Source organism: Monomorium pharaonis, chromosome 3 (genome assembly GCF_013373865.1).
Source record: "Monomorium pharaonis isolate MP-MQ-018 chromosome 3, ASM1337386v2, whole genome shotgun sequence".
Classification (NCBI taxonomy): domain Eukaryota; kingdom Metazoa; phylum Arthropoda; class Insecta; order Hymenoptera; family Formicidae; genus Monomorium; species Monomorium pharaonis.
The window spans coordinates 957318-1240041 of record NC_050469.1 but is presented as its reverse complement, the minus strand read 5'-3'; the positions used below and the strand labels follow the sequence as shown (position 1 = coordinate 1240041).

General features: G+C 31.7%; 14 protein-coding genes, 3 long non-coding RNA genes and 1 other non-coding gene across 46 annotated transcripts; 7 read left to right on the top strand and 11 right to left on the bottom strand.

Moving 5' to 3' along the window:
* The first annotated feature begins 6512 nt into the window (after window positions 1–6512).
* On the top strand, window positions 6513–24526 carry LOC105835463 (dnaJ homolog subfamily C member 5). Of its 4 annotated transcripts, none has more exons than XM_036283988.1 (8): window positions 6513–6720; window positions 8140–8278; window positions 8525–8677; window positions 9320–9451; window positions 11015–11122; window positions 14324–14377; window positions 16616–16796; window positions 22857–24526. In XM_036283988.1, the coding sequence occupies exons 1-8, from the start codon at window positions 6701–6703 to the stop codon at window positions 22922–22924; spliced, it is 855 nt and encodes a 284-aa protein (XP_036139881.1). In that variant the 5' UTR covers window positions 6513–6700; the 3' UTR covers window positions 22925–24526. The 4 variants fall into 4 exon arrangements, with proteins under 4 accessions (XP_036139881.1, XP_036139882.1, XP_012534261.1 ...); XM_036283989.1 differs by lacking the exon at window positions 22857–24526 and adding an exon at window positions 17227–17673; XM_012678807.3 differs by lacking the exon at window positions 11015–11122 and having other exon boundaries at window positions 6515–6720.
* A 1468-nt stretch (window positions 24527–25994) lies between these two features.
* LOC118644731 lies at window positions 25995–35259 on the bottom strand. 3 transcript variants are annotated; one of them, XM_036283987.1, is made up of 9 exons: window positions 34631–35259; window positions 34532–34566; window positions 33740–33863; window positions 33517–33643; window positions 33257–33345; window positions 32003–32210; window positions 29064–29199; window positions 27616–27765; window positions 25995–27321 (listed from the first exon to the last, which is right to left on the bottom strand). In XM_036283987.1, the coding sequence occupies exons 3-9, from the start codon at window positions 33794–33796 to the stop codon at window positions 27123–27125; spliced, it is 966 nt and encodes a 321-aa protein (XP_036139880.1). In that variant the 5' UTR covers window positions 33797–33863; window positions 34532–34566; window positions 34631–35259; the 3' UTR covers window positions 25995–27122. The 3 variants fall into 3 exon arrangements, with proteins under 3 accessions (XP_036139880.1, XP_036139879.1, XP_036139878.1); XM_036283986.1 differs by lacking the exon at window positions 34532–34566; XM_036283985.1 differs by lacking the exons at window positions 34532–34566; window positions 34631–35259 and adding an exon at window positions 34135–34222.
* A 4881-nt stretch (window positions 35260–40140) lies between these two features.
* Window positions 40141–44035, bottom strand: LOC105838743 (26S proteasome regulatory subunit 6B). Its single transcript, XM_012684511.3, has 6 exons — window positions 43870–44035; window positions 43654–43746; window positions 42115–42448; window positions 41134–41337; window positions 40775–41039; window positions 40141–40672 (listed from the first exon to the last, which is right to left on the bottom strand). The coding sequence occupies exons 1-6, from the start codon at window positions 43900–43902 to the stop codon at window positions 40354–40356; spliced, it is 1248 nt and encodes a 415-aa protein (XP_012539965.1). The 5' UTR covers window positions 43903–44035; the 3' UTR covers window positions 40141–40353.
* A 5475-nt stretch (window positions 44036–49510) lies between these two features.
* Window positions 49511–71577, bottom strand: LOC105830781 (pre-mRNA-splicing factor syf1 homolog). Of its 3 annotated transcripts, none has more exons than XM_012670331.3 (15): window positions 71438–71561; window positions 70116–70267; window positions 69709–70030; window positions 63184–63483; window positions 61063–61204; window positions 60840–60991; window positions 60539–60759; window positions 60253–60415; window positions 60030–60143; window positions 59791–59953; window positions 59599–59708; window positions 57672–57875; window positions 57198–57420; window positions 56975–57124; window positions 49511–49706 (listed from the first exon to the last, which is right to left on the bottom strand). In XM_012670331.3, exons 1-15 carry the CDS (start codon window positions 71477–71479, stop codon window positions 49630–49632), a joined length of 2535 nt encoding a protein of 844 aa, XP_012525785.1. In that variant the 5' UTR covers window positions 71480–71561; the 3' UTR covers window positions 49511–49629. The 3 variants fall into 3 exon arrangements, with proteins under 3 accessions (XP_012525785.1, XP_028046487.1, XP_028046486.1); XM_028190685.2 differs by having other exon boundaries at window positions 49630–49706; window positions 70116–70264; window positions 71438–71577; XM_028190686.2 differs by lacking the exons at window positions 69709–70030; window positions 70116–70267 and having other exon boundaries at window positions 71438–71572.
* LOC105840925 (putative helicase MOV-10) lies at window positions 70188–82311 on the top strand. 6 transcript variants are annotated; one of them, XM_036283705.1, is made up of 11 exons: window positions 70188–70248; window positions 74687–74772; window positions 75030–75509; window positions 75951–76115; window positions 76195–76351; window positions 76433–76569; window positions 76709–76831; window positions 77041–77252; window positions 77331–77607; window positions 77873–78167; window positions 81990–82311. In XM_036283705.1, the coding sequence occupies exons 1-11, from the start codon at window positions 70219–70221 to the stop codon at window positions 82182–82184; spliced, it is 2157 nt and encodes a 718-aa protein (XP_036139598.1). In that variant the 5' UTR covers window positions 70188–70218; the 3' UTR covers window positions 82185–82311. The 6 variants fall into 6 exon arrangements, with proteins under 6 accessions (XP_036139598.1, XP_036139601.1, XP_036139596.1 ...); XM_036283708.1 differs by having other exon boundaries at window positions 77041–77607; window positions 82185–82311; XM_036283703.1 differs by having other exon boundaries at window positions 77041–77607.
* Window positions 82312–83350: 1039 nt separating this feature from the next.
* LOC105840790 (phosphatidylinositol glycan anchor biosynthesis class U protein) lies at window positions 83351–86539 on the bottom strand. The gene is made up of 4 exons (XM_012687855.3): window positions 85904–86539; window positions 84974–85176; window positions 83800–84484; window positions 83351–83717 (listed from the first exon to the last, which is right to left on the bottom strand). Exons 1-4 carry the CDS (start codon window positions 86031–86033, stop codon window positions 83464–83466), a joined length of 1272 nt encoding a protein of 423 aa, XP_012543309.1. The 5' UTR covers window positions 86034–86539; the 3' UTR covers window positions 83351–83463.
* A 126-nt stretch (window positions 86540–86665) lies between these two features.
* Window positions 86666–87946, top strand: LOC105840792. Its single transcript, XR_001139410.3, has 4 exons — window positions 86666–87184; window positions 87356–87443; window positions 87524–87562; window positions 87729–87946. It is a non-coding gene; the product is annotated as an uncharacterized LOC105840792 (long non-coding RNA).
* On the bottom strand, window positions 86851–86957 carry LOC114255289. Its single transcript, XR_003626576.1, has one exon. It is a non-coding gene; the product is annotated as a U6 spliceosomal RNA (small nuclear RNA).
* LOC105840791 (WD repeat domain phosphoinositide-interacting protein 4) lies at window positions 87911–90295 on the bottom strand. 2 transcript variants are annotated; one of them, XM_012687857.3, is made up of 7 exons: window positions 89968–90293; window positions 89627–89894; window positions 89306–89546; window positions 88888–89036; window positions 88696–88797; window positions 88493–88611; window positions 87911–88423 (listed from the first exon to the last, which is right to left on the bottom strand). In XM_012687857.3, the coding sequence occupies exons 1-7, from the start codon at window positions 90011–90013 to the stop codon at window positions 88314–88316; spliced, it is 1035 nt and encodes a 344-aa protein (XP_012543311.1). In that variant the 5' UTR covers window positions 90014–90293; the 3' UTR covers window positions 87911–88313. The 2 variants fall into 2 exon arrangements, with proteins under 2 accessions (XP_012543311.1, XP_012543310.1); XM_012687856.3 differs by having other exon boundaries at window positions 87911–88611; window positions 89968–90295.
* Window positions 90296–95292: 4997 nt separating this feature from the next.
* Window positions 95293–96349, bottom strand: LOC118644821. The gene is made up of 2 exons (XR_004962598.1): window positions 95923–96349; window positions 95293–95452 (listed from the first exon to the last, which is right to left on the bottom strand). It is a non-coding gene; the product is annotated as an uncharacterized LOC118644821 (long non-coding RNA).
* A 2080-nt stretch (window positions 96350–98429) lies between these two features.
* LOC105840321 (splicing factor 3A subunit 2) lies at window positions 98430–100268 on the top strand. The gene is made up of 2 exons (XM_028194838.2): window positions 98430–99327; window positions 99741–100268. Exons 1-2 carry the CDS (start codon window positions 98782–98784, stop codon window positions 100017–100019), a joined length of 825 nt encoding a protein of 274 aa, XP_028050639.1. The 5' UTR covers window positions 98430–98781; the 3' UTR covers window positions 100020–100268.
* Window positions 100214–103199, bottom strand: LOC105840322 (60S ribosomal protein L27a). Its single transcript, XM_012687226.3, has 6 exons — window positions 103088–103199; window positions 102724–102787; window positions 101897–101994; window positions 101390–101539; window positions 100523–100655; window positions 100214–100345 (listed from the first exon to the last, which is right to left on the bottom strand). Exons 1-5 carry the CDS (start codon window positions 103088–103090, stop codon window positions 100527–100529), a joined length of 444 nt encoding a protein of 147 aa, XP_012542680.1. The 5' UTR covers window positions 103091–103199; the 3' UTR covers window positions 100214–100345; window positions 100523–100526.
* Window positions 103200–104895: 1696 nt separating this feature from the next.
* Window positions 104896–111913, bottom strand: LOC105833372 (liprin-beta-2). 4 transcript variants are annotated; one of them, XM_012675074.3, is made up of 12 exons: window positions 111779–111913; window positions 110913–111127; window positions 110220–110371; window positions 109769–110120; window positions 109426–109587; window positions 109226–109357; window positions 108967–109138; window positions 108157–108452; window positions 107909–108106; window positions 107429–107800; window positions 106860–107061; window positions 104896–106395 (listed from the first exon to the last, which is right to left on the bottom strand). In XM_012675074.3, the coding sequence occupies exons 1-11, from the start codon at window positions 111864–111866 to the stop codon at window positions 106903–106905; spliced, it is 2298 nt and encodes a 765-aa protein (XP_012530528.1). In that variant the 5' UTR covers window positions 111867–111913; the 3' UTR covers window positions 104896–106395; window positions 106860–106902. The 4 variants fall into 4 exon arrangements, with proteins under 4 accessions (XP_012530528.1, XP_012530529.1, XP_012530530.1 ...); XM_012675075.3 differs by having other exon boundaries at window positions 106965–107061; XM_012675076.3 differs by having other exon boundaries at window positions 107909–108085.
* On the bottom strand, window positions 111882–116028 carry LOC105833374. The gene is made up of 4 exons (XM_012675088.3): window positions 115890–116028; window positions 113663–113801; window positions 113175–113332; window positions 111882–112218 (listed from the first exon to the last, which is right to left on the bottom strand). Exons 2-4 carry the CDS (start codon window positions 113790–113792, stop codon window positions 112174–112176), a joined length of 333 nt encoding a protein of 110 aa, XP_012530542.2. The 5' UTR covers window positions 113793–113801; window positions 115890–116028; the 3' UTR covers window positions 111882–112173.
* Window positions 116029–116197: 169 nt separating this feature from the next.
* On the top strand, window positions 116198–123888 carry LOC105833373 (zinc finger protein ztf-16). Of its 8 annotated transcripts, none has more exons than XM_036283753.1 (7): window positions 116323–116413; window positions 116649–116958; window positions 118088–118303; window positions 118398–118629; window positions 118845–119113; window positions 119205–119540; window positions 119827–120310. In XM_036283753.1, exons 2-7 carry the CDS (start codon window positions 116837–116839, stop codon window positions 120308–120310), a joined length of 1659 nt encoding a protein of 552 aa, XP_036139646.1. In that variant the 5' UTR covers window positions 116323–116413; window positions 116649–116836. The 8 variants fall into 8 exon arrangements, with proteins under 8 accessions (XP_012530541.1, XP_036139646.1, XP_036139647.1 ...); XM_036283754.1 differs by lacking the exon at window positions 116323–116413 and adding an exon at window positions 117484–117738 and having other exon boundaries at window positions 116453–116954; XM_012675087.2 differs by lacking the exons at window positions 116323–116413; window positions 116649–116958 and adding an exon at window positions 116198–116284.
* Window positions 123889–124594: 706 nt separating this feature from the next.
* LOC105833376 (tumor necrosis factor receptor superfamily member wengen) lies at window positions 124595–161806 on the bottom strand. The gene is made up of 5 exons (XM_012675090.3): window positions 161250–161806; window positions 146765–147265; window positions 146046–146217; window positions 140072–140200; window positions 124595–126315 (listed from the first exon to the last, which is right to left on the bottom strand). Exons 2-5 carry the CDS (start codon window positions 147260–147262, stop codon window positions 126056–126058), a joined length of 1059 nt encoding a protein of 352 aa, XP_012530544.1. The 5' UTR covers window positions 147263–147265; window positions 161250–161806; the 3' UTR covers window positions 124595–126055.
* Window positions 161807–197594: 35788 nt separating this feature from the next.
* Window positions 197595–216069, top strand: LOC114254036. Of its 6 annotated transcripts, none has more exons than XR_004962562.1 (8): window positions 197595–198892; window positions 202574–202719; window positions 204356–204805; window positions 204916–205007; window positions 205105–205333; window positions 206154–206403; window positions 213287–213492; window positions 215172–216069. It is a non-coding gene; the product is annotated as an uncharacterized LOC114254036 (long non-coding RNA). The 6 variants fall into 6 exon arrangements; XR_004962563.1 differs by lacking the exon at window positions 215172–216069 and adding an exon at window positions 213631–214578; XR_004962565.1 differs by lacking the exons at window positions 206154–206403; window positions 213287–213492; window positions 215172–216069 and adding an exon at window positions 205469–205966 and having other exon boundaries at window positions 197602–198892.
* A 13065-nt stretch (window positions 216070–229134) lies between these two features.
* On the top strand, window positions 229135–232171 carry LOC105828981 (fork head domain transcription factor slp2). Its single transcript, XM_012667588.3, has one exon. It carries the CDS (start codon window positions 229786–229788, stop codon window positions 231088–231090), a length of 1305 nt encoding a protein of 434 aa, XP_012523042.1. The 5' UTR covers window positions 229135–229785; the 3' UTR covers window positions 231091–232171.
* The last annotated feature ends 50553 nt before the right edge of the window (window positions 232172–282724 follow it).

Here is a 282724-nt window from a genome sequence, read left to right as displayed (position 1 = left end):
TATAAACATATCATTACAACACCAAAATTTTACCTGAACTGTAAGACCGTATATCACAAGATTAGCCGACCTCTACATTAAATAAATCTGTATAATCATATACTTATCAATTGCAGTACTGCCATGGCAGAATATAATAAATAATGTCCAAAAATGTAAAAATTGTTTTTTAACCAACTAGTTTATCGCTATACAATAAATAATGTCGAACAATCACGTATTGCTCACAATCTTACCGCTATGCCTATATTTAATGCTGAATAAATAATTTGTTAATAATAAATGAATTGATAGTTGCTTTAATGAATTCACCCTCCTCATTTCTGATTAAGACTGCATCGGGTCCAATCCCGAGTTAAAGCAATTAAATTTGCTGACTCAAAATTAGGACCAACGGACGCACGGCTCAGAGATCGGGTTACAACGAGCCTACCGGCACACTGACCTTTCCTCGAGCGGGTGCCTTCGGGAGTAAGGTTTGTTACGCCCTTCCTCGTTTTCTTAAGATACCCAGGGAATCACCCGATCCTATTACATAGGGGGGACTTGAATTCCAATACGCCCTCGCCATGGCGCCTTGGCGGATGGACTGGGCGCCAGGGCGAGGGCGTATTTGAATTCAAGTCCCCCCTATTACATACCTTGAATTACATATGTAATAGGAGATACAGTAAGAAAACGCCGTATCTCGTAAACCGTCGACTTTACGACAAAGTTTCATAGAGGATGAAATATGCGGCTCGTCGAGGCAAACAACTTTTGTCCCAAACACTTTTCGCTATAACGCTTGGTTGCGGATAAAAAGTGGAAAAACCTTATCTCGTAAACTGTTGACTTTACAACAAATGCAAATGCACACGGTAAGTACACGTATACGCATAGATTTATTAGAATGGATTGCTCATGAAGGTAGTGGGGTTATCCGTCACTGAGAAATGGATGACTGTCTTTATTTTGAGTTGTTATTTTTTTCTAATGCAGAATAGTGGGGAAGCATAGCAACCAACGGTGTCAGAGTATGCACGCTACGCATACTATGTGACAACACGCTCACGCTCTGTGTTCGTTGCTCGCACGCACGCGGCAAGTGTGAAATTTGCCGGTGTTGGTGGGAATATCGCATGCGTCAGCGATGGGCAAGGAAAGCAGGCACTATTAAGTCACTACACGCTCTTCGATTGAAACATATATGTAATTCACTCTCACTTATAACTATTACAATAATTGCATTACAAAAGGCTCCGATTGTGTTGGAGCTGCGACTCTCGATTACGCACGACAAGACGAGACTAACTATCTTGAGATCGAACCGAAAAAGCATCCGTGATAGATCACGCGCTCGTTGACGGTTCACACGGAATCGCCTCGTGGACATTACCCGTGAGCGGACGCCATCCGGCACATGCGAGCGATCGCGAACACTCTGACACCATTATTGGTCATTATGTTTCCCTACTATTCTGCATTAAAAAGAAATAGCAACCCAAGTTAACGACAGTTATCCTTTTCTCAGTGAATGCCCCTACTACCGTTTTTTCACCTCATAAGCAGTTTATTCTAGTAAGTCTACGCATATATGCAACCCACGCGGCTGTACGATCCCAAAATGGCGGCGGGTGGCAAAATGGGGGGCTTCTCTGATTATAGGACTCTACTTTTTTAGTGCTCTAGTGGAAGAACATAAGGTATGCTTTTGCGCATAACCAATAAAAAATTGATACCAGTGGATCGATTCTGTATCTTTGAAGAAGTGAAAATGTAGAAGTAAAAATGTGCAAAGTGAACAACAGTGATTGGTGTATATCGTTAATTAAGTATACACCAATCAATGGAGACAGTGCTACTCACTTTTCACATTTTCACTTTCTTCAAAAATACAAAATCGATTCCCAGATACCGTCGTCTTCTCGCGGCAATTTAGCGTACGTATAATTGTTTTATTAGTTGTACTCTTGTGCTTCTATTGAGTTATTTTTATGCTTACAATAAACAATAATTTATATTTTTCAATAATAGTTAATTTTTTATTTATGTATGTTACACTATATCAAATAGACTATCTGTTGCAACAAAATAGACAGAACAGATGCGTTCTAGAAAAATGTAATATATAATTTTCATTGTGCATGAATAAGAGTACTTGATTATCAATTTTATTTTCACAATTAAACGAGAATGTATTCTATTGTATATACATACCGTTTTCCACATTCACATTTTCTTTTCTACAAGCTGCCACCCATTTCGATAATAATTCTTTATTCTTTGGGAATCAAAAAAATTTAATATTTTTGTTTTCTTCCGTCAGTCATTTTTATAAGATTTAGGGTGCTGTCTCATGGGCCTTAAAAAACGGAATCGGAAAGTCGGTATGAAGTGAATCAACCAATTGCAAGCTTTCCGTTCCGATTTTCAACCATGAGGCTTCCCATGGAGTAATTTTTGACGTAATCGGAAGGCTCTGGAATATTGAAATACGGAATTTAAATCTGAACTTACATGATTTTGCGTAATACAATTGATAAGGTGAGTGTTATAATATTATAACGTATTGTAATAAATATTGTTGTCGCATTATAATTTATAATTACAGATGATTACTATTCCCTTCTTTTGGCCAAAGTATATTAGGTTAGGTTAGGTTATAAAGTTAGCCATAGCCTTTCGATTCCGCCAAAAATTACTCCATAAAGAGCCCCATGGTTGAAAATCGGAACGGAAAGCTTGCAATTGGTTGATCTCCTTTATTCCGCCTTTTCAATTCTGTTTTTCGAGGCCCATGGGACAGCACCCATAATTAAGCACGTACTCATAATATTTATATTATTCATGAAATTACAAGTATAAATATACCCCTTGATTATTTATAACTTTTAAGGCCCCCGCACACACTTTTGCATAACGCATAACGTACGTATATAAGCAAATTGATTGGTCCATAAGCAAAATGTATATGAAATTTAACCAATCGAATTTCTTATGCATTTAAATATGGCCGCATCTGGCATTTGCGCAGAACTGTACAAAATTCGTTTCGAGAACGAGCACACCTTGGCAGCGATCATGAATCTTTGTCACTTTTCACTGGTAGGTAAATGAAAAGTAAAATGTGAAAAAGGGAAAAATGAAAAGTAGTATTTCTATTATACAAATTATTAATATAAAAATGTAACTCCAATATATAAAATGTAATGAATAATATATTAATAAGTATCAAACAACCAAAATTTATAGTTATAATGTAATATAATAATATATAATACAATTAAATATAACAAATGATTGTAAAGTTAGGTTAAATTTAGTTAACCGTCAGCATGAATTCTTCAAACGTAAAATATTTCATGTAAACTTTCAATTTGCTTAAAAATAGTGTCAATTTTCATGGAAATTATTAACCTTCACACGAGGTGGTTTAAAGTGAAAAATGTAAATACAATATATCTAGTAACTTTAATCTTACTACTAGTTATATGATAGATAAAAAAGTGATGTGTAGAACTAATTAATATAAAAAGATCTAGAGAAATAAGATTTTACTGATAAATGTTTATTGATATTTTATTATGTTGTACGACAGAGTAATTTTCACAGAATTATAAAGTGAGTATGAGAATATAACAAATTTGTTAAATTTTAATGTTTTTTCTTAATTTACATGCTTACCAAATTAATTACTCCATTACTATAATTTCTTATTTAACGTCATTGTCAGTATATATTATATTAATTCACCATGCTGAGTGAAAAATTATATTTATGCTATGTTGTATGATTAATTGCAATATACTGAGTAATATAAAAATATAAAATATTATATAAATAATTATTTATAACAAGATGGCAAACATACATAATAACAAAATGACAAACATACATTTGTTTTGACGAAAGATTAAGATTATTGTTTAATTTTTTTTAAATTAACATTTTAATTTATAATAAAAGTATTTCCCCTACAGCATGAAATATTGCTGCAACGTTGCAGAAATATTATTTTGCAAGATTGGAATATTGCAGAAAATATTGCTGCAATATTGCAGCAATATTCCTATGTCCGCTCCAAAACAATATTGTGCAATATGTCTGCAATATTTCTGCAATATTCCCCGTAAGATTTCTGTAATATTTTAGCAATATTGCTGCAATATTTCTTGTAAGATTGCTGTAATATTTCTGAAACGTTAATGCGCAATATGAAGGAAATGTTGCAGGTGGTTAAATTAATCAAATAATATGTAAGATGTGTATTATACGAAAAACGGAAAATGAATTTATTGTCATATCGTTACGGCACAATAATTTAAAAAATTATTAATTAAAAAAGTAATTAATTAAATTAACATACACCAACGGATATCGAATATCGTTCCATTCTAGATTTAAGTAAGCATTAAAATGAAGCAAGTCCAGAAAATGCCCATCCTGATCAATTTATACGCTAGAATTACACATGCATGTATGGTTCACACATGTTTAATTAATGTATTATATATATAAGTCAGAGTGAACATCTTCTGGACTTGCTTCACTCAATCTAGTATGGGACGCAACGCTGTCGTGATTACAGAATTTGTTGCACATCTATGTATCTTTTAGCTCTAATCTTACATAAAAATTTAAAATAAAAATATCCTGCTCTATTTTTTTATTTGTCCCTTAAAACTATGTAAAATATTACTTATTGTTAGTTCTAAATTAAGAAATACGGATTATACGGAAATAAATTTTGCACGGTTGCAATATAATATTGCCACAATATTGTGCAATATCTGTTAGGAAATATTACATTTGTAATATTGCTACAATATTGCACAACATTTGCTAAGAAATATTACATTTGTAATATTGCTGCAATATTGTGCAACATTTGCTAGGAAATATTATATTTGTAATATTGCTACAATATTTCTGCAATATTGATTATATTATGCACTATTGCAATATTTCTGCAACGTTGCAGCAATATTTCATGCTGTAGAGGTTATTACGTAAAACTAATAAGTTAACTTCAATTTACAAAGAAAGTCGGACTTTTTTTGTCCAAAAGTATGCAATAATACATAAATTCCTATTACTTAATTGTACATACATTAAATCATTTTTTTCAGAATATCAAACGAATTTTGTGCGTTACTATACGTTAATATCTTTCTTGTTACGCGGAAATTATTTTGATTATTATTTTGATTTTGATCGTTTTGATTTTAATATTTATTAAAGAATAAAAAAAACACAGTTGCCATGTTGAACAATACAAATTAATGTCGATCTTTTTATTTTTTACTGATTGAGATTCACTGTTTCACTTTTCACAAGTTCACGCTAGAAAAAAGATTCATGATTGACCCCCTTATGTTCTTTCACCATGGGTAGTCCAATTTATAACATATAGGTCGGTATTCATAGTCGGCTCTTATATTTAAGATTATCTTAAGTACTGTCTTAAGATGCCATCAGCCAATCACAAAGCCGTATTAGAGCCACCGCACAAGCTTTTTTGTAACACGTTACGTTACGTTAAGTGCTCCATAAACCTAAGTTCGTACTTAAAATTAAACTTACATCAACGCACAAAGAAACTTTTAACGTAAGTTCTTAAGTTCTTACGTTAAGGATTTCTTTGTGCGTTGATTTAAGTTACATTTTAAGTACAACTTAGGTTCGTATGGAGTACTTAACGTAACGTAACGCGTTATGGAAGAGTTTGTGCGGTGGCCCTTACTAGTCATAGGCCGGTATTCATAGTTAAATCTTATTTCAAGATCGTTCAAGCAATGTCTTAAAATACTAAGGCTGAAATCACATGGTGTGGAATAAAGCTGCGGAGTAAAACATGTGTCATTGAAGCAGCCAATCAGAACTTTGCCGCATCAACACATTCTAATGCGGCAAAGCTCTGATTGGCTGCTTCTATGACGCACGTTCTATTCCGCAGCTCTATTCCGCACCATGTGATTTCAGCCTTATACGGCTTTGTGATTGGCTGATGGCATCTTAAGACAGTACTTAAGATGATCTTAAATATAAAATCCGACTATGAATACCGGCCATAGGCCTTGTTTATACCGATCGTTTGATACGCGTATCAAGCAGTGAATTTAAGCTACCAATTAAGATCAGCCAATGATTAAACACATTTACTATTTTATACGCGTATCAAACAATCGCGATGTAAACAAGACCATAGCCCAATCTGGCCACCCTGAGGCTTGATTCTTGAATTCATTTGCAAGAAAACGTATGCGCAAATACCCGCTCTAACAGAAAAGTTGCAAGTTTATTGGTTAAAAGCTATACGATAGCCAATAAATTTTCAACTTTTCTGTAAGAACAGAATTTGCGAATACGTTTCTCTTGCAAATGAATTCAAGAATCGAGCCCTTGGTTTTGATAAACTAGGGTTATCCAAATTTTTTTCCGTGTAGGGACTGCAGTCGAACCAAACCAAAGTTGTCTAATTTCCTAGCACCACTTCAGCGCGCATATACGTCGACTAGCAGAACTAAAATATTGAATCGAGCTTTTTGTATGATGCTGATGGTGCTCTGAAACACTTCTGCTGAAGGAATGCGCGCATTTTCATACAATTCGTCGAAGACAATGTTCGTGTAATATCGTTCAGAAAAATCGATCAAGGACAAACCTTATCGTTTGATTAATTCGCGTAAGAAATTGACCGATCAGTGCTTCGTTCACCATGGACAGGAGAAAAATGTCGTAAGTAAAAAATATGTCGGGACGTTGCAGACGCCCCACGGTAACTGTGCGTTGTCAGCTACCTCTTTGGACACTATCGATTTCAACTGTCACAGTTGACCTGTTAATCATTGATACACTTTTCTCCTAACGAAATTACTAAGTCATAATAACATCGAAATGATCCTCATGACTTCTTTTTCTTTTATCTTTTCGCCGGTTATTATCCACTTATCTATCTATTTGCGCAAAATGTTCAGCTTTTATAGATATATGAAGATAACGTATAATATTGGTTAGATGTAATAGGATGATCACGCGAGCCTCGGAATGCGCATTGTTACAGCACGAAATATTTGAATGCATTTCGTAATTTCTGTCTAATAATTTGATAGGTTATCATAATTTTTGCTATATCGTACTACAATTGTACATCTTGACTTTTTTTCTTTTAAGTTATTTTCTTTCTGCACTTGATCTGTACCTTTTATATATATATATATTGCGCGCCCGCGCGCGCGTACGCACACACACACACACACACACACACTCCACATGCACACACACACACCACGGTTTGGTCTATAAGTTCCTAGATTAAGGATAAAAATGAAATAAACAACAGCAAGTTTCACTGGTTATTTACTCAAAATAGACACCTTCTGAAGCAATTTATTAGTGAGCATGTATTTTTAATCTCCCCAGGGCATTAGAAAAATCTTTTACAGGAATCTTTTTTAGCTAGTTGATCAATGCCTCGTGAATGTTTCAATTACATTTTTGAGCCAGAAACTGACAAATTATTGCTATCAAAGGCCAAGGTGTTGTCATGCAGAAGGAAAAAATTGCAACAACGGCAAAGGTCAGTACAAACTTGTTAAATGTGGACAAGCAGATGCTTCAATACATTCCAATGAAAAGAGAGCATTCAAAAGACAGTAATCGACAAATGAAGAAAATTCTCACAAACGACTTTTCTAGCGCTATGAAGAGGTTGAAAACATGTGCAATGTATTGCTTCAAAGGGAGTCTATTTTGAGTAAATAACCAGTAAAATTGTACCTGTTGTCGTTTATTTTTTATTGACTTGGTCTGGGAACTTTGAACCAAACGAGTGTCTGTGTGTATATAATAGTTACAAAATGACAAAATCTAAGTGATCCCCCTGCAAATAATCTAGTATCATACCCTGTCAGATTCTGCTTTTTTTCCGCAATCATTTTATCAACAAAATTTATAACAAATACTTTGAAAAATCATTTTATAAACAAATGTCTATCTATTTGAAAATTGTCAATTCAAAATACTTTTGCTTTCTGAAATTTAATATTAATAACATAGATTATTTTTGTAAAATTTTATCAGCAATTGGATCAATTTTATTAATCATGTTACATAAGATAATAAAGATTTCTTATTTTATGTCTATCTATTCTTTAGTACAGCAGGGGACTCCCTCTATCAGATTTTGGAAGTTCCAAAAACTGCTACTTCGGAAGATATTAAAAAGACTTATAGAAAACTAGCCCTGAAATATCATCCTGACAAAAATCCTAACAATCCAGAAGCAGCTGAAAAGGTTTTTTTTAAATTTATAATCTTTTAAGTAATATATATATATATACAATTTTTAATGATTAATTTTTAAAACTGAATATTACATAACTCTTCAAACTCTAGAGAACAAGATTTTTTAGGAATATAAATATATTATATAATATAATACATTTAGTATATTTGTCTTTTTTTCATATTCTTCTACACATTGTTTGAAACTTTAAAATGTTTTCCACAAAATTACTATATTTTAATTTAATATTTGCAGTTTAAAGAAATAAATAGAGCACATGCTATACTGACAGATTTAACGAAACGTAATATATATGATAACTATGGATCTCTTGGTCTATACGTCGCAGAGCAGTTTGGAGAAGAAAATGTTAACGCTTACTTTGTTGTCACCTCTGGATGGTGCAAGGTAAGAACTGAATTTGGTCGGTATTCCCTAATTCTGAAAATAACTTTTGTATTGTTTTTTACATACTTACTATGATTTAATATTAATCAAGAGGCACGCTAGTGTTTTGCGCCAAGTGTACGCGCGCGAGGCACTGCCGTTACTCTATTAGTAGCGAGACGCCGTTTGCGAGATTCTGTAGATTATCGGATCTCATAACGACTGAATCGATTGATTTCTAAATAGGTTTAATGGATAGTGTGCATCCGATTTATATAACAAAAGTGTTTTTATTTTTTTTTATATTTTATTTTTGATACATACATTTTTAATATATATAATTTCTATTTATATATAGTATATATACATTTTTTTAATATATAGAAAAAATGAATGCACCTGTGGGCCTTTAATATAAGGAGTCCACAATCAGTGTTATCACATTATTCTATTTTTATCGTTTATTAGGTGTAAAACAAGAATATAATAACGCAAGTTGCACTGATAACGCCTTAGGCATATAAAATAAAATATAAAATACGTGTTTAAAATAATATAAGTATATTTTTTATACATTATGTCAATCTGACTATAATATAGATATCAACAAATATTTAATAGTTATAACAATTATAATCTAAAAATATTTTTTATTTTTTGCAGGCTCTATTCATAATCTGTGGAATACTTACTGGTTGTTACTGTTGTTGCTGTTGTTTCTGCTGTTGCTATTTCTGTTGCGGTAAATGTAAACCAGCTCCTCCCGAGGATACCGGTGCATACCATAATTTACAGGTAAAAATGATTCTCATTTATTTTGTGTAATAGAGTTTTAACAAATACTAAAACTAAGCAGATACGAAAAAATTAAATATACATAAATATGGTGTGGATAAACAATAAAATAAAATTAATAAATGTGAAAAAGAAATGTAGAAACAAAAAAGTTTTATAAATCATCATACCAAGCCGACTAAGAAACTTTCTACTCATTTTTTATTTTTTTTTTTAATTTGTCATTAATCTTGAATAATTTTAATTATAATTTTATGTAGCATTAGCCAAAAAAATATGTTTTTTACCATCAAAAATATATTTTAAAGATACTGTTTTCTATGATACATTTTCTCTTTACAAATAAAAAACGTTTAATATAATTATTAAACGTTTAGTTTTATTATAGTACTATTATAGAATGCTAACTGAAAAAAATTATACTTCTTTTTTCTCATTTTTCTTATTTACAATTTAGTACCAGCTATCAACTCAAAACTTCGTTTTACACATCTTTGCCACTTTCGTTTTGTTTGGTTGCATACAAATTAGGCAAAGTTATATAATGACACATGTATCATTATATCTATTTTTGAACATAACTGAACTTGCACAAATCATGTGACTTTGTAATCAATTTATTGTTTATTTGTGGATAATCAATGTTGCATGAAAAAGAAAACATTTCTATATTATTAATTTACATGAAGAAGACGAAACTATTTTTATAGATTTAGGATTTTGTGTGATGCATAATCATTCCTGTAATTTTTTTTAAACTTTCCCTTTAGTGTTAATATAGATAGTTCCGTTTAATGATAATGTTTCAAATATCTTTTTTTGTGTTGACTCCAAGTATTTTTTGATGTATATTAAATTTGTCTTTTTTAGGAAAATATTAATTTTTAAATAAATTTAGAATGTAGTTTTTCCTTGATATTAATAGTTTCTAAAGAAATGATAAAAAGTTGGAGTATATTTAACTACAAGAATAAGTATTGATAATTTTTCATTACTTTAAAATAGCTTATTAATAGTCACTTTAAGACAAAAGTTATTAACATGTCGCCATTGAAATCACCGTCGTAGTATCTGTAATCTTATCTTTAGTCGACAGAAGTTACTATCTGTTTAGTGAGTTATCTTAAATTAGGTCTGTCCAAGTTTTTGTTTATTACAAAATATTTCCTTGTCTTGCTGAACAAAATGGAAAAAAAATAGAAAAGACAATAATAATATTAATATTATGTTATTATTATCAATAAGATAACACGGACGTGTTATATTTTACATTAAGATAAATTACTTGTATTGTCAGAAAAATTTGTGATATCACGAACAATTATAAAAGTTTTTCAAGAGATTTATTAAATAAACTTGGACAGATTAGGTTTATTATAAATCACATACTGTAGAACAACTGTACGTATCGAAATTCAGCAATACAATTAAATAATGTTGATGTTAATTCAACTACATACAAAACATGCATGTAGACACAAACATGCACGGCACAGTTGGAAGAGTATTATAATTCAAACTCTCTTTTATACTTATACTCGTATATCAATTTCTGGTACATAGTTGCAAAGCATGTCAGCGAGGAAAGAATATCTTAGTAGATATTTAATTGCAAAAACAAGCAGTTTAAGGAGTTCATGCAACTTATATATGATCGACGTATGCATAAAAGTTTGTATTAATCTAAAAATCGCAAGTATTTGATGTCTCTTTAAATGCACTATAATTATAGACGTTTTATATCAGCTTTGCACAATTTATTTTATATTAAAAACACACACACACACACACACACACACATACATCGCGTGCACACGCATGCACAAAAGGGTTTCTCAACCACAAGAAGTATTATTTATGAAAAAAAGGTAAAAAAAAATTTAGAATAATAATGTAAACATAGAAGTGTAAAGTTTTCTTATAAAAGAATTTTTCTTGTTGGGAAAACTTTAAAAGAAATTAATTTTAAAAAATAAATAACATTAACATTTTTATGTAAATAACTTTGCACCTAAACTCTATATACTACACTCTGTCCGACGAAAGAGCATAAACGGAGCAGACGACTTTTTATCCAGTTCGCGTAGATATAGCCCGTTCTTTTCCGTTGCATTGCTGCACTCATGCCACAAGTTAGAATAAGAAAAAATATATCTTGCTTTAACTTGTTGCACCAGGGCGGCTAAAAAAAACGGGCCAATAATCACACCGACTTACTGCTCGTGCTACTCGCCAGTGCCAGCGGCAGATATTCAGAAGTACTGTTATTTCCTTTGAAGAAAACGAATGAGATTAGGTAGTTAAGGGGATCCGGGAGTGACAGAGTTACCAACATTTTTTGGGGAACTTGGATTTTCAAATTGGAATAACAGAATGCAAAATTCTTTTACAGGATTAAAGTACGTACAAAAATGAAGGGGGCAACGTATGATTTGTTCTGATAAATAAAAAAAATTGTTATTTATTAGTCACCTAATTTGCTTTAGTCACAATATTTGCTTTATACAAAAAATCTACAGTTTATATGTATAAAATAATCACGTCGTCCCCTAGAAAAAACTCTCAGAAATAATATCATGCAATTAGAAGTAAGATTCGAAGCTTAGAAAAAAAGATTTGCATTCCGCAAATTGGAAAATGAAAAAACGAAAATTTAGATTATGTACACGTAAAAAGTCGATAAATAGAGCAATACAAGAAAAATTTTTTTTGTTCTCAATATAAAATTCAATTTATAGATTGATATTAATATGTGTGCTTTAATTCTGAAAAAGAATTTCTAAATCTATACAAGAGATACATATGAAATCTCATTAATGATATGTGCAAGAATGACTCTACATTGACCTCGATCAAATTTCAAAGGCACTCCAGGATCCCCTTAACAATAAATAAATATTGGCTGTTTTTCTTTTAGGAGACACAAATAATAGCGTTTTTTACTGGGAAAACTGGTGCAGCACCAACGCTGCGGTAGATTTCGATGAAAACTCTACTAGCGCAATAATAGTGCAGGTTTAATGTGGTTCAGTGGAACACATCATTAGACGGTTTAAAAATTAAACAATTTCATTGTTATAAAGTTTACTAAAATAATGTAATAACATATACTTTAATGTAATACCTTAAAGCACGAACATAACATCTATTTAATTTGCACTGGCACCTTCCACCATCTTGAAAGACGGTGGAGCAAAAGTTGCACTCGGTGCAATTTTTTTGCATCAATTTTGTCAGTAGAACATTAAACACTGAAAATATGTGAACTGATTTTTACAGTGGAACTATAAAATTGCACTCAGTGCGCACCAGTGTTGCACTAGTTTTCCCAGTAGAAAATGCTATAACACAGGTTATTATTCGAACACAATTTAGGCCTGTTCTTTTTCGCTCCACTGCTGCATTGATGCAAAGTTAAAATGAAAAAAATATATGTCTTACTCTAATCTGTTGCACCAGTGCAGCAGTGCAGCGAAAAAGAACAAGCCATTTGCCACAGTTAAATGGAATACAGGTTTCATTCCCTTTGGTGCTCACAGCGCTTATAAACAACGTTGCCAATTTTGAGAATCTACCACCGAGTCAAGACTATGGAGGGGAAGAAGAACTAAAGGCAAGAATCAATCATATTACAGACTCAGAGAGTACTCAGCGATTTCTCTAAGGAAACTTTTTAACAAGAGACACAAATCGACATAGCAGTAATTCGTTGTCTTTACCTCTCACTGAATATCAAAGACGAAAATACTGTTGTGTCAATTTATGTCACTGACTAAAAAGCTCTCTAATATGATTAGTTCTTGCCTCTCGTTTGTCAGTTCTTCTCTATAGCCATGACCCAATGGCAGATCCTCAAAATTGGCAGCGCTACTTGTAATCTTTATTTATTCTTGTTTAATATTTTATGAGCAACAAAAATGAAATGATGCTCACAGTGCCGTGAGCGGCAAAGAGAATACAGCCACGGTGTGTGTACGATAATAAATCTAATCTTGCAATGAGATGATAGTAGCCGGATCAGAGCGTGCTACATATGTACAATATCAACTAAGCCGTAAGCCTGGATCTACAATAAGTGTAGTAAGCCTTATGCCATAAAAAACTGACCAATTATAATTGAATGTGAGAAGAATAATCGAATATAATTGGTTAATTCCTTATGGCTTAAGGCTTACTGCACCTATTGCCAGTAGATCCGGCCTTACGCTTTTCTCACCTGCCTTATTTATGCACGCTCAATTTATTCAGATCTTTCGCTGGACAGAACATAGTGAATTGTCTCATTTTCAGCTATTAAAATATGTGTAACACGACATGACGTTCTTAAAGAAATGAGAGAGGTCTTATATGTATATAACTCCTCTTTTGTAAATTATTTTAAATAATTTTATTTAGTGTCTTTCTACATTTTGTATTTCACATTTTTTTGTGAACAATCATCCTTTTCCATTATATCATAACTTAATGATATATACATATACGTACAGACACATGCCCGGCTTTATACACTAGTAAATTTTTAATAATTTGTTTCTGTATTTGTATCAACACACAATGAAATAAGATATCATTTCTATACATAGAGATAGCGTTAAACGAAATTTCCTGCGCTTTTTAATTAAAATTTTTTTGCATACACACAATATATAGATATAATTTAAAAATTATTGCTAGTTTTTTTACTTTACCTCATCTTTGTAGAGAAAATTGTTTTTTCGCTCAACAATTCTTTCAAATCATTGTGTATACGTTACTTGTGTGAAACAACACAAACTGTGCATGAATCCTTGTCCCGCATGTTAAGCTATGTTTTGTTTTACAGAAAGTCTTACATAGTTTAGCGGTTTTGTTTATGTTATTATTGTATTATAGCGGAACCTGAATCCAGAGGCTGTTGTGACAAATCAACCGCGAGGTTTTGGCAAGGTAAGTTTTCATAATGCTTGAAATTTGGGTTATTTTTTTGCTATAATTAATCGTAAAAATTGCTTTCTATTTTGGTTCTTGTTTGAACAATATGTCGGAACGATTTTGCACAAATTTTGCGCAAGGCACAAAGTAGTAATTTCCTTAATCATTTTTGTCATAATATTATCACGCGCGCAAGTTTCCTCAAATAAACGTCCCAAAAATGAATTGTAGCGCCCATAGATTCCGCACAAATGCATGATGTATTTGTAGTTATTTAAAATGACAAATTCTTAAGTGTTTAACTTCACTTAAGAATTTATTAAATATTAAGATATGTAGAATTTATGTAGGGTAAATGATTAGTAAAATAATAATTCGTAATTTTAAACTTAAAGCTTTCACGGCCATTGACGTTGCTTCCAATAGAAAGGACTTCCGGATACATGCTGCGTCCTTGGGCGCAACGCTGTACCAGGATGTGGCATGTATTCGGAAGCCCTTTCTATTGAAAGCGATGATTCGTAATTGTTTGTATCACAGCAATTAACAAGTTTAAATTTTTATTTAATCTTTAAGAAGGATCTCTTGTAAAAAATCATAAAATATTTACTCTTTTAATGAAATGTATCCATATTTTTTTATTTTCGCATTCTTATTTTGGATGAAGAAATTATGTCACGTATTAATCAGGAAAAAATTAGGAAAGATATTTGTAAATAAATTTATTGGGATAGGCGTGCGCGCCTACACAAACACACAGAGAGAGAGAGAGAGAGAGAGAGAGAGAGAGAGAGAGAGAGAGAGAGAGAGAGAGAGAGAGAGAGGAAAAAGGAGGAAGGGAGGGAAAAAACATGCTTCTAAATAAAAAAATTTCAAACAGTTACATATTGCTTCTCTTGCATTTCTTTTATACTCTTTATTTAAGATGCTAAACTGCTCGTCACACTTGATCGAGGTCGATAATATAATTACTCGTTTATCGTTGTTCATAAAAATATTTGCTTTAAAATACAAATTATGTAACTTATACGTACAAATGAGTGATATCCTTTAGTTTAAAATATATTGAGGAATAAGACTATATTTGTCAAATTACGGTTAAAAGCCATAAAAAAAGTTATTTATGTGATCAAATTTTATTCATCTAAGCGCTGTCACTACAGATTTCTGAAAATTTAATCACAAATAACTTTTTATGGTTTTTAATCGTAATTTAACGAATATAGTCTTATTCCTCAATCTATTTTGAACTGAGGGATACCATTCATTTGTACGTATAAGCTACATAATTTGTATTTTGAAGCGAATATTTTTATAAACAACGATAAACGAATGACTCTACATTATCGACCTCGATCAAGTTTGACGGGCAGTTTAGGATGCTCTTAAATTCGAATAAGTTCTATTTATATATAATAAAAATCTTAAATTTACAATTTGGTAATCGATGACATCTTTATTTTATTATTTTTTGTAAAATGTCACTTTTATTATACACAATTTTTTTTTTTGCATTATCTTAAACACATTACTTGAACGAGTTGACTTGGTATGAATATAAAATTAAAGGTATGACTTGGTATAAATATAAAATTAATAAGTGTATTATTATTGAAATAATTATTTGAAGATTTAATAAAATATTAGGTAATATATACATATACATATAAGAATAAAATTTGAAAAAACTTAAATAATTTTATATATGAATTGTCAAATTTATATTTAATTCTATTAAGTTTACGACTTTTTATGTTAACCTCGATTTTATGTCCACAAAAATAATACATTGAATATTTTCTTTGTATTATATTACTCAAACTTTTTATATTACAATTAAAACTAATCTGAAATATATAATGATTCAAATATTTTTTTAAATTTAAAAAAGATTAAATATTTTTTCTTTAGCTTTGACATCTTGTATTTTTTAAACTAAACCATATTAGACATATGATTGTATATTTTGAATTAATATGAAAAATTACCATTTAAAGTCTTTTACTTAAGAACTTAAGAAATAATAATATTTAGAAATACTTAAGAACACCTTATATAATTCTTTATTTGATATTTTGCATTGCGGAAAAGGAAAAAAAAGAAAAGTGTGATTTTACTATATTAAATTAATAATATATTCTTATTATTTGTATAAGAAATATAAAATATATCTTACATAACTACTTCTCTGCAAATAAATGTCTAATGAAAGATATTGTAATTTCTAATGAATTCAGTATTGTACTTTCACAGGAAGACGAAAGCGATGATGACGCTGTGACATCTCAACCTCAAAGTGGTACATCGCAAAATGCGTCTAATGTGCAGCAACCAATATTTGCTATGCCTGCACCAGGATCAGCGGCACCAGCATCTACGGTCAACGAAAGCACGAATCTAAACAGTGGCGGTGAACGTGTGATTTATACTACTGGTATTACGAGTTCTTGAATGTAGAAAATGCATATTATTGTTTTATCTTTTGCATATTGCTATTAATTATCCAATCCACACGCCTCTCATCCAAATTCATTCATTCTATTTCTTCTTGCCTATTCTTTTTGTAAATATTTACATTTTTACCACTTTTTCACATTGATAATGATTTTGATACATTGAAAAGACATTAACAAAATGCTAAAATAATTTTTGTTATTTTAGCATTTTAATTTTAATCCCAATATTTCTTATATAGTGATGGTTACTTAAGAAATTTAAATTAAAAATAGAATTATTGCTAAAAAATGTATATAAAATTCTGCGATAATTGTATCTTCTGTACATTTAACGAAACATAATGTAGAGCTTTAGCAGACTTATCTTTAACATTTAGTTCCTTTTTCATGCATGATAAAATTTTTTAGGGATTTGCCACAATTAAAAATTGTTAAAACTGTATTGGAAAGGCAATGCGTGCTTCCATGGATCAAACAGATCTCTGTTCTTATTAATAGAAAAGTACTATCAGAATGAGGAACACGTCTTATTCTTCTGAAATATAATAAATTTTTTTAGAGAGCTTTGTATTTATCGTGATATAATTTTCATATAATTTGTGCAGTAAACAAATTAGTTACATACAAATGTATATTTTAATTAATTATTTTATCATAAATTCCGTATAATTGTATATATTTAAATATACATATCGAAGAAATAGGGATATAACATTGTTTAATAACATTGTTCGGCTTATTAAGATATTCGTAATCCCTAAACTGCAAAATTTATACAGAAAAGGAAATATGTATATTTGCTAAAAAAGCTGATTTGACTCTAAATTAACTTCAATAAAGATATTCCAAAATCACTAGAGATATCCTTTTAATGACAGACTTTTTCCTGACAAAAATACCAAGAGATTTCCTAATTTATTGCAGCTTTCCATTTTTCCCATTATTTATCTTTGTAACTGTGTCTCATATTGACTTTTAAAATAAACTATTTAAAATTAATAAAAAGATAATATAAAATGGACTCGAGTTGGAATGCAACAACTATAAAGAGGAAGAATAAAAAAACAAACTTAAAAGATGTCAAGAAAATTGTAATAAATGTCAATAAATGATAGTTTACATTTTTCTTTACATTTTTTTAGTTCGTTTTTTTTAATTTTTATATAATTGTTAATAAAACATATACTTTTATTGTTTATATATAGTCTAATTATTGATATTTCAATATTTTCAACTCGGAAAAAAGTCAATTTTAAATTAGCCACCAAAAATCTATCATTAAAGAATATCCGGTGATTTAAAAGACTGTGTATGTCTGTACGTGCGCACAGAATACAGATGTATAACTGTATCTATAAAGACAGGTAGATATATTCATTGAATGGACATTGAACAAACATTAGATGATTAATGTATATATAAATAATATATTTTTCATATTGTTATCTTTCTTTTTTTTTGCACTTTACAATATTTCAACTATTAGAATATTCAAATTTTGTAACAATAGTATAATTTTTCACGGTCATGCTCATATATTATAACTTTTATTTTAAAAAATTTTACTGAAATTATTTCAGTTTGCACTTTGTATAAATGTTTAAATGTTTGTATGAATCATATTATTTTTGTCATAGATAAATATACATTACGTAATTATACGGTTTGCTATAATGTTATTTCTCTAATTGTTATTTACAATGTGTCTATTTTTATTTTTATTTTAGTATTATTACAATAAAATTTCTATACATTTATTTTCTCTTGATATACTCTTTTAATATGCAATATCTTTTTAAGACAAAATATATAGATTTACGAATAACATTGTGCAACAGACCGAAGAGAGATGGAAAATATTAAAAAAAGAAAGCTTTTGTGTTCTCTGACATAATTCTAACGAGATTTTGTTAGATTAACACATTTGTGAGGTTCTTTTATTAGATACAAAATACAAAATTAGGTAATCAAAAAATGATACTGCGACAAATATAAACTTGTTTTAAAAGAATTTCTAAAAAAAGGAAAGAAAATTCTTGTGCTGTAAAAATCAGGGCAGCAATCATGTAACTTTTTCCTTAGTGCGGAAAAGTGAAAAGTTTTATGTAACTATCTCTTTCTATTAGTGTTGAATAGAAAAAGACAGTAACTTGAAATTTTTCACTTTTCACGTTTCCACTTTAGGGGAAAAATTACATGATCGATACCCTGTTTTCTAATGGAATTTCGCTAATTTAGCGCATTTAAGCTTCTTTCATTAGGTAAGATGAATTAATTCATTGGGTCATCGTTGTAGCCTGTTTATGAATTATAAAATGTTAAAAAAAAACTATATAGGCAATGTTGGAAGCAGTAGCTGCAGTACTGGCAGTAACTGCAGTAATAACAACGGGATACCAAAAAAAAAACTTAACCATATATTTGATAGATAATAAAGAGAAAATATATAAATAAATATCAAAAATAACTTCCTTGCCTTAAAAAACTTCGAGTATGAAGTTTTAGAACTTATTTTAATCACTTTTTTTAAATGTACTAAATTCTGCCTCTTGTACTTAATAAAAGAAGCTTAAAAATCGCCAATCTAGCAAAACATCATTAAAACATAGTGGGATAACGAATAATTTTTTTTTATTCTCTATCTCGTTAACCCTTCCGTAGCTCCGGTTTTCCCAGCAGAGATGCATTTTATATGGAGACGGTTCTATGGATTTTTAGAGGCGTTGCATGATTCTAAATAAACTACCAAATTAAAATTTAAAATGGCGCACTCAAAATGGCAGCCATGAAATGCTGAAATTAATATATATATTTATAATATAAACGCGGATCAGATTCTTTTTTGTTTACTAATTACAAACCAAAGGCAAAAAATAAGACTTTTATCGTTCTACCTAAGATATATTTATGCCCGATTTCTTCACTTCCCGATAAAGTTATCCGGAGGATAAATATCAAGTTTAACCAATCACGCTCATGGATCTTGTAGTTTATCTCCTGGATAATTTTAACCGCAAGATAATTGGACGTGAAGAAATCGAGCATTAGAATGATAAAGGTATTCTGAGAAACAAATTGTAAATTGCGTACACTTTGATTACACGTATAATCTTATAATATTTATCATAATAAAGTTTTAATCTTTTTGAATTTTTTTCACAATTAAATAAGAGAATTTTAAAGAACCTTAAGTATATTATATAAATAACATCAAATTGATAAATTTTGGACATAATATATGGTTATTCTTCAGTATTTAAAGTTGGACTTTTCGTAAAGTTTACATAGTTATATTTTATTAAAAACGTTTTAAAGCGTACGACGATTTGTACATGTAACTTTAACGTCGGAATTGGAAGTAACAAGTGTTTACAAGTGATTTTTATAAGTAGGACAAAAGTACGAAAGGGTAAAAAAAAAGATATTTTGCACAATGTAATTAAAACTATATAAAGGTGTGTGTGCGTGTGCGTGTGTGTGCATGCGTGAGTGCGTGCGTGCGTGTGTGTGTGTGTGTGTTTCCAATTTAACCCTTTGATTGCCGAATTTGGGTTTTTCAACAGATTTTCTTAAAACTTTGCATACCTACGTTTTTTGATCTCTGATTCCAAATATAAATTTAGATTTTGCAGATTCGATATGACGAATCTAATATGGCCGCCATTAACTGGTAAATTAGTGAAAATCTGCATATTTTTACAGTAAATCCATTTTTCTATTACAGATCTCAGATTGAATGATAAAGATATATAATATTAACATTTAAAATGGCAGATACAATATGGTTGAATACATGTGGTATTAGCAAGTTTCAATACTCGTGAATTTCTTTCACAAAAATGATACATCCAAGCGAAATATCACAAAAAACCATTTATATTATAAATTTTATGTAGAATGCGGCTATATTTTCTAAACTTAAAATTTTCAGTTTTTAATATTTCTATTCATTATGTTAGATCCATCATTTTTAATTTGTTAGTTTTAACCTTAAATTAGTAATCAACGACCTCTAAAAATTTCTTTATATCCGAAAATGGCCAAATTTAATATAAAATTTTAAGAGAAATCGATTTTTTCTGAAAAAATCGCTTTTTTACATTTAAATTGTTATAAACAATCACTAAGGGACAATTGGATACAAAAAGCTTTGGAAACATGTAAACTAAGTATTTCTGCATCGGAAAGTCAAACATCGTCATTATAATATTCCAAAACAACAATCTTTATAATATAAAAATAAAAGAAAAACAAGTGGCAAGTATACTTTCCACCGCCAATGAAAGGGTTAAATAACTTTATTTTCTATATCACTGCCTACATGCATGTTGTATTATAACTATACATATACGTTTATTATATTCCAATTTAATTTAAACATTACAAATGTATGTATATGAGATTTTTTTACAAAACTCTATACAGTATTATTAGTTATAAGAACAAGAAGTTATATGTATGCGTGCGTGCATGTGTATGTGTAAGATGTACAAATTAATTTCAATACTTCATATTAAGTATCTCAATTTTATTTTTAAATTAATATTTTCTTCTCTCTCTCTCTCTCTCTCTCTCTCTCTCTCTCTCTCTCTCTCTCTCTCTCTCTCTCTCTCTCTCTTTTATATAAATCTGCGTTTTTAAAATATTATACCTTAATGGAACAAACGGTACTTCGCAAAGCAGTGAATATAATAAATGTTCCGAAAAGTAGTGTTGAAAACATTGTATCTTTTTGCGTTTTATTAAAAAATAATATTGCTAAAACGAAATATTTTTTTCTACTTTGAATGAAAGTACTAATATCTCATAAAATAAAACTCAAAAAGTAGTATTAAAGGTTTTGAAGATTTTAATTTGCAGTACAACATTCGGCCATATGTCGCAAAAAATATAAGATATGTCATTTATACTTTAGATTGGCAAATTCTCCTTTTTTGCATATTTTTCTTCTAATTAATTTAGCTTTGGATTATCTTCTATTTCAGTCGCTCCAACATTATTTGACTAATAGGTATTTATTTAAGACAATGGAAGAAGTCTAAAAGTCTTAAAAACTGTATAAACTTAAAATTGTCAAGTTTTTTTCGTGAAAATATTTATCAACTACTCAATAGATGGGACAAAGTTATAAAAAATGATGGAAAAATTATTTTAAAACATTTAATCTTTATTTATTTTTTTATGAACAAGTTTTGAATTTTATGAAAAAAGACACCGATTTAATTTGTACACGTAATGTATACATATTGTATATGTGTACATGTGTATATGTAATACGTATACAATGCACACATGCATTATTTTCTTTATAAAGTTATAATATATTTCCTAGGATTTAATAGAATAGTATATTGTGTAACAAGGAAAATCGGCTATTATTCTTCACGAGTGTGAGGAGTGGACGCAAAGACGAGTGAACACGTGTTACACACGATATTTTTTGTTACCTGTGCGTCAAAGTGAGGTCCTTGAATGCGTTGGACCCTCACGAATTGACAGGTATAGCCAAAATTAGATTTGCGAAAGCGACAAATCGTCGATAAGTCTGCGAGAGTTACTATATGCGCGTCGCGAGATGGCAAAGAAATGCCAATAATTCTGCAAGAGTTATCATATGCGTATCGCGAGATGACGTGCTTGTGATGTGAAAAAATGATCAAGCGTACGGGAATAGTCGTGCGGATCGCACGCTCAATTGGTGCAGTAATGAGTTACTTGTGCGAGAAAACTGTTCGTGAGGAATCGGCAACTTTTGACACGAAAACGACCATTTTTGATGCATGTGTAACAAAAAATTGCATTTATAATTTTCTAATTCGAAAGAATTGAAATTATTAATTGTAATAATGAATTACACTCTTACATAATTATTTTTACTTGTAAAAAATACAGAATTATTTAATAATAAAATGATAATATAATTTTGTTTTTTTTATTTTTTTTAATATATAATAATAAAATAATGATAATAAAATAATAAAATAAGAATTTTTTTTAAATCTCATTTGTTTTATCACTAATAAAATGTTTCAATGTAGCGGCTGCTACAAATCCATTCATAGGACCCAATGCACCTACGAGTGACACTGGACCAACCAGATGGTAGACTGAATAAGCCCGTCATGGAAAACCCATCACAAACATTGAATTCATATTTATAATGTCGGATCTCTACGATAGCTCATTAACATAGCTTTTAAGTTGATTGTCTTGATAAAATAGATAATGATTAGTGTACGTTGTAACGTATATTTATATCTAAGTAATAAGTTATAATAATATAAGTTTTTTTCTTTTCTTTTTTTATTGTACATAAAATCTGTACATTACACTAGAAATCACAATTGCATTATATTTATTCAAATAGTTTCGATGTAATGGTTTCTTTATATTTATTATATTTAATTCATAATTTAATTAACATAACAATTTTCCACTTTATAGAAAATTATACTACCTATTTTACACTTTTTTTAATGAATAAAAGTATGCTTTATACTTGTACTCTTTTCTGATCTGATTTGTAAAGTTTTTATTTTTTTTTTTTTGTTTTTGTATATTTTTATAATAGAATTTTTAAAAGATTAGCACTTATATGAGCAAAAATAAATTAAGATGAAGCCTTGATAAAAATTCCTATGTGAATTCTTATACCAATTGTAAAACGCGCGCGTGCGGAAAACATACTCACATTACTTATACATATAAGATAATAATATATATTATGTAACGAGTGCGGTGAGTCGGCTATTGCCCATAAGTGCATTCACCCGCACGAATGGGCTAATCCGCCCATGTTACCATATTTTTTGTTACCTGTGCGACAAAGTGTAGGCTTTGTTGAGTGTAAATTGACAGGTGAGAAGAGGATCACTTTCGCTGCACAGGTAGCGAAATAGTCTTTTTCTTCTCTTTGGTACATTTGCACATAGTATTTTATTAATCTATGACTACCCACCTCCAATTAAGTTCTCAAAATAAAATGTAACATTTAAATTATATTATATAATAATTATACAAAATGTATAAGAAACACGAGAGTGTCAGTAAGATGAAAAGGGACAAGTATGGAAGCATTTTTAATGGATTTCAAAATAGCTATTCGTTGAAGGCCTAATTATGAAGTTGTTCAACGTTTAATACTTATCTAAAATGCAATTAATTCTGCTTTTCTGCAACTAATTCTGTTTTTAAATTAAATTTTAAATTAAGCTTTTTTCTTTAATAAAAATTTAATCTTGATCATAATAAGTAATATATATTTATTATAAAATTTTTACGAAAAATTGACTCAAATTTTTTTTAAATACCATATACAATTTTGTGTGTGTGTGCGTATGTGTGCGTGCGCGCATACACATATACATACATTGTTGATCCCCCCTGCACCTATATATATTAGTAATGTTAAGAAATGGTATCGTGCGTGAATAATCTTTATGAAAAAAATATAATATAAAAACTTGTTGCGATATAATTATCTTTTGCACACTAAATCTCATATCGTGCATTATGACATCTGAGAGTATTCAAGGATAATATTATGTAAAGTTGATTCTAAATTCAGCTTAACTTAGAAATTTACGTATATCGTTTTTTATTTTAATTGATTTTGTATCTGTATTATAATTTATCTACAAATAATATTGTTTATCTAAAATGTTTATCTTGTACATCGGAATAAAATTACTAATGATATAATTTAACATTGAACGCAATAAACACTTCCAATATCCCTATATTTTTTTAAAGAAATTAAGTAGAAAGCCTTGGAATGAATGGATTGTGTAATCGAAATAGTAATATAAAGGATAAATGAACTGTTTTTACGCAAAATAAAAATTTATATTTTTTTTATATTTCATCTACCTCTTAATTATTTTAGAAAAAATATATTAGAATTATACATATAATTACACATATAATTTTTAAATACATGTACAAAATTATTTATTTGAGTCACATTTTTTACAAAATTTATAATTATTTATGGACATAATTATTCCAAAACGATCTTAAATCTTATTACCGCTGAAAACGGTTTCGCTCTCGATGTCTCAAAGTAATTTTTTTTAGCTGTACACATATATTATATTGATTGTTATATGGTGATGAAAATATTAGAACACGTCTTAAAGTGTAATGTATTCTCTAATATCTCTTAGATAATATATAACAAGCGTGAAGTTTAGACATAACATTTTGTAAAAAGTATAATCTTATGTATGCTCAAGAAAAAATGTTTCATATAAAAGCATATAGAAATATATATAAAATATGTCCATACGTGTTTATACTAGTTTCCTTTCTTTTGTAAAATTTCTGTTAGATATAACAAAATAATAGTCATACTGAAAAGACAAACTAATTAAAAAAATAATTTTAGCATATGCTAAAAAATGCAAAATTGTCCATATATAATTATATATATTCCGGAATATATATGATTATAAATGGACAATTTTGCATACTCAGCTTTTTTAAAAAAAGCAATACAAAAATTATTTTTTAAATTAGTTTCTGTCTTTTCAGTATGACTATTATTTTGTGACATCTAACAGAAATTTTACAAAAGAAAGAAAACTGGTATAAACAAATATGGACATATCTTATATATACTTATATATGTTTTTATATGAAACATTTTTTCCCGGGTGTATCTGTCGATGAATCTAAATTTTCACGCCGCGCACGTGAATGCACGCATCGATCAAATAATATTGCATGTTTACGCTAAGATTTCTTTAATTATAAATATTTATCTGTATATATTATCCATGTGTGATCGTGTAAATGGTAAATATTGTCAACGTGCAAAAATAGTTTCAAGAATTCCAACAATGTAAAAGACAACACGGACATATACAATTGTGATGAATAATAATCATACATAATTTATATTATTATATAAATCTAAAAGTGAGATAAATCCGAGCAATTGAACATAATATGGAAATCGAAATTTTTTAAAAGATATTGAAAATATCTGTAAAAATATTTTAAATTCTACTTCAAAAAAATTTTTAATTTGTTTATTATGTAAAGGTCCACTAGAGCTATATTGAATAATAATGTTAAAAGCAAAAAATCAAATAAATCCTTTCTCGTACTATAAATTGAATAATAAAACGTTCATCCTTTTTTAATATCCTGTATTATAGATGAAATGTTTCTCATTTTTTTCCTGCATAAATAAACGTTTGATTCAACTGACAAAATTTGAATCGAGATTTAAAATTATTTATTAATCCATGAACGAAAAGTAACTTCGATATAAAGTGTTTTTTGGACTTAGTGTATTTATACTATCAAATGGAATAACAAATAAAATAAAAAATAAACTTATTTTTATGTGTAAGTGAGAAAAAATTCCTAATTCAATATAGCTATGGTAAGGGACCAGGAGTCTCAATCATAATACTTTATTTCAAGCATTACTATTGAATTTTTAAAATAAATACATAACAATTTATATTATAAAAACTTTAATTTATAAAACAATGCTTTTTCAGTAAATATACATTTATATTTTTATTATTTGTTCGTTGTTAACGTGTATTCTCATATTCAATTTCAACTACGGAATGTTCTCAATAAAATAATTATTATAGATATATTATGGGAATTGTGAAAGAGAAATTTCAATTGAAATATCTCATCGTATACTCCTTGAGTTGTCTGTTTCGACAATATTATCAATGACGATCACGTAATCAAATTTTACATATTACATAGATTTATAATTATATTTATTACGTAGCATTTATTACTTCTATTTAATAATATACGGGACATGTACTATGTTCGTATAACATACCAAGATTTAATTATTATAACTGAAAATATTGTATTTAAAATGAAAGGAGTAAATTATTATAAAGCTAACAATTTAATGTACAAGAAATGTAAATAAATTAGGTTGGTTCATTAAACAAACAACATTTCAAGTTTTTTCGTCATTCTTCTAATTTTAAGATTTAGTTAACATTTTAAAAATATCCATTAGAGTCAAAAAGAAAAATCAATGATAGGTCATTAAACCAAGCTTCATGCATAAAATGGGTTTTGATACATTGTGATATAAAAAATATGTACAAAATTACTTTTTTCTTTTAAACTTTTTTTTTCCTTCTCTATTCAAGAGAATCTTGCGCCACCAGTTTTGGATAATCCTTGCCGAGCGTTCTTGTTCAAACATAGGTAAAGATTTATAAAAAAGTGTTACATTAGATTTCTCTTTCTGTTTAATAAAAACAAAATATATCTCTTGTCGCTTTATTTCTTTCTATAATAAAGTTAAATCGTCACGAGATTATTTTTTTGCATATGCACGCGCGTAAAATGCATAAATTATACATATATAGAAAAATCACCTCCAAATCGTATTTCCCTTGCTTTTCGTACTCATATATTTGGCTAAGACTTTCCAACATTCTACATTTATTGCCAATTTCTGTATCATATTTAGTCATTATTGCCAATAACTTCGATTCAGTTATCAACCTATGTGCAACGTGATTACAAATTAACAAATACTCTATGCACCAAAATAAAGCATTACTTCGAATTGATCGAAAATTTGATCAAATTCTAATATATGTATATGTATTTTTTTTAATAGTTATAGAGTAATATTTCTAGAAGTATTTAAAGTTTCAGTTTTTAAATGCTATTAAGTTTCTTTTTTCAAGGTTTGAAAATTGAATTTTTTAATCAATTTTATGTAATACTTTAATTTTGATGTATGTTATATATAAATAAAGATATATGGTTAATACAAATTTTATACATACTTACTTTCGCTTACGAATAACTTGTTCTAATTTTGTATTTATATCTTTCAAAGACTCGAGATCATCGATAATATTTTTTAATGCTGACTGCGTTTCATTTTGTTCATATTCCCATATTTTATATACAGCAATTTGTTTCTTCTCATATCTCATGCTATCATGTACAATAAAGAAATGATAAATGTGCATATCAAAGATTTTTGATGTCGGATCGAATCAAACCGAATGGATGAATTTTAATTTGAATCAAAACGAATCGAATCGAATTAAATCGAATTAAATTACAAAAATTTACAATTTTATTTTAGTTATCATGTTTTGCATAAAAGATAATAAAATACAACAATAAAAATAAAATTACATTATGCAAAAAAATAAATATTAAAATTACGGCAAATACTTTTTACTATTTAATGTACTACTATACTATCCAGGGAGAGAAATGGCAGGTCGGATAGATATTGAATCGATGTCTTTTAGATGTGTCTAAATAAGATCTAATTTGACGTCTATGTAGACGTTCAAATCTTTGAATTTCGACGCTATCTAGATTTCTAGATGTTAATATCGACATCTATAAAACATTTAATAAACATCTGGATAACTGGATGTTGTGAATGTGATGCACTCACACAAGAAATGTCGCAAGCGATATAAGGTGTCAAATGACACCTCTCGCGCGGACATCGTCCGGCCTACATACCAGGCGTCGCATTGGGCAATGCACCCGATTGCTTAATAAACAACACCCAAAATCTCCTGATTTTGGGGTGGAATCTGCATAGCTAGCAATTAATTGCTGGCTAAGCAAGTGCATTGACCAAAGGCCAGTGATCGCGGAGGTACCCTCTCCGGTCATACGCCAAAAATCGGTGTATATAAACACCGATGTAAAGACAACGAGTGGGCTTTGCTACACATTATACAGCGACAAACGTATGTCGCTCGACACGATACTTGTACGGGTATTTCAATACGAATCAGTGTAACTCAGTGTAATCAAGATAGAAAATATATATTGTTATTCGACAATTGGCTACAATCTCTCCAAGAACCTGACCTGACCCAAAGAGTAACGACAGACGATCCCAAATACCTGTGTCCCTCTATCCAATAAGGGCCACAACAGGGTATATATAATATTATATGTAATACATTTTAGAATTTTATTTTTGTTGCAACATTTTACATGAGATTTTGCAGAATCCTTTTAACATTGTTTCAATCTGTTACACATAAAACGTACAAGCTAATTTTTTAATTCATCGATTAATTATATGAAAAGTTTTACAGAATAAAATTTACGCATAATAATGCGATTGATTGATCGATGAATTATAAAACTCGCATCTTTTTGAAAACTTCGCAACAATCAGCGTTCCATCGTATCGGAATATGGCTAGTGCTTTTAACCGCGACACGCATTAAGGAAATTTGAGAATATATAGATACTTTGTATTTGTGACATATTCGTTGCATCTTTTATCAATTCCATCGATAGCAACTATATTTTTCTTGTATCGTTTGACTATATCTTTGAGTGTCTTTTTATGATTAATTCGTTGTCTCTCCAAATCCATAGTAGAGCCTACACACACATACACACATATATATATGTGTATATATATATATATATATATATATATCCCACATAGCACGGAATATTACAGTAATATCGCAGCAAAATTGCAATATATCAACAATATTACATATTACAATAAAATATTACAGAAATATTATTGACATATTACACGTTTATAAATAACATTAAAATATTATGTTATATTATAGCGATATTACATTTTAAATAGCAATACGTTAAAATTGATATCACTCACATTAAATTAAGTGAGGGTTTATGATAAGTGCTAGTATGCTTTCGTAAATTGATAAATCACAGACAAAAATGAGAAAAATAATTGATTGTGATTGATTAATTTCTTACGGCTTAAAGCTTACTCCAGCTATTTTTAAACTCAACCTAATGTTAAAATGTCATTAATGAGTACGTTTACACATTACCTTTGGCTGGTATTTATAGTCAAATCTTATTTAAAGATCGTCTCAAGCAATGTCTTAAGATGCTAACGGCTCTGTGATTGATGGCTGATGGCAAATAATACAGTACTTATATAAGATGATCTTAAATATAAGATTCGACTATAAATACCAGCCTTAATCAGGTTTAACGACATCGATAGTGCTTAGATTTCAAATTACATTTTTCAAAAAAATGAAATGTGATTGGCCAGGTTAACAACCGATATTACTAAATCTGATTAAGGATAATGTGTAAACGTAATCATTAACATTAAGACGTCATTACATTATTTAATTATTTTATAAATACGTATTATTTTATAATTTATACATATTTTTTAAAAATTGTAAATATATTAAAAAATATAGAAAAAAAATATTACAAAAATACTACGTAAATATTACAGTAATACATTCGTGATATATCACCATTATATTACTGTGATCCATTTCCGCGGACATTTTAATATTGTAGTAATATTTTTGTAATATGTCTGCAATATTTATACTATATTTCACAGTAATATTATAATGGGAGAACAATATTTCTATGATATTACCGTAATATTCCGTGCTATGTGGGTATATATACACAATATATTCCCAGAAAGAAAAGAAAAAGAGAAATAAATAAAACTATAATAGATATTATATATGCTCAATAAGCAAGGAATATTAAATCAATCTTTTAAAACATTTATTTTATGTGCATTTTATAAACATCCCAAGTAATGACATCGAAAGACGACATATTAATGACGTTAATTTTTAATTTATGATCTATAATGAGGTCGATGACTAGATAATTATAAACGTTATGAGACATATTTTTTTAGATCAGTTAAAGACATTATTTTCAAAACATCCTAAGTCATCTTGCGTCGTTTTTTAACAATTGTGCCTTTTTTCGAAAAATTATGCACGCATTTTTTTAAAACAAATGTGTTGTTTATTATACTACAGATAATACGTGCCTCTTAGAAATATAATAGTGGGCAGTATTAAATTGACTAGTAATTATTATTTTGAGCAAGTACACTGAGAGAAAGATTTCTTTACATTTATTATTTTGATTTGTTTTGGATTACATTTGTTTCACTGAAACAAAATTTCTTCAACTCAAACATTATTTGGTTGAACACAAATTTTGTAGTTTGGTTACATTAAATCATATTGTTTGACAGAAATAACACGATTGTTTGAAGCAATAAATATAAAATAACGGAAAAAATCATTTATTAAAAAATCACATATTAAATAAAAAAATCTTTTTAATTAAATTTTTTTCAGAAAATGAACAGCGTAGTTAAACAGAAGTATTTATACTGAAATACTTTTGTATAAAACATTTTTTGATGTTTCGTTAAGTTTACGAGATATATCGAAAAAAGGCAAATGTCTCAACCTTTGAAGGGTGGTTTTAACCCTTTAAACCATTTTTGAGCAGCATTTAAAATTTTCTAAATTCGTGTATTGCCCCCCTCTACATTTGTGCCAAATTTTACTGAAATTGAAATTTTTGATGCAATAAATTTAATATTCAACATAGGGAAGGTAAAAAGGATAAATTAAAAAAAATTTTATTTTTAAAAATAAACAGCGTAATTAAATAAAAGTATTGATGCTGTAAAACATTTGTATAAAACATTTTTTTATATTTTGTTTAGTTTACGAGATATATCGAGAAAAGGCAAAAACTATCAATTTTTGAAGGATGGTTTTAACCCTTTAAACCGTTTATAAGAGAGAGCACCAACTAAAAATTTCTAAATTTATATATTTACCCCCTTTACATTTATGCCAAGTTTTATTAAAATCAGAATTTTCGGGTTCGTTTGTAAGTCAAACTTTATAGCAAATTTATATATACGAAAAAATTTACCATTACATTTTAACAAACTTTGCTATATTTATACCAATATTCTATCAATCATTTATTATACATATATGTACATGTCAGATTCCATATCAAAACTATATAACTTTCCTATCGAAAAACAAAATTTATAACAAATTTGTTTTTTGCCAAATCTATTTTTAACAGACTTAATTTGTTATCTGAACATGAATATCGTGACTGTTAGCAAGAAAATTAAAACAAATGTTGTTAATTAATCGATATTTGATGAGATAATATTTATCATTAAATCATATATCTTCCATGCGCGTATAAATCAAAGATTAGCCTGTGAAAGATTAATTGTCAAAGTTTTGATAAATATATAAATTAAATATTTCGATCCAAAAGAGAGAAAAGTATTAACTTATTCCGACAACTGATTCAGTCGCGCAAACATTTTTGAAACTTTTATAATGTATACTTTTTGCGTGTGAAAAATTATATATTTTACTAGCAACTTCTTCAATAGATTTTTTTTTTAAATGCCAAAGTTTTCTGTAATGTAGTTTTTTGCTTCTCTCTTGTTCTGGCGTGAAATATAATCTGTTTACAACATGTTGTAAAAAATAACGAATATGATGCAAAAATAAAGCCAATGTCATTGAAGTATGTTTATATAGAGAACTGGAATGAAGAACATCGATATGTTTATCAAAAATCTATAAAGAATAAAGATAAATGATTAGTAAAATATAAACTTAAGATAAATAAAATATACCTCTATAGGAAAAGATTTATAAAATTGTATGACAAAATATTGCAAAAAATTTATAATCCATCATTATGATGTGATAATTTTAAATGCTGAAATAATTGCAAAATATTTATGTTTCAATATTTGTCTAATCTTTAACCAATATTATTTAAGAATTATATTCTGACAAAACTGTTGCGTTATGGCGAATCTTAGCACAATCTTTAATGCCATTATTGTACAATGTTTGCAAAATTTTCCTATCGGGGTATTTATTGTTTTATAATAAACTGTTTGTAAACTAGTATAATTACAATTTTACTATAACTTTTAATTCATTAAAGATTTTTTTTAACTAATGGTACATTCTTATAACAATTAGATAAATGTATCTCAATTAATGATGAAATATGAATTCATCATTACTTATAAGCAGGGTTGGGTAAGTTATTATATTTTTTTAACTAAATTAAATTAAAGTTAATAGATTATAAAATTAATTTAGTTAAAAAAAAATTAAAATTATTACATAAATAAAAAACAAACTCCGTTAAAGTTACGTTGAGATTACTTTAACTCAAGTTAAAGTAAAAGTTAATTTTGAGAAGCTTCATTTATATTAAATTAAAAAGCTATGTAATTTATTTAAGTCAGATTATCAACATAATTACAGTATCGCTCATCAAATATATTCAATATTTCATTTGTACATTAAATTATATAAAATAACAAAAAATATTGATTTTATGCAGGAATAAATTTTTATTTTATAATTTTTTTTTCGCACAGATAAAATTTTTAATTTAGGAAAGAGTTAATAAGTTAAAGTTTATACGTTAAAAAAATAATTAGTTAAAGTTAAAAATTAAATTATTTAAAATTAACTAAATTAAATTAAGTTATTAATTTTCAACTTTATTAATAACTTTCAATTATTTAACTAGTTACCCAATCCTGCTTATAAGTACGGTTAAATACAAATATTGAACTGTACAGATAACAGAAGACAACCTTAAATACTTTAAAGACTGCTTCAAATTTGATTGTATTGTCCCAAGTTTCTTTAGGACATATATTTAAATCCTCCTCATTAATATATGCTAAAGTACAATATAAAAGTTTTACGATTGTAAATTAGAAATTAATTTAAAATAAATAAATGCATACATAATGTCAAATACGCATTTACATATAAGAGAGAAACCAATATTACATTAATCTCGAAAATTTTTTTTTAATTTATCAGTATATTTTGTAAAACTTTGTATTACTTGATTGTAGTAAATATTTAGGAGAAAATTTGATATTACACAAAAAGTCATCATTTTTTATGTTTATTTGATCAGTTGTAAGGATTACGGATACTTCAGGATTTAACATAAGAGAAGACAAAGCCGCCTAAAATCATAAATTATAACAATATTTTAAATAAGTGAATAAGTTATTAAAGTAAATAGTACTATAATTACTGCTAAGTAAAAGTATTATAATTACTGCTAATTCCATTTTTTCTATCGCACATTCAAAAATAGTTTTTACAAGCGTCAACATAATTAATTCTCTACCGATTTCTCTCTCCTTTCTTGCATGTCTATCATCATACCGTTTTTCAGCAAACCTACAGGCGTATACAAATTTTTATCTTTCCTATTACTTTCCTAATATAAAATCTAAACTAATCCAATAAATTTTTGAAAATATAAATTATATGAAAATACAAACTGAATCGAAAATATAAGATATATTCTACATAATACAAATATATAATTTGTTTTTAATACAACTTTTCAATACAATTTTTATTTCAGCCCTTTTCAAGTCTCAATCTTACAAATAATTTCACATTTATCATTGTTATATGAATATATTGATAATAAAATATTAATTACGGATATCTCTCCATTTACGATTACTTCGAATTGTCAGATTTGACAGTACGCGCAGTAGTAGTTTTACTTTTTTATTAATCTGTGCTTAAGCTAAAAGTGTTAATTTTATATTTAATATTATATCTAAAACTTAAAAAAATATTTTTATGAAGATAGAGTTATTTTTCCTTTTTTTGCAATTGAAGTCTCTAATAATTTTTAGAGTAATAATTATTTACATAATTATTACATAAATGTTTTATATTTATATTAAAAAATAACTCAGTAATACGTCAATTTATTTAAGTTTTTGCTTAAATTACATGAATATATAGAATCACAATTTAGTACTTAAAATATTGTTATTTGACTTAAGACCAAGGTTTCAAAATGTAACCTTGTTATAAGTAAAGAATACCTGTATTAACATTTAATGCTATGCATGACTTGTCCCTTGTATACAAATATATAAAAATTATTTGAAACTTTTAGTTTAGATTCTTATACAAATACATACATGATGCAATTTTACTTCACGAAATGTGTCCTTGTATTGATTTTTATACAACTTTTTGCCACAATTTTCCGAAGAATGACATAATGTATAATATGTAAATACATATAAACATATACAAGATTACTAATGTGTGATTACTATATTGTGTGCGTGCGTGTGCGCACGCGCGGGCGTGTGTGTAAAACTAAAAATTGAAAGACAAATAAACATCCACCCAAAACCAAAAAGATCAAGATGCCTTTTTCACGCTGACGCTTGACGCTCATTTTCAGCGTCAAAAGACATCACGTAACTAAAAATAAAGATACCCATTCTGCAATTCGCACACACTTGACGGAAGTGAACGCTTTTTCAATAATTGCTATGTGTAATCGTTTATATTTGTCGTATGAAGAAGTTTGAAGTGCAATTAAAAAGATTTGTAAGTCATTCGTTTATTTGTAATTAATTAATTATTTTTTTACCCGACACTTAGCCAGAATATATTAATTGAACAAAGTTATTATATGGAATCGTTTGAAGTTTATATGAAAAGTTATGAAGTTTGATTAAAAAGGTTTGCGAGTGATCCAAATACATTTTATTTAATTCGTGCATATGTATGTTTGCCATCTTGTTATGAATAATTATTTATATAATATTTTATATTTTTATATTACTTAATATATTGCAATTAATCATACAATATGATAGCATAAATATAATTTTTCACTCAGCATAGTAAATTAATATAATATATACTAGCAGTGACGTTAAATAAGAAATTATGTATAGCAATTATATATTAAGTAATGAAGTAATTAATTTGATAAACATGTAAATTAAGAAAAAACATTAAAATTTAACAAATTTGTTATATTCTCATACTCACTTTATAATATTTCTGTGAAAATTACTCATTCTCCCAAATAGCACTGGATGTTCCAAGGACGTCCATTTTAAGTCCAATTCAGGTCCACATGTCCATGGACATAAAATGGGCATTTATAAGATGTCCATTATTTGTATTAAAATGTTCTATTCAGAACGTCTTATGCTGGATATCTGATTTATGTCCGCACTTGCATCTTACTCTTATATAATTTATCTTAATTTTTATTATATAATCTAAAAAAAATATTGTAAATTATATATATATTATTTACATAATTCTAATTAACATTAATTTATAAATAATAATAAATTACATTGTTTTTATTTTTCAAAAGGTTTATTTTAATTGTTCTACTTTTAGATATAATATGAAATAATATAAAATAATACGTATTATTTTTTTATTTATTATTAACACTCAATTATTGGTATTTTTTAAAATGTTTGTTATAATACATTATTGTTTCTTTTTCGTTTTTTATCGTTTCGTTTTTTTTTGTTTCTTTTTCATTTTTATTATCGTTTCTTTTTCTTTTTTTTTCTTTTTTTGTTTTTTTCCCCGTTTCTTTTTCCGACCAAAAGAGGGACATAGCAATTGGTCTGGGTCAAGCGCTGTCTCTGTCTAACCAGTAGCATAATGGGCGCTAGACAAAAAAAGAAATTGATCCGGACCATGTCTCCTCTTTGTCTTTCTGCGGGACACTTTTCAAGAGCTTGTTACAGGAAATGCACAGTCCATGCTGTATGTCGATAATTTTTACAAAATGTGGATTAACCCACTATTGCAGCAAGCCCTTTAATTGAAAAAGGCCCAAAAGAAATAATCAAATCATAATAAGTTCAAAATTTGGTTTATTTCGGACTTTCTATGAATGTCCGAAATTGTGACAAACGTATATCCCATGGACGTCCATTAAAGGACTTTCTATAAACGTACAAAGTTGTGCCAAACGTATATCCTATGGACGTCCATTGAATGTCCGACGGATCTTATTTGGACTCTTAATGGACGTCCAAATGTCCAGAAGCGGATATCCATTGGACATACAGTGGATGTCCTTGTGCTATCTGGGCTGTCGTACAACATAATAAAATATCAATAAACATTTATCAATAAAGTTTTATTTCTCTGGATCTTTCTATATTATTAATTAGTTCTACACATCACTTTTTTATCCATCATATAACTAGTAGTAAAATTAAAGTTACTAGATTATATTGTATTCACATTTTTCACTTTTAACCACCTCGCGTGAAGGTTAAAAATTTCCGTTAAAATTGACACTATTTTCAAGCAAATCGAAAGTTTACATGAAATATTTCACGTTTGAAGAATTCATGCTGACGGTTAACCTAACCTAACCTAACCTAATCTAACTTTACAATTATTTGTTATATTTACCCAAATAGCACTGGATGTTCCAAGGACGTTCATTTTATGTCCAATTCAGGTCCGCATGTCCATGGACATAAAATGGACATTCATAGGATATCCATTATTGGAATTAAAACGGATGTTCTATTCAGAACGTCCTATGCTCGATATCTGATTTATGTCCACACTTGGATGTTAGTTTTATATAATTTATCTTTATTATTTTTATTATGTAATCTAAAAGAAATATTGTAAATTATATATATATATATATTATTTACAATATTTCTAATTAACATTAATTTATAAATAATAATAAATTAAATTATTTTTAATTTTCAAAAGGTTTATTTTAATTGTTCTACTTTTAGATATAATATGAAATATGTAATATGAAATAATACGTATTATTTTTTTTTTTATTATTAACATTATTAATTATTGGAATTTTTTAAATGTTTGTTATAATATTTTTTTTTCGTTTTTTTTAATTGTTGTTTCTTTTTTTTTTCTTTTTCTTTTTCGGTTCTTTTTTTATTTCTTTTTCCGACCAAAAGAGGGATACAGCAATTGGTCTGAGTCAAGCGCTATCTCTGACCTAGGTTACACCGAGCACTTGGTACGCGTATCAAATGATAAATAACTAGTGAATGTGTTTAATCATTGGCTGATCAGCTTAAATTTATTACTTGATACGCGTACCAAGTGCTCGGTGTAAATTAGGGCGTCTAACCAGTAGCATAATGGGCGCTAGACAGAAAAAGAAATTGACCCAAACCATGTCTCCTCTTTATCTTTCTGCCGGACACTTTTCAAGAGCTTTTTGCAGGAAATGCGCAGTCCATGCTTTATGTCGATGATTTTTACAAAATTTGGATTAATCCACTATTGCAGCAAGTTCTTTAATTGAAAAAGGCCCAAAAGAAATAATCAAACCATAATAGGTCCAAAATTTGGTTTATTTCGGACTTTCTATGAATGTCCGAAATTGTGACAAACGTATATCCTATGGACGTCCATCGAATGTCCGACGGACCTTATTTGGACTCTTAATGGACGTCCAAATGTCCAAAAGCGGATATCCATTGGACATACAATGGATGTCCTTGTGCTATCTGGGTAATTGTATTACATATTATTATATTACATTATAACTATAAATTTTGGTTGCTTGATACTTATTAATATATTATTCATTACATTTTATATATTGGAGTTACATTTTTATATTAATAATTTGTATAATAGAAATACTACTTTTCATTTTTCCCTTTTTCACATTTCACTTTTCATTTACCTACCAGTGAAAAGTGACAAAGATTCATGATCACTTCCTGGTAAAAATGTAAAATCTGAGCGTAAGTCAAATGTAAAGGGAGAGTAAGAGCGTAAGTCGAAAATAAAGGGAAAGTATAATAAAAGTGTTAACAAACCTACGAAGCGTAAATTGAAACAATGAAATGTAAAAGAAGCGTTAACACTTCGATCTTTTACATTTCATTGTTTCAATTTACGCTTCGTAGAAGGTTTGTTAACACTTTTATTACTCCCGCTTTATATTCGACTTATGGTACATCCACACAAACTTGCATAAGCGCATAAGCATATGCATAAGAAATTCAATTGGTCTATTTTCTTATGTAAGTGCTTGTAGACCAATCAATTTTCTTATGTATATGCTTATGCGCTTATGCAAGTTTGTGTGGATATACCATAAATCCCTTATATCAAACTATGAACGGGATTCATAGACCGATCTTAAGCTCAAGCATTGTCTTAAGTCTAGCTTCGAGCCGACTTGAGACTTACTTAACCAATGAAATAAGCATTGACGTCTCAAGATCGTGCTTAAGCTAGAACTTGAATAAGATTCGACTATGAATTCCGGCCTATGACCTAGTTTACACCGAGCACTTGGTACGCGCGTATCAAATAGTAAATAACTAGTGAATGTGTTTAATCATTGGCTGATCAGCTTAAATTCACTACTTGGTACGCGTACCAAGTGCTCGGTGTAAACTAGAACTATGTAATCTACTTCGCACAAGTTCCAGTGACTTTCGAGAACCGCCTTAAACTCGACGCGTTCCCATTTTGTACGAAAGTGCCGGCGCGGAGCGCTCGCCTGGAGCTCGCAGACCCTACCGCATGATTTTTCGCCGGATATCCGTCACGCTAGCGCCTAACTCGACGTATATTACTCCCGCTTGTGGGTTGTCGCAGGTACTACGGTACCACACTCTGGGGATTATCCATCGACATATAGAATGGACTGAGCATTGCGATAGGCAAGCGCGCGCCTGCTTTAGAGTGAGAGGTACTACACCTGAGGCCTATGTTTGTCTCTCTTGCAAGCTTCTGATTTGTTATTTCGTCCTCCTCCGTGAATGGAGGGGGACGAAATAACAAATCAGAAGCTTGCAAAAGAGACAAACATAGGCCTCAGGTGTAGTACCTCTCACTCTAAAGCAGGCGCGCGCTAACCTATCGCAATGCTCAGTCCATTCTATATGTCGATGGGATTATCATCCCCCAATCTTACAAATATAGACTAAATATTTTATACAATATTTAAGATAAATAAAAAATGAAGATTTGGTAGTAATATTTTGTAAATATTTATAAATATTTCATAAATGTTTTTATAATATTTATTATAAATCTTTATGATCTGTTAAATCTAAGACCACAAAAATATTTATAAAATATTTGGATAAATATGTATAAAATATTCAAATCAATATTATAAATATTTTGTAAATATTTTATATTGTGTGCTGTCTAGGTCTAGTCTAGGTTGTTCTTTAATAAGCGCATCTTTAATTGTGCAAAGTAAATTTTTTTTCTGGAATGAAAAATTGTTTTTAATTGAATAATTTTAAATACAGTAGCCAAAATTAACTTCTATTAACACATCTAATTTTTTTTAACAATACTACATTTTATTTATAGTCAAAATCGAGCGTCGAACGTCAGTATGAAAAGGCACCTTTACTATTAACAAAAGAGAAACTTCTATTTATTCACAAATCCTCACACTATTGTTTCACCTATTGTTCAAGCATAAAAAGTATAAAAATATAAACATGTAAAAAATCAAGTCTTAAATTTTTATTATGTAAAATATGTAATCGCCTTAGAACATGTAATAAATAGAATGTGATTAAAAAAACTCTGTAAAATTTATGTGTCACGTATTCCAAATAATAAGGACAAAGACCAAGTAAAAGATGAAACAAAAAATTAATAAAAAACACTGCAATTATATTCATCAGTTTAATTTTATAACATGTCTATGTATATTATACGCATGTCAGTTATGTATACATATATGTATATAATATATTTTATATCACACACACACACGCACGCACGCACACACGCACACACGCACACACACACACACACACACACACACACACACAATTTATATATATATGTATGATATAATCGACAGAATATTAATGCATACGATTTACTTATAAAATTCATGTTCGGACTCATCTTTCTTAATATTATTTTTATATCCTTTTTCAAAATCTTTTGCTAAAACGATGTAACGATTTTCACGGACCGCGTGCATTCCTGCCTCTTGACAGATAGCATTAATATCAGCACCAGAAATTCTATCTGGACGTGCTACGTAATCTTCAAGATCTACTTCTTCACTCAAGTTCATTTTTGCAGTAATAGTGGAGAAGATTAAGCGTTTCTGACGACGATCAGGTAACGGAAATTCAATCTTACGATCCAATCTACCAGGACGAAGCAATGCAGGGTCCAATGTATCCGCTCTGCAAAAATAGACAAGTAAGAATAAAAGCAAAGATATTGCTTATGTGCCGATAAGTACCGATAATAAAATTAAACTTTTAATGTAGTTAAATGCGGCTCACCTATTTGTCGCCATGATAACTTTGACATTAGTTGTCTGATCAAAACCATCCATCTGATTGAGTAACTCCAAGAGAATACGTTGCACCTCACGATCTGCTCCAGTTTGAGCGTCAAATCTTTTTGTAGCGATAGCATCTATCTCATCAACAAATATTATAGCCGGTGAGTTCTCTTTCGCCAAACGGAACACGTCTCGAACCATTCTCGGTCCTTCACCCAAGTATTTTTGAACAAATTCAGAACCCACTACACGAATAAAGGCAGCTACAAGGCCGGAAATAAAATAGAAGAAATTTTATCATTTTTTTTGTAATGCAATTAAAATAATACAATTAGATATTTTTCATCTTTTTAGTACCAGTGGTATGTCTAGCAACAGCTTTTGCTAACATTGTTTTTCCACAACCAGGTGGCCCATACATAAGTACACCTCGTGGTGGATCAATACCAATCTGCTTATATAATTCAAAATGAGTGAGAGGTAACTCCACAGCTTCTCTAATTTCTTGCTTTTGCATATCCATTCCACCTATATCACTGTATTGAATATCTGGTTTCTCATCTACAAATTCATTATATTTTTATATTTACAAAAGGTTTTGCATTGTTTCTCTTAATTGCAACGTAATATTTACATTTCCAAGACTTAACTCAAGCCCAATAAAAAAACGTGCCAATATAATAATGTAAATCAAAAAAACAAAATATTCAATTAATGACTCTAATCCCATTTAGATACTTGTCAAATTTTATTCTTGTTAAATTTTATTCTCATCATGAATTAATATTACTGTAAAATGATTTAACTAATCAAAAATAGTATTTAAATAATAAAACAAATGTATTTTCTTAATTTTCCAATGGCACTGATTTTTCTGGTACTTTCTTAGTGCATAAGTCACATTTGGCGCTCTATTTTCTCTGTCTTTAAGTATTTAAAAAAAATAAAATATTGAATGATAATTTTGCATATATGCTAGATTAGTCATTCAGTACTTTACTTTCTGATTCTATTCGCTCACTGGCAACGCTAAGGTTTCATTAATAGAATATTTTTAAAATTTTGAAAAAGCCTATGAAACATCTGTCAACATTGTAGATAAAGATTTCATAGTTATTTTGATAAACATTATTTTGATAAACGTTATTTAGTAAATTTTATATTTCCTACATTTTGATACAACAAATGTTATTTGTCATCTGGTATTCAATTTTTTTGCAAGAAGTAATGATCGTTTTATTCTATTTATTGCTTCAACTTATTTCTTTTTTGATGAGTTGCTTTTTTCGCTTTTGCAGCATATCATATAACGAAGGCAAAAAGATATAAAAGCATTACCTGCTTGTAACATGGAAATACTAGAATCAGCTTCTGGTGGCAACACATCCACTAAAGCATTGCTATGCTTATGAAGCGCCACACTAGCAGAAGGCTTTAAGAGTTCTCTGTCTATAGTAGACAAAATCCGTACATAATAATTTGAGCCTGTTGTAGAACCTACTATACCAGTATTCTGATCAACAGCTTCTAAAAATTGTCCAATGACCAAAGGCACACTTTGGATACGTTTAACTTCTTCTTGTGCATGCAAATATTCTTTCTTTAAATTACGTTGCTCATCTTTGATATATTCTTCTTGTACCTCGAGAAATTCCAGCATTCTCTGCAGTTTCTATTTAAAAATTTAAAGTATTTATAACATATTTATAATACATATCTTTTACATACACATATATGCATATGTTTGTGTATCTAATATGTGTATTCCTTTTTACATTTATATTTGTTATTGCATAGTTGTAAAATGTTTAAGTCAAAATATTATATAACTTTACTGTAAATATTGCTATAAAATTACTTATTTGACCAAAAATTGCATTTAAATAGTAAAACATAAATAATAACACACAATATTGTTTTTCTAATCCTTCTCATTGGCACTGATTTTTTTTTTTTATACTTTCCTAGTGCACACATAAGTCTGTCACATTCAACACTATTTTCTATATTTTTAAATATAAAAGAATTTTTTTTTTATAAAACATCTGTGAACATTGTAACTAAAGATTTCGATAATTATTTTGATAAACATTGTTTACTAAATTTTATTGTTAATAAACTTTGATACAACAAACTTTGTCCATCATCCAATATTCCAGCTTTTTGCAATAACTATATGAAGAACTCTGGTGAAAATGTAAAATCGGAGCGTAACTCGAATGTAAAAGGAGAGTAATAGAAGTGTTAACAAACCTTCTACGAAGCGTAAATTGAAACAATGAAATGTAAAAGAAGTGTTAACGCTTCTTTTACATTTCATTGTTTCAATTTACGCTTCGTAGAAGGTTTGTTAACACTTCTATTACTCTCCTTTTACATTCGAGTTACGCTCCGATTTTACATTTTCACCAGGGAAGTGATGATTTGTGGAAATCTTTTAAGATGTTTTCATAAAAATATAGTTTTTCATAATTATTAATTATAAATTGTTGCTTATAGAAAAAGATTATATGTGACTGTTTTATCTAATATAGCCATGCAAAATTTTATACATTCAGCATTCAGCATACACATTATCTTTTTCTTTTGTAATAGAGTTTTGTGGAGTTCAAATCCCTCCTCCTATCTACTTTTTTTAGAACAGAATCAGATAATCAAATTTGCTTCTTTATACACACATATACACACAGAGTTACAAGTACATTTTTTATTGAGGATGTTATATTCACCAAACACAATTAAAAAGTTAAATAACTAATAAACTATATTTAATAGCTTTAAATGCTCATTTTTTTAACCTTTCTCTTATAATATATATAATATTATAAATACCTTTTATATAATTATAAATTAAAAATATATATAATTTACAAATACCTTATATTTAGTGTAAAGATCTTCAACATCCAATTCATCTCCAGCTCCTGTGCAATGACCAGCAACAGGTTTACAATCAATTTCACTCGCATCCTAAAAATGCAAACATAAATTTATAGTGCATGAATACATATCTGTATATATAAAAGGTTATCGTCGTCTTCAACCAGACACAAATATGGAAATGTGATTAATATAATTCGAATATAAACGTACCTTATCAGGCAAAATAATGCCTAATTCTTCCATTGCGTGAGAAGACTACACGAATTAATTTAAACAAATTATCAAACACATCGATTTAAACAATGACTTTAAACTGTTCTAAATAACTACAGAATGACTTCAGCTTTTTTGAGCATTCGTCACAAGCGATTATATAGGGCCGCCGCACAAACTTTTCCATAAAGGTGCCTTTTCATGTCTGCTGGAGCATTAGGCCGGATCTAAAATATGTGTAGTAAGCTTTAAGCCCTAAGAAATTAACCAATTATATTTGTTTATTCTTTTCACATTCAATTATAATTGGTCAGTTTCTTATGGCATAAGGCTTACTACACCTATTGTAGATCCGAGCTTATGGCTCCGGCACGCTAGCGCGATTCTGTCGCGCGCGACGCGCGATGTCCAATGAGCGACCGCCTTTCCACTCATCTCTGTACGTCCATTGGATATCGCGCGTCGCGCGCGACGGGAATCGCACTGGTCTGCCAGAGCCCTTAAGGGCCATCTACAATGGAGTGTTTTAGCCGTAACAGCACTAAAACTACGGCAATGCTGTCTAGAATAAAAACGATGTAGCAATAACATACAAGCCGGCCATCAAGGAAAGGCGACCAAAAACTAATCCCGAATGCCCCAACGCTCATCGTAAGCACGCAATGAATTGGCTCAATGTCTGCTGTAGGCTGTAAACAGTAAAGCAATACGAAGTGGAGACATTTTCTACGACTACTGCTACGGCCTACGACTCTCCATTGTAGATGGCCCTTTATGGCTCTCGCACACTAGACGCGATAAGCGACGAGCGATGAGCGATATCCAATGAGAGCTTTACATTTTTAAACATTTCATCCATGTTCAGCCACGTTGGAAAAAGCAGAACTCTTATTGGATATCGCTCATTGCTCGTCGCTTATCGCGTCTAGTGTACCAGAGGCTCGATTCTTGAATTCATTTGCAAGAAAACGTATGCGCAAATACCCGCTCTAACAGAAAAGTTGCAAGTTTATTGGTTAAAAGCCATACGATAGCCAATAAATTTTCAACTTTTCTATAAGAACAAAATTTGCGAATACGTTTCTCTTGCAAATAAATTCAAGAATCGAGCCCCAGAGCCATTAGGGCTCTGGCAGACCAGCGCGATTTCCGTCGCGCGCGACGCGCGATATCCAATGGACGTACAGAGATGAGCGGAAAGGCGGTCGCTCATTGGACATCGCGCGTCGCGCGCGACAAAATCGCGCTGGTCTGCTAAAGCCCTTACTCATAATGGCTCTGGCACACTAGACGCGATAAGCGACGAGCGATGAGCGATATCCAATAAGAGTTCTGCTTTTTCCAACATGACGATAAAATGTTCGAAAATGTAGAGCTCTCATTGGATATTGCTCATCGCTCGTCGCTTATCGCGTCTAGTGTGCGAGTCATAAAGGCCCTCACATATGAATTGATATAATCGTAACAGTAAGGTTTCGACCAATCACGTACTTGAATTAGCCAGTTACGGCAGGTTACGGTTATGGTCGCCCAATCCGACGCGTTAAAACCTTACGTTATAGTTATGTCAATTCATGTGTGAGGGCCTTAAGCCTTGTTCGTTTTGTCTGTTCTGGATCTACTCGGAGCAAACCCAAGTAGATCAATGCACTCTAATAAGTTGATTTTGATGACGCCAACCTATTAGAGTGCGTTGGTCTGCTTGGATTTGCTCCGAGTAAACCCAGGGGCTCGATTCTTGAATTTATTCGCAAGAGAAACGTATTCGCAAATTCTGTTCTTACAGAAAAGTTAGAAATTTATTGGCTATCGTATGGCTATTAACCAATAAACTTACAACTTTCTGTTAGAGCGAGTATTTGCGTATACGTTTCTCTTGCAAATGACTTCAAGAATCGGGCCCCAGAACCATAGAGCTTGTACTAATGGAGGGGCCATTGCTACATGCCGAAGTCCGCGCGGAAAAAATCGACAGAGACATGGAGATATTCTCATATATTCTGTTTCTTTTTGTGTTGGACATCTTCACCACTCCGTTTTCTAAAAGGAAAGAAGCACACATACAAGCGGTACGACAAGTACGAGCCTATCTATTTGTAGAGTCCTATAATAAGAGAAGCGCGATCTTGTTCCACACAATGTAAATAAATGCACACGGTAAGCACACATATACGCAACCTAGAGATACTATAACAGAGATTCGTCGATGCGTTAACGATTTCTGATTGGCTCCCGTCGCTTGGGGTATAACCGGAAGTATAAGAGAGAAAGATAGATATAACCGACAGAGAAAGCCTAGCCGACCTAACCTGTCACCTGTCAAAAGAAAACAGAGTGTCTAAGTGTCTACCAAATAAAATATAAAATCAGAGAGAAACCTGAGGTTGCACATATTTTTCTACAAGTCTAAATACAATGCTTAAATTATATTTATAATACATGTGTATATAAACATAATATGTATTTATATATAATAATATATAATTTCTTAATAATCAATTTATATTACTTAACCTTACATGGAAAAATTAATGAAATATGCCTAAACCTTTTTTTTTAATATATTGTGTTTTAATATTAATTTTGTTCACGATTATTAAATATCAATAACTACAAATAAAAAAATATATATATTGTATTCTTGCATTTACAATCAAAATAAACCGCCATCGAAAACGTCATATCCGATATCCGGTTTTACCAAGACGGCACATCGGCGAATCTTTGTTATAGAACGGGATTCATAGACCGATCTTAAGCTCAAGCATTGTCTTAAGTCTAGCTTCGAGCCGACTTGAGACTTACTTAACCAATGAAATAACAGCATTGACGTCTCAAGATCGTGCTTAAGCTGGAACTTGAATAAGATTCGACCATGAATTCCGGCCATAGTATCTCTAACGCAACCCACGCGGCTGTACGATTCCAAGATGGCAGCGGGTGGCAAAGTGGGAGTTGAGTTCGAGCTTCTCTGATTATAGGACTCTACATATTTGATGCCTACTTGAGCCGTGAGCTGTTACAATTAGTACAAAAAATGTTCACATACGAAAGTAATACTGTGCATTCATTGATTGGCATGCATCTTTTATGGTATATTCACACAAACCTGCATAAGCGCATAAGCATATGCATAAGGAATTCGATTGGTCTACTTTCTTATGTAAGTGCTTATAGACCAATCAATTTTCTTATGTATATGCCATTAGATTCTAATTATGTACCACTTGATGAATGCACAGTGTTATCTTTGTAAACAATTTTTTTTCGTACGAGTTCAGGTCTCAGATTGTATAGTTACGAACCTGTTCCGACACGAAAAAAAAACAGAATATATCCACTTCTCTGTTAATTCTCCCCGCGCGCGGCACGATGCACCAAGGCCCCTCCATTAGTACAAGCATAGACATACTACTAGTTTACACCGAGCACTTGGTACGCGTATCAAGTAGTGAATTTAAGCTGATCAGCCAATGATTAAACACATTCACTAGTTATTTACTATTTGATACGCGTACCAAGTGCTTGGTGTAAACTAGGTCATAGTAAGTATAGACCAAGCATTCTCCGCTGTATAAGCGTTGATACATACAAAAAGAAAAAGAAAAGATATATGAAGAATCTCTTTCTCTTTTTAATGCCGGAGAAGTGGGGAGCACTTCTCCTTATCTTTTCGCGACGATCCATCATTTCCCCTGTCAGGGTGCGGTCCCATGAAGCGGATTATGCGGAAGCGGAACGAGCGGATCACCAATCGCGGGATCATTCTGATAGAACTCTTTTAAAGATTCCGTCGAAACGGTCCTGTGATTGGTGATCCGCTCGTTCCGCTTCCGCATAATCCGCTCCATGGGACCGCACCCTTAGGCTCTCCTTACTACGATGATGTTAGAGAGAGAAAAAAATTCTTCATATATCTTTTCTCTTTCTTTTCGTATGCATCAACGCTTACAGCGGAATGCTCGGTCTATACTTACTATGTCTATGGACAAAACGAACAATACTAAAGCCTCGTCTACAGAAGTCGCAAGCAACCAGTTGCGACTTGCGAGAGCCAATGATTGTCAAGCTTTAACTAGAAACTAGGCGCTCATTGGCTGTCGCAAGTCGCAACTGGCTGTTTGCGACTTCTGTAGACGAGGCTTAAGACCAGTCTACAATGAGTCGTTGGTTGTTGGTCGTAAGAAATTTAACCAATTATGTTCGGTTATCCTGCTCTAAGATCAACTGGTTAGATTTCTTACGACCAACGACTAACGACTTATTATAGACTGGGCCTAAGGTTCAGTCTACAATAAGTCGTTAGTCGTTGGTCGTAAGAAATCTAACCAATCACAGTTGATCTTAGAGAAGAATAACCGAACATAATTGGTTAAATTTCTTACGACCAACGACCAACGACTCATTGTAGACTGGGCTTAGAGAGCCATCTACAATGGAGAGTTGTAGGCCGTAGCAGTAGTCGTAGACAATATTTTCATTACGTACTGTTTTACTGATTACGGTCTACAACAGACATTAAGCCAATTCAGTGGGTGCTTACGATGAGCGTTCAGGTGTTCGGGATTAGTTTTTAGCAGAGAGGAACCTGAGAGCAGCCACCGCGGCTTTTTTCGTGCGACCAATATTTGACTAGCATCAGCGCCAAACGTGGATGTAAAGCCCGTTCTACATTAATTGCAGTCGCCAGTTGCAATTTGCAACACCCAATAAATGTCGAGCTTTAACTAGAAACTAAGCGCCTATTGGATGTCGCAAGTCGCAACTAGCTGCTTGCGATTAATGTAAAACAGACTTTACATCCACGTTTGGCGCTGATGCTACTAGTCAAATATCGGTCGCTCGAAAAAGGCCGCGGTGGCCGCTCTCAGATTTCTCTCTGATATATATAAAACATTATGCTAGTTACTTGCTAGTTTGAAGAAAAATGGCGGACGTGAGAATATCTACTTTTTTAGTGCTCTAACAATACTGGGTGCTTTCCATTTAATGACACAAGTCGACACAAGTGTCGTTCTATCTTTGTTACTCATTGAACATAAAAAAAGATAGAACGATGCTTGTGTCGACTTGTGTTACTAAATGGAATTTATAAAATACCCAATAATGTCTGCTAGCCGAACATTCGTGGAACTTCATAGGGAATTTTTAGATACTAATTTCATTTTATTAATTATAACAAAATTATTATTTCGAAAACTCTGAAATTTTACAGACGTGTTTCAAAAATGATTTCGAATCGATTAATGTACGAAAAAATGATTTTTGGTGTTATGTATGCCAGCTCAACGCCCAATTTTTATTTATTAATTTTGGCCAAACCATTATTTCAAAAACTATGAGAGCGTTTTCAAAAACTTGCAAAAACGATTAGAATAATCGAAAAAATAAGAAATATTAAAATCGTCTGCTAAATATACGAAGATATGCTGCAAAAAGCTTCCAATCTGCATTGCTAGTCCGGCCTCAAAATCTTAAAAATCCACCTGACTACTTCACAAGTAGTTTGAATTTTATTTAGGATTGACCCGTGAGGTTGACCAAAAATTCCACATTTATCTTCTAAGGTTAATTATAACAATACAAAGGTACTCTAATTTACGAATCACATATTGCAAAATATAAATAAAAAAATGGATTTATTACTCAAAACAGTATATTTTATGATAAAATTATAGTTGCTACATAGTTAATAATTGTATAATTACAATATAAATTATATTTCGTCCAAACGCAATATTATGTCATCTTAAAATCTCAATCCTCTTCAGCTTGAACTGGTTTTAAACTACCAAATACTTGTGATGGTATAGTCTGTTTCTCAACCGGTATATCTAAAAATAAATAAAACAATAAAGTTTATCGCTAATTATATATTTTTGCTGTATTAAATTTTAATAAAATATTAGTTTGGAATTATAATTTCACAAAAATGTGGATATTGATTTCTTATTTTAAAAAAATGTTATGATTGTCATATAATTAAATTTCAAACGTATACATAACGCAATTAGAGTTGTTAATTTGTTTTAAATTTTACACATTTTATGTTGCTATTGTAATCAGTGAAAGCAAAGGCGCACTAGATGATTTTGTGTTTGTCTACAAGTTTTCCTTGATTTGTAAGTTCGTCAAGGGAAAGGTTTTACGGATCTTTCAAATGCAATTATTTTGATAGAAATTAAAAGAAAGAAAAGATAAAAAACTAGAAAGTTCATTTTCGTCATATAATACTGTATTTTTTTCAGTGTGGCTTCACGAGATCGCAGCTTGAATATAATGTCCTTTGTGTATGGAGATAGCAGTATAAGTATACAGTAGCGACAATGAGTGTGCATTTGATGTCGTATTAGCTAGTCACATGACCTGTCGCCATTTTGAGAGTAGTACAAGTGCGTATTTTTGATTTGGTTACAAGAATAATTATGTACTTATATAATAATAATAATCAATAAATTGATCAAATTTGTCATTTCTTTAAAATTTTATATCACTTTTACACAGTAACAATAATTATAACTTATTACTTATACTCTTTACTACATTATAGATTAGATGCAACCACAGAGCGCAGCCATCTTCTCGGTAGTACAAGCTGACGCATGCGCACTAGAAATTTGTTAAATCAAAATCGCTCACTATCGTTACTGTGTATACTTATACTGTGATGGAGATGCTTGCGTCGTCCATCAGGCAGTTCAATCAATCAAACTATTTGAAAAATTTCTAGCTAAATGGGATTTTCATCCTATTCATATATATCCTTTCCAGCAGGAGTTGGAAAAAGTGGAAGTTGATATCAGAACGGGTTACTTATCTTTACAATGTAATAATCCAAATAATGCTTTTGTCAATCTGATCAATTTTAACAGGGTATTTGATGATGAGATAACAATATATACAGACGGATCACGCACGGAGCTGAATGATGGAATATTTTTAGTTGGTAGCGGAATATTCATAAATAATTTTAACTCAATTTTTAAATATAAACTTAATTCTTATAAAAGTAGTTTCTCTGCAGAATCAATAGCCATTAAAAAAGCAATAGATTTAGCAATTGTAAACGGGTGGAGACACGTTAATATTTGTTCGGACTCCCGGAGCAATTTGGATATCATTGGATCATCTTCTGAAATCTTCAGGAACACAATTAAAAAACTCAATCCTACAACTGAGGCAATTAGAGCGGGAATCATGCGCTTAAAGAAATCGGGGGGCTCTATAAGATTCACATGGTGTCCTGCACACAAAAATATTATTGGAAATGAAAATGCCGATAATGCGGCTAAAGAAGCTGCTTTAATAGGTGAAATAGTAGATAATCAAATTACATTCTCTGAAGTTATCTCGTCATTAAGAAATAGTTACGTCCAAATTAATTCGGATTATATGAATAGTATTAATATCGGAACGGGGAATTATTATATGAATGGCTTTGTAAATATTAATATCAAAACAATATCCAAATTCGGTTTATCTAGAAAACTGCAATGCATATTAATCAGATTGATTACGGGGTACCCGTATACTAATTCGGTTAAAAAGAAATTTGGTTTAAGGGAATCAACGGAGTGCGAGTGTGGATTTGAGGTACAAGACTCCAATCATTTGTTTTGGGCATGCCCTAATTATAATGATTCAAGAAAAATATTATACCGAAAACTTTTAAAATTTAAATGCCAGACTCCTTTTTCAATTGAATATGTAATATCGGTTATTAATAAAAATATAGCTAAAGCCATGGTCAGCTTTGTGGATGCAAGTAAAATTAAGATTTGATAGAATTAGCTAATATTAATGTTGAGCTGTTGCCAAGGGACTTTCCTTGCAGGTGTTACTGAGGAGAAAGGACTCCCAAGTAAAGAAAATATCATTGGAAGAGAAAGCTAAATATTTAAGACGTGATTTACCCCAACGATCATCGTCTTACAGAATTGGTAATTCTGGTACTGTGTCCCGTTGGGACAGAAATCCAAAGGGTAAAGAAGAAGAAGAAGAAGAAGGCAGTTCAATCTATTCCTGTTCTACTTTTAATGACCAATGAAGATAGACGGATACTAATTATGCTAATAGTAGCTAAGAATAGCTCTCCAAATCTTATAGGGTGTTTACGATAATGTGTGCTTTCCAGCAAGACACAGTGTAACACAGTGTCCACTAGTGTGAGCGAGACACACTGACATGTTCTTTCTCACACTAATGGACACTGTGTTACACTGTGTCTTGCTGGAAAGCACATAACGGCTATCCGAGTAATTTTCTCTAGGACCGAAATATATGATAAGCACAACCATCTACTATCATCATGATTCGTGACAACTCAATGCTGTCCAGTATCAAGATTATTAAACTGTACAGGTTGTCTCATCCGGATACTTAACGCTGATTGGTCGTGACGTCAGTGGTGGTGTTATTTATCTTTGTCATACTCATTGCTATTCCTCTCTGTTTTACCAGCGCGTTTTCCTCTCTGCTCAGCTATACTTGTGTAGCTGCACTTGTATCAGCTACACCTGGAATCATTTGAACAGAGAGAGAGACTTACACTTTCTAAGTGTAAGTGAGACAACTAAACTCCAATGACGTCACAATATCCCCTCTTGCTGCGAGACCCCGCGTCTAAAAGGTCTTCCATGAGACAACCTGTACAGTTTAGTAATCTTGGTCCAGTATAGCCAAATCATCACGAGCAAGTTGCGAGTTGCGAGTTCCGTGAGTTTGTTGCAGGTAACCTAAAAAGTACGACATAAATAATTTGATTATTACAATTAAAAATAATCTGTTTTTAATGTATGGTAAGATTATTAACTTCATTAAAATAGTAATTATATAACACAATCATGTATTTTTAAAGTATTGTCTAAAGTAATATTAAAGAGATTATTTTATTTACAAATATTTTATTTATTAATTTGTCTATCAAGTTTCTATTATAACGTATATCTAACGCATATTTAATGTATATCTGTTTACAGTATATCTTAATTTATTATGCACTTGTATTACAAATTAAAAAAATTTATTGTAAACATTATTATTAGTTTCACATTAGTGAAATATTCATGCATAATATTTATACATAAAGATATATGATTTTTTAAAATAATGATAACACCATGCAACTTATCATTAACAGTTGTTACAAGAAAGAAAAATATTTATACTTAAATTTTTATTTTACTTGTAATCTAAAAAATACTATTAATAATAATTTATTTAGTAATTTTACATAATTTATCTCATTTGTTTCAAAGTGTTAACACCATCCGTTTAATAAAAGATGACTTTTCTAATATATATGTTAGTTAATAATAAATAATAACATTTATTAAGAATCAATGTTTAATTAAAATATTATATTAGGTTTTGAAATAATACCGTTATGATAGAAACTTGATAGACAAAATAAATATTTGTAAATAAAATAATCTCTGATATTACTTTAGACAATACTTTAAAAATACATTGTGATTGTGTTACATATAATTACTATTTTAAAGTTAATAATCTTATCATACATTAAAAACAAATTATTTTTAATTGTAATAATCAAATTATTTATGTCGTACTTTTTAGGTTACCTGCTACAAACTCACGGAACTCGCAACTCGCAACTTGCTCGTGATGATTTGGCTATACCGGACAGCATTGAGTTGTCACGAATCATGATGATAGTAGATGGTTGTGTTTATCATATATTTCGGTCCTAGAGAAAATTACTCGGATAACCATTATCGTAAACACCCATAGAGGAACACAAAAAATAATTTTAAAAAAGAGAATCATATAAGAATGTTTCTACTTTCTTGAATGTAGGACAATTCAATACCAATTGGAAATTCAAAGACCGGTTAAGGTTGAAATTCATTCCAACCTTACATCTTAAGCATGATCTTGAGACGCCAAATTGAATATTGTATTATTTAAATATTTATGTTAACAATCACAAATTTCTATTCAGTCAATAATGTAATAGCCCTTCAATTACTATCGCGTCTCTGGAGCCTTTTTGGTAGTGACGAAAATTTGCCCAGGTTCGATGGTTTTTAAAGAGATACCGGAGTCTGTTTTACCGATTAAACGCTAATTATTTTTGGATACGCTTGGCTCTTAATTGATTTCATAGAATTGTAAATCCTTCTACAGAATTAAAGTATAGACCAGTGCTTGACGTTAGTTGCCCTTTTTGAGCAAATTTCAGAGGCGACGTCTACCATTCCCCCACTACCGCTCGTTGACAGCCAAGCCGAACACACGTGAACGCCTCAGGCACGTCTAAAGAACTGGGTCCCTCTAAAGAAGTATACTGGGGGGTTGTATCTAAAATATTTTTCTCGTTAAACACTTTTTATTTTTATTAAATAATTGAATATTAATAATTTTATTATTAATATATGTTATGTATATAAAACTTACATATATAAAATATGTTATCATAATGTATCATAATATAAAATCATTAAGAAATAATATTTTTTATTTTTTTCCTTCTTGCCAAATTCTCTTTGAAGAATTGTAATTTTGAAAAACAAACCTATAAATATAATTAATTCTCTAATTAATCAATTTAATACCCGTTTTACTGATTTCGAAATATTAAGAAAAAAGTTAGTACTTTTTGAGAATCCTCTCACTGTATCAAGGAACGAAGTTTAGAATTTCAGGTAGAGCTTTGATTAGCAATACGATCCTGCTTTAAAAGTACGAAAAACGGTTAGAAAAAAGGTAAAATTTTTTAAAATTTTAAATATATTATGTTATGTTATCCACTTACAAAAATTAAAAAATAAAAATTACGAAAACAAAAAAAGTTTTTCTTTAAACGATAAAACATTATCTTCGCTGATGCGAGTTAGTTCTTTTAAAATCTCTGTAGATATACCTTTAGTAAAATCGTACAAATGACTTAGAAAATCGCGTTAAATTTTTTTATATTACATTAATTAAATTATATTAAATTGATTTATTTTAAATTATACATAAATTGGCTTCAGTTTTTTCAAATTATTTTTTCCATTTTATAAAAGTTGTTTTCTTATTTGTTATGTTATAAAAAACGTTTTATTATTATTATTAGTGGAATAGGCTTACTAGGGAAATTACTATTTTAAAAAATGTATTGAACAATACCTCTCGGGTAATGTGGAAAACTATTGTTAAAATTGTAATTATATTTCATCGAAAATATATTATAACATATTTTATATATGTAAAATAGTTTTATATACATAACATATATTAATAATAAAATTATATAAAATATAATATTCAATTATTTAATAAAAATAAAAAGTATTTAACAAGAGAAACATTTTAGGTACGACCCCCATACTTCTTTATCGCAACGCGCCTGAGGCGTTCACGCGCGATCGGCAGCTCGGCCGTCAAGGTCGCGAGCGATAGTGGAGGAACGGTAAGCGTCGCCTCTGGGTGCGTTCCACTTAAAGCTCGCAACGACCGTGGAATCATTTCATCCTTGTTGGTTATCAAATATTAAACAAGGATAAGCAACGCTCGCGAGCGTTGCGGGCATTAAGTGGAACGCACCCTCTGAAATCTGCCCGAAAAGGGTAACTAACGTCAAGCACTAGTATAGACAATAACAAACAGCAGCTAATTATAATTTTATGTGAAAAACGAAAAAAGTTAGAAAATTATACTTTTGTGCAGTCGTCTTGCGACTTTCATCTGCAGCAAAATAACTGTTATGCACCGTTGTCATTACAGGAAAGATAATAATGTTCACAAATGAGCTAGAAGCTTTGGTATAAAATAATAATGTATCTAAAAATTTTATGTATGTATGAGTGCGAATTGGGAAGAAGTCGATAAGTAGAGTAATATGAAAATGTTTTTTCTTTCTCGATATAAAATCCAATTCACAGATTGATATTAATATATGTACTTTAATTCTGGAAAAGAATTTCTAAATCTATAAAAGAAATATATATACAAAATATGTATATACGAAATCTCATTAATAATGTGCACGAATGACTCTACATCTACATTATCGACTCCGATCAAGTTTGAGAGGTAGTCCAGCATCCCTTTAACAGCATCTCACGGTGATAACACAATACATAACGCATAAAGAAATAAACCAATCACAGATCTTTACTTCTATCCTAGAGAAAGAAATAGATAATTCCGATTGAATGATTTTCTTATGTGTTACGCAAAAGTTTTTGCTCCCGCCCTAAAAGTTATCACACACAAAATATGCGTAAGCTGTGGCTGTTTCAAAATTGCTGTCATTACTGAAAATCTATAGTGTATGTAACGAAAACTATAGTCAGTATTAACAGCAATTTTGAAATACAGCTTGTATATGCATAGCATAAGAGTGCTGAGTCAATAATCAACTTATGTACATCAATATATGACTTTATGCTAAGAGCTCATTAATTCAACAGTTTTATGCTATACTTATGAAGTCTATGTCATTTTGTGTGTGATAGCCCTAAAAATTGATCCACACGCATATCTGCATAACCATACTTATAAAGAAAATTATCCGATCGCATTTTATGTGTATCGTAAGCTGCGGTTTACTTGACGCTACAAACGCTTCAAATATTATTGATCAATTGAAAAAATTTTATAAATTGACCAATTAAAAAATGTTTCAAAGCGTTTGCAGCATCAAGTGGGCCTTAATTTTTATAATAGAGATAAAATTTGATTTTCTTCATACATATTGTTATGCAGCTATGCAGATTTATCTGGATGGACTCTTGCACTTATGAATGTGCTATAACCCTTTGCTTAGTGAACGTGGTAACGCTTGCCGTACGATGGAAGTTTGCGGCGGTAATTAACCAACACTTTCACCGCGCAAAAAAATTTAAATTTAGTCCAACTTCGTTTAGCTACGTCACATTTTGCCGCGCGGTAAACATTTCTGTGTCTGATAAACGGAAGTTATTAAATTAAATTAACGTACAATAACTTTAATGTGCGCACTAGGGCAATCCAATCGAAAACGTTAAAATTCAACTGTTATTTAAAAATATATATAGAAAAAATAACTCTGTCTGTTCAAAAAGTTAAATTCCGAAAATAAATGTATTATTTGTAAATGTATTTATTGTACTACCTTCTTCTATTTCTTCTGCATCGTTATCATTTTCATCATCTATGTCGATATCAATCTCATCTGGATTATTCACATGAGAGTCTGCTTTACCATCTTTTTCTGTTATGCCACGTACAAATTTAATACCTCCTTTGATATCAGCAGCATTATCTATGGTTCAAGAATGTTCAAGATTATTCTAAATTAAAACAAAGAGACGAAAATAACGTTTAATTTCCATTACCTGTAGTTGATGAAATTTTATTATCTAATAAACGCATAGCATCCATTGATACATCTGATACTTGGTTGGATACGTTATTTAACATTTGTGCAGACATCATGTTTACTTGAGTATTATACATAGCTTGCACACTACGCTTGATTCGAAGCATTTCGCGCATTGTATCCTCATTTCCGTGCCTGACTTCAAATTCTTTCCAAATTTGCCAAAAGTTGGATGTAACCTGCATCATTTCAATTTAATATATAAAAAATGTATAATACAATTTATAATGTATTATGAGTACGAGTTGGATATTTGTGCATAATTCCGCGTAGAAAACATTCGCTTAAGTGAGGTAAATTTTACACATCTCTGAGAAACGAGACTCATTGACTGTCGACAATTTAATTTATTCGAATATGATATTTCTATCTCACGTACGAGATCATGCATAAACACCCAAATCCTAATTATAAAGAGAAAATATCATACTCTTGGATCACATATTTGACTACAATGCGCATATATGGCTCTCGCTCTATCTACTTCTCCTAATTTAGTCTCCATTTCTGCAAATCGCAAACACATTTCTCTTGTGTTCTCATCATTTAAGACTTCTATAGCCTTTTCATATATTTGCCGAGTTTTCGGCACACCATATATGTCAGCAGCTTTTTTAATATATATATTAAACATCTGCGAATTAAAAAAATTAATTAATCTTCTAAGTTTCAAGTTTATATTAAATTATTTAACCATATTATAAAATTATACACTAATTGAAAAATATTTTCTTTTTTAAATATACAGAGTATCCTGTTTTATTTATATAATTTTTGACATCTAGAAATATCTAAAAATTACATTTAGAAATATCTGATAATTAAGATAAAAAAGAAATGACAAGAACTGTTAAACAGTCGGACAAAAACTATATGTTTAGAGAAGAAATAAATAATGGTAAAATAAATTTTGACATCAATTTTTTAGAAATGAGTAAAAATTATTGCTGTTTTTTAAAAATATTATACAATTTTTTACACCGATTCCTTCTCTATCATCTTCAATTATTTTGTGTATATAATAATATTAAGATACAATTATCAAAAAGTTAATCGTTTACGAAATATTTAATATTTTATAATTTAATTAACCCTCTGACCGCACACTGGGTTAGCCATCCCAGCGCTATTTTATAACAAGCAGTAGTGGGGAGATGGAACATAGAGGAGAAAAAAGTTAAGTGTCCCTTTTATCTTATCGTGCTTGATCCAGTCAGTACTCGCTTAGTACCTGCAGCAGCGTGAACGAAAATTCAATTCTGGGTGTAATAACACCCAGTGTGCGACGAACGTTACAAAATTATGCAGAGCGGAAATTTGAAATGTAAGTAAAAGTGATTGCATTCAACTATAAATTACTTTTTTTTAATAAACTGAGTAAAAGAACATTAGTAAAGTGTATTTTCGTGTATTACAAATACATTTTTGTATATTTCCAGACAAGTGAATACACGGAAAAGTGGATAGTTAAACTTTCATCTCTTTATATTTGAGTTAAATAAACAATAAATAATCATGAAAACAATAATTGTCGTTTTATTCACAAATATTACGATGATTTCGATTTTATAGTATTATTCGTTAGATCAAAAAATAGTAAATATTCATATCTTAAAAAAAATATACTTTTTGGTACAAATCAAAAAATTGATAATAGATTCTTAAAATATAACTCTTTAGCTTTCCAATTACTATATTTTGAAGTTTTTTCTTTTTTTTCTACAAAATGTAGCCGTTTGAAAAAAAAATTTTATGCAAAAATTTTTTTATTTATTGTGTCTATCAAATATATCTTTTTCCACTTTATACATACGACTTTCTAACCCTATTTTATCACAATTCTGAGAAATTTTCCTTAGGAATAAAAAAAAAGAATTAAAATTCGTCGATTTTTGCCGAAATATAAACCATCAAAGTTTTTCTGGTGTCGTACACCCATGTGTGCGGTAAAGGTAACTTTTTGATAGTGTGCGGTCAGAGGGTTAATTTTACCATTATTTAATTGTTCTTTTCCCCTACTATATAATTTTTATCCAAAAAATTTTTTTTTCTAAAACTCCACGATTTCCAAATGTTTGGCTATCAAAAATAAAACTTACTCAGAGAAAAAAAATTGTATCGGCAACTATATAAACAAATACCACTTCAACTATGTGTTATAATTTGTAATAAAACAATAACAAATACAAACTAAAAATATATATAGTATATTATAATATATATGGTACACCTATAAGTATCATATTCCATATAGTATATAGTATACTTATAGGTATACTGTATAAGTGAGTGTATACACATAAATAATAACTATTAGTAACAAGAAGAAAAAGAATGTAACAATGAAAAAATATTACGTCAAATCTTTCTTCCGGGAGGACAGCATTTGTCGCGCGTTCATATACAGACATGGCATGTCTCGCTAAGCCATGTTCTTCTTCTAATTTTGCATATAACAAATACAAGGCTGTAATAAATTACATTATTATTTATTCTCTTATTACATAATGTATAAATTAGTAAGATAATACGTTAGACAAGCTGTGTACCTTTGGCATATTTTGGAGGACAATATTCTAAACATTGCTCAAATAGATCTCTAGTGCGTTCTAATTTCGTACCACCGTAACGTTTTAAAAATTTTGTGAGATACGTGTTCCAAATGTCATAAACATTAGGCCACTTAAACAATGCAATGCCTTTTTCATATGCCTAAAAAAATAAATATTACAGGAAGTTATTATAATAAATTATCAGATATAAGTATGTAATTAGATATTCAACGTACCCTAAATGCTTCTTCAAAATAATTATTTTCTTCCAAAAATAGTCCATAATTAATAATAATTTGAGGAGTTGCAATTTTCAAATCGATGATTTTGTCGTAGACTGCTTTACAGGTCTATCAAAAAACATAGTATTATATTACATAACAGAAAATACATCATTATAACAGAAAATACAAATTTTATAATGTAAATAAAAATAAGTCGAAATTTTGAAATATAAACCTTAAATGTTCCAAAACTTTCTTCCAAATCTGCATACATAGACCATACTTTTAAAGATTTGTATAATCTCATTTGTACTGTTTCTGTTTCATCATGGTATGCCACTTTTCTAGCTGGCATTGTAGTGGCACGATGCATAAGTTTTAAAGCTTCTTTGCAATTCCTATACAACGGACAATATGTATATGTGATAAAATTTAATCAATTTAATCAAGTTTAATAATTTTTTGATTATTTATAAATGAAATCAATATAATAGAAAGTGGAAAAAATAGAATAATCTTACCCATGTCTAATTTCAATTTCTGCCCACTCGCACCATACCGAGGCAAGATCATCTACCTTGGTGTATGCAACATGAGTTGCCTTTTCAAATACCACTCTAGCATCTTCTATTTGCCCGTTTTCTTCGTAAAATTTGCCAAATGCAACCCATAATGTATGTAATTTACCAACTGCCAACTGTGATTGCACTGTTTGCACTGCTTCTGTATATGTATTAATTATCTATAAAAAATATATCAAGAGATTAACAATAGAATTTACTTTAAGATTTATCCATTTATCAAGTTTCCATGTTCTTTTACCTCATGTGGTTGTCCTTCGTAAAGTTTTACTCTTTTATGCCATTCTGCTACATTATGTGGATTTTGTCGTAATAATACAGAATTGAGCAACAAAAGTCTCCTTTCCATAAGATGTTCCAATCGTGCTAGTCTCAATTCTAACTTGATGTCATCTAGTGCAAGAAAAGATCTAATTAAAACTAACATAAAAATATCAATCTAAATTAATGTACACATTAGTTACCTTCTTCAGTAGGATTTCTTGCTGCTTCCTCTATGAGCTTTTTAAGACTAAGTTCTTCAAATTGCGCATAAGCATCGAAAACTTGTGTAAAATCTCTAACGGTAGTGACAGTCTGTATAGCCTCTTCGTAAATATCCCTCGCCTAAATGTAAGATTATTTATTTATATAAACATCTGTATAGAGGTGTGCATCAGGGTTAGAAAGTAACGAATTATTTGTTATCATCTTACCATTATACTTTTTAGTCTAAACTAATAACGGCATTATTTTATTTTTTATTAAAAGTAACAAATTTAACGGTTACTTTTATTGTTACTTTTTACATCTTAAATCTTACATTTTGTAACAATTTTCGTTATGTATGCTCATGTACGTTTAATTTTTAAGTTCCAGCTAATTTAGTTATTCACATTATTATATTTTTAGAAAATTATGTTAAATATAGTTTTAAAAAGTCATAAGCAATTATATTACAACACACATTTTAAAATCAATTTTAAGTTTAAAGTTATTATATAATTTTTTTATACGTAAAATTAAAATTTTATTGAAGTATAAATTTCGCTCTATTTATAAATTTAATAAAAATCCAATTTTTTAATTTACTTTTAAGCATTAAAAAGTTTTTTAAATTTTGTAATTTCTTGCGAATTTATGGCCGATATTCATAGTCCGTTCTATTATTTAAGATTGTCTTAAATACAATCTTAAGATGTCATTAATCAATTATAAAATCGTATTATTTTATAGTTTTAAGACTATCTTAAAACTTACGCGAATCGTTACATTTTAAGTAGCGATAATAGTGACGAATTACTTTTTAGAATTCATAACTAATTACTTTTTCAATTTGTATGAGTAACGAATTACTTTTAAACTTTCTCAACCATTTTATACATATACATGTATGTATGTACACGCACCGGCAGAAATGGTGTCCCGCGACGTTCAGCGCGCGGCGATCACCCACACACGCGAAGCGCCGTACGTGTTACTGGGCGCACGGAGGAGCCGGGGAGATGGGAGAGGAGCGAAAAAAGTGGGGATCGCGCCGGTGTTGCATCCTTCACTAACGTCGCACGTTGAAGAAGGATAGAGCTAAGATGAGTGAGAAGACGTGATACCGACTTGATGGTGTCCCAATATCCGTTTCACTCGCACTCGATACTAATATTGTCTCTCGCTCGCCAATACCGATGCGTCGTGCTTTCCTTTTTCTTTGAGAGACGGCTATCCGAGTGCACGAAGCGTCGACATTTATTCTATTAGCATGTCATTCATTACTTTATATTATATAAAGTGATAAAATTTAATTTAAAAAAACACAAATTTTTATTGAAATATTAATTATGTTATACATAGAAAGAAAAAAATTAACGTTTATCCCAATTAATTATTGATTCACTTATGATTGCGTAATAATGCTTCTTTTTCATCCCGTAACAAATTTTTGTGTGAAATTATAACCATCGTTACGGATAATTTTCAGACTCACTATAAGAGTTTCTTATCCATTTACAAATTTAGAGTATAAGATTAATTTCTTGTATTGTAAGTAAGTGTGTGCAAAATTGTGTAAATAATAATTTTAAAAGATAATAAAAATTTTATTTTAACATTTAGATTTATTTAATGTTGATAGTTTGTAAGTTAATTGTAGTTTGTAAGATAGATTGTAAGTTAATTTTTTGTTCATCTAACATTTAACATAATTAATATGGTATTGGCGAGCGAGAGACGATATTAGTATCGAGTGCGAGTGAAACGGATATTGGGACACCATCGAGTCGGTATCACGTCTTCTCACTCATCTTAGCTCTATCCTTCTTCAACGTGCGACGTTGGTGAAGGATGCAACACCGGCGCGATCCCCACTTTTTTCGCTCCTCTCCCATCTCCTCGGCTCCTCCGCGCGCCCAGTAACACGTACGGCGCTTCGCGTGTGTGGGTGATCGCCGCGCGCTGAACGTCGCGGGACACCATTTCTGCCGGTGCGTGTACCTATAATATATAATATATATTGCATACACATGTGCATGCATATGTATACACATACGTTCTTTTCTTAAAAAGTAAGAGAGAATAAAAGAAATATTAATTAGATGCAAAGCTAGTAATACCCTTTCAAAGAGACCACTTCGGACGTAATAATCTGCTAATGAATTCCATAAAGGTCCCAACTGATCTGTATAACGTCTTAAGCCACCTCTAATAATAGCATCTACATTCAAAGACTTTATCTTCGAAGGATTTTTTGATATTAAATCACACAATTCATTCCATAATTGATGATTAGACTTTCCGTGTTTCGATACAAAATCGTCCTGATTAACGATCTGTGCAAGTTTCACAGCAGCCTCGTCGAGTCTTCCAATTGATATCAAATATTCTATATATTCTTCTGTATCTTCAGGTGCTAACTGTACATGAGATGTAAAGAAATAAAAACTGCATGATTTCCAAATAGTCCGAGAACTAGCAACAGAAATTTTCGGCCAATTTCATCACCTTTTATTTTAAGTCTTATTACTATTTGAATACCATAAATAGCGAAAATATAGGTCTGACAGGGTACGCGCGGTTCAGAGCTTGACAAGAATGAATGAAAGATATAAAAAATAGAAATACTATTGACTAATATCAATACGGCTGAAATTTTTTTACTAATAATGTATAAAATAAATACCTAAAAAAGTTGGTCTGGCAGTTTACCCACGGTTTAAAGTGAGTTTGGCACTTAAACAAATATGTCACTTAAAAAAAATATGTATTTTGACTTAAATTATCATTCTTGAAACTTTGTATAAGTAATTTATATTATAAAATATTTAAAAAAAATAGTTCTTTAGTGGAACAAATGTCTGGCAGCCGCTTGAAAGGCTAAAGATGTTGGCACGCCGCGCGAGCCAGAAGCGTTACAAAAAGCGTAACAATTAAATTTTTTTTGCGATTAAAGCGTGTTTCTACCAACGTGAATTAACTTTAATCTCGGTTTAACTTACTTGTTATCTTATTCTAGTCCCAAAAATTAAAAAAAGAAAAAATAAATTAAACCAAACTTAAAGTTAATCTCCATTGGTAGAAACGGACCTAAGGAGTTTAATTTTTTTTATAAAATGTAAATAACTTTTATAGAAATTTTGCTTCTTAATAAAAGCATAAAAATCACTTATTTCATAAATAAATAAATAAATAAAATTTTTTTAACTGTATAAATTCTCTCGTTTTTTTATCAAATGTCCATAATAGAGACTTGAATATCTGCAAAGTATTGAATAGTGCGACCGTCAACAATTGTTATACATTTTTGTTTATTTATATCGACGATGCGGATAATCTCTAAGGCCAGACTTCTTCTTTGCCCTTTTAGTCCAGTAGAATTAGCTTCAAAAAGGGCCGTTTTGTAAAAAAATTGGAGACTCAGGTTTGACAGTGCGTAAAGCACAATTAATGTGCGTAGATTAAGATAGGCACGTTTGCCACTCGCAAAAAAGTTAAGGATTATTGCAAAATTACGAGTTAAAGTGAGGAAAAAGTAGTTTTTTGCTTGCGACTCGTAAACTAAAAACAGAATCAAAAAAAGTTTCAAATAAAAGTTGTATGTATTAAGTAGATCTACAATAATAAATTTGGTTCGTTAAAATCGATCAATTAGTTTGATTGTAAAGTAGAAAAAACCATGAAAAATGGCCGTTTCTTAAATTGTTAATAAGTTTCTTATAAATTAACTAAAGCATTCGAAATTATAGGAAAAGATAGGTTTTATGACGATAAAAAAGTATATCAAATTCATCAAAGAATATTAACAACTTTTCGAGTAATGTCAATTGTTTATTCAAAACACGCTCCACTAAAATTTAATTTCTACATTTTTGAGACTATGCACGAACCCGAACCAAAGTTTTTTCTTTTCTTAAAAAGTTACAGTATCGTATATCGCATTGCGAAATGTGTGCAATGCAATTAAGTGCCTCAAATAAACGTGTAAAAAATAAGCCAAATTAACAATTCAATAACTTTTAAAATATTAACGCTATCAAAATGAAGTAAAATGCATTTGAAAGGTGCAATTTTTCTTTAAATTAAAAAAAATACATTGTCCCAGCTTATTTAAAAGCCAAAATAATTTTTTTTATTTTTTGAAAAATTACTGTTGCTACGGTTATGAATATTAAGAGCTAAAATTTTGACAGCATCTTATTAAATAGTTAAAGTAACCTTTCTCAAAAGTTCGAAGCGATTCATGAAGATTGACCACTGTAAACGTATTAACAAAAGCAGTATCACTCGAGAGCGGCGGTCGGCGGCGCACGCACGTCGTGTGCTAGCGCGTGGCCAGGCGTACAAAATTGATCTGGCGCGTTCAAATTACTTCAATCGTCAATATCTCGGGAACAAAGTGTCCTAGAGACAATTTTTTTTAAACTGGGCTATCTCGACGAGACAAGATTAATAAGTTAAATCAATTTCTTCTATTTTCTCAAATAAATTAATTTTTCTGTTCTAATTAATTTTTCTCTTTTTTTAATTATTTATTTCACGCAATAAATACGTATAAATAAATTATTTACCTATGCGGCGTGTGCATATGTTCTTTATTATAATTTAATTTTATTACTTTCATTGCAAAGAATGTGTACGTCTTTGTTTTTTGCCTATCTTAATCTACGCACATTAATTGTGCTTTACGCACTGTCAAACCTGAGTATCCAATTTTTTTACAAAAAAAGTCTAATTCTACTAGACTATTTGGATTACTGTTCCTCCAAGCAGAAAGTACCACGCTTTCAGTTTTAAGTCTGCAGCTATTGGGTTACTGCAGTCTCTCTTATCTTGCAAGGCCCGACTTCACCAACGCGAGTTAATCTAATCGGTCAATTAAATTTGTCACCAAAATTGCCAATAACAAGACTTCAAAAATGAACGTTAAGTCGATCGTTTTTATAGGTTAATAAAGATCAGTTTTATGTTCGGCAGTTGGCAACTCTGAAAATTAACCGACCGATTAGATTAACTCGTGTTGGTGAAATTGGGCCTAAGGGCCACTTGCACCAAACTCTGATTAACTTAATTGTTAATTAGTGCATTGGAATTGACCAATCGTATTTGTCGTTGAGCAAAATTAACAAATGCGATTGATCAATTCCAATGGACTAATCAACGATTAAGTTAATCAGAATTTGGTGCAAATGGCCTTAAATGGTGAGAATACACGATGGCCACGTTTTGACTTGACGATCATTGGCGACTAGGTTCTGTGCCGTCGATTGGTTACTGTCAGAAAAACAAAACTAGCGCGAAGCAACACGGCAGGCAGTCGCATCTTACCGTTCTAAACGTTTATTTCATTTCAACACTTTCACTCGATAGGAGCAATTACATCTCCAGTTAGTACTTGCCGCTCTTCAAAGAACGTTAAAGTTAGAAAATGGCTCTAACAAAATTGTTTTGTGCAAAAAAAATGCTTCTGTAACTGTTGTTACTAATTATAACAAATAATATTATTAATTAAATTCTTATTCATTTTCTTACTCTTTAGTTTAACCCAGATAACACAGAGATGAACAGAAATTCCTAAAGAAGTCATTTTAAAGAATACTTGGCGAAGTAGAAAAATGAATACATAAAAAATACTTGAGGAATTAGCCACAATGAGTTCACATTGAAGTATTCCCTAAGAGTTCATTGCAATGAATACCTCGCGATTTATTATTTGGAATATTTAGAGTATTGATAGAGAAGTCATTTTAAAGAATACTTGGCAAAGTAGAAAAATGAATACATAAAGAATTCTTGAGGAATTAGCCACAATGAGTTCATATTGAAGTATTCCTTAAGAGTTCATTACAATAAATACCTCGCGATTTATTATTTGGAATACTTTGAGTATTCATCAGAAATTACTCGAGTGTTTGGATAAACTCAATTACATTTTTATAATTATACATCGCTTAATAAATGCTAATTTATACTTTTATACACGAAATGCGCTATATATAATTAACAAAACAATATATTAACAAATATGTATGCATAAACAAGAAGTGTTTATGGATCATCACGGGGCGTTAGGATGCGTACGGTCTTCGAAGTCAAGCAACGTTGGCGATGGTTAACACTTGAATGGGTGACCGTTTTTTCAGGTGCAGAAATTAAACATGCTTTAACAAGTACGACTATGGCTTGGCTGAAACATGGTGTAATCTTCCTCTTACAAAATTAATTAAAATTTTTTTTTTAAATTTTTTTGAGAAACGTTCTAATATTATAAAAACCGGAACATTTATCAGAAATCTTGAAAATAAATTTTTTAATTCCTTTTGAGATATCTACTTGGAGAAGTCCTAATGAATACTTTAAGAAGTTCTGAGGAATTCCAACAAGTAATTCTATATGAATACTTTAAGAAGTTCTGAGGAATTCTAACAAATAATTCTATATAAATACTTTAAGAAGTCCTGAGGAATTCGAATCATGGTAAAGTATTCTTCTATGAATTCCTCAGGAATTACTGTTCAGAAAAGAAGACTACTTTATGAATTCTTTAAGACACTGTGTTATCTGGGTAAAGATGTTAGCATCTTGCTACACATTTACGTCGTCCCTTGTGCTATTATTTGCTAGCATTCGACACTGATCTTAAGTAATGCTAGCATAATGTTTGAAACGTGCAAAGAATTTTATTTCTGACATCGAATGCTAGTAAACAACAGCACAAGGGACGACATAAATGCGTAGCAAGATGCTAATATCTTTATTATATCAACTGGCTATCTGGGCAAGTCGTTTATATTTTTAAATGTCTGCATTATTTAACTTGCAAGAAGTTAAGACAAACAATGTTTTTATTACAGTTTATATTATTGGTAATTGTTTAGAATTGTGGCTTTTCTCAATTTTGAAGTTTTTCAAAGATTTTTTTTTAATGAAATAGTATTTTGTTGTCAAGTTGAAGAATTACATACAAAATATTTTTTTACTAAAAAAAGTTACAGAAGTCAAAAGTCAGAAGTCTGTGACCTGCGGCCACACACACACACGCGCGCGCGCGCGGTGTGCAAAAGGGGCCTTTGTCCCTTCCCCCTCTCGCACACACCCCGTCGGTAGGGGTGCCCTGGGCAGATGTATGCAAAAGTGCAGTGCGTACTTTGTTAAGAAATAAGGTAAATATGCACAACTATACGAGAAATCAATTAAAAGGTAGTAGATCTTATGTATTTTTACTCCCTAAATCCAAACTGTTGTTAGAATTAGGGAGTCGCTTGTATTTTCTAAAATATTGTCATGAAAATAACAAAAAAATAACAAAATAAATATTGCGTTTAACAAAGTACAACACACACACACACACACACACAGCAATATATTCTCAGAAAATGCGTGGGCAGGGCGGGGCTCCGTCTTCCCCTGCACCCCTCCCCGTAATTTTTCCTAACTCTATCCCAACTAATTTTATGTTGCTATTTGGATAATGCGAAAACATTGAAAACGAACAGCATGGATCTTGTTTGGCGTGGAAAATCGCAAATCCATTCGGAACTTTTATCGTAATATTAATAAACTTACACGTAAACGACGTCCACGCTTGTACTGTACTACATGGATTTGCAATTTTCCACGCGTAACAAGATCCACGCTGTTCGTTTCCAATGTTTTCGCATTATTCAAATAGCGACATAAAATTACGGAAAGAGGATGCAGGGGAAGGAGCGGAACCCTTTCCCCGCCCACGCGTTCTCTGCATTACATGCGACTTTCTACGCAAAACGAGATATCATTCGTTTCCATAAGATCTTCGAAATAATTGCGTTCGCTAATGAATTCAACCAAAACAATGTAACCAAAACAAACGTGATTCGTTAATTGTATACTTTTTAATATATCAAATATTCTCTGCTTTAGCAAAAGCCATAAACTAAAAAAAATATATATTCTGTGTAGTTTTTTTATCTCCTCCGTACAATTCTTCAACTTGACAACAAAATACACTATTTCATAAAAAAATTTTTTGAAAAACTTTATAATTGAGAAAAGCCACGATTCTAAACAATTACCATATTATTAATTACCAAATTCAGGAAATTTCAAAGTTAATGAAATAATTACACTTGATTAAAAAGCTGAAAAAATGCGACTTATTTTCATAGTCTCGCGCATAAACGTGTTGCACTATTTCAAACGGCTGCCAGACAAGGTTTTTTTAACATTTTATAATATAAATTACTCATACAAAAAGTTTTAAGAATGACGATTTAAATTAAAATACATAATTTTTTTGACGAACCGCAGGTAAACTGCCAGACCAACTTTTTTTAGGTATTTTACCTTATAAATGATTAACAAAAGAAATTTCAAGGTGATGATTTTGAGACCAAAAATGCTATTATTATAAAACGCTCCCACCAAGTGTTGTTTCACTACCCACTTGCCAGGTCTGCCATTTACTGATGCGAAAGACGTATATAAAAGGAAAAATTGGCTTTTTAAAGGGTAATGAAATGTGTCACTAAAATCTGCCGCTAGCTCTCGGACTAAAACAATTTAGCAGAAAATTCTCTTGATAAGCCAAAGGTTTATTTTGACAAGAATCATTCAAGGGATAATATAAAGACCATAAAAATATTATTTATATTATTATTACATACCTTTAAATATCTCCTAAAGACTCTAACAGCAGTCTCATAGACATTGTGTTTTTTTAAAAAATGAATGTATAATGGCCATATACGATGATGCTGTGTGATAGGAAGTGCTCTCAGAGATCGATCAAATACTTGACGTGTTCGTGTTATGTAACATTCTTCGGTCATTAACATACAATAATCCATCCATATACGAGGCATTTTGTGCATAAATACTAACGCACGTTCAAATGCATTATTAACATCTTCATATAATGGATCTGTTATACATCGACCTTTCAATTGACTCACACGTTGTCGCAAATAATTATACCAAAGCTTGTAACTGTATTAATATATAATGTATAACATTCAGATCTAATACTTTTATATGCACATAGATGTAAAAAAATATAAAAGAATTATTTTACCTGCCCGGAAGTTCTTTTAGTGCTCGTTCATATACAACATTTAAATTCTTACTATTTGTATTTTTCAGATGATCAATATAGCGTTGCCAATGTTTCACTGAATATGGATTTCGTAAAATTTCTTCTTCATATGGTAAGTCCTCCTCATTCTGCTTAATGATTACAATTATAATATTATCTGTGTCTTATCTCTCATTGACTTAATTTATACTCTGCTTCTAATCTTATACTACTTATACACTCAATAGATCACAACAATGTTAACAGTTATAAACTTGTTTGGATCAGGTCACATTTTCAAGATCTTTTTTTTTGTTTGAGAGCTTAATGTACCAGATCTTAGTTAGATATGCGGCACGTGTAACACTGGGTCTTCTCTCGTATTCTTTCACTGATTTTATTACTGAATGTTATGTAGGTATGTGTATGTATATGTGTCGTATATATGTAGATGGGTCAGTTATGGATGAGTGTATGTGTATATGTTTATGTGTATTTGTCCACATTGTAATGAGCTCGAGTCCGCATAGATTTGCTATACCCAAATGACGGTGCAGTATGATCACCCCTGCGCATTCAAGATCTCTGACTTATCTTAGGTTATACAATGTAATGGGTGTAAACGGAGGTAAATTAAAAGTGGCCGAAAAGCATAAAGTATAACAGTAATCCTGAGAGAGATGACTGATTTATAAATGTCTTTTTACATGCAATAAAGCTTTATGTACAGTGTTTGCCATTATTTAACTAAAATTATCAAGATAATCATCTAGATAAAAAAATACATTTTTATCTATCTAGATTCTCGAAATGCATTATCTCCATTTTTAGATTAAATTAAAAAATCTGTTGTCTGTTTAAAATTATTTAAGATAATCTAGATTATATAGATAATTTAGAAAAGATAATACTTCTTTTTCAATAAAAATAAATAAAGATACTATGCATTTTAATAAGACAAAGATAAAATAAAACTATTTCTTCTATTTGAATGATAGATAATTTGTGCAAATAATTTGTGCGTAATTAGTAATGTGATTTACTCGATAAGATTGAATAAGTATTCATAATCGAAATATAACTTACAGTCACATAAGGTGCATAACTAAATGTTACCTACATTAAAATGACATGCATATTTATAAGTTTACGTGGTACAATTTGTTAGTAGCTTACTTTATTATTATCCTTTTTTTTAAATAAAGTAGTCAACTTTAGGTCAGGGTATACGTTAGGTTAGATTAGATTAGGTTACAGTATGGGTCAGATCGCATGGTGTAAACAAGGTCAGTCATAAATAAATTACATACAGATATACTCACAAAGGTATATAAATTTCCTTCGTCATCCTTACGTTCTAACATATCTGAGAATGTTTTATCGTTATTAACACGACAGTTAACTAATCAATCAGTTATATATGATTATATACGCACAATTCAACGAATAAAAAAAAAATTTTTTAATATACTCGACAAGAACCTAAGAGCCGCCACCATGATATTTTTTCATCAGCGTTGCCAACTACTGAGAAAGTAATCCACTAAATTCGATGGCGCGTAAGTATACTAAGGGTGCGTTCCGAAATCTACTGACAGTACTGACAGGGGCTCAATTCTTGAATTTATTCGCAAGAGAAACGTATTCGCAAATTCTGTTCTTACAGAAAAGTTAGAAATTTATTGGCTATCGTATGGCTATTAACCAATAAACTTACAACTTTCTGTTAGAGCGAGTATTTGCGTATACGTTTCTCTTGCGAATGATTTCAAGAATCGGGCCCCAGTACTGCTACTGAAATTACTGGGTTTGAGCTGTTCCGAAACGCCAGTGAATACTGGCAACACTGAAAAACGGAATGCGTTTACAGTCAAACCAGCAACTGTTGATGCCATCATAAAAACCTAACCTATTAATGTACGGCGGACGGCGGCCATATGCTTTACTGAATTTGCACTACCTCCGGACAATGTGTAAAATTAGCCGGAAGTCAGTAATTCCCTAGGGTCTATTTTTGTAGAATAGATAGTAATTTACAGTTGCTGACAGCACGCTGAAAACGATTTCGGAACGAAAAAACAGTACTGTCAGTACTGGCAGTAGATTTCGGAACGCACCCTAAAGGGCCTCACACACATGAATTCACATAACCAACAGTAATGCTAAAACTCCATGTCTGCGGTGAGCTCCGGCAAACGCATGCGGTGAGCTCCGGCAAACGCATGCGGTGACCAATCAGCAACCAGACGCAGGTCGGGTTCCGGCAAGTCACAGCAAGCGCTTGAATTCTGATTGGTCACCGCATGCGTTTGCCGGAGTTCACCGCATACATGGAGTTTTAGCATAAGGCCGAAATCACATAGGACGGGATTCATAGACCGATCTTAAACTCAAGCATTGTCTTAAGTCTAGCTTTGAGCCGACTTGAGACTTACTTAACCAATGAAATAACAGCATTGACGTCTCAAGATCTAAGCTGGAACTTGAATAAGATTCGACTATGAATTCCGATCATGGTGCGGAATAGAGCTGTGGAATAGAACGTGCGTCATAGCTCTAGTTTACACCGAGCACTTGGTACGCGTATCAAGCATCGACATATAGAATGGACTGAGCATTGCGATAGGCAAGCGCGCGCCTGCTTTAGAGTGAGAGGTACTACACCTGAGGCCTATGTTTGTCTCTCTTGCAAGCTTCTGATTTGTTATTTCGTCCTCCTCCGTGAATGGAGGGGGACGAAATAACAAATCAGAAGCTTGCAAAAGAGACAAACATAGGCCTCAGGTGTAGTACCTCTCACTCTAAAGCAGGCGCGCGCTAACCTATCGCAATGCTCAGTCCATTCTATATGTCGATGGTATCAAGTAGTGAATTTAAGCTGATCAGCCAATGATTAAACACATTCACTAGTTATTTATTATTTGATACGCGTACCAAGTGCTCAATGTAAACTAGGGCATTGGCCTAGTTTACATCGTGCATTTGATACGCGTATCAAGTAGTGAATTTAAGCTGATCAGCCAATGATTAAACACATTCATTAGTTATTTACTATTTGATACGCGTATCAAATGCACGATGTAAACTAGGCCATTGTGTTTAATCATTGCTCTAGTTTACACCAAGCACTTGGTACGCGTATTAAGTAGTGAATTTAAGCTGATTAGCCAATGATGAAACACATTCACTAGTTATTTACTATTTGATACGCGGGCACAGTTTAGCTATAACCAGTTGCGACAGTACAGTCGGAACCTTTGATGTTTATGTTACCTAGTCACGTGACCATCCGCCATGTTTTGGATTGTAAGAAAGCGCGTTATTCGAAGATATAAAACAAAAAAAGATAGTAAAAATATTTCTTATGATTCGTGTCAAATTGTTATTAAAGAGATAAGTGAATAAATAAAAAAAATTACAGAAAAAGTTAAAAAAAGTTAAATTTTGAAATGAGGTTAAACAATAATATATAAATGGATTTTTTGGAAAACAAAAAAATTTTATTCCTGCGTTTCGTCCAGATATGTTTTTACACATGACACAGGAAAATCCACCTTTACTAACTTTACTCATTATTATAATTTATTTCAAAATAAATGATATTGAAAAAAACACTGAAGATGATCTTCATTAATAATCTTTTCAAAATAATACCTAATTAATATCGCTTAATATCACTGAAAAATTATTCACACAATATAACCTCTAACACGCAATTATCACATGTCTAGCTCATAGCTTCGTACCGCGTGGCTCGCCATGTCCGCCATATTTTAGATAGTACAGTTGACGCATGCGTCGTAAAATATTATACGAAGAATTTCGCTGACTGTCGTAACTGGTTATAGCTAAACTGTGGTGACGCGCTCGGTGGAAACGCACCCTAAAAATCGGTAGTTCGGGGATTTCCTATTCCTATCTATTCCTATAATCCTATCTCTGAGGAGTCTGAGATTCTTTGGTTCTTCATAAAATGGTGTGACGTGTGAACGAATGCAAGCAGCAAGAAAATTTAACTTGGGTATGATCAGAGTATACGTTATAGTATAATTTATTATCTATTTTATTATATTTTTATAACTTTAGAATCCATTAAAATAATACATAAAGCAATATAAAAATGACGCTTTTGTTACCGCGATAATACTTGCATGAATGCAAGTGTTTTCAATATTTTGTGAAATATTTTCCATATTGCTATGTGGATAAACACAAGATAAAAGAGAAAAATATCAATATAATTATTTAGAAATTATTTATATTATGATACGAAATTTGTGACTACTTGAAATTACACTCAGTGTTACACTTATTGTTAGATCATTTAAAATAATACAGGCAAAGATAAGAAAGTTATTTACCATTGTTCTACATTTTTAACTAGATAATATAAATAATTACAAGCATTATATTTACAAGCAAATATTAGGATACATTAAGTCGCGAACACTATGAATGAGGTATACATGGTGTACACCAGGATTATTTGGTTATAATTCCTGAATATGTCCAAGAATTGGAAAACATTTTAATATCCTTATTTTTTGTATTTATAAAATTATTGCTTTCAGGTTTACCGGATTAGGTCACTGTTTGTATTAGTAATTTTTAACAGTATTTTCATAATGCAGAGAAAGAATGAGAATCAAGATTTTATGTAAGAAAAATTACAATTTATATTATGAAATAACAAATATAACATTTTAATTAACTGTCAGTAAACGTAACTTTTAAATATAATGTAATATGACATGACACAATGCAACATAATTTTTAGGCATGATATGGTATATATGTATATATATAATTTGTTAATACTATATATGTATTTCTTCATATAAAGAGAAGTTTATTCTTATAATGATTTATTAAATAAATTATTTTGTATGTTATTTAATAATTTTTAAATTTTAGGATTTGTACAGCACCTGCATTGGCATCAAGATTGAAGTTGCCAGTAGTTATTATTCCATTTAATTTAGAATTTGCATTAAAAAAGATAAATGGCTTAGAACTGTACAGCAAAACTCCGAACAAAAGTGGATTTAATTTAAACCTATTTAATAATTATAAAATATGCATTGAAAGTTTGTCTGATGTAAACAAGATAACCGAACAGAATTATTTGGTTATATTAAAAATATGTTTATATCTAATACAATTCGAAATAAATTGTGAAATGAAAAAGTGCACATTGTTAAAGTATTCAATTAAGAAATTTGATTTGATAGAAGATTGTTTTATTATTGATATGAGCTCTTTGAATAATGATTATTCTATAATTATACCAAATGATAATGTGATTCTTTGTGAAATTAATACTAAAGTAATAATTAAAGCCAGAGTCGTAAAAGTACAAGAAAATTATATAATAATAAAACCCTATTATTCCAGGTAAGTTTATTGCAATTTTTTAAATATATCTCAATATCTTTTTATTTTTGGTGTAAAAATTTTTTTATTGGGATGAGGTATTTTACTTTTTCTTTTATATTTCTTTTATTCTTTTATTTTCATTCTTCAAGGAACACAGTATTGCAGTGTATTGCCAAGTAATCTTGAATTTTTGCTTGTATCTACATACATTTATATCACATACACACGAAGGAGTAAAATTTTTTGGAATTTTTTATAAAAGGTGGCAAGATTGAAGAATCAAACAATTTTTATTTTATTTTATATATTAAACTACTTTATCATTAAGCCTTTATCCCACATTTATGTTTTAACATTTGGAAATATATTTAGTTTGCATAATTAATGAAGTATGGTATGTAAGTCAGACACAAATTACGAAAACATATTTAATATAAATTAATTTTGTATTGTATTTAGAGATGTAAAAATATTGAACAGCGAGGAGAACCAATATAACATACGTTTCTGGAGTCAACATTGGCCATTAAGATGCTGTCATTATGCATTAAATATAATAAGTAAGTGCAATTGGACTGAGATAGTATTCCCACAATTGAAGACACATTGCACAGATATGGAACTGTAAGTTTTAAAATTGAATACTTTAGCATCTAGAGTTACATTGCCATTGTTTTCGTAATTCTAAATATGTGCTGTATAGTGACATCAAATGGATAAATCCTAACATAAAAGAAAATGAACAACAAAAGCAAGCAGTGAAAAAGATATTAAATAAAACAGCACAACCTGCACCTTATATAATTTTTGGTCCCCCAGGTACTGGAAAGACAGCAACAGTGGTTGAAGCTATATGTCAGGTAATCTCTTTATTAAAAAAATCTAACATTAGTAAAATTATTTATTATTATTTTTTTTTAATTTTACTTTTTGGTTGATAGATTGTGAGACAATTTCCGACAAAAAATATATTGATGTGCACGGTATCTAATGCAGCAGCTGATGAAATAACCAAAAGATTAACTAAAAATGTTCCAATGAACCTGATACATCGAATGTATGCTCCGTCTAGAGAATGGTAAGATTTATTTTTGTATAGATTTTCACACTTTTTTGTATAAATGTGCTTAATGTAATTAATGTTACACAAATAAAAGTTTGTTTTTAAATTTTATTTTGTATTTAATTTTACTGGAATTTTATATGTAAAAAAATAGGGGGACTGTAGATAAGAAAATTCAACCATGTGCGAATTTTGTTGAGGAAACTACAATCTTTTTATCAAAGGAGCTATTGTTACGAAAAAAAATTATTATTACAACATTAATATCGGCCACAAGGTTTGCATTTTATTTTCTTGATGATTTTTTATTTTATTTTACAAGTGCAATTTTTAAATTTAAATTATATTTTTAATAATTATTATTTATGATTTTAATATCTGTATGATTAAATAAAATTAATTTTAATTTATTTATATGAACATTGTTTAGATATAACAATACTGCACAACTAAATGGATATTGATATTTCGTACTATTGGTTACAGATTAATTGAGGTAGAATTGCGAGAAAATCATTTTTCTTACATATTTATCGATGAGGCAAGTCAAGCAACTGAACCAGATATGTTAATTCCGCTCGCGATAATGAAAAGAATCGAAGATGAGAGAATTGAATCTCAAGTACAAATTGTTATGGCTGGTGATCCTTATCAATTGGGACCTGTCATTCGTTGCAGAAGAGTTAAGCATCTTCTTGGCAAGTTTTTTTTTAAGACATTAAATATGTTATTTATATATTACAATTTTATAGTTATTACATTTATTACTTGTACAGAAACATCTATGTTGGAAAGATTAATGAATGTTTGTGGTCTATATAAAAAGCAAGATGAAAAATATAATCCAAACTACATAACAAAATTAGTTAAAAATTACCGTAGTCACGAAAATCTTTTGCACATTTCAAATCAATTATTTTATGACAATGAATTAGAGATTTGTGGAGGAGCTGATACACAAATGGCTTTAAATTGGTCGTACTTGCCAAATAAAAATTTTCCTATGATATTTCAAGAAGTTCGAGATATAGAAATAAGAGCCACAACACGTAGGTTAGTACATTTGAAGGAAGTAAATAATCTAAAACATATTATCGACATTTTTTTAGAAAATATCTTTGGATTAGTGCTTTTTAGAATTATTTTTTTTTTTTACACAATCAAAATTCACACAAAAATGAAAAGGGCAAAGCGCGATTTTATGTCAATAACAAAAAAATTACATTAAAAAAATTTTGTAATTAAATTTTTTTGTTATTAACATGAATCGCCCTTTGCCTTGCAAAATTGGACAAATATTGTGATCTATTTGCTGCAGTGTCTCTAACAGAGGTGAAGTACAAGCGGTAATGGCATATTTGGATATATTAATGAAGTCAAAATTTGGTAAACGCACAATAACGTCACAGGACATTGGAATCATAACGCCTTTTAAACAACAGCAGCTAGACATCAGCCATCATTTAGCTACTAAAAACTTGAAAGACATAACTGTGGGAACAGTTGAAACATTTCAAGGACAAGAACGAAATGTGATCATATTGTCAACGGTACGATCTGAAAGCTTCGTACATAATGGCGAAGAGCATATTGGCTTGTTATCTAATCCAAAGGTATGTTATTTATTATTAGGGTCCAGACGTTCGTGCACGATTTCATGTTGTGCGCGGAGAATCGCTATGTGTAAGAAAATCGGCTGCTTGAACTGCTGAGGTAACAATATTTCTTGAAGAGATGCGACAACCGCCGACTGTATCCAATCTACTCGAATATAAAAAAAGAAAGAAAAACAAAAGAAAAATGTTGTTACCTTACTTTAGCGAGTACTTGTTCACTCGTATGCAGTAGCGTTCTCTTCATGTGACACAGGTCGTGCACAAACATCTGGATTTTATTTATTACACATCAAACTTCTATGTCTTGAACTCCTTGAAATATCATAGAAAATTTCAATCATAAGATGTTTTATTTGGCAAATGCGACCAATTTAATATCATTTGTATATCAGCTCCTCTACTTTGTATATAAATTTTACAATAATTCTTTAATTTCTTTTTTATATTTGTGTATACACTATAAATTTATTACAAATTAAATTATTTTTACTTATATACTAAAATTATAAATATAAAAAAATTTACACCTATTATAGTGGGTCTCAAAATGATTTACTATAATAGGAGTAATTTTATACAAATTTTTTACAGTGTATATCAAGACGTACGTTAAAGATTGTTATAATGTAATTATTATACATATGAATGAATTGTAAATCGCCTAACAGTCTACATCGGATCTTAGTGACAGATATGATTTTTCTATTAAATTTAATTTTCTTAAGGTACTCGAACATCGAAATTTAGCTTAGTAACTGTGTTTTAAGTCTAATGAATCCTGTCGGCGCTCAGTTTAAAATAAAGCTAAGAAAATTAAATTTAATATAAAAATTATATCCATCACTAAGATCCGATGTAGACCGTTAGGCGATTTACAACTCATTGATATGTTTAACATATTATGGTCGATTAGAATTAATGTACTAAATATTGTAATTATTATAATTTGTTATAATTTGTAATTGTCATTTTTGTAGTTTAATGTTGCATACTATGCGTATAACAAAATTAGTTAAAAATTACCGTAATCACGAAAATTAATCTTTAATACATTTTAAATCAATTATTTTATGACAATGAATTGGAGATCTGTGGATATTGTGGATATTGTCGCACTTGCTAAATAAAAATTTTTCTAAGATATTTCGACAAGTTCGAAATATGGAAATAAGAACTACAACACATAGATTAATACGTTTTAGATTAGTACGTCATTTAATTGAATTGAGAATTGTAGTAGCAGCAGCGACAGTAATGGAAGCAAATGAGACTTTTAGTATAGGTATTAGTTAGTATATCTGTCCCTAGTTTAAAATAATTTTTTGAAACCAACTCTTGCTAAAGATTACGAATTTGACAATCCGTATATACGGGATGTTTGGGCTCGAATTTGCGACCTGTTACAAATTCGTCGCTCTCTCATGGAGCTATACTATACGACATCCCATAAGTCGTCGATAAAAAATTAACCATTTTTAGCTTAGTTAAATTTAATAAGTTAATTTAATGAATATTCAAACTTATTTTTGAAACATAAAACTTTAACTTATTAATTTTTCTTAAAAATTTATTTACATAAAAGAAAAAGTTACATTTTTGTATAAAAATATTGCTTAATAGTTATTTTATATAAATTTAAAATCATGAAATAAACATCAAATAAATTATTAAATTTATTTGATGCTTCATATGCTAATGAGTTGTCTCCATATCTTAATCGATCATTAATGCCAACATGCAATATTAAAGAGAATTCTTTAGAGAAACAATTTGATATCATAATTGCTGTCCTGTATTCGCCCTGCTGAAGTCCAATGTTCATGGAATATTGGTATTAATGATGGATCACAGTACAGTGACAATTTTTTAGTATTCTTGAATACTCGTGGAAGCCTTAAAAGTATGATGATTCATATTGTTATTTTGTTATATAAATCTAATTTTAAAAAGTTGTAACATTTTAATTTAATATGACTAATGCTTTTCAATATTTAAGTTAATTTAATTTTAAGGTAAATTTTATTCGATTTAGTTTTTGTTTATGCAGTTTTTAATTACATTTTATAAATTATTAATTTTAATTTATTTTATTTAATTAAAAAATATATAAACTGATATTTTTATAAACTAATTTTGCATATAAAAGACAGAAATAAGAATTTTATATGGTGTTTCTCTTATCAGTCACGATATTTAAGATATTTTCGATGAATTTTGAACCAAATGTTTCGCACTAATTTCTAGAATTGTTATACTCTATTCAAGCATATTTTAACATAAAATATAAAATGTGTTGTAAACTGTTCAATTTGTATTAATAATACTTTAATACTTTTATGCAGAGAATAATGAGATGAATCAGTTAGTGTAAAGAAAAAATATATATTGCTTTTTTAAAGAAGATACGTAATTACATATTGCAAAACTGCACAATTTTGTTTAAAGCAACTATATGATTTCTTTACAACTACTAATGTTATATACACTGGCGCAAAAAAAAAACGAAACAAAATTTTTGACCGATTTTTAGGCAATATTCAAAGTGATGCAACTTTGCGAAAAATCATCCAAATTACATGTACTTTTTTTTAAATTAAAGGGCAAAGACTCTACTTTGAGAAACGCGAAAGTTTGATTTGTTAAGTGCGAACCTTTTGTATCGCATGAAAACCAAACATGTGTTTTTTAATTGAAAAAAGTAAAAGTTTGTTATCATTTTGCACAAGTTTCTCGTTAAAATCTTGCTAATATTAATTCAGATTCTTAAAGTTCATTCTTTTCTAAGCAATTAAAAAAAAAAACATGTCGATACGATGTTTTTTGTTAATTGCACGCAAGTTTGAAATTTGCACTACATTTTAAGGTATTTTAGCGAATAAATACTGTATTTTTTTAATATCATGAATTTTGAGTATCAATATGATATTGCACATTGATTTTATTCGCGTTTAACTCAATCATACTGCCGTCCTCAGAGTAACCCGAATGAAGGTTGACGGTCGGATTTTGCACATCACGTGGCCCTGAAAAGGGCCGATTTTTTAAATAAAATTTGAATTATTTTTTATGTATGAGTATGTGTATATTTATGTGATCTGAGCAGGCTGCTAAAATGGCGAACTTTCTGTTGACTTCAATAAAATTAGCGCATCAGCTATCCGTTATATTCAGATCAGTAAGTGCAAATTTTCACCAATGAATTTCAGAGCCACATGATGTGCAAAATCCGACCGTCAATCTCCACGTAGTGCACATTGGGTCACTTTGATGACGGCGGTATGATTGAATTAAACACGAATAAAATTGATGTGCAATATCATATTGATACTCAAAATTCATGATATTAAAAAAATACCGTATTTATTCGCTAAAATACCCTAAAATGCAGTCCAAATTTCAAACTCGTGTGCAATCAACAAAAAATATCGCATCGACATGTTTTTTTAATTGCTTAGAAAAGAATAAACTTTAAAAATCTGGATTAATATTAACAGGATTTTAACGAGAAACTTGTAAAAAATAACAAACTTTTATTTTTTTAATTAAAAAAAACATGTTTGGTTTTCATGCGATAGAAAAGGTTCACACTTTCGCACAACAAATCAAATTTTTGCCTACGGATTCTCAAAGTAGTTTTTGCCCTTTAATTTAAAAAAAAGTACATGTAATTTGAATGATTTTTCGCAAAGTTGCATCACTTTGAAGATTGCCTAAAAATTCGGTCACAATTTTTGTCTTTTTTTTGCACCAGTGCGCACACACACACACACACACACACACACACACACACACACACAATTTTATGAATTTTTTTTATAGAGATTTAATGTTGCTTTAACACGTGCAAAGGCACTTATAATCATTATGGGAAATCCAGATGTACTCTGCAAAGATAAATATTGGAAAATACTTTTGACGTACTGTAAGAAGCATAACGGATATATTTCCTTTGAAGAGATGTTAAACAAAGATGTAATAATAAAATTAAACAGTAATTCTAAACTTTATTCATAGAAGAATGACAGTAGTGATAACGGCGTATCAAGTACAACAGGAATTATCTGTTAACGTGAAGTTTGAAAATCAAGAGAAACAGAAACAAAAGAAAAATGAAAAAGAAATGCAAAGTGTATAGAAAAAATATTTAATGCATCAGATAAACTGATATGTAAATTATTTAGTATTAAAGGAAAAATAATAACTGATATAGATTTTAATTTAACATTAACTGCATTTTTCGAATGCAAAGCGTATATATGCAATCTGATATATTGTTTTATTAATGCAATAAAGTTAAATCGATAACGACTTTAACTGTAAGATGAAAGTATCAGTAAGTCAGTATGCAGTTCAAGACATTATTTTATTGTTTTGAATCATCTAAGGAATATATACAGGGACAGAAATGATACATATAACACATAATACAAAATATCGTGTATTATGAAAAGAAACGGACACATGCACCGAATACCCACACATATTCCGATATGTGTGAAACTTGGTATGAGAGAAAGCATTTCTGTCCTCATGTGTGTGTGCGCGTGCGCGCGCACACATATACATATAGAAGTATGTATAAATATTCAATAAGAAACAGTTAAGCATTATTTTTTAAGTTACTAGTAAAAATAAAATATTCAGTATTAACTCCGAGACAATTAAACATCATCGTTTTTAAAGCATTGAATTCTACAAAAAACAATATTATTAAATATTAAGTATGAAACAGAAATATGTAATATTTATGTAATACTTTAATATCGAGTAATATTTGTTTTATTTTATAATAACCTATATGTTATATAAAAACATTTTTTTTTTTTTAATATCAGAGATATGAGATGAATGAAATGATTGTTCTATGGAATTATAAGAATACAATATGTAATGTACAATATTTAATGCAAATAATTTACAAAAGATTTTATATAAGATTTTTTACATATTATATTTTCTACTATAATTAATAATTGTATAATTTGAAAATGAACTTTTACGTAAAAAAAGTTTTATCGCGAACTCGTATAATTCTAGCTATAAGGGTCATTGTATCTTAGTTTTTTACATGTAATATATATTTTAAAAATAAGTTTCATAAGTTTTATAAATTAATTTGTGTACTGTGATATTTTAATTAAATAAACGTATGTATCTAATCAAAAGAAAGACAAATTTAGTTTTGTAAAAAACTATTTATTTTTATATGGCAAATGATTCAAAGACACGATCATTTGTCATTGTTCATCGGCAGGGTTTACATTATACTATTTCTATTTAGAAAAGCATGTTTTTATTCGAGCAGCAATTTGGCCTCATTTCCGTTAACTTTTTTATTGATACCATGCTGAACTGCAAACTCGTGTTTCACACTGGCGAACAAGATGTCCGTTAGAAGAAAGATTTGTGCTATTGCAAATGCCAAAGTTACTCCGAAGTAGAAATTAGCGTTCGCCGATCTAGAATAGATCCACTGATGCCATACAGTTGGGGCAAAGACCGTGCAAAACAGTATAAAACAACCTACAATAAATCCTTGTTGCATATCTAGAAAAAAAAAGTGAAACATATGTTGAAAAACAATTCGTATCGTTTTGAATTTTGCAATAGAACTAAGAGTTCAACTCACGTTGGAATAAGTGTTTCCACAGTGGCAGTAGAGATATATAAAAGCCGACGTCTCCAATGCAGGGATAAGATTTAAATATGGCAGCGATCGCTAAATAGGAGAACGCCAGTAACATTGGGTCGCGTCGTAATCGCAGCGCTAGAGGGACTATGTAGAGTAAACTGACGTTTATCTGGAAGGATGCGATGAAGAGCCATCTAAAGTGCTCGAACATCTCCGTAAAAAAGTACCAGTATAGGCCAATATTCGGACGTAAGTCGGGAACAGTTAGGATAAAGCCAATGGTACTCCACAAGAAAGACCAGCTTTCCATAATGCAGTAAGAAACGGCGAACAAGGCCGCCAGGATGCTCGAAAATACGATTAACATCGTAACAATACTCGTTTTTTTATTCTTTGCCGTATTAGCGACATAGATAGTTGCTGGTACCATGAGTGATATGGGATAAAGTCCTTGCAATGTCAGTAAAGCTATTGAAACACAACTCCAGAGCACAGAACGTCTAGTCATCGACACCAGCGCGATTGAACAAAGTAGATTGGTAAAAACTGTGGTCGTCAGACCAATGCAGTTCAGTATTATGTACGGATTGAACAGATACGCTGCGGAAACGTACAAAGCGGACGTGCTGGAACTATCTGTATTAGGCTTCTCATCCTTTTCTTGTCGTGTTTTTTTCATTGCCTGTAATTTAAATTGAAGTTAATGTTGGATTCTTAACACAAAATGTAACTTCGAACTAGACATATTTAATCAGCTTTGCTGTTATGTTTGGGTCTTTTCAATTCCAAACTTTAATTAATTTTCTTACTAATATTTTATTTAAAAGCTTTTTTCTGACTTTTAATTTTATTTGTTAATGTAATTTCTTCTGAAAAAAATTGTTTTATTTTTTTCAAGTTTTCTGATCAGCGACGGTAAGAGATTACTTAGGTTTACTGTGTCGCAGTAATTAACTGTTTAAGAAAAATTGTTAAAATAGACTTGAAAATAATAAATTACAAATTAATATTCTTTAAATCTAATTTTTATTTTTACAAAGATTAAACTATTATTTTTTGCTCAAGATAATTATATTAAGGTATTTTTATTTGTTTACTGGCATTGATGTAGTGATCCTAGTAACAAAAAATTCAAAGAAGATAGAAGGGTTAATTATAATACTGTACTGACCAACTCAATTGCATAATGTTTGGCAGCAAGAGCAAGGCATAGGGCAGTTGTTAGGTCAACAACAACAAATAGCAAAAATAATGCCCACTGTGGTAAGTATTCCTGCATCAGTTTGAACACATACAATCCAATTGGAGTTTCGTGAAACAGATCTCCCTCGTATGGGTCTATGCCAAACTTGTGCAGGTAAACTCCTTCAGTTACTGTGAAATCAAAAACAGATTAAACAAAGACTACGAAATCAATATGTCCCTAATTAATCAAAATTATATTCAATGCTAAAACTGCTAAAACAGATAAAATGATTGGTTTGAAAGTTACTCAAATTTATAATAAAGTATATAAGAATCTAGTCAGGTGGATTTAAGTAAATAGATTTGAAGTAGATAGATATGATTATTTGTCCACCAAGTCCTTGGCAAATTGTTATGCTTGAAGAGTAATAAATTTTATTGTATTCTATATAATAAAAACAAACCATACTCTGAGACTTCCTATAACTTTTGTAGTAATGTACAAATGTAGTATTAAATTGTTAATTTTGTTTTCTTCATAAGTAGTTCTAATATTATTCTGTACATACAATTAAAATTTCATCGTTTTTTTACAATTAAAATTTCTTTTTGTTGAAAAACTAAACATACTAATGAGTTATAACATTTATATACAATTTTTCAAAATAAACATCTGTACAAATATTTCCTAAAATATGAAGTATATACACCTAAGAGTATTTAAAAAAATATTTTTTTTAATTTTTAAAAATAATGAAAATTAAGTATCGTGAGTCAACATGTGTAGAGAGGATGTCAAGAACCATCGTGTGTAAAGAGTGATGTTTTAGCGTTTAAAATAAAAATATTGAAACATGACCGCGACAAAATTAGGTTTGTCCTGTAGAAAAGTCGAATTAAGGCAGTTGAGACTAACCTCTCTTCCAGGAGTTCAAGGCGGTAGAAATCTCGACGCGATTGCAGATTATTTTTTGATACTCTGAATTCATTATTAACAACCTGATGGTGCCGGCCAACGCGAAATTTGACACCCACTTTCTCGACATGATCGCTTTATTTAATGTTCGCGTTGTCACTACCACAATCGATTCATTTGTCCCGCTCACGGAGACGTAACCTTATCGTAACACCGGCGTCTGGTCTGGGAAGGCATATTTTCCATATTTTTTGATAAGACACCGTTTTATTGATAAACTGTGATAAACTGACAGTCTTGCGGAGTACTTGCCCCGACTCGGGCGTCAGTAGATTCGCGCGATATGCCTACGCTTATCTACAATTATGTTTTGATTGTTGATCATCACATGAATGCCAAGAAATCGAGAAAGACACGCCGCGCGACACTACACGATACGACGCATGACACATATCTGTAGCACATGCAAAATAGTACATTTTGCAGAACGTAAATGTTATAAATTAAAAATTGTTATTACTATCAGTTTTTATTTTAACGAATTAAACCATTATTCCTAAAGCAACCTTTTTTCATAAATATAAATGTTATTTAAGAAAATTATTAATGAAAAATTAAAACATTATTTTTACAAACTTAAAAAATTGTAACTTGTTTTACTTATTTTTTTAGTTTAGTAGCATAAACAGTACAGTAACATATTTTAATATAAAAAAAATTATAAATGCATGCCTGTATGTGAGTGTACATATGTATATAAAATAGTTTTTAATCATGACAGATAAAAAAGAAAGTTTTCTGTAGATTGTAATTTTTTTATTTCATTAATCATTAATAAAAATAATAAAACTCGTCTTTTTTATCAATTGGTTATTAGAACATTTATGTCATAATGTTAATTATCATGTAATTTCGATAATGATTAAATAATAAACACATAAATAGCAAAAAATGTGGAACGCTTCACGATTTTGCGTGTCATCCTTGCGCAGGGGCCATGCTAATCTTCTCTGTATCGTTCCAATTTTAGTATATGTACTGCCGAAGCAAGTACGATGAAGTTTTTCTACAACATTGCTTATATACGGAATGATACATTCAAGTGTACTAACGAGAAAAACAGAAAGTTACATATTCTCATCGTCTAGCGGTGAAATTAGGCACTACGTTCGCGACATAACCTCAAGAATAGGCGTGGAGTATCAAATGCTGTAGATAACATCTTACAAGTAAAAATAGGAAATTATTTAATGATTAATCAAATATAAAATTACTTTTGAGGTAAGAGTTATTGTGATGTTTTAATGATATTCCAATTCAAATTTTAGTATTTTAATTAATTTAACAAAGTCATTACATTATATTAAATATATTACTGATGAAAATTTTTCTTAAAATGTCTTTTTTAATTTCTATATTATAAATTTTAGAATTTTTTTCATTTTTTTCTAGAAATCTTTATGCAATGAATTTAATTTGAAGATATTATGAGAGTTTTATAATTCAGGAAATTATAAAATCTAAAAAGAGGTTTAAAACGGTAAAAACTTAAAAAGTTTTAATCTATGTAAATTTTATTTGTTTTGAATAATGTTCAATGTATTTGATTTTTTCTTTTAGATCTATTGGGAATTATGCAATTGAAAGGCTGGAGATATGGTATGTTTGTTGGGGGTTTCTTTGGACTTATAGGTATATCCTGTTATGTTTCCATGATACAACCTATGTTGAATCCTGAACCATATAGTAAATTTTTTTTTTATTAATAAACAACTAAATGTAATATAATAAATTACTGTTACTTCAAGTGACAATAATTTTTCAGAGAAAATTCGAGAACGAGCTCTTTCAAACAGACCTACATAATTTAACTATAAAATTTATTTGGAAGTTTCTATAAAATTGAACATGTTAATTACATGTTATGTAAAGTTTCTTTCTGTACTCTTAGGAAAATTTTGTCTAAAGGATAGGTATTAGAAACAGATATAAAATTAAAATGACTTGTTTGTTGTACAAAATAAATGTTAATATTTATTAAAACTGTATAATTAATCATGAAAAGTACACAAGTCATAAAAAGAGATGGTACTTATGAATTCCAGAGAATATTGATGTTCCCATGACTTATGCACTTTCCACGTAATCAGCGATTCGATTACCTGTACAATTATCACATACAGAGAAATTTCGTTCGTAAACCGACTAGAAATTTCAAGTTGCAAATACATAGTCTCTTAACTACACACATACACACACACACACACACACACACACACACACACACACACACACACACACACACACACACACACACGTATACACACGTACACACACACACACACACACACACACACACACACACACACACACACGTACATACATACATGCACACATGATAGGCCTTATGTTAAAAATCATCGTCATCGCACACGTCAAGGAAGACATCAAATGCTTGTCGATTGCAATTGCCTTCTGCAGTGAAAACGTATTTATGAAACGTTCCGTCCATACATACAGCTGTAATTACAATAAAATAAGAGGATAAGTAGAATGTATTGACATTTTTTTTCGAGATAAATATACTACCTATCACAGAATTATGTGTGCCAAATGCGCAAACGCAGGCACATTCTGGAGGTACTGTAAAAGTAGCCAGTGCCCATTGACTCTCGACATAATTGCCTAGGAAACCCATGTTTGAAAAGCTAAAAAAGCGAGATAATATATAAAATTACATAAACTGCATAAAAACTATTTATCTAGTTAGTAAAGTAGCATCATTCACATACGTGGATCGTCGATTCAAGCTGGTATTTTTTAAAGCAAATATATGTACCGTTCCTTTATCACTTGAGACACACAAGAATTCTGAGTCTCTGCTAAACGTTATGCTAAAAGAAATATTATTAAAACATTAGAAAATTGAGAAACATTAATTGAACTATGCTAGGTATGTGACAATATTAATCTTGTATACTTACCAGTAGAGCGTAGCAGGATCGGCACCACGTCTCAATTCAACTAATAAATTTCTACGCACAGAGTCCCACACTCTTATTAAGGTTCCTTGAACGGATGCAGTTGCGATCATAGTTCCATTTCCATTAACTGCCAGACATGCTAATGCACCCTGTTATGATAACATTATGTATACATGAATATAATAATTAATTTTATTATTTGAGACAAAGCTGCTTTCATAAATTGTCAAATTGAAGTGACTGAGATGGTGACTGGCTTACTAGTATAATAATTGCTTATTGAACATAAAAAAATCTAGATTTGATTCTATCCTGTATATAAAAAATTTTGCATGAAAATAAACAATAATTTCAAAGTAATAAATCAGTAAATTTTGACAATATTATATTGAACAAGGAAAATCCAAGTACCAAGTACCTGATGTGCTGAAAGAGTTACAGGAGCACTGGAACTACTAGCCTCGGTAGCTCCAAGATCCACCAATTGTACACTACCAAGTTTGTGGCCAGGAAAGGCCAGCAATTGCCTCTGAGCTGTTGCAAATGTTGCTATTTCTACCAAGCCTGTTGGATTGTCTCTAGTTTCAAGCGTCAATAATCTTCGAACAGGCGTTGGGAATGAAAAGACATGAATCTCTCGCTGTAGCGCCACTATCATTCTATGACATAAAAATGTTCTTTTATAGAACAAATGTAGCACATATAAAAATGTACACTGAGAAAACAGGATTTATCGTACTTGTCCCTTCGCAATCTGACTGCTTTAATGAGACTGGTAAAGGTAACTTCCATGACAAACTTCTTTGACAGATCGTCGTAGATCAGAACGGTATTATCAGCAAATTTAGCACGGTTGCCACCACCCACCACGGCAATCACGTTCGTTCTCCAAAGCATTTCGGCCATGGAGATGCTTCCCATTAAATCGTTATCGAAATGCGCTTTCTCGACTAACGGATCTACATTGTAAATTCTCAATCCAGACTCCATGCAGCACGTAAAACAACCTGTCAATAAGAGATGATGTCAATCCAAAAAGAATGGAGAATCTTGTGGTTTCAGTTGCAAATTAAAATTTACCTTGATCCTGATTGAATCTCAGGCTATGAATGCCTCTCGCAGCCATCGTAATCCACAAAGATAGATGATCGACAAAAGCGGGGTTAACAGGAGCAGTTTTTTCTTGTAACGGAAATCAGGATTCTTTTCTCTCTTTGAGAAAAATTGATTTTTAATGACATTCTGAATTTCTAATCCATGATACACGGTCAATGCAGTATCGTATGTAAGTACCATAAAGATTATTATTCAAATTTCGATGTTCTTATTATTTACAGTCAACAAGTGCTTTCTTATTTCAGCGAGCATGATATGCGGATGATGCAGAGGTCTTTCTGATCTTATTGGAAATCGACCGATGCGTTCCAAAAGCCATTAAAACAAGATACTTCTTTTGTACCTCATGTTAAGCCAGAGGCCTAGTTTACATCGTGCATTTGATACGCGTATCAAGTAGTGAATTTAAGCTGATCAGCCAATGATTAAACACATTCACTAGTTATTTACTATTTGATACGCGTATCAAATGCACGATGTAAACTAGGCCAGAGATACACGATGCTTGTTTTCGTGCTAGTTTGTTTGCTATATGAAAATACTCTGTCTTGATTGGTGCATATTTATTTATCTTCAGAAATGCACCAATCAGGACCAGGTATTTCCATCCAGCACGAAAACAAGCATCGTGTATTGTAGGCTTTGAATTAGTTGATTTCTTAGGGTATGTTCCGAAATCTACTGCCAGTACTGACAGTACTGTTTTTTCGTTCCGAAATCGTTTTCAGCGTGCTGTCAGCAACTGTAAATTACTATCTATTCTACAAAAATAGACCCTAGGGAATTACTGACTTCCGGCTAATTTTACACATTGTCCGGAGGTAGTGCAAATTCAGTAAAGCATATGGCCGCCGTCCGCCGTACATTAATGTGTATAATTAAAATTGACGAGATTGTTAAAAAATTAATTGTAACAATGGAAACTGTTCGATACGAACTTATTGATGGCGACAATAACATTTATGAAGTGTTTCTGAAAATCACGCGATGATTATATCACACAATATTTTGTTCAATAATGAAATAATAGAGAAATTCTATTTTTTTATTATAATTCCTACCTAAAATGTGCTTTGAATCCTTCATCCGAAAGTAAAGCAATAACATTTTCAATATAATTTTTTATGCGTGGCCTTAATTCCAATGGTCTACGCTTAGTAATCATGTTTAAGACATTTAGAATTTCTTCTTCATCGTCTGATGAACTGTCACTGTCACTATTAATAACATTCACAATACCTTGCACTGCAATTATAATTGCATTGACATTTGCCATAATTAGATTGTATAAAGTTAGGTTTTTATGATGGCATCAACAGTTGCTGGTTTGACTGTAAACGCATTCCGTTTTTTAGTGTTGCCAGTATTCACTGGCGTTTCGGAACAGCTCAAACCCAGTAACTTTAGTAGCAGTACTGTCAGTACTGTCAGTAGATTTCGGAACGCACCCTTATTATTACTGAATGTTGTCCAATCCATGATGGAAGAACATAAGGAATGCGTTCGGGGAGACGCTATTAGCGCTACCAGCATTAGTCCATCTTCATTACTCATTAAAAGTAGAACAAGGATAAACTGATATGCTGATAGCGCTAATAGCGTCTCCCCGAAAGCACCCTAGGGCCGGTATTCATAGGCTTAGTTTACATCGTCAAAACCTTAGTACGCGTATTAAGTTTGGTGCGCACCAAAGCCTTAGTACGGGCGCGTTTACATCGAATGTACTAAGCATGTACTGTGAAAAATATAATACAAATTTAATTCATGTTGATGTCTCCTACTAAGACATTTTCACACCGGTTTTTAGATTTTAGCACTGAGGTTATGCTCAATTGCTAAATTCTCTCTAAAATGCGTTTTATGCGTTTACATCGACATTTGTATCACTTGGTACGCGTATCAGTTTAGTACGATACTCCTACTTGATACGCTCGTACCAAATTGATCCGGCAGCGTTTACATCGTGCGTACTAAATATTTAGTACGAATTTGATACGAATATGGTACCTGATACGCGTATCAAATGCACGATGTAAACTAAGCCATAGTCGGGTCTTATATTTAAGATCATCTTAAGTACTGTCTTAAGATGCCATCAACCAATCACAGAGCCGTATTAGCATCTTAAGACATTGTTTGAGACGATCTTGAAATAAGATTTGACTATGAATACCGGCCTAGGTGTGCTCTTGCGCATAACCAATAAAAAAATTGATGCCAGATACCGCCATCTTGTCGCGGCAATTTGAATTTGGCGTACATCATTATTTTATTAGTTGTACTCTTGTGCTTTTATTGAGTTATTTTTATGCTTACAATAACACAATAATTTATATTTTTCAATAATAATTAATTTTTTATTTATCTATGTTACACTATATCAAATGGGTTATGCTCTAGTTTACATCGAACACTTGGTACGCGTATCAAATAGTAAATAACTAGTGAATGCTTTTAATCATTGGCTGATTAGCTTAAATTCACTACTTGATACGCGTACCAAGTGCTCGGTGTAAACTAGAGCTATATCTGTTGCACCAAAATAAACAGAATTATAATAAAAGTTATAATAATTATAAAAATTTAAAAAAAGTAAAAGTATATTAATATACATATAAAATATATGTATACAAGTAAAAATATATTCTCCATTTGTTTATTCTTTCTAGTTTGTGTATAAATATTGAATTATTATAAATTTTCCTTGGAATTATTTTTTATATTTGGAAAAGCAATTAACATAACAATAAAACTTAATTTGTTTTTATAATAGATTTTATAATACATTTTAACTAAAAATATTTATTTACAGTATAATATACTATAATACATACATTTATAAAATTTTAAAACACGTTTGAGAAGTTTTTACGATAAATCATACGATAAATCTGATGCACCTTTGAGATGATAAATCTAGGGCCGGTATTTATAGTCTTATATTTAAGATTATCTTAAGTACTGTCTTAAGATGCCATCAACCAATCACAGAGCCGTATTAGCATCTTAAGACATTGCTTGAGACGATCTTGAAATAAGATTTGACCATGCTCTAGTTTACACCGAGCACTTGGTACGCGTATCAAATAGTAAATAACTAGTAAATGTGTTTAATCATTGGCTGATCAGCTTAAATTCACTACTTGATACGCGTACCAAGTGCTGGGTGTAAACTAGAGCTATAGCTGGAGACTGTTCTTTTTTGTGCTACACTGGTGCAATAAGTTAAGCCAGAGATACACGGGGTGTTTACGATAATGGCTATTCGAGTAATTTTCTTTAGGACCGAAATATATGATAAGCACAACCATCTACTATCATCATGATTCGTGACAACTCAATGCTGTCCGGTACATGGTGGAAAAATACAAGGTGTGCTCTTGCGCATATGGGTCTAACAACCAATAAGAAATGTGCTCCAGATATCGCCATCTTGTCGCGGCAATTTAAATTTGGCATATGTATTATTATTGGTTTAACTTATATTTGTGTTTAAATTGTGATTGTTTCGTTATTTTTACTATAAGATAATTTTTAAAAAATTACAATATTCTAATTTAATATAAATAATGCGTTTTAAAATGACTTTCTAATTTAATTTTACATAACTTTTGATAAAGTTGGTTTTTTGTTCATACAATTTTTAATGTAATAAAATTAATTCTATAAACTATTAACTATATTTAGTTCAAAATTTTTTAATTTATACTCAATCTTGATATTTAATAATAAAAAGTAGATTAAAATATACATCTAAATTATAAAAAATAATCATAAACTAATAAAAGTAATTTTTTAAAAATAAAATTATCTAATTTTATTTACGACTTTTTGTAGTAACATTTAATACATTTTTAATTTTAATTTAATTAAGTAGAAATACATTGTAATAGTAGAATTAAAAATAGTAGAAAAAAGGTAGAAATACATTTTACAACAAACAAAATATAAACAAATCTAAATATTTGAATTAAATTTCAAATATTTAGATTTAGAAATAAAATAAACATAAAAATAAAAAGTTAAAAGTATTTTATTTCATAAAGAAGTAAAAATTATACAAAATTCAGAGGAATAAATATTCAAACATAATATAAAGGAACTATACAAGTTATACAAAATCTTTGTAAAAATATTCTTAAACATATTTCTATGTATTTTATAGTTTATCATTATAAAAGAATTATTTTTTTAAACAAATTACATTCCAAGGTCTGCATTATTTTTTTTTATTTGTAATTTTTCTCATCTTTTTTTGTTTCCACTTCATAATGCAACCTCACGTGAATAAGAATAACTTGAAATTTAAGATAATGGAATAGAGATTAAACTTTTACTTTAGCCAGAGAAAAACATATAGCACAATGCTGACGAGATTTAAGAAATATTAAGGCCGAAGGCAGAGAACGAGACGTAGGTGTCGTAGTCGTAGTCGTAGGGTAAAGCAGAGAAAAACGTAAGTCGTAATATACTACTACTCTAGAGTCTAGAATAGTATACTACGACATCTACGACTTACGACGTTTTTGTTCTCTGCCTTCGGTCTAACTGTCCTGGAGATGCGGCAGCATACGTAACATACGCGATTTTATTAATTACGCGACGTGCGACATGTGTGACGTGCAACGTCCGACCATGGGCGGCATGGGCGCAGCCATGCCTGTGACGTTGAATATGGCCGTACCTGGTACCCTGCGCAGAACTATCCCAAATTCGTCTCAAGAACGAGCACACCTTACATTCTTCCATCATGGTCCGGTATAGCCACTGATCTCATTAAAGTGGATATGGCATACCCTAATAATCTGAGGTAAAAAAGTGTGACCAATAGAATACCGGAAGCCATTAAAGTTGTAGTCAGCGTACACGCTTTTGGCGGAAAATTTGAATGACTAACACAAAATATATGTGTTAAATAAGATATATTGTAAAAATATAAAATATAATTATAATGTAACCAGTAAAAATGAATTAAAAAATTAATTAATTTACAAAATATATTAAAATGTATATGTTTAGTAATTTGAAATGTTCTAAAATATTAATCTGGAATGTGTTTATTTGAATTTTTATAATATTGTTTTATATCATACATATAACATTTAATATTATGTATTTTTTTATAATTGTAAGTGACATTTGTAAGTGACTTTATAACAAATATTTTGTAATATTTAAAAAAATATTTGGTAATATATAACATTTTTATGTATAAATTGAGTCAAAATATATAAATATTTTATTAAATAAGAGGATAAATAAAAGATTAAAAAATAAAATTTTGCAGGTGTCTAAAAATCGTAAATTTTTATTTATGACCATCTTGTTAAATAATTTTACTAATAAATAATACTACTACTACTAAACTTATAAATAAGTTTAAAGGGTATTGTTATAGCTTATTTTGTCCTCGTGTCCTTAATTGTGTTGTAGTAATCCATACTTGCAGCTTGTAAAAAAAGTAACTATTAGACATAAATTAGCATAGATTTATTTAATATTTAAGTAAAAATATTATAATGTACATAATAAAATGTATATACATGCACTATATACATGCACAGCATAGAAGCAAATAGAAAATAAGATAATTTTTTTATCGCGTTTTTTAGAAAATAGTAATAGAAAAGTAGTAATAGAAAAATGTTATTTTGCGTGCTTTATTAAACTTTGCAAGTCACATGCTGTGCTATTTAAACATAATGACAATAATGTTACATTATAAATATATTTTATAACATAAAATATATGAATTCAAAACAAACATATCACTTAAAACTTAAATTTGTAATTTAAAGCAACATAATAAAAATGTGTATTCAACAAATACTTATGTACTTATGAGGTACATATTTGAATCCAGATACATTATATATTAAACATATTATTATTAAACTTTTCAGACTTAACCTTACTCACCTATGAACGTTTGTTGTTTATTTTCACTTCCTTTTCCACAATAAACACATTTTTTAATTTTGGAATCTTACTATTTTACTATTTTACTATTTTTATTATAAAAAAGTAATATTTTGGATAAAACTGCTACACATTTACGTCTATAAATAATTAATTACACGTGGAATTTCGTATCATCGTCACAGTAAACTGTGTTCGTATTCGTATACACCGCCATATTGTGTACAGAGACTACAACCTTCAATTGGTCACACTTATTTCGTCCTATGCCATATCCACTTTAATGAGATCAGTGGGTATAGCCAAATCATCACGAGCCGGGGGCTGGGGTCTGGGGCTGGGGTATGGAGTAGTGGAAATAGTAAACAATGCGAGTCTGCTCCAAGTTGTACGCAGCCATATAACAGATGCAAATTTAATTTTTCTTGTTCTTCCTGAGTGTATCGTCAAAATATAGTGACTCTCGAGAATGCAGAGATTGAATTACCTTATAATTTCTGACACATAGGCCGGTATTCATAGTCAAATCTTATTTCAAGATCGTCTCAAGCAATGTCTTAAGATGCTAATACGGCTCTGTGATTGGTTGATGGCATCTTAAGACAGTACTTAAGATGATCTTAAATATAAGACCCGACTATGAATACCGGCCATATTCCTTTAACCTATACTGCTCAACACAGAGCACTCTCCCCTCTTTCTCGCTCAGCGTGGGTACGCAATGGTGGATAAATCATGTGACTCAAGTGACCAATCAAAATTGTGTTCGCCATTGGCGAATCTTTGATTATAGGTCTTTAGCTAATTCAAGTACGTGATTGGTCGAAACCTTACTGTTACGGTTATGTCAATTCATGTGTGAGGGCCTTTACAGAAAAGTTGCAAGTTTATTGGTTAAAAGCCATACGATAACCAATAAATTTTCAACTTTTCTGTAAGAACAGAATTTGCGAATACGTTTCTCTTGCAAATGAAAGTAAGAAATATGAAATGAGGTTTGCCCATTTTGTTTACTCCCAGGGGCTCGATTCTTGAATTCATTCGCAAGAAAACGTATGCGCAAATATCCGCTCTAACAGAAAAGTTGCAAGTTTATTGGTTAAAAGTCATACAATAGCCAATAAATTTCCAACTTTTCTGTAAGAACAGAATTTGCGAATACGTTTTTCTTGCGAATAAATTCAAGGTTCCTCTCTGCTTTAACCTGTTGCACCAGTGCAGCAGTGCACAGCAGTGCAGCAAAAAAGAACAAGCCAAGTGTCTCCCCGAACGCACCCCTCAAGTGCGAAAAGTGCAAGTAACGCAAACTGGCCCAATGCTATATTCAGAATTGTTCATCTAGCAACTAGGGATGGGCGATACAAGCTAAAAGTATCGATACATCATATCGATATGTATCGTGGATAAAAACATCGATACGCAGAAAATATCGAACGTCTTGTATCAATATTATTAATATCGATACTTGAAAATTACATAAACAAAATATTAATTTAAAATAACATTGGGTATATTGCATTTAATTTAAAAATCACAAATATTATGTAAATAGTATGTATTTATCTCTTATTTGAGAATTTTCTATATTAAACCTATATTAACTTATTTTCTATATTAAACTTAGAATAACTAATTGAAACTTAAAATAACTAAAATATTGAATTTGTTTATTATTACATTTGTTATTACCCAGATAGCACAAAATATTATCATAAATATTCATATATATCTTACAAATTTATTTTCAAAAAATATTTTTTAAAGAATATATATACTTTTTTTATACCTGACAAATCGGACATAAAAATATGTACAAAATATTTATCATAAATATTTTTCCTTCTTATAAACATTTTATAAATATTTTGTGCTATCTGGGTACAGATTATTATGTTATACATCCTAAATATAATGTAAGTTAGAACTGGCTAATCACAGTTATTCCCTTCTTCGGAAGAATAGCTGTAATTGGCCTTATGACGTCATTAATCGCTCCCGGAGCAATTAACCCAAGCTGATCGAAAACGCTAATCTGACAAACAGATGCGATCCATTTGATTTTTACAAATGCTTCGAAGCATTTGATTAACCAATTAGAACAAAGAATTTTATGAGTTAACCAATCTAAGGCCTAGTTTACATCGTGCATTTGATACGCGTATCAAATAGTAAATAACTAGTGAATGTGTTTAATCATTGGCTGATCAGCTTAAATTCACTACTTGATACGCGTATCAAATGCACGATGTAAACTAGGCCTAAGAATGCTTCGAAGCATTTGTAGTTAATGCTCTAGTTTGGGTGCTTTCCATTTAATGACACAAGTCGACACAAGTGTTGTTCTATTTTTGTTACTCATTGAACAAAAAAAAGATAGAACGATGCTTGTGTCGACTTGTGTTACTAAATGGAAAGCACCCTTTACACCGAGCACTTGGTACGCGTATCAAGTAGTGAATTTAAGCTGATCAACCAATGATTAAACACATTCACTAGTTATTTACTATTTGATACGCGTACCAAGTGCTCGGTGTAAACTAGGTCTGTAGCGTCGAATAGACCACATTCATAGGTGTATCGAAGATCGATATTCAGGGGTTGAGTATCGATATGCCAAAATATCGAATAATAAAGTATCGATACAAAAATACCGATATTTGAGTATTGAAGTATCGATATTTGTAATATCGATACTGTATCGCCCATCACTACTAGCAACATCGTGAAACGCGGTTATACGATAATCCAAGCAAATTCGAGTGAGGTTATTTGTATTTACGATATCGTTGACGAGTTGTAAACAAGAATTTCCATTCTTTTACTGACGCGACACAGATTTGTCACTCTCGGCAAGCAACGATGGACTTCCAGAATCGTCCAGGCGGCAAAACCGGTGGTGGTGGCGTCGCCTCCTGGTCGGAGAGCAATCGCGACCGTCGGGAGCGGCTCCGTCAGCTTGCCCTGGAGACCATTGATTTGAATAAGGATCCGTATTTCATGAAGAATCACCTGGGTTCATACGAGTGCAAACTATGTCTCACTTTACATAACAACGAGGGTAGCTACCTAGCGCACACGCAAGGCAAGAAACACCAGGCCAATTTAGCCAGGAGAGCTGCAAAGGAAGCCAAGGAAGCGCCACAAACCCTTGCGCCGGAAAAGCCTCGGGTTGAGCCGAAGAAGTTTGTTAAGATCGGTCGACCTGGTTACCGGGTCACCAAGCAGCGTGATCCAGAGTCTGGCCAGCAAAGCCTACTGTTTCAAGTAGATTATCCGGAGGTGGCGGACAATGTGATACCACGACATAGATTTATGTCCGCCTATGAGCAAAGAGTCGAGCCACCAGATCGCAAGTGGCAGTATCTTCTATTTGCAGCTGAGCCATATGAAACTATTGCTTTCAAAGTAAGAAAAAATTTTATTTTCAACCATTTTAGGCAATCGTTTGGTACATGTACTAAAGTGTACCAGGGTGTTTTCGCGTGTTTGGTACTTTTTGGTTAAGGCGTGGCTAACCATTTTAGTACATTTCTGGTTGATACCAGCTATACCTTGCAATGAAGTAAGGTAGTTTTTCCAAATCTGCAGTACGAAAAAAAGAGAAAAGAACCAGTTTTAGCGTTCATAGTGGTACATCGTACCAGGATAAGTTCCACCCCTACCATTATCAACCTTGGTACATGTACCAAATGATCACCAAAAATCACCTTTTATCAATAGATCAAATATATATTCCAATAAAATAGAAACTTCTGCTTGTTTGAATTTAAGTGATAGTTCTAAAGTTTTTTTTAAATTTCCTGTTCTGGATTTTATAGGTGCCTAGTAGAGAAGTCGAAAAGGCAGAAGGAAAATTTTGGACTCATTGGAACAAAGACACAAAGCAGTTTTTCTTGCAGTTTGCATTTAAGAATGAGAAGCCATCTGTGGGCAAAGTACCACCACCACCAGTTCCTTTGATAAGGCCAGGACTAGGTCCAATGGTGCCTGTACCACCACCTCCACCTAGACCACCTATGTTCAATCCAGTACCACCACCACCAGCCCTTTTGGCAACTGGAATGCAAATACCTCCCCCACCACCTCACATAGCATAAGATATTCACTGGACCGAGTCAAATCATTTTTTAAAAATAATAGTGAAAATAATATTCATTATTTTCACTATCAACATGAGAGATCAATCTTACTATGGATCAAAATTCAAGAGTGCATAATGTGGACTGTATAATAAGCTTTAAAAATTAATGTATAAGACAACTTGTAAAAATGGCACAAAGAACAAGAGAAATGTACTAAAAAAGTTTTTATTTCATCGAAATACATCCTCCATTAATACATCCAAATTAATCTTGATCTTTTAATTCGCACGTTTCAGCAAAGTTGAGTACTTACAAAGTACACGTTTATGGAGATTAAATTTCTGCAAATAAAATGTATATTACTATAAACTTCAAAATATTTTACAAAATTATTAGTCAGAAAGCATCAATTTACATCAACACACAGCATTTCATTAAAAATATTGTTTCCAGCCAAATGTATCATTATGGCTAATAGCAAATAAATATTACCAATAACAAAAAAAAGAGAAACTTACTCGATTATGCACACAGAACACATGCACCACCAACTGCTTTAATCTTATCCTCTGCCTGTTTACTGAAGAATTTAGCCTTGACAATGACAGGTTGTTTTGGAAGGCGTCCTTTCCCCAGGAGTTTATAATATCCCTGAAAGTTAATAATGGCCTAGTTTATACCGCGCGATCTGACCTATACTGCGATCTAAGATAGTAACAAATTGTTTACACCATGTAGACCTATACATAAGTTTGGACTAATGTAAGCAAGTAGTTTATATGTGTACGCTATAAAGCAGGTCCATCTCTTAGCATTTGCTGGTATACTTAGGGTTACTTGCACCAAACTCTAATTAACTTAATCGTTGATTAGTCATTTGTTAATTTTGCTTAACGACAAATACGATTGGTCAATTCTAATGGACTAATCAACGATTAAGTTAATCAGAGTTTGGTGCAAATGGCCCTTGTACCACTTTATGGTACACCACCGTTTACACGCGTCGTATGTCCTAAGATGGGTCAGGGAAAAAGTGGCCTGACTCAAACAAGTTCGCGAGTGTTTACATTGTTGTGACCCATTGTGTTTAGGTCGCGAACTAAACGTACGGTGTAAACTAGGTCATTGATTGGTATGTTTTATAAACAAAATGTGAAAGTACAAATTTTCAATATAATTGAATTATCACATTTAATGTTTTATGATTGTATAGCTTTTTTAAATATATTTAATAACAATCAGAATGCAACATTCTACAGGGATGTAAGTGTTGTACAGCACTCTTCAGTCCGCCCGTTGCAAATCATCACGTAGGGAAAATATAAAAATATGTTTAAAGAATATAACAATTATATAAAATTACAATTTAAAAATCTATGCCTTACCGCTTTAACGAGATCGATTACAGGTGCTTTGCCTTCAACATCTTTGTACTTTAATCTCGTCTGTTCGGAGACCAGAGTCCACAATTTGTCTAGATTTATAGTGGGACACCATTTGGTGTTGCGTCGTAGATGATAATTCCTCATACCAAGCTGCAAAATGAAGAAATGTGAATTGGGAAATACAAAGTCTCAACAATATGTGTCTTACAAATATTCAGATTATTCAAATACAATCAATGTAATTCAGTTCGCCGGTGAAAAGTGTAGTCTCATCATTTAAAAGTCAATCTCGCCATCTCAGGTTAGCTTAATCAGCCAATTAAATTTATAAATCATCAACTTTACAAAAGCAGTCATATTATTTTGTTTTCCTTATTTATTTTCCAAGAAAAAAATACCAACAATTGAGTTTTGCAATTCTTAAATTCAATTGGATGATTAAAACTAATTGCAGATAGTGATCAGCCAAGAATCGTATCTGTGTGTACATTGTACAAATATTCTCACCTTTCCGAAATAACCAGGATGATATTTGTCGAAATTGATTCGATGATGATGCATACCACCAGCATTACCACGACCACCTGGGTGTTTCCTATGTTTGCCTAAAAGATGCAAAATTGGAAAAATATATATATTAAATCATAATGTTTTTTATATACTTATTTAGTAGAAAGACAAATTGAACAAATTTAAAAGTTTAAAAATCAAAACAAACATGTAAAAAGTCAAGTAGTTATATACAAAAATTAAGCATCTTTGATCTGATTTGAGAACTTTAGTTGAAATTTTACAAGACATCGTATATCAACCCTCGACTAGTAGCAATTGTATCACTTGAGAGCTAATAATGAGTATTCTTTTCAATTCTAAAGAATCACTTTTATATCATCTTTATGTTGCAGATGTAAACAAATCAAGAACTAAAAAATTCTTGCTTTTTTAAGTATATTTTTATTATATATTTATATACAAAATGACTTTGACTATCCAATTTTTTGATAGAATGATTATATCATTATATTATTTGTTTTATAGGATTGATTTTTTTTTAATATTTACGACAATCAGATTGCAACAATCTACAGGGATACAAGTGTTGTACTGCACTTTTCAGTCCGCCCGTTGCAAATCATCATATATGAGATATATACAATTGTAGTTACTGGAAAGTATATTTCTAAAAACTAAAGTTAATGTACATTGGTAAAAAAGCATTAAATTTTAAATTTACAAATATGCTATGCTGCATTTATTTAATAAAACATACTTTTATTTATTTTCTTGCGTGGTTACGGTACTACAACGTAGTAGGTAGGTATAGGCAAACTTACCTACGCGGCCGTGGCCATGGCTCACGTGTCCACGAAGTTTCCTGGTCTTCTTTCTGTGTGTAGACTGAGAAAACATAGTAAAGAAATAAAATGTGGACAAATGTTAACAATAAAATATCACTAACACAAAAATTATTAATTGAAATGGCTTCAAATTGATGTGTAGAATAGGGATTGTTGTCAGGTTAACATTATTTCATATGGCATAGATATATTACATTCTTCTCGCGAGTATAATAAATACAGAGAATTATCCGTGATAATCTCGATTGTATGTTTATCACAAATAAATGGTGAATAAAGTAACGATGTCTCCGATATTGATGGCTTTAATCTGAAAATGTCTTAAAACAAAAACACTCACCATCTCTGCAAAGACGACAAAAGAAAAGAACAGAACCGTGCCAGTTTTGCCAATGGTAAAAGTTCAAGCCATCAAAACGTCTAGGTATGTTTGGAGCACTTTCTGCGCATGCGCGTTAAAAGCACTGACGACGGATGTGAAGTGTAATGGTATATCCACACAACTTGCATAAGCGCAGAAGCATATGCATAAAAAAATTCGATTGGTCTATTTTTTTATATAAGTGCTTGTAGATCAATCAATTTTCTTATGTATATGCTTAGCGCTTATGCAAGTTTGTGTGGATATACCATAAAACCCCATGTTTAGTTCGCACTCTGGCCTAGGATCTGGGGCTCGATTCTTGAATTTATTTGCAAGAGAAACGTATATTCGCAAATTCTGTTCTTACAAAAAAGTTGAAAATTTATTGGCTATCGTATGGCTATTAACCAATAAACTTACAACTTTCTGTTAGAGCGAGTATTTGCGTATACGTTTCTCTTGCAAATGACTTCAAGAATCGGGCCCCTGGGGCTCTATTCTTGAATTCATTCGCAAGAGAAACGTATTCGCAAATTCTAATCTTACAGAAAAGTTGGAAATTTATTGGCTATCGTATGGCTATTAACCAATAAACTTACAACTTTCTGTTAGAGCGAATATTTGCGAATGTTTCTCTTGCAAATGACTTCAAGAATCGGGCCCCTGGATGTAAACTAGGGACTCTATTCTTGAATTCATTTGCAAGAGAAACGTATTCGCAAATTCTGTTCTTACAGAAAAGTTAGAAATTTATTGGCTATCGTATGGCTATTAACCAATAAACTTACAATTTTCTGTTAGAGCGAGTATTTGCGTATACGTTTCTCTTGCGAATGACTTCAAGAATCGGGCCCTAGGCCATTAACTTGATGCGCATACCAATCGATACGGTATAAACTAGATCTGGGGCTCGATTCTTGAATTCATTCGCAAGAAAACGTATGCGCAAATACCCGCTCTAACAGAAAAGTTGCAAGTTTATTGGTTAAAAGCCATACGATAGCCAATAAATTTTCAACTTTTCTGTAAGAACAGAATTTGCGAATACGTTTCTCTTGCAAATGAATTCAAGAATCGAGCCCCTGACTCGTAAATATCTGCGCCGTAAAAAAATTATTAAATTTAAAATATTAAAATAACGTATTAAAATTTTTTTTAGCTTTTACATTAATAGTATGTATTTAATTTACTGATTACATAACTCTTTCTGTATTTTATTATTGCTTTAACAGACAATATAAAATAATTATAGAGTGTACAAAATAAGACACACAAATATCGATTAAATAATGTATTAACAAAATAATTAACAAAATTATATTGATAAAATTGATTGAAAAATTCAATATATAATTGTAAACATTATATGATTATAGAAAATGTAAGTTACAATTAAAATTATTCTTGTAAATGATATATGGTCTGTTCTTTCTAGCTGCACTGTTGCACCGGTGCAATAAGTTAAAGTAAGACAAGTATATTTTTTCTCATTCTAACTTATTGCACCAGTGCAGCTAGAAAGAACAGACCAATAGGCTACGATCCATTTGACGCTACAAATGCTTCGAAGCGTTTGATTGACCAATCGAAACAAAGATTTTTACGAATTGGCCAATCAAAGAATGCTTCGAAACGTTTGTAGCGTCAAGTGGACCGTAGCCAGTTATCATGAGTTTCATTTTTCTTAAAATAATAAAAACACATAACAGATTGATTGGAGACATAATTGGATAATACAGTTGTTCTTATTCAAAAACTAAAAGTAAACAAAGAGATGTGGAGAATCGGGTATAAATTTAATATTTATTTCTTTCTCAATTACGATATACCCTATACCTACATATAATTTATTGTTTTGTAAAAATGTTATTTATAAAATGAATAATTTTTATTGAATCTTTCAGTTGAGGGCGTTAATTAAACTTTGGCGGTGTTGGAGTTAGTCTCGTTTATGCATTTTTCTTATCAAAATGCACATTTTGATGTTATTATATGATAACTGGTCCCAGATGATTTTGACATTTCTTCGCATGTCTTAGATTGTTTGAATATATATACCCACACACACACACACACGCGCACGCACGCACACACACACACACATCCTGATAACCATTTCTGCTGTGACAAATGTTGGTAACAGATTCTGTTGCCAAAAAGGCGACAAATGAGAAACATATCTTGTCATTCCAAACACTGTTAGTAGATATTTAGCAAATATTTAACAACGTCTGTCATCAGAATATATGACAAAATAATAGTGAACTGTGAGCAGATTTATTGAAAGTATTGATGACAGATTGACAACAAACACCAAAGTGCAAACAATATCAACAAATTGCCTGTAGAAATGCAATAACATTTGTGTGTCAAAGTACGCGACAGATTGATACCAGAAATGCAGATCTGTCAAAATGTCAAATTGGCAATAAAAAGTGCGGCACCGATAGGCGGCCTACTCTCTCGGGAGTAAAATGCAATCAACTTGTTACATAAAAACCATTCGCAGCGCGACTAAGGTAAGCAAAAATTACCTTTCTTCGCTGCGCCTGCGGAGGAGTCCGATGTGGCGATCGCCACATTATACTTTTATGATACAGAACTGATAGTATACTCATTTTTTTGGAGTGACATTTAACTACAAGAAATTTAATGAAATTAATTGCACCTAGAATAGATGATATACCTGCGATATAAAGGGAGGAAATAGATAGGTCAATTGAGACCCCCCTATAGGAAATATTAAATGCTAAGGAGAGAATGGAGTAAATTATTCAATGTGTTCCTACTTATGAATTAATAAATCTTCCCAGGAGACTGCTTACATCGATTCTCTTACATCAAAATAAAATTACTGTGAAAATGAAAAATTCAACAAATCTGTCGCCAATCTGTCGTCATTTATGAATACAGATCTGCTGCATATTTGGCGCAAATCTGCTGTGAGTTTACGTTGCAACATCTGTTCTCAATTTGCTGCGTGAATTTTGTCATTGTATTGCTAATGACAGATCTGCTCTGGTGTTGCACCCAATTTGATATCAGAATTTGATAACAATTTTTGCTTGCAATTGGGACGCACTCGAGGACACAGTAGGCCATGGTTTTGGCAGCCTGATTCTGCAAGAAATTTTTAGCAGTCTGCTGACAATTTGGCAGTAAATGGTTAACTGGATATATATATATATATATATATTCGTTGTTTAATATTAAAATATATCCTTTCGAAATTCGTCCATTTCATATGCAACCTATAACTCTTCTTTGCCCAGTATCTTCCAAGTCTAAAAAGTATAATTTTCTAAAATATACATTTTTGTTATAATTTTTCAACCATATAAAATTGAGATGTAGACAATAAACAACATTCGCATGAAATAGTTAATAATAGCGTTATATATAGGATTCGATGTTTTCGATGTACAAAGCTTTTGGTAAAAAAAATACTAATTATAATGAAGGAATAAACATTAATAATAAGCAATATATTAATGGAAAAATAATGATATAAGCTACTAAATTTTAATTTGACAGATTGATAATATATTTTATATGAATATATAATTATCTTTATATCTCGTTTATTCTAAATAAATATAAAGTAAGTTTATATATGAAATCATATTAACAAAAAATAAACTTTTCCAGAAATGAAAGTATGACTTGCAGAATCTATAATCTCTCAGAATCAACAATCTTATGATCGTATTAAGATATTTAATATTATTAGTCAATTAGTTAGACTTACAAAATAGTTTAGATGATTACTTGAATGGAAGTTTTAATTGTGGTTAGAATGTGGGTGAGTTCAAGTTAGGGCTGCCTGGTGTTGACGAAGGCGTTGATGGAGTACCTGGTGGCGATGTCTCCAATGGGCAAACCAAATTGCCGAAATCCATTTCGTTTTTACTCTTCTTGCGTTTCAGTGTGAATTGAGATTTCTTTGGTACCTGATTAAAATTGAATAATTATTTTATTTAAAAGGTAATGATATATTAATATTGTATTATGAAATAGATGTGTGATAATTACAAGATTGTAACTTTTTTATCTTACTAGACACTACAAACGCGCGTTTCGTGCGTACTATTTAATTTTTTATTTTTTACTTCTTGAAAATAAACTAAAATGATAATTGTATAAATAACCATCTATACAAATTTGACAGCTCAAAATATAATCACAATGACAGTTATTCTCGCAATACGAAATAAGCGCAGCGAGAAAACCAATCAGCATCGCGGAAAAGAGGCTTCATTACATGCTTTTTTTAAAGATAGGATTATTGGTTTGTGATAACAAATAAATAAAACGCACCTTTAGTCTAGCAGTAAGCGTAAGTGGAACAAATCCGAGAGTATTCTCCATTTCTCGTTTTTGTTGAACCACCTCTCTGCCGAGAATCTGATTAAAATGTGTCGTGAGATGTCTACGAAGTAGAGTCTTTGTCGGTGGAATGCTGAGCAACGTGGCGAGCAGCTCGGAAGTAAATCGATCTTCGTGGATCATCAGACCACCGTGAACACCGGAGCCACGCATATTCGGCGCATACTCTGCGAGATCTACCACCCGTAGCCACTCCATCACACGATGGTTCGTCCAGAGAGTTACGTTCGTACCGTCGGCACCATTCCCGTTCACGGACCTTCTCTCGAGATTATCAAACTCGAAGTTTAAATCTCGTAGAACCTACACGATTTATACATCTCATTTCGAATATTGACTCTAAATTTATGATCTATATATCACGTAGAATCTATATATAAGAACTTATATAATCATTATAATGTAAAATACCTGAATTCCACGTCTTAAACTAGCGGCGTGTAACTGTGCAGTCACTCCGAGATTTAAAAGGTCTTCTGTTGTCAATCTATGTAAAACTCTGCCATCAATCTTGGCGTTGTGGAAGGCTTCCTTGTGCTGCGGCAGTCCGATATCGTCTAGCCACCGTAATACAGTTGCATTATCCATCTGGGAGATATCAGAGAGGATCTTTACTTTCAGATTTTTTCAAGTAACTCGATAAAGTTATAGACCGCAACCTTTTGAGAACCGAGAAATCCAATGCCATTACTTCGTTCTGATTCGATAGCATAAAGCAGCTTTTTCCTATGCAGAGTGTTTTTTATGTCCAATTCTTTTTCTAGTTGAACCTGCGTGGCGTCAAGCAATTTCGATCCGGTAGCACCCCAACGTCTCAATTCAGTAGCGTAGCATTCTAGACCAAGACGAGCTAACCAATCACGGATTTCCTCCATACTGAGTTCTACGAGCGGTTTCGGTGGTAATAATTCCACTTGCGGGTTCGCTTCACTGATCATAATTTTCGCTTCTTCCGCTACGATAATATTTATTGATATAATTCAACATATATAACTTTATATATGATAAATAATGATATATATCGATCCTTTGCGATATTGTATAAAAGTAAATTCGACAGAATTTTTTATAAAAATTTTATCAGCGCAAAATTTTATCAGTCCTGAAAATTCCTTATCAAAGCAATATATGATTACAATCAGTAATTATAAATTATACTTTAATTCTATAAAATTCCACAAAAGTGATCAATTACAAAATTAAAATAAGAAAAAAGCACTTTCAATATTTACATATTTATGAAAATTAATTCGTACCATAAAAGTTAAAGAAATGTATTAAGTAATGACAACGCTTAAATATACATGCGCATCAGTTATGAGTAATATGTAGTTTGTAAGCGAATTATTTTTCAATTAATTGCAACAACATGCTGTTACTCGAATCGATTAATTATTGAGATAGCATGTTCATCGTTAAAAACAAATTTAAATGTGACACTGCATGCTTAGATAAAGATCAATTGGAACCTAGAATAGGAGCGGACAGACATCTCGCAGAGACTCCCCTAACAGCCAAGGGTATCGTCGTATGCGCTCCCGAGACTAAATTTGGAACCTTACCAAATACAACGCCTTTCTTGGATGTTGGTGGCCTAGGAAGACTACTATATTGACCCGTATGTCTGCTGAATCTTTCGCCCTGCAAATATAAAATTTTATCGTGATACACATAATACACATGCAGTAACAGAATTAATATGTTAAATATTAAAATATGTACACTAACATTCGATAAAGGACTTGTATTGCGCAGTGACAGGTTTTCGTGTTCCAAACTAGCTTGTCTGAGTTTCATTTCAGACAAGGAGGTAAGAAGCTCCAACTTTTGTGTTTCTAAAGCGCTTCTCGATAAAACTTCCTGTAAGATAAATAAGACGTTAAAACAAGTTTTAAATTATATAAAATAACGAGATAAAATAATTTTACCTTCTGTAATACTTCCTCCATTTGTCTCAAAGCATCCCTTTTTTCTTGAAGTAAGCTCTCCAATTCTTGGATCTTATTTGATTGTGCATCGACTTGTTCGGATAAAACTGATACTTCCATATGCAATGCTCCACGTTCACTTTCTAATTTTCTCAATCGTTCCTAAAAAACAAATCAATAAAAAACAGTTATTAATATTTTGTTGAAAAATTCCGTTATTTTGAAATACAAAAAATATAACAAATGTTTTATTATTAAAATAAAAGGATTGAGGAAGAATTGGCATTTATGGTATCACTTATGGTAGTCAAAAATTTTATTAAAAGTTCTATACACATTATACCTCAGTTTTGCTATGATAATTATTTATGCACATATTGCTTCCGCAATGAAATTGTTGCAATGAGCAATAATGGTGTAGTTTATTCTTCTCATGATTGATCAGATCGCTATGAGACATAGCTCTCTGATCGCGGTCCACTCTACTGCGGAATCTGCGTCGCCTTCTGTCCAAAGAACCAGCGCACCTTCCCGTCGAGCTTACTGGCAGAGATGTCGTACTGTTTGTTCTGCTACCTGCGTGTATTTTTCGCTCCTTCGCGAACATCAAATCTTGTTGCGTATCACAGATATGCGGATAATGAGCGACGCTTCTCGCGTGCTCTTTAACGGCATGTGCGAGCTCACTAGAAATACTGTCAATTTGTAAGATCTTTTTAGAGTTTATTAAAGATATTTATATTTATATCTGTCAAGTGACAATATAAAAGTTAAAGTGTTACACAAACAGTGACCTTGAACACGGCATCGCATTGCAGAAAGACGGGAAACTTTCCAGATGCGTAGTCGATGCCGGGCAGATATTAGCCATACCACTGGATACTGCACATATATTAGGCATACTCCCTTGAAGCGCTATCATCTTAGCATAGCCGAGTAAGCAGGCCTACAACGATGTTATCAATATTTCACGATGAAAGATATTTCACTTGTATTTTATACAATTCCACTAATTACTATGTGTAAATATGATATACAAAGTGATTTCTAACGTAAGTACAAACAATTGAAGAGAATATTTTTCGAGTTATTTTAGGGAAAAAAAAATGCAATAAATATATATTTTAAACTCGTTTTCAAAATATAAGATATCAAAATTAAGAAAAAGAATATAAAATTTTCGAAAATGTGGAAATTGCTGAGATATATTAAAAAATGTGCATATTCAGAATATTTTCCATTAGTGAAATTGAAATCCACTTTCTGGATTGTTACATGACATTTTAAAATTTGATGACAAATAAAAACAGAACAATTTAGGATATATTTGTGTGTAGAATCTTTTTTTCTTAAAATAAGTTAAGAAATATTCTTTTCAATTTTTGTATTACTTGTATACCTTGCTTATTACTTTGTATAGCGACTCGCATATAAATCAGAATTTACGTTTCTTCATTTTAAAATTAATTTCTTTATCTCAAGTCTACCTGACACAAACATTCCTGTGATCGATAGGCTGTCTGGCACGCGACCGTCGATTCAGACAGATTCGCTCTGATATCCTGCTGATAATCTTCAACGTACTCGTCACCCATGTCGGAGTTGGTCGATGTGCCTGACGAGTCGTAACCCTCTGAGGGCGTCCATCGACTGTTCCAACGCTTTATAGTCGACGCCGTGTCCGATGAGTCCGACTGCAAACCTGAATTTAGATACGTTTGAAACTTTTTTAACCCACGCGCACGAGGGGTTCAAGAGGTTTCTTTCACGTTTGACGATGTTGCGGTCTTTTTTTTAAGAATGTAATGCGGCTGATCTATATATTTTCCATCATCGGAACATTTTCAACGGGTATTTACAAAGATTAAAACAATAATCGAACTCACGTTACTCGTACTTCAAGTACAAGTCAATGAACGTGTGTGCTTTCGACGCGGTCAACTGCGGTCGGCGCGCTCCCGCGGTTAAGGCAATCTATTTTGAGCGTACCATATATTCGGGCCATCAAAAGCATGATTTCGGTGCACTGGCCAGCTAGCCAGCTACACGATTTTAGTACCGAAATGCGATGAGTCTTGCAAACTCGTTATCAGACGTCTGCCAACTTTATATCGCGCCATTTAATTAAAATCGCTCGAGTGTCATGGTTGTGCTTTCGCGAAAGTCGTAAATCATTGCTTTTCAATTAAATTTTCTCGACTAAATTTTTGATTGACAATACAAAATTTATATACTCAAGGCATGTATTTCTGATTCAAGTAATATAATTAATAGACGATTAGTTTCGATTTAATCGTGTATAATTGTCATTGTAATCATTCGATTTTTGATGGAAAAAGGGTTAAAGAGAAACCTTTCGCTTGTCCTTTATCTTCTTCTTCCATTATGGGAGCGAGATCCTTTCGTTCTTCAACGATACCGTCACTCCAGACATTCTCCATGACAAGTTTTTTTCACTTTGCAACATTCACTAAATTATTACGTTTGTTTTTTAATTGAGCTCAGCATGAAACACATTACAGTCTCATGTCTGGTTCGGTAAGAGATGTATTAATATCAAGAAACTTAAAAAAAAATTCACATTTCTATCGTAAACTTTCTCTCACAAGATCACCGTTATAATAGATGTCAGATATGTAATGATGTTGCCAAACTCTGTTCACTGTATAAAATACATTCAGGTTTCTGATATCGGCGTTTACACACAATCGAACGTTATCTCGATGAAGTGCACTCTCGCGCTACCGATCACGGCATCGTCTTCGCCGAAACTAAAATTAACGCCATGAAATCCTTGGAGAAGATCGGGAGGGAGCATGTAAAAGAGAAAGAGAGGCAATTTATAAATAGATTAATATGTCCTCTCTTCTCGTTACCTATTAAGATCCCTTAGATTATTTTCATCTCTAGCTATTGAAGCTTCAGAAATAAAGTTTTCAACATTAAATCATATAAGACGTTTAAAAATGTTATCTTTGTCTAAAATTATTATTAGATCTCTCTCTTGTTGTTACTTATCAATTTTAAAGATAATTATCTAATCGCATGTAGTACATAAAAATTATTATCAATTATATATTGTTTACTTACCTCTTAGGCGAGAGACAAATTCTACTAATAATTTTATATTTACATAATAAACACATAGCTACAAAAGTGATAGTAATTACATACCTCACCGAAGCTGACGTAAAAATCTGTAATATTTGTAACATTATAGTTAATTACTGACGCTAAATTGTGAGATTCATTTAATTGATGTTACCTAAAAGACATTAATTAATTTCAAAGAACCAAAATAATACGACTGGTATACAAAAATGTTAATTTTAACAATAATTCAAGATTTATAATTAATGGTAGATCCTGCAATACATTGATCATCAGGTTCAGAGAAAACCGGAAATGGATTCTTAAATAACGATCGATTTCAACCGCCATCGGTCAACGTACATCGCGTCAGTGATTACAGTCTAACGATTACAATTAAAGTTAGACGTCCGGATGTACGCGCGAACATACGTGACCGATGTACGGCGCGGCGGCGATTAAATACGCGTGCGAACACGTGCGTACCGGATGCGAACGTGCGGCGGATGCCAGACGTGTTTTTCGCACGCCAACGTTCAAGCTAGTCGTGAAACGCGTTCTTGTTTTCGAAACGTGTCGCATTTTGGAAAAGGATCCTTCGCTGATCGGTCAGATGCATAAGTTTAACGGGACAGAGATTTGATCGCTATTTGGCTTACCGGTTGCATCCATGACAGCAGGATGTTCTGGGTGACGCCATCAGGCGGCGGAGGTGGCATCGGTGCGCTCTTTATCGCAGTCACGAGATTCCTGGTCGCCTCTTTTACCGAATTCTTCCACTCCATGTTACTCTCGGTCGAATTTTCGGCACAAGCACCTACAAATATACTTGCAATATAATGATCGTATGCAGAGAACGACCAATGTCAATTGAGGAGGCTCAATATGAGGATTAATAACCTTATAAGATTTATAATCCTAATTTACTAAGCTTTAAACGTGTATCTGAATTGAACATTACAAATTGTAGACTTATGCCTGATTCTTAGAGTACATATTTTTATAAATAGCATAAAACAAAATTGCTCATATCTTTCCAATTTTTTCCGTGTTAACGTATTACAAAATAACAGGTACTTATCTATTCGTAGATAATATACATAAATAACATATACAAATTTGATATACCCATAAATTACATTTGTACCAGAAATAATGTCATCCATTTGTAGCAATGCGGCTTCCAACATCTTGCTAGCCTCGTTCGAGCTCTTTGCCAGGAATGTCGATTCGCCTGCCTGTGCTGTCGTCCCGTTTCTTTCTTCACCTTTGCCCATCACTTAATACTGTAAAAGAAAAATATTATTCTTTTCAGACAAACTTTTTGGTGGTTTTTTCCAATATATAGCAAATTCTTTTCTAAAAATTAAAATCTTACAATCAAAATAATGCAAAAACTTACTGATGCATATAATATTCTGGATAATAAATGCAATTAATGAGATGTGGTGCACTAGTCAGGATACAATTACGTGACATAGTTACATACTTTAGAACTACCTTGTAGTCCTAAAGTATGTAGATGAGAGAAATGATGGATTTTAAATTACATTTATTTTTTTAATATCATTTTTATAATTACCTAAAAAAAACTCTTTCTCAATTTTATCAATATGTTTCAATCTAAAAAAATTTCAGTGATATGTAACTAAAGATTACTATTTATTTTGAGGAAAATTAATTCAAGTAATTTTCAACTGCATTTTATTATTCATTGTTTCTGGATTTGTTTATAGCAAAATATCTACATTATAACAAAGATGATATATTTGGTAAAAATGATATTGTTACTTAATTTTTGTTATTAAATTTTTCTAAGAGGCTTAAACTTAAAAACAGTAGATGATTGTGTAATAAATATAGGGATAAAGATATTTGTTAAAATAAATTATAACAAAACATAGTTTTTTGTTCTAAATTATTTTTACATGTGTTCTCAAACATTTTAGACATTTTTTAAACACTAACAATAAAGTAAATTCTGAACTCACTTTTGTTTTAAATTTGTCACTTGCAACTACTTACAAACTTGATGGAAAATTTGAACGAAAAGAAAATTAAATTGTATGTTACATTTATCCTCAAATTGGTCATCTCAATCGTAAATAAAAACTCAACAAATCGATATAAGTATATTGTATAAGTATATCGTAAATAAAAAAAGTGATATATTGTTTACATTGAAGTCAGGTTCCTCGAGGAATATGCAATTAACATATGCAAAATGAACATTCTTATCAGCGATAAGGCATATAAATTTGATGCTCGATCGCGAAAAAAATCTAAAGAGAAGAATTCGATATCTGCGAAGCAAAGAGAGATAGATAGATAGATAGATAGATAGATAGAGAGAGAGAGAGGGAGGGAGGGAGAGAGAGAGGGAGAGAGAGGGAGGGAGAGAGAGAGAGAGAGAGAGAGAGAGAGGAGAGAGAGAGAGAGAGAGAGAGAGAGAGAGAGAGAGAGAGAGAGAGAGAGAGAGAGAGAGAGAGAGAGAGAGAGAAATGTCACGGGGCGATTACTCCGATCTTACCATAGCACCTCATAATAAGAAAATCATCGAGAAATCCACCAGTTTGTAGTTAATAAAACAATGACAAACGCACGAGAAGATAACATGCAAATGACGATCAACAGGTACCAAAGAACAACGCCCAGCACTGCCACCACACATACTCTGTCACTGAAGTTTTCTTTCTTTCTTTCTTTCTCTCTCTCTCTCACTGTCTCGTTTACTCCGTTCACAAGCACAGCTGCACCAAGTGTAAATAAATAACAAATTTTCTCTACAAATTATCCAGGTATCTTCTTGGTATCTCATTTGTAAATTAATACTTGGTTAAATGTATCCAAATATCAATATCTGTTGAAAACAGATGTTGCAAAGTGTCTGGTGTTTGCTTGTCAGAATTTCATCGTCAGCAGACTGTCAGTAAAAATATAATAACAGATTAAAACAAACAAGATAGAATCTCATTTCATAACACGTTCCATTTAAATAATCACAAAATGATAGATTTTATTTGGTTTTTGCTGATAATCCGCTGTCGGCATGACAGAACGTTACAATGACGGAACATTGGCAGAGCTGATCTGTTGCAATATTCGGTTCAGATCTGTCGACAAATCACTGAACACTGTTGACATCTTGTTTACTGTATTTACGCTATGTTATTAAATAAACATAGCATATATATTTCATCAATGTTAATGTGATTATATATACGAAGTAAATGAAAAAAGGAGTTTATCATTTTTCTGCGATTGCGAGTTCGCTTGTTTATCGCGATCTTCCCTCGAGGATCTAAGGCTGTAACGCGTGGATCGCGACGTGGGGATGCGAAATGGATATGTGATGTCTCAGAAATGCAGATTACCTGTTCAGTCGGGAATCGTCAACATACGGATGTTGGCCGCAAATTCGATAAACATCGATGAACGCACTGGGAAATATAGGAATTCGTATGAGCGAGGGTATCGGTTCGCGCTGATGTGGTTGCGACAGCTATAAACGACAACCTTCGTCTCCTGCGAGAGGCATAACGGAATTTCGTCGCGAGTCTCGAAAGTAAAGTCAACAAATAATGCAGTTGCACGCAGCGAGGTGGCCCGTGAATCGGAGATGAAGTGAGGTGAGGTTAGATCGGGAGTCGCACGCGAAACACCTGAAACGGTCCGTTTCCACGGTGGAAGTGGAACGGTGGAAGGAGAGTAGTTGGAGTTGGAGAGGAGATAATTAGCCGCTGATTATCGCAGGTCAAAATTCACGTAGGTAGGTAGGTAGGTTAGGTTAGATTAGGTTAGGTTAGGGATTGTGGCGTGGAACCGCGGAAACGAAGTTGCCATCCGTGGCTATGCGTAAACACGCGTGTAAATACGCCATACGTTTGACAGCCGACAGGTCAGCGGAGCGGAGTTGAAACACGCGCGCGGTACCAACCTCGGATGGCGCGGAGGTTATGTTGACACGCGCGCGCTCGCATAATCTTGACCGCGAGATTGGTTCTCGTGGTTCTTAGTGCGTCAAGTTTGCCGAGGTTCCTCGCGCGTTGACGGTGCGTGTCCCGGGGTTCGCGCGCCGTCGATGACGTCGGGATCGATCGGTTAGCGGAGGCGATGACTGGTGATGACTCCAGGTTGGCAGCAGTGCTGATATTGGCGAGCGAGACAAGTGCCGTACGGACCAAACGCTTCGCGCTTCCGTTACATTTTATTTGTGTGTGGTGTGGCCGTGCTGTGCGCGGGGAGGAAACGGAAGAGGGAGGGGGGGAGGGAGAGAGAGAGAGAGAGAGAGAGGAGAGAAAAGAAAAAAGTGTCAAGATGCATGCGCCGCAGCGCTCGTGAGTTGGTTAGGCGGCGCGCGAGGACGAGTAAAATTCTGCCGTGGCACCGAGGAAGGTGCACCCGCGGTTTCCCCGCCCCTCTCCCCCTCCGCATGGAATGTGAGTAAGTGGCCCGCCGCAAAACTGAGAGAGCGAGAGAGGTATCCCGCGTTCGCCCTCTCTCCCCCCACCCTCTTCTCTCTTTACTCCCTACTTCTATTCGTTACCCCTGTGCCAATCTTTTTTTTTCTCTCGCCTCTTTTGCCGCTGTCGCGCGTGCGATTGCCAGAGACTTTCCGCGGAAAAGCTGCGAAAACTACGTCACGAGTGACGGATTCGGTCGAAACTGGGACAAAGTGCAGTGTACTCTGGCATTGCGCTTTACCACCAGGTGTTTCTATGCCGTAATCTTCCCAGGATTGGGTAACACTCGTGCCGTTGCACCTTGCTCTCTCGGGACAGTCCAGAGCCGCGTATTCGCGTTTCACGTTCTCTCTCTTTCTCTCTCTCTTTCGCGTGCGAATCCGCGGCGCACCACACACCACACACACGCGCGCGCACACACACACACACACACACACACACACGCGCGCGTGCGCGCGCACGCACACGCATACAGGCTGACAGCGCCTGACGGACGGATATACAGAGCTGACAGGTAAAGGTGCCATCGGGCGCGCGACGGCGCGAGATGCGAGCAGACTCGAGCAGCTCGTCGCGCCTAACGTCACGGTGATATACACCATATACACGGTGAGACTCTCCTCTCTCTTTCTCCTTCTCTCTTTCACGCGCGATAAAGTCTCGCAATTCGCAATATTGCAACGAGAGATCTGTTTCTCCTGCGTTGCGAAACGCGACGTGTTCGCAAACGTGGTGACTACCAACGACGGGTTAACGCTATGTAGGGCACGACGATATCGGGTCGAGTGGTCCGATCGCGCGCGCGACACTCTCCCGTTTGCTCGGCTCTCGACGAAATATGGAACGCGAAGAGCGTCAGATGATCGATCTTTGCTCGCGATTCTCTCATGCCAAGATCGCGTCTTCTTGAACGTTACTAAATGACTTTGTCAATCTATTTAAACGGCTGTTGCGGTTATATTTAAATAAATGGGCGCGACGGTGATCGTGCTTTCCTTTTCACGTTCGAAACTGTCGGAGCTGCCGAGTGAATTCTACGAGTAGCTGCTTACAAGTTGCTGCTCGTCGAGAGTAAGCTCGACTAATCCAAGTACTTACTGTCGTCGTAGGTTAGATGACGGACTCAAGATAGTCCTTCCACCTGGTAACATGTCAGATGGGGTTGACGGTGGTGGTGGGGAAAACGAGGTAGACTCTCATTCCTCTTCGCAAGCCGAGGGTGGAGACTCTTCTAATCACAGAGAGGAAGAGGCGTTAGATCCCGATAACGAGGCGGCTCTCAATACCAATTACGACAGTAGCGATGGAGCTGTTCCTGTGTTTAGGTGAGTGACATTTGGTATTGTGACATTTGCAATTAACTTACTATACTTATGTTGCTTGCATTTCTTGAATATATATCTTTATTTAATTCCACAGATGTGATAGATGTGACAATTATGAAACTATAAACAAGACAGCTTTCTCCGCTCATCAAGATCAATGTCTGGCGAGCGGCGAAGCTGGAGAGAGCACTGAAGGCATAGAAGGGGCAGAAAATGATGGGGATGGGGAGGAGGGCCATTCGGGGATCAGGTCTCACAGAAAGATGTTTGAATGTGATGTCTGTAACATGAAATTCTCAAATGGAGCTAATATGAGACGACACAAGGTGAGTACCAAAAATTATACAATGGAAATACTCGTGATGATATGTGTTACACATTTAATTGATAAATGTAAAAGTATACAGAATCTTTACAGGTATAAATAATTCCGCAAATAAATAATTCTATCGAATCATAACCTAAACCATGATTCCTTGTATTGAAGGTATACATTTATCTGTGAACGTTTGACCTTATGCATCTTTCTTTCATCTTTTAGATGAGGCATACTGGTGTGAAACCATACGAATGTCGGGTATGTCAGAAGAGATTCTTTCGGAAGGACCATCTCGCAGAACACTTTACAACGCATTCAAAAACTTTGCCATACCATTGCCCGATATGTAACCGAGGTTTCCAAAGACAGATCGCGATGCGCGCTCACTTTCAGAACGAGCATGTCGGTCAGCACGATATGGTCAAGTCGTGCCCCCTTTGCAATTATCGTGCAGCGACCATGAAATGCCTTAGGTTGCACTTCTTTAATAGGTAAGGTGAATACTGTTGTCGTTAATTGTCAATTAAGATAGATGAATCCTTGCTTCTTCATTATTTGATATATATTGTTTATTCTTTGTAGACATGGAATAGATTTAGATAATCCAGGACCAAATAGCTCTACGTCCATAATGAATAGTTGCACGTCTGGGGAAGCAATGCCTTCGGCACCTCTGTCCGACAGTGGAGACAGCACTGGCAATCGTTCGACAGACAATGCTACGCCTCCAATGCATTTTCTTACGCCCCACGTGGAGATATCCATTCCTTACCCTGAACAAGCTGCCAACCAACGAAACCCAAGTCCTGCCCCATTGAACGGAGACAGTCCCAATAGTCCACAGAGCGCCGATAGCAATAGCAACGCGCCAAGCAGTAGTCATCATCAGTTATCAATTAATAGCAGTACCATTCATAGGTGAGGATATAAACAAATTGTGAAACTTATTGATATTTATTACAATAATCAATTGTTCAAAATTGTTACAGAATTGTTATTCTCGATTGAATTATTTATTTTACTAATCAAATCGAAATTTTATTAAAAATTATCATTGGTCTTAGCACTTTTATCTTAGCTAATTTCGTTTTGACTGATGAATAAATTACGTATATTTTAATTAAGAATTCCAGCATTAGCTTAGACATTAATTGCGTTCCAAATAATACAAATTACTAATTAGATTTTTTTACATTTTTCATAGGAACGTAGGTGGAGGCGATGAAGCCATTACACCTTCGATCTCCTTGATACCTATTAAGCAGGAGCCAAACAGCAACGGTATGGACGACAACGGGGCGACGTCGAGCAATCTACCGTTGCCATCGCTGATCAAAGTGTCACCGTTAAAGTCGCTGCTGCGCGATGATTTGCGCCGTAAGCTCTCCACTAATTCCACCAATAATAACAATAACAGTAGTAACAACAGTGGTTGTGGTGGCGGCGGCGGCGGCGTTAATTCTAATCCACACTCGAGGGGCGAGCCACCCACCTCGACCAGGCCAGATCCTCGCACGAGCGGCCTTCAGTGCACCCACTGTCGTATCACGTTTCCGGATCAGACGTTGTACTTCCTCCACAAAGGTTGTCACAGCGAGAGTAATCCGTGGAAGTGCAATATTTGCGGGGAGCAGTGTTGTAATCTGTACCAGTTCAACTCGCATTTACTGAGCAAGAGTCATCAGTAGCTGAGAGAAGAAAGCAGAGAGAACCTGTGGTTCGAAATTCGTCTTTCCTCTTTCCGTTTCTTTTATTTCTTTTCTTTTTCTTCGTTGAACGAAACAAAACGGCAGGAGATTCGATACGTATGCCGTACGTACATACGTACATACGTATGTTCAGTGTTCATTAGCATCAAGGTATAAATTTTCTGCGACGTGCTTAGACATACTTTTCGCTAAAAATATTTTCAAGAAATAAAAGAATGCGCTCGCTGGAATACGATGGCGAGTCAATCTAATTGTAAATGATTCTTAAGAATTCGAAAGAAGGTATGTCTGCTCCCTCAGAAAATAATGTACAAAGCGCGACAAATTGTGCCTTTCCTTTAAAAAGAAAGAAAAGGGGGAAAAACGCGAAAAAAATTGCCAACACACACTCGTCCATCATGCTGTTATATTGTACGAATTATCCGTCCATAGAGCTTTATCGAGATATTCCGAGCTCTATCATTAGTCTTATTTTAGTAAAATAAGTATGAAAAAGCAACGGGGCATGTTGCAAATTGCCCTGTCAATAATTGCGCGCGCGCGCGCGTGTGTGTATGTGTGTGTGCACGCATACATACACATATAGAGCTATGTCGTACTTTTATCACAAAAAAGTACAACATTAAATTTCAAGTAAATAGATAGACTATTTAGTTGACGCTGTGCGATTTGGGTTGAAATAAACGCGACGCCACGGATATAGTTTATTGGAAGTCTATTTTACATAGGGGAGAGAGAGAGAGAAAGAGAGAGTGAGGAGAGGGGGGAGAAAAAGCGTATTTATTAAAGTTTACTTACACATCCGTAACGTGTCAGTGCCTGTCCGCTCAGTTCGTGATTTTCCATCAGTGTCAGTGATGATAAGTATTATTTTTTTGAATGGACATGTTCACACATGCATGTCCAGCACAGTATTGTGACCGGCACTCTCAATCTCAGTTTAGTATCTGTTCAGTAACATTGTGTTCATCGTCAATGATATTTTTACTTTTTCACGGACGGATAACGACAGTTAGTATTTATCTGTGGTTCATTCAATATCAAATCATTTTTTAGGATCAGGTTGTGAATTTGGATGCAAATAGAATATTATATCTATCGCGTAATTTTTTATATTAACCGGATGACCTTTTTGGTGTCTATTTTACCGTAAAGTTATATGATAAATAATATTCTATTTGCATTTAAATTTAAGACTTAATTTTAAAAAATTTGCTTGACATGGAAAGACTATTGTAAATTAAAAAAAATTTTTTGATAGAAATTTTCTTTTATCTTTAATTAATTCTTTGTGCAAAGTAACAAACTCTTTTTTTCATTCAACCTTCTCTTTTTTCCATTCTTGCATTAATTTCCTTTTTTTCGTCTTATTTTCTTTATTGTTATCGTCCAAACTTATAACAACTATTGCTAACTGGTCATCCGTAAAATGAGCCATTTGGCAATCCCTGACATCAAACTAATCAAATTGCACGGATATGTCATTAAAACGTCATGGATGTCACTAACAAGGTACTGATACGGTATTAACACGTTACGGGTATGGGTAAATTGATCTTAATTGTTCCAAAATTAGATCGTATAAAAAACAAAAAACTGCATATACAAAGTAAAGAAAGAAAAAGAAAGTATACATGTGCAGATTTAAATTTGAAAGTGGATATATGTGCATAAAATTTATATAGCATAAAAGCATAAAAGCCACATCGCAAATAATCGAAGGTTATCTTTTAGTGACCGCGCAATTTAAATTTCTACACTGTGAAGTGATTCTGTTGAGACGTTGTGTGTACAAATTCGGAAGAATCCGAAGCGTCGCGTTCATCGAAAGCACATTAGCGCGGCGATATATCTCGTATTGATTCATGTGGATACCGTTGGATCGCGACGCGATTTGTCGGTAGTGACGTGGTTATTTCGGAAGATATTGCCGCGCGAGTTCTATCTTCTTTCTCTTTTAGATAGGGACGTTGTATCGCACCAGTGATAAGCCGGTGCAAAACCATGAAGCGAGAATGTACAGGACACAAAAGTTAGCCAGGCGTGCGTTATTAATTATTAATACGACCAGGGAGCAAGTTCGAGAGGTGTGACCTTTTGCCAAAGGCTCGTACATACCAGGGGCAGGTATCTTGATGTCCGTTCACTTTCGCCGAGGTCATTTCTCTCTGCCTTTCTCACCTTTGATCCGCGATAAATATTTTATATATAAATATTTGTACAGAAAAAAGATATTAGAGGAGAGAGAGAAAAATATGAAAAGAGGGAAGAAAATTGAAATAGCATATATATGTATACACGTAGAGTCACGTACATATAAACAGACACACACAGATATATGTATACACAGATATTATATAAATAAAAAAAAATATATTAGATATATGTGCCGTCTCGCGCAATGAGACGGAGAGATACACATACACGCGGACACTGCTGTAAATGGTTGTAGTTATTTAAATAATTATTCTGTATATCGCGTAGTATTTAATACGATTATAATTATTTATTAAATCTAAGTAATTTATTATTGCTTTGCATTCCAAGAGAATCGGAGATCACGGGACTATACGATTAAATAAGCGAATGTCTTAAGCGTTAACGGTGCTTTTCTAACAGAATCGCGTAATATAATTTACACAACTGGCGATTCATGTATAAAAAAAGCAAGAAGAGGCGGAAAGGGAAAAAGAAACAATGAATATTGCGAGATTCGGATCGGATAGATCTCGTACGTAAAACGAATGCAACGTACGAATTATTACTATCTTCGATCGACACAACATATTTAAGAGCTGTCGCGAAACTACCACTATTTTGTACGCAGGGCACGTATGTTCATTATTAGGGACACGTTCGTCATTCGCACTTTCGATCCTTATTATTAAAGCATCATTGACGTACAAATCTTTTTAGATACCTTTACAAAAAAAAAAAAGATATACGCGCTTGTCGTACTTTCGTGCAGCTCCTCGGGGCGGAACCGTGAACATAAAAGTGCCTGATTGGGAATAATTCATCGGAGGATAAAAGAAAGTTGCGTGTATTCATGCGAAGAAAGGGACGAAAGAGCCTTCGATCGAAGAAAGAAAAAGAAAGAGAGAGAACGAAAGGTGTGATTTAAAAATACAGATATACAGGACGCACGAGCGTGTGTTAACCCGTGTTCACCATATGTGCTTACCGCTTTAGCGTATATAGCAATGCCTTTACACTGTGATCACGTTTACAAAGAAAATAGTCTTAAAGCTAGAAGATAGACGTAAAGGTATGTATCTTATGGCAAACGAGAGTACGACAAGCACAGCCTTGAGTGTAAGACAGGCGTTTAGACACCCACGACAAACTATTCACACCTACCTTATTGTCTCCCCTCTCCCTTAGATTTCCCTTTCCCTCACCTACTTTCCCACAATTAATTTATACATACGAATAAAGAATATATTTAAATCGATAAGAATAAAAAAATATTGTTGATGTTACTACGGTGTAATGGGTACAATCTAAATACATGAATATTATGTATATAAGGAATAGAACGAAGAATTTTTATCGTACATGTCTTATTCTTTTTTTCTGGCTTACCATTTTCCGATTTTATCAAGAGAATCCAATCTTTGAACGCGCACGTGATAACACGTGCAAGTTTGCGATAACCATTTGCACGTTTACTTCATCATTGATTTTGGTAACAGTGTAGTGCGTAATGTTTTTCAATATTAACATCGAAATTGTACGTGATAAAATCTATTGATTCACATCTCTTCGTCTATTGAAGCGACATCGCATTTACGTATGATGTTCCAGTATTAGTAGCTATTGTATGTTATTTGTTTTGTAATATTGATATCGTCAGCAAAAATATCGAAAGGTAGTTTTCTAGTTACAAATTATTTAAGATAAAATATTTTCTATGAAAATCAAAATTCAAAATATTCAAAACTGAATTGCTTGCACTTTTGAAAGAAAAAACAATTTTTAGAAGCTATTTGAAATAAGTTTTTCTTAAAAATTAGAATTGCTTGCACTTTAAAGAAGCAAGCGTTTGAAAGAAGCAAGGTGTAAATAATTTTCTAGAAAGTTACACTAAGCTATTTAATATATGTAAACGATTTTGTATCAAAATTAAGATTCAAGTAAACCAAAACTACATAATAAAAATATATAAATATCTTTCTAGTTACAAGTTATTTAAAATTAAGCTTTAGAATAATATTTAACAATGAATAACAAAATTTTATATTTAATTAAACAAAACAGCAATTAGATTAAAAGTTTATAAGAATTTTTTCATATCCTTATATATTAAAGAAAAGTTGGTTTCAATATAAATCACATTCCATTTAAATCTGAACACCCTATATATATTTCACATACGTGTCATTTACTAAACATCACAGTTCCGTGCGTTCAATTCAGAAAAGAAATATGACTATTCATTACGTAATATACATTATAATCTTATTTTTTATTGCGTTACCATGTGTGTATGAATACAGAAGCGCTTTATATTACAGTGTTCGTTATTAAAGCTATCAAAAGAAAGAAGAGAGAACTAAATAGAATCCGGGCATAAGATCATGTCATTCGTAGCTCGATTCGCGTTCGAGCTGCGGGACGTAGCAGATGACGGTTTTACTAATTTGCTAGAGGAAAATAAACAAAGGGAGGAAGAGTGAAGTCGCACCTAATTCGATTCGGCCGAATAAAACGACAAACAAATTCCAATTTATTCATATTACTGCACTATCTCTCTCTCTCTCTCTCTCTCTCTCTCTCTCTTTCCTTCTTTCTTTCTTGTACACATTATTTTTAGATCAATGATGCTAAATAATTACCTGTTTAGAATTTTCTAATTTCTAAATATTGTACCGTCTAATATAATCATCTAGATATCGTAGTTTTGTTCACAATATTTTGTTAATTAAAAAGAATGTGAAAATTTCTTTCCGAGACATAAAATCAAGTTGTAAATAATAGATTATTCAGATTAAACGGAGCTATAATTTAATTTGTTGTCTTGTTCTATAGGAAATGTAGAAATTACTTGATGAAGATTTATTTGATCTAAATGCATTTAAAGGATCAATTATATTACGATGTAATTGAATATAATTAGCAATTTTTTCGTTTCCTCATTCGTAACTGCAACATGCACGGAAAGAGAAAGAGAGAGAGATAGGGGGAAGGGGAGATAATAAATATTTAGTCTAACTAAATATTTTAGTCAATCACGACCAACTTGGCGCATTCGTCCAAAGTGTGAGTATTCAATTGTTTGGTTGTCGTAATGAATTACACTACATTACACTTAACAATATTGAATTATAAAGTAAACGCAGTTTGTCCTAATACTTGGCTCACGTTCATCCGAACGTACTGAATCTTTTGTTACATATGGATGAATTGAAGACAATCGACAAAATCTGATTCTGTAAGATCGTGCCTTCAATTTTGACACAATTCTTTTCACGGAATGAACTACAATATATATGTGTGTGTGTAACTTTTGTTGAAAATTTTTCCTTCATGCGAGGGGAACTCAAAAGCTTATTCGCGAAAGCGCGAATTCAATATTAAATCCTTATTAAAGCTCATCGAGAAAATCTTCGCAGAAGAAGCGTCGGTTCCTTAGTTCGTTTTTTCAAGCAAAATGATTTCATTGCAAACTTGTGAAAAGACGTGGCGCAAAAATTCCAGGTAACATAAGCAGGAATCTTTCGATTAATCGGCACCCTGACTTGTTTTGTGACTGAGAATAGTTTCAATGTTACGTTGAATTCGCGCGATCTGCGATTGCTTGCTTCTCGTCGGCGTCGACGTGGTCCTCCCCTCTTCGATGTACAAGTTGCCGGCCGCCGCCTCCGGCCAGCCAACCGCCGCCGCCACCACTGTTGCTGCCGCCGCCGTCGTCGTCGTCGTTGTTGTCGTCGTCGTCGTCGTTGTCGTCGCCACCACCACTACCGGAATCTCTCGTTTCCGGTCTGCAAGCAAAGTAAACGAATCCTCACCGAGCCTGTCGGTCAAGTGCGAACGAAGGGAGAAGAGGTTTCACGTTTCGAAATTAGCGCGATTTTCGTTGCTCAGTTTGAAATCATACTTGTACTGGAGAATTGAAACATTTTCCGTTTGGTTGTGTAATTTTAAAGAGAATTAAAAAAAGATTCTTTATAAAATAAATTCTTTCTTTATTAGATCTCTATTCTAGAAAAAAAGATTTTTCTTTATGTGTGTCTAATTTCAAGTTTTCCTTTTTATATATGTATAACAAGAATTTTTTTTATACGCTATAAGAATTCTTTTTGAATTTATTTCAAACAGATTGCTAATTTATAAAGAATTTCAAAAGGTAAATATTTTTCAATGTTTATTATGATCACACCTCTGTGTTACTTAGGAAGTTATTTCACATTTCTCTGTTATTTGATTTGAGAAAGAAAAATTGCCGCGCCACATTAATTCTATATTTAATACTATTTGGAAATTTGTATTAATTTAAGTATACGATGAATTATATAATAAATAGGCAATAAAGAACGGAAACATGTCAAACCAGTCAAACATGAGAAGAATATCTTTGTAGTATATATATTATATATATACTGAAACCCCGCGTTAGTCAACTCCGTGTTAGTAGAAACTATTCCCTTCTATAACCTTTCAATATCCACTCGGTGCAGATGAGTAGCATAAGGGCGATAGCAATGCAATCGTATAGTAATTTTCGTAGTTATGTGTTCATGTAAATTAAGATTTGTGCAAGGTTGTGATCTAATCAATTCATTTTAAAAATGACTAATATTTTAGAAAAACAAAAACAAATATGTTTAACATGAAAATAAAATTTGCAATCAAAGGTGAATTTTGTCTAACAATGTTTTATATATATGTATAAATTTTAAATACCTTTTTTAGTTTCATAAATTAAGTGCCGAATACATTTAGTCTTGAAGCATAATCATAAACTGGTTAGATGATAATGTCACTACGTCTCTGAATTTCACGGAGTGGGACTGAAACCCAGCAACAGATCATCCCGCGTTAGTAGACTAGAGCTCCCCTTACGAAAAAAACACTAAAAATAACACTTAAAAAAATACTCAAGTTGAGTATAATTTGGGACAAGGGGTAAACTCTCAATTTAGTGTAAACACTCAACTTGAGTGTTCGCTCTTTAATTTATTTTTAATTAGAGTGTTATTACTCTCAACTTGAATGTTCACCATCTAATTGAGTGTTAATTTCAATGTTAATCCTAAATTTAAGAATAACACTGAAATTAACACTCAATTAGATGGCAAACATCCAAGTTGAAAGTAATACTCAAATTAATAACACTGAAATTAACACTCAATTAGATGGCAAACATCCAAGTTGAAAGTAATACTCAAATTAATACTCAAAGCCAGCTGAACACTCTATAGTTGAATGTTTATTTTAGATATTCGTTTTGTGTCCATTTCTACCAATGCAGATTAATTTTAATCTCGGTTGAACTTGCTTTTCTTGCTTTTGTTTTTATTTAACATTTTCTAATCCAATGTTTGAGAGTGCACACTCAATATTAAATGTATACCTTCAACCGAGAGATGTTGAGTGTACGTTTCAGTGTTCACACTTTATATTGGAAGTATACTCATTTATTGAGTGTCATATCCAAATGTTGAGAGTATACTTTCAAATATTCAATATTTAAATCCAAACTTTGATACGAACACTCAATCATTGGGTGTACACACTCAATGTTCGAGTATAAACACTCAATCTTTAGCGTAAATACTCAAGATTTGAGCGTATACACCTAAATTTGGGAGTAAACTCCTAAAATCTAGTATTAACACTCAATTTTGAGTGTAAACTCTCAAAATTAGAGTGTTTTTTCCGTAAGGGTCCGAACAGTAATCAGATATATATATTATATATATATATATAGAGGAGAAGGTGGTAATTAATATGGCCACCTATTTATATTATATTTTATACAATAACTTTGTTAATATGATTCCATAAGTAATTACTAGAATTCATCAGCTAATAACGGAAATAATATGAGTGGCCATTATTGTCTTCAGTGGCCGTAATACTACCTTTTCCTCTATCAAATATATAATTAAATTATATATATATATGTATATATATATATATATATATATATATATATGTGTGTGTGTGTGTATGTATATACATATATAATTTGATTTTTCGTCATCAAATCTAATTTGATCTACACGCTTGTAACTTTAATTACTGAAGTATTTTGGTGAGATTAAAATGATTTGTCGATTACCGCTCATTCGGGAGTCTTGAAAAACACGAAATCATTTAAAGTGCGATCCTCGCGGCGTGACCCAAAAAAACGGACGTGCGCACGCATCGTATTTCGAGAGCACCGTGTACATTGCGTTAGGCTTCCGGTAGCTGCCGGTCCACATATAAATACAACTTCCGAGGCGTGGGAGCGCAATGAAATATTCCGGCTGGGAAAAAGATCTCGCGCGCGCCCGTCTTGCTTTCCGGTTGAGAGAACGCGCGTATATTGACGCGTTGCTGCTAAAATTGGCGACGGATTGATTTTCGGATGCTCACGCTCGCGCGCCACTCACGCGCGTCAAACTCGAAAGCGAAAGTGTAACAAGACGGCAAATTCGCAATGATTTCGAGAAAGACCCTCGCGAATCGGTACGATCCTGTACCAGGGTGTGGAGTAACAGTGTCCTACGCTCTTACAAATCGCAGCGTGATGGAAAATTCCGACAGCGATGATTCTATGGCGATTCTACAGTAGCAAAGTCTTGACGGTGTCGTTAACATATATCGCGATATTATATTTTTCACTTTTTTTGTATCATATTCTTTCTTTATTTTCAAGTTTTTTAACTCTCTCAGCTCTCTTCTACTTACGCATTAGCGTGTATATCATAATAATCAAAAAATTAAATATTGACACCTATATATATGTTGTTCGAGACTTTATATATAGTAGCATTAATGCTGTGTCACCTCACCTCTTGTGTATCTTTGTACATGTTCTTATATATATTCTTATACTCCTGTAGTCACTGATGCACAATAAATAAAATAAAATAAAATAATGAAGTAAAAAAATATTTCTTTCAATTAGCAATGCAAACTTTTTAAACAATTTTTCAATAAGTAACGTCTTTTATTAATATTTACACATTTTTTTTCTTATATATAAAATATTCTAAATAAGAAAATAAATAAAAAATCTAAAAACAACAATCTTGTGAAATATTTTGAATAACAATTATTTGATTTCAAAGTAAATATCAGGTTATGACATGCACAATTTTGGATGTTCTTGTCAAGGTCATATCAAAATCACTATAAATTTTTTAAATAAAATTATCACATTTATTATTATTCTTTTTGCAGCATATATGCAAGGAGTGAGACATACGAGCCAAAAAGGCGAAGTTGCAAATGTTATTTTTTGCTACCTGTGTATTGAAAGTGGTCCTTTTTTCATTTGTCAATTCACACTTCGAGGGAGCGTCCCAGATGCGCACAGTAATAAACGGACACAGCAGGCTGAGTGAAACGGACACAGACCAAATGCGCACGGACCAAACGGACACAGTAGCCAACAGATTTACCACATGGATTGCGACTTTTCGGGCACCTCTACCGACGCGTGGGTGCGGGAGGGGGGGGGCGAAGCCCCTCCTTGCACCCCCCCGTGTGTGTGTGTGTGTGTGTGTGTGTGTGTGTGTGTGTGCAAAGCTTCTGTGTGCAAATTCTCTGCACCACATGAGTTTGCGACTGTGCGCATTTGGTCCGTGCGCATTTGATCTGTGCGCATTTGGTCCGTGCGCATTTGGTCTGTGCGCATTTGGTCTGTGCGCATCTGCGACTCACTCCACTTCGATACACAGGTAATAAAAAATATTGTGTCATTTCTCCGAAAGAAATGCAACGACTTTCCATGTATTTGTAACAAAATGGTATATTGTGTAACAACCTAACAAACATAGAACATTGCAGCAACATTGCGGCAATGTTGTAATATTGCTGTGATGTTGCTACAATGTTATAACATTGCCGCAATGTTGCTGCTATGTTTTGTGTTTGCTGGGAATATACCATTTTGTTGCAGTGAGTCGTTATTATTGCCCGTAAGTGCGTATACTCACACGAGTGGACAATAGCCGATCCGCGCATTGCACACAATATTTTTTGTTACCTATGCGTTAAAGTATGGTCACAGTATAAGTAGGAACAGTAGGTTTATTCGGCGTCGGTGCCTTTGATCTCTCATGACTAAAAGATCCGCCATATTGTTGGCTGTACGCGGATTTCAATCATTGGTGCAAGTTTTCGGCCGCCAGCACCAAGATGGTCCCATTGGTGGGAACACTTTGTCGCCATCTTGTTGGTTGTGCATATCGTGCGCACAAGTCATGCGCAAGGGACGACCATTAGCACGATTTTCAGCAGAGTGAACCTACTTATTACTGTTCCTACTTATACTGTGGTATGGTCCTTGAGTATGAATTGACAGGGTTATGACTAGAGTAAAGGCCCTCACACATGAATTGACATAACCATAACGTAAGGTTTTGACGCATCGGATTGGGCGACCATAACCGTAACCTGTCGTAACCGGCTAATTCAAGTACGTGATTGGTTGAAACCTTACTGTTACGGTTATGTCAATTCATGTGTGAGGGTCTTTAGATTAGGTTAAATTAGGTTCGCAAAAGTGACGAAGCATCGAAAGTTATTGTATGCGTATTGCAAGGTGGTGATGAAATGTTGGTAACATTTGCAAGAGTTACCATGTTGCGAGATGATGTCTGTTCTTTCTAGCTGCACTGTTGCACCGGTGCAATAAGTTAAAGTAAGACAAGTATATTTTTTCTCATTCTAACTTATTGCACCAGTGCAACAGTGCAGCTAGAAAGAACAGACCAGATGTGTCTATGGTATGACGCGATCGAGTATCAGAATGAAGGGAAAGGTGAAAAAGTGATCAAGCGTATGGGATTTGGGGGAATAATCGTGCGGGAATGATTCTTGCACGACTTTTCCGTACGCTTGATCGGTGGGAGAATGAGTTACTTGTGTGAGAAAACTCTATGTAAAATTAGTGACTTTGCGCTCGGCCACGAAAAGGACCATTTTCGACGCACATGTAACAAAAAATTATATTAAATTTATTTAATTTATTACAATACAAACAATTATAAAGGGCTCGTTAATGCTAAGCAAAAATAATATGATAAACAGGTCAATGTATCAAGCCAAGACAAATTTTCTTAATACATTATAATTAATTAGATAAACATTATATAATTATAAACGCAACTAATAACTGTGTTAAAGAAACGTTTCGACTATACTTAGTCCTCTTCAGTCATGATACATTACCAATATGTATGAACTTAAAACATGAATGAAATGATGGACACGAAAATATAATTAAACAGTTAAACAAGATGACCATTGAACAACCATAAAACAGCTCATTGCGTATCAAATTATGTCATAATAAATAAAAACGTAAACTAATCAATAATATAATTAAATGAATAATAAAATGAAAAATAATGAAATTTTTTTGTAAGTCGGTTCTCATATTAAAATAAATTTATAAGATTAAAAACGATAGAAACCGTGTTATGAATAACATAAACTGTATGCGTATTGCAGAAAACTGTAAACTTATATATGTTAATCGCAGATCTTAAAACACAATATTAAAAAGAGCAACAACACAGAGTATTCGACAAAGCGCTATGGAGACAAGTGTAACGTTCGGTAGTTAGAGGCAGACTTAATTTATTGCATATTTAATCTTCATCATAATCTCGCTTATTTATTTGTTACGCATACTAAAGATCAACGAATGAACTGAATTTTTCTCCCATGTATGACGTGCATAGACCTTATAATCTTACAATTAATGTAATAACTTTTCGGCAAGAGAATAGCAAACAATCTCGCTTGAAAAAACACTTTAATTATTTCCCGCACAAATCGTTATTATTCACAAACCCGCTTCATTTGCTTGCCGCTGACGCGATTTTGGCTAAAGTTAGAATACGGCGTGTGGTGTGAGGCGTCGCGGCGAACCGCGCCATTCGCACCGCGTTGAACCGCGTGCGGATGAATGAAGGTAGATAATAAACATCCAAACAATAGCGTCATTTTGTTTTCGCGCACGAATAAATAATTCTCTCGCGGCGGAGAGTGTAACCGAGCGAGTCGTGTCTCGACTTGTCTGTTTTAAGGTCTGTCCGTCTGTCTACTGCAGGCGGTTGCGGCCGCCCCGTCTCCCAAAATATCGTGTAGTGCAGCGCAAAAATCCACGCTCTGACGTAACGTGACGCGGCAATTCGCGAACAACAAAATGCGATTTTTCACACGCACGGATACGATGTAATAAAATAGATATTATAGATATTATAAAAGAGCGCGGCATGTTTCAGATCGAAGCAAAGTTGGAAGGTCAAAACATGCTAATTCCCTATTATTTATTCGTATAAAAACATAAGCCTGTGACGCGCATTCTCAATTTTACAAGAAGGATAAAATGCATCCGAGTGCATTTCATTTTACTTTTCAACATTTTTCTTAAAAAAATATTTTTAGTCGTTATTAAAAAATTAAAAGTTTTAAGAATAAAGTTAAAATCATCCAATTAATATGTCCAATTACACTAATTGATATCATTTTTTTTAGGAAAAGAAATGTTTACATAGTGGATGTTATAATATAGAAAATCCTATAAATTAAAATTAATAATCAAGGCAATAATAATGTCGACTAATAAGCTAAGCAAATTGGATGTGCCAATGTGTTAATAATATACGTTACAATTTCATGAATACAAACTTTATTAAAATAAAGTCACTTATCAGTATAAAGGACTTTCTTATGGAAATAGAGTTTCAATCAAATTGATTGAAATTTTGATGTAGGTTTTGACTCACAAATCAAAAGTTTCAATGATCATCAAGCCAGAAAATCAAAAGTTTTTAAGTTGCGATGGTTCAAATGTTGAAAATTAATTTCCATCATCAGGCGATATGACGTGACCACAGACACATGAGATGTGTTTCATCATTTTAAGAGTTTTTATTCACACATTTACACATACACACACACACACACACACACACACACACACACACACAATGTTGATTTTTTTTTCTTGAAGTAATAAATCTTGTCTTATCTCGATTTTACTAAATACAAGAATTAATGTTCTTATTTTGAAAAATCAAAATAAAATAAGACAAAATCTTGAAATTTTTGTCTTATCGTTTATCACTAAAAAAATGGTTTTTTTTTCAATTAAAATCCAAGAAATTTAAATTAAAAAATTCTTATGTATCAATTTTCTATTTTTTGATTTGATTCGTTAATTATCATCGTCTTTGATTTTCTATCTTACTAACCTTTAAATATTTATAAAAGTTCGAAATTATTTGTAAAATTGAAAGAGATTGAAAAAGAAATAGAGAATAGTAATGAAATTAAAAAAAATCCATATCAATGGTTTTTATGAATTATCAGGTATCTCGTGCATGCGTTCGAGATCTTTCTTTCTTTATGCGAAAAAAATGCAGAATATGATGTTATGCAAATATCGCGTATCGTAGCGCAAAAGAACTCGTAAAATAAAAGTTTGCGCTAAATGAAAGTTTGATAAGCCACATGTCGAGTATGTGTGTCAACGTGGAACTTCTCGTGACTCTTGCTCTCAATTCTCCTTCCTCACTTATGTGAATAATGTAGCATACCTGAATTCTTCATATCTGTTTCGCGCCTGTTACAGTAGTATAAGAACAATGAATTATCTCCGATTATTCTTGATTTAATCAAGAATTTAAAAAACTCCAATTGTGATTTGATCAATCGAAGCTGATCAAGATTATGTATCTCGGACAGATCAATTCGTGTCTAACGCTAAGCCCCAATAGGTGTAGTAAACCTTTCCCTGGCGAAAATAGAGTGTTTATTAAAAATTTATAAGATGTTTGCTTAAAGTCGAGGAAATGTTTTAATTAAGCTTTAAAACATTTATTGAATTGTTTAGGAAATGGAAATTTAAACATGGAATTGTTTATCAAATGTTACAGTTATGTTTGATAGACGATCGGAAAGTGTTGTGTAGTTTGTAATGTTTAAGACATGTTTAAAAGATGTTTTCACGATATTGTGCAGAACATTCCTTAAACATTATGAAAACACCATAACATTTCCCGAACCTTTATCAAACATAGCTATGAACATCTCATAAACAATTCCATGTTTAAATTTCCATCTCATAAACAATTCATAATATGTTTTAAAACTCAATTAAAACATCTTCTCAACATTTAAGCAAACATCTTAAAAACTTTTGATAAACACATTATTTTCATTGGCTACAGTTTTTATTGAGTATTTTCTTATTGTTATTGAGACATTTGTAATGATATTTCCAGTAAAGTACATTACAATATTATATATATTAAATAAAATATATTTATTACATATTTGTATATATTGCACATACACAATTTACGTAAATGTGGTGGCTACCGTATGCCACGATACGCATAGCGGAAAGTGAATCGTCCCCGTGGAGTCTACTTTTATAAACTATACGGTGTGAATTTTCTTGCGAGTGAAGTGGCATCGTGCCTTCGTCTAGCGGCGGTCTTGTAAACTATTCGTGGCTACTAACTGTTTAAAACGTGTTTTACTAGTGTTTGATTGAATTCTTAAAAAATATCTTTATGTTGTAAAGATGTTTATTAACTGTTTATAAACAGAAATGTTTGATAGATGTTGAGAGATTGTTTTAATGTACGCTGAAATTAATGTTACATAACTGTTTTCAAAATGTTTCTTGTAAAGAGTTTAAGTGCTATTTAATGACATATCCTTAAACATTTCTATAAAAGTTTTCTAAATGTTTGTAAAATGTTGTGTCAGTAGAAGATTATCTAAGTGTTTATAACGTGCTTCTAAACAGCGTAAACATTAATAAAACTCTTCATAAACAATGTAAACATCGACAAAACTCTTTATAAACAGAAATAAACACACTTTTACGATAAAAATTTTCGTCAGGGTTTAGTCTTTCGTTCTAAGCTCTGAGGTCCCATACAGCACATGTAGATGCTAAGAATATTCGAAGGATATTGCAGCTAGCAGTACATTGCGTAAATTCTGAGAACATTCGAGATACGTACTACTATTTAATGAGAACATACTGAGTACATTCCTATTTCCGCCTTTTTTTGCTTCGTAGAATATACTGAGAATATTTTGCAGTAAATACCAAGAATATCACTAGTATCAACGTAGAACCAATGATAAAATATGCACGGTATATTATGTTAACTGGGCATCGCGTGACGACGACGATGATAATGACTAATAACAATACCCACGTGGAAATTTCGCCTTGCATATGGCTAGGTTTTGGACAGTTTTTTTAGGTTTTGTCTAGCATCTATCTAGAAAAAATGGCTAGTACCAAGCTGTATATGTAACCTTCTGAATCTTAGCCTCTAAACATATAATTTATACAGGAAGTAACTATAGTGTTTCTCGCTCCTTCCTGGCTACTGCATAAGACCACGAATTAAGGGTTAAAATTTTATTTTTATATTTTTTCAATTCTCGGAAGCTCTATTCAAGTTGCGGAGGCCCAAGCGCCCAAGGGACTCTTTTCGAGTGATAAAAATGATACTACACTTTGCTTTGCTGTTAAGTAAACCTATTGAGCTCACTATACATATTGAGAGATAATTTGTTGCTGTGGGTGGTGTTCTTTTATGAGCCTTTTGGTGTAAATTTTCTCATGAGAAGGAGAAGCGCCGCGCCCTCGCCTAGCAGCGATCTCGCGAACTATTCGCGGCTGCTGCGGAATAATAATATATATATAAAATAGAAGATCTTATAACAATATTCTCAGTATATTATGTACGGTATATATATTTACAGTATGGTAAAATCAAAATAAAGAAATTATTTCGTTATTTTTGGTGACGTTACATTTTTTGACGCTAAAAATAAACTTTAAACATTAAAAGATATTTAGATTGCAAAAGTAAATTCTAAGAATGTACAAGAAATAATATACTAATTTAGATATAACAGGTCCATTCTAATAATATACTAATAATGATATATTATAGAAGATATTACAAGAATATTCTCAGTACATTATATACGGTACGCATGTTCACAGTATGAGTACAGGATATTCTAATGATATCATGTGCTATGTGGGGTATGATCTCAGTTTGGTCTTTAAACTTTTAACTTTATAGATAAAGATCTATACAGTCTAAGACCAGATCTCTAGGTCGGCTTGCTTAAAGTTTAAGGATTACGGTTTGAATCAGCCCGGTCAGAAACGTACCCCAGACAACACGTGCCCAGATAGCCAAATAAAGGCAACGTGTTGTTATTTTGCTATTATGTTGTCACTTATTCCCTATTAATTTTATCACACTAAAGCCAAGGTGTTTCCTCAAACTGTCTGTCGTTCTGACATCATGTAAAATTCTACATTAGAATTCAACAAACTGACGGCAAGTTGTCAACATGCATGCACAATTGCTGTCAATGTGACAAGTTTATTATTCTTCAATGCATGCACTTATAATTTTATAAACTCATGAAGGTTATTTGCTCTCCTGATGTTAACTTCGTTCCACGTTAAATTACAATGACAGCAAATTGTGGACAAGTTCACAACATACATGCAGTGCATTAATTTGCCCGATATGCTTAATCTCGCTTGGCTATCTGGGTGTTGTACGCTTGTCAGAATGAAAACTTTAAGAGAACTTTTTTAAGAAAACATTTAGATATCTTGGAAATAATGTCAAAATGGTAACATTTACCAGAGACGTCTACTAAGAGAGGTCTTTGAGATATCTCATTGAAGAGTTTCATTTAAGTTTCTCGAAAATGTTATCTTTATGACATCAGCTAAATGATATCAGCTTAATGTCTCATAAAAGATATCACAATGCTGTCCGATTTTTGAGCCGTCCATGGGCGTCGTAGTTGACTCAAAAATCACGCAACACTATAACATTCTGAATGAGAGATCCATTTGATATTTCAAAAAATTATCATAAAGATAATGTTTTCAAAAATAACGGTTTGTCTACAATTACTGTGCACAAAAAATGCACAAAATTTAATTCATCATGTACTGAACAAAAACAGGATAATAAATGTACTACTCAATTTTTCTTAGAATATATGATCTATATGTATAGTTAACCATCTAATTAACCATTTGAACGCTTCAAAGTATTAATGCTAAATAGATCGCAATTTTCATCAAATTATTAAGGTTATGGAAAAAGATAAATTTAACAATGAAATTAATAAGTAAATAAATTAATGCTATTTATTTTTAATATGTTTTGCAAAATTTAATTGTTTTTATAAAAAATAGTATAATTGCGTCAGTTTATAACATGTAGGTATATGTAAACAATAACAAGTACCCATATCGATGAGTCAAATTGGTGTAGCAGATAGAGTACAAGGTTCGTAATCCTGGTCCCGGGTTCAAAACCCACCAGCGGCAAGTAAGAATAAAATAAAATAAAATAATATAATATAATTTAAATTTAATTAATTAATAAAAATTTGTCCTAAATTTAGTACGTATTTGTCGATAAAAATAATTTTAAAAAAATGAAATTTTTATTTTAAATTCTTATTTCGTCAATCATCTATTGAGGCTCCATGAAGCCTCTACTAATGATCCACGAAACATCCGCCAGTCATTCACCGAGGTTTCGTGAAGCCTCTATCAATAATCCACACAATGTCTAATAGACCTCTTTGACGACGTCTAATGAAGGTCTAATAGACATACGCAGTGCGGAACTGTGGATTTTTAATGGCTCTATACTGGACGTCTATGGACGTCCACTAGAAGTTCAAACTTCCATGGCAGTCCATTGGAGGTTTCATTTCTATGTGGGTTAAGAGCCTGTATATTTTAATATTATCATAGACTGCACTAACTGGGCAGGTGTCTATATAACGCATATATTTATCAGAAAAACTGCTTCAATATATATATGTTAACAAACTTTGACTATTTAAAGATATTCGATTTAAGAAATCTTTTAGATATCATCAGTTTCATGATATCTTTCTGTTCTCAAAAAACGGCGCATTGATTAACATTCTGACGTCATTATGTTAGAAGTCTCTTTATGTTATCATTTTCAGAAACAGGATATCTTTTAGAGATCTTTTTGACAACATATTGTTCACTGGGGTGTACCTTTTTTAGTATTATGCGTCGATTTTTTATTTTTTTACATTTTGACTTGAGATACCAAAAAGACATAATTTTTTATGCAGAAAATATAATAATTGCTTAATATTGTAATCGTAACGTTTATACGGTGTTTAATTTCTATGTTGGAATAAAATTCTTTAGAAATAACTATTTTTACGAAAAATATTTGAAACAAATGTTGCTTGGCTTGAAAAGAATTGTAAATAGTTACCTTTATTTAGCTGTAAAAGACCTTAGGAGTCTTTGCGAAGATTAAAATTAATTAAATTTATTTAATAGGATTATATCTTTCTACATAGTTGTGATCGATTTCTTTCATTGTTATGCAAAAAAGATAATATTTAACTTTTCTTTCGAAATTTAATCAAGCAATTTTTAAAACACTTTCTTAGAAAATGCGTTATTTCCAAAGTATTTTATTTCGTCATAAAAAATGAGACACTGTGACTGTGTATAAGTGTTGTAATTAATATTAAGCAATTATATTTATTGTACGAGAAAAAACATCTTTTAATATCTTAAATCAAAATGTAAAAAAATAAAAAAAAATAAATAAAAAAGATCATTGTATGAGAAAAGAAAGATTTACTACATATATCTATTATAGATCCAGTCTAATATAATATTTAAGCAGCCTATCTTTTCTCCTCTCCCCAAAAAGAAACAAAGAAGACTTCCGGCGTGCTGATAATCGAATGGTACTTCACGGTCACCCCGTGTGAAGCGCGTTCGCGCGTGTGAAGCTCATTCAAGTGCGGTGCGAGTTAAGCGAATTTATTGTGTGCTTGAGATTGCCAGCCGTCCCCCGCGCGATCGTACCCGTCCGTTTGTCGTCCGGTTCTCCTCTCCCTTCTTCCTTTGGCGCACAAAATGATCATTGCGAACGTGCACGCAACTACATCTTATACGGCCACGCGCAATGGAAGTGCTGATTACAAAAGCGACACGTATATAGTACGTAACGATCGAATTTTACGTCTCCATTTTACTCTTGCGTCCGTCGGTATTCTCAATATTTCTTATGCAATTCGATGCTGACCTTTCAAATAAGCGAGCACGTAAAGTATTTAGAAATAAATTAATTAACGTATGTGTTGTTGTATGTGTTGTTTGTAATAAATTTTTGTTTAAATAAAAGCTCAAAATTTGCGCTTAAAAATTAAATAAAATGACCTTAAAATAACAGAAAAGTTTTTAAATTAACGTGGATCTTTAATTGTGTAAACATGATAATCGACTATATGTTTTCGAGATAATTGAAAAATATGGCGCAAATGGTACCTTGATCGTTGAGCACTGCTGAGTATTCGATCTATCTATCTAGAGGTACCATTTAGAAGAGAGCAATGACCAATATTCTTACTTAACGTCAAGTGATTATCATCACGAGGATTTATGGCTCCGAATGGGAGCTTTGAAATTTCTGATGTGCTTACCTAAAAGTTTCTCAAGATATTGACATCTAGTCTCGGGATCACCTGGATTCATCGGTGCCCCTGCGACCAATTCGGCCAACTCTGCCTTCACCATTAGGTTCAATCTAGCCGATATCTCTTCGAGACCCGCTGCAACAAAAATTGCGCTCCAATAAGCAAAGTACCATTAAACCCATTAATTTATTAATCACTCTTTTCTGTAAATACATAAATTCTATAAATACTATAAATTAGACAGTATTATAAATCTTGTTTTGTTATATAAAAAAAATATTAAATAATTATTTATTCGCCAGTGATTACGAAAGAAAAAACAATGTAACTACTACGTTTGACCTGACTGGCCTCAAATATATTCAACAAATAGCGCACAACGTTTCGACCGTTGTTTCCGGTCCTTGTCAAGTGCTTAGATACGTAAAAATTATACGGTATACATTTTGAGTTATAATTTGTGTCTAGATATCATCTAAAAGGCAATATAAATGAAATAAATTACAGAAGAGTTGTCCTAAAAATATAAATCAATAATAACGTTTACAAATCAAAAGTGTGATCAAGTTTGTGTAATAAAAAATATGATAAATGATTGGATACATTAAAGTCTAATGTGTGTTTCCTTCGAGATCTGAGGCTCGACTAAAAAAAAATATCTTGCAGATACAACTTTTATTAATCGCGTAAATATAAACATGCATTTATAAATGCATAAAATTTTATTTTGCATAATATGAATACCTTTACGATTTTAAAAGTATAAAATGTTTTCATTAATTGCAACAACAATTTTTATTTCAAATTAGATTGAGATTTGACAATTATCAAAACTATAAATTATATTTTTGGAAACGTCATTGTTTTTGAGGGCACAAAGTTAATCAACTTTAAAATGAAATAGCTAATAATGAATTGATAAATATAATTACACGCATGTGTAAAATGTATTCATTATCTAAATGAAACTATTGTTCTAATAAATAAAATAATTAAATTGTTTTTGTAAAATTCCAATAATTTTAAAACAAATCATTTAAAGTGTAAATGATAAATTTTTTCGTTAAATAATAAAGACCATTTTAATAAAAACCACTTAAATATCAAAAATAATTATAACCCAAAACTTGAATTTTTTGCATCAGAGAATTGTTATATTAAACAGATAAAAATATTTTTCTTAATTAATATATTAATTATATATTTTATCTATTTATCTTTGCTGAAATATAATGTGTAAAAGTAATGTGTGAAGTATAATGTACATGTAGATTAATAAACACATATATAAATTAAGCGGTGTTATTAGAATAAAATCTCCTGAGATTACATCGGCGTAAGTCTTTACGATGTATTTGCAGCGCGTATTGCATCGTCAAGTATAGTCGACGTGGAATGCGTCGAGGACGTCTGTGGAATGCGGCTCGATTTTCTCCAGAGTCCCATGGTATGTACGTTCGGTTCACCTAATAGCTCCCGGCTCGAGCAATATCCCCATAAGTCCTGGACCCCTCGCCTCTCTGACCGCTATTCCTAATCAGAAGCACCGGTTGGACCGAATGACAGTTGCAATCAAACGGTACCGATTACACTCGCATACTGAACGTTTCATGGTTGCCAATCATTTTTTGTAAAAGCGCAAAATAACACCGTTTCTCTCTTCTTCTCTGACATACATTAATAAATAAATAAACTCGATCAAATACTCATGTATATATATACGGTATATCCACAAAATTGTTCAATTAGTAAAATTAATATTAGAAAACAAGAAGTGTGTGTGTGTGTGTGTGTGTGTGTGTGTGTGTGTACTATACTTTTTTTAAACTTTAAGATGCAATATGCTTTTTTCCATAATTTTTCCTAAATTATATTTTATATTTCGATCATCATACTGCTTTTTTAAAAATAATTCCATCATTAAATAAAAGTTCTGAAACTAATATTTATTTAAAAAAAAGTGAAAACCAGCTATTTTTATAAAAAGAATTAAATGAAAGATAATTCTATATTGACAAGTTTGACAATATTGTCTAACAAAAATCCTAAATTAAATACTAATTTTTAATACATGTAACTAATTGTAAGTTTACTTTTTTTAATAAAAAATCGGTTGCTAACTAATTTTATGAGAAAAATTAAATTAAATATAGATTGTTAAATATTATATAATGCACCAGAGATGCAGGTTCTCGCGAATCTTTAGGTTCGTATTTCTTAAATTTATGTACATAAGATTTCTCATAAAAACTGTCTAATATATTCCTTTTAAGTGATTCTTTTTAAATGGGATATAAAAATGTAAATATTAAAAAAGTAGGTATTAATAAGAATAAAGTTGCCAATCACTTCAATTAAAAAAATAAATCTAAGTTAGATCTAGAAATTTTAATTTTGAAAATATATTATTACAATACAACTGTTATAATAATGCATCAGGATATATTTACACCAATCATCCTGACGCTAGCCGGTGTTGCTACATGGAAAAAAAAGATTTAGTTCACATAACCAAAAATATTTAGTTGTAAGCAATATACCTGCATCATCTAGTTATTATCTTTAAACGATAATCATGAATATCATCGTTTAAAGATAATTAGATTGATATGACTTTCGACTTTAGTATGGCAACTATATCAATGTTCCGCGAAAATTGTAGTTGCGTTTTTGACAGGTTCGTACTATGTAAAAAAAAAAAAAATTTAATAGATTCCTCTTAGACACCCGCAAATTCCTGTGTGATAGAACTTTCAAATAAAATTGCACGTATATTTTTCAAGATATATATATATATATACTTTCAAGAATAAGATCTTATCACGTACACTTGCAACATTCAAATTAATACATTTTTAGTCGGTCATAATTGAAGTACAGTTTGCGCGCGTTATGATCCTTTCTTTCAAGCAAGAGATTTTCTTTCTCTCATTTCCGCGCGTTTGTCGATTTTATCGATTCATTTATCTGATCATGGTATAATTGTTGAAATTTGAAGATTTTGGATAAACACTTTGCGAAAAATACAGGAAAAGTAGCTGAAAAAAAGTGTCACGCTCTGCCGTATTGTTTGGAGAGGATTGTGAGAACGATAGCGATTACGACCCGCTTTGATAATACGGGTTTCCGATGATAATACAATGATATGTATTACAAAGTGCGATCAAAGTTACAGGTAGGATGCAGCAACTGCAACTGCTTTTATTAATATTACGCAGTATAAATCGTTCGCACGCAGACACGCGCGATTATACTGTGTATATAATTAGTATTAATTAGCTACACATAATTCGCGAACAATAAATATTAATAGGATTGCAATTGCAATAAAATTCAACGGATTTCGCGTGCAACACGCTCGAGATAATCTCGAAATGTTATTTTTATATGAGGATGTCTCTTTGAAACGCAGAACGAAGATATTATGTTCAATGTTCATTCTGTTATTGTAAGACCGGATCTACAATAAATATAGTAAGCTTTAAGTCGTAAAAATTGACTAATCACAAATTTGAATGTCAAAACAATATCAATCAAATATAATAATCAAATATAATTGATTAATTTCTACGGCTTAAGGTTTACAATATGCTAACTTTCTAAATTACAATCAGTGTATTATCATTTATTCGCAATGGTATACTTATAACTGTGATAATTAGTGAGTATTCACTGTCTTTTAGTAAGTTTCATTCAGAATTAGTATATAATCACTGAAAAATCAAAGTATTTATTTCTTTAATTGTCAAAGTTGTAATATAATTCTTATATTGTAACCACTAAAAATCAGTGTATTTTCACTAATTTCACTGATTTTTTACAAATTGTAATTTAGAGAGTCTGTAGATTCAGATTGTAGATTGTAGATTCAGTCTAAGATTTAGATTTTTAAATAATTTTATTATTTTTCGTAATTTCTTTTTTTATTTGGTATTATTCGGTTCTTGTCCAAAGTGTAATTTTATGGTATTTCCAAATTTTATTATAATTCCCACGTTTTTCAGAAACAAATATTACATCGTCTCTTGCTACTTTTAGCTATCGCACTATTTTACTTTAAATCTAAGCAGGTTCTTGTGCAAAATGTATTAATGTTTAGATAATGAGCGCTTAGATAATAATTTGTTTAATTTGTTTATATACTTTAATACAATTGCATTAACCAATAAACATTATAAGTATTATCAAAAAACTTTTTAAAAACTCATATTTGAAAGCATAATGTTCAATAATATAAAGTCTTAGATAACATAATAATACTCGTAAGTTCTTTTATGTCGATTTTAGAAAAAAAAGATGTCTTGAAATGACATGTAAAAAATTCTGAAATCTCACCTAAATGCAGATATTATAAAGAGTTTCTTTCGATGCAGGCTACTTTACTCGATAATTATAAAATGCTCAGCCAAAATGTTGTATCCACTGGATCTTGTTCGATATGATATTCTACATATATATGATATTCTATGATAATATATAATTTTTATTTCTATTATGTCATCAAACTTGATTTGCTATTAGGACTGTACAAAAGGTGAATACGTTTCACGGTTTTGGTCTTTCGATAGCGGTTGATCCGCATCAAACAGAAATTATTAAGAGACATTTCACAGATCGATAACTTTTTCATATCAATTTTTTAAATTATCTAAAAGAATTCTTCTCGTCAACTGGGGAGATGACGTTATAATATTAACAATATGATATAAAGAAAATGGCTAATTATAGAATTTATATTATGTAATAAATTTATATAAATGTAAGTTTTAGAAATAAATTTTTAATAAACAATATATCGTACATTTTGAGATTAATCTGAAACAATGTACGATTTGCTTGAGAGTATTTTTCGCGTCGCCGCCGTGCGTTTCACCAAAAGTGTAGATTTAAAAAGCGATACACGCACACTCGCCGGACGGATGAGAGACTTCATTCATACGACGTTCATTAACAAAACGTGGCTGAATCAGTTTCCACAAACGTACACGCGATACGTGGTGCGATACGTCGAGTCGTAAAAGAAGGAGGAGAGAAAGAGAGAAAGATCGAAGCGACGGGAAAGATTCCTGCGAGGAGTTTCTGCGTATTGCTCGTTACGCAAATGCAGATAGTAACATCGTATACACGCGCACCTTGCATCGTGACTGTCGAGTGTCTGTAAAAGTCGTTACTTAAATCGAAATTTTGATTTAATCCTTACTTGCGATATAATATATACATACACACACAGTTGTAAAAATACACTTGTTACTTTTTAAAACCAATTTTAATTTTAATAGGATCGTTTAGAAAACTAAATATTCTGTTATTATACTATCGTAAAAATGAACAAGTTATACGAAACATTAAGTTCATAAAGAGTCGGCTCATTGTTCCCAGATTAATCTAACAATAAGTAAAAATTGTTGTTTATATATTTTGGGGTGTAGCAAACGCGGAATGATGACGATGATGATGACGACGTGTGTGATGGTATACACCGCGCACTGGACGTTCGAAACGTCATATCCGGGCACGGTAGGTCGATCCAAGGTGAGGAGCGGCCGTGATCGGCTCTCTAATGAAGAAAATCCCGCCGTGCATTTTAAGAAACTTTGTCTCTCTCTCTCTCTCTCTCTTTCTTTTTTCTCTCTGTTCCTTGCCGGTTAGTACGCGTGTGTATACATGCACTTGTATTCTTGCCGCCGATATCTTGGCAATGCGGCTTCCTTTGCCTCACGAGATACGGATACGAGATATCTGCCTCTCTCTTCCTCTTCTCTAGAGGGAAGTCTCGCGGATATATAACACGATCGATAATAATTAATTATTCCGATTACGTGAATTACGTGACGCGACGAAGAAATAACTGAGTGTGTGAGCAATTAAAAATTATTGTCAAATCAAATCCGTTACAAATGTCAAAAGTAAATCTTACAAACTTCGTGTTATGGAGAAAGGACTCTCGAGTTAGGTAATTTTCTTAAAAATGTTCTCTTACCCGGCTCAAAGTTCCTCTTCATTCGTCGCCATTGTCTCGCGTAGACGAGAGCCGAGCATCCCGCTACCAGGAAGAATACTATGCAGGCGCATACCGCGAGGACTAGAGCGCCGGTCTGCCAGTCCCACGATAAATTATCCTCGACGATCAATTTTCTTCTCTCCCGCGGACTCTGCGACATAAAAGCCGGCGTGTTACTCTCATCATCGCGTTAACTATTTGTATAAATATATATGTATATCGCGTAACTCTATATCTTTGATTATCTACTTTCGAAAGACGACGCGAATGCAACCGACTTTGGCAATGTGATTTTCTAGTCCACGTAGCAAACGGAGCGAAAGCGGTGGTGTGTCAGCTTTCGCTGGCACGAAATGCACGCTAATTGTTTTACTGGGTTATTCACGAGGAACTATGATTTCCTTCGATTTAACAATTAACGCCAACGAGATTTAAAGTTGTGTTTAACATTTGTAACGAAAAATTAGCTGCCTGAATGTATACATGCATTTTTGATATTATGTTGATACTGTTTCTCATGAAATTAAATTAAATTAGCTATGAAATCTTCTCTCGATCTTCTTGTAACTGCACCTTTCGATCCCTGCTCGAGCTAACAAATGTTCATATTGATTAAAATGAGAACTATGTGTAATTGAAATATTATAATAGTTGAAAACAAAAGATTTAGAGTTGAATAAATTCCAATTGGCAATTACTTTGGATTCCTGCGAGATGGAGACCGGCTCCTTGTCGGTCAAGCTTCCGTCGCCCTCGCGATCAAGGTTGACGGTTCCCGCAACGAAGAACGGCCGTTCTTTCGTCCTCTCTTCAGGGAACCGCAAGGACTCCGCGGCATTTGGAGTAACTCCATCATCGTCATCGCCGGCGCGCGAAAGCCTTTTTCTGGCCGTCGACGACAGGAAGGACCAATCGAGCTCGAGTGCCGACAATGGGCCGCATACCGCGTCCTTGTGAATCGCGCACGGGCTTAAGGTGAACTCGGGGGCGCAACGGGTGCACGGCCAGCACGAGGCGCGTTCGCCGGACCAGAACTCCAGCCCGGGCTTGCAAACCGGATGTTGCTGCTGCGACTGTGGCTGCGGCTGTTGCTGTGCCTGCGGCTGTGCTGGCTGCTGGGCGCCGGAGGACTCGCATAGCCCGACGAATACCGATACCAGGGTCAACAGCAACCCGGGACAAGATTCCCTCGGCATTACCTGCGATTATCATTATGCCCGACCGAAGCTGCTTAGAAGATTCTCATTTTAAGGCGACAGCAATGTCTTTCTTTTTCTCTTTTTCTTTCATCCTTTTGCAACACTTTAGATAGATATTTGTATCGTGATTTTTATTTCATTTTCAATTAATATATGTTACACTATATTTATTTATATACATCAAATTAATTTATTTAATTATAATGGATGCAATTATATGAAGAAAAAGTTATTTAACTTAAACGGATGTTGCTTAATAAAATTTGGATTTATTAAGTATTAAATAGGGTAAAGGCGGGCATTATGGCCAGGCGGGTAATATGGCCACAATGCCCGTATTAAATATTCTAAACATTGATAAACGTTGATAATATATAAAAACCAATTATTGTAGCTATTCTTGAAGTTTGGTAACAAGAAACTCTCTATTCTGTTGTTATTTGTGGTTTGGTGCTTCATTGTTCTCCATAACCATCAAAATATACACGTCAAAGTCAGACATCACACTTCCAACTAATTGTAAGTAAGATTTTTTAAATAAAACAAAATAATTTTGGCTTTTCAAAACTTGAACCTTAGCTATATTTTTATAATAAATTTATTGTACTTGCGCATTATTTTTGTAATTATAATGCACATTATTAAATGTATGCTCGGCGGCTAATATGGCCAGCGAGTGCAACGAGAGAGCAGCGGGTACAACAGTGTAGAGTACGCCAGTGCTGAGAGTGACAATAACAGCGAAGCAAGAAAATAGTAATTGTGAGAGCACGACAGCGTTACTTAGAGAGAGTGGAGAGGAGAGAGAGAGAAAGAGAGAGAAAGAGAGAGAGAGAGAGAGAGAGAGAGAGAGAGAGAGAGAGAGAGAGAGAGAGAGAGAGAGAGAGAAAGCGAGCCCGAGATTCGAGCGAGTCGGTTAACCTCAATCCGACGTTTCAAATGTTTCAATGTTTATGTTCTGTACGATTAAATTACCCCACTTTTGCAAAATATTACTGTTTTGTACACTTTTCTAATGTACAAAATAATTGGCCATATTACCCACCCCATGTTTAACATGGCCAAAACGCATGCTTTCAGATTCTTTTTTTTCTTCAAATATGGATAGATTTTAATTGATCAAAACATTTTGTCATGAAAGCTTATTAAATACATTAGAATTTCAGAAAGTTACGAAATAAAAAACTAGCGGTTTGAAAATTATAACCTCAAATAAAAACTATGACCATAATGTCCGCTTTTACCCTATATATTTCCAATGTTATACAGGATGAGGAAAAAGGTCAGTACTACTAAATAACTAAAAAATATTAAAAATAAAGAAAATGTAAGTTTCATAGAAAAATGTTTCAGACAAAAGTTGTAGGGTGTATAGAAATTCATTCACTGATATTATTAGTTTGACCGTGGATGACGTTATCAAGATCAGAGCAAAGTCACTTTAAATTTTTAAAATAAAACTTTCTATATTTTATGCATATTCTTGTAGCTTATTTCGTGAGCTTTTCAAAATACGATAATTTTATATACTTTGTTTATTCGTTTTAAAGTTATGAAGCTTTTATAGTAAAGTGACTAGCGTACAAAGCAACATTGAAAATTATCCAACCAAGGCAAGGTTAGTGGTAGGTTCGGATAATATTAGTAAATAGATCTCTTTAAAAGGGGATCCTGAAGTCGTTTGTTTTACCGACAGAATTGTACAATTTGTTCCAATATTCAACTTTTTATTGCATTTGCAGAATTAAAAATCCTTCTCCACAATTAAAGTATAGACGATAACAGTGTGCGGACGTAACGATTTTATACGAAAAAAAAAAAAAAATTTTTTTTAATTGTCGGCATCTACGTGGACTCGTAACAAAATGTGCTTGATATAAGAGTTGTGCACCTTGTACGTATAAATCAAGTCAGATCCGCACACGAGTGAACATTAAGGAACAATACTATGCTTTCAGATTGAGCGTAGGCGTCTTAATAAAAAAGATACACATTGGTAAACATTTTGTGTCTCAAAAGAGCAATCTGAAAAATTTTCATAAGCTGATATTGATACATAAACTTTAATTCTGGAAAAGGATTTCTAAATTTATAAAAAAAATACATACAAAATTTTGTTAATGACGTGCACAAATGACTCTACATTATCGTTCTTGATCAAGTTTGACGAGCAGTTTAGCATCTCCTTAAACCCTACAATTTTTTATTTTTTCTAAATTTTTCAGGGGGTATCGATCTTTTTTCCCACCCCATATAACTGTGTGTCGATCATAGACATAATACTATGTCTATGATATCAATACGTTGTCAGATTTGAAACACATTTTTTCGCAAAGTGGCATTTTTCTTCTCACGATTGTATTAACTATTACATATAAGTTTAATGCTCTACTTATTATTATTTAATTAATTGACTTCATATGATTCTGTTTGAGACAAGGTATATGAATATGTTCAGTATATGTGAATTTGCTGAGTATTTGAATACAGTAGTATACATGAGCGTAGGAAGAATTAATCTAAATTGTAGAGTCGGATGAGAAGAGTAATTCATTTCAATTTAATCTGTGTTGTATTACGTATTTTTCAAGAGTTAATAAGAGAATTTGAATTAAATAGGACAGTTTTAGTGATGATTAAAAGATATTGCAATAAAATAGAGTAAATGAATAAAAAGGAAAGGCGGAAATAAAAACTTTATTCTTGACAAAGAGATCGATGTTTCAATTATTAAAAAAATGAAACAATCAAATTTATAAATCATTTAATCAATTTGCCATTTTTAATTTACTGCCTTACACTAATAAATCTATATAAAATATTTTATTTGTCTATACATTTTGAGATTTTTTTTAGTTAAGTTTGAAATGTTTGATGATGAAAAGCTGGAAAGCCATCGTTCTCGCGTATGCGTACGGCAGGGAACGGCAAACGTTTACTGTCTCTCGCATCTCTCCATCGCACATATATATTGAAAACGTAATGTAGAGAGACGGCGACGTCGATCGCGGTCGATCGGCGTAATTCGAGCGTATAAAGCTGCTCTTTAGGCCGCAAAAGCGCTCGGACCGTTTCCACTTCCGGCTCGTTCGCGATGTAATTACATCCGCCGTTAAATCGCGATCCATCTACGTCATAGCTCGCGGCTGACCGTCTACGCGCCTTCGTTTCCGCACAGGAGCGTGCGACGTTGCTTGCTTTTGTGTGTGTGTGTGTGTGTGTGTGTGTGTGTGTGTGTGTGCGTGCGCGCGCGTGCATGCAAATCGTATGTAGGTGCCCGTTGCACAGAAAATCTTTACAGTCTGCGGATTTCGAAACCGCAAATTACGAATTGTGTTAATCAATGCACGCCTATCCGACGAACTTAATCTTCGTTATTAATACGCTAAAACGTTTCGCTATGACAAAAATTTGAGCTCGATATGTTATACTTTAATTGTCGACACCACAATTGCTATGCATCTTAATCGAAAATACAACTATGACAAATGTTTCAATGTTTATTGTACAAATTTTTTAGAATTATTACAAAGATTTCATTGTTCACCATTAAATACTTTAGCGTACAAATTTTGTTAAATAATATATAAATTGAGCATTTTATTAATGACTTGCTTATATTATATTGCGACTTGATCCAGGCTTACAAAATCACTTTATAAAACTAATTCAGTTTAGGCGGTCAAAATTAATAAAAACGCATTACATTATTACAGTTAATATAATTATCTATGTTATAAATTATAGTTGCTGTTTCTAATTAATATTATTTAATTTAAAATTTACTAACTATTTTTTTATTAACTATTAAAAAAATTAAAAATATTTACTAAATTCAATATGCCTCAATCGACCGGAAGCACGCGCGCTATTTTTGTAACTGTAAATGCATACATATCCGTCGAAATTGTACGCTATCTTTTTCGTTATCTAAAAATGGTCCGCGGAGAAAGTTTTTTCTTCGTACGGGGCTAGTGCATGGAAAAGCAATTGTCTAATTTGAAAACAATGGAAAAAAGAGGCGAAAGAACAAAGAATTTTTCAAATAAGACTACTGGACATTTGTTGGACAATTTTTCATTGAGATTTGTCATATGTTTCAAGCTAACTAAGAAGAAATTTTATGTTTATATCTTATTATTATAAACTTTTTACGCAAAGATATTTATTATAGTTAATATAATATTATAGTAATATTTAGACATATAAACGATTTAATAAAATTTATTTTTTATTAATAAACTATATAGATATTATTGATTTAAATGTTTTCGAAAAGCACACAATAGTTCGCTTGAAAATGACGAATGGTGTCCAATTTTTTACCCGAGAAACTCGAGAAGCAAGGATGATATTCATATATAGTCTTGTATTCCAGGTTATCTTATTCTCAGACTGTGTTACTTGGGTAAGAATCCATTCAACTAATGAAATTATCGTGTAGCGATTCGAGATCGTATTTAATTGTTTAGAAACTCCTGAATGGACTTAAAATTTCATCCAATGAATCAGTAAAATAATTACACAAACTCTCGTTCCAAATCCGTTTTTTAAAGATAATCTCGAATAAAATTCGACTGATATTGAAATGAATACTAGTTGTAGTCCGATTTTATTTTTAAGATTGTTTGATTTAATCACTCACATTTTACCCAAATAGTACGTTGTAAAACGGCTGCGATAATGTTGTTGCAGTTTAAATCACAGTATTTTTGTCTAGCACAGTTATTGTCACAACATCATTATAACGTTTTGACTATGGGTGCTTTCCATTTAGGGTGCGTTCGGGGAGATGCTATTAGCGCTACCAGCATCAGTCCGTCTTCATTACTCATTAAAAGTAGAACAAGGATAAACTGATGCTGATAGCGCTAATAGCGTCTCTCCGAACGCACCCTTAGTGACACAAGTCGAAACAAGTATCGTTCTATCTTTGTTACTCATTGAACATAAAAAAAGATAGAACGATGCTTGTGTCGACTTGTGTTACTAAATGGAAAGCACCCAATGTTGTAGCAGTAAAAATGGGGTAACATTTTTAGGTTTTCAAAATATTGTTGCTGCTATTTGACTGTTTAGCTATTTTGCTATAGACAAGTTATAATAATCTCTTCACAGCAAAATAATGTCTGTATCTTTACAATGACTTCACAGCTATCAAAATAGCTGAAATAGCTGTTGCAGTATTTTGACTTTTTTATTAGCTGTTGTAGCGCTTTTGCAGCTAAAAATTTAGCAAAATAGCATTTGCTGTCAAATAGCTGTAAATCGAAGCTGACCGAATGTTATAACATTGTTATAATCACTTTTTTGCTGTCGCAGCTAATATAGTTAGACTGTGTTACTTGGGTAAGAATCTATTCAACTAATGAAATTATCATGTAGCGATTCGAGATCGTATTTAATTGTTTAGAAACTCCTGAATGGACTTAAAATTTCATCCAATGAATCAGTAAAATAATTACACAAACTCTCGTTCCAAATCCGTTTTTTAAAGATAATCTCGAATAAAATTCGACTGATATTGAAATGAATACTAGTTGTAGTCCGATTTTATTTTTAAGATTGTTTGATTTAATCACTCACATTTTACCCAAATAGTACGTTGTAAAACGGCTGCGATAATGTTGTTGCAGTTTAAATCACAGTATTTTTGTCTAGCACAGTTATTGTCACAACATCATTATAACGTTTTGACTATGGGTGCTTTCCATTTAGGGTGCGTTCGGGGAGATGCTATTAGCGCTACCAGCATCAGTCCGTCTTCATTACTCATTAAAAGTAGAACAAGGATAAACTGATGCTGATAGCGCTAATAGCGTCTCTCCGAACGCACCCTTAGTGACACAAGTCGAAACAAGTATCGTTCTATCTTTGTTACTCATTGAACATAAAAAAAGATAGAACGATGCTTGTGTCGACTTGTGTTACTAAATGGAAAGCACCCAATGTTGTAGCAGTAAAAATGGGGTAACATTTTTAGGTTTTCAAAATATTGTTGCTGCTATTTGACTGTTTAGCTATTTTGCTATAGACAAGTTATAATAATCTCTTCACAGCAAAATAATGTCTGTATCTTTACAATGACTTCACAGCTATCAAAATAGCTGAAATAGCTGTTGCAGTATTTTGACTTTTTTATTAGCTGTTGTAGCGCTTTTGCAGCTAAAAATTTAGCAAAATAGCATTTGCTGTCAAATAGCTGTAAATCGAAGCTGACCGAATGTTATAACATTGTTATAATCACTTTTTTGCTGTCGCAGCTAATATAGTTAGACTGTGTTACTTGGGTAAGAATCTATTCAACTAATGAAATTATCATGTAGCGATTCGAGATCGTATTTAATTGTTTAGAAACAGTGCAATAAAGAAGTGGTCTGTCTAACCAAAAAAAATTGTTGTTTTTCTTACTCGGAATGTATATAGGATAACTTCGAGGGTTATGCCGCACGGGAATTTACGCCGCAGAAGTAAAAAAAATAGAGAATGTGAAAGTAATTTGTTTGCAACTATTCTGTTGTAAGCCTTTATGCTACATTAAAATATTGCGTTATAATTTCAATGTTTTATTATCAATATTAACGAAATCATCGTGAGTTGAATCAACTTGTTAATGTTCTGAGTAGCGCAGTAACATATAATAATTACAATGTACTTAAAATGATCTCTCTCTCTCTCTCTCTCTCTCTCTCTCCTCTCTCTCTCTCTCTCTCTCTCTCTCCCCCCCTCTCTCTCTCCCTCCCTCTCTCTCTCTTCCTCCCCCTCTCTCTCTCTCTCCTCTCCCGTCTTCCCTCCCCTCTCTCTCTCTCTCTCTCCTCTCCCTCTCCCTCCTCCCTCTCTCTCTCTCTCTCTCTCTCTCTCCTCCTCTCTCATCCCTCTCTCTCTCTCTCTCTCTCTCTCTCTCTCTCTCTCTCTCTCTCCCTCCCTCCGCTCTCTCTCTCGGTCGTCTCTCTCTCTCTCCCTCTCTCCCTCATCCCTCTCTACCCGCATTCCCTCCCTCCCTCTCACGCACCCTGCCCCTCCCTCCCTCTCTCTCACACATCCCCCGTCTCTCCTCTCTCTCTCATCTCTCCTCATCCTCCTCCCGCAACTCACACCCGGAAGCAATACACGCCTCTCCACCAACCACCTCTCAGCTCTGCGACTCTACCTCAATACTCCAGAGCTGCTCTCCCACTCTCTCTCTCCGCTCGTCATCGGGTCATCGGTCCTCCGCAACGTCGCCATCGGCTCAGCTCTCTCTCATCATAAACAACCCTCGAACCCCCTCTCTCTCGCTCATCTCTCTCAAGACCTTCTCATCTCGTGATCGAAAGCCAAGGAGAAATAACAAAAGCAAAGAAGCAAAAAGCGAAGTCGAGGACGGCATCGCGGGGGGGATCGGGGGGTGGGAAAAGGGAGGAGAGGAGAGGGGGGGGGCTGTGGAATCGGGGGCGGGCGCTCTCCCTCCCTCCCCCTCTCTCCTCTCCTCTGCTCTTCTCTCTCTCTCTCTCTTCTCTCTCTCTCTCTCTCCTCTCCTTCTCTCTCTCTCTCTGTGCGTGTGTGCGTGTGTGTATGTCTGTAAAAAATAAAAGACTTAATAATTATTTCGTGATACATAATGTAGAGAGATAATGAAAAGAACGAAGTATACCAAAACAGCTTAATTCTTGTATTCTTTGTTCAGCTTATTGTTTCACTTTTAACTTTTGTCCTACCCTTTTGATATACAGCAAAAATGCAAGGGTTCTGAAAGCTTTTTTCATATATAAGAAAATTAATGTATCACAGTTTTAATTTTTTTAACAGTAATAGACAGTATAAATTTTTTATTATAGTTAATTTATCTTAAACATAGTGAAGTGTGTTTGATAAAATAAGTTTTGGATGGGTACTTCGGTATACTATTGAAGTTACCTATGCGCCAGCAGTAGTCAAAAAGTTAAAATAATTTTGAATATAAGATATATCGGACTATTATACTAACTAAACGATGCGCGTTTGTTAGTAACACGCGCAAGGAGCCCGCATGTAGCTCCTCCTCGTCCATTTCGAATTGCTGCGTGTCATATTTCTCCCGTGAGCACGCACGTAAGTACGTCCACGTACGTGTATGCAATCGTACGATCAGAATGCAGCGCGACTCGCTCGCTCTCGCGAGCCTCGGGCCGATCGCTCGCTTGTTCGCTCGCGATTGCAAATGCAATCTTCCGTTGCCGAGCTCATCTCTCCGTGATTAGGATGCCAATTGCATGCCTCGAAAACGATTATGGACACGAGCGTTGTTGTCGCGGTGAGGCAACAGCTCCGCTCGTGTGCCGCATGCGAGGGAGAAACCTTGACGAAACGATTTGCTCGCGTTCGCAATCTTGTTAGAATAACGGAATCTCTATAAGGAAATAGTGACAATTGCATTTCGGTAGAACAATTTCGTTCGATAAAATTGATTCGATAATTTTCGAAAATGTAAAATCAAAATGCTAAATTTTTTCTTTAGAAATGAAAAGATATCAATTTACAACATTTGTGATTAATCATTTATTAAATGATACTCCCGCTGCTGTCCCATCGTCGCCGACAAAACGGTTTAACACGGCCACATGTGTGCCTCTAATAATAGTAACTAAAAAACTGTTCCGACTCCAAGGAATAAGGGCCTAAACCGGTTTATACGTTCTTGAACCTTGCATCTCATAGGTTCAGACGCGACAGTTTATACGATAAACGAATTTCTTGATCACGTTTAACCTTATCAAAATAAAATCTTTCCGATTGTGACATATGCAAAGTCAAAATAACTACAAGTGGATGTATTTTATTATAATATTAATCATATCAATTTTTTATCACTGATTAATTTTAAAAAATCACTCAAAAAATTATTAAAACTGCCGTTTATTCCTTTAATAAACGTCACTGGAACATTATAATAATTATGTCAATTATATAATTAAATATAATTACATTAGTTATTAAATATAATTATAGTTACGTTAATTAATTTAATATTAACATACCGATATTAATTACATTGATTATTTCGTTGTCTCGTTGAGTCATAGTTACCCGATATAACACGATTAAGCCTACTTTATTCAGAAATATTTTCTTCGTCCCTTTGTGCATCCAATTTCAATTTGTAATCGCAAAATAAGTTGGGCTTGTTACAAATTTATCTGCAAAGGGAGGAATTATTGCGACAGTGTTTTATGAGTAATGTCTGCCGAAGCGAAAGAATGTCGGCACTTGATACAGCCGCACGTGTTCGCTTAATGACGTTAATAAGACGGTTTTTACCCTCCGCAGAATGCGTGCAAACAGTTTTTAAGTGACGACCCGAATTACGTTTCGTTGTGGACAATGATCGTTTGTCATTAAAGATAGTAGCAGCAGTACAGACAATTAAAAAATATTAAATGTTGAATAAAGAACGTAGATAACACCGGCAGAAATCGTGTCTTCCAAATTTCTGTATTTCATTCTATTTTTTGAATTCAAAATTAAATTAAATATATTAAATTAAAAATCTTAAAAATTAGATTTAATTAAATAAGTCTGAATCTCAAGTCTATGCATCTAATAATAAAAAATCAAATGTGCTCATTGTTTCTTATAAATATATTATATATTTTTTAAATTAAACAGAGAAGCTTAATTTTACTGCAATATTATACGAGGAAAATTTTATAGTAAAAATTACTATGACAAACAAGCGCGGACCAAGGAAAGAATTATGAAAATTTTTGCTATGTTTTACATCAAATTATAATAGTATTTATACTATATGTGATATAATTCTCTGAAATTTCTTTTTATAGTTTGTAGTTACTGTCGTACATAGTAATTTTTACTGTAAAATTTTCTCAGTGCAGCTTTAAAACTGTTAAAAATGAAACAGTAGGCAATATTCTTCTCGAAAGACAAACGTGATCGTCGTTATCATTTTGTGCCCGGAAAATCGTTTGTGCAATCTATACTCGGCATTTTTTCTATGCTTTCGTAAATAATAATATCCTCACCTGTTAGAAAGAATTTCGCATTGATTTACTTTGATTTACGTTGGATTTTCAGAATATTTGATCAATACCCAAAGAATTCATGTGGTCAAATAAAGAGAAGAGATTGGACTGGATTTTATAATAAATTTTGATAATAAAAGTTAAGATAATAATAACAATACGTATATATTCCAGAAAACATTTATATTTATGATATGATGATTTCACAGCATAAATGTATTGCATTTCTGTATCTGCGTTCATTGTATCCGCTTTACATTTCAGTTGGCGTTATATTTCTCAAGAATTGCTTCTAATTTAAAGGCTACTTCAATGTTACAAAAATATTTTCATTGTGCAGAATTTACATTACAATTTACAGACATTCTGTATAAATAAATGAATGTTACGGTGGACGATTTAGATAAATTTATTGGAGAAGATCGGCGATTTGTATGAAAATAAATGGAATACCGCAAATATTGAGAGAAGGCAGATTGGCTTTACGAAAAATTTCCGAAGAGTTTGATAGACTCTCTATTGTTTATTTGTTGTTGAGAAAAGCAGCGTTGAGATCTACTGATCGTTAACGAAGTTTCAAGTGAAGACGTTTTGAATTTCTATACTTTGTCGATATTTTACTTTATCCAAACGGATGAGTGTCCTCCGTTAATTCGGAACGGGATGTTCGTACGCGCTGGTTTATCTACGATCTTTGGTAGCGAGGAGGCACGATTCAATGGTGCTTTCGAGGAACTCATTGACGTGACTGACGTGACACGAGAACGTGGCTCGCACAACGCGGGAAACCTAAATACTTAGCGGACATGTCCGCGCCGATGGCGACAAAAGGCCGTTACACGCGGACTGTGTCGACGCCGACCTAAGAATATATAATATAAATGTGCGTTTAAGTAATGCGGAGAGAGATCGTTTGAATTGCTTGTCGTAACAAATTATGAAACCAAGACTTTTCACCACTAATCATCAAAGAAGGTGTATTAAAAACCGAGATGGCTTTATTTATAATACATTCTTAATACGTACCGCGTTTTCATTAAAAAGACCTTGCAATCGATGAATCGATGATAATCGGTTTGTATTTTCAAAGAAAAAGATAAGTAGTACATATTGTTAATATAGCAGTTAAATCTTATGTGACAGAAATTTAAATATTATAGTTAATATATTTTAAAAGTTTTGTATGTGTATACATATAATATATCAAATGTAGTATTTATTAGACATATCGATAATAAGACGTTAAATATATTTTAATCAATTAAAATTTTGTAAAAAGAGAAGTAAAAAATTATTAAATCGATATAAATTAAAATATAAAACTATATAAAAAATTAATTAAGCACATTTTGATTACTTAAATTAATATTTTCTTCTTCTTACAAACGTGTTAATTTTAGTTTAATAAAAAAATTTGTTGAGATTGAGAATTGTTAGTTTCCAAACTATTCTATGAGATGTAATAAAAAGAAATTGTTAGAGTGTGTCTACGATACAATTAAGTTTAGAAGAGAGACAGAGTACTTGTAATTGTGCAAAACGGCAATGGTCTTTGCCTCTAGTCAGTCTAGTCTTTTGACGGGTACCGGCCGTACACACAGTTTATTTCCTAGTGACATCTTCAATAAACAACGAAAAAAAATAGCTTTAGCGTGAGGCTCTCGCGATCACGTATTTTATATACGCGTCGGAATTGATCGCGAAACATGAACAAGATACGCGATGATAATAGCTTTCAGCGATGGAGGAAGAGAGCGGATTTCGGGACATCGATCGTTTTCGTTTACGTTGTCCGTTGAGTAGATCTCGTGTTTAGCACACGAGACGTTTCGCCCTCCGTAAGCGTGTTGTCGCACTTGTTTTCGACTTTCGAAAAGTTCGCGCTTTCAGCCACGCTCGCGTGAGTTCGAGGACGACTCGCAATCGTCGCTGTCAAAAAATGTAATATAGTCAATAACATATGTGATTGCGGGCTGCCAACTACATAAAATACTCAATACAATAATATCTGCTATTAATGCAAGTACAATGTTGATACTGTAATAGCATATATTATTGTATTGAGTATATCTGTAATTGGCAGCTCGCAAAATTACATGTACTTTTTTTAAATTAAAGGGCAAAGACTCTACTTTGAGAATCCCTACGCGAAAGTTTGATTTGTTAAGTGCGAACCGTTTGTATCGCATGAAAACTAAACATGTGTTTTTTAATTAAAAAAAGTAAAAATTTGTTATCATTTTGCACAAGTTTCTCGTTAAAATCTTGCTAATATTAATTCAGATTCTTAAAGTTCATTCTTTTCTAATCAATTAAAAAAAAAAACATGTTGATACGATGTTTTTTGTTGATTGCACGCGAGTTTGAAATTTGCACTGCATTTTAAGGTATTTTAGCGAATAAATACGGTATTTTTTGAATATCATGAATTTTGAGTATCAATATGATATTGCACATTGATTTTATTCGTGTTGAACTCAATCATACCGCAGTCATCAAAGTGACCCGATCTTTACCACGTGGAGAATGACGATCGGATTTTGTACATCATGTGGCTCTGAAATTCATCGGTGGAAATTTGTACTTACCGATCTGAATATAACGGATAGCTGATGCGCTAATTTTATTGAAGTCAACAGAAAGTTCGCCATTTTAGCAGCCTGCTCAGATCACATAAATATACACATACTCATACATAAAAAATAATTCAAATTTTATTTAAAAAATCGGCCCTTTTCAGGGCCACGTGATGTGCAAAATCCGACCGTCAACCTTCATTCGGGTTACTCTGAGGACGGCAGTATGATTGAGTTAAACGCGAATAAAATCAATGTGCAATATCATATTGATACTCAAAATTCATGATATTAAAAAAATACCGTATTTATTCGCTAAAATACCTTAAAATGTAGTGCAAATTTCAAACTTGCGTGCAATCAACAAAAAACATCGTATCGACATGTTTTTTTTTTGAAATTGCTTAGAAAAGAATGAACTTTTGGAATCTGAATTAATATTAGCAAGATTTTAACGAGAAACTTGTGCAAAATGATAACAAACTTTTACTTTTTTCAATTAAAAAACACATGTTTGGTGTTCATGCGATACAAAAGGTTCGCTTAACAAATCAAACTTTCGCGTAGGGATTCTCAAAGTAGAGTCTTTGCCCTTTAATTTAAAAAAAAGTACATGTAATTTGGATGATTTTTCGCAAAGTTGCATCACTTTGAAGATTGCCTAAAAATCGGTCAAAAATTTTGTTTCTTTTTTTTTGCGCCAGTGTATATACACAATTATATTATTTAATGTAATCCGGAATATATAAGTAAATATTCAAATTAATGAAAAGGGCAATACAACATTTATATGCTTTGGTAAATTTAAATGCCAAACTTTGATGATTAATTAAAATTTTAGAAAAATAATTTAATTCTAGAATTGTGAAAACGTGATCTCGCGCACACAATTTGTAGGGCGATGATTACTTTACAAATTTTTTTCTAACGCGTGAACTGATGATTATATGGAATATACAATCATTACGTAGAATTATGCATTTGCAAACGATAGGAAAAGTTCAAAAGAATAAATATAATGTAGAAAATGTATTATTATAAAAAAAAGGAAACAATAAAGAGAAATTGGTTTGAAATTAATTGAATAAATTGTGTAATTTTCTATATCAATAACTGAATAAAAATCAAAGGTGTACTAATATTGGAATCTTTAACGCAGATATGACAAATGTAAGAAGAAATTATATATGACAAAAAATTTTCAGTGATCGTTCAGTAACGCAAATTGGTGTTAACTATTCTGCTAGCAAACATGTGATTAAGTTTTCGATTTCAGATATATACGCATACGACACATGTCCCGTCACGTCTCACGAGAGACGATGCGAAAGCAGTTTGTCGCACCGATCGCGAATTGGATCATCACTACCGCGTGCTAGCTAGTACGAGCACGGTACGGCACATACTTACGCTGCCTTCGGTGGTGTCGCATCTGTCATGATGTAATCCGATGTGACGTAGCCGACGACGGGAAAGAAGAGAAGGAAGATGAAAAAAAAGGAGGAGGACGCGTCACTGCAGCAGCTTCGAGCGAGTGAACGAATCTCCCTTTCGTGAATCTTGCACGGAGCTGCACGGAGCACCGGGACTGAACCGCTCTCACCACCGATCGTCGGTGAACCATCCGATTTTCCGACGGAAATCAACTTAGGTCGAAGCGCGAACCAAGAGGAGAGAAGAAATAAAGAGGAAGAATAATTGAAATTAAGAAACCAGGAAAAGGAACCGCGCGCTGTCACGTTATCATTCTTCGTAGCGCGTGCGGCGATGAATGACGACGGCGATGACGAGGTGAGACATTGTGAGGGTAAAACCCGGGAGGGAGACAGCAACAGCACCGGAGTTTCTCTTCACGAGACACCGAATGCAGGAAACGTGCGTACCATCGCGCGGTCGCGACGCGACTAGTACGGTTTCCGTCTACAACTCTACACTCTACACCACGACCTAATCGCGGCGAGTCTGACGGACGGATGGGGAAAGAGAGAGAGAGAGAGAGAGAGAGAGAGAGAGAGAGAGAGAGAGAGAGAGAGAGAGAGAGAGAGAGAGAGAGAGAGAGGAGGGAGAGAGGAAACGTTTGTACACGTCGAAGCAGGAGAGAAAGAGAGAAGCAGAGAAAAGTGAAAAGAAAGATATCGAGAAATGCAGGAACGTTTTATTACCTAGGTCCCTGATGTTATAGGTCCTCGAATGATTTATTAAGCAATCGAAACAACTTCGGCTTTTGAGAATGTAGCTTGTAAAAAAAATGTAACAGTTGTGTACAAAGAAATTTGGATTATGTATTATAAATATCAAAATTCTCTTGTCACATGACTTACAGATTCTGTTAAAATAAATATTCACGTATCTCATATCTTTGTTATGAGTGTTTGTATGATATAAAAAAGAGATAGATTATACAATTAAAATAAAAAAAAGGTAAATTATACAATTACTTTATATAAAAGCTTTTTATCAGAAAGAATACAATTTTTCTAAAAAGTAATTTCTAAAAATAACTTTTTAGAAAAAATCTATTCTTTATAGAAAATTACATATGTAAAAAAAGAGAAATTATTTACATATTTTGATGGATATGTACAGTTAGAAGAATTGCATATAATAAAAAAATAGAACACTATAATATAATATACTCTATAATATTATAGTTAACTATCTCAAAGAAAAAAAAATCTTTTTAAGAATCATTTTTTACAAAAAAACGTATGTTTTATTAAAAAATCTCTTTGTGATAAAAATAATTAGAACCGTACAAATCACACACACACACACACACATACCCGTGTGCGTAATTTAATATTAAAATATTTAGTAAATTCAAACATTTTATCTCCAAATTTAGTCAAGAAAAATAAAGTATGACACCTTATATTTTAATAAGTAATTTTATGTATTTTGTCTTATTTATTTATTCATAAAGAATGAATTATACGGGTTTTAGAGTTAATATTTGTAATTGCAATATAAAACGGCCCTGACGAGAAACGGAGGAAGCAACAGCATCATTGAGATTGGCACGGCTTGGCTGATGGGAGAGGAGGGAAAGGGGTTGCCACCGCGCGAAGGGGGAATACTAAAGGGCCCCGACAGGTTATCCACCAGTTTTACGTTGCAGCCATTATTTTCTTTCTTACCTGTGATGATTAAATCTTCGGGAGAGATAACGACCTCAAAGCACAGAGTGGTCCATCGCGTTCTCCTGTTTTCTCCTATCTTGGTCTTTCTGCATTCCACAATGCATAATTTTATAGATAGCGATGATTTTCAACTTTGTTATTAGGCTGATGCAATATCTATACACGAAACCTAAAGTACATCTCTTCAATTTGTATGTCTTAATTTTTTATTTTTACTTGTGTTTTGGACTTGTTTGTTCTCACTTATCACTGAGGACTGTTATTATGAGTTTAAAATGTATGATTTGACTTTGTATTTTATTTAGTTTTAATTTGTTTTATAAAGCACAAATAACTTGCAAACTCGGTTGTTTTATATTTTTACATATTTGTAAATATATATATATATATATATATATTTATTACATATACATATATATATATATTATACAGGGTATCCCAACGCACATGGGTCAATTCTCGTAAAATGGTAAAAGGGATCGAGATGAACATAAAAGTCCCATATTGTCTTGGGTTAGATCTGCAAATAATCGAGATATTAACGTATGGAATTCTCAAATAATCTAATTAATTTCTATTAGGAATTCTCAAATAATCTAAGTAATTGTGAACAGTAAATAATAAAAGCTTATCAAACATTCATAATAGATTTTTTCTGTGTTATGGTTCAAGCGGATCGAGCTCTTCCCTCGGCGCGCTCTCATTCGCATAATTTGAAAAATTAATACCTTGATTATTGGTGGACCTAACCCGAGACCTAACCCGAAGACTTAACACGTATATTTATCATTAGTTACCAATAGAATACAAGGAAATCATTACAAATGCGCATACATTTTAAATTCGCGCCTTTATTTCATGCGCACATGGCCGCGGAGACTGTTCATGTCGCTACCATAGATTAACGTAGACGGAGCATTACCTATCACTTAGGCCGAAGGCAGAGAACGAGACGTAGGTGTCGCAATCGTAGTCGTAGGGTAAGAGCCACCGCACAAGCTTTTTCGTAACACGTTACGTTACGTTAAGTGCTCCATAAACCTAAGTTCGTACTTAAAATTAAACTTACATCAACGCACAAAGAAACTTTTAACGTAAGTTCTTAAGTTCTTACGTTAAGAATTTCTTTGTGCGTTGATTTAAGTTAAATTTTAAGTACAACTTAGGTTCGTATGGAGTACTTAACGTAACGTAACGCGTTATGGAAGAGTTTGTGCGGTGGCCCTAAGATAGAGAAAAACGTAAGTCGTTCATGTCGTATACTATTCTAGACTCTAGAATAATAGTATATTACAATTTACGTTTTTCTTTGCCTTACCCTACGACTACGACTACGACACCTACGTCTCGGTCTCTGCCTTCGGCCTTAGGACGAGAGAGGGCTGATATTCGGGGTGAAGAGGTACTCCATAAACTTCGGTTGAATTCGGGTACGCTCGATAATATTCGACTAATAATTTGACATATGACTGTAAGAGGGAGAGAGAGAGAGAGAGAGAGAGAGCGAGCGAGAGAGAGAGAAAGAGAGCGCAAGCGAGAGAGAATATAACTGCAAGAGGGAGAGAGAGAGCAAGCGAGAGAGCGAGAGAGAGAGAGAGAGAGAGAGAGAGAGAGAGAGAGAGAGAGAGAGAGAGAGAGAGAGAGAGAGAGAGAGAGAGAGAGAGAGAGAGAGAGAGAGAGAGAGAGAGAGAGAGAGAGAGAGAGAGAGAGAGAGAGAGCGAGCAAGTGAGCGACGGACGATATAATGCCGAACATAGTCGAATCGCGACGGAACTGACCGAAGTTTATGGACTCTCCCCTTACCGTAAAAATCAGCTACCCCTCTCAAAAGGCTCCGTCTACGTTAGTCTATGGTCGCTACATTTCGTCGGTATGACAGGTTTCATAACCTGAATATTCGTCAACTTTAACAATTAATATCTCGCTTCCCGAGGCAGAACGACGCTTTTTTCTGCCAGATTCGTTCGTTTGAAGCAAAACCGCATCGAATAAGCACAACTACATCGATATTTGAATACGAGTGCCTAAATTAAATAATTACCCAAATTTCTTATGCATTTATGTTATGCGTTATGCAAAAGTCTGTGCGGGAGCCCTAACCGTTTAGGAATCATTTGGAAACGATTAGAATGATCAAGTTTTACTTCAAAATGGATTGTAATAAAGAAAAGTACACTTTATTGCACTATAGTGCAGACTTTAGTGCAGACAAACTAAATATTGACTTTTAATTAATTTTTATTAAAATAGAGTTGTTTTCCAAATAATCCAATATTTAACCGATGCACAACTCTACGTCACACTTCATCTATTTAATTATCAACACCAATGTAAAATTAATTAATCAGAGAGTACATAACTCAAATTTTACACTGGCGTCGATGAGATAGATAAGCTGTTGTGTGATATAGAATTGTGATTCTTGAAATGTTGCTGTAATTGTCAATCAATATTAACTATTATTTTTAGCTTGAATAAAACTTTAAATAAACGTTTTTTTTAATAACACTAATTTTTATTCTTTGGTTTACTAGTAACATATATAATTGTTAGTATCTTGGTGACAAAAGATGGTCCTTATTTTTACAACATTATCAATATTTAACTAATGCACAATTTTATACATCACACCTCATCTATTTAATCATCAACACCAATGTCAAATTAAAAAAAAAATTATTTTTTTTAAAAAGGATAAAAAAGCGCGCCAAGTGTGTGGTTTTTCTTTAAGGAAAAAAATTACAAAATCTAAAATAATATTTTTGATCATATCAAATTCAACCTAAGTGATGTATAATCTGTAAATACTACAAAATGCATCATATTCAAACCAAATTATTTTTTTGAAAAAGGTAAAAAAATCACGCCAAGTGTGTAGTTTTTTTTTAAGGAAATAATCACAAAATCCAAGAATACTTTTGATAAATTCAATCTAAGTGATATTTTTTATAACAAAAAAAAATCACAAATCCAAGATAAAACTATTGATCAAATGCAACCTAAGTAATATACATTCCTGAAATGATATAACTTTGATTATTAAAGTGACAATTATTTAAAAATAAAATATTATTGTATTCACACACACACAAATTAATTTCTCTACAAAAATAATGATATGTAAATATTTTGCGCCAATTAAGAATAAATACTACAAAATGAGTGTTGTTTTTTCTTTACAAAAATAATGATATGAAGAAATATGCGCCAATCCATAAAAATAGATGTTTATTCTTTGGCTGGCCATTATAGTTTGATTTTTTATTAAGCTTGTATCAGACTATGTTTTAATTCTATTTGAAAAAATTAAGAGAGAATGTTTAGGCTAGCGATCAACAATGAGACTCAGATCTAATTAATTATAACGTGAATTTTATAAAACAAGAATTTATTTATTTCAGATTCAAATTAACATTAAAAAAAAATGAAACTATTAACTTAATTTTAACGGTATTTAAATTAGTAAGAGTTATCAACTTTAAATTAAAATAATCCAATTTTATATATAATAATACAATTTAAAAGAGAATCTGATTTGTCATATCTCGCCTCTCAAATCTTGCTGAAAATCTATTAATTGAATTCTGCCGTTTATTGTTGATAAATCTATTATCTAGATTGTTTGTCCGACAAATCTATCCGAAGCGAGACAACGATCTAATGCTTCGGATGAGAGTTCGCCCTGATTTGCGGACGCAACTATATCGTTAATGTAATATTTACACGAGAATAACTGTAGAGTATCGCAATTATAATTATCTGAGAATTCAGCGGATCTGTCCTTTTGGCGAGAGTTAAGCAGTTAATGCCAAGGACGAGATTAACCCCGGATCCACTGACCTTTGTTATTCACTTTGAGTTTTTGAATATATTCGAGAATACCGGCGTTCCGGCTGATCCGGGCCAGTGAATGAATCCGACGGGCATCGACGGACCTCGCTCGGCTGATAGGCGCGTCTCCTAGAAGACTGCAATTGCAGGATCGAAGGACTCAGGACAACGCTCGGTCGACCGGCCGGCGCTCCGGTCAGGAAACCTTGACCCAGCTGGGAAGGACCCCGACCCGATCTCGCACAGGAGTGGCAGGGTTGGATGATCGGGCCTCCAAGGAACTCGCACAGGGATGGCTAGGATAGACAGTTCGGGCCTTCAAGACATCTCGCAGCGATCAGAAGCGTCTCTCGATCAAAAAAAGAAGGAAGCCAGGAAGGAAAACAACTCGTTGCTAAGCTCGTATCGCGAGCGTAATCGTAGCAAGAGCTGAAACAGGCGAACTGCCAAGGCAGTGACGCTCCAACGCGCCGAAGTCGCCCTTCGCTAGCCGCGCGATTCGATACTACAAGAGCAGAAATGCTTTCTCTTTTCAAACAGACTAAAGATTGATATTGGGATTGAATTGAAATGTAACAAATTAGGAATAAAACCAATATTCTTTAACTTTGTTTTGAATAGTCAAATTTCAATTCAATCTCAATCTTAATCTTTAGTCTGATATGGCTTTAAGATTGTCTTAAGTTTATCTTTAGATCAAACTATAAATATCAGTCTTTCGTATTAAATTATTGACTGCTGTGCGCCGATGTGAGGCTGCTGCACGCCTGTAAAAAAACAATTGTCAGGAAGCATCTCAACAAAAAATAAAGGACATAATATTGAGCTGGTAAATAAGTATTTTAATACAAATAAATTACAAATATTATAAATAAATATTTTAATACAAATAAATATTTTACTACAAAAACTTGGCGCCGCTAAACCGAATAATTTGCCAGCTCTCTTTCTTTTTTTTTGTGCGTACATCTGAATGTGTGTGTGTGTGTGTGTTTAGTTTATATAACTTAGTTTATAAGGAAGCGATTTTTAATATCTTAGTCTTTTATGCGTGCGTACGTTCAAATGTTTTTCTTTCTCTCTTTTTCTTATGCGTGGGTGTAATGTTATACATATTATTTTAATATATAAATTAGTTTGTAAGAAAGTGACTTTGTATTTAAAACAAATTATTGGCGGTTTAGCGGCGCCAAGTTTTTGTAGTAAAATATTTATGAACATTAAAACCTTTGTTACAAGTTTTACCTAAAACATTTATTTCTAAAACCACGTACTATCGAAATATTGGCCGATCAAAAATAAAATGGGATATGCACACGCACGCACGCACACACACACACCTGGATATATTTTAGAACTCTTTTTGTAATTTTAAAAATTAAAGTACCACTTGTACAATGAAAAATGTTAAAATTGGTCAAAGATGTTTACATTACACTACTTATTTATTATTGAAATGTATCGTCGATTTAATTCAACAGAACAATGATCTAGATAAAAATGCTATCGTTAATTTATTTCGTTATTTTCTAATCTTTTTTGCATGTAATCGTGTGGTAAGATCGATTGTATGTACATCCTGTAGAGCGCATCTTGAATCGAATTAACCAGGAAGCGGTCGCCGTTAGATATTAGCGCGCGATAAGTGCGACTAATTATATTGAGCGGCATTATCAATCATCTCCGGAGTAACGTATCCTGCACGATCCCGATCTCATTACGACTTTGTTGCATTCCTAGTTAATTATCGTCGCTGCACGTGGGTAAGCACGTGGCCGGCGTGATTGCGCGCGCATTTTAATCTGGCCGGCGAATCTAGCTAAACGCGCAAATTGCGCGCACGCCACGCCGAATTGCATAATAGATTGGGCGTGGGTGATAACGCCCGACAGCCTCTATCATTTCGGGTACCTTATCGGGTGGATGGAGCTCGTTACTACTGCGATCACATGATATCGCCTGGACTTACAGGTGTAAATTTATTTCTTACGCCTCGTCAAAGAGACTTAATATATGATCGTTTCGTTTGTGCAGCTATCGTTATTTGCGCATTCGCCGTTGCCGACCGTTACAAATCAGGAAACGGAATTAGGAAAACGGAAGGAAACGTATGGAAGAGCGAGACTAGTTAACGGTGACGAAGCATAGATATGTACACTGAGAGACAGATTTCTTTACATTTATTATTTTGATTTGTTTAAATTACATTTTTTCACTGAAACAAAATTTCTTCAACTCAAATATTATTTGGTAGAATACAAATTTTGTAGTTTGGTTACATTAAACCATATTGTTTGACAGAAATAACACGATTGTTTGAAGCAATATGATTCACTGTGTTACGCTGTGTGTTGAAAAACACCCTTTCTTATTGAAGCTGCTAAATAATTCCAATAAAATGCTTCATAAATTATTTAAAATTTATTTCGTCTTTTAGTCACTTTAAAAATAATATACTTACTTTTTTTGAATTTGACTTTTCCATTTGGCTACTTTCACAGAACATACTCTAGGCTTTTTTTAATTCTTCATTAAATTGAGCTCTTAACAGATTTTGTTGAAATACAGGTATACTTCCTCTGTTAAAAACAATAAAAAATATTATGTAACAATATGATAAAATAAAAAATTATTAATTTTTAAATAAAGCTTAATTTATATTAAAAAAATCAATGTTTAAAGCTATTGAACATTTATAATAAGTATTAAAAGTGTCCTTTTCTTAATGACTTAATAATAAATATTTGAAAAAGACAAAGTATTATAATTTGTACAAAACCTTTCATTTTGGGGACGAAACTGTACTTCTTCCGAAGCATTTTTGGGACATTTGGAACCAAACTGCAATGGGACGTTACTAAATGTTCTATAACATAATTATAATAATTAACATATTATTAATAAAACTAATTTTTTATTACTTAGTACCTTCTTCTCTGAATGTGTTTTTCCATAAATTTCATATTTTCAAACAATGGCCACTGTTTAGTTTTTTGGATACCGCTACCACTACGAGTTGCTTCTTCATTCAACCTTCGTTCTTTGGTATATCTACCCTTTAATCTTTTCCATCTTTCTTGTACTTTGTCAACTGTGAAAAAATAAATACTTTCAGATTATCTTTAGATTAGGGTTATGTCTTTGCATACTAAATTATTTTTCGAACTTTATACTTGTTATGTCACATGTTTGTGCAATTTCTTCCCATATATGATATTTTCATTATAATATCTTTATAATTTTTATCTTTTTTGTTATACAAGTGTGTATAACTTTGTACACAAGCAATTATAAGTTCATCTAACGTATCAGTAATTTGACCGATTGAAATATCATTGTCATTACTTCCTTCTATTTCAATAATACAATTTTCAGGGTACGTATGATCACTACACATATTGAAAATCGTACTTATATGCACAATGTACTTGTAATTAACAGGTATGATATAAATGATTGACAGGAATATGAATTCTATTGCTATTATTGCTCGACTGCACTTGATTGTAAACTTAAGCATTAATCGTAAAATTCCAACATGTCGGAAATCTTGCGATTACGGTTACAGCCTTACGATTATTTTAAAAATGCTTGATTCTGATTGGTCGAGGGTCAAAATACGATTAAAACTTTTTACGTACAACGGCCTTTAGATAAACAATAATTTTAAAGATATCTGACAAATTGATTGTTTGTCTTAAGTTTATTTAACTTATCTGATTATGTTACAAGAGAAAACTACAAAATTGTAGACATTATCGGTAGAATTTATATTTGAGACAGTCAATGTCTAAAAGACTTCAATAAGATATCTTATTACGTATTGATGACTCTTAACGTAAAGTATAAACATCGATAAGAATATAGCATATATTAATATAATATACGTATATATTAATTAATTCAAATAACAAAATGTTTAAAATTGGGATATAAGACGCCTTGAAGACGACTTTTAGACATCTTTTAAAAATATGACTAAAAGACATCTTAAAAACGTCTTTAAGGGTCGGTTGTTCCAACTTCTTGGTAAATTTACCTATTAGGTAAAATATATGTTTGTCTTTATTTATTTAAGAAAAGAAATGAAGATGCTTACACATGCTTACTTGATAGATAAGTTCTCAGGATAGCACAACAAATTCGAAAATAATTCTTTTTGAACACCTACATTTTGAAATGAAGTCTTTTTCTAATCCATTTCTACACCAAAAGGATTCTTAAGAGTTCAAAAAAAGTTCTTTTGTATGTCACCAATTCTGAGTCTCTTTTGTAATGCATATAAAGTTCATTTTATGTTCTATAAGAATTCGCATTGAATTTAAAATTATTTTTTAATAGTATTCTAATGGAATTTTATCGAGATACTTTTTTGAATTTATTATTTCTTTTATAGTGCAAAAAGAAATTGCTTTTTGGTGTAAAAAAAAGGATAATAAAGGATTTTTTGAAATATAAGAAATGTTAATTTAAAAATATACTGCTACAAAAATAGAGAATTTAGTATATTATTATTATTATAAGTGAGAAACTCTCTTACTATACATGTATAAATTATGTATAAAATTTTCCCATATTTTATTGCAGTATATTATTGAATTAACATTTCCTAATTTTATATAAAAATAATGTACTTTTTTACAATTTTTTTTACAAATTTTCTATTAAACGCGTTATATATTATATGTTCATTATAATAAAAAAAATATTTATTTAGTTATATATCAAATTTATGACAAATAATATATATATATAATAATATAAAGTATTTATATACTATTTAGATAATAATAATATTTTTGACAAATAACAAAGAGATATATTTTTTTATGTTCTTTTGAATAAAATAAAAAAATATGTTATAAAAATTTTTATGCTTTGTCAAAAAAAAAAAAAAATAAATAAAGACACTTATATTTGTTATACATTTCTATAGTGTTACGGCTTTTTATAATAAGAATTTTAATATTGACTAAATTATATAAATTTATAATAAATTTGTATGTGGTATTCTTTTTGAACTAATTTCAAACCAATTATGTGAATTCATAACAAATTAGAATATTGAATTCTTTTTTAACTCATTTTGACTAAATTATGTGAATTCATAACAAATTTAAATATAGTACTCTTCTTGAACTCATTTCAAACAGATTACGTAAATTCTTAAAGAATTAAAAAAGGTGAATTCTTTTTTAACTTAAAAGGATCATCTGTGCTATCTGGGTTTACCAAGAAGTTGGAACAACCGACGCTAAGACGTCTTGTGTCCCGATTTTGGACATTGTGTTGTTTGGGAAAACATTGAAATTATTAACCTACTGATGATATTTTAATTATCAATCATCGATTATGTCAAAATTTTCAATTGGCTTTATCATTACAGACAGCACGATATTCAAAATTGATACATAAAACGTTTGATGTATTTTTAAAAGATGTCTAAAAGAGATTTTTTTAGACATCTTATATTCCGATTGGGCTGTCTGGAATATTTGTACATACATGTCGAAATCCATTTTAATTCGCTGGGGCATAGTAGTAAACTGACTTATCTACATACTGTATGTATGTATGTCTCGTACATATAATATATACATAGGGAGCTTTCCAGCAAGAGACACAAATTGACACAGCAATAATTTTGTCCTTGTCTCTCATTGAATATCAAACAAAGACAGAAATACTGCTGTGTCACTTGCTGGAAAGCTCCCATATATGTGTGTGTGTTAGAATTGCAGTCGGTAAGCCACCTCTTATGGTAAAAGGCTGGAACATTCAAAATTCACCCGTAATCATACAATAAGAAAAATATGAGCACTAAGTAAAATATGAGCAATAAGTAAAAAACTAGGACCGATATAAGATTCATTTAATATTATAACTCTTTTTAATATTAGTTAAATAATTTCGTTTCTTAATTAGTATGAATTTTATTCCAATAAAATTTGAAGTATTTTTATTCAAAAATATGTTAATTTAAATTATAATTTTTAAATAAAATATTTAATGTTTATTCTTAAAATATATTACTTTAAATTTGTTTCGCAATTTTTAATACAAAACTTGATTTTAAATTCACTAATGTAAAACAAATAATATACTAATAATATACAAATGTGAAACATACACATAATAGATAAATATAAAATAATATAGTATGTTGGATTGTAAAAGAGTTTTGAATTACTCTTAGCAAAGAAAAGATAATTAATTAAGGTTTCAAAAGATAAATTGTGATGAAAAAACACATAATAATTGTTTTTAAGTGATTGAGAACTTTTTAAATAACTCGATATTAAATTTTGTTATAGTTTTTATATATACTAATACTTTTATAAGTATATATCTTTCTTCATTACAAACACCACATCCTATATATCAATATATGTTATCACTGTGTATTATAAGTATTTTTGATAATAAGCTATTATTTTGAAGACATTTCTTTATCTGGCCCTTTGTTTTTTTTCAATATTTTCCTCTTTGCTCTCTTCTTGAAATAAAATGCTAGCGTAAAGAAAAAGTAATAGGATATGCGATATCGTATATAGATGAGGTTAGAGAATCTGAAGCAGAATTACCTCGAGAATTAGGCTAGTTCGAACCTGAGATTCGAATACGACACTGCTAGGTAGAAGCATCCGCATCCGGGTTATTAAAAGCGGCTTTTCTGAACTCTACTGTGTAATGCCGATATAATACTACACGTAATGAGAATAATATATTCTCTAGGTATTTACAAATTAAAATATCTAATTTCACAAAACATTCCGTACGCACTATTGTATCAATAACTCAATCGCGCATTCTTGCATCATTAACTCGACTCTTTTGAACGACTTTTGAATATTAAGAATTTATTGTGTGGCTATAATATTTAAATAATTTTAAAATTTAATATTTGTTTTAATAAAAGTTTTGATTTAAAATGTCTGTGATGAGGCAAAAATTTTGGATAGAAAGGTGCTAAGTTCTTTTTGCAAGGTACTTTATAACAAAGTTCCCACATCAACGTAAAAAAAATCTCTTTATGAGGAACGCCAAAAAAACGGTACAAGGAAGTACCGAAGTCAACAGGGACTACACAAAGAATCGAGAGTCAAGTTTTTCAGTAACGGATTTTTACAGTTTTACGATGTATCTACTCGATTTTTGGAAAATATTGTATTTGATGATATCCATGCCATTCTTCGTTACAATTTGTTGCGTAACGGAGAAATATTCTTAACAAAAGATTAATTACATCTATTTTTTTGCTGCCTAATCAAGTAAAAAAAACTGATGCTAACAAAAACTTTTACGACACTAAAATTCCTTTTAATGAGATTTTAAAAGGCAATCAATCTGACGAAAAAAAAGGAAATGTTTTTACTTGAAAAAAAAAATTCGGATATTATTCCAATCGTTATGTTTGAATATACTGTAAAAAAATTGATAAAAAGTTTTCTGCGTCATTTTTAGACATATTTATTTTTACATATTGTAAAATTCTTTTTTATATTTGCCCGCAAATACATGAATTTTTTAAATTTGTACTTTTTAAACTTATGAATAAATTCAATTTCAAAAGAAAGAAATTTTTTACTGTTTATTTTTGTTATTTAGCAATATATTAGCGAACTAATTAGACGAATATAAAAAAAGTTACTTACAGAATTGATTTGACATCAATCAATTGTGATTACAAATTGTGATTATAATTACGGATAATTTAGTTATGACACTATATAATAAGATGTCATATGATTATTTCGCGGAAGCATATAAATAAACGAGGAACAGGCTAAATGTGCATTTTCACGATCCACCAACACGAGTCTGACGATACGACACAACCGTCATTTCAGAAGGATACAATAAACGCGGACGAGAGCCAAGCACTCGTTAAGAGCAGGCCCCGAAGGCTCTAATTAAAATAACAAACGGAAAATCCGCGAGAGTTTCTGCCGCATTCGCAGAAACTTCCCCCACGTATTCCGTGACACAACCACTCCTTTCTATCTCCCGACCCGCGTCCCGTACACTCCTAGAAGAGGACCGGCTTCACATAAACGACGGCAACTATTCAGCTCTCGGCGACTGTGTATAAATGTTTCCGTATTATATCGTGTTACACAGTCAATGCTGTTATTGCTGTGCCGATAGGGTTTAAACCAAGACGAAATGGTTTATATATCATAAAGAAAGTACACCAGAAAGAAACAAAATTAAATAATTGTGTGTGTATGATATATATAATAAATTCATTAAACATAAAAATAATTAGACAAGAGTAAATGTAATTATGTAATTATATAAACTGCAAAATACATCAGAATGATACTCATTCTTTGTATTAATTAATACGCAAAATGCAGAACTACATCATTACATGAAAAAAAGAAGAATATAAAAAATGTTAAATGTAAAAATAATTGCGACAAAAAATAAAAGGATTATAAAATAAATTAATAACGTTGCAATTGCTTGATTGCTATAATTAATACACTTTTTATATGATAATTTTTATACGTTAGTTAATTTTGTGTAAAAAATTAAAGAAAAACCCTTATAAAACAGAGCGCATGCTGCACAGAAGGTGAAATGATTGGAAACAGAAAAGTGATAGAAAGGAAGAAACATAATTATGGCAAAAATAAAAAGTCGAGAACGGAATGGAATAGACCAGGAAACGTAACAAGCGTTTAATTGCGCGAAGAAAGAAAAGACGGAAGGGTTTGCGCGCGAAGGAAAACATTGGAGGAAAAGGAGACGATAAGCAGAAAGAACAAAGGGGTCGAAATGCGGGAAGGGATAACCGCGACGAGGGGTAAGCGAGGAAAAGGAATGGGCGAGAGACTAACCGCGAAGAGGGGTTGGCGTTCCTATTCGGAAGGGGGTTGGTTCTGGCGTCTCGTTACAGCGGTTGGCTGTCGGAAGCGTGGATGACGCGGAGGGGAAGAGGACGAAAACCCCCGAGGGGTTTGAAGCCGGTCTCGCCGTGTTTTTCGCCGATTGAATCAATTAAAGAGGAAAAACTCCCGGGGTAAAATATTCGAGACGTGTCCTGCCCGTGCACGGTCTCATGTACATGCGTGCTCGTTCGTTCGTGTACAGATCGAGAGATCGACGGCGACGGTACCTTTCGGTTTGCCTTTCGGATTGTCAGGTATCGAGGGACCCGGTTTTTTGCGCGTCATTTGCGCGAGCTAAGATCTTGGTATAGAAAACATGCATTGATGCGCGATACAATTTTTAATATCATAGTATAAATCTTCTCAAATTTGTAAACTATATACATGTCACTTATTGTATTATGTATAATACATAATGTTTATGTTATATGGCTTTATGTATTTTTATGTATTTTATTAAAATAAGATGCAGGTTGAAAAAAACGTTAGTTTGGTTTAGATTTTTAATATTATATATTCTTGTAAAATAATTATTATAAAATATTGCTATGTAATGATGTTTCACTGCAGAGTTTAATATCTTAACGGTTATAATATAGTGGCGTACTATATGTATATCGAATATTGATGTATAAAATGAGAAAAGCAGAATTTTAGCATGTATTAATCTTCGTATAAATAGCAAACAAATTTTATTTATGTATAAGAAATAAAAAATCATATACAAGGTGCAAATAAATTTTATATTAAACATTCTAGTTTTGCAATTTATTTCCACAATATTTAATAAATTTAAAATTATGACTGCAATGAAATTATTGCGTAACAATTATATGCTTTATAAAACGATAAGTTAAATAATTTAATACTCGTATAACGTATTTTATTGAAGAAAGTTTCTCGCGGAGCGAGATATTTTTTATGAATGTAGAAATAACACCGAAGAGTTTGTGTTCGCGCAAGGTGTTTCGTGTTTGCCGTGTAATGCGATCAGGATAAGAAGCACGCATGTGTAGTTGTTGTAAGAACTAAGAAATGGGAGAGAAGAAACGAGAGACAGGAGGACAGTGTCAGGCAACATGATTTAATCTCTTAATTACTGGAGGATAGGCTCGCACTGCGTGCGGCCATGCTAAAGACGATGCGGGAGGATTACCGGTAATAGGACTCTCCTAAGTCCACCATCCGGCTTGTTTGTTAAATAATATCATTGCTACCCGATTAGGCTTGCACAACATTATCCTATTGAGAGTTATCAAATCCTACCATATACCATTATCCTACGCTCCCTTTCGATTGACTGTTATATTAATTGATTAAAATATGATTCATGTAAATAAATGTTTCTCAATTTCCCTATTTTTATTTAGTATCTTTAAGAAATTAAATTAATTTATCTATGTAATTAATATTTTACAATTTACAATTAAACAGCGTTTATGTAAAGAAATACATAAGTAAATTTGATATCGCAGATTTTGAGATCGCGTACGATTATCAGCTTTGACATTTTGCAAACAATTGCGAAAATGGCGATTCAGCGGATATCGGGAACGCGCGACGGATTCCTAATTGACAGTCTCGCAGTGTGGAGCCGCGATTCGCCGACACATCAGTTGATCTGCAATCGTAAGCGCAAAATAAAATAGAACGAATGGAAGTGTGACGAATTTTGGTAGAAAAATTGAAATTGTACATGAAAGTTGCTAATTTTCTTTTATTTATAAATTCTTAGGCCGAAGACACGTACTTTTCGTAAAATGTAACAATAAGATTTCGACACGTTGAATCGACACAACCGTAACCAGCTGAATCGAATATATGATTAGTCGAAACTTTTATATTGTTATGTCTTACTGAAAGTGTACATATGTCCCCGGGCCTTAAGGCACAGACACACACTTTTGTATAATGCATAAGAAAATTAATCAATCAGAGGCCTTTGTTTTTATCCCAGGAGGTCTCTAATTAATTTTTTTTTGCGTTACTTATATATTTTTTTACGCGTATTATGTGTTATGGAAAAGTCTATGTCCTGGTCTTAATAATTTATCTGATTGTAATTTTTTAAAACTAAAATGTTAAAGTAATAATTTTTTAAGTTATACTAAAAATCTAATAATTTTTAAGGAGATGCTAGAGTGCCCATCAAACTTGATCGGGGTCGATAATGTAGGATTACCAACAATTCTTTTATAAATATCTTTTAATTACCTTTACAGAATTTTAAATCTTTTTACACAGTCAAAGTACGCACAAAAATAAAGAGACCAAAAAGCAATTTCGTGTCAATAACAAAAAGTTTTTTAATTTTTAGGTACTAAAAAATTCTTTTGTTCTTGACTTAAAATCACCCTTTGTTCTCTTTATTTTTGTGCAAACTTTGATTGTATAAAAAAATTTTCAATTCTATAAAACCATTTTAAAGATATTTTATAATAAAAAATTTATTTTCTAAAAGAGCTTTTTCTTTCTAGACTTTTGTATTCAATTAATGTATTGTTGGATAAGTTTAGCAAAGATTTAGCATTAATAAAAATGATATTGTTTTAGGTTGTTAGTGTTATTATCAAACAGAATTAAGTATACAATTAAGTATATTTCAAGGAAAGAAGAAAATACGATTGTACGATTTGTTGTTGAGAATATTTTGATTCAATCATAAACTAATCTTTTGCCAAATAAAGTTGTCCCATTGACAATGAGTATTTATTCTGTTGAAAGATAGCAAGTTAATAACACATAATGTCAGTTTGTTATTTGGAATGTACATACAATTGAAAAGCTAAAAATCCAAATAGCCCAAGTCACACAATTTAGGTTTTTGATAAAAGAGAGTTAAAGTTAGACAAAAAGATTTGAAGATAGAAAATGTGTTCTTGATGACAATTTCTTTGAAATTGCATGGATTTGTATGAATTTACTAGTGTGTTTCAGCGCTTCAATTAAAATTGATTTACAATTAGTCTAAATAACAATATTATAAATTTTCAACTTGAAATAAATTTCTTTAACTTTCAACTTTATTATCAATTATATTTTCCTTGCTTATTTCATTAGTAACATACATTCTCATTTCTTTAATTAATGAAATGGAGACAATGAGATATACATCTGAGGAGGGAAAGTAAACATACGATTATATTATGCACACAATTAATTAATTAAATAATATATAATTATTTTAGAAATATATATTTATGTATTAATACATACAGTTATAGTTATTATAATTTTTTAATTCGCAATTGGGATAAATATTTCTTATTTTACTAATGGGATTCACTGAGTATTTCACGTTATCATAACTATGAATTATAATGCAATATCAATACTTATGTTATGACATGGTTTAAGAAGAGAAGAGCCAGCGTAGGTTATTACCTAGGTCATCTTTTATGGTATCACTGGTGGTCCATGCATATGTAAAAATTTTTTGCAGGGGCTTCTTCATGCTCGCGAAAAAACTTAGTATAGGGGTGCCTTGGGGCTTCCTTTGTTCCTAGCGTCTGTTTTATGTAATCGAGTTTATGTCATTTGCCCTTCACTGATTATTCGTGCTGTGTATGCGACAATGTTTTATATAAATTCTTAATTTGATTACATATAAGCGCTACTTGAACACTTGTGGGGTCTCTTGCACAGAATTTATTGAAAGATAAATAGCTGCTACATCAACATTATCGACTTTGTATATATGACGATATTATCAATTTAGCACACGTAATAAAAAAACGAACGTGTTATACATGCTTTGCATTTACTAGTAATTGCGTTGAAGAGTTAAATCTTAATAATAAAATTATTAAAGTGTTAACACAAACTTTTAAAAATAATTTATTATATGTATATTTATATAATATGATGTTTAGTCATCTTTTGCAATGTATATTAATGGTACAATATAAGTTAAAAAAAGCAATTTAACAACAAATTGGATATTATTTGAAAAAAATTTAGTAATACAAAAATTAATTTTTAAATAAATTTGTTAAAGTAAAAATAAAATATTTTAATACATAATATTAAAAATATAATTAAAAAGCTACATAATTTTTAATAGCTATACAAAACAAAATAAAAATATAAATACTATAAAGATTGTTATAAATCACTTTTATTAGTAGTATAATTTATTTAATTTTATCTCACGTAAAAATCAATTAGGTAGGTTCGTAAGAATCGTAAAAGATAAAGACTTTTAAACTTTCTTTAATCCTCCGCTAACTAGGTGAATAAAAATCACCATGTAGGGTTAATTTTATCCCAAAATTTATTTCAAAGTAGAATTAAAAGTTTTTGTAGTAAAATATTTATTTGTAATATTTGTAATTTATTTTTATTAAAATATTTATTTGTCAGCTTAATATTATCTCTTTTATTTCTATGCTTTTTGACCTTTATTTCTATACCAGCCAAAGAATAATAATAAAAAATAGATGTTGTAGTTTATATAAACATCTATTTTTATAGTTGGCGCATTTTCTTTATATCATTACTTTTGTAGAGAAAAAACTTAATACTCTCATTTTATAAAGGAAAATATTTCTTAGGTTGAATTTGATGAAAAGTATTATCTTGGATTTTGTAATTTTTTTCCTTAAAGGAAAACCATACACTTGGTGCTTTTTTACCTTTTTTAAAAAGGTAATTTTAATACCTAGAATAAACATTGTACAGATCGTACTTCATATTTGCACAGAAGTTTAGCGATAAAAGTGCGACACACGAAAAATTTAAAAAAAATTATCAAAGAAGAAGTTTACAACAAGTCAAATAATTTATTACATGGCAATAGAATCATTGATCTAAAAGATTCCCAAAGGACGTTGTCCCGGTAACCTACATTTTTTGAATAGAAAAATTGTTGTGGCAGGTCTCGTCAGACTAGCTGCCAGGTCAACACTGTTTAAATGTAAATTTTATGTTTCTTTACACACGCAGGAGAAAGTTTCAACTCTTTTGTATCAGTGACAAAATCGATTTATTCTTTTCATTTTTTCCTATTTCTTTCTTATTTGAGTTCTTTGAAGACTAAAACATTTATTTCCACTAGTTAAATTAGTTCAACATAAATCATTGCTGAAAGAGCTCCAACAATAGCATTTTTGGTTCTCCGCATGAAACATAAACTAGAAAGGAAGGGACTAAAAGTACTAAAGCAGAAAAATAACATTGAATAGCCGTGACATATTCTAGTTATTAGGCCATCAATGTAATCCATAACGGTCAAGAGACAACAACTACAAAAAAGTTCAAACATATTTTGTTTAGTTAATTAGATATCTGTCTCTTTTTATCGAATTTCTTCACAACATAGATTTACATGCTATTTTACATGTTATTCTCTTATGAAGAAGAAGAAGAAAAAATTATACAGACAAGTTTTAATAGAGAAGACTTTATTATTATTTTCTAATTTAAAATTAAATAATAAATTTTGTATTCTTTTTAATTCTTTAATGAGATGTAAAGCTTTAGTAAACAGGAAACATTTTTAGAGATGTTAATCTTTTTAATATTAAAATAATAATTTAATTAATGCAATTACAATTAAAAATTTCGTAATACTTGTTACACATAGTAAAATTTTCAAAATGCCACGCAGACGTTTGTTAGCACCACGTAGAGAATGACGGTCGGATTTTGTACATCATGTGGCTCTGAAAAGGCTGATTTTTTAAATAAAATTTGAACTTTTATTTTTTATGTATGAGTATGTGTATATGTATGTTTACGTGTATGTATGGATTTATGAGTATAGAGGAATGTGATCTTCTGTTAACTTCAGTGAAATTGGTGCGTCAGCTATCCGTTATATTCAGATCAGTAAGTACAAATTTCTACTGATGAATTTCAGAACCACATGATGTACAAAATCCGACCGTCATTCTCCACGTGATGCACTTCGGGTCACTTTGATGACGGCGGTATGATTAAGTTAAACACGAATAAAATCAATGTGCAATATCATATTGATACTCAAAATTCATGATATTCAAAAAATACCGTATTTATTAGCTAAAATACCCTAAAATGCAGTGCAAATTTCAAACTCGTGTGCAATCAACAAAAAACATCGTGTCGACATTTTTTTTTTAAATTGCTTAGAAAAGAATGAACTTTAAGAATCTGGATTAATATTAGCCAGATTTTAACGAAAAACTTGTGAAAAATGATAACAAACTTTTACTTTTTTCAACTAAAAAAAACATGTTTGGTTTTCATGCAATACAAAAGGTTCGCACTTAACAAATCAAACTTTCGCCTAGGGATTCTCAAAGTAGAGTCTTTGCCCTTTAATTTAAAAAAAAGTACATGTAATTTGGATTATTTTTCGCAAAGTTGCATCACTTTGAAGATTGCCTAAAAATCGGTCAAAATTTTTGTCTCGTTTTTTTTGGCGTCAGTGTATATATATGTGTGTGTGTGTGTGTGTATATATGTGTACACACACACACACACACACTAATTCTAAAGCGAAATGTACTAAAAGACTTAAAGAATATTTAGAGAATATATATATATATATATATATATATATATATATATATATACACAACTCTCTAAATTGCAATGTATTATCATTGTTATTTACAGTGGTATGGCTGTGATAATTTGTAGAATTGAGTATTCACTGTCTTTTAGATAATTTTCGCTTTAGAATTATTGTATATAATCCTAGAAAAATATATGTATATAATCAGTGTATTTATTTCACTAATTGACATTATATGTATAGTACAAGTACAACTGGAAATCAATGTATTTTCACTGATTTTACTGATTTTTACTAATTGTAATTTAGAGAGTAAATTTACTAAATTGCATAAAGAAAGTGAAAAACAATGCTTTTCAAAGTAACTCACTAATGATATATAATAACATTCTTATTGTACCTATGTTTATAAATTTATGTGTGTGTGTGTGTGTGTGTGTGTGTGTGTGTGTGTGTGTGTGTGTGTGTGTGTGTGTAAAACGCACACACGCGTGCGCGTACACATAGTATAATATCCAGTCCAAACAACTGATGGAATCGTGGGTGGAATTGTGAATTGATTCGAAAGAACGAACGACTCCGTGTCGAATTCACAAGGGTTTACGAACTAATCCGTCGATTTTTCAGGTGCAATGCATTAACACGATTCTCCCGACAAATCTGTCAATGTCTAACATCTTGAATAAAGTCTTTTCTTACTATGCGAAAGAACCGACAACAAAACTGCTTCCGCGGCTCATGAGAAGCAATTGATAAATTTCAAATGTTGGAATTTTTTTCATGAACAAGTAGGATTGTATGCGAAGATAAATGCGGTTTTTTGATCTACACAAAGGGTTAAAGATTCTTTATTTAGAGAGAGGGAAAACCGGTACTACTAAGATGTGACGAAAAGATTTCTCGAGATAATGTAAAAAAATATATATAAAGGAAAAAGGTTGATCCGCTCCGCGTTGTGTTACACACAATTAAATATTATTTACTTTTTGTAGGTGTACAAATTTGTTTAGAATTCTTTACCTTCTTTTCTCAATCCCATTTTTTTCTGAATTTTTGGAATAAATATCTAAATAAATCTAAATTTTCTATTTATATAAAAAACTTTAAAACTTTCTAAATAAAGACTAGTTTTTTAACTTATCAATTGATCAATTGCAAATGCAACTTTGCCTTGTAAAAGTTGTACAAAAACAAAGTGTATTTGCACAGATTGCAATTAATCAATTGACGAATTAAAAGAAAACTGGCCTATAATATAAAAATGCACAAATTCTCCAATTATAATATTTAGAATACTCATTTAATTCAAAACTTTGTTATTCATTAAACGTATTTTATAATATTTCTGTAAGAATAAATAAAATTGTATTCTTTATTTTTATAATATTGTAAATACTATTATTCTTTAAAAATAGAGAAAACATTTTATCTATGCTTAAAAAATTATGTATGTGTATGTGAATATATTGTCTTGGATTATATAAATAAATTGCAAATATGTAATATTAATAAAAAATTATTCAAAATTTTGCGTAATGTATCATAATTTGCTAAGATAATACGCATTACAGATTATTATTCAATTCAATTTTTTTAAAATAAAATGTATCTATAAACATATAAACATCTATATCATATATGTCAATGTGCTTTTTAAATCTACTCCGGAAACAGAAAAATAATTGATAAAGCAAATAAGAAAAAAAAAAACATTATTTTAATGATATCTCGACTATTAATCTTCAGAAATAATTTTGTCTTATTGGAAAAAAAAATTACAACATGTTTGATATTGAGTGAAAAGTACTCATTTCGAGAACAGTCGCATGCGATAGAACATAGAAGGTACTTATCGGTATTATTCGCGCCCGTTTCTGATCTTATACGGGTGTATTTACACCGTCGGAGCGCAATTTCGGTGCGCGACGTGTAAATACGGACGTGTCATTGGACAACAATATACCCGTGGGATTCGGATCATCACTGCAATGTCAACGACCACACCGTTCATTCCGCAGGGTCTTTTTCGACGCTGTTTCGTGGCATGCGATGAGTAAATTATTGCTAAACGGTAGACCGGCGGATGTTAAGATGCGGGCTCGGCTCGGGTGATCGTGGGATTTACTAACGAAAGAGATGGAATACGGAATATAATTTAGTATTGTTTTGATAAAGAAATATAATTTAATAATCGTATTTGAATTATCAACGTAGAGAGAGAAAATTATATTGTACCTAAAAAATTATGAATGTACTTATGGATGAATCAAATGTACATATTGAATTTTAGTCTATGTGAATAATTGAAAAATTTCCAAATTTAAGCATATTTGAGTAAAATTTTTCTTTATCTCATATATATTACGTTTTAGTTGCTCGTATGTTAAGTGACGAAATAATTTTATGTTAAATAACAAAAATTAAAAAATAAGTTTAGAAGAATACTTAGAAAAAATTCGAACAAAATATGGAAAAGCTATGACAGGTCTGGCTTTTTATGTTAATATTTATGGGTGCAAATGGCTTTATGCCAAAAATTTATTGACATATATTTCTTCATTCAATATTAACTGACTTTCCAATATCGAATATCTTCGGTATTTAACGCAATTTGATTTATAATAATTAAAATAAAATGTGCCATTTGACACAAAGCTCGTTCACAAATTACGTCAATACGCAACATTACAAAATTTGGTAATTCAATTGTGTGTTGTTCAAGTATTCAATAAAATATCGTGTAGCGGTTGTCGTATATCTAATTGTGTCATTTTTATATAATATACAATATTTTAAAAATTCTTAGATTATTAACTTGAAAAATCTGTTTTGATATAATACAGTGTCGAATAATATTTTATAAGTCTATAATTATCGTCGGATTATAAAAACGTAATCATGACATCTTTTATACACGGAGAGAATTTTCTCTTAAAAAGTACCCTGAAAATCGTGGTAAAAATTGTGAGACACACAACGTAAACCTTGAAGACTTTTAGTATATTTTTAACAAAATTTACTAAAATTTACAAAAATGTACTAAAATTTTAATAAAATTTGGCAAAGTTTTAATAAATTTCGTTAGAAATATAGTAAAATTTACAAAATTTTGCTAAAAGTAAAATTTTTCAAGGTTTACGTTGTCTGACAATTACCACGATGTTTAAGGCAAAAAAAATCTCTCCGTGTACTGTTTTACAGGGGAATTACCAGAATTAAAATCATGATCTTATATATCCATTTCTTTACCTGTTGTTGAAATAAACTTTTTCTTTAGTTTGTTCCTTTTAGTTTTTCATAATTGGATATTTTATGTATAAATATAACTGTTTATTTTATTTGTTTATTATAAACTTCAGCAACAAATTTAACTTTAAAAATACTAAAATAAATTTGATATTTATGAGCTTATTATATATGTATTTATTTTATCTGTTGTAATTAAATTAATTATATCAGATGTTGATTATCAAACTATATATAAGAAGTGACATTAAATTACAAAAAATAATGTTACATATTATGACATGATTTAGATCAAATTTTAGAGATTAGATTAGAGGAATTAATTTTCTCACAGTTGTGATGCATTTTTTTCAATATATGTTTTAGAAAGACCATGTAATAATCGATTTTTCTTCAAATATGTTGCATTTATTGTCAAATTTAAGCTCGCGCAAGACTATATTTCTCTGTGAATGGCTGAAACTAAACGCGATTACGATCAACCAGCGATATCGACAAGAGTGTGAGTATCATTGTCGTAATAAAGCGAAAATGCCGAGTTCATGTCAAGTGACACGTGGCGAATCGTGTCCGAGGACAAAACTGATATTATTGTATCGTTACATGCCACGTGACTGCCACTTAATAAACATATACTGCATCTCTATCAGTCAAATGACAATTTGGCTTTCGAAACTCTTTATTGGTATCACCTCTTTGGGAAGGTGTTTGTGTAAAGAACGATCTTTTTCGGATTGATAATGATTTTTTTAATCTAAAAAAAAAATCGGAATTTAATAGATATTTTATTTTTCATTAAGCCACTAACAACATTTATTACAACAAGTATTATTATGTTTTAATGGATTTTTCAATTGCAACGCATTTGGAGAAGAATCAAATATTACATGATCTTTCTTTAAATCTAATCCAAATTATTTTATAATACGTAATATTATTTTCTATAATTTGGCATTAATTCTTATGGTTAATAAACCTAATCATACACACACACACACACACACACAATTTGATATATAATTAATTTAATTACAACAGATAAAATAAACATATATAATAAATTTATAAATATAATAATAAATTCTTGTCATTTTGGTATATTTTTCATATTTTTTAAGTTGAACTAGCTGTAGTTTATAACAAATAATAAGTAAAATAAACAGTTGTATTTATACATAAGAGTATACGAGTATAATTATGTACAAAAAGACAAAGAGGAAATAATTTATTTTGTTTTAACAACACATAAAGAAATAGACATATAATAATATGATTATGATTGTCATTTTGGTAAACCCTCTAACACTAACAATACTAAGTGTTGCTCATATACAGCACTAAGTATGTAATTCCATCAATAACTTAATATTGTACTATGGAATAATACGACATATTAATTTTTAGTTCCAAAAAAAGATTGAAAATATTAGCGTAACATCTAATAGTACATTAAAGATTTTGATTCAAATTTATTCCTGAGAAATAGAAAGTTAATTCGAATAGTTTTGTATTACTATTAAAGGCATAAGCAAATTAATAGACAACATAATACTTTTGGATTTTTAATGTTTAAATAAATGTTAAAATGCTTTTATATATACAAGGTGTTTTCTAAGTAAATACAAAAAATTTACAGAGATATTTCTTAGTTTTTTATTTTATGAAAAAAAGATTATTCATATGCGTGCCTTTGATAAATCTAAAAATGTTTTATCGGAAGATGATTCTTAATATCACTATGTATGCAATATTAAATTTGAATAAAGTATTTCTAAGCGTTTTTTTAGATGTTTGAAAATTTTTTTCTCAATTTTGATATTTTATGTTTTGAGAACCACTTTAGAGAAAGTCTATAGGACATAATTTTTTTTTTTTTTTTTTTTTAAATAAAATAAGCGAAGGAATATCTCCCTAAAATTTTGATACTTAGGAAATATCCTGTATACACGTATATGCATGCGTGTGTATACGTATACATATGTATTATATTATAATTATAAAATGGAAAATTGAAAAAGCCCTATTACAATCTCAAAAAGTTCTACTACATAATGTAAACATATATTTACATAAAAACACAAAAATACACTAAAGAAAATACATTTAAAATTTAATTTCGCAACACAGCAATGCTGTTTTTAGCATCCCGACAAAAATTTCTTTTTATTATGAACACTAAGCTTCTTCCCAAGTAAAGTTAGATAAAATATTTAGAGTTACATGAAGCGTCTGTTGACAAAGTAACTAGTAAATTAAAGTGGAACAAGAGTTGGAAAACAAGACACTGTGACCCATAAGTCGTACGTGTATTATAGAGGGAGTATCAATTTGTTCGGCGAAGGTCAGATCGTCCCTGTTTGTTTCCAGGAGAGCTTTATTTGTAGCACGCAAGGACCACGTCCAACGGCCATCGAGGGTTCGACACGGCGCGGCGGTCAGGAGAAGCGGAAAAGTGGACGCCTCGCGTTATAACGACGTCCTGATGCCAGTTTCTTGTTTCAGCAACGGGAAAAAAGAACGGTAACGAGGTGAGGCAACCGACTTGTGAAATACTCGATTCACAAAGCCAAGAAAACAGGGCAGCGTAGTGCACGGTTTTTGTGCCTTTCTGCGAAAATAAGCATTCGTATCTGTTTTCGAATCTGGCTACACCCTCGTAAGGAAAACGTAAGAAGTTGATGGCAACTGGTTAGTGGATACATAATATTTTTATGATAAGATTTCTAAGATTTTTTAATTTAATCAATTTTTCGTGGAAATAACATATTTGATGTACAGTTTGTATTTGTAAGTCATTAATGTACATTTGTCTATTATTATCTGATAAGTTCTGATAAATGTATGAATCAGCAGTTTTTTTTTTCCCGTAAAATGTATGTGTTTTATATCAACTTGAATAAGTCTTTTATCTATATAAGAATTTAATTTTCTATTTTCACTTTACACTTAAATAAGAATAAACATAAAAAATAATCAAAATTTCATACTGCTATAATTATGAGATAAAAAAATATTCTTATAATTATCTGATCAGATATGCGAGAATCATTCTGTATGGCCATATCTGTTGGCCATCGGTTCAGTGAGAAAAATAATCTCAGAATGACGAATGGGACGATCAAGCGATCGTGTATGAAATCGTAGCTGTTTCGAAAGCCGCAAAAAGACAAATCATTTACTGCAGTGCGAGAAAGAGTGTTGGTTGGGGAACAAAGAGGCGAATGGTAGATGGAGGGTGAAGAACAAGGGCAGCAAAGCACGTGCGTCGTGTTACGCCTGTATCGAGTGTAACCGGGATATGCAGCCCCAACAACAGGGGCGAGAACATGCCGCGTGTACAAAATGCGACATCCGGACCGGTCAATTCCCAAGCTTTATCATAAGCGACACGTAACCCATTCGCCCCCCGTAGCGAAAGCGTGCCCCTCGTTTATTCTAAGAAGAGCACACTGATTTTTTTCACTTAAATTCAAAAAATCTCTTCTTACGCGCGTGGCTGTCTTTCAATTTTCAATTATTCTTCTAGTTTGTTTATTCTTTATATATATTAGTGCGCATCGACACGCATCGTATGCCTGTCAAAATATTGAACGCATATAATATGTTGTACATTGAAAATATTTTGATACTTTTAATACAAGAGATGCGTATTGATCGATATATACATATTATACATACATAGTAGTATTAGAATATTAGACTGTTTTAGCGTTAATAAATACTTACGTATGAAAAATCAGGTATATTAATATTCCAATAAGTGTTTATACATATACGCACATAAGAAAAATTCTATATAATATAAACTTAGTAAAGTTGCAGTAAAGCAAGTATAAATAAAAATCTTATTTAAATATTAAAAAATATTTTAAACAGTCTTAATAACCCATCATATAATTTATTACGTTCGCCAACTTTATTTTATTATTAGTTTAAATTTATATTTATTTTCAATCCTATTGTTTTTTTGTTCGAATTTATTTGATTTACAATATATTTTCTCATCAACATTTATGTATTTAAAAAAATGTTTTTAACAGAATTCTCTCTCTCTCTCTCTCTCTCTCTCTCTCTCTGTGTGTGTGTGTGTGTGTGTGTGTGTGTGCGCGCGCGCGCGCGCGCGTGCGTGCGTGTAAAAGATCTATTTTATCTGAAAATTTTTTAATCTTTAGTGCTTTTTTTATCATATAACTCATATATGATAGTACAGAAAATTTGAATAGAACAGCAAGACTTATTATATTTTATTATTAATTTTTAATATATTTTATCCCCGTTTTATCTCTACTATTTTCTTTATTAAAAATTACATGCAATTTAGTGAGAAAAATATCTGGGATGTCAATTAATATGTGATTTCTCCAACAATGTAAAAATATATATGAACATATAGAATTTAACCAATTTTTGAAAGAAAACATAATCGATTTCTAAATTAAATTCACTAAGTTCTATTGTTCATGCTTTTGTGGGAAATTTCTACAATATTGTTTTTCTCAATGAAAGAGAGTATAGATGCATAAGATTGTTCTCTGAGAATGCGCGCGCGCGCGCGCGAGAGAGAGAGAGAGAGAGAGAGAGAGAGAGAGAGAGAGAGAGAGAGAGAGAGAGAGAGAGAAAGGCTTTTACCGCGACTGCTGTAACAGCATCACTGTGACGCGAGACGCGCGTATCGGTAATGTAACCAATCACGAGACGTGGCTCCGTCTGTTCGCAAGGCCTGGTTGCCGTTGGCTGGTAGATCTGGCTATGGTCTGCACGAGAGAGTTATCCCGGACGAGCTGAGTTAGTTTGGACTCGGGTCCACGTAACGAGGAGTTTAATGACATCGTCGACGTCCATGTCGGACACGTGGACGCACGAGGGTCGCCATCTCTCTTCTATTTTGATGTCTCCCCGGATCGCGAGATTCTCTTCTGAACACGCGTCTTTATTGCCGAGAAATACCGACTCATTCTCTCGTTATGTTTGCGTTAGTGTTGCGACAAGATTGCAATTCGAGATAAGACATATATAAAAATCTCATAAACATAAATTGATATATTGTGATTCGTATATTTCATTTGTATGTATATGATTGTGGAACAAATTGTTAAAGTAAGATTGCCAATATTGACATAATAAGTTTCTAAAGCGGCCTTATTTCTGTTAAATATACTGTATTAATACTGATGCAAACATGATTTACTTAAATTAAAAGAAAAAATGATACAGTTCATTTATGGCTTTTTTAAATGTAAAATTTATTAAAAACAAATTTAACTTTTATACAATATAGTCGCACTACATATTGTGAAAGTGTTGTGAAACAGTATAAGTATTTGTATCGACAAAAAAGTTTTTACATTGATGTAAAGGATTTTTAACTTGTAAATATTTTGTACAAATGATTCATGTTAAAGGAAAAGAAAAGGAAAATATAACCAGTTTTGGGACCCAATTAATTTTTTAGACATTTATTCTTGCTTATGTTGCAAAAACATTAATTATTACAAAAATTAAGATCTAATGTATAAAAGCTTTAATACTATTTTATAAAAGACTCTTTCTGGTTTATTTGTTTCCAAAGGTTCGTTATTAAAGTGTCTTTTGTTTAAGAATTACTATTCATAAAACAAAGTGCGCTATTATTAATCATATTTATCTATATCATTATATTCAAGAATAAGGTTTGTATAAAGTATTAATTACATTATACGCACACATACATACACACACAAAAGAAAACAATCAAATGTGTATATACGTTATCGAGATATTTTTATATAAACGCAGCATACAACAAAAATTAATAAACGTATCTTTTTCTCGCTACAAGAGAATGAATAGCACAAAATAAAATTGAAATGATTTCTTTACTTATTAAACTCAAAATGTATTATATTTACTATTTTAATAAAAAACTATGCGCCTACTTTGTTTGCTCAAGTAACATTTTTCGAGGTTGAATTTCTTGAACAGTGACATAGCAGCTATAGGCAAGTTCCGATTACGCGTGCAAACTGTACCGAAATCGGCGGCACGTGACTACTCGGTCTCCCGCGGTCTAAAACAGTGAAGGGATGGGGCCGAGTGCCACGCGGCTCTTACTGCAGTTGCAAATATACGTGATATGCAGGGAGACTACAGCCAATGATGCGTGCTTCTCCGAATCGTTAGCATCCAGACTCTGTTATTTTTGCATTAAAATTACCCCCAAAGTATTTCTCAAACACACTTCATATTTTCTATGCTTAGATGAGTGAGCAATAGTTACGTTAATTGTTCTGGAAAAATGGTTGAATTGAGATTGTATATCTCTAATTGTAAGAACAACATAATCAAGCAAAACATTATTGTGTTGCATTATAAACGCATTAAAGAGTAAATTTTTCAAGTGCATTTTACTATGGGCTTAACTTTTACTTTTACTGGCTCAAGATAGGCTGCCAGATTACTTATATGCTGTAATAGTGCGATAATCACAGTGATTAACCTAACGATAGGAATACTCTGCACGGAGAGAAAAATTCTAGAAAAATTACCGTACTCGAGACTATACCGAGTGCAAACGTGTTTTCTAATGTAAATGTATGAGGGAACAAGAGAAAAATTATTACAAGAGAAAATATTTGTTATGAATAATTTAACATAAATCAATTTTAAAAAAAAATCAGGATAAAATTTCTAATTTAGTACAGTAAAATGTATATGAAAAATAATTTTTATTTGATTTTTGCGAAAAATTAATGGTTACTCAAAATTAAATATAAAAGTTTTGAGTTTTATCGTGCTCCTCGTAAATTTTTTTTACGCTAAAGAATACTTAAAGATCAGTTCACAAAATTTTATCCTGCTGTCTCTGAGATCTTTTTATCTTGTTCGGCTACCATCGAAATTCATCGTGTTGATCATGTATTTAAGTGACAAAAAAACAAATAATATTACATATTGCGTCATTTGGTAGCCTTCGATCAATTGAAGATAAATTTCAATGAATACAGTTAATTTCAATACATTTTATTTTAATATGCGCGATTGATTTTTGGCGGAAAAAATTTCTATGAATGTAAAAATATTTATTAAAAGTAAACATTTGTAGGAGTTTTTAATGTTTTATATAAATATCAATTAATGTTTTATATAAATTTTTTTTAATTTTTGTAAAAATTAAAAAAAAATAACCATAAGTTACAAATTACTTTCTTAAATAGATCTAAATATATTTTTTTGCTGAAGATCTCCTATATCAATTTTTTACTTATATATGCTTCATGTTTTTTATAACAATGCTTTGAACAATTCAACAATAATTATTAATCTATCACACATAGCCATAAATATGTAACCATAAACATTGAGTGTTTATAGATCATCACGAGGTGTTAGTTCCCGTAGGTTCACGATTGGATGGGTGACCGTTTTTCTCGTAGAAATTTAAGTAATGCTAGATGTGACTATAGTTTGTATTAAATTGAGAAAAAAGTTTTTATAGGAGGCATGATAAATTTTACCGTGCGTAGTGTGATAATTTATACTTAGTGCTCTTATCTATTTTTTAGTAAGACATAAATAATAATTTTATACTTTTCTTTCTAAAAATTAAGCAAATTAAAAGACTTTCCTCTTCAAAACAATTGCACCCACATTCTTATAAATCACGGTAATTTTTGACGAATATAAAAATTAGCTAATTTTTCTCTCCATATGGAATGGAGAGAATCACTTTGGCTCGATAAATAAGTATTTATACACGACCGAACGTGATGAATGTGTTCACGTTCATTAATTTTAAGCTTTTTTAATTTTCGATATTTCTTTTTGCCTAAAATAATTTTGCGACATATTTAATCTGCGACAAAACAATGTACGATGAATTAACCATATACGATAAATAGTAGATTACAATTAGAATAATTATAGTTGAGGTCCTCAGTCATACGCCAAACATGGCTTAAAATATAATAGAATATCAAATATTAATAATCATTGGTTATAATATATTGGGTCAAGTATTGCAAAGACTGATTTTCTTATATGAATTATATTGCTATTTCACATATTCCGGTATATATTTTTTACGACTACCTATAGACACACACAAGTTTCTAGGTGAGTTGTACCTAATGTAGAAACTCTTAGATATGTTTTATGGGCTGTAAATTTTAAGGATGTATCGGACTGAAGTACAAAGTTGCTAAAAATTTGTGAAATTGTTCTTTTAGTTCTTTCCCTAATGTACTGCAAAAAATTAAAAACGCATCCACTAAACGGTTGCTGAGTTATAACTATTTTAATTTTCACTGATTTTACATGGTATTCTTTTCTATCTTATGGAAAAAGACAATCTTGATGGATAAAACAGCTAAAAAAATATAGAAGAAATAGTACCAGTGTTTTGAATTTTTTTGTACATCTGGAATCTAATATATAAAGAGATGAAAATATCTGCCAAGTTTCAATTGTCTTCACTACACCGTTTTAAAGAAATACAACTTGAGATTGTGCATTTTCACTGTCAAAAGTTTAAACTCTTAAGTGAAACAAATCGCAAATACGTGAAAAATACCTTTGTAAGAGTAAAAATAAGACTCCAGACTATCGTAAAAGTTTCTTACATTTATGATTTACTATGCGTTAGGCGTAGATATTTAAGTATTTCAAATTTCATGCACTTTTGTCTAAGATTGTATGTCCAATATATTCTTAAGATTAATTAGTAGAATTTTAAAGGCAGTTTTCAGCTACGTTTTTAATGTAAAGTATACGTGAAACGAGCTTTTTATATAAATGACTAATTATATTTATTAAGTATAATGTAGGTTATGTAATATTTTCTTTATGTCTTCTTTCATCTATATCTTTCTTATATATGTGGCATGTTTTGAAAATAATTTTAGATTAGTTGCTTAAAAGTTAAGTATTTATCACGTAAATATTTAATTTGAAAAGCTTGTTTTTTGATGTAATCTAAATTTTACTTTAAGATATTAATTGCGTACAAAAGAATAAATGCTATCTATAAGGTTATTTGAAAAAAATACATTAAAACATTGAAAATTTATAATAAATAAGTAATTAATTATTTATAATAGATAAAAATCGTTAAAGTTTTAAGAATAAAAAGAATAAAATTAGAGCAGATTAGTATAATGTTTATGCCGATTGTTTATAACTGTCGAAAAATAAATAAACCTTTGATAAATTTGTACATAGACGCGCACAGGCATTGTTAGTTTGCTAAATTTTAAGAATAGCGTTCGTTTCTTAGTTCTCAAATCATATATGAATAGGTATTAAATTTAACGATCCCGAATAGACCAAGTGTCACAATGTATTAATCTTCAGTCATTTACGACTTATTTTCTACAAGTTTCTCTTGACTCGTTTATTAGCCCGTACTCCTATAATTCACTAAGTAGTATAGTCGATCGTAGCGCTTTCGTTATTTCTTTACATGACAGGAAATCGTAAAATTTGATCCACTATAGGTTTTATAAGCGTGAGCCTACCGAAAAGTAGAAAAACCGAGTCACGAAACCGATGATTGTACACCTGTATTCTCTATTCAACAAAAACGCTCCAAGTACTTTCTTTCGAGACATAATATACAATGCTACGTGTTCTCATTTGAAGTAAAGTAATATCCATGTAAAGTAACATTATCACTGTGTGATGTTTTTGATAAATACGTAATCATATAATTAATCATATAATTATATAATTTTGAAAGTATCGATAAATATAATAAATATAATTTGATAAACAATGTAAAAAATGATAATCTTAAAATCATATTCACCACTAAAATTATTTGTACAAAATTGGAAAATTGTGTTAAATTTAACGTATATCGTACGTTCTAAACAGTCCACTTAATTTATTTTTGTGTTAATGTAACATCAAATAAATATGTTAGAAAATAACTATAAGAAAGTAACTGTAGTTAAAAAGTAATACGTTATTTTCTTTTATGACAGCATTGTTCTGATATAAACTCATTATTTAATGTGTATCCGCAATAGACTCTTATCAGCTTTATATAATTATTTCTGTTAGAAAATAACATAAATATTAGGTAAAAAATTAATACAAAGAATATAGTATTTCAACACATTTGGAAATAGAATGTCGAAACATATTTCCTCAGTAGAATTAACATTTATAATTATATGTCAACACACGTATATTTCATTTATTTATCTTTTTATAATATATGAATTTAAAACTTATTATTTTTATAATATATGAATTTATAATATATGAATTTAAAACTTATTATTTTTATGTTTGTTTATTTACTAATAAATTGTGTTATTTTAATATTAATGTGTTGAATATCAATTTAAAATTAAATATTTAAATAACATAATTATACTATGTTAAATTAACACATGAATGTTCAAAATTCAACACAAAAACTTTAATAAAGAATGATTTTAATCATAAATGTTTTTTACTGCGTGTTCAATATATGTATAAAATTACTTGAAATTGTGCATAATAATATGTAATATGATAATGATGCAGATGCATTTGTGCGCAAATTGAATATAGTTAATGTAGCAATGCATCTACAAATTAAATATTATTATTGTCATATTTATCAACATATTATGCACAGTAGAAAACGTTTTGTATTTATATTAAAAACAATTCTTGTTGAAATTTTTATGTTAAATTTACTCAATTACTAATTTAACATAATATAATTGTTATTTAAATATTTTATGTTAAATTAACATTTCTTAATGTCAAAAGTAAAACATAATTTGTGAATAAATGAACAAACAACATACAAAATAATTCAATTTTTAAATATCAATTCTAAGATAAGTGAATAAAATGTACATGTATTATCATATTATAAATGTTAACTTTACTGAAGAAATGTGCTTTTACAATTTGTTTTCAATTTGTATCAAAGTATTACATTTTTGTGATAATTTTGTACACAATGTTCGTGTTACTTTTTAATATATTCATTTTATATTAAACTTACACAAAAATTTGAGGGAATTGTTTAGGACATGTAATATATGTTAAATTTAACACAGTTTTTTATATTTTTGTGTAGATTAATATGTGTAGATTGTGTAGAATTTTGTGTAGATAAATATAAGTGGAATTAAAGCTATATGCTAATCTATTAAATAATATAATTGTATTACTTTATATAAAAGGTTTATAATTATTCAAATGACATTACTTTACTAATTTATAAATAAACGAACAAAAGAACGGAAGAAGAGTTTCAGGTTTTATATGAAACTTTAGTAGAAAACATCGTAAAAAGATAGATAATTTCTTATCTATATCCGTTTATAATTTAAAGTATATTATTTCAATTATGTATTCTTCAAGTAAATATATAACCAAGTAGAACTGTGATGTAAATGAGTATTTTGAAACAATATTCTGTATTTTATTTCAAATTAAGCAAAATTTTATTTTCGCATATAATGACAGATCTGCCTACAGGTCTACAAAATCACGCACGGTCAATTCGCCAAAAACGATACTCTACCTTGAAAAAACGTTGTGCGTCAAAAGCTCGTTAGGCCACCGAATATCTCTCTGTCGACAAACCTCATGGGGAGAAAGAGCGAGGGTGGACAGGTGCGGATACGCATTTGTTAAAGATCACTTGAAAGGCAGTGAGTTTTGCACCTTAAAATGGAACGTGCACGCGCGGTCATTTTTACGATTCATCCGATTCTTTCGGTATATATCTTTCTGTATTTGTGTTAGGAAGCACGTCAGGACACACGTGCTAGGACAACTCGGTAAGAACGACTATTATTCTTGCATGTTCTCTTTTAGAATCGATTATTAGTTGGCATAATTTATAAATAAAATGTTATTTTACTAAATCGTTTTTAAATATAAATTTTGTACTTTACATTTTTATAACTTTTTAATAATATTATTTAATATTATTAAATCAAGCCTATGAAAAAACAGTTGAACTTTATCAAAACTTTTTGCGTAATTTTTTGCATCGTTAATAATTTTCTCTTCTAAGTTAATTAAATTTTCTTTATTTACATATTTACATATTTACTAAGCACAAGGTTATAGGGAATTAAATGGATCGAAAGGAATAATCTGGAAAGAAACTAAAAAACCAAAGAATTATGTTTTAACTAACGTTAACGATATTGCATCAATATAATTGGTTCTTAGAATTTCTTCTAGTAACGCTGTACCCTATAATATTAGATTTATATCGTGAAATATATTGAGAATTCTTGAAAATAGCGAATGAGCATTTGGCTTACACGCTGCGCGCCATAAGAATTTTCGTTGTTCGCGAGCGGTAATATTATAGAAGCTTAACTGAGGCTCGTCGATTACGATAACATTTGGAATACCTCATTATCGTGATAAAAAATGCGGACGTGCCGTGCCGACAAAAGCTGTCGCGAAGGAGAAGGGGAGGCGTAAAAGTCGGACTCGTCACCCCTCTTCGGGTCAATTACAGCACGAGACAGACCTCCCGTCCGGGGGGATCATTATCGCGAAATTGTGCGTATCGTGCACCACTACTGATGCAGCGTACCCTGTGCAAGCGCGGAATTGGATTTCGAAATGTGAAAATACGAGTCCGCGGGGGGGATGGGGCGATGGGGGATGGACGGATGAGACTCGAGGGAGACGAACGGTAGATTCACGTGGTGAGACATCTGTCGGACAACTTAACAACCGCCCGTCTCTCACTCCGATCCCGCTATATATCCATCCATATAAATTGTATATGTATAGTATAACGCGCTGCAGGGCGATACATTCCTGAGACGCCCCGTCGTTTCTTTTCGCAGTTACATACCTCTCGCCTTTTTCCCCCGTTTAACAAACAGACAGCACAATGCGAGAACTGCGGGGCTAGTCACGTGCTAGTCATGTTCTCATAGTCATCAACGTATAACTGTTATATCAGCACGCAGAGAACGATTACTACATTTTTCTCGCATAATTAATTGACATTAATTGACGCAGGGTGTGACATATATTTTTTTCTTATTTTAATTGTATCGATAGTAGTAATTTTTCTTCTTTTTTTTTTTTTTGTTTGCAACAGTTCGAGAAAACGAGATACGCTCGATATAGCGAGCGAAATTTTGTGGGGGAAGCACGCGTGCGCACGCAATTTTGCACACGTGTGTATGTAATTGCAGATGTGTCCAACATATTATTTGTATGGACGGTGCAACGGACTGTCTCTGTGTGGACACACCGTGCGTCCACACGATTTCACTCGGTGCTCTATTTAGCGCTTGTTAGCGCCGACAATACCACGCAGCTGATCCCCTTAACGAGGCCGAGGTTCGTATTGTGCGAGGGTGTAAAGCTCCGCGCGTGGCCTGTGTGCGCAGCATAAGCATGCGTCGGAGACGCGGACAAGCGAGAGCAAACCGTTAACCCATTATCTTCTTCAGGAAAAACTGCAAATAAATTCAGGTAAGAGAGCAAATGCGCTTGCGCTTGCATACATTTCAGTATTATATCTTGATAATCCGTTTCGTATGATATGTCTCTCGCTAGACAATACTCTTTAAAAAAAGAAAATAATATTACTTCCGAGATAATAAATAGAATTATTTCTTTAAACGTAAATATTACGGTTGTTTGTACTTATATTTCATAATCAAAATGTATAGATTTAATTTGTAACCTGTGAAACAACGTGCGCGCCTATCTACAAATCTCTTTTTTGATATTAATATTAAGATGTCAACACACATAAAAAATTTAAATTTTAGTTTTGTTTTATTTAATAATAATAACTAATAATAATAACTCCGTTAATACAGAGAGTAGACATAGGCAGAGAAAGAAAAAGAGAGAGAGAGAGAGAGAGAGAGAGAGAGAGAGAGAGAGAGAGAGAGAGAGAGAGGGAGAGAGAGAGAAATAAAAATACTTAAAAAAAAAAATAAGAAAGAGTAAAATACAGTAAGATATTTACATGTAAAATTGTTATTGTCAAATTGTTTACAAATTTCTTAAATTTATATCTGACAGAGCATGAATATTACAAAATATAATATCTATTTTTTTTGCTAGAAAAGACGAAGAATATTATTAAAAAAAATTTGACTAGAGGCAACAAGAGGAAGAAAAAGAGAGAAAGAAACATTAAAAGAAAATTGATAGAAAAATTAGAAAAGGAAGAAACTTCTGTGTATTTTGTCTTTTTTTCTTTGTGTTTATAATGTTTTTCCATAGTATTTTACATTTAAGATGTATGTAATTCTAATTTATGTTGAAAGAGAGAAAGAGAAAGGAAAGGAAGGAGGGAAAGGGATATTATTGAGTAACTAATATTATTAATATAAATAATAAAGAATAGTCAATGTAAAAGAAAGAAAAAAAGAGGATAAAGAACACTTTGCTTGAAATTAAAAAATAAAGCAAAAATAAGAGGTTGAGCGAGGAGAAAGAGAGAGGAGCGAAGAGACCGAAAAAAAAGGATAGCCCAGTAAGCAAGATATTATTAACATTATATTATTACAATGATGTGATTTAAAATATTTTACATTTTTAAAAATGTTTTTAATTTTTTATATGACATTATTATAAAAAACATTTAAAAAAGAAAGAAAGAAATAAAATCGATAGTCGCATCTATCGAAATGTTGTTATCGGTTTTCTGCAACCCTGATTTATAATCTTAGGCCCGTTTTTATCAACGTAAATTAACTTTAATCTCGGTTTTATTTACTTGTTATCTCATTCTAGTTCCAAAAATTAGAAAGAGATAAAAAGTAAGTTAATCCGAGATTAAAATTAATCTACGTTGGTAAAAATGGGCCTTACTGCGATAACTTTATGAGAGGCTGTCATCACAGAGCTAGCAAATGATAATTTGTATAGATGGTTATCTATGTAATTATTATTGCAATTTATTTTTAAAAGATAAAAAGCTAAATAGCGCGCGCCTGTAATGTTCTAGTAACATAAAAATGAAATTGCCTACATCAACTGCTATTTTTGTTATAAGTTTCACATTATATGGAATAAGAATCACATGGCAATTAGTCGAGAAAAGTATACATCTGACAAAAAAAACAGATATTGAGTCGCGTTAAATTTTGGATGTTAAAATTGACTTGTACAAACTAATTAGCTTTCGTTTCGTGTATTTATATCAAAATGTGTTTATTCTAAAAGCCGGCCGCCACACATATCTTTTTATCTCTTTCTCGATCTCTGTTTCTTTTGCTCTTTTACACAATATGACAACAAGTTTCTGAAGATAGCGAGCGTAACCAATCAGTATTCATTCACAAAATAAAATGAGGCAAACATGAGTCGTATCGTGCTTAAGAAAGAACTACGATAATTCATTTACATTACTGTAAAAGTAGTTACTATATACAGTAACACTATTATATAATTTAATAATTTAATAATATTTTTATTTACGCACACACAATCACAAAAACATTTAGCATATTAATTTAAATTAAAAAATTAAAATTAATTTTGTTGTAGAAGTAGCTTTTCTCTTCCTTTGCTGGATCTTTTTTTATTGCAAACCTATTTTAAAACTTTTGTAACTGCTATTATCAGTAATAATATACATATATTGCAGATATCTAATAAATGTATTACTTTAAATTAATCAATTTTTTATTATATTTTGATATCAATTTTTCTAATTTTAATTTTTTAAAAGCTTGTCGTCTGTATCTTGAGTGTTTTGATTATTTTGTTTAATGGATAATGTTTAATAAATTAATTTTGCATTTGTTTGTGGATTATTTACTTATCGGAAACTAAAAGAAAATAGAAACTGTCGTCCTGTAGTCCTCTTTACGAGGATGATCCTTTTTGATGTATGGTAGCTAGGAAAATCTGCTTGAAAAGATTATAGCCGAAACAGACGTCTCATTTTCCACTCAAGGTGGACTCTGTCGTCTTCATAACGCGGTCATAGATCTGAGGGATTTGTCTCGTTGGCGACGAAATGTAAAACACATTTGGAACACGCATGTTATATATCGGTTCCGGCCTAATAACAGAGGAGGTTTCCTCTCACGTGACAGTTTTTGGAATGCCGCACGTTAAAAGATAAATTTCTTTAAAAAACTCGGTAACACTTTATGTAGGTCTGTTTTTTTCAATAGAAAGAAATAAATATTTTATTTGTTATGCTCATTTGATTGTTTTTTGTATGCATATACATAGAAACGTGTTAGATATGATTTGAGGAACATTAGAAATATTAAGAACAAAAACATTGTCAAAATGCGGCTAGCTTTTGAAAGATAGTAAACTTACAATTAGAAACGAATTACTCAGTTTCGAAGATTCGTACGCTTTAATTGTAAAATTGTGGAAAATATGATGTATGTAGGTAAGCATACATGATAATATAAGTACACAAAGTTTTATATGCATCAGACTATGATGTAGCTGCTACATTGTAGCATATCTAATTATTCGTAATATTTAAAGATCGCTTACAAAAGTATATGTACGAGTTATTTACTTATCTAAAATTACATCTAAAATTTAAATTATTAGCAAATATATTTAAGTACTCTAAAAGTTTCTAAAAATTTGAAAGTAAAACTACATAATTTAATAACCAATTTTATTATTGTGTTTTTTAATTAATAATATATTAATTCATATAATTCATATAATTATTTCTATTTACGGTAAATTTTATTAGTAAGTTCGATTATATTTTATATATTCTCGATTATATTTTATATATTCTAGTTTTTGCAATATCCATAACTGTATACTATATTATAATTTGTTCAATGTGATAGAAAATGAATTGTTAATTTCTTAAAACGCGAAACAAAGTGATTCTTAAATATGTCTAGAGGCATTTCTTCTGAAAATGATACATCATTTACGATGTATTTATATCATAGTCTGATGTATATAAAATTTTAATCGCACGAAATACGCGGAAAAGAACATAATTATATGATCACTTACTTGCAATCCGCTTTGAATACCTCTTGATTACCATTGAATCTCTCCTGCAAAAGTTTTTTATGAATGCTGATATCTTTTTTGCATTCGAACTATTATAATTACTTATATTTTTTATAAAAAATAAACAATTTTATTATTTAGCTTATATTCTTTGTCAATAATTTAAATATTAAATAATTATAGAAGATGGTATTATAATTATCCAGTCGTTATTTGCCTTTGTCTCAACATTGACGTGCTTGTGCGAACGACTCAAAATTTACATTATTAGACGAGATCATCGACTTAAATTATGTATAATCGTATCTTCCACATAACACACAAAACACGTAAGATTGTAATCTTTGAATCTATAACTTTTAACTTAAACTAATGTAGCGGCGTATATTGAGTTTTTTTATTAATTTACTCTTCAGATTTTCGAGCTTGTTTTGGACACAATGCCTTAAGTGTGGCTTTGCAAGTTTAAACATTCATTACTTGAGAAGGACCAAAAACTATGGTCGAAATGTTGTAAAGGAGTTATTTAATAAGTTTGGCCAGTCGTATCGAATAAAATTATATTGTTATAATTATCCATTTAGATTTTATACAATAATTTTATTAATAATTAATATTTTAAGTTGAAACTTAACTCTATTATATTCATCAAAGTGTTCTCGATCGATTCTAGACTTAAAGTTATGGTATATTTATTATATTGAATATTATTTATAATTACTATGGATTCTGACGATCAATAATGGGGGAGAGAAGGGTTTCATGAAATTTTTCGCTGAACATCGTATATTGGACATTGAACAGTTTGAATACGGTAAATCTTATGCATAAGAATTTGAGCCACATCAGGTGCCCGCGGTAATCGGTCTGCATCATTTTACTTAAATTTTTTAAACAGATTTAGTAAGACTAATATTTTTCATTTGGAAGGAAGGGTAAGTTTAACCCCAACTCCCTCTAGAATCCGCCAGTGTTTATACAAATGTAGTGTCCTTCGCATAATGGGTCAAAAAGGAACAGGAATGATGGAGTAAAGATACTTATTATGAGCTACTTTTTTAAAGCTTATATTTTCTTGAATAGAGTAACTTTTAGCTTAAAATACGTAGTTTTATGACTAGTATATTCAAATTTCATCATGTATTAACATCTATTAATATCTATATATTAACATCAAAATGTATTAACGACTTAAATGTGCATTTTATTTGTTATGATTTCTCTTAGACTTGAAATATTTGTTTGTTTTAAAAAAGGTGTTTTAGTATGAGATAGTGGGTTCCTTTAATATGAAATAATTTTATATTAGAAAATTAAATGTGAAAAAAATGCATTTTTAATTAAAAAAATATAAAAACTAAATTTTTATTTATTATAATTACGTAAACATAACAAATCATAAACGGTTTTTATCAATAAAAAAAATAGAAAAAAAGTAATAGAAAATTAAAACTGTAATTTTGACAAAAAATTAACTTATACTAAAAATTATTCTGCCCAATAAAAAATGGAACAAAAAATGTGTCCATATTTACGTCTCCATATTGTATTTCATATAAGGAAATTTTTAGTAGCTTATATTAAAATCTATACGCGCGCGCGTATACATTGAATAAAAATGTCTTATAAGAAATGTTAGTTATTGTATATTGTTATATTTGCGCCACTGCACAATAATAGACTATTAAATAAATAATTTTATAAATAATTATTACAATTTCTTATCTGATAATAGGTGATGAAATAATATTGTAATACCTACGCGGCCTATAAGCACTTTCTCCTTTACACTTGTTATTATTACGAATCCATACACGTAGTAAAATGTCTCAAAGTTATGAATTTTTTTACAAAAATCAGTTTTGCTTGCTATTACTTTTTACGACACAGTCTAATTGTGTAACGAATAATATTATAAGCAATGATAAATGAAAATAATGTAATTAATCCTAATTTTTCTTTAAGGGAAAAGGGATGACATATTGTGAAATATAAAGCTATTTTATAGCAAATGTTGTACAACAGGTCGAATAATCCAACATCAAGAGAAAAAAATCATCTTATTTTGCATTCCTGATCCTGCTGTGCTTTGAATTATGAAGGAAGTGTCCAGTAAGTCTCCAGCTCGTAAAGACATCAAGCAAACAGTTATGCCCATCCAATGTGTTAATGCGCAATTTCGAGATACATGTCTCTCTCTTATTGGAATACAAAATCCTTCAACGTTCAAAATTAATGTCTCTTAGCCCCTGCTGAGAAATTGAAAGAAAATCAGAAAGCCGGTTACCCAACAGTAGTCAAAATGAGCGACATAATATCGAAGATACACTCTCAGTCATGTGTCGTGTGGTGCTTCCAAACATTTTAGAAAAATACCTCGAATTTGGAGATGCTGCGTGATACATGATTAAAAATGTAAACATATAATATATTTCTTAGATAATTAAATTAAAAAAATAAATAGCAGCGCATATATAGTAAAACTAATATATAATTTTTATTATCATTTTATTGCTTCGAGGAAGAACATAAAATGTGAAACAATCTTTATATATAAAAATATAAAAATAATTTTATATTGCGAGCAATTTTGGATTATTCTACACACGCGCTTCATGTACGTATGTAGGACACATGTAAAAAAGTTCCTAGGGAATTACAAAATTATCTGAACCCGGAAATTGTAAAGACATAATTTTCTATATTTTCTACAGTTGTCTCTCAAACATTATATATTAATGCGGACAACCAGCTTATAGCACCCATATATAACACCCATACAGTGCTTTGTAACGAAAAATTGTCAAAAAAACAGATGAAGTCCTGCTGTGAACAAAAAGCATTTTTTTCAAAAGGTTTACGCAATCTTTAGCCTGAACGATCACAAGCATCTTAAGCATAATGGAGTAGTAAAGGACTTATTATAGCCACAATGGATTTCGGGTAAATATCTCGAATGATTGCACGTGTTGCATTGCAGAAGGACGATTGCCTTTTAAAGATCTTTTAGAAACCTTCTCAGCGTGAAGTAAGTTACAAACGATGCCAAAAACTTCAGAACAAGAAAATTTGTTTTAGATAATCGGACATGAATACATTATTACTTCTATTGAAAAATAAGGTGAACGCCCGGACATATACGTACCTGTGTCCGGACACTTGCTAAAAGCTCATTATTAAGATACTTTATTGCAATATTTAATTTTAATTATAATCTTCAAAATAATTAAAGATTACAATCGAATTTCATTATTATATGATAAGAAAACATTTGTGATTAATAATAATGGTTGTTGTGTGGATGTCCGGATATGGGATGCGTGTCCGGTTATTGGGAGTTCTTGAAAAAAAGTAAATACTGATATGAAATAAAGTAATGGTATCTGCCAAAATATTTCATAAATTAAAAACGTGCGTACATATGCATGTATAATATTACATTTTTATTTGTTTATAAGTAAAAGAAATTTATAAGATATCTTTGTGTTTTTACTGATTTATATAGCTTTTGCATTGTTATACAGTGCCTTGTAGGATAATGTTAGTAATATAGAACATTTAAAATTTAACTTTAAATTGCCGTAAATTATGAACTAATTCCGCCGTAAGTCCTGATCCTAAAATCATATATATCTATAGTATAATCTAAAGTTGTGTGCGCGCGCGCGCGCGCGCGTGTGTGTGTGTGTGTGTGTGTGTGTGTGATGTAGAGAATATTTATTAAACGAACGATAAATTTACGCTCAAGTTTGTGTTCTAATAGTGCCACGAAATGATCAGCGGCCACCATGGATCCTCTAGCCTACTGGTATTAATCAACGAAGCATCAAAGAGCACTTTCCACCAAAACGGTTTGTTTATCGTCGGCTTGGCGGTAGGCCCGTCGGTCTGATCGAGTTCGCTCTTTCTCCGTCAGAAATCGTTCAGATACCACCAGTATGCGATGCTTCCAAGAATCTCTGATGTTTCTAATCGACCCACCAACTGACAAGCACCAGTTCTTTTTTTTACGAGTAAAGTTGGCTCTTGCAGTTTGTATGAATAATTTTTCTTCAATTAAATAATTTCATTCGGGAATTGATCAATCTTCATTAAAGTTCGAAAAAATAATAAAATTCATGACGCAACAATTTCTTATAGCACAATAAATCTCTATGTCGCAACATTACATAAGAGGAATTTATAAGATAAAGATAATATAGAAATAATAAAATGTATATACGTTTTTCTGGCTATATAATTTTGTCTTCTTGATGCTTTGTCAGTGAAAGCATATTTTAAAATAAGTCAAAATAAAATTAAATTCTATTTTAAACAAGAGTTGATTTATATCACTATATAATATTGCATATGGAAAGTTTATAATAAAAAAAATTAAATCCATATAAAGTTTATTTACGTAATGTATGAAATTGTATAAAAAGAGTGAACTTGACTTTTGTAAAAGAGATCTTTATAGTCTTTTAATATTCTCCGTTGGAAATCCTTGCGCATATCCAATGAGAACATTGCGCGGTAAAATATGTAAACGGTAAAAAAGTTCATGAATGTTATTGCACCGAGAGAGAGAGAGAGAGAGAGAGAGAGAGAGAGAGAGAGAGAGAGAGAGAGAGAGAGAGAGAGAGAGAGAGAGAGAGGAGGGGGAGAAAGAAAGAGAGGGAGAGAGAGTCTCACTTCTCTTGCGGCGGCTCCTCAACTTCCCCAGCTCCTCGACGTTGTGTAAACATCGAATGGACGTCTAGTTAGTTTACACTTTGTTTTAGAGATGTTAGCCAAACACGCGCGCTTTGCTTTGAGCCATCCGCGCCGCCGCGCGCCGTTGCCACCAGCCGCGGCTTATGAATGTAAACCCACATCGCGACTGAGAATATTTTTTCGGGCTTTTGCACACGCGTGCTTCCCATGTAAAACGGTAGCGTGTGCGAACGTAGGATACGTGAAGCGGATGGGTCTTCTCTCGTATGAGAAAAATGAAAAAAGGTGCGGAAGGGAGAGGAACCAGGAAGAAGGGCAGGGGGATCGACATGGGAGGAGGGGGAGGTGAACAAAACTGTGTGTCGCTCTTGACTGTTTTTCGGGATGAAAGCCTCTATCTAAAATGTTTTATTATATATATTATATTAAAAGTGAATAACATTTTTGCCCGCACCCATTATTATGAATTTTACGCATATGTGCTTATTCCTACGCCTCTTTGTGAAATACATATATAATTTATTTCTAAGATTTTTTCATATGCACATAATTTATATCTACACACATATAATATATCAATATGTAAACACAAATATTTTTTATATAATAGTGTAATAATACTTTTATCATAATTATGCTAGTACTACATATTTGAATATAAATAGAAATAAGAAGTAAAAAGTATAAATCTTTTTAGAAATAGTGTGCTTTAATTAAAGTTATTATTTTTTACTTTATCTTAATACGCTCATGCAATATACTATTAATTAATAAATAATAACTTAATAACAAAATACTAGAACTTAATCTTTATTTAGTTGCGGACAATTCTTATATTGTTAGTCGTGTGGAATTAATAATTACTTCAAAATATAAAAATAAAATGAGAAATAAAGGAAAACAAATATAATAAAAGAAATTTTATTTTAGACAACAAAATTGCACTAGTTACACTAGTTACAATAATAATAATATTAGAACTTAATATATTATTATATTATTATGGTCGTTATTACTATTATATTACACTTAAAATATTAAAACAAAATAACTGGAGTCGCGGTAATCTCGTGCAACTAATTAAAATTTAAATAATATAAAATTGAATAATATTAAATAAAATCTGTGTAAGAAATAAATAAATCTTAATCTAATAATAGAATAATGTATAATGTTGCTCATTCTTTCATGTTTAAATATATTCTTATTTTTTATTAAAATCTTCTAATTTTTACAAAAAATATTTTATATAAAGACTTTAAGTATTATAATAAAAATTAATAAAAATATTTCTTTGAATTACTGCTTGAGTAAATAGAATATTTATTAAACATTAATGAAATACAATATTTCATTGAGATTGATATGAAATTCTTGGTAAGGCAAGTAAACATTCGTTAACTAGATATACTCAGTAAACCGTTATGTATCGGTTTATTTACATGTCGCTCTTTTAACTTATGGCCGGTAAAACACTCGTCGCCAATCGCTACTTGACTCGTAATGCTTCGCCATGTAGACAAGTATAAATCTTGTTTAATGAAATTAATATAAGTATTGTTTAAAAAACAATAGCTTAATTATATCTGAATAATTTGCTTGTTTGTTGACATTCTAATATTCCTAATGCAACGACACTAATAAATAAAGATATATAAATTTCTTGTAAAATATACAATTATCAAAAATTTTATAAAGGTAAAAAAGATACTCCAAGTATATAAACACATTTAAAAGTATATTTTTAAATAGTGCCCGCATTAGTTACATTCTTGTATATTTATTATATAAATTAAATAGAGTCGCATTAATTACATTCTTGTATATTTATCAATATCAATAACATAAAGGATTGGAAATACAGAAAAAATACGAGCCGGGCACGCCAAGTTTTTGTTTCACTATCTGTTATCATTGGTACATTTCCATTTTTTAAATAATTTCTGAGATATCTCTTTCAAATAAATTTTGAACAAATTTTTATAGGATTTTTCTAAGTCTTTTTTAAAAATATACTTGATTAATTTTATTGATCTCGTACTGATTTTTGAATATGTTTATGTACTTGACGACCTTTTTTACCTGTATAAGGTAATTTTGGTAAAATTTTACTTTTTTTTATAAAAATCAAATAATATTATTTTTCCTTATATTACGTAATTTTATTTGAATTAATTTATTTATTATGCATTATTCATTTTTTATTATACATATTTTTATTATACATATATATTTATTTTTTATACATATATATAATTGTAATTATATCACGTACTGTTATTATGCTAATAATTTTATACACATTTGCAGTAACAGATATCTTTACCGTAGGTATAACTTTAGCATTCAGAAACTTGTAATTTTCTTAATCTTTATTAATAATAATATTAACATTTACCATATGTATATTATTCGTTTATGTTATTATTATTTGTTTATTTTATTTTTATTAATTTTATTATATTTTTTGTGTACCAATATTCAATGCTTATATTACAAAAATAATTTTATTTTAGTTTTATAAAATTGTATGTAGACACATTGTGAAGCCTCTTGAATGACAAACTTTACGTGTGTGTGTACATATATGTATATGAGTCTGATTTGTGAAAACTAACTCAAGTGAGCTTTTTCGAGCAAAAGATCTCGAAATTTCAGGATTGAGTGTACCGGTTTTAATCACACGGTCGCAATCGCAACTCGCATCAATATCATATAACAAAATAGCCATTAGATTTTTCATTATAATTTTAGTTTCTGAGATATTTTAACTGAAAGTGAATTTGACAGCTAAATTTCAGATAAGCTTACAATTAGTAGCGCCGCGACATTTGCCTAGTGAAAATTTGCATCATATGGCACGATTCTTAATGTAAGTACACAAAAAAGTTACTCTTAAATTGAAACTTAGGTATTCAAATTAACGCGATCCTTGTTTCATATATAAGCAACAATATGTAATCTTCGTAGAAGAATTTGAAAATCTTGAATTTCAAGATATTATAGTCTTATTTCAACACTATAAGTATTATTTTAAAAATATGATATAATTGTTTTGATATTTTTATTCTAAGAAAATTATAATCTTCGATTTAAACATGTAGTATTTTCTACCCAATATTTTTCTTTTCCATTCAAGAAAATTATTCTTAAATAACAAGAATATTATTTTCTTGATTAAACTATATAAAATTTTGAAATAAATCTTCATTCAAGTAAATCTTTTTGATTTAACGCGATATAATCTCATTTCAAGATTTCCGTTTTGAAACTGGAAATATTGTCAAAACAAAAATATTCTTTTTTTCTATGTACTGGGCGTCGCGCTGCTACCACGTCGCTTGATTATCTCATGTGCATGTTTTAGAATAAATCTATATATGTGTTTTAGAATAAATTTTTTATTAATAATATTTATTTTTATCTCTTTATTTTGATATAAGTATTTATTACTTTTGTTATATTTTAAAAATTGACAAAAATGCAGGAATATAAACAAATGCAACTTTCACGATATTTTTATTTTTATATTGTTTGATCTCTTTATATTAAAAAAGTTAAAAATTATTTATTAATTAATCATTTTAAATTGAATTGTTATTATTAAAAATTTGTTTAATTGAAAAAAACACTAATGTCAATCTGTTGTTTATAAAACCAAAATAATCACGTCATTTTCTAAATTATATTAAAAACCATTAATTATGCAAACAGTCATCAATAAAAATTAGAATACTATGTCTATAAAGATAGTGAATTTAATTTCGTCTATTGTTTCTACTTAGATACTTTTTTCATTCTTCCGTAAATCTGAATTACTTAATGAGAAAAGTAAAATGACTCTCACTACAATGTATATAGCAAATGATTTCCTGTTTGGTTTACTATCGTCTTTTCATGATTCTGAGGACTTTATTCCCGCCCGTTTCTTCTTGGCGTTATTCTGTTATTGAATCGGGGGCCAGTTACATCTTTGAAAGGTTCCTTTTTCGAGAGTCGACAGAGAGAGAGATGACATATCATATATATATATATATGCATACATACATACACACACCCACATACACACATACATATATCGCGCGGCGATTATTGTGTCGGTCGACTTCATAGAAGGCAAAAATCGAACAAAACTTACTCATCGGTGGCTTCTTCTTTATTCCAATCATCCACGTATTCACGCCCTAGAGATTGTGCTTTCGTACCTCTCCCATCCCTATTCCGGATGAATCCATCACTCCGTACTCCATAGGGATTGTGTAATAGATGCCGCGTGTAAAGGATACAAAGCTTAGCGGGAGTCTTCAAATGAATTTCGCGATTCCTCATGTTCTAATTTCCAGGTGTTGGGACAAATTCGCAGGTGCAAATTGAAATTTTTCAAAGTTACTTTTGTAACTTTGAAAGTCTTTCTAACAAGGAAAAACACATTAAAGCATAATATTTTAACATTAAAAAATTTATTAAATTTATATTATTAAATTTCTTTTTATTTTACAAAATCTATATGTATTACAACAATGTAATTGTAATAAACATATGTTGTATTCTTGAAAAAAAATGACTTATGCAATTACATATGGTCATATAATTGGCCATATACATATAACTAGATCCAAAAAATGGCGCGTTAAAGATCTGAAAATATATGTTGTATTGTATGATCATATTTTTTTATTTATTATGCAGTAAAATTGACATACAAATATAAGATTTGGCAATAAAATAATTTTTATGTGTTCTATATTTTTATATATTACTTATGCTTATGAATTAATGCTTAAGACGTCGAAGACAGTGCTTCGTTGTGCTGAAGCGTATGAAGAAAAGCAGATCTCTTGGAATATCATCTACTATGTGTATACGTGTATCAGATTACGACATCGTCTAAAGACCCTCGCATTCGTTACAAAAACACACTGTTCCGATAACCACTGGCAATTTTGCTTTTAAATCGCCACACTAACTTCCGAAATGTGGTAAGGATAACATTCATATGTATGCGCGCGCGCGTGTGTGTAAAATATGAAAAATTAGAAATTTTTCCTATTTTAAAGCTATGTATCAAAGACATAGAAATATATTTCAGTTTATTTTATTTCTCATCAGAAATACGCATACATACGATATAATTAAAGTAATGTGTGATAACTTTAATGATGTGTAACTATATATATTATTTTTGAAATATTAAACAAATGTTTAGTCTTCTTGTAAGCAATCTTGGTACAAATTTTATTATCAAATTTCAATTTTTATTAACTAAAAATTATAATATTTAAATTAATGTTAAAATTTAAGTTAAATAATTATTACGTAACGTAATATATAGAAATGTTGGGAAGTAACCCTAAATTTTTCTGGAATTTTTTGAAAGCCTAGATCAGATAGTAAAAAAAATTTAGACAAGAAAAACTCATGTTATCTACGGAGTAAATAAAAACATAATTGCCTACCTGGTTAACTTTAAATAAATGTTTATCATTACTTTTACTTCAATCAAAATTTAATAAATATCTCCTTTTTTTATTTTACTATGTATATTATTTAGAACAAAATCTCCAATATCGAAGTAAAGCTGATCCAATTTGAAATTAATGACACGCTATAAATATTGATACCGGTCGCGAGCATGACGATGGACATAAAAACTCGCGAAAAAAACCTGCGTCACACTATCCCTTTATCGATGTAACCGAACGCCAATTATCGACGCCTCCGAGCTGCGTAAGGCGAAACCTTATAGCTCAGCCTTCTATAGCTACTAGATTTATATTGCGCGTGTATAAGCAAGGGAAATCGGACTGTTAGTGGTAACATTTTTATATCGCCTTACGTAGTTGCGATTTTTGACTTCAATATTTTTATTACACACCAAACATACACATGTAGCCACGAATTAATGAAGATAGAATAAAATTGTAAAACTTAAATAATTCTTTATTATATTAATATATTGGTATCACAATGCTTGATAACGATAAATATCTGATTAAATTAACACAAGGAATAGTTAACAGAGTTTGTTAAAATATCAACATCTGCTTCGTATGTTTTTGCAAATAGCAATAATACGATTGTTACATCTAGGCTGTCTAGCCTTAGAGAATTAATTTAATTTTATAAACTAAACAATTTAACATAAGAATTTCAAAGAATGAGCTAAAGTGGGAAAGAACACAACAAATTCTAATTTCACAGGTACGCTAGGAAGGGTATGCACTGTGATACGTGAGGCGAACTAGAACACTTTTTGCGACTAGAAAATGTGGATCAACTTGCTAATAGAATGCTATAACTCCATCTCCAAGTCGTGCGCCTGTAGGAACAAATTTCAAATCAGCAAACTAAATTGCTTTAACTCGGAACTGATATCAAATGCGAATCTTTGTTCAAGAAAAAATGGGGTAACAATTTTAAATAATTAATGATATTTTAATGGTAAACAATAAATTTTATTCTTAAAGTTGATCAGGTATTTTAGTAAAATTTAGTAAATTATAATAAAGCTGCATTTTATACATTATATAATACATATTTTACAGAAGTTAGCTTCAAAGAATCCTATACAATGACTTGGAAGAAATTCGAGTGAAATTACATAATAATCTGCGATGTTAATATTAAAAGAACTTGGAGCGTATTCATAAATTTCTGTAACAAAAAGAAACTTACGGAAATAATATATAGGTTGAATTGTAGTCCGTTCGGAAACAAGGGCAACCATATGATTCATTTACCTTCTTTATAGTGATAGTGGAAGAGGAAAAGAAGTTATAAGTTATATATATAAGTTTACCGGGACAGCGAATGGAAAGGGATGGTCAGGTTGAAAAACCAGGATATGATCATTGGGGCTGAGGGCTGACACAGTTGAAAGTAAAACGTCTATATCTATTAAATAAAACATTATTAAATAAAACTTGGAAGTTTATAGTAAATTTTGAGAGCGGATTTCTCTCTGGAAATTGATAATTAAAAGATTCTAGGGAGTCATGGTATTATTAAAATAATACTGGCGAGGACGAAGGAAGAAGCAAGATGGGGCAGGATCTCGCGGGATGGACAGTGATACCGAGGGGAGGTGTAAAAGGAAATTCTATTTTTATCGAGTCGTTATTAATAAGATCTTTTTTCGCTTGTTCTGCAAGCTCCCCGGTTCCACCGACGTTTTGCAGCTCTTCTCAATAACCGTTTCGCGGTACCGCGAATGCAAGAATCCACTACAAGTTGAACGGTTCAGAACCGACTTTGCGTCGTGAAGAAAAATCAATTAAATAGCCAAACCCTCAAGAGATAAGACATTAGTCGGTCGTGTTACAAAATCTTTAATTCGCGAAACGTCACAGCTTTACTATTGGTATTCGGCCGAACTCAATATAACGAAAAGCTATATAGATTGTACTCCTACATTAAGGCGGGCAAGTCATGTAAATCGAAATATTTTAGCAATTTTTTTTTCTTGCTTAAAATTTATAGGAAATTTTCCGTAGCTAGAATGTGAAAAAAAATAGTAGAAACCGATTTGAGAGTTCCTTCTATGTTATTTTCGTCGAAAAGTGAACGGTCGAATTGGGCGGAGCCCTCATGTAGACGAGTCGGAAACTCAGTCTTTCGGTCCCTCTGTAATAAATGTTAACTTGGCTGTGTTAGAATAATGTTCTGAAAAACAGGAAGATCTGTTCTATGGCCCTGGAATCGCAGATTAGCAAAAAACTGCGGTAAATTAAAATAAATTACAATTTTTTCACGATTTCGTTACTCGAACTTTAAACGCGTTTTTCTCCAAACTACTTTTTTAAAATTGGCGTGCAAGATAACTCAAAAACTATTCATCCGATTGAGTTCTCCTTGTGCATACATTTAGATAAATACTTTCCTCATAAATTGAACCTTTATTTGTAATTGTATTGTTTCAATAAATTATTTTTATTGCATAATTAACACGAAAATTTTTCGTAAAAATCAATACTTTTTTTTCTACGTGTCGTCATTTTTACAATTTTGCATTATTTTTTTTAACAATAGGTTCAATCGATAACGCAAACCGTACAAAAAAGAAATCTATTCGGTTTTTTTGTTTCAGATGAATACAAGCAGCGCTACATTGCACGCCGACAAGTGACTTCAACGTCGACGCATTAGATTTACATTATTATTATTTATAAAATACATATTATTTTTCTGTCAAAAAATATTTTTTTAGTAGTTGAATATTACAATAACATACCCTGAAAATTTCAAAAGAATTGGTTGTATAATTTCCTCAAACAAAATTCCAAAAAATCACTCAATTTTTAGCGCGTTACATGACTTGCCCCCCTTAAACAGTCGCGACGTGAGCTCTTTTAATTAACAAACTGTGACAGTTCTTATACTCCCAATAATTGATTTACTCTAATATATAATAAAATGCTGTGTGTCGTGTACCGACATATTATCGAGCAGTCGCGTCGCGAGCAATTTTACTTGACAATTTTACATGTTTATTTTTTCACAAACTGCTTTGAAAATTGAAGAAAGTCATTTAATCTTTCGATAAAAGAAAGAGATTGTAAAGATTGTGACTTACTTTTAAATGTTTTAATCGGTCGTCCGAAATGAGTCGCTGATCTTTCGGCTGGCTGCGCTACGATACTGAATCGGGTCCCGCAAGCGGACTCGAGATATCTTTAAAATTAAACATTATTTATTAATAAAATTATATTTTGCGTACGATTCAACTATAAATGAAAGTGAAATTACTACAAATAACTGAAAATGATTCTGAATTGTGTCTCGCAAGCGGAGTTGAGGTAACTTTAAAATTAAACATTTATTATTAATGAATTGTTAAAATGATTATATCTCGCGAACGATTCAACTAAAAACAAACGCAAAATTACTGCAAACAGCCATATACGATTCTGAATTGAGTCACTCAATTAATTGCAAACAGTATTTATTTCTAACACACAATCGTGCGAGCATTTTGCCATCCAAACGTTCCAAGATTTATGTTTTTGTATAATATATTTAAAAATATAAAAGACAAAAGAAAAATAAAAAAATAAAAAAATGTTGAGCTTTTTCCCTCGACGGTGCGCTACCTTGTTGTGGTGTGGGGGCTTGCCAGTGTATTGAAATACTGGTGCTAAGAGCGCATCACACATCGTTGTATTATAACATAATAAACGTTTCTCGAAAGGAATAGTGTCTTTTCCTTTCCGGTCGCGTTTGCGAGTGAGAGCGTGATTGTGCTGGAAGAGTGCAACAATCAATCATATTATTGTAGCTCTTTATTTATGCTTTACAAAATTCTATTTATTTTATGTTTTTATTAAAACATCTTATTTATCATTACTAGACACCACAGAGGCACGCTTTGGGCGCGTTGTTTAACTTTTTATTTTTTATTTTTTAAAACTAAACTATAACGATAATTGTATAGATAACCATCTGTACAAATTTGACAGCTGTCAAAATTCAATCGGAATGACAGTTATATTCGCAACACAAAGTAAGCACAGCGAGAGAACCAATCAGCATCGCGGAACAATACAATGATGACATCTCTTTTTTACAAAGTAGAAAAAAAGAAATCTCTTTGTACTGTGAAACCATTATGACCAGAGACACTAAAAACACAATATCTTATTAATATGCAAGAAAGTTAAGATTCGGTTTTTTTTTATTATTTAATTTTTGATTAGTATTTTTTGTCTCTCTTTAGTTAGTTGAAGCTTTATGGCAGGTAAAAGTCAATATAACGCCCGTTGTAGTAAATATACACAGTTTCATTATTTAATGAATAATAGCTGTATGTGTAATTTTTTTATAAGTATGTGTAATCTTTTTATTTTATACTACTGTGATCAAAAAATAAGATAAATTTTTCATTTGAACTTCGCGGCTACTATAAAATCATGAAATTATTTTTTTGTTGGTTGGTAGTACTGTCTTTGACATCCATGCAGAGTTTCATGTCAATATAGTATTCAATTGCTGCAGAGCTACATGTTTTTGTAAACATACAAAAGTGAGTTTTTCGATTTTTACTATGTCTGATTTTGTTGAGCAAAGAATTTGCATTAAATTTTGTTTGCGGAATAAATTAATATTCTGCCGCGGAAACGTTGAGGATGTTGCAGAAGGCCTTTGGTTATAAGGCTATGTCACAAAAAAATGTTTACAAAGATTTGAAAAAAGGCCGAGAACGAGTTCAAGATGAACTCAAAATTAAGCTAAAAAATCAAGGTCATGTTGACAGTTTTCTTCGATTATCACGGTGTTGTGCATTATGAATTTCTTCCGCCAGGCCAAACTGTTAACAAGGAATATTATTTGAGTGTTATGTGTCGTTTGCGTGAAGCTATTCACCTCAAGAGGCCACAATTATGGCAGACAAGAGGGCAGACAATTCTTGGTTTTTGCACCACAACAATGCACCGTCTTACACTGCATTGGTTCTTCGAGAACGTTTCGCCAAAAACTCGACCCATATCGTTCTACAATCATCGTATTTGCCTGATTTAGAACCGTACGACTTCTGGCTGTTCAACAAACTTAAAAGACCGCTCCGGGGACATCGTTTCAATTGAGGAGATAAAAGCCGAATCGAAGAAAGTATTGAAGGTCATCCCGGAAAAAGACTTCTCTGACTGTTTCGAGGATTGGAAAAAACGTTGGCATAAGTGCATTGTGTTGGACGGGGAGTACTTTGAAGGCAATGAAATTGATTTAGAAGAATAAATAAAGATTTTTTTATTTTATAAACAAATTCACACCTTATTTTTTTATCACAGTAATATATTAATAAATGGTTAATTAAACATGTTGATTTTGATATTTTGCATTTTTTCAAAAATACACTGGCGCAAAAAAAAACGAGATAAAAATTTTGACCAAATTTTTAGGCAATCTTCAAAGTGATGCAACTTTGCAAAAAATCATTCAAATATTTTTTTTTAATTAAAGGGCAAAGACTCCACTTTGAGAATTCCTAGGCGAAAATTTAATTTGTTAAGTGTGAACCTTTTGTATCGCATAAAAACCAGACATGTTTTGTTTAATTGAAAAAAGTAAAAGTTTGTTCATCATTTTTTACAAGTTTCTCGTTAAAATCTTGTTAATATATTAATCCAGATTCTTAAAGTTATTTAAAGTTATTCTTAAAGTTATTCTTAAGTTTATTCTTTTCTAAGCAATTTTTAAAAAAACATGTCGATACGAGGTTTTTTGTTGATTGGATACAAGTTTGAAATTTGCACTGCATTTTAAGGTATTTTAGCGAATAAATACGATATTTTTTGAATATCATAAATTTTGAGTATCAATATGATATTGCACATTGATTTTATTCGTGTTTAACTCAATCATACCGCCGTCATCAAAGTGACCCGATGTGCACTATGTGGAGATTGACGGTCGGATTTTGCACATGTGGCCCTGAAAAGGGCCAATTTTTAAAATAAAATTTGAATTTTTATGATGTGTATGTGTACGTGTAAATTTATCTGTAGATTTATAAGTATAAATGAATGTGTATGTTTGTGTACATACATGTCTATGTGCATGTGTGTTTAATAGTGGGTGTTCCCTCCTCGTCGTCTGTTATGTGTAATGACTGTTGCAAACGTTCTTCCATATTGATGCATGCTTGGATTTTATGTTGCGATATTTCAAATTCGCACCAGCAGTTTAGACAGGTTATGGAGATAATCACGTGGTGCACATTGGGTTATTCTGATGACGGCGGTATGATTGAGTTAAACACAAATAAAATCAATGTGCAATATCATATTGGTACTCAAAATTCATAATATTAAAAAAATACCGTATTTATTCGCTAAAATACCCTAAATGCAGTACAAATTTCAAACTCGTGTGCAATCAACAAAAAACATTGTATCAACATGTTTTTTTTTTAATTGCTTAGAAAAGAATAAACTTTAAGAATCTGGATTAATATTAGCAAGATTTTAACGAGAAACTTGTAAAAAATGATAACAAACTTTTACTTTTTTCAATAAAAAAAACTATGTTCGGTTTTCATGCAATACAAAAGGTTCACACTTAACACATCAAACTTTTGGAAACTAAGAATTCTCAAAGTAAAGTCATTGCCTTTTAATTAAAAAAAAGTACATTATTATTTGGATGATTTTTTGCAAAGTTGTATCACTTTGAAGATTGCGTAAAAATTCGGTCAAAATTTTTGTTTCGTTTTTTTTTGCGCCAGTGTGTTAATGAAAAAGAGAAAATTACATATATCCACATTAGGTATATAATCAACATGGCCCAAGTGCAATCTTTTTTTAAATATTTACTATATTTATATAAATAATTAAAAATATTTTATATATTTTTTTTAGTTTCAGAAATGTTTCCTATTTTAAATTTGATCCTTATTTTTCAATTTCGTATTCATCAAAAAATTACAAAAATCTTCAAAGCTTAGGGGGGGGGGCATATTGGGTACAGGTATCTTAAATACAATTGTTTCCTAACTCTACGAGTGTTTCATAAATCGGAAGTATTAAAAGTTTACATAATAAAATGAGATAACTTACTAGAAAAAGTTGAAATATTCTGTGTGTGTGTGTGTGTGTGTGTGTGTGTGTGTTCTTGCACGCGTGCGTGAGTATGCTTGTATGACATATGTGCAAGGTGTTACAGACCTTATTTTTTTAATTTTTAATTAACAAATATTTAACTGTGTAATTAATTTAAGTATTGTACATACAATTGCACTTTTTATCTGCGAATTCCATTGCAAATTGTAATTACATAAAATTTTTTAAAGACCAAATTAATCATGTACTTAGAATGAATCATGAATTGGATAGCCTTATACATGTGTTATAATATATAACTTAGTCTCGTGTTTGAGTTGTATAATATAAATATAAATAAATGAATAAAAGTTGGTATTTTAAAAATTAAAGAATTATTACTTTCAAAAAACCTTTAGGAACATGATCCAATACGCAGAAGTTGCCGGACGTTGAGTGAATTGAATCAGTTAGTCGGACGACATTCTATGATCCATCCTTTGTGCATGCAAATATTGCCTTTCTTTCGTCAAGGCAGCTGCATTAGAATCAATCGTTTCATAGCTTTAACAAGTCATCTCTTTTTGAGCGCTTTGTCTGTCAATTATCTTTATCAAGACTAAGTGTCTAGTGTCGCCCACAGACCGAACTTGTTAGTGATATATCAATATTATTTTAACCTGTTAGGTCAAGAGTCATTATATTATTGAATCCTCATATTATTTTAATTTCTCCACTTTTTCTCTCTTTAGTTTATTTCCTTATATTTTCCGCGTAATAAAATTTTATTCAAATTTAGTAAATGTCTCTTTCTTTCTCTCTCTTCTTTTTTCTTATTTTCTTTTCCTTTTCTTTATTCTTCTTCAAATTACTAACGATGGTTTAAAATAAATTATATAAATAATATGTTTTATTATAAGTATTTATATGTATTGATTTGTTAAGTTGGATGTTTAATTGACAATCCTTAATTCAAATTTTATAAAACATAAAATAATAATTCCATATTTAATATGGAACTTGTTTAAATACTTTATCTGATTATTGTAAATTAAGAATTGTTATTGTATAAGTAATTTAAAACGTTTCAAATAATTATTTAAAAGCAAAATTAATAAATTTAAAAATTTTAACACTAATTGTAAATTTAAAAAGAATTTATTTAATTATTAGATCATTAATTTTTTAATAAAAAAGGAACGCACAAATTTTCTAATGTTTACAAAAATCTACATCTTTTGTATTTAACGACTCGTAACATAACAGATCATTTGTGCATTGTTATTATTTTTATAAGCCATCTGTTTCTAAAGATTAGAAAGTAGAAAAAATCTAAGAGTTTAAGAATTTTCGAACGTATTGTGTAGAGAAAATCTGCATGTTAAAAAATATCGAGTAGATCAGGGTTAGTCGGACAACTATGACATCTACTAAATTTTGATAATTATTTTTTGTTACCATACGTTGAAAGTGATCTCTTATGTGTCACTTTTTCATGCGCAATGTCGCCGATTTTAACACTTTAACATTATTACATAGTTTTTATTCTCTAATAGATGACGTAAATTGTGTTAAAAAATTTTTCAGAATAAAAGTTTTCCTTTTTCTTCATGTTTGATCATTTTTCATACTTTCGCCTTTTTGTTACTATACTAACATGCACATCATCTTGCGACACGCATACGGTAACTCTCGCAGAATTATCGACGCTTCGTCGCTTTCGCAAGCCTTGGCTGTTAATTCGTCCTTTTTAGAATAATCTCAAGGGCACTCAAGGATCACACTTTGACGCATTGGTAACAAAAAATATGATGTGTCAATACGTGCGGATCGGCTTTTTCTCGTGCTGAAAAGGCCAATCTCCCGCACTTATTACACAATGGCCTATACCATCTCAAATAAACAGTTATTGTTTATTTTTAGGATACTTTTCAAAATTTCTGAAAATTGCTTATCTGTATTACATTTTGAGTCTATTATTATATCTTATTAAATCATTATATATCTTTATTAGATATATATTTTTTTATAAAAGAGGAAAGTATTTGGATCAAGAAATATCTTTTAAAGTATAATAAATTAATGGAATTAAACCGATATGTGAATAAATTAAGTAGAAGAAATACACTGAGAAACAATTCTTTCAGTACAAGTAAATGGATTTTCTTGAAACAGATTTTCTGATACCAGTAAATATTTCTTTCACAGCAATAAATAATGTATGCTCGTAAATAAATATTTTATTCTATTAAGTAAATCATTTTGTATATCACGATTTCGTTCCTTTAAGTAATTATTTAATGACATGAATAGTATCTTTACTAAACTGAAATAAATTATTTCTTTGGATTAAAAAAATCGAGTTTTTTAAATGAGTAAAACCACGTAAATACAAATATTTTATTGGGCGAAAAAAACTATTTATTTGTAATAAGAAATCTAATATTCTTGAATAAATAAAAATATTATCAAATAAATATTTTGTTGAAGAAAGAAACATTGTATTTGCAATCAGAAATTTAATACATTTGAATAAATAAAGTACTTTTGAATAAATGTTTTGTTGAACAAAAATAATAATTTATTTGTAATAAGAAACTCAATATTTTTAAATAAATAAAAATGCTTTCAAACAAACGCACGATCCAAGTGCGCAAACGACTAGTGACGGGGAGAGACTGGGAGAGACGGGGAGAGACGGGGAGAGACGGGAAGAGACCGGGAGAGACGGGGAGAGACCGGGAGAGACCAGGAGAGACGGGGAGAGACCAGGAGAGACGGGGAGAGACGGCGAGAGACCGGGAGAGACGGGGAGAGACCAGGAGATACGGGGAGAGACCGGGAGTAACGGGGAAAGACGGGGAGAGACCGGGAGAGACGGGTAGAAACCGGGAGAGACGGGGTGAGACCGGGAGAGACCGAGAGAGACGGGAAGAGACCAGGAGAGACGGGGAGAGACGGGAGAAGCGAAGAATGTTTCTATTGTGTTTAAATTTCAAATCCTGCCATTGATGACACTGAGAGAAGAGTTTAGTAGATGGTACTAACAAAGAAATATTATTATCGGCACATTGCCTGCGAATATGCTGAAACGTGCTTCCACTTCCGATCATAGGGGAAAAATTAAAGAGGAGTATTGGTTGATAGATTAATTAGATTACAATACTCTATACTTTTAGATGTTTTTCGTCCCATTGGGCTGTGACACCTACTTACGCCACGCGTTGTTGCAAGCTCAAATACTTATTTATCAACTTTATAGACGAGAAGAATTTTAAAATAGAATTACTCAAATTTTAAAATGCTAAAAAATTAAAGTTTTTGTATTTGACGTCACATATTAAAGCAGATAATTTGACTTTGATTATTTTTCCGGCATGAATATAGCCATTATTAATTAAATGAATTAAATCATTGACAACAGGTTGCAAAAAAACATTAGGATCAGCAGGTTTTTCATACCCAAAATAAGCACCAACAAGATATACTGCCAAATTGACTGTATTAGAACATAAAATTGGCCACAACGATGCTTGCGATGATTTCGCTAAAAGTAGGTGTCACAGCCCAATGGAACGAAAAACATCTAAAAGTATAGAGTATTGTCTTTAAAATGCTTTTTTACGGAGCTTGATACGATAATTTTTCGCTGAGTTATGCAAGTTTAAAGAGAAAAGCTGTTTTTTAATTCAAATTTTAATTACTCAGTGAAAAATGATCGCAACAAACTCTGTAGAAAAGCATTTTGAAGCTAATGCTCTATATTTTCATTTGCATTTCGTTCCATTAAGCTGTGACACCTGATTCACGCCATGCACCGCCGCAAACTCAGATTTTTATTTATCAATTTTGCATCCTCTAACTTTGTCACCCGCCATTTTGAAAAAAATAACCACGCATAATTGCTATTAAAATATTCTTAAAGTGGACACTTCAAGCTTTATTTTCCTTTTTGAGAAAAATTTTTATCTTTATTATTTACCAAGTTATGATCATTTTTTTCGTAAAATTTTCCGAAATTTTAACTGTACCGCTTTTTTTGCTGCTAAGTGTATTTTGCAAAAGTGAGGTAATTTTAATCGTACAGAGCGTAAACATTGAAACATTTAAAACATACATATTGAAAAATAAGCATTTAATAAAAAAACATTGAAAAATAAACATTTAATTGTAATGTTTAATCTGTGCACCCGCTATCTGTGCACGCTGTCGTGCTCTCACAATTACTATTTTCTTGCTTCGCTGTTATTGTCATTCTCAGTACTGGCGTACTCTACACTGTTGTACTCGCTGCTCTCTCGTTGCACTCGCTGGCCATATTAGCCGCCGAGCATACATTTAATAATGTGCATTATAATTACAAAAATAATGGGCAAGCATAATAAATTTATTATAAAAATATAGCTAAGGTTCAGATTTTGAAATGTGTAATGAGAAAAGCCAAAATTATTTTGTTTTTATTAAAAAATCTTACTTAGTTGGAAGTGTGATGTCTGACTTTGATGTGTATATTTTGACAGTTATGGAGAACAATGAAGCACCAAACCACAAATAACAACAAAATAGAGAGATTCTTGTTACCAAACTTCAAGAATAGCTACAATAATTGGTTTTTATACATTATTGACGTTTATCAATGTTTAGAATATTTAATACGGGCATTGTGGCCATATTACCCGCCTGGCCATAATGCTCGCCTTTACCCTATCTCTCTTTAATAGATACATTCATTAATATACCTGTGACATAATATTTCCGTACTGAGAACATCAAATACAGAAATGCATTGCGGTATCTATGTTGTTTATGAATAAATGGATTTGTTTATTGATTTACTTCTGATACCTGGAAATTTTCGCAGTTTCACATTGTAAGAAAGGCTATATGATGATGGAATAGAATAATAGGAAGGTCGCTTTATAGTGATACGCGGGTCGTGTTGAAAAATCAATTTTCCATGCGAGATGGGAGGTAAAGGAAATAATATTGGATAGTGATCTCCTGGAGTTTTAAAAAGAGTATGTCGAATTACAATAATGACATAATAAGTGCCTTTAACAATTCGTCACGTTCAAACTGTTACAGCTTTATTGGTGGTCGCCTCAAGAAACATGATGAAAATGTCAAATTTAGACATAAATATCTTTTTGAATTTAGAAATAATGTTTAAAGCTTTATATTTTTGTCATTTGACTAAATTTTGCTTATATTAAATAAAAATGTAAAATATTAAAAGATAGGATCGGTGTGCATTCAGCAACTCTCTTTCATATATATCTGATAAGAGAGATACATATACATGTGAAATACAGTATATATGAGATATCTAAGAGATTGCACAAAAAAAAAGATTAATTGCAGCAGCAAAAGTTTGTGATAGCTACATTTTAATTATATACAACTTTAGTTAAAATTTAGTTAACATAATACAAATTTTTACTGCTGTAACTCTTTTTGCTGTAACTTTTTTCGCGAGTTATTATAATTTTGAAGTAAACTTTAGATAATTTCAGGAATGTAGGAGAAAAATTATTTCATGATGTTATGTGTCATTATTTGTGCGGATTTAATTTGTCAATAATAATTAAAAAACATTTAAAACTATGTAAACAGTTAAATTATTCACATATGCCTATGATAGTTTCATATTCTGTTTTTAATTGTTTCCGGATTATACTTCTTTATTTTATATTAATCTTAGCTTCCAAAATAATTAGATATTGAATAAGGAGGAAATGAATTTATTTAGTCAACGTCAATATTGTTTATTTCCAATGTCAGTTAATATTGTACCAGAAATAAGGTACATCGCAGTAAAATCAAGATTTTTGTGTTTATATGAACTGTAAAGTATTGCATCGCATGAATATTTGTCGATTTTCGTACTGACCTCTGACTACTGGATCTAAATATCATTGCTTGTATTTTATTATAAACAAATCAATTTTTATTTTATTTTATATTGTAACAATTTTTTATGTAAGAAAAATGGCAACTGTTGGCAGTATAATAGATTAAATTTAACGCAACAAACTCCATATTATAAAACTCAATAAGTATCTTATTAGTCATAATTGATACAAAAAATTTTTTCTGGAAGAGTTGAAAAATCTTACAACATATGTAAACTTGATTGCAATAAAATTTCTCCAGCGCCTATCATATACTCCAGCACATATTGTAATTATATATAATATAGTAGCATAATACATAAAAATATTTCTTTTTTGCAACTTCAACTGCAAATTTCTCGAAATTGTGACATTATAGAGCAATTCATAAGGCAAATTCATATTTACACTTAGAAAAAAAGATTTACTATTTCTAAATATAATGTTATGATATAATAATTATGGTTAGAAACTCCATTTCTTAATAATAATTATTAATATAATATTAACAACAACTTAATTCTGTATTTATAGTTCTACAAACTATGCAAAAATTTTAATATAATTTATAATAATTTCAAATTTTTATGTAGTAAAAAAATATTAAGCTGTGGATGTAAAAAATAAAATAAGCATTTCCGTCACATACAGTCACAATTATTAGTATTTATATAGTAAATATAAATATTTCTGAAACATTTGTTCGTCATTTACGTAGTAATATGATTATTTGCATTATGGTATTTTAACTGTATAATCTTAGATGTTTCGTAATGTTATAATAATCTAAATTAACTCACAATTACTTTGCACTTAACAATTACATTTGTAATTTTCGTTAAATTATTATATGGTATTATAAGTGTGGAACTCTACAAAGAAGGACATGAAATGGAAGTAACTAAATCTACGAATCGCCATGGGGTGACGACATTTTCACGATAGGGGGTCGTACGCATAAAGATGTCATCCGCGATTCGAAGAATGCCTTTTACTTTTTGCCGATGTTCTCTCTTGACGAATCCTCTCTTGACGGCAACCTTCTTTTCGGTTTTTCCTTTTTCATGGTTCACGTTTGTCACGTGCCTTTTGCTCCCTTCGCATATATCTTCCCACGAATTCGTCCTCTTTACTTTATGGTCATATTGATTAGTATAATTCTAATTTAATACTACTTATGCACAGACATCTGATTAAAAAAAGGAAGATCTCCCCCCCCCTCTCTCTCTCTCTTTCTCTATATTAATAGTATTAATACTCTATTAATACTCTAGTATTGATACTCATATAGTATATGTACGAACCTTAGATATTGAATTATGCATTCCCTCTGCTACGCCATTCGGCCTATGCCTTGGCGAATAAAACTGTTATCAATTAATCAATCTCTCTCTTACAGTTTATAAATCTATATATATTTTTTTCAAAACAACAACTAAATATATTTTTCAATCTTTTTCATAATGTAAATTTGTTATTTGCAGTGTTCTAATAAAATATAATATATCAAAACATTATAAATAACAAGTCATGTTTTTTTTATACGACAATAACATTATAAATAAATTGATCCTTGATAAGAAATAATATTTTTAGTAATATTATCTGTCCAATAATCTAATTTCATTATGAAAAAATTCCACTGCAATTATATCTATATACCTTTTTACTCATACATACATATACACGCGCGCACGTGCACACATAATTTTTCACTATTATAAAAAATTATCTAAAAATTCTTAACATTTCAGTATCTGTGGAGAGATCAAAGAATCTCTTTTTCGAAATTTGTTGTACTTAACAAAATATACACTTATTATCATTTATTAAAGTGATGTTTAAGTAGTGGTTATATGTATTCACATAAATAAATAAATAAAATTATACACAAGTAAACAGTTTACTCGCGCATTTCTGTGATATACATCGAATGTTAAATAGATGTATTAGTGCATATTAGAGGACAATTATTATCTCATAGATTTAAATAAATTAAGTAACGTCAACAATGTATTTAAAATAATGTTTGGATATCAGATAAATTGTAGACTATATAGATTCACTTTATTAATCAAAGTTTAAGATTTTTTTAAATATCACCATTCTCGAAATAAGTTATATGTATATATTTTTCAACAAAATTATTTTTTAATTATTAATCATTCTACTTAATAAAAAATATACTTTAACAGTAATATTTATTATACAATACGACTAAATTTTAATAAAGAGAATAATTATAAATGACAAGAATATTGTTTGCATTAGTGAAAGTAGTGGAAAGCAGATATCTTGTAAAACAAAATTTTTCTTACAAAAATTGGTTATTTTTGAAAATTCAAAATTCTGTTAAAATTTAAAATTCGGTTAAAAATTCTAATAATAAATAGTCTGTTCTTTAATCTGATAATAAATAGTAAGCTATTATTCAGCTAAGTTTTATTCTCAGCTGTTTTGCAAATAGACACAAAGAGATCGACAAACCACAAGTTACAACAAACAATTTTCTATAGAATAAATATTTTTGAGTTAATCTTGTTAAGCATAACGAATTAAACAATGTTTATTTAAGCTTAGTCATCCGAACTTAGTCACAGTGTTCTTTCGGCAAGCTTGAATCTCTCTTTTATGTGACCGCTACAGACTACCTAAAAAGAAAATATTTCTTTATAGAAGACCGCTACAATTCTCCTGCGATTATAAGATTTCGTTTTAGAAAAATGACTTTTGTTTCTTGTTCGTTAATTACTTTGATTACTGTTGCAACAATAAATATATATTCTTATTAAAATCCTATTTTACAATAATTATAATAGTAGAGATGTAAAACAAAAACTTTACAAAACAAAAAAAGAGAGAGGAAAGGAAGAATATAATAATCAAAAGAATAGTAAAGATTAATTCGTTTGATATAATAACAATACATGTCTTATATACTTGTCATAATGTGTTGTCAGAATGATGTTTATTTCAAGCTAAATGGCAAGTTCGTTAGCGCGTCTTTCAGTTGACAAATGTTCAAGTCGAAGATGAAATCGATGACACCAGGTGCTCAAAGGTGTTAGGGAACAGGCGTTCTTGTCATTTTCTTATTTAACGACAATATGAAAATTAAAGCAAGTTAAGACAAGTTTCGCTGCGAAAGATAGAAATACAATTGCGGTGTACACATAAACGTCTCTCTCTCTCTCTCTCTCTCTCTCTCTCTCTCTCTCTCTCTCTCTCTCTCTCTCTCTCTCTCTCACACACACACACACACACACACACACACACACACACACACACACACACACACACACACACACACACACACACACACACACACACACACACACACACATACACACACTCACTCACTCACTCACTCACTTACTCACTCACTCACTCACTCACTCACTCACTCACTCACTCACTCACTCACTCACTCACTCACTCACTCACTCCTCACTCACTCACTCACTCCTCACTCACTCCTCACTCACTCACTCACCCTCCCTACGCTAGTCTTGCGCTACACTCTCGTAATGCAAGAACGTGCCAATCCCGTAGGAGGGCGTAGAGATGCGGGTATAACGCGTTGGATTTGTTTGCACACGCGGGGATGCACGTTTAGTTGCGGCTGCGCTCCCCACCACGTTGCGCGAGTGCTCGAGGTCCGCTTGCGCCTCGCTGCCACCTCCAAAATCCCAGCCTTCGCCGTGGCTCCGCAACGCTGACATTGTTTGCTGTCAAACATTGGATGCAAACACCCGTAGTGGGGTCGAACGGTACTGCTAGTGCGCTACCACCATGATTGGTCAGCGAGCCCCTCGAGGCACGTCGTGCCGTTACTGGTGGGCGTAGCCGAACAGCAAGTATAAATAGCACTCGTGGCGGGGAGAACGTCAGAAACGCGCGGCTTCTCGATGGGATCGTTTTAACGTTCACGTTGCTCGCAGCTGCGAACAGACAGCGAGAGCAGGGTGAAGGAGGGTGTGACAGAGAGAAAGAGAGAGAGAGAGAGAGAGAGAGAGAGAGAGAGAGTGAAAGGGGGGGGAGGCGAAAGAGAAGAAGGAAGAAGAAGAAGAAATAAACCAAGAAGAAGAGAGAAAAAGCGTGATTGTTCGGTGTGTTGTGTAGTAGAACATGTAGGCAGGAAATAATCGAAGAAGTAGAAATTGAGTGAACGTATGTGACGAGGTATGGTGTTAATCACGTGCTTAGGGACGAATCTGATCTGAAAGTGCGAACACAGTACGGTGTTACGACAAAAAGGGAACGTACAAAACGAAGTATGGTGAATATGGAGGGTTCGGGGGATCAGCATACCGTGACAGCTTCACCGCCGCCGCCACGGACTGCCCTCAAAAGCAGCTTCAGCATCCGTAGCATCTTGCCGGAAGCATGTGCGGGGACCCCCGCGCCGTCGATCAGCCAGTCTGACTCTTCCGACGTCGGTCACGCCGATGATAGCGACGATAGCAGTGATCTCGATGTAACCGGTGGTGGCGCGGAAACGCCGCCCTTGGATTGCTCGACGAGTGCGGCGTCCGTCAGCCCGACGAGCCAAAAAGATACGAAAGACCAGTCGGAGGACAAGAAGAAGGCGGAAAAGCCCCCGTACAGCTACAACGCGTTAATCATGATGGCCATTCGGCAAAGCCCCGAAAAGCGGCTCACCTTAAACGGCATTTATGAATACATAATGCGCCACTTTCCGTACTACGAAAATAATAAACAGGGTTGGCAAAATTCCATTCGGCACAATCTATCTCTGAACAAGTGCTTCGTTAAGGTGCCTCGTCACTATGACGATCCGGGAAAGGGCAATTATTGGATGCTAGACCCAAGCTCCGAGGACGTATTCATCGGTGGTGCCACGGGGAAACTCCGGCGCAGAACCACAGCAGCTTCGAGGTCCCGACTGGCGGCCTTCAAAAGAAGCGTGGTGCTCGGCGGGCTTTATCCGACGCCTTACGCGCCACCAGGTTGGCCGACGTCACTCTACGCTCTGCCATCATCGCTCTGTCTTCATCGCGCGGTTGCGTATCCTCCGGTGACTGGCGGCTCTTACACCACCCCCGCCGGATATCCCGCCAGTTTGTTGCCCGGGGCGGCGACCACTGGTTCATCGGTTACGAGCTTGCCTTGCAAACCGCAGCCTCTCCCAGCGACGGCGGCACCGACGGCGACGGCGGCCGCGAATCCGGCAACCCACGGAGCCTTCTCCGTCGAAAGGCTACTTCAAGCGCCGACTGGCTATCCCGGCGGTATCAGCATTCCGACCTCCGGAATCTCGCCGACGGGAAATCCTTACCAGGACTTTTATAGCACCCTAAGATCTATAACGATACCACCGATTCCGGCGTCGATATTCCATCAGCAATCCACTAGATATCATCTCGGCCAAACGTCTCAAGTTCTAAGTCAACCTCCCTCAAGTACGACTTCGCCTGGAAGCAGTCCAGAGCCGATGGATCCGCATTCACCGCCGGTTACCGTCTGCAATCCTGCAATCCAGCCATCGAGGCCACTTCCTCACAGTCCGCCGCAACTACTTCTAAAACCCATCACGGTTCTCACCGGCCGACAAAGCTGAATCGCCATTTAATCGCAATCCTCGAATACGGCCATCTTCAGCAAGTGCGGCACGATCTCACTTCGCATGGAAAATTTCACTCATTTTGTTAGATTTCTATAAAGATGAGTGTAGCCGATACTTGGTAAATTTAGCTGGACTAAATTTTCCCTCCAAATTTATAAATTCATTTTTCTGTATTATTGGCAACGCGATTTTAGCAGCGAAATGGAAAATATATTTTTCCCGAGAAGAATTTTAAAAATGAATTCATACATTAAGTAGCATAGTATTTAAAATATGAAACTCTTCGCGATTTTAGCATTTTTGATGCGAATATCAAAGCGATTGTATTCAATTTGTATAATTGTATTTTGACTTATACTTAAATTCGTTTTCATTTGTACATACTTTCATGTTCGACACATTGCTCTCTTTCTTCACATGTAAATATTACGTCAAACGACAACGTTCGTTTATGAAACGATATTGTCGCTGGAGATTTACCAAAATGTAAATCTTGAGATTGAATCTCAATGATTTTCGAGTTATAAGTGAAATAGTATAACGATAAATATAATTATGTAGATAGAATTTTAACTTGTGATCTCTTTTTGATGGTCCTAACATGTACAATGATCAATCGATAATTATGTATAGTCGGACTTATAAATAGCTATTCTCGCAGTTTGTTATTGCAACGTGTACATAAAAATTATTGTTGCTAAAGATATTACAAATATTATATATGTATATAGAATTGAAGATAAGGATAAACGTCTGTGAGAAACATATATATGTCAGCAAAATAAATGTCCGAGACTTTTTTAAAAATTCCATGTCGCTATATTAATATTTACCTTACGACGACGCACCGAAAAAATATTGAAAAATGCAACATTTATTATACAATTTATACAAAATGGAAATAGCTTATTCGAAAAATCTCTCAACGCATTAATATTGTACAGTGTATTGTAATATATTTATTTATTACTTCATATTTTTTATTTTTTTCTACTTTTTATTGTGACTGGGTCTAAGTACTAATATATCATACGCGTACCTTTTTTTGTTAATAAAAATTATTTGAACAAAAAAATTTTAAGCAACAATCATTTTAGCCATGTTTGTGCTCTTATTAATTTATATTAGAAATTACTATATAACCCTATATAATATTAACGTTTGAATGATTCGAATAAAACAGAGATTCAATTGAAACACGTTTTCCTCTAAAATCGAGAAATTTTGCGTGTCATGATCGTTCGTAAAAGTTAACAGGCAGAACCCGCCGAATGTCAAAACATAATATAGGACAAAGGTTTATAGTGAGATGAGAAACACACACAATGACACAGTATTTATGATTGGACGTACGAGGACACCGCTGCAAAATTGCTTTAGTGTTGCAGTATAACCATAAACTACGTCCCAGCGGTTTCCTTTCTTGGCTCTTGACTTTGCAACCACTTTTTCTGCAACCTTCCAACGAGAATAAAGGAGAAGAGGACCCTCAAATATAAACTCTACATTTTTTAGTATTTCTTTCCGAGATGCTAATAAAAAGTGAGGAAGACGAAAAGATAAACTATTCTATTATTCTTTAGTAAAACATTTTTCAAACAAATTGCAAGATTTTTTTATAAGTGTACAATATAAAAGATTTTACTGTATCGTCTAAAAATGTTGCACTTTTTAATAAAAAGTGCACGATAAAAACAATTACAGTATTATTAAAAGTTATTAAAAGAAAAAATTGATGATATAATATCTTTAAGAAACGATAAAACTCAGAATCCTTGAATTTTTTGAATATATTTATTGGGAGAAATAAAACAACACGTTACAATTACTTTAATTTGTGAATATTGTCTTAGTAATAAAAAAGAGCAAGCAAAGCGCGTAAAGCGTGCTATTTTTCGTAAGCACAGCGTATTCAAGTGTACCCTAATGACGATCCAGGAGCGTGTTGCCGGTCGGTACGAACAGGCGCGATATTGGTATGATATATTGAGACAATGAGGCGTAAATAAGATAATGGCGCGCGCTCGTGTATGTCTAACCGGAGTTTAAACTTCCGAAGGGCCGAAGAGAGAGAATGAGGGAGGAAAAGAAGACCGGTTAGGATCGACAGATGGGATTGTGACCCGCGCGGCCTGCCCACCGCCAGACGTGCTCGGCATTCTTATACGTATATACCTTTGAGCAGCTAATGCGACGGCTGTTTGGTTAACGCGCGCAATTCTTGTTAACCCTCGCATCCCTAGAATTTTTCCAAGAAAACAAATATCATCTCACCTCTCTTTAGATTGATCTTCATCTGGTAAATTTCAAATTTTTCATACGGTCTCAAATACTTGTATGCAAAATCATTGACAAAAGTTTCTTTTTTTATTTATAGATGAACGTAAAATAATTTTTATATTCTAATGTGACTGCTTACGTTCCATTTTGTAAACAGCGCATAAAATGAATGAACTTGTAGTAGTCGCCATTATCCAAATTATAAAGAATCAAGTTACATTATTGCAATTACAACTCATTGTAAAACAACGAACGACATGTCTGAAGTAAGGCGAAATCGCGTCGCATAGCGTCACGTAGTCCGAAGGGGACGGTAAACACTTGCGTGGTCAATTGCTACAAGTGGTAAGTTGTCTACGGCACGCATGTTGTTGCTTCTCTACGTGTCGCACGTCTAGGTGCTCGATATCGCTACAAAAGTGTTGCTTTCTACGATTATGCGCTTAACAAATGACAATGTTGATGTTACTTTTACCGAGTTTTTACACGTAGTGTATATCACGACGGATTACACATGAGTACTATACGCAATAATATTTATAATCTACTGTAAAAGTCAAAGTTATTCAATTGTATACTACACTTTATATTCTCTATTACAGAGCTTAATACTCGATACAACAGTAGAATAATAATCAATTTTGTATCAAGAAAAATTATACCTTAATAAATTCTTTAGATACAGTTAATAATAATGAGATAGTTGATATTGATTAGTATAATATGTCGTTGACTTATTAGTTGAATGTTTTCAATGTATAGTTTTCGGTGTCTTTATATGTATATCTATGACTACTTTCTTAACAAACAAATGACTAAATACAAATAAAAATTAATGCGCAAGCCGTTTTGAAAACGAACTGGCTATTTGTAAATTTCAGACAATACTTATTTAAAAACTTCGTTTATAAGTAGAATTAGGCATATTAATGTTGCTTCACCGAGGGAATTATATGTGCAAGGCGCACGTAAAGTTCGTAAGTGTTCCTGGCGTTTTAGTAAGTAGTCGGTAACTCGCTGAATTACTTTGCGCTATTACATTATTGTCGATGTCGTCAGCGTTATTCGCAAACGCCCGCAGTGGTCAACGTGAAGTCTTTGAAAGCACTCGTGGAACTATTTGTATTCAACTATTTAATATCTGACTCGTATATCGTTATAGTATTACGTCGTATACGGCTACTACGTTGCCCCGCCACGATATTATTAGCTTCTACTCTACTTGCATATCCTTGCACGCTGTTTTGCCGCTGTTTTATATACATTGACATAAACAAATATGATAATATATAATCTATTAATATATTTTATTAATATATCACGTTAAACAATAACAAATTAGATATTTAGAAACTTTTTGTTTCATATTTCAAAGAAATGCTTAAAACTTAATAAAAAACGACTTTTAAAATAAAAAAGTTTACAAAATTTATAAGCTTCAAGTTAAGCGAGCGTTTTATACATTCTTTTTGTAAAATAGAACAATGAAAATATTATTCATAATTAAATGAAAAAGAAAAGAAGAGAAAGAAGACTTGTCGCATGCATTTTGAACTTAGAAATTCGGACCATCTTATGGCCTATCGACGATTATTTTGACATCGCCATCTTGCTTATTTACAGAGGGGTTCCCTAACATCTCGATCTCGACAACCAGTAGCGACTCTCATTTCTCTCGCGCACACGCACGTAGCCATGAATAGATGGGGTGCGGATGTATGTGTTCACATGGGGTGGCGTGTCAATAGATTTTGGTGGCGGTGCGTTACATTATTTTCATCGCTTTATGCCACGAGAAACGTGGTAGGGCGGGGGGTGAAAGGGGAGGGAGGGAAGTAGATATACGTCATTCGGAGTCTGCAGACACTGATGTCGATGTTAAAGGAGAGGGAAGACGACTGGTTTCGTTTCGATACACGAGACTCACCCTCGTGAGCAGAGCTCAGCTCCGGGGGCGAGGCCGGTTTCCAGCCTATAGGGATGCGTTTCGAATGCAATGGTGGTTAATCTGCGGTCTTCACCAAACACTCTTCGATCTTCGCCGTAGTCGTTGTATGCTACTTACATCGTTCATACAATCAAGTTTTGCTTAAACTCGTGACAGAAAAGACCACACATCGACCACGAGTCAACGTTCGAGTATCAAGTTCTTTTTTTTACACTCGAGAGTGAGAATATAAACAAGTTAAAATCTATTGCCGTTGGCGTAATCCTACTCATTTAGTTAATTGAGAGTTTTCAAAGTAAAACACAATTAATTTTCAGATATTGTTTTATTCGTGAATCTGAAAAGTACAACATACATCAGTAAATTAACGTAAGGTATAACATACACGATAAAATGTTAATTGTATAATTTTTAATTTCAGTTATAAAATGACATTGAATGCTTAAGTTTTAATTTTTTTATAAACGTAACAAATAATATCTTACATAGTCGTGATAAAATAAGTTGACATTAGATTAATTTCGGATTATGGAAGGTGATCTCTTTCATTGTTTGGCGAAATGTGGCTGTAGTAGTCGATTAAATATGATTTCGTAACGGCGCAGCGTGGCGAGCGAATTTTTCTATTGCTCGATGCTTGCTTTCGACTGACTCATCACCGAGTTCATCATCGGGTTGATGATTCGCGACGGAAGTCTCGCCGATTTCCTCAATCGCGAATGGCAGGAGAATGAGAAGAAACGCCGTCGTTGTTAAGTACAGGGTAAAGGAAGGGGGGGGGGAATGTTGACGTGGCACTTTGATTGCGGCTAATTTCGAGCAAGATTCAAGGATAGAGAGTAAAGTTATAGCCCTCTTCGGCCACGCGCGTAAATGACGTAAGACACATACCTATGTAAGTAACACTGAGCCTACTTGTGTCGCGCGATGACTCGTTTAATTTATTTAAACGCGGAGGAAGAGTCACGAGGAGATGCTGCGTGTGTCTCTTCACCACCTCCTCACGCATGTGCTGCCAACGATTACGCGCTCGCTATTGGCTCTCCTCAACTTGAACTACTTTGCGGGCTTTCGACCACGCTCGTCTTTACTCGCGGAAACACCTACGCGTTGCTGACCGAAATTGTCATAAGTGTTTATAGTCTAGTTCGAAGAGAATGAGCAATGCGATGTAAAAGAACCAATAATTTAACCGTTAAACGGATAATGGCAACGTTGCGTTAATAAATAAAATTGCTTGTATATTTCATAATATAAATACGTAAGTAGATATCAAACAAAAGCTGCATAATGACGCGTGTACAATAATACACGCATACATAATACGGCTTCCGATTAGAATTTTATTAAAATATATTTGTGATTATTATATATAAATTGAAAAATAAGTGTTTAATCATAAACAGCCGGGTTAAGAAGTGTGTCAGATTTTTTTGTTATTTTTTCTTTGTAACGATTGTAACTTTTTTCTGTCTGTAACAATAACGAATTGTATCGTTATTATTATACAAATATATGCGTATAAATCATGATTACGATTAATGATTACGATTAATCGAAACCATTATTGATAATTAGAGACAATTGGATGCCACTCTATAATAAAGTGATCAAATTTCAAAGAAAAGTGACGAGAAAAGTAATAAATACGTTATTTTCTTCATAACAAATTATCTTTTGCAAAACGTAGGTAATAGTAACGCGTTATTTTCATGTATACAATCTTGATCCCAAATCTTGATTTATCTTGATATATATATATATATATATATATATATATATAATGCATATATGAAAAAATATATAATTTCAGATCTGAATTTGTATTGCAATGATTGTAAACATAAGACATTCAGTACATATTTCGGTACATTTATAATAGTAGTTTAAATTTTAATTAAATTAAAAAGGTGATTGACATTATATTTGAATAAGAGAAATAGGACAATTTATCTATAACTGTATATAAACTCACGACGCTACATAATGTCATATGAAATTTAAATGTATGTATGTCTACATATCGACCAACCACGATTATAACTTGCTGTCTACATGTACTTTAAGATCATACGTCATAATATGAATCAATGTCCAGGTATACGTTAATATTTGAACGTCGAGCTATTGTAAGATAACTCTTGCGAAACCAGCATATTGATTTAACCTTCTTGAAAATAGCTAAACCAGCTTGATAACAGTTAAGCTGTTCATGACAAGTTTTACTTTTCTAGGTTTTACTATATCTACTTTCTTTTTCCTATCATTCTATCATAACATATTTTTCATTTATATTTTGTAAATTTACATTTGTCTAAAAAATCGAATATATCTCGCGGGATACCGAAGAATCAAAATTTAAATGCTTTACATTTCTTTAAAAATTTACAAAGGAAAATTAATAAATTTTTTAATTTATATGTATAATTCTTGTGTTTATTAATTGTATACATTAATAGTCTATATATAAGTAAATAAATATTAAGAAAAGTTATTTAATATTATTTGATTTTTCATCAGTATTAGCGCAGGAGGTTAGGATACGTGTATTCAGACTAATCATGTTATACAAAACAGTTAAAGAGTTCCCAGACGCGTAGCACTGCGACAGAAGACCCGTATCTCCGCGTAGCACAAAAGTGTTAAACGAATGAATGAATGAACGCCAGCTCAATGAATGAATGAATAAACGGTCGGTCTCTCGTATGACGACGTTGCGCAGAGTATATGTGTAGGAAAGAAGAAAGAAAGAGATAAGAGAAAAGCACTGAAGCAGGAGTAATAATAATTCCGTTTTTTTTTTCGTGTTTCCGTTTTCTGAATACGACTGATTGGATAGACTGAGACAGAGAAATATGGACAAAAAGTTATAGAAATTAAATTGCCACAAAAAAGATATATATTTTTTTTGAGCGAGATCAAACATATAATTAATAATTAAGTTTCAAAAGTATAATAGTTTTGAATATAATATTAACTGTTTAAGCTGAAGAAAAATGATGGATCAGAAACTTATATATTTTGTATATTTTGTAAAAAAGAAAGACTAAAAAAATTTCACAAAATTTCTAAGCGATTAAATTTTGTTTTAAAATAATAATGCATTTTATTTTCATATTTGCTTCAAATTTTTAATCTTTGGTAATTAAACACCTACACAGACACAATTGTAGATCTCTAACAAAATTGTATTCAATCATTTCAATTATTCCGAATAAAGTTTGAAACATGGTCAGAGGGTAGAATAGTAAAATGTAGATTGATTATAAGAATCGGTTAAGAGAGAGTGAGGGGAAGATCGAATAGTGGCGACCGGAAATGTATCGTGCCGGATGGAGGCGCGGCGAGCACGTACCAGAAACGCTCCTATATGCTTCATTCCGCTTTATTACAAGTCCAATGCGCGGTGGTCACTCGTTTACACCGAGTAAACTCGGCGAAACGCAGTTTACGGCCTAACCATGTCCTCTAGTACGTCGCACCAGCCGACACCGACTCGCTCACCATGATCTTGAATGGCTTCAATTAGCTTCGTTTAGACGAGTAATTGTTTCTTGAGAATTCCCCGAGAAATGTTCATTCAGACACGTTCGCATATAGTAATAAAAAGAAGATCGCTACGATTCAAACAGTATTGACTGATCAATCCTTTTCATTATTTACCAAATTTATATTTCCGAACAATTTTATTATAATTTTCTTTTTATACGCATATTTGGATCATTTCTCTTCGTTTAGATATGTGTGTGTGTGTGTGTGTGTGTGTGTGTGTGTGTGTGTGTGTGTACGCAGGGTGTCCTAAAACATGTGGGTCAACGCTCGTAAAAAGATAGAAGGGATGGAGATGAACATAAAAGTTCAATATTGTCTTGGGTTAGGTCCACCAATAATTGAAATATAAACGTACGGAATCTGCAAATAATCTAATTAATTTCTATCGTAATTGTAAACAGTAAATTAATAAAAGCTTATCATACATTCACGATACACTTTTTCTTCCGTGTTATAACTTAAGCGGATCGAACTTTTCTCTCGGCGCGCTCTCGTTCGCATAATTTGAAAAATTAATACCTCGATTATTGGTAGACTTAACCCAAGACCTAACCCAAGACAATATTGGATTTTATGTTCATCTCAATCCCTTCTACCTCTTTGTGAGCATTGGTCAGGGATACCCTGTATATATATACAGGGTCACACACACAAAACATATAATTTTTAATATTTAATACAATATTATTACTAAAAATATTTGAGTGAAACATTAAAAATAATATTTTTGTTACATGTGCGTCGAAAATGTTCCTTATTTGTCAGTGTTATCTTTCTGTGAGTAAAGCCGATTACAACACTTTAACATTATTGCACAGTTCTTGTCCTCTAATAAATGGCATCAATCGTGGGAAAAAATATTCCAGTACGATTTTTTCAATCCGTTTGATCATTTCAGCACTCGCATGCGCTCGTAATATGCATATGGTAACTTTTGTAAAATTAATCGATGCTTCACTTTCGCAAACTAACCTGTCAATTTGCGGAAACTCAAATCATTCAAGGGATTACATATCAACGCACAGGTAACAAAAAATACGGTAACATGGTCTGTAACGGTCTTTTGCACTCGTACACTAATGGTTTTACGTGCTTGTTATATAATGTACCGTTCTACACTATAGCTGTAATATTTAATTATATTATATTATAAGTGATAATTTAAAAACATTTATAAAACATTATGTCATAAAATTCTCATAAAATCAATATTTTAAAAGATTTATTCACACACACACACACACACACACACACACACACACACATCTCCACACACGTATATAAATGTGTGTGTAAAATAAAATACGATCAACTGAAGCATTAAAACATGCAAATACTTCTCAACAACGGATTCTGATTTCTACAGTAATTGATGTCTTTGTTGTTGTACGGAATTCACAAATGGCACAAATCAAACTTTAGGCAATACTCTGATGCCTCGGAAACCTTATGAAGATGCCGACAAACGGGTAAGGTTAATTGCTTGGCGCAATAGATCAACATAGAGTTCTTTGTCCAACAAATGGCTTCCGTCCTCTCTGATGAGAATATACACATCGGATGTCGCTTATGTCTCAATTTTCTATATACTACTTATTTCTTCTCATTTATACTGTTAATTTTTTCAGTGTCAGTTTCAGCAAATAACTGTGGATTAATTTATTCAACGATTAAACGCCAAAGTATACTCTATTTATATAGCAATAATATAACATTATAAAACAAAAAACTAGGTGGTTGAAATGGATTTATAGCATTTATTCTCTTTCATTAATAAATATTTGCACCCCTTTTAACAAATATTGTCTGTAGCGAATTATTTAAATATAAATCAATAAAAAATTTTTTCACCAATAAAAACCTAGACTAGTTTTTTTAGATGTTGCACTTTCTGCTTAAACAGCCGATTTGTTTCGTGAATAGAAAAAATCATGAAAAAGCGAGAAAAACAAAAAGTAAATTAAAGTAGAAGAAAGTGGGGAAAATAAGATGATGAGTTTAAAGTTTGTTGATAATTCTAAATTTCTGTAATAATGTAAAAATAATAACCTATTTTTTAGATTTACTAAAGCCTTTTGTATCTACTGTAAAAATCAGAAATTGTTAAATAAGTTAGAATTTTAAAAATTTAAACTTTCTCAAAAATTTTGTCAATTTCATAATTTTATCCCCTAGTTGGTAAAATGACGAAAAGAGTCAAATTAAGTTAAAAGTATATTTTTTATGAACAAAACATTTATTATATATTACACTTTTATTATTTTGATATTACAAGAATAAAAAGTAATTAATAGAAAGTAAGATATAGGTCAGTAGTCAAATCTCTTACATAGTCAAATCTTATCTCAAATCTTATCGTAGATCTATCTTAATACTGTCTTAAAATATCGTTGAGCACACAATTAGACATTTTAAGACATTACTTCAGATGGTGTTAAATATAAGATTCAACTATGAATATCTGCCGTGAATATATGTATAAATGTAACAATAAAATATTTATCTGATGTGAAAGAATTTAAAAAACACAAATAGTAATTAAGAAACATTAGAATTAAAATTATAGTTGGTGCATTTTCTTCATATCATTACTTTTGTAGAGAAAAAACTCTTATTTTGTAGTGTCAAATTTAAATTGTTTTGTACAAAAAATACACGGAGAGAATTTTCTCTTAAAATTTACCCTCAAAGTTTGATAATTGTGGGAGAATGTGTAACCTCGAGGAATTTTATTATACTTTTTAATAAAATTTACTAAAAAGTATAGTAAAATTCCTCGAGATCACACATTATCCCACAATTAGCGGATTTTGAGAATAAATTTTAAGAAAAAATTCTTTCCGTGTAGATTTGAACCTTTTTTGTGCGCGTATATTTGGCGCTTGTTTGTATCTTTTTTTTAAAAGGTATAATATATTACGATTAGAAATAAAATTATATCACCCTCAATAATATATTATTAAAACTAAAATTACATCATAGAATGTCATCTCATTTACAGTCATTGTGTTTATTTATTTATTTAATGAAAACGTTGCAATGTGAGAAATGAAAAATATAAATACATTATTTTGTATATATATTTTGTGTATGTTTATAACTATGTAAATTGTGATTTTATAAAAAAAATAAAATTATTATTATTATTGTCTATAAGATGTAACATAATTACAGTTAATAATTTTATTAATGTACTAATATAACAATATTAGTATATTAATAAAATTATTAACTATAATTATGTTACATCTTATAGATAAACACCAAAAAGTTACATGTGGATGCATCCAATACACCTTTCTTATGATATTATTCACTTTGTGAACAGAATGAAATAAAACTGCAACAGATTTATTGTTATCTAAAGCCTTTAACGAATTCAGTATCAATTTGTCATCTGTTATCAGCTTAGAGAAATTAGCAATTCGTATATATCTTATATTCACTTTGCTATCTAATCCCTTTTCCTTATAATCAAAACTCCTGTCTTTGTACCGTCTATTCTCTTTCTTTCATATCTTTTTACTAATGCTGTATCCCAAAGATATTTAAACATTTAAACTTACACATATATGCATACAATGTTTTTATTTTAGACGTTTCTGAGTACATTATACATTTTTATTGTTGTAACTTTGATTTTCTTACATTGTATATAAACATTTGATTTAGAGTGTATTAATTTAAACACAAGGTCTGTACTTTTTCCATTTTAACAGGTATCTGACATAAAACCATGTATTTAAAAATAAAATTATATATGTATTTAAAAATAAAAAAGAGGAAAGTAAGGAGGGAGGAAATTAACATCACAAATGAGAGACTCGCGTCTGTTCTTTTCTTATCTCTTATCTGACGTTTTTCGGTCTCCTCCCTCACAATGAGATTGCGCGTGCGTGGCGTGCATACACGCCTCATACTCGCGCACGCACTTTATCAAGAGATAGAAGGCAAGAGGGAGGGAGGGTGGGAGGGAAGGAGCAGAAGGAGGGGGGGGGAGTCAACCACGAAACGAGTCGGCTGAATGACTGAGTGACACTCGGCTGACGTCCCTTCCGGTGTGTCTCGTGTTACACCGTGCCCGTTAAGCGTTTGTATTAAAGTTACGGCATCAGGCGCGTGCCACCCACCACATAATGTACGCATATGATTTTTGTCGCTCCTTCCATTTCTCGTCACTCGTATTTAGAATTGATCATAACAATTCATTTAAAAAAAAAAAAATTAAAAAACCATGAAAATTTGGTCATGACGTACAGTGGATGAAACACACGAGGTAATAGCACATAGAAAAAATAAAGTTGTTTTAAAAAAATGTTATGTATAAGCAGAGCTTTCAATATTTCATAATGCATGTATTTCCTCGAATAAACAAGTATTGTGCATTTATTCCATTATTTACACTCACATTGGTGAGTAATACATCTATCGATGAGTTTTTTCTTAATCATTAGGACACTCAATGTACAAATGACAATGAGCAATGCATAAATGCAGTATGGATAAAACAGTTCTCAAAGTATCATAATTAATTCTTAGAAGCTATAAAAAAATTACACTCATAAAACCTCTAATTGTTGGTAGTTTTATTCATTTAAAATTCATGGACCTTACAAAAGTAAAAGTTATACTATTTCGATGATATCGATCTGAAGTATGCAACAACTTCTGTCGATAATAGCGGCCGTTTTTATGGCACAGCTGTGCCACTTCTGTTAAGCACTTTTCAGATTGAGTGACGTAGTTGTAGGGTTACGCCCTGTAAATCTTTTTCAATATTCGATGTCTCACTCTTCCTTCACGTTCTCTGATTCGCGAGATTGTTGATCGATGCGCTATTTGTTTTAAAGGTTTGCGCGAATGCACGAACCGACTACTGAAATGGTCAACGAGTGCATATTGCATATACCGGACACATTCTTGCGACGATAGGGTAATCCTTCAAACGTCAATGCTTGCGTGTCAAATCACTCGCTGATTTTCCGCGTAGAAAATCTGATCCTTTCGTCACGTTAAAATGATGACGTTTGACAAAGTAATGCTCCGGTGCAAAAAAGTCTGTCAAGTCTGATTTTGTAAATTTAAATTCTTTCATACACGCATATACATTTGAAACTATAATTTGCAGAAAATAATCGATAATTTATTTGCCCTTGAAATATTCATGTCATACAAATACACATAGAGTCAGTGTTTGATTGTCAATCTTCAGTGACGATAAAGTGAACAAATGTCCACTTATCGTGCAAATTTGCAATAATATGTGGGGGAAACAGTTCAGTTAAAGTGTCTCGTTGAAATGCAGCACGCATATACCATGGAAGAGTAGATTGTACTTGGCGTGAGGTTACGGTCATTCCGAGACAATCGATGATTGACGAAAATAACTGCAAAAGAAGATATTGTGTCGAAACAAATGTATGGAAAATTGAAGTTGCACTATGGAATAATCAATTTTGTTCCGCTCGATTTGCAAAAAACTTAATGACAAAAGAGACGAGAGAATATTAGTCTTGGCACGATGAAATAATAATTCGCACCATTGATACCGTATTGACAAATAATATGTACGCACGCGCGTGTACGTTTATGTGTGTGTGTCAATAATAAAGTCAATAATAAAGACTATATAATATGTTAAATTTGAGACAAATAAATGAACAAACGGAAACGTGATTGTGGCACCGCTACGTATTATACGGGACATTCGCACTATTTTGTGGCCGTTTAGCGTAAGCAATTAAATTCTAACTTAAAATTCAACTTGATCTTAATATGTATGTACATACGCACATTGTCTTTAATGCACATTATTTTACCAATTACGACAATAATAAACTTTTGATAACAATTAATTCGTAATAATAATTATTACTGAATAATCAATATAGTTGTTAATGTACAGATAAATAAAAATTGTGTGCTCTTATTTCGCAAAACAAATTTACTTACATTGTAAATGTTCATAATGCTTTTTCGAAGAAGAAATGACACTTCTTTATGACACTATATCTGTAAATAAATTGACTTCAAACCAGTTTTAAAGAAATGTTGAAAATGTTTTCTCGCGTTATTCATTATAACATTGAATAATCCGAGACTCATTCTGAGTACCATAAAGTTTATGAACGAAGATACAGATGAATGAAGTTGCCCAGTGCGTATAGTACGCACACGTCGCGCGTTGGAACAACGGCAATAAATTGCGAAGTTGTCTAGGGGGCAGCTGGTCGTGGTCGCGAGTCAAGGAGTTTGACCCGCGGCTGCGACCGCCAATGAAGACCCGGGTTCAAGCAAGACCCAGGATACGGGGTCGGCTACTTAACCTCGCGGCGCGCGCCGGATGCCACCGTTTTTCTCCCCAGAATTGACCGATTCAATTGCACGAAGGCATCTCGCGAAAATTTACGACCGAAAGTTATCTCTTCGACGCCGGTGTAAGATATATTGTAAGCACGCGAAAACACGTTACAATTAAACAATCTATTAGAAAAAAAAAAAAAGAAAAGAAAATTTTATAAATTGGGTAGTATGATTAATGTAAAATCGTCCAGTTATCGTTCTGTTTAAAATAAAAATTAATTTTCTTTTTATTGAATCGTTTAGTCAATCTACATATGTATAATATATTTGAACATAGAGAATCATATTAAACTTGGGTTTTCTATTTGTTGTTTTCATTGTTGATACGATGAAAATTATGTAACATAAGAACTACACGAATAAGTTTTGCGAATACTTCCACATGGGAGAGCAATCTTTCCGCTTCTGTTAATGCGTGAAACTTTCTCGTGGCACAAGTCATCGGCAGCAGATAATACCCGGTAACAAATGGACAACGTTGAGAGGGGAGTAACGGGTGCAATTAAAGTCGTCATGGGAAACCTTAATTTCTTACGGTCCACCGCGTTGTCAGCCGTTCTCCTATCTTGGTTTCCTCATTACTCTTTATCTCCCTGATCCTTGATGTATGTTCCTACTTGCGCACGCAGCTCGACATCATGCGACTCGTGCATAGTTTAGTTTAGTGAAAATTATACATCACGGTATAAAAATCTTATTACCGCCGGTAACACAATGTCGATCTAATAATACGCGCAAGTATATAATCGTATCGCTTTTTCATCGCAGAGATCTTTTTTAAACATGAGTTTTAAAATAAGTTTTTACAAGTTTTTCTGTTTTTGTATCAGATAATCGTACGATAAAACGGAGTATATACATATATTGTATTGTAATGTAGTACGCGCATCAAATGAAATTAATACTTGTTTTCTTTGATATATAATATAATATACTAATGGCGGTGATAAGATAAAATAGCTATTTAAAATTCTTTTTATTTTAGAATATCGATTATAGCTCGGTATTCGGTATACAAGAATTCAAATTTCCATAATGTGAAAGGTGTACGTGTTGAAAATTCTATTTAAGGAGAAAGAACTTTTTATATTACATTATTTATTTGTGAAAGATAAGGCACGATCGTAATAGTACGATGTACCATGTAGGCGTCGCGACGCGACGCAGTGCGTTCCGTAAGCGAGTGGGAAATGCGTGCACAGACGCACGGACAAGCACTAAGCAGTCGAGCACACGGCTCGAATTCGATTCGACCCATACGCGACCGGCTGCGTACTCATCGATTAGTCACGGTACCCGCGTACTTGGAAGGGTGACTTTATATTTCGTTTCGACGGATTACTTTCGGCATAACTCTGTGTGCACAGAGTGAATAGTGCGTTGCAACAAGATGCGCTTCTGCGCGCGATCACCACTCGACTCTCGATTCTCTCTCTATGATCTCACGTGCACGTATCGCAAGTCATAATGACTGGAAATTGCCCGCATTACCGCGAAATTGATCATGGAGTATCTTCTTCGCAGCCTAACAACAAAGAGCCCGAATTTAATTTCGGCATATACATATACGAGGGTCATCCAGAAAGTAAAGAACGCTTGGCTGTATAATAAAAATCTAAAAGAACTGATTGTATAATTTAAAAAAAAATTATTTACCATTTACTTACAACAAAATTACTTATTTTTTTTTATGTAGCTTCATTTAAATTTAAGCACTCACTCGTGACACTAGCGATACCTTTTCCACTCCATCGCTTGTACTCATTTCCCGCTAAGTTCTATAATTAGAGACAGCTTCTTGCAGTTTATTGTCATTTTGAAAATAAATGCTGTCTAATTTTTTTTCCATTTTGAAAACAAGTGAAAATTACTCGGGTTCTATGGCTAAATTTTCCAGACAAAATATTCAAGTAGTTCTTGAGTTGCTGCAGCCGAACGTTGACATGAATCAAAACAATTTCATTTGACAACATGCCATTTTAATAGTGATGATAAAGTAAAAAAAGCTGTCATTGAGTGGTTACAAAAAATAGAAATTCTAGTGGAAAGTGAATAGAAAAACCGGCAAAACCACACTATATACCAAGTGCTAGAATTTAAGTAAAAACTATTAAAAAAAGTAATTTCTTGTCAATAAGTCAAGTCTTGTAAGTACTAAATAAATAAATTGTTTAGATTTATTACAGTCAAACGTTTATAACCATCTAAGCCTCGTATTTTGAAAATCGAGAAAAATACGCGATGCTTTTCTATCTTATTTGTCTTATACTTTCCTAACTTTTTCACTTCTTTTGATTTCTTTTTATGTTAAATGTCACAATATTTATAAAAAATAATGGCTAAATGGAAACTAAGATTGAAAAATTGAATCTATTAGAATTAATTTAATTGCAATAATTATGGTTTAAATACGGGAAAAATTAGCTTGCTTTGATATTCATTTCCATTATTAATTCTTTGATTTTCCATATCTATAAAATAAATAAAATTAAGTCAATAATTTGACAACATTAGCACGTTTATTAATTTCTCGTTAGCCATTTTCCTCTTTTTGTAATGTAATTGTAATTTGATGTAAATTTGAGTATTTTGAAGTCTAGGGGATAACAAAGCTATTAAACTTTGCTATATACATGTAAGTTTGATGAGCTTCAGAGAAAGAGAGAGAGAGAGAGAGAGAGAGAGAGAGAGAGAGAGAGAGAGAGAGAGGGAGGAAGAGACGCACTTTGTACGCAGAAACAACAGTGAGAGAAGACGCCCACTCGCGAGGCGCAAGAAACTCATATAGGAAAGAGACGCACACGACTGATCACTGGTAGCCGTAGCTATCGTCGTTGACGGCGGCGGCGTGATGCGTCCACGTGCGAGTATGTACGCGCATACCGCTGGAGGAATGGGGCAAGCAAATGGCTCGTTTAATGCATTAAAACGCAGACACGTCCAAGACACTCTTTGCACGCATTAGTTATTTCGTTTGACAGGGACCGGGTTTAATCTAAACGTTATCGAGTACAACAAATATTGAAAGACTGCCTATTGAAAGTTGTGTTAACGAAAATTATAATCAAATCTGTCATCTTATATCTACATTTTATTGAAGATTATTGCTTATTCTGATAAGTAACAATACACCTAATCTTAAATATACATTTTCTTCACCTATTTTTGTGAGACTATATGTATAAATATGTAAATATATATGTAACCTTTGAAAACTTTATGAAATAAAAAGTTTATAATTTTTTTAAATTAGTTACGATTTTTTTAGTTTAGTAAAGATTTTTAATATATAACATAAATAACGTATTAAATAATAACAGTGCATTATAGAAAGAAAATAGATTATTCAAGCATCTTCTCCTTCTATTTGTGTAAAAAAATATTATGATATGACAACTTGTGTGTGTGTAGTTTGCTTGATTAATATACATATAACGTATCATTGTATTTTAAATTTTGTTCTTTGTAATTTAAAAGAGAAATACTAATTTTAGTTGCAATAGGCATGTTAATTTAATTAGAACGTTTTAATAAATTGTAATTAGTAAATATTAAATATAGCATTTAATAAATTATTCAAGATTTTAATAATTAAAATAATGTAAAATATTGCTATATTTGTAATTCTTTACAAGCAAGACAGTTAAGTTACTTCTCCTTGCATACAATTTATTTGATTCTTATGTTACACTGAGAGAAAAAAAATACTTGCATTAACCATAATTTATAATTATTTTTGGCCGTAACAATATTTTTATAGTTAAATTAACAATATAAATTATAGTTAACTTAACACTATATTATTGTTACAATAGCTATAGCATTCGTTCATACAACCATGTGTATGATATAAATGTGCCATAATTGTGATTTATGTATGATGGTAGAATATTTGTATGGTAGAATATGTATGGTAGAAATTATTATAATTTATAGTAAACTTTTTAGTTTACAGTAACATTTTTACTCTGTTTGGTACAACTATACATATATGTTTATTTACACTAACATTATAACAATAATAACTATAAAAATGATATTTGCAACTATAATTATTTTACTATGCAATTATAGTTGCAAGTACTAGACACTTTTCTCTCAGTGTAGTTTCCACTTAAGTATTAATAATTTTATCAATGTTTGAAAAGAATTAATTTCATTCCACACACAATTTCCGAATTACTCGATCTTTTCCTTTTAACAAGACGATGTTAGTCCGGATAGCAATTTTTTTTTAATCGATTTGTTCGTGCACGCGCGTACATCGTATCCATATTATATTTGTGATAGATATATGTATACGCGATTGCGAAACTGGGCAAGTGGGCGAAGCGGAGGGTGAACGACGCTTAAAGATATAAGGACCGAATACGCACGTGAAGAATTAGTTAGCGGTTGCTTTGGAAGCGTGGACACCCCGTGGTGCCAACAAAAGAGTTACAGCCCTTTCGCACCTCGACACGGAGGATTACACGCCATAAAATAAATCCCCCCGTTGCCTATCTCGCTATGTCGTTCTCACTCCTTCTCTTCTCGATGGCCTGCTTCTTATAACTTTAGATTAGAATGTTTTGCCCGCGCGTTCTCTTCTTTCTTCTAAAGCGCGCGTACCTCTTCAGTCTGGCACGAATCCTAGCCAAGGACAGCAAACGCGATGCGACGGTCTCTTCTCAAGAATCAGCAATGACCGAGGGAAGGATTCGAGAAAGCGTGGAGAATTCGATGATCCAGGATCTGACAATTTGAAAATGACAAAGTTTCTTCACATTCTTCTATCCCTATATTAATTCTTCCAGCATCGATAAAATTATTCAGATATTTCTATTATATTTACAAGATGCAATGTAATGTAGTTAAAATTTTTACGTTATTATTATTTTAATTTTTTCCATTTGTTTTCTTTTGTCTTGACATGCTATACATCTAATATAAAACGAAATATTTTGTCATGTACAAAACTTTATTCTATAAATTCTCTTATTTTTACATTATATAATTTATTTTTGTAATTGTAGGAGCGAGAGAGAGAACATTTTTTGTTGCTTTTATTTTCGAAAGTTATAATATTGATTTATCATTAGTAAAAAATTTTGTTTGATCATATTGATAACTTAATAAAGTAAGATCTAATTTTGAAGCAGTAAGACCGTCCGCGTGATACCATAAGGATACAATTCGTGAAAATAATGGAAATATGCATTTGTTCGGAGTAAATCTAGTGCGCCACCCACTTAAGCGTAATTTAGCTTTCATCGTCGTCGTAAAAATCTTGAAACGTGGACCACACGAGAACGACGATGCTGCAGCAGCGTGCGCTATACAGGATTCAAGGGGAGTCGTGACTTTCATCGTTTTTAATTGATTAATCGCTCGCGTTATTACGCGATTATTGTGGTCCTTTGAGAAGTAGAACACAAAAATGTCTGTTGGCAGAAGGAGACGAAAGGAAGCAACGAGAAGGCCTTTTTGAAGGGGAAGGGAGACAAGAGACTGCCTTCCTGTCGCGTGCCCCTCCCCCCTCCTTCCCTCCTGTTATCTCGTTTTCTCGTCTCCCTCGGCTAGAATTAACCTCTACATTGGGATTAAAAAGCGGATATATTAATTTACCATTCCTCCTCTCTGTTTCTTGGCGCGCGCTTGCTTGTAACGTGATAATGCAACGGACTTTAAGAATACGCGCAATTATAATTGAACAGAGTCTTTACAGACAAGAAAACTCGAGACAATTATACTTAGTTATAAAAATTAATCCAATAGTTGCACAGATCTTGTTTTTTAATATTGATAAAATACTTCGCAAAAGTGCGAAAATATGCATATAATTTCTGGTTGACAAACTAAAAGAAATTAACATAAACTCATTTAAGAAACTTATTATTTTTCTTATATGCGAGTTTAGAAATGAATTTCAAGAAGTGTTCCTTTTTTTTAGTTTTCTACCCCTACATATTTTAATTCTCATTGCAGATAAAAGAATAAATTTAAAAAATCATCAATAAAATAAATAAAACTGATTTGTTGTGTCAATGACTTAATAAGAGAGCAGAGAGAAGTGTTAAATATTTTTTATTATAATCGAATCGTTAATTGTTATGGTTAGGAGCTCTATTTTTATTATTATTACTGATAGTAATAACATATGTTTATTGTTCTATTAATTATTTAAAAAATGTTTAAATATAAAATTAAAATCGCCTATCGGTCTGCAGAGGATCTTGGTGTTAAATATAAATTTTTTAATATAAATTTAATATTTTTAACTTATATAAACTGCGCGCCAATAATTTCGTTAGTCTTGAAACACAGTTACTTATAGCTAAATATTAAACAAAAGCATCTTTAAAATTTCGTCTTTTCTGAAAAAAACTAACCGCAAATAATTTATTGCGGAAAATATCTCAGCCTGGATTAATAGAAAAATTATATTCAGCACCAAGATCCGCTACAGACCTAAATGAACAATTTTAACTTTATCTTTATGTTAAAAACATTTATCGGTTGAAGAATTAACTTACTATTATTGTATAAAAATTTGTTTCTGCAAATTATAATAATTTTTAATATTAATGTAGTAAAATGTCGAGAGAGAGAGAGAGAGAGAGAGAGAGAAAGAGAGAGAGAGAGAGAGAGAGAGAGAGAGAGAGAGAGAGAGAGCGAAAATGTGGAAAATGCAATACGATTTGTTTGACTTTACTTTTTCGTTTCCGATGAGTGAGCGCTCATCCAAGGTCTAAACATGCGTAAACGTAGAGTCACGACGGGATATTTCGAAACAGACGATTTTGTTCTGTATAAAAGAAACCCTTGATTCTTGGTGCCACTTGTTGCACGGCCCTGGCTTCCCGCTGGCTTAAACTCCGCGGGACATGTCTTGCACGACCGATTCCGAATACATTGGCAAAAATCGACTCCCTCATCTTTATACTCGGGAAACTTCTAATCGTTCCTTTATTCCTACCTATTCTTGATGCTTATTTAATCGATTTCGTGATCGTTTATATGACTGATCGCAAGCTTTCGTGTGCCCTGACGAATTCTTTCTAGACGGAAAGAAAGGTGCGATATGATGTGAACGATTCAAAATTCGGTTTCCCAATGGTTTTTTAAAAATCTTTGAAAACCGAAGTATATTGAATATAAAAAATGTGATCACAAATTTGAAATAAAAATAGATAATTAACAATTGTTCTGTTTTCAGTATATATGAGACCATGTGCAGGTATATCTATCTTTACAACTTTATATTTCATAAACATTGTTCTGTGTTAAAATTAAGAACGCGATTTAAAAAATGTGTACATATATTCTGTACATATATTCTTCTATGAAACGAGTATTTTATATTTTATTTTATGTATTGTAGTACATTCTCTCTCTCTCTCTCTCTCTTCAAATAACACTTTTTTGTCAATAGTCTATATAACATACAATTCTTTTCTCACATAAAAGTCACAAAAAGTCATAAGAAATGTTTTTTCTTAAATTAGTGAATAAAGGAGAAGCTCCATTAACGAACGTAAATTGGCGTGAGGAGCAGCATCGGAGGATCAAAGAACCGATGTTCACTGACACTTATTAGCTTGATTTAATTCAATTAAGGTACCGATAATAACCGAGTGTTTAACTGAATCAATAAAAATATCACATGGTATTTTTCTAATAATTATGAAATCTCCATACTTTATACTTTGTAAAAAAATTATTTTTGATCTCATATAAATGTCAATTGATTTTAATTAAAAAAAACCTTATTCCACAAAAACGCAAGATATATATTTAATTAAGTAATATCATTTTTTATCAAGAAATGATACTGCTGAAAAGAAACTTAACTGCATCACGATACATGAACTTTATCATAGACAAATACTATCGATTCGACAAATACATTCGAGAGTAGCTTATGAAAAATTCATGAATGCGACTCATTAAACATTTGCAATTCAACGGATTTTCAAGACTATGGTAAGAGACTGTGAGAAAACTGGCGCGAACTGTTTTTCGACAATGAGCCGATCATGAACGGATCATTGGATATCAATAACCTCGCAATATAGGGAACCACATATCGATATCTCCATTTTTAAGATCATGTACTATACGATTTCAAATACATACTTGATAATCATCACTTGGAAATAATATTCCATAGCTGTCTTATTAGACATTTTATATACTTTGTAAAATTATGTAAATTTTTTCGCAAATCATTTTTTAACCAAAAAATATAATAATTATACGCAAACTTAATTGTTCCTTTGAACTGGAAACAAACTTCTAAAATAACATTTCTATTATATGTATATTATTATATAATATTAAGACATAAAATTATTTTACATTCTTGAAATTTTCTTAAGTTAAATCTATATCGCAAGAATAATATTTTAAAAGCAATAAGAATAAATTAAAATTAAATTTGATAACATATAGTTTTATTTGAGGACAATAATAAACAGAATAATATTCTTTAATAACTCTTTCGTAGCTTTAAAAAGAAATAAAAATTCCTTCTTAGAATTAGTTCATTATCAAGAAATAAATAACTTTAAATCTCTGTATAATATTTCATTATATGTGTATCACAATACTTTTATCAAAACATATAGTCCTTGAACAACGATACACTATTGACAGCTTTTGTACAGTTTTTAGAAGCATTCATGAAAATAATTTGTAATACTTATCCCTTTTAGTGCTCTTGTCGCTTTTGCAATGTTTTTTTGATCGTCACAAATTATACCTAGTAAACTATCCAAGACGTGAGTAGATTATAATTTTTACAATATAATATCTTTAATGGTAAAATTTTGTAAGGTATAAATTACATATTATTAATCTTAATGTCAAGTATTTTATTATACAAATATGCATTAATGTATTAAATATGTATTAATGTACTTAATAGATTTAAGTAAGAAAAAATTAATTTAAAAAAAAACAGAAGTTATATACATATATATGTGTGTGTATATATGTGTGTGTACAATTTCAAAATCTAATACACACACACACACATGTGTATATGTAAATACAATTTCAAAATCTAATATTTGGTGCCACAACTACTATGTCATGATTTACCATTGCAAAAATACTTTTGACACAACTGTCTTATTATTATTGTTATATATACTTCACATTTTACTCACTATTTTATCAGTTTCTGATTAATAGATTATTTTATTTAATCGCATAAATTTAGTATGTTTAATATAACATAATAATAATATATATGTTCTTTTGTGTGCTACTGGTTTTTTTATACCTTATTGAGATATTGTATATTAAATTTAATTGAGAATTAAAAAAAATTATTAGCGGCTCAGGTAATCTTACCGAAAATTTTGTTGACATAATATGTTAAAATAAATGATGTTAAAATAAACGAAAACTATGTTTTAAGTAAAAATAGCTTTCACCATTCCTTCACAATAAAAAACATTTCGTATTTATATTAAAACTGGTTTTTGTTAAATCTTTATGTTGAATTATTTGACATATTTAATTGTTAATTTAACATAATATGATATATATGTTATTTAAATATTTTGTGTAAAATTTGATATTCAACATTTCTTAGAATTAAAATAACTCAATTTATAGATGAACAAACAAATAACGTAGAAATAATGTAGTCTTACAATGTTATTTAAATGTTATTTAAATATGTTATTTAAATATTTTGTGTAAAATTTGACATTCAACATTTCTCAGAGTTAAAATAATTCAATTTATAGATGAATAAACAAATAACGTAAAAATAATATAGTCTTAAAACACAAATTTTTAAATTAATGAATAAAATGTCAACATATTATAAATGTTAACATATTATAAATGTTAATTTAAACTAAAGAAATATTTACAACTCATTGATATGTTTAACATATTACGGTCGGTTAGAATTAATGTACTAATATTGCTAAAGAAATATGCTTCCATCCTGTTTCTAAATTGTGTCAAAGTGTTATATTTTTCATGGTCATTTTTTACATAATATTAATATTACTTCTTAACGTATTAGATATCACAGACGCGCGTCAAAAATGCCAATTTTTGAGTTATAATACAGTTTTACAGCAAATAAGCGAGATATATATAAAATTTGAATATTTTTGAAATACTTACCTTAATCCCTTTGTCTTTATCTCTCTCTCTCTCTCTCTCTCTCTCTCTCTCTCTCTCTCTCTCTCTCTCTCTCTCTCTCTCTCTCTCTCTCTCTCTCTCTCTCTCTCTCTTTCTCTCTCTCTCTCTCGATTCTTTTCTCAAATTGATTCTTTTCTTCTTCTCAAAAGCAAATTTTCCTCTTCCTTTCTTAACTTTAACCTAAAATATTAACAATGTGTAACATTTACACACTACGACTATCTTCGATAAAATTAATATCTAAATTAACAAACAATGTATAACATTTGTACGCTATCATCGACATAAAAATTTATAACGAAACGCTTCTCCATAACGGAATAATCCTCCATATTATACGGGGGGGGGGGAGGGTCTACTATATACACAATATAAATTTCAATATTTTTGTAATACTTCTTTTTCTTTTTCGAAGAAATAAGGGTTTTTTCTTTTTCTCTCTTTCTGTATCTATCTAATCTATCACTCTACTTCTTTATTCTGTATCTTCTTTACTGACATTCAGTCAAACTGTCAAACGCGGACCTCACGCGATGACACGCGAAGCAAGCCGCGCAAACGACATGCAATCGAGATAGCCAATCAGCATCAAGAGAATAAAAGTAACAATGAATTCGATATTCGAGTTCGAGGTTTCATGGCCTTTTTAGAAAAGGAGGAGAGGATAGGATAGAAGAAGGAAGGATTTATCGTGTGTTAAATTAACACAAAAACTTGAGTAGATCGTTTAAGACATACGATGTATGTTAAATTTAACAATAAATTTTCTGTGTTTCTTACAATTATACTGTACATCAATTAATTGCTTGTAATCATATTTTATAGTTAGTAACTCTGAGATTAAGCGGAAAGCATTCTCTAATCGTATCGTATCGTATTAATTTATTCGTATTAGAGTTCTTGTAATAATGTCTTTGATATACATTTCTGCATTATTCTTGGCACTTGGATATATCACGTATCAATGATCCAAGCGGCTAAGCATTTGCATATTAGCGCGCAACAGTCCCAATTAAACCAATCAGGGAGCATTACGGGGCAAGAAACAGATGACGATTTAATTCACCTACCGTTGGCGTGTTCTTTGAGGGGTGAGAATGATGAGGGAGAGAAGAGGCCAGTCTCTTGATGAGATACACGCGCGCCTATATGCTTCGATACCGACCAACACAACGTTCACCAACACCAGACGCTAACGACGGCACGAAATAGATTGCTACAATGGATAAAGCGATCCGGGCGTGAAACGCTCATTATATCAATTACTATTGACTATTACTCGCTACTATCGGCAGACACCCTCTGACGCGAGAATTATCCTTCCTGTCGCTTTCACCACCCTAATTTAGTCGATTCAACATTTACAGCGAATCGTCCAAGTATAATAAATTATCAATCAGACCGTTCGGCAATTAATAATCAAATTTTTATAAAATTTTTATGACGCGCGCTATACTTTCGATATACCTCACGATTATTAAAGGAAAACAGTCAAAATTTGTCAACACTTTTATTAACAAAATTTAAACAAATCTCCAATTTTTTCAATTTCTTGTACAAAGTTTTATATTTATGTTAATTTAAAAACTTATTGAAAGCTTATTGAAAAACGCTTAATTAAATCGTTGAATATTGTAAAATTTGAAATGTTTATTGCAATGCAGTTTACTTTACTTTAAGATAATAATTTCTTAAAAAATGATACTTTTGATGCGATTCTTTATTCTTTGTTTGATACACTTAAGAGAATTCAAAGTAAAGAATAACAATGTAATATTTTAATGTAAATAGATGCAGACATTACCTCTATATTTTCAGCACAATGCGCTAGTTTGTCCAGACGGAGCTAGATCACCCTGGCAAAACGCGCATTTTAAATATAATACAATAAAATCATAACAAGAAGCATATAAAGTCATCCGCTCGCGGCAACAGGAATGGAGCTTTGACGACACCGCGTGCCGCGCGGTGATCCATCTTAACTGCCAACCCTTGCCACGGACGTGGGACTGCAGTCGATGACTGCGATGCCACCGTCTGCTAAAGCTGTCCTCCTCGATCATCTTTCGATCGCGATGATTTTGCTCGGCGAGCGCGTTCCAAGTTGATCCGACAAAGTCGTTTTCGTAAATCGACTGGCGCAATGCCAACGTTTTGTCAGTAAAGTTATTACGTTCTTTATGTCAGAAATGATCGACCTTGTGCGATAAAATCGATTCGTCGCACCTTTATCAAAAAGATTAGACGTATTTTAAGCAGGAACTATGACGGTGATTGGTTTATAAGTATTTGGTAGTTATTTTGTCTTTAAAAAATGATAAAAAAGTATTACAATATGACAACTGAATATTGCATTAACTAGTTTCTTGCACAAATTTTTGCTTTTTAAACAAAGAATATATAATAATATAAATTATTTAGAAATTTTACGAGTAACGGCAATATAATATTTTACAACGGTAATCTCCTTTTCCTCTTTACTCAAAATATCAATAATTATTAATTAATCAATAAGATATTGTGTTTTTAGAAATGTGACTTATAAAATATCGTCTGAATCAAATCATTTGACTATTATTTATAAGATTTAATGCTAAATGGTATACTTTTTTCATATTTTTTGATATCCTAAAGGGTGATTATTTCAAAAGTGGACAGAGGTATGTGGCAGGTGTGCCAAAATTGCGAGTGAGTGGAAATCATCGTGCGTATCACGCGTACTCCCGAGTATGTAATTATCGCGAGAAAAGGGAGGAGAAGATGGTATTATAATTTTTGTATCATTTTTTTTGTATGTGTATCTGCCATGTTCGTGCTATCATTTTTATCGATGATATCATCAGATGTGTCCTGGCAATTACAACATCCGTTAGAATATTTAATTGTCATTTTTTTATACACGAAATATAATAACGTAGTTTTGCAAATTAAAATACCACAATACATCAATTTCTATGCAAAAAATGTAATTTGTAATTGCATATAATTGCATATATTTTTATGATTATTTAAATATAAGTATATTTTATTTTAAAAAACTTTTAATTTTTTTATAAGACCTATTTTTTAATTATAAAATTACTTTTTAATTTAAAATTGAAAATAGTTTTGATTCGACCTTACTGGCCAGATTTATTCTCAAATCGATGATACACTACGTTTCGACCCTAAATTGGGTCCTTATCAAGTGTGATGTGTTAAGATTAATTCTTATAACTCACGTAATTTTTTATGGCATGTGCCCAGGTATGTCATCTATAAAAATAAATTTTTAATTTAAAGTAGTTTTTAATTTAATTTTTAATCTTAAACTAGAACACTACATTGCGCGCGCTTCACGCCTTTTTATATTGAACGTTGCACTTATTCTTCTTCTGTATTTATATTTAGTTTATATACAAATAATTTTATTCTCAAATGTTTTTTATTTATTCTAATTTTTTATTTCTTCTCTTTAAAACTCTCTTTCTCACTCGCTGTGTCTCCTTTTAATTACTTGCTAAACGTAATCTCTTGCTCTATATTTTTATGTTGTTCAATATTACTCTCACACACTTTACCTTATTTAATCCCCTCCTCTATTTTTCACGCTCTCTCACTCTCCCTCCTCCTCTCTCTCTCTCTCTCTCTCTCTCTCTCTCTCTCTCTCTCTCTCGGCCTCTTCTCCCCCTTTCTCTCTCTCTCTCTCTCTCTCTCTCTCTCTCCACACTTTCCTTTTCTTCTCTCTTTTAAATAAAAATCATCCTGTGTCAAAAATGTAAAATACGCAATCTATTAAATTTTAAAAGATATATTAAAAAGAAATATATATATTTATTTGAAAACTACCTGTTATTTCTCCTTATTTCTTCTTTCTAAAGCTCTCTTTCTCACTCGCTGTGTCCTCTTCTAATTACTTGCCAAATGTAATCTCTTGCTCTCTTTTTTCAAACTATTAATCTATCTATTTACTATCTATTTCCGATCAAACTTCTTTCTTTCTGAAAGATATATTTTTTAATAAAATTTTAAATTAAATTATAAATTATAACACATTTTCAGGTTATTTCTAATTTCAAACTTTCTCTATTGTTGGTCAATGTACGCTTATAAACTATATATATATATATATATATATACATCAAACTATCTCTTTCCTAAAAGCGGTGACAAAATAAATAACACTCCTTTTTTTAAAGTGAATTAAAAATTAAATTAAAATCTACTTTAAATTAATACATTTTGATTTGGATGAGTCTTATTTGTTGCTACAATATGTGTGATATTTCCAGAAATATGTGTTTTTATTTCAACGAATAGCATCTGCATAGTTGCATGGAAAAATGAGGAAAGGTCCTAAAAGAGATCAGAGCAAAGAGAAACCATCGACACAATGCACAATGTTATTATTCCAAGCAGTCGAGTTTAGAATCGCCAGTTAAGAAATCAGTCACTTACAGCCATCTCGTTTCTGGTTCAATGAAAGAGAGAGAGAGAGAGAGAGAGAGAGAGAGAGAGAGAGAGAGAGAGAGAGAGATACGATATAATGCGGTCTTGTAACTGAAGGATGAAAATTTGTATGGATATCCTCGGACACTTGGATGTGTTCGGCTGGACTTTGTGTGGAAAATCCTTTTTCCTTTAATTACGATAAATATTTGGCCAGCCGGCTGACAACCCTTTTTCCCTTAACCAGTCACGCGAACTAAGAAGCTAAAAGGTGGAAGAAACCCTGCAGGAATCGAATGGTAAAAGAAGAAATGAGAAGGTTCCGAAGCAACAAAATCGGATAATGCGAATAATATCCGCAGGACAATATCACGCCAACATGCTAATCGTTTCTAATGGTTGCGGGAAGAGCTCTCATCGTTCATTGTATCGTTCAAATCCTATAAATATTATTTTCTCCGTACTTTCGAAAACAGTGTTTGGAACAGTGCTGCAGAATTTTTCACATTATAAATAGTAGCAAGAATAGAGAGTGTAGATCAAACAACTTGTCGGTATACTTTGAACACTGGAAAATTCTTCACCCAAAAAAATCCTTTTAGTGGCCGGCATTGTATCTTGTAATATATAATCTTATAAGAAGATTATTTTGTGCTTTACAATAATATTACAGTTTAACTGAATAATTCCCTGCTTTTGAGAAATATGTAAAAAGAAACGTCAGTTTTTTTCTTGAATCGTAGAAAGATACAAATATAAAATAAATCTTTTAAATAATTATATTTAAAAAAAGTTAAATTACATTCATAACGTTTCAATAAAAATATGTATTTTTATCTATTTGTTATCTTTCTTTCTGTGCATATAAACTGTCAAATACGTTTTTTTCGGCAGATTATAAATGTAACACGCTTGATGATAGAATGAAAATGCTACATGTAAACATATTTTGTAATATAATAATTGAAAATCTCGAGAGCTCTTTTTTCTAATGTAAGAATTTTTTGTAGAGAAATTGTTATAACTTTATGTACTTATATTATATTTATCAAATATGATTACCAAATAAGAAAACATCAAATTTTTATTTTAAATTACAATAATAACTTTACATGCGCAATAAATATCAATATCCATTTATTTTTACTTAAATATATATATTGATATTAATGATAGATAAAATATTTTCTTGTTGCAGTAATTTATTTAAAAAAATGAAATATGATACTGTTTTAATACAAAATAGATATTTTGGTGTCTAAGTTTACATAATGGATGACATAAATATATTTATGTAACAAGAATGTTATAAGGGCGCTTCATCTTAATAACATTTGTCGCGTCTCGGCATTAAAAACGTAAAAGGAGCAAAGAAAGCCTCAAAAGAACCGCTTCTCTTCTCCCTTCCCTTTTCTTGAAGATCGCTTCATATTATCGAAATAATTTCAACGACATGTTCTGACATGGTCACTTCTTATTAGTAAGTCACATCACAACCCGCTAATAAACGTGCTTTTTACTATTCTTTTTCTGCCTTCTTTTTCTTTTTAATTCCTTTCATATGTATTCATAATTTATTTACATAAATTATTTTGTATTTATTTTAGGAATATACTTATGTATGTATACACGCACGCATATCTATACGTATTTTATATATACGTATATATATAAATTATAAAAACACACACACACACACACACATACACATAATATTATATTACATTATATCAGTATTCTATAATATTATCACAAATCAATGGTGGTTTCGACAATCAGATAAAAATCCATGGCTTTGATTTATACGACATTTTGACATTTATACCATTTGACATTTATAATGAGTGACACAATTAATCCGAAGCGTCTACTTTTAAAATTCGCGGTCAGATATATTTGTTATTCAGTTATTGTATTAAGGAATACACAATATTATTTTTCTCGTTGTGCATTATATGCTATAATACAAACATGTTTGACGCAAAGCATATTGCGTTTCTTGACAGTTGAGTATTTAGCAACAATAAGTAAAATTATGATTTTTTAATATACATATATCAAAGAAATATAAAAAGAATTTCAAAGATATTGTTCGCTGTAATCATCAAGACAATGGCATTCGTTAGTTTGAAAGTTGGAAAAAGATAAAAAAAAAGTGCACGAGATAATCCGTCAACGGTTCTCGTGAACCAACGAAGAAAATAAAGGCAAACGCCGTGAAGATGGTCTTTTACGTGTTTCCCGCACACCGTCTTCATCTTAATCCTCCGTGTGATTGCACGCCAGATACCAGCTGGAACGCTCACGTGGAAGAAAAGACGAACGGCATGTATGCGAGGCTGACGGAGCGTAAACCCTTTACCAGCTGCGGGGGGTTCTCCCTTCCTTCAGTGATCTGTACCCTCCCGTGTCACCCCTTGATACCCCTATCCCGCGACTGTCGATGTTTTCGCGTTATTTCACTCGTGTGACTTCCTCTCTCGGTCGACTTGGACCATCAAAGCACTTTCGACCAGCTGATAATGTCATTTAACACATCGACCTTAAGCTCAAACGCATTTTTAAGCCAAGTGCGTCGTATCGATGGAACATCGAATCATCAATTTGAGAGATCAGCGTCAATCTAAGAATCTATCTCTTAGCACATTCATATAGGCCGTAATTGTTTATATTTTCTGACAAACGGTAAATAGGCTTGACTTAGCAATTCGGTATCTGTTTGTAGATTGAGACCATGGTGTTATTTCTTTATAAATAGCATTTCCGATATTAGCCTTGTTTAAATTTTTTTCGGTATCGAGAATTTTCACATTTTTCCAATTAAATTCATGATTGTGATGCATTCTATGTTCCGTGATCACTGAGTGAGTTGTAACGTTCTGTCTAATATGTCTTTCATGTTTCTTTATTCTCGTGCTTAGTTGCCGGCCCGTCTGGCCCATAGGATGCATCGCAATTCTTACAAAGTATTTTGTATACGTTCTTTTTTGACGTCATGGGTAATTGGTCTTTTTGTACTTTTATGTGTCTATCAAGCTTATTTATACTATACAAAGACATCTTCAAATTAGTTCTGTTTATCATGTTTTTGAATTGTTCCGCATATTCATATGTATATGGCATTATAAACTATGAGGTTGTTTCATCTTTGATTGGAGTTGAATTATTGATGTATCTGTGATCTTTTTTCTTTTAAGTAATTTAATCTTTTATTAATGTTATTAAAGATAAATTCTAACGGATAATCATTATCAAGTAAGACATTAATAATCCGCTCCAAATTTTGCCCCCACAGTCTATTACACTAAAAATTTTATTTTAAAATTACGGGATCCCCGTAAGCTTAATTTTAGTTTTATTACTTTAAAAATAGAAAAATAAGAATTGAACAAATTAAGAATAGAGCATTTGTTTTTCAAAACCAAACAAATTAAGACAAAATAAATTCCATCTTTATTTAACTAATTATAAGTGCTACGAAAACAATTTGACAATGTTAGATGCTAAATTTGTATATAAGAATTTATTAATTTTTAAAGAAATCTTTATCAAGTAATACAATAAATATTTAAATAACTTTATATCTGTTTTGTCACAAAAAATTAATAATTATATAAGCGAAATGGATTCTTAGATCATTCTTTGTACGCGCACGTAGAGACGATTATTATGGCAATCGTTACAAGTGAACACTTGTCGGGGCGATTCGGATAGACTATACCTCAAAGGGAATGTTGCATCATGTAGCTTTTGAGAACCATTATTCATCTGTAGGTTGCAACAATGTCACCATTACACGCGTGACAGTCGTTTCAATAATACTTATCGAAAAATTGTCCACAATGCTTGGATTTGATGCGCTGCATCAATCAAACACATATGAGCGACATATATTTCTTCCCAGGTTACATAACGAATTCTCTTATTATACAGTTAACCAAAACGTTGTTTTTACTTGATCAATGAGCACACAGTCATGTTTATTGAATTGGTGTGAAAAATGTGTCAATCTTTTAATATTAACCCTCAATCCCTACCATGTTTTTCGGCACCCTTTAACCTTATCTATGGGTTGTCTTTGCCTTATAACATATAAATAATGGTTTCAAAAATCTGAAAAAAATTATGCATACTCTTTAAACATTTCTCTTTAAGAAACTACCATTATATTACCCTTCTCCCCAAAAATTAATATGTATTTTTTAATAAACAGAGAGAAAAATCGGTAAAAAAGTTAATTTTAAAAAATAGAAAAAGAACAGTTTAAAAGCAGTCGCGACAGCAATTTAAACGATAATCATTGCAAACGGGTTTGTTGCATCGAGCACAACATTGATTGGTCTTTTTATCATTTTTATATAAATAATAAAAATTTTTTTAATGTATTAATGTCCAATTTCCCAATACTTAATTAACAAAAAAATTTTCTTTCGAAAAAATCATTTTTACTTAGGTAATCCCTATCTATGAGTCAAAAACGTCCTATTCAAATTTTATTTGGCTGGTGTTTAGAATAAAACAAACGGACCGGGCTGGCCTTGTGTGTGTGCACTGAAGACCCTTTTCCCCCAAAGTTTTTTTTAGTACAACTTTGATGGCGCTAGCATTGCGGTTGTACGAAAAATTAAGGATAGTAGTTTTAAGCAGGACGAAAACGACCCATAGGTAAGGATTGAGAGTTAATATTAATGATACGCTTTTCTATTACGCTCACAATCAATACAATGATCATTATTCAATGACCCATTGTAAAATTAATGGTTTGGAAAATAAAAATAGATTATTGATAAGTAATTGTTACTTAATAATAATATACATATACGTGAGTTTAATAAATTTTTATGAAAAGCGCCACCATTTATTTATTGTTGATGTGACGTTTAGAAAGTTTAACTCTTCAAACTCTCCTCCCTTCCAGATCAAATTTCAACCAAAAGTGACGGATTGTTCGGTAATCATTTGAAGCGAGCAGTTGCTACAAAAATTGAATTTCTTTTCACCGACTTAGATTTTTATATTTAGGAATAGAAAGAACCAGCACGGGGTCAAATTCAAATAAAATAGAGTGGATAAGTAATCAATTCAAAGCATAATTCATATAATTTTTTTATTGCGATGGTCGTAATTCATTTTTTCCATTTTTATAACAACTGCTAAACTGTTTGCTTCAAATGATTACCGAATGTAAACATCATTTTTTCATCAACGTCATTTTTTGCTGAAACATGGTCTGAAAGAAAAAAATTTGAAGAGTGGAACTTTCTAGACGTCACATCAACAAATATATGTTAGCGTTATTTCATAGAAATTTATCAAATGATCCACGTATGTTTATAATCAGCTCAATAATTTTCCAATTATATTATTTAAGCAAAATCAATTATAAAATAATGTTTATTTAATTTATATTACTTATTTACTTTCTACTATTAATTTTTGTATTAAAAAATACAAAACGCAAAGATTTCCTTAAAATTAGAATTGATTTCTTGCACCGCGTCTAACCTTTACTTTAGTTTAATTTAATTTTGTTTCTTAATATTTTTCAATTCTTGAAGAAATTATTAAAATCCTATCTTTAAAAAAGCATATAATGAAGCCTTTTTTTCGCGATGTTGATTGGTTCTCTCGCTGCGCTTACTTCGTGTTGCGAGAATAACTGTCGTTGCGATTGTATTTTGAGCCGTCAAATTTGTATAGATGGTTATTGTTGTAACATATTTTTTAAAAGTAAAAAATAAAAAGTCAAATAGCGCGCACAAAGCGCGCGTCTCTGGTGTGTGTCTAGTTAATAAAAAATTTTGCAATAAAACAATAAATGTCTCCAGTAGCTGCTAGCACTTTTTGCATAAGTGGATGTTAAAAATCGTATATTCGTACGATTCTTACTTCGTATCGAATCGGCTCACATCGAAATAATCGCGCGTCACCGGTTCTCTTTGCGAGAAGAGGCGTAAGACGCGCAAGGCGCGAGCGAGGGCCAAAAGCCTCTCTGGAGGAGAGATCGTCGATATGAGAAAGAGCACGCGCATTCGAGACGTAACGTGGCCTCTCGTACACGCCATCCATTGCTTCCAACGTGAATGCGATCGGACACTCGAATTGACACGAAGCCGGCAGTAGGCCGCACTGTGCCGCGAGCGCGCAATTATAGCAAGTCATTGGGTCCATTGTGTCGGTTCCAGCAGACCTTCTCGGAGAAAGAGAGAAGCCCCTGTCCTCCTCATTGTTCCTCGTCGACGGATAGCGGCTATGTAGTGGCCTCACTGTTGATAAAACAGATAAACGTGTCCCGGCGATCTAAGCCTACTTGGCCCGAGAATATAAAGGAGATCTCGCTTACGTAGACAGGAACCTGCCCAGGAACCGATCCGTTTCTTTACCTCGAAACCTCGGAACTCTCGTCTTTATGTAAATGTGTGCGTGCGCGTGTCGGGAATTGTCCTGTAAATAATAATAATAAACTATAGCCACAGTAAACGACAATACATATTTATGCAAAGGAAAAGTACAATGGACATATAATGGATCATATTTGCGTAATTATGCGTTTAGCTATAGGCATAGAGTCCATTGAAACTCAAATCAGACAAAATGTAAATAAAGATAATTTTCAATGTGTATTGAGCATTAAATAACAGAGTTCAATTAAGTTAAGATGGAGTAAAGGTTCTCATTTTGTTATTTACGTCTTTTATTTTTCAATTTTTTTTGTTTTTTTTACATACTATACATACGTGCGTATAATGAAAATGTTTTTTTCGACACCGCATACAATGAACAAAAAACAAAAGGCTTCTCGAACGATAGGATCGGATCGAAGTCATATCGTTAACCCATCGTCTGACATTTCAGATTCTTTTCGAGGACAGAGCGTTAAGTACGAGAGAGGACGATGAACGGGGAAAAAGTCCGAGCGAGTTGCATCAAATGAAGTCACAACTCGGGCAGCGGGTGGTCGGCGCGGCGCAGCGGATTCCTTCGACTTGGTTGAATGAAGCACCACAACACATCACGACATCACGACATCACGACATCACGAGGCTGTATTGTGTGGGAGCGCGAGAGAAGGAGTGCCGCGCGCCGTGGGATTCTCTAAAGGCGGCATCTTTCATCTCTGCCAACCCCCTTTGGACGCACCGGCCGCCCCCGCAAGGCTCTTTCTCGCAAGGCATTATGCCGCTGCGACACCACCACACCGCGTGCACCGTCGGCGTCGCAGCCGACTCTGTCAAGGCACGTATACGTGATCGCGCTACCGTGCTCATGATCGCGAAGAAAAGAGGGAACGCGAACGGAAAAATGACACGACATCGCCCGAAAGAGCTTCTATAAACCGGAGGTGTCAAACGCGCCGACACCTGATCGTCGAATCTTGTCGCGTCTCCTTTTCAAACTTGCCTAACAAGTTCTTTCACATATATTTACTTTTTCTCATCGTTCTTGTAAAAGAAATTCTAATACTTTTTAATTTTGTTTTATTATAATTGTGCGTTTGCCTTTTTAAACCTTCTTATGCACACATGAGTGTCATATACAATGTCCGATAATATTTTCCCCACCTTAAAGTACTTATTCAAATCTGAAAAACAAAGTCATGAAACGTTTACCAACATTGTTCTCACAAACATAAACAACTTACATTACAAACAAATAAATAAAAATACGTTACATTTTTATCAGATCTCTTTTACGATTAAAGAACCCAATGAAAAAAGCTTCAAGAAGATTTTACATCGCAGACCGATAACGTGCGTAATATATGTATATAGTATACAATTAGGCAGAGGAGAAGAAAAAAGTGCAACATCATATCAGACTCTTTGTGATATAGATATCGAAAGGAGCCAAGTAGATTGTGCTCGTAGACAATGGGAAGCGTCACCGCAATTTCTAACTCCTATGTGTCAGCATGTTCTGATCGAATATTTATCGGAAACAAGATCAACACACAGAGTGACTGATGGGGTTCCACCTTTCGTTTTTTCGATCACAAAAGAGCATACAGAACATACAAGTGTGCGGTGATTCTTCCTGCGCATGCATATGTATACGCTTTTCTGAACGCCGCGCGCCGTTGCACGATCCTGATAATTCGTTACTCGAGTTTGACCGATCGGTCTGTACCAAGGCATTTTGGTTGGTCACGCGCTTCGAATACCAACATGTGGCTTCGAACTAGAGTCTGTAAGTCAACTCTGAATTTAGAATAAAAAAGAAATAATGCACTTATCTGAATCATAGATCTACAAAAGTTAATTGTTTATTCGATTTTCTTTAGCAATGTAAAGAGGCAAAGGTTGAAAGATTTTTATGAGCAATTTTCTGTGACTAAATTTTTACAGTTTTGATACATTAATACTGGCATTATATTTGGCATTCTATTATATTTATTGATTTTATTTGTAAATCATAACTTTCACAAAAGTGAAAAACTTATCAATTTCTTCATTCTTATCTTATTTTGAAAATGGCGAAGCTATACATATAACAAAAATTTAACAAGTATGAAGATTAAACCTTTTCAGTTATATAATATTATATAATAAGTCAAATTGTGTGAAAATGGTTAAAAAATAAAAACTACGAATAATTTTTATAAGATTTTCATTCATGTTTCAACGTTTGTGAACTTTATGTATATGTTCTGAAATGGCATCAGAAATGGAAGTAAAAAATCTTAAAAAAAAACTGTCTAATAGCGATAATAATACATTAAAAACTCTCACAACTATACGCCTAAAAATAAGTTTTAGTGTTAGAAACGCATACAATACGCTCAGTTTATTTTTATATTTAAAATTAAAAATTTGTGTTACAAAAATCAGGCTGATTTCTTATTGTGAGTCTTTTATTGTGTCCTCCCAGTGATACAGATTTTGGACTTCTGCCACATAGCTGTGGCTGTAGAGGAGATGAAGAATTAATAGCAAAAATCCATTTTGCCACAGGAGTTTTGCCACATAGTCGCGGTTGTGAGTGGAATGAAGAACTAAGGACCAATCATATCAAAGAATCAATGAGTGCTCAGTGTATGAGATATATATATATATTTCTTCAATTCAGAGTACGATAATAAAACAAAAAATAAGCTTTTTTGCATTAAGAGTGGATTTTCCATCTAGGAATGCTTTATAAAAGTTGTAAAATTCTAAAAAAAAAAATTTGAAAAATGCAAGTATGTAGCGTGATTATGCATAATATAAAGACCAGATTAGGTTAGATTTATTTTTATTAGATTTAATATAGAAAAAAGCCACATATGGATAGATAAATTATTTTTTTCTTTATTATCTAATCATGTTTTTATCAGTACCTATCTTATAAAAATATAATACTGGGCAGTATTAAATTGGCTAGTAATTATTTATATTGAAGATTAAAAGTACTAACAATTCGCTTTTAATACTTAAAATAAGTATTAATTACTGACTAATTTAATACTGCTCAGTATTATATTTTTATAAAAGTTAATACAATTCAATATTTATTTTTCGAGAAATAATAGAGTACTTTTGCAGGCTTATTATATCAGTATTGGCGACTTCCTCTATATTATTTTATTTTTATTACTTTATTTATTTCTCTCTCTCTCTCTCTCTCTCTCTCTCTCTCTCCTTCTCTCTTTTCTCAAGAATAATATATGATACTAATATAAAAAAACAAAATTTAAAAAATCTAAAATTTTCTCGCGTATCTGTTAAATAGCATTATAGATATGTTTTTAGCAATGAGACGAGGAAAGAAGAGAGGTGAGAGAGAAAAATGAGAGGGAGAGAAGGAGAGAGAGACAGAGAGAGAGAGAGATGACATTTTAAAATCAAATTCAGAACTATCTTCTGTTTTAAATTTCGTCATTAATACTGTTACAAAGGCATCAAAATTGTAAGAATTCTGCCGTTTCTTATGATAATTTTTAATACTTCTTATGTAAATCACATATGGAAAGCAACTTTAAACAGTACGAAATGCGTTTCTGATACTCCTTAAATTCTTTGTAAGATACATTATGTAACATCATCAAAAATCATTTCACAAGTTTATCTTTAAGATTTTAGAAAAGCAAAAATTCTGTATAAAATTCTACTTAAGGATATGTTTTAGATATAGCTAACAAATTGATCATTTTTTATTAATAAAGAAATATATATATACACACACACAAAGTGTGTGTCGATGCTTTTCTACAAAAAATTAATGACAAACATGAATTCTCACAACGTTTAAAAATACCATATAGGTAGTGATATTAAAAATATCATATAACATACAAATGTAAAAACGTTAAATAATTAATGTAATTAATTTTTGACTAAACATGATTAAAATAAACAATAAACATAAGACATTTATGCAAATTTTTATGATATTAAAGCTGTTCTTCATGTTTGTAGCGATACATTTTGTAGTAATAACACAAAATTTATTGTTTATTGTTTGCTTGTGGATATTTATACGCGGAAAGATATTTGTTTGAAAGACATCAGTCGCTCAATACATCGTTTGTACGGTATATCTTACGCACATTTAATATTCATTATATATATGAAAAGAAATCCTACAAAAGGATCACGACATAATGGCGCTACCGAAATATTCTTTATCACCGAAAAATTGAGCAATAAACTGAGCGAGGATAGTGTCTTTCATAATATTCCTTTAAAAACTTTTTAGACGTCATTCTATTATTTTTCTTCTTTTTCCCTTCTTTTCAGAGCGTGCTACATGGCCATCTTCATTTGTTCGTTGCGTCATTGTCGTGTTTGTTTCGTAAGAGGAACCGAGTGCCAAAACATTGATCTCGGCCAATTAATTTTGCGTGCCGACGTTGATTAATGGGAAACGAAGGTCCAGAAGATCGGAAAGGATCTCGAAGTATTGGGCGGACTTTGCTACCTGGCTGCACAAGACAATGACTTCTCACTGCGGGTGGCAAAACCCAGGTAGCCTCTAATTATTGTATTCCTAATCAAGATCTCATAGATTCTTGACGATAAATTGACCCATGAAACCTTTACTATAAATTTTATTTACAATACTATTCATCGTAAAAGTACATGAGTGTATTTATTATAATTAATGATGATCACCACTTTGTGTGAAACAGTCCCATTGTTAAGACAATTCCACCAAATATATTAAATGTTCCGATTTTAGCAAAAAGATCCCACTTAAAAGTACTTAAAACCTAATAAGGAAAAAGCGCAAGTATTGAACGCTATTTTGTCTTTTAGAAAGAAAAAGATATTTATTTGACGTAATTACTTATATTATAATAAAAGTTTATTGACAGAAAATTGATATTATACAATTATACCATAGTTAGATGTTCTTCAAATTAGCAAACAGATTAACAAAAAAATAAAGCAAAAAAATTGGGGTCATTGGATACAAGGTGAGATATTAGATACCACTACATTGCACAAAATATTCTTATAAATCTCTTATTTATAATAACTTTTACAAAAATATGTTATAATATTTCAAAAATTACCTTTATTTCATCTGGCAATATGGGTTATGCCGTCTTGATTGTGAAAAGAGATTTAAAAATATTGTAAATACTGCGTATTAGAATTAAAATCCCTTTACACTCCGTTCTTTTAGTAAATAAAATTAATTTACCGTTTGGTGCTAAACCACTTCAATTGTAAAATATTCAGTAATCCCCACTCATATATAACATAACTTTATCATTTGAAAGCTACACTTAAGGCCTCTAAGTTAAAAAGTAAACTTACAAAATTAAAAATTACTTTCCCTCCCTCCCCTCTCACTAACACTTAATAATTAATTAAAGAATACACACTTATAAAAGTTTCTGCTGTTTTTAAAATAAAATTATTATTCCTATTATGCAACAAAGTGTCCGAGCAGAAAAATTGCCGTAACTCATCAAACACCAAGTTACATGAAACTCGAATATGACATTTAAAATTGTCCAAAATCCAGGAAACTTTGTGAAAATACACTATATCACGTTTTTGAGAAAAACAGGTTTAAAAAGTAAAACAAATGTTTTTAGCCATTTTTGAAGTAATGTAGCCAACAAATCTGATATTCTAGAGACTTCTATAAAGGCTCAAACTAAAGTTTAAACCTTGAACTATAACTCCACTATACATACATAGAAACCAGAAGCAATACGGAGATTTTTGTGCAGCACAGATTTTTTTCACCTGCGTGCACCATCTGAAGTTTTATACATTGTTTCCTACTCTAGTTTTCACAGTGCTAAAGTCTCAAGAAACGTTGAATTGTGATTAATATATCTATTGATAAGTACATAATAATAAGTGGAAATTATTAATTAACAATTAATAAAAACTAGTTAATTATTCTGATCCACTAAACTAAGGCAAAGTCATAGATTGATTCAATCGACTAAAGCAAGATCTAGGAATGATCCAGCCAACTAAAGCAAGATTATGTTTATGAATTTTTTTCTAATTCATGTGATACTTGGATTGAAAGCCAATGTATAAGACTTCAGGTAGTGCAACACGCAGGTGAAGAAAATCTGTGCTGCACAAAATATCTCCGTACTGCTTTCAGTTTCTATGTATAGTGGAGTATGTATAGTTCAAGGTTCAAATTTTACTTTGAGCCCTGAGATAGAATATCAGGTTTGTTGGCTACATTACTTCAAAAATACCTAAAAACATTTGTTTTACTTTTTAAATCTATTTTTCTAAAAAACGTGATGTAATGGAACACTTTCGTTTTCAAACTCATAATCTACGGAAAAAAACTATCAAAATGATCTACCGCTCTTTCAGAAGCAAGAAAAAATGTCTAAAATGTTGTACGGTAACATCTTCCTCTAAACGAGATTTTTATGCAGGAAAACTGCATTTTTATAAAGTTTCCCGGACTTTAGGTAATTTTAAGTGTTATATTCGAGTTTAGCAGCTCCAAAAACATAAAGATCGTTCTTTACCTTTGTTCCTCCAATTTGATACAATATAATTTGAGACGGCGCGCGGCGACAAGAGAAACGATTATTGACACAAGATTAGCTAAAGTTTTTGAGAACTTAAGGGGACAGAACCGGAAGAGAGAAGAATAAGTATTCTTTTTAGACACCGCGAAAAGATAAAAGAATCGATAAATGCCTCACATATACATGACAATACCCTCGAGATGCTGCACTCGCACGCGTTTGCTTAGGTCCATTATACAATTCAATTTGTTAATAGCGCTATCGATCTTTCGTGATCGAAAGATATCTGACCCGGCTCGATAGAAACAATGGAGCGGTACGTTTCTGGCATGATTGAAGAGTTGGAATCCTTTTAGTTAGCCGCATTCGAATGCGATGGTGCGATTTATCCTCTATTGATCATCAATATCTATCAGTCATTCCTTTGTTTTTGTTTTTTTGCTATCTAAGACCAATATATACTTGAGTTTCCGATTCGTAACGTTGTGAGTTATCGCAATATTAATCCAACCTGTTGTATGTTGTATTAATCCAACCTAACAGGATGAAGATATCCGCTGCGACCGCCACGACCGATGACTGGATTTCGACAACGAGCAACAGCCTCCGTCTTATTGTCCCGTCGACAAGCGCACGGCGAGCACACGGCCCAACGAGGATATTGTGCGGAGCAGAAAGGAGGTTCGCACGACGGTAACCTGATCGACTTATCAATAACCACGTAATTATAGTACCAAAGAGTTGGTAGGGCTCAAAACAAGCCATAATAAGACGTAGGCGTCTTTCCCACAAGTAACCTTATATCCCTGTTGAAGGAGACCCGTGCCGCATCTTTCAGCTTTCAGCTTTCAGATTCGGCTTAACCGAGGTTTCCTTAGAGATAGAAAAGAAGGACTCTGTCTCTATCCCCCCCACCCCCCACACACACACACACACGCGCGCGCGCGCGCGCGTGCACACGTGCATGAGCGTAGCTATGCGTACTTATGTACACCTAACATCCTCTGTCTCTCTTCATCTCTTTTTTTCTCGATCCTTTTTGATCGTTCCGTCTCAATTTTTTCTTTCGTCTTTCCTTCTTTCGCGAAGCGAGCAATCGAGTTTTATGTTAGACTCTATTCAAGTTCCTATTTATTGCATCGATCGTTGTTTTGGTCTCTTGTCTTTGTGAACGAATTAATTTATTACAACCCAATTATCAACCTTTTATTTGACCATTTCGACAACTGTTCGCTGTTGTGCTTAATAGAAATATTATTTTTGTTTTTTCAAAAAGAGCTTATAAAGAAGCTTAAAATTTTACGAAATAAGCAGTTTTCTATTAGATTAGGAGGAGATTGAATATAATGATGTAATTGCATAACAATGACAAAACACTATTTGACAAAATGTGATATGAAATATTAGATTATTCTTAAATCTTTTATATCTAATTATAATTAGATATAAAAATTTCAACGGAAACTTTATAGAAATGTTGCATTGCTTATGAAAGATAATTTGATAACGTCTAATAATTATCTAGTACTTTACATATATACACATATATATATATACATATTATATATAAATTAACCTTATGTAATATTTATAATTATAAGAGATATTGTATATATTTATATATACGTGTGTGTGTATGTGTATTGTATAATTTATAACTATAATTATTAAATAAAATTAGTTTTGATATTATAAGATTCAATATATTCCACTTGTTACTTATGTTTGCTGTAATAAAACTCCGTCATTAACATAATTGCATTATGAAACATGAAGTGGGATCTCTTTTTCTTTTTTCTCTCTCTTTCTCTCTCTTTTACCCCCCCCCCCCCCCCTCTCTCTCTCTCTCTCTCTCTCTCTCTTTCTTTCTCTCTCTTTCTATCTCTCTCTTTCTATCTCTCTCAACAAGAGTCTTCAAATAAAAAGTGTAATGTTCGAGTTGCACAGTTCGATGGCTTGTCCATATATAAGTTGAGTGACAAGCTATGAGTCGTGGAGCCATGAGAAGGCCTATCTTGGGACCTGCGGCACATCAAAGCGCTAATGCTCATTTCTCTCTTTCTCTTTTCTTTTTCTTTTTTATCTCGCTTTGTCTTGTACGCATACCATTCCTCTCTCTTCAACTTGTCTTCCAGGCCCGATTAATGTTCTCCCACCGAAGATCTGGATCTCGCGTGCCCTTCTCCCCTCCAACTTTTATTGCTACGTACATTTATAGATTTACAAGATATTTCTACAAAAATTTTGTACAAACTATAAATTATACATATTAAGGAAACAAATATTAATTTTTTTTATGTTAATGGTTTAGTAGTTTATAAATAATGTTTAAGTTAACTGCATAAATACTTGAATCGAAAAAATTTCATCAAGTTGAAAAATTTAGTTAAATTAACAATTTTTGTCTTAATGCACGTGTATACGCGTACGTAAAGAAAGAAAGAGAGAGAAAAAGAGAGTTTCACGTGATTTATACGCACAAAATATATTTTAAAAAACATTTCGTAAACAAAGAAAATCAACCTAGTCAGAAACAAATTTAAAAAAAAGGATTAGATTAAAAAACGAATGAAAAGCACAATTTATAGCGAGACAATGCATTTAACATTTGCTAAAAAATTTAATGTATAAATTAAATAAAATCTGTATTTAATTGAAGATTTGCAGAGACAATAAAAAACGACATTAACAAGTGTAAGATTTATATAAAAAAAATAATACGTCTATATTAATAATGGGTTTATTGATTGTTGGATAGGTTGGCTATCGACTATCGTCCGGTACAACGGGTGCATAAGATTGTATTAAATTCCAAGAGAATCGTTGAGCCAATAAATCTGTTTGCAATTAGCGTGGTTCTGCACGTGAGCATGGTTCGCATCGACCGCACGCCAGCTCTGAGAATAAATGCCGTCATAAGGAACGAAACCCCTATGACCGCCCGTCGTGCAGAGACGAGAAAAATCGAAGAGTATAAAAAAATGAAGGTGTTATAATATTATCCAGGTTTCTACAGAGGATTTACTAATCAATCCAAATATCTTGACTTGAATTGAACATGATTTAACAAAATATCGATTTCAAAAAATTTCAGTAAATTTCTTTTAAATCTGAATAATAGTTTATTCATTTCATTCAATTCAATTGAATGTCTATGCATGTAATAAATATTTATTAATTCATACACACACACACACATACATATATATATATATATATATATATATATATATATATAAACATTACAAAATATCATGCATAACAAATGGAATTGTAAATTTCTATTATGTTCTGTTGCATCTATAGCACAACATTAATGTCTTGCTTCTTCTTTCAAAAGTTTTTTTGTATCACGTCTTTGCCTCATCGGTTTTGATAAATATCTTGCGGATACATAAGGCCCAGCAGGGCCTGCCTGCCTGATCTACAGCACTCGAAAGAATCGATGGAAAGGAAGAGGCGAAAAGGAGGAAGAAAAGAGCTATACCTACTTGTAATGGAGATATCGCAGTATCGTGACGGTAACCGCGCGACGCGTTATGCAAATAGGATTGCCCTTTACACGCCAAGTTGGATCATAATTGGCTCTCATAGGAACAGCCGGTCTTTGAGTTTGGCTGTTTGATTCTCCTTTCGTCCCATCGACGATTCTTCTTTTCATCAATGTCGCATCGTGTTATTCGTGATAAGCTCTTGTCTCGCTTTCGGGAGATTGATGGTTAATGTTTGCGAGAAACATTATTATTATTGGTCATTTGTTCAATAGTAATCATTTTCATCGATTTAAGTTACATCAAGAAATTAGCGTCAAAGAGAAAGTGAGCAATCGAGTGGGAGAGAGAAAGAGAGAAAGGGAAGAGGGAGTTATTTTAACTTTTTAAAGATCAAAATAAGTTATTGCATTATAAGAGATAACTTTTAGTTAACTCGATTCATAAATTATATTTGCTAGATATATTTGTATTAGACATTCATAACGTTTCGATCTCTGGGTACTTTTCAAGTGAATATAATAGTCAGTTTAAGATATAGATTGATAGTTTTGTCGTTGATTTTTATCTTTATTACTAGTGACAAAGAAAAGTATACTATTTGTCGATTATTGTATTATATTACTAAAAATGTAGCTGTAAAATTTTAAATATAATATGTATTATTTATACCGTGAATTTTTAACACGAGGAATTTGATGAACATTTATGAGTATACAGTTTTTCTACGCTCTTCTAGTATTACGTTCTAGTATATAATAATGTAAGAATTTATACTCTTACTCTTTTATTCACTATAATTGTTTATTTTTTCTATTTCTATATTTAAAAGTTTATTTTTATACAAAAATCTTAATAATGCTTATGTATTAAACGTACACACACACACACACACACACACACACACACACACACACACACACACACATTTATTTGTTAAATGTTTCTATCTTTACAATTCTAATTCTAAGATAGTTAATACAATACTGACAAAATGGCGGATGTGAAACTAATTGATCGTGTGGAAAGCAGAAACATTAGTAACTTGTTGATAGACCCGTGGTATTATCTTTTAACCGATCAAATTATTATTGAGCCATTTTATTTCATAGTGCACTCAATTGTGCGTTGTTGCACCATTTTTTAAATATAGTTATTGCGTGGTTATATGCCTAGCAACACTGTTGTTTGCTTTGAAAAAGACTTAACGTGCGATTAGCGCGGATGAATAGTATCGTATAATATCAAACCAATCGACGATCGCGTGCGCTCGATCCACGAGATCTTAATTAGAACGCATGACTGGCGAATCGCTCGATCCTCTAACGGCTGCTGCAGTTCTCAGATTTTTCCGGAGAACGCGGTCCAGCATCCGGTCGATTCCCCCTTGCGCGACTTTCTACGCGATGTAATTAAGTCGCACGGGTGCACTTCCGCCGTGAATGCAATTATGCCGGATTGCTCAAGGCGTACCTACGATTAACGATCGAGCAAGCTATGGATACTGTTCGCCACCGAAGTCAATAAATAATGGATATTAATTCGTGCACCATGGTATCACATTATATCTCGACATTTTTAACGAACCAATTATAAATATGCCATGCGCACATTAAACCCGGGAGCCCTATGTCACGAATGCATATGCGGATTAATTTATTTTCTAGAACATAATATATGAAACAGCATTGAAGTTTGGATTAATCTTCTGAAATTTTTCATATATATCACAGATTATATTTTTTATTATGTACGTTGTATTAATGTATTTCTACTGTACTGACTGATAAAAATTTGTATCGAATAATTATTTGCCTGTTTGAGCTCAGAATACTATGTAACTACAGTTTTTATTTCACTTTTGTGGAATAATGTGTAATATAATATATAACATATTGTCAAATTCGTTTAAAAGATATGCGTATTAAAAACAGTGTTTAGATATTATGTACTTAATTATTATTACTTGTGTCTTGTATAGCACAGTATATACTTTAATTTTTACAATTAACAGATAAATATAAAAAGAAGATAATATAATACATAAGTATACAAGGTGTTTTGAAATTGGCAATTTTATATAATAAAATAAGAATAAAATAAGAACAAAGTTTTTAAAAATTAAGTAAAACAGTTATTTTTAAATTTTATTTTAAGCATCAGTTTTTGAGATACAATACTATCGCACACGCAACTCACGGTCATGAACTATCTAAATATAGTTTGTGATTAGCCAGTTTTAAATCTTTATCATATTTCTTTAAAACTACTGTTTTTAAGAATACAAAAAACTTAACAAAATTACAACACTATTTTATTTAATTTTTTAAGAGCTTTTTTTGTTACAAATACTTTAATGTTTACTTGTTACAATACTTTAATTTGCTAATTTTGAGACATACTATATTTATGTATATAACAAATATTAAACTAAATCGAAAAGTTCTGTATTGTTTGGCAATTTTCAAAATAGTTAACAATCGAGTCATTAATTTATTAAAACATTTAAATTTGTTCTACTGTTAAATGTAAGCGCGTAAATTATTATTGCGCGCGCGCGCGCGCGCACACACACACACACACACACACACACACACACACAACATAATTCTTAAGTTATTGTTAAAGTAAACTGATCTTTCACATGTATCTCTCTTTCTTAGTTTTGAATTATTCTTCAGTTTTGTTGCTTAATTATTAACTGCTATAATTATATGTTATACTTTCTGCATTCAAAATAAGGCGGATGTGTAATTAGATTTTGAAGAAAGAAAAAAGAAAGAAATAAAAAGTACAACTACAAAAAACAAATTGTCTTGACATATACGTCTTGACATACACACGTTCGAATTCACACTTGATACATTAAATAAAATTGCATTTATACTGATTGTGAGAAAAGAAACCACAAAATATCTGCTTAAAATAAAAAAATTTACGGAATAAAATCATTACTTTCGTCGACTTTACATTGCGTGTCACAGTGTTGTTACTTCATAAATACCACGAAAGGTGAGAAAAAAAAGACGTCGCGTTTGATAGGAGATGTTCTGGTTCAGAGCAAAGATTTATCACAAGCATCGTCACAAGTCTCGTCTTGTCTCGGTTCGGCTCGACTCAGCTCGGCAGGTCGTAATTGCCTACGGAGACTTTTAATCGATCGGTCAATTCCGCAGCGTCGAAAGAGTCAATTTTATGGCGATGTACACGCTCATTACGTGACTCGCGCATCGTATATAATATATCCCGCAGCCTACCTGCAAACGTGTCAGCTAGCCAGGTGTCGGTTTGTGCTCACCGGGAGTTCGATGCTAACCATTCAATGTAGATCATTATGATAAAAGTCATTCGTGGCAAAATGAAAGTTCATTTTTTCCATGAAATTAGCTTTTCTTTCTATTTTACACGTTCTTTTTTTCTTTCTCCAGTTTCCTCTTTCTTCTTCATCCTTCTTTTTTTCATTTCTTTCCGCTACGTGGCACTATCGAATCTATCAGAATCTAAAGTTTTTTTTTACGTACCGTAATTTCGACATTTCGGTGAAAATATCAATCTCTACGAAACCTTATAATTTCGCTAGATACAAAAAAATAAATAAATAAATATTTATGTTTCTCTCTCTCTCTCTCTCTCTCTCTCTCTCTCTCTCTCTCTCTCTCTCTTTTATTCTCACACAGTTTATATTATATATGCTCAGTCTTAGCGTTTTGTAGCTCAAAGTTGTAATCTTTTTTTTTATAAGCAGATTACAGAAAAATGGGACAAATATCAAACAGATTGTCCCTGATTTTCTTTTTTTATGTAGGATGCTGACGAATCAGACTCACGTGATGTAGTTTTTTAAACAAACCATCCAAACGCGACGAGACGAAGGCAAATGGAATAACGTGCAGTACGTGCTCTTGGCACGTTTCTCTCTTGAGTATTTTGATAAGGCGACCAGAACTCGTCGACTCGTCGACTGCTGACGATTGTCGGATGCATATGACAAAAACTAACTAAGGGATTTACATAATTAGAATGCCATTATTTTTTCAGATACCGTCAATCGAACGCCGATTTCTGCAACACGTGTGCAAAGAAAATAGAAATTGCCGCCTCGCCGCTTTCTTTTACGAACACGTGCCATTTGATAAATGTTATTCCAAGCATTAGAATGTATTAGACAGATTTTTATTGTAATTTTAGATTTTCTATTTACTTCATAAATTTGCATTCAATATTTTTGTTAGATCAATACTTTTTAAAACAAATAATGTTTTGTTTTCGAGCTTAGTTTGTTTTAAACAGTATTATCATTAAAAATTACGATATTTCCCTTATCAACGCATTAAATCTTCTCATTTAAACTGCAAATGAGATTTTCTCTCAATTATATCTATAATACATCATATAATCTTCGTTGTTTGATCATTTTGTATCTAAAGATACAAAGTATAACACAATGTTGTATTCTGACAAAGCTAAGATGTTAGGATAAGGGATTTATATGTACTCTTGTGCGAGGAGTAACGGAGGTTCTTCATCGAACACCACGTGCCCAAGTGGTTACCACGACAATGTATACCCACTTCAACAACTTCACGGGTCTTGCGCCAATCCGGAAACGGAAGGCGGCCCTCCTGGTGAAGCAAGGGAAAGGAAGAACGCGAGAAGCACTTAACCCTTTGTGAATACACTAGCGCGAGGGGCAAAGATAGAAGCAACCGAATTGAAATTCGATCGTCACCTCTTTTCTATTGTCCCACGTGCCGAGAAACCAACGAGAGCAGCTTGTACATCGTACGAAATTTTGCTGATACTATTGTCACAAATTGCAAATCATTTTTTTTTATTATATGTTATTATTCCACTATATTTATTTCTTTATAAATATAAAGGAAAACAATTATGATATGCGCGCGATCTAATACCGAGAATAACGCATAAATAAATAATATCACTCTGAGAAATATTATTCTAAATAAGATTGATTTATAAATAGAATCGGCGCAGCTTGAATTCAAAGCTTTTCTTTCAAAGCATACGTAATGTGGAAGTAGCCAACAACTATGCTGACTATCGTGTTCTGGAGTCTGTTTATGTACAATCATTAATATGGATTACGGTTGGCGTTTGTTACATTATAATCTTTCTACGATCTATTTTCGAGTTATCCCACGCGTAAACCAACCAATAACTGTAGCTGTTGATGTTGTTTCAGTTTCATGTACATGCATTTGCTTCAATATGAGACAAGTAAGTAAAGAAATTCCGTTGAAGAATTCAGTCAAAACATTCCTCTCTTTTAGAAACAACTTTTCGGGGACGATCAACTGATCAATAAGATAATCAAAGATATCATTATATCTGCTAAAATAAGTAAAAAACTTTTGTATAGTCAGTTGCATTGAATAATTGCATTCTTATTTGAATACTACTAGTATAGACTAGTATAGACTACTACTGCAGTATTAGCATAAGGTTACTAGAAAAATTTTGTAGAAATTTTCGCTATTAGAGTTTTAATAAAATACATATGATATAAATATACTGGAATTATATAATATAAAATTATTATATAATGAAACATTATATTTATTACTTTAAAGTACTATTTTAATAGTCGTTATATTTATGTAATTAGAAAGATTGTTTTATAGTTTTCCAATATTTTTTCTACATTGTTTGATAGCATCACATTGACCGGCGACCGTCACGCGTCGGCAACCTTTACAACATTCCATGCATTAAACAAAAAAAATAACATAATCGTAATTAATACAAGACCTTTGATATACATATATTGGTTATTGCGCGATAAGTATATTATATCACCATAATTCGGTAGTTGAATTCATATAACCCGTCATAAAATGAGAAAATTCCAGATTCGAACTCTGGCAGGAGTAATGTTTTTTGCAATAAACTCATTACAGTATTCTAAGTTGCTTGTAGCATCATTAATAAAACTGATCAATTATTTGGTGATATTATTATTTCAGTTTATAAAAACTAAAAATATTTTTAAAATTTATAAAATATTATTAGATATCCCAAAATCTAATCTTGACTGTAATTGGCTTCACTACTTTTGTAAAATTTATTTAAGCGGTCTGATTTAAATTATTATTATTTATTGTTAATTCTTTTAAGAATACACAATTCTCCACAAAGTTTGAAAAAGATCCAGTATAAATTCATATTATAATAAATATATCAAGAGATGATATTTTTTTCTATATTTAACTTTGCAATTTAATCTTTTGATTGATGCGGAGATAAGAGAATGATCTGTTAAAAATTTAGATCTGTAATCTTTAAGATCTGTAATCTTTAAGATGGTGACATATTGCGGACAAAAAAATTATATAACAAACATTACGTGATAATCCTCACTACTGAAAAATCCAGGATCGCATTTTCCACGCTTTTGAACTATTCTTTCGCTCAAAACATTTTACCCGTTGAACGCTAAGGATCAACCGAGGATCA

Coding starts and splice junctions, on each gene's coding strand:
- LOC105835463 (XM_036283988.1), top strand. CDS start 6,701: ATGGACAGGAGAAAAATGTC. Junction 8,678..9,319: donor TCACCTCTGGATGGTGCAAG/GTAAGAACTGAA, acceptor TATTTTTTGCAG/GCTCTATTCATAATCTGTGG. Junction 16,797..22,856: donor ACGTGTGATTTATACTACTG/GTATTACGAGTT, acceptor GTTTCAATGTAG/CGGCTGCTACAAATCCATTC.
- LOC118644731 (XM_036283985.1), bottom strand. Junction 33,644..33,739: donor TAGAAAAAATGGAATTAGCA/GTAATTATAATA, acceptor TTATGATTTTAG/GCGGCTTTGTCTTCTCTTAT. Junction 32,211..33,256: donor CAGTCTTTAAAGTATTTAAG/GTTGTCTTCTGT, acceptor TATTCTTTATAG/ATTTTTGATAAACATATCGA.
- LOC105838743 (XM_012684511.3), bottom strand. CDS start 43,902: ATGGAAGAATTAGGCATTATTTTGCCTGATAAG. Junction 41,338..42,114: donor TATTTCCATGTTACAAGCAG/GTAATGCTTTTA, acceptor ATGAATTTGTAG/ATGAGAAACCAGATATTCAA. Junction 40,673..40,774: donor GTTATCATGGCGACAAATAG/GTGAGCCGCATT, acceptor CTATTTTTGCAG/AGCGGATACATTGGACCCTG.
- LOC105840925 (XM_036283703.1), top strand. CDS start 70,219: ATGGATTTCGTAAAATTTCTTCTTCATATG. Junction 70,249..74,686: donor TAAAATTTCTTCTTCATATG/GTAAGTCCTCCT, acceptor TATTGCTTTCAG/GTTTACCGGATTAGGTCACT. Junction 76,352..76,432: donor TGGTTGAAGCTATATGTCAG/GTAATCTCTTTA, acceptor TTTGGTTGATAG/ATTGTGAGACAATTTCCGAC.
- LOC105830781 (XM_012670331.3), bottom strand. CDS start 71,479: ATGTTAGAACGTAAGGATGACGAAGGAAATTTATATACCTTT. Junction 60,416..60,538: donor GAAATTGAAATTAGACATGG/GTAAGATTATTC, acceptor TCCGTTGTATAG/GAATTGCAAAGAAGCTTTAA. Junction 57,876..59,598: donor TCCCGGAAGAAAGATTTGAC/GTAATATTTTTT, acceptor TTTAATTCGCAG/ATGTTTAATATATATATTAA.
- LOC105840790 (XM_012687855.3), bottom strand. CDS start 86,033: ATGTCGAGAAAGTGGGTGTCAAATTTCGCGTTGGCCGGCACCATCAGG. Junction 85,177..85,903: donor CTTGAACTCCTGGAAGAGAG/GTTAGTCTCAAC, acceptor TTGATTTCACAG/TAACTGAAGGAGTTTACCTG. Junction 84,485..84,973: donor AACATTATGCAATTGAGTTG/GTCAGTACAGTA, acceptor TTTAAATTACAG/GCAATGAAAAAAACACGACA.
- LOC105840791 (XM_012687856.3), bottom strand. CDS start 90,013: ATGGCTGCGAGAGGCATTCATAGCCTGAGATTCAATCAGGATCAAG. Junction 89,895..89,967: donor GAGATTCAATCAGGATCAAG/GTAAATTTTAAT, acceptor TCTTATTGACAG/GTTGTTTTACGTGCTGCATG. Junction 88,612..88,695: donor AGCTTGAATCGACGATCCAC/GTATGTGAATGA, acceptor TCGCTTTTTTAG/CTTTTCAAACATGGGTTTCC.
- LOC105840321 (XM_028194838.2), top strand. CDS start 98,782: ATGGACTTCCAGAATCGTCCAGGCGGCAAAACCGGTGGTGGTGGCGTC. Junction 99,328..99,740: donor ATGAAACTATTGCTTTCAAA/GTAAGAAAAAAT, acceptor TGGATTTTATAG/GTGCCTAGTAGAGAAGTCGA.
- LOC105840322 (XM_012687226.3), bottom strand. Junction 101,540..101,896: donor ATCCTGGTTATTTCGGAAAG/GTGAGAATATTT, acceptor TTCATTTTGCAG/CTTGGTATGAGGAATTATCA. Junction 100,656..101,389: donor TAATCGATCTCGTTAAAGCG/GTAAGGCATAGA, acceptor ATTAACTTTCAG/GGATATTATAAACTCCTGGG.
- LOC105833372 (XM_012675074.3), bottom strand. CDS start 111,866: ATGGAGAATGTCTGGAGTGACGGTATCGTTGAAGAACGAAAGGATCTC. Junction 110,372..110,912: donor CACAGGAATGTTTGTGTCAG/GTAGACTTGAGA, acceptor ACATCGTTGTAG/GCCTGCTTACTCGGCTATGC. Junction 109,358..109,425: donor TGGAGGAAGTATTACAGAAG/GTAAAATTATTT, acceptor TTTATCTTACAG/GAAGTTTTATCGAGAAGCGC.
- LOC105833374 (XM_012675088.3), bottom strand. CDS start 113,792: ATGGGCAAAGGTGAAGAAAGAAACGGGACGACAGCACAGGCAGGCGAA. Junction 113,333..113,662: donor AATGGATGACATTATTTCTG/GTACAAATGTAA, acceptor GTATATTTGTAG/GTGCTTGTGCCGAAAATTCG. Junction 112,219..113,174: donor TGCTGTCATGGATGCAACCG/GTAAGCCAAATA, acceptor ATCTTCTCCAAG/GATTTCATGGCGTTAATTTT.
- LOC105833373 (XM_028190970.2), top strand. CDS start 116,837: ATGCGCCGCAGCGCTCGTGAGTTGGTTAGGCGGCGCGCGAGGACGAGT. Junction 118,304..118,397: donor GGAGCTGTTCCTGTGTTTAG/GTGAGTGACATT, acceptor TTAATTCCACAG/ATGTGATAGATGTGACAATT. Junction 119,541..119,826: donor AATAGCAGTACCATTCATAG/GTGAGGATATAA, acceptor CATTTTTCATAG/GAACGTAGGTGGAGGCGATG.
- LOC105833376 (XM_012675090.3), bottom strand. CDS start 147,262: ATGCCGAGGGAATCTTGTCCCGGGTTGCTGTTGACCCTGGTATCGGTA. Junction 146,218..146,764: donor CCATCTCGCAGGAATCCAAA/GTAATTGCCAAT, acceptor TTTATGTCGCAG/AGTCCGCGGGAGAGAAGAAA. Junction 140,201..146,045: donor GAAGAGGAACTTTGAGCCGG/GTAAGAGAACAT, acceptor TTTTTGTTGCAG/CGGGTCTCGAAGAGATATCG.
- LOC105828981 (XM_012667588.3), top strand. CDS start 229,786: ATGGTGAATATGGAGGGTTCGGGGGATCAGCATACCGTGACAGCTTCA.